Source organism: Homalodisca vitripennis, chromosome 1 (genome assembly GCF_021130785.1).
Source record: "Homalodisca vitripennis isolate AUS2020 chromosome 1, UT_GWSS_2.1, whole genome shotgun sequence".
Lineage (NCBI taxonomy): Eukaryota > Metazoa > Arthropoda > Insecta > Hemiptera > Cicadellidae > Homalodisca > Homalodisca vitripennis.
In genome coordinates, this window is record NC_060207.1 from 56095722 (window position 1) to 56372805 (window position 277084).

At 33.7% G+C, this 277084-nt stretch overlaps 3 protein-coding genes across 8 annotated transcripts; 1 reads left to right on the forward strand and 2 right to left on the reverse strand.

Moving 5' to 3' along the window:
* Positions 1-5275: 5275 nt before the first annotated feature.
* Positions 5276-16148, reverse strand: LOC124361871 (MICOS complex subunit Mic10-like). The gene is made up of 4 exons (XM_046815919.1): positions 15946-16148; positions 11975-12022; positions 9349-9440; positions 5276-5410 (listed from the first exon to the last, which is right to left on the reverse strand). The coding sequence occupies exons 1-4, from the start codon at positions 16028-16030 to the stop codon at positions 5405-5407; spliced, it is 231 nt and encodes a 76-aa protein (XP_046671875.1). The 5' UTR covers positions 16031-16148; the 3' UTR covers positions 5276-5404.
* A 7875-nt stretch (positions 16149-24023) lies between these two features.
* Positions 24024-93092, forward strand: LOC124361879 (sister chromatid cohesion protein PDS5 homolog B). 2 transcript variants are annotated; one of them, XM_046815931.1, is made up of 25 exons: positions 24024-24305; positions 36445-36537; positions 38816-39016; positions 41280-41464; positions 42777-42984; positions 43664-43923; positions 46983-47229; positions 49188-49339; positions 51370-51516; positions 54483-54664; positions 57771-57940; positions 58119-58223; positions 58598-58739; positions 65350-65501; positions 66881-67006; positions 67798-67899; positions 68138-68271; positions 72084-72207; positions 74118-74340; positions 80653-80921; positions 82770-82937; positions 83622-83750; positions 84826-84885; positions 88865-88915; positions 92059-93092. In XM_046815931.1, the coding sequence occupies exons 2-25, from the start codon at positions 36454-36456 to the stop codon at positions 92125-92127; spliced, it is 3690 nt and encodes a 1229-aa protein (XP_046671887.1). In that variant the 5' UTR covers positions 24024-24305; positions 36445-36453; the 3' UTR covers positions 92128-93092. The 2 variants fall into 2 exon arrangements, with proteins under 2 accessions (XP_046671887.1, XP_046671895.1); XM_046815939.1 differs by lacking the exon at positions 84826-84885 and having other exon boundaries at positions 24025-24305.
* Positions 90805-231027, reverse strand: LOC124361892 (far upstream element-binding protein 1). Of its 5 annotated transcripts, XR_006922403.1 has the most exons (18): positions 230676-231027; positions 210127-210196; positions 209766-209975; positions 206058-206187; positions 202896-203010; positions 199000-199080; positions 190170-190235; positions 186109-186279; positions 184047-184094; positions 181889-182002; positions 181395-181601; positions 179378-179615; positions 169586-169743; positions 164857-165147; positions 164492-164680; positions 164180-164412; positions 135947-136016; positions 90805-91802 (listed from the first exon to the last, which is right to left on the reverse strand). XR_006922403.1 is itself a non-coding variant. In XM_046815958.1 (17 exons), exons 1-16 carry the CDS (start codon positions 230757-230759, stop codon positions 164188-164190), a joined length of 2397 nt encoding a protein of 798 aa, XP_046671914.1. In that variant the 5' UTR covers positions 230760-231027; the 3' UTR covers positions 135211-136016; positions 164180-164187. The 5 variants fall into 5 exon arrangements, 4 of the variants coding, with proteins under 4 accessions (XP_046671914.1, XP_046671907.1, XP_046671926.1 ...); XM_046815958.1 differs by lacking the exon at positions 90805-91802 and having other exon boundaries at positions 135211-136016; XM_046815951.1 differs by lacking the exons at positions 90805-91802; positions 135947-136016 and adding an exon at positions 151954-152411.
* Positions 231028-277084: the final 46057 nt, after the last annotated feature.

Consider the following 277084-nt stretch of genomic DNA (forward strand, 5'->3'; position numbering starts at 1 on the left):
TTATTTGCAGGTAAAGAAATCTTCCCTTTATGTTGTAGCTCACCTTCTTATTTATGTGAATAACATAAGTTTCAAACAGTTATAAAACTTATAACCTTACCACAAGATTGGTGCAGCTAACCACTCTAATACCACTGTATCATATGTTTAGTAACATCTGAACATTTTGAAGAAAATAAAAAGTATTTTGCTAATTCAGTGTATCTTCTTGTAAATAATATTTATTTTAAGCCTCTGGGGCCCAAGTCACACAAGACATACTATATAACATCAGCCACCTGAAATTCAAAGTAAACATATAAACATTTCTTAAATATTATTTGAAAATGGAATAAAGTACAATTTTGCCAATACATATTTTAAAGCATATATTTCAATTTTTAATAACATTAAATTTGTTATTAAAACAATCTAAAAATGGAGTAAAAACAATTTATCTATCTTTCTATGTGCACTTTGTTGTTAATTTATCTTTGAGTTATTATACTGATCCATGGCTCTTACATGTGTTAGTTTTTAATTTTAGTTAAATAAAAAATTGGTTCATTGGCTTCTCCTCATCATGATGGACTCCTACTTTAACAAAGATTTATCTGAACTCTCCAAAAGTCAATCACTGCAAGTTCAGTGATAATCTTTCTTCACTGAAAATCTGCGATATACTCTACGTCGGTCATACTTATTGATCTCTTAAAGACTCTAATATACCAAAGCACCAACTGTCAATCTCTGGTCTTGTCACCGAGCTTTCAGATCATGATGCCCAACTTTTAGAAATCTCATATCAAAATCAAAGCAATAATAAAAATTATTTTACTCAATTAAATAGACAGTTTTCAGATAAAAATAAAAAATATTCCTAAAACATTTAGCATCTGAGACATGGTTAAATCTTTATCAGGCACCAGTTGATAAGAAGTATAATACTTTTTATGACATTTTTATGTACTATTTTAACTCATGTTTCCCAAAAGTTAAAACTAGAATAAGGAATTGTAGCAGGATTAATTGGATAAGTGAGGATTTAAGAAAAGATAAAGAGGACTTAATTTGCTTAAGCCAAACTTTAAGGGTCACAAAAGATATTAATCTAAAGGATATGTTAAAGGAACAGAAAAAGCTGTATTATAAAAATATCATTGACACTAAAAGTAAATACGTAATTAGTACAATAACAAAGTCTGACAACCCCTGCAAAGCTGTTTGGAAAATTATTAATAATGAAATAAAACCACTTGTAAAAAAAAAATAATGAAATTAAGTTATCTATTAATGGTAAGGAAGAGAGTGATCCAAGAACAATCTGCAATATATTTAATGAGCACTTTATAAATATAGTAGATGAATATGTAATTCCAAATATTGTCAGTAATTCAAATTTTGTATCCAATATCAATCATGGTAAAAATAATAATCAAAATGTTAAACCTACCCTCCAGAAATTTCGAGTCAAACCAATAACTGAATTAGAAATTTAAAAAACTGTTATGTCTTTTAAAAATAAAGACTCGGCTGGTTTCGATGAGGTTCCAATGCCAATTATTAAACATGCAAAAAAAATTCTGATTAAGCCACTCACCCATCTGATTAACTCATCCTTTATAAGCGGTATATTCCCTGATAAGTTAAAAATCTCTAAGGTTAAAACTGTGTTTAAGAAAGGGAACACCACAGATCCTAATAACTACAGGCCCTTGGCTATTCTTCCGAGTTTTTCTAAAATATATGAAAGAGCAATGTATATGAGATTGATGGAGTTTCTTGAAACCAATGAGTTGTTTGACAGCAAACAGCATGGGTTCAGGCCAGGTAAATTGGTCACAACTGCTGGCATTGACTTTATTGAGTCAATTACAGATGCAGTTGATAGAGGTGACTATGCTGCGGGAATATTTATGGATCTGTGCAAGGCTTTTGATAGTGTTTCACATAACAACCTAATAAGCACCCTCAGGGACTTGGGTATTATTGGAATGCCACTAAATTGGCTACAATCCTACCTTAAAGATAGAAAACAATATGTCGAAACGTCATTTAAAAATAAATTTAATCAATTGATATGTATTAATTCCAAGTTAAAAAATATATTACATGGTGTGCCTCAAGGATCTATTCTTGGGCCAATCTTGTTCTTATGCTACCTTAACGGCTTACCGCAGACTGTAAAAAATTCAGGAACTAAAATGTGCTTGTATGCTGATGATTCTAATCTCATTATATCAAACAAATCTTTGCAGGTAATTGAAGATCAAGCACAAAGTGATTTGATCTCAGTCAGAAACTATTTCTCCAACAAAAATTTGTTACTTAATCTTGAAAAGACAAATTTTGTCTTATTCAGTACTCGCCAAAATAAATGTGTAGACAGTCCAAAGATCGAAATTGGACAAGTAAAACTTAATCAATTAGACAGTACTAAATTTTTAGGAATGGTTTTAGACAAAAACTTAACTTGGAATGAGCATACACATGCAGTTCTAAATAAATTATCTTCTGGGTTGTATGCTTTAAGGAGCATATCAAAATTCTGTAGGTTGGATGTTTTAAAATTGGTTTATTTTGCCCATATACACTCCCATATATCTTTTGGTATTGTGTTGTATGGTGCAACAAGTGATCAAAATTTACAAAGTATTCTTCACATTCAGAAACAAGCCATTCGTATAATGATTAATCTGGAGGATCATGAATCGGCAAATCAACATTTTCAAACTCTAGGTATTCTTACTGTGTATGTCTTGTACATATTAGACACTGTGGTGGCTGTTAGGAAAGCTAGGGATAGACTTCCTGTATTGGGATCATCACATGGCTACTCGACTAGAAATCGAAACCAGTTGGCAGTACCAAAATTAAAATTAGAATTTAAGAGAAAAAACCCATTAGTTGCTGGAGTAAAGTTTTACAATAGTGTCCCCGAAAATATCAAAAGCATTCCTAATGTCAAATTGTTCAGATTAAAATTAAAAGAATATCTTGTTGACAAAACATTATACTCATTTAATGAGTTTTTTGAAAGCAGTGTGGAATAAACTATGGATAATTGGTTAAATATTAATTATACTCTTGTTTATATACATACTGTTTTAGCAAATTAACTTATGTATTTAGTTCTTAAATCTAAGTTCATACTATTGACACCGTTTATATTTGTATATTTATTCTTGTAATGTAATGTGCAAATGGTAAATAAAGATTGTTTTGAATTTGAACTCATTGCTGTTGAGCATGGTAGGCAGACTGTATGGGATTTTATAGAAACTGATAGCTATTCAAACATTTATAGACTATTGCATTTTTGATCACATAAGTATACAGGGGTGATGAAAAGTCTTGAAATGGTCTAATATCTTCGGTACTCGTAAAACGTACATACATAAAGCTTTATACAGTAACACAGGGCACAAAATTGAACTTTTTGATGCAATCAGTAGCTCTTTAACACCTCAGGGGAATGGTCTGTAAGGAGTCCGTGGAAAGTCTTATGTGTAAGCATAGGTCGATGTGTATACCATTTTAAAGGTCTTAATTAGTAGAACATCATGCTGCAAATTAGATCTCAACAAAACAAATCCTAAACAAAATGGTAGCACTCGAAAGTTTCAGTACTCATCTTATGTGCAAGTTCAAGAATGGCTTAATTTTATTGTAATCAGATGATTTTATAACTATACTGTTTTTTTTTGTTTTTTTTTTTATTTGACTTTAAATATTTTTAACAGACACCATTTTTACCATTTTGTTAATATTAAAAAAAGAATTTTTTACTTTCCTCCTATATATTCAAACCTATGTGCCAAATTTTGTTTCTTTAGATTAACTAGTTTCAGAGATAATTTTTTTTAATAAAAAAAAATTATGGTTGCCTGTAAAGTCGGTTTTACGGGCGAAGATTTTACGTGACAACGTCTTTTTCTCGGTAGAATATTTATTGATATGAATATTATTAAATTGCACAATAGGAACAAGGAATTGAATGAAAATAAGAATTGCACAAATTTTAACTATAGAAATATATTTTGTTTACTAAAACATTGTACATAATTTGAAATTAATTAAAATTTGTTATTGTAAATGGTAAAGTTGAATAAAACATTTCTAAAATTGGAATTTGAAATTCTTGCTAAACACAGTTAAATTCTAACTCCGCGCGTGGTGATTGGTCGGTTTAGTTCGTTTGTTTGGTCGCACTGTTATGACAGGTTAGAGGTTATAATTTGTTATTTTAAATGTTTGACTAGCAATACGCGCTGTTTCTTTTCAATCGACTGAATTACGATTGATTGCAGAGTGATTTAAACTAATAATTTACTTAACACTATCAACATTTGTCAATAGTATGACATAACCTATAAACTCAGTTTCTCAACTTTTGTGTCAATCTAACAATTAATCAATCAATCATAGTTTACGATAATGAAATATCAGTGTACAATTATTTACCTTTATTGTTGTAGTTGTTGTAAATGACGAATCTAAGCACTCCACATTTTCACGAATAAACATAGTTATCTGCTTTATCCCGTGCGGCGGACCCACAGTTATCTGCTTTATCCCGTGCGGCGGACCCACTGGACGGGCATCGTAACGTTACCGGGCGTTACACTTTTTCATGAGTGACTCCGAGCCGCAACCTAATTTAAGACGTTGTCACGTCAAAAATACAAAATGATCGCTAGCAGCTAAAGGAGACATTTCTTGACCTATATAATATGATATATTTGATATTTATGTTTTAATTTGTCTTCTCTAATCAGCTTATTATAACATTACATTGTTGGATTGCGATCATAATATCCTTACCTACTGTACGATTTAGGTTTCATTTCATCAAAAATAATAGAAAAAAATAAGATAATCTACAAAAATAATTACTTTATTTACCTATGATTCCTAATAAATTTAATTTAGGTTTTTGTATTAGAAAAGAATAAAAAATCGAATTTGGAAATGTTGGGCCAACTCGATTTAAATTTGCAATGTGCTTTGTTATAATATAAAAATTATGTAAAATTAATTCAAGTCCTATGTAAATTTTTTTAATTTATACATATTTTTATTTCAATATCTTTTGTTCATTGATAAATGTCACTTGGGCTGATGTGGTAGCCAGAGTATAAAAGGACATGTAAGTTATGAATTTTTTATGATAAAAAAAAACTATTCTTTTTATTGTTGTATTGATATCTAATATAACAATAGTCTTGGCTACACAAGAAATAATCCTAATTTTATATCACATCTCATTACAGGATTGAAGGACAAAAAACTAATGTTTAGCTTAAAATTAAAGCATTAACATTTATTTTGAAGCCGCACAAGGAATTTAACAAATGTTCTATGAATTAATTGCAACAATAATTTTAATATTATACAAAAAATGGCTATCTTGTTTGAAGAAGGACTACGTCTGAAACATAAAAAATCACATTTCATTAGTACATTGCAAATAATAATAATATCTTTATTGTCATATTGATATATTACAATCATCGAAAAAGTCAAAGTACAGCAGTTTGCACAGAAACATACCAAGTCAAAATATAGTCTATGATGATTAATTAACTTAATATACAAGGGTCATCTGGAAAGTAGTACCCGTTAGCACTGCATGAAGCAATGACGACACGTGTAGCTGCTGGGCAGAGTCAGACCGTGTCAGTGGCTTGTGTGCCTGCTCTGTGTGAGGTTGTGTGTCTCTAGCATTGCATATGTTGTGTCAGTGATCATTTATAATGTTTAAACGAATTGAGATGCCGCCAGTTGTGAAATGAGGGCCATGATTGAATTTCTTAATATACAAAACGTTCGACTTAGTGATTAAAGGAGGTGTATGGAGACAGTGGGATGGACGAGTCATCTGTTCGGCACTGATGTCACAACTGGGGAGGGGGAAGACACACGGCAAGGAGTGTTCTGTCATTACAGACCAACTTCTGAGCTTGTAGACGAATGTGTCACAATGATCAGCAGTCACAATTGATAAACTCTGAACATTTTCCTGATGTGTCTTAGACAATTGTTCATGAAATTGTCAAAGGCCATCTTCATTATTCATAAATCTGTACAAGGTAGGTCTCTCGCATGCTTACAGATGAGCACAAAACGTTTCTGGGAGTTATTCCGATGAAGAAGACTCTTTTCTGACTCCCATAATTACTGGGGACAAAAGATGGGTTTGTTATAAATCAACTAAAGTAAACGACAGTCAATGGAGTGGCAGCATGCTCATTCACCAACCAAACCAAATGCATATTGTGAAACATTAAAGAAATTACGACGGGCAATACACAATCGACGGTCAGGTCTATTGTCTACAAGCATTATACTCGTTCATGACAATGCCAGGCCTCATGCAGCTCCGATAACACAACAACTTTTGCAGCAATTCAAGTGGGAAATCATCGACCATCTCCTGTTTTCAAGACTCATTACTGCAATCTTTGTATAGAAGAGAATTAAAGCTATTGGTATCACTGGAGCATTGAAAACAGCACATGATAGATATGGAATAACTCTATAGGGAGCATCATCTCCTGGAAAGTTTCATCGTGGTACTGCAAGCGAGCTCTGTGAATAATGGCTGGTCTGCAACCACAAGAATCCTGCCAAGAGATCTAAGTCTTTTGAGATCCTGACAGTTGTATCCATCTATATTATTATAGTCATCACTTATGTCTTAAAAGAAAACTTGCCAAAGATTGGTGAAGTTCACAGCCACAACACACAATGCCCAAACGATCTGTCTCTGCCCACACATGCAACAACTTTATATACAAAGAAACAATTCTTCAGCGAGGCTCTTCAACATGCTGCCTCATCACTCAAGATGTGTGACTAAAAATCTCAAGAAAAGACTGACTAGTTTGCTGATAAATACCATCATTTATAGCCTATATGAGTTTTCTAATTCTGTTAAAAAGGGTTTTTAACTGTTCATAAGACCTTAATTTTAATGTTTTCATTATTTTGCCTTATAATATGTGTAAAAAACATTATTGTTAACTTGATTTAAAATTGTTAATTTAACCTTATATTACATTAATATTAGTGAATACATTAAATCTGTAACCATTATTGATGAATGTAAAAATAAGGATATTATTGATTGATTGATTGCTTATTACAAAGATGCCTAAGGAGAGCATACCATTTAAATTTCTAAAATCTCTATCAAAAGAATTGTATAGTCAAACTAATGTGTTACATATTTTGGTATGAGAATCAGAAATTGCAGTTTCAACAATCAAGTTATACATGAGATAAGTTTTTTTACATCTAAAATGGATTTTTAACCTATGAAAATCTTGAGTAAAGTGTTGAATAATGTTCATGACTTCATGATATTTGTAATGGTCTACATAAGCTAACAGGAACAAACTCAAGGTGGGGATGGACGAGAAAGAGGAAGAGATCTTTAAGAAGGTAAAAGCAATATTGTCTAGTGAAGATACAGTGATATCGTATGATAAATTGAAACCTTTAGTAATGGTCTGCGATGCCTCGGAAAATGGCCTTGGATGTGTACTTCTGCAAAGATATGAAAAGGGAGATAAAAAAACCGATTGCTTATGCGAGTCGTACTCTTATGCCTGCCGAAAAAAATATTCTAACATTGGAGAGAAGCTTTAGGGTTAGGAAATTACACCAATACGTCTACGGTCGGGAATTCACAGTAGTGACTGATCACAAACCACTACAACGAATCTTTTGAAATTCACGAGATCTTCAGAAGGTTGTAAACAACCGTTTAGTGAGATAGGCTCTTGAACTAAATCAATACCAATATGAAATTGAGTATAGGAAGGGGAAGACAATGTATGTGCAGGTGTTTTGTCCAGGCTTCCAATTCAAGAAAAACAACCAGAGGAGACATATGTTAAGTTCTTAAATGTGGATAAAGTTAATACAATAATGTCTTTTGAAATGTTAAAACAAAAAATACCAAAGGATAAGGAATTGAAGGTGGTGAGAAATTATGTGAGGAGAAACTCTTGGCCCACTGTTGTCCCTGAACGTTTCAAACCATACAAATAGAGAGATGAATTAATAGTTGAAGATGATATTCTACTGTGATTTGGAAGAACCGTTCTTCCAAAATGTATGAGGGCTGATATTTTGAAGGTTTTGTACTCAAGACATCCTAGTATTGCAGCTATGAGATCAGTTGCACGGTACTATGTTTGGTGGCCTAACACCGATCATGATAATGAGATGTTCATAAAAAAGTGCACTCCTTGCCAAGAGAATCGAGATAACATAGAAAAGGTACCATTATATCCTTGGAATGTATCAGAAAAGATTTGGGAAAGAGTACACATTGACCTAGTTGGACCAGTCAATGGCTCTATGTGGCTTGTAGGTATTGATGCTCTCTCTAAGTGGGCAGAAGTCTGCTTGAAGATGACAACATCTACAGCAATCATACAACGATTACGCATGGTTCAGTAGATACAGACTACCAAATGAAATAATCACTGATAATGGACCCCAGTTTGTTTTAAATGAAATTGAAAACTTTTTCAAAAGAAATGTAATAAACCATATTAAGACTACCCCTACCATCCAAAAAGTAATGGACTTGTGGAACGACATCAGAACCTTGAAAAGGAGATACTACTCCACGAAAAAGGAAGTAGGAGACTGTACATTAGCTCTCAAAAATGAACTCTGTAGTTATAGAAATTCCCCTCAAAAAACCACCGGAAAGGCTCCAGCTGAAATGTTTTTAGGACACAGAATGTCCACGGTATTTGACAATATGAAATCTAATCTTACAGGAACCTTATGCTTATAGGAAAATTGAAGCAAAACTTTGGAGAGATCAAACTAGGGATACCCAACAAGAGCCTAGAGTCTTTGAAGAGGGAGAACTGTGGATAAAGAATGAACATGGCAGCGGTTGGTCGGCTGGAGTTGTAGGAAAATGAAATGGATTATACTAGTATGAAGTTCTTGCTAGTGGAATTGTAACAAGAAAGCATTCAGACCAATCGAGAAAACGTGTGGGTGCCGTGGATGAAAACAGGTAACGATCCAATATTAATGGTGATGACAATTATTATGGGGGAAAAGTATAGGATTGCTATTAATGTCAAATCACAGGTCTTATTATCAACTGATTGTTAGTTGAGAATGTTTAAATTATGAGTTAATTTATGTTTTGTCTAAATTGATGAATGAAATGTTTGTTGTCAAAAAGGAAGTTATTTTAGTAATTATTTAGGCTTCATAAGTCAGAGAACTAATGTTTCACCTGTGTCACATTACCCATGTTATTTGTTACCTTACTGTTCATTTGCTTTTGTACAGACTTATCAAACTTAAATATACAGAGCTTTTATTTACCTTAGTTAATGATGCATTGATTTCCTGCTCACAGTTTCTATAAGCCAGACCAACACCAATGCCACCACCAAAGATGATTGGCCAGCGTTTAGCTGAAACAATGCAGGTATATACTTAGCCTGTTTACTAAATAGACAAATTTCTATGACTAAAATATCTAATACAAACATCTCCAAATTGGAAAATTTCTTTAATAATCATTGAAATTAGCATCAGTATCAAAGTTATATGCAATTTGTCTCTTTAAAAAATTACAATTTTAATAGTTTTGATTACAACAGGGTGATGTTTCCCTTCAATGTTCATACTTGAATCCTTTCATTTATTCATCCAGTGAATAGAAGGTTCTCTCCAGAATTGATGAGGTGGTGGGACAAAATGTATGGCATGCCCTGGGTTGTGATGGTGAATAATTAGATGTCTTGTTTGTACGGACAATTATTTCTCGATTATAAATATAGGATTTCTAAGTTCGAAGAAAACTGCTTCACAGCTCTTTTGCAATTCCAGATCTGCAAGGCATATCAGCTATATTTTGCAAAGTGAGAACTGTTTGAAGATTTGTAGTAGATCCTCCTCAGAAAATTACACCATAATTTAAAGAGGATCAGATAAGGCAAAGTAGGCTGTTCTGAGCCTTCTCAAGTGCGTACTGCTTGAATCTGAATACCAGAAAGATTCTTGAGCAGAGTTTCTTACATAACAAAGATCAACATGCAGGTTCCAAATAAGGCTCCAAATATAGGTTCCAAAATAAGGTTCCAAATGAAGTCAATTAATGTACTAAACAATTTTAATTACAAGATTAATATCTGCAATTAAAATTATAAATTCTCACATCTGCATTTTTGTCTTTAGTGGTAAAACTACTGTTGTTCTTCATTTAGAACAAGGTTGTTTAGAATGAAATAATCTCTGATCATGGAAAATGCTTCTTCTGAATTGACTGTCAGTTGCACCCGTGTAATGGCAGTGTCATTAGCATAAATATCTGTCTGGTATGATCCCTATAGATTAGTTGGTTAATAGTTTTTCGGTGCCAGGGCAGGCAAAAATTGTGTAAAACAATGTAACCTGATAGGTCAGCATCTAATGGTGTAGGTGCTGTAAGTCTCGTGAGAACTACTTGGCAATAATTAGCAGCTACAGGATTTCAGGGTGGAAAAATTTTAAACTTTTGATTGCATTTTAATTATAAAAAGACATCAAAGTGTTTGTCTACACATAACATAGCTAGTTGGAGGGGTTGAATCAATGTGAATGATGAGTTTAGCTCCAAGGAAGGTGAACCGGATCTAAATTCAACATTCACAAAGTGACTGTATTTTACAACAAGAAAATAACATACAACAAAGATAGAAATTTAAACTATTATTATTTGCACTTGTCTCATGTAAATATTAATAATGGTGTACAGCTGTTCTTCTTTTTATTTTAGATGTTTAGAGCTAAACAAAGGTTTTTGGGATTGTGTACATTATCCACAAAAAGTATTATGCAGTGCTGGTAGTCTACAAAACAATAATACAAGAAGTCAGTAAGCAAATAACAAAATATACACATTTGTATTGAGGCCATTATGTAGTCTTTTTATCTATTTGTATTTTTCAAAAATGTATATACTTAAGTATTTATAGGCCTAAACGCTCACATAATTTGTTTAGAGTTTGAAGAAGCACATGTTGGCAGTCTCCTTCACACTGTAAATACACTGTTTTTGATTGTTTCCTCCCTATCTGCACTCTACTCTATGCCTGCTTCTGGTTACACACCAAGCTAATGATATGTTATCGAGTTAATCATGCTAACAAGAACAAGAAATTTGCTTTAGTCTATTTTGAATCTTGGCTTCCTTTTAAATGAGTGAGTTTAATATCATTGTTGAAAACATATTAAATGCAGTTTTTTCCAATATCTTAATGTCTTCCTTATCATTGTGATAGGTGTAGAGTACCATATCAAATGAATCTATTCCACGTGTTTATTGTAATTTAAAGCCATTGCAGACTCTTTTCTGTAATCAACCTATCCTCTTTCATGTTTCACTTCTTTTTTCCTTCACAGTTTCAATAAACAAGAATAGCTAGTTTCTTTTATTAATTTTGTGTCCATACATTAACATTAACATTTAATATAACTTACAGTAAACTTTTTATCTGACCTTCAACAGGAAGCCTTTTTTTACAGACTGTGTACAGTATAGAATATTCATTTTTTGGAAAGCATTCTACCCAAAGGAATACTAGTAAAAATAATTATTGTAAAAAGCCCTCAAACCTAAGTGTGTTAGTTGAGGGCTGCAAAAAAACCGGCAATAGCAAAACAGTCACACAAAAATGCAATTGAATTCTACAAAATAAAAGTAATTATCAATATTTCATACTACTACTCATAATATTATAATTCTGATTACAACACATACCAGACATCATAGAAATAAACAAGAAAGAAAATAAAGGAAAATAATCAAAAAATTGGAAGCAAAAAGCAATCTCACAACTTATAGCCAATGTGATCTATTCTCGCAAAAAATAAATCAACCTATACATAAGTTAAGACTTTTAACTCACTTTCCAAGCAACATAGTTAAAAAAAAATAAGTTTGAGATTGTAATAAATACTATACCTTTGAATAAAAGAAGAGAACTCAGCAATCCTAGAGCTAATCCACCACCTGAAAAAAATAAATACTTTAATTACAGGGAAATAATCACACTTTATGTAGACTGATAAATGATTAAGAGATCTAAAATTGGCAAACAAAGGTGAGAATAGTGTTGTAATAATTGTATTCAGAGGACTTGAAGGAAGCCTTAGGACAAAAGTCATTACAAGTTATGAGTGGTGATGTAAGTAACAGAGGTATATACATGGAAATATCAAGGAAAAGTGATAGTAACCAATATAGAGGTTTCACTCACTGACCCTAATAGATCACTTATGATCTCAAAAGGAGTATTCAAAGCAAAACGGATGGCTAGTGAGCTGGATATAGCCAACTAGTATCTAGTAATCCACATGACTGAGAAGTGAACTCACTACATTACTTCAAAGTTCAGTTCCTAGAGCGAACAATCTTGGAGAGTAGACAAACCACTTCTTTTAGAAGGTAAACGTAGATGCAAAATAAAAAGAGCCCCCCCTCCCAATAATCCTCGTTGCACTTCAGATTATTTTTTTTTTATTGGCCTTTAACGTTTGGCAAATGTGTGGAAACTTATTGTACCTCAAGGGTTCTTAAGATAATTTAGTTTTACAATTTCTTATTGTATGACCTACCTGTTTGAAGGTCAGATGTATTACATCCTGAAGCGGTCATTTAAAATAAGAATATAGAGTGTGTCTTTTAATGTAAAAAACTTACCTTAACCCTTTAAGGAGTGTGTGTAAACTCTACAGAATGAGTAAGGACGTCATATGATGTTTAGCCTCTTTATTTTTGTATTATCGTAAATGGAATACTATTATACTGATTGCCTTTAAGTATATTAAGCTTAGTCTGTAAAGTGGTTCCATCTATCGGCAACATATTTAACTTCCATGTTTGTGCTCGCAATATCTTGTAATCTGATTTTACCACCAGATCGCAGTAGCCACCTGGTAGAAGCCACTGACTCAAGGTTGTGTGATGCGCGCATCACTGAATTATATACTAGCCATTCCTTGTATACTGCATACTGTGGCCATATTTATCTTGTGAGAGTGACTTATATTTGTTGATCAACCATCTAGCTTGTTACTGTAGTCCAAATGGCAGATAATATTGATAGTCTGTCATAGTGAGGAAATAAGATATTTGATTTTGAAAAAGTACTGAAATATTGCCTTGTGCAACATGTAGTCTTTTTTTACTAAGCAAGCTTTCAAATGTAAATAAACATTTTTTTAGATATTTTAAAGTTTTTTATTTTTTACACCTTTTGGTAATTTTTTGGATTCCATCCTTTACTCATTTTAGCCTATCAAAAGAAGACGTCATATGACGTCCATAATCCTTAAAGGCTTAAGTATTGAAAGGATGGTTTAGAATTTCATGATTTCTTACTAGATAATCTCAGTTTGGAGGCCAAATGTTTTCTATCCGGATGCAATTATTTAACATAAGCACGCAGAAATGCTGTTTCTTCTAATGTTCTTAACTTACCTCACGATTTGTAAGAATTGTTTAGAATGTAACGATTTCTTACTGGATGTATTCCATCCTAAATTAACTAAATAACATAGACTGCAGAGATGGGGGTCACTGCTAATTTTTATTATTTGCATCAATGATTATAAGGATAATTAAGTATTTTATGATTTCTTAATTATTGAAGGACTGCCTTCTGGAAGCCAACTGTTTTCCATCCTGAAGAGGTCAGTTAGCATCATAGTGCAGAGATGGTGTTTCTTCTGATGTTCGTCATTTACCTCAAGGATTGTAAAGATTGTTCAAAATTTATTATTTCCTACTGAAGGACCTCTTTTTGTTGTTGTTATAAGTTTCAAACAAAAACTAAACAAACAACTTAAATTGTCAATACTACAGTATTTTAACTGTACATACAAGTTAAACTGAAAATCTCATATAGGCTATTTATTTTAACGACTCCTTTCATAAAGGCTCATAATTGACATACACATTGCTTTTTTCATTAACTGAAGTCTATTGCATGATCTCCTTATAGAAAACAAATGTATTGTGTAGATTTATTCTGTGTAATATGTTCACTCATCCTATTATGAGAAGAATGAGTGTACTCCTAGTAAATAGTGTAGTTAATTTTTTTTTGAAAATGTTCGCAATTATATTGAACAATGTTTAATCTAGTTATTGGTTTTTTTTTTACATCCATTTTCAAAAGTTGTATATTCAACCTATAAATAAAATGTAAATAAATACAATCTCTCAAACTTAATTTCTCTTAAGTATGTTGCTTGGAAAGTGAGTTAAAACTGTTAACTTATGTATAGGTTGATTTATTTTTTGTAAGAATATATCACATTGGTTACAAGTCGTGAGATTATGTTTCAGATTCAATGGATTTATATGTTACAGTTCTATATGGTTAGCCGGTGAATGCAGACCTATTGTGACGTGTATTCTGTAGTTCAGTTTTAATAATTGGGCTGTTATGGTTCCTGCCTTATGTGTGTCACAACACTATGGTATGTTTTGTTCACTTTAACCTAGAATTTAGTCATGCATTGGTGTAGTATTTTACCTGAAGAAGGGCTCAGATTTCAGATCTCAAAATGTAATGTTACTGGTTTTATTGTTTCACTGAACAATGGCAAATGTCCGGAAAACTCTCTTTGGTGCTTACATAAGTTATTTGTACAGTTTTGACTTTGTGGAAGTAGTACAAGTACTAGTACCTCCCCACCTCTTGTCATGTCTTATCACATGGGTTTCCTAAGACACCCAAAGTAAGTTTGGAACTCCTGGTTAAAATTCTTGGTTTGTTTTTTCCCCCCAAAAATAGACATTGAAACAGATTTTAGAACAAATCAACTTTTGTAATAGGAGGGGCTCATGGTGACCCCAAAGGGCAATGCTTTTGGCGTAGTCAACACAAACCTTTCATGACTTCTTCACTTAATTTTTGGTACATTTTCTTCCAAACTTACTTTTTGGTATATTTTAATTATAATAGGACAAGTACAAGTTCTTGTAGCTCAACACCCCTTGTCATGTCAGGTTTTTTAAGCCCTCCAAAGTTAGCAAGTTAAAACATTTTCAGTTGGTTTCCCAAAAATAGACAGTGAAACAAGTATTAGAAAAGATTTGGTCAACATCTTACAACTTATATAAGAAATCATGAAACCCACTCTAAGGAGGGGGAGTTCGGAAGTAAAATGTACATCACACATTTTGTTATCATATATTGTAGAATAAGCCATAAGAAAACAGCAAAATAAAAAAAGAAAAATTGAATCAGGAGTGGGCTATCACCCAGAGCTTACGGGTCAGCGACTGTCCTGTTAGGCCTTTTCGATTGGCTATGTATGGAGTAAGTTATTCATAATTATACTAAGCAATACATAATACAAAAACCAGGTCTGCTTATCATACTCTACCCTTGTATTATTCATCAACATGTCTTATATGCAGTATTTCTATAAACAATTTACGTACGGTATTGCGAATTGGCCAACTTTACTTTGGTGTTACTAAGATTGTCGCATCAAGAAGTATTAGTCTGCAGTTGTGGTACAACCATGCACTCATTAATCATGAATTGAAGGTGTTAAATCCAACTAACTTTAGGCAGGCATATCTACAAAAACTTCACACCGTGATGTCCTAACAATATTAATTATCTAACCTAGCCTACTTATTATAAACTGATTTAGGATACTCTGTGATGATGAATAAGAGCTCAGTAGTCTCCTACAAATCTATATTATGAATGGAGGAGCAAACTACTTTTATCAACCCTGCTAAGGAATTTTCACAAAAATATTCTTTAATTAACACTTTGGGAACTTATGTATTAATTACATAAACCTAATACTACATGCTGCATATAATTATTCCTAAAAATATAATTAAATTGAAAATTCACCAAAATAACCTATCCTAGCCTATATACAACACATTTGATTGTAGTTTACCTGCTTTAAGAATACCATCAGTAACACACCTATCCCATTTTTGGCCCAGTTCATCTTCGGAATGTTTCTTATTTATTTGGGCCATTTTCAAATCCTAATTTTAATATTTCACCTTCCCCTCCCCACAACCTTTTCTTCAATATTATTCTCACTTTAGATATCACGGCACTCCACAGTCCACATACAAAACCCAATTTTTTCGTCCTAGGTGTTATGGTATGGTTGGGTCTTTTTACTGCTTTGCCAAGTAGCCAGCTTTATAAAATATCCATGAAGTTTCAAGGTACAGTATTTATTGGTATTTTGATGTTAATTCACTAAGCAGTGGGTCAACATACTGTAATTTATAAATGTTCTTAAGAAATTTTACATGGATCTTTTAATGTCCGAAAAAATGTTTTCACTTCCTAAACTCTTTCAATATTAAGGCTACTCAAAAATCAATTAGAACGTTTTTAGACGTATTGGAATTTGGAAATAGCTGTTTTAAAACTATGTTGTCTAATATGGCTATATTTTTGACATTATAATAGGACATTTTCTGTAGTTTCTGTCTTATCAATTGTATAATTAAACAGAGTAATGTAAAGTATCCCTTGATTGTATACTAACATTTGCGTCTCACATTCTCATTCTACTCATATTAATAATTTCCCTTTAATTTAAATTGCAAGTTTTAAATTATGGGTATCACGTAAAGTCATTTTAAATAATATGTTTAAGCCGACTGGCCTTTGGAGAGTGTTGTTATAGGATCGTAAATCTTTCGATGTATAAATGTTTCTTATAGCTATTGAAGTCCCCAATGGTTTCATTCAGATTATGCGGTGTACTCCATTAGACGATCCTTAGCTAATCTCTCCACTGTCTCGTTTAGTTTTATTTCAGCTTGGTCTGAAATGGATTGGAATACAATCTTTTTATTCGGATCTACTAACGGAGTGTCAAATTAATACCACTTGTTTTTAAACTCATACTATATGTATTTAGATCCTTGATAGAAGTTTGAGAATAACATTGTATATTGTGATTATTTAGGGTTGTCACAAAATTCACTGCAAAAAAGATGGCAGATATTTCCGCTGTATGATAGGCCACTAGAAAGTCTTTACATGCAGTTTCCAAACATCTATTTATGTATTACATGTTTAGGTCATTAGTGAATCCAGACGCACTTGAGGAACAAACTGTGTCAATGGAGCATTGTCAAAGAATATAACATTTCCATTGGCACTGAAGCATCATAAAATGTGAACGAAGACGAAAAATGAATATCTGGGTATTATTATATATTTAAACTTTTTAATAATACAAAATACAGGTTTAAAAACTTATTAACTTTAAGAAAATTGTTTTCATAAAAACCACCAACATACACACATGGTAAACTAAGCAAGATATGGCAATACTTTATATGACACATCTTGCTTATTTTGATTTTCAAATCAAATAGTAAAGAATAATTTGTGAACACTCTGTATAATTACAGGTTAAAAACTATATCTAATAAAGTCGTGAGCAGTCAGGATTTTGTGGTCTAGAAAATCTTCTCAATCAAAAAGGTCTCAAAACAGGTTTCCCACATGGTATTAAGGCTCTAACAATAACCCCTGTAAACATCCAACAGAGTTACTAGGCTGGAGTAACCGAATGGCAAACGATGTGGAGTTTAATGTTTTCAGAGTCTCGTGATGTTTATTCTTCACGAAAGGGTTTGATCAAATGTTACACAATGAAATACAAAATAAATATAATATTAGGAACAGACACCGATGTAATTGGTTTACGTTTATTTTTTATAAAAATAAAAATAAATAAAAAATAAAAATTAGGAACAGACACCGATGTAATTGCTTTATGTTTATTCTTTACATGATGTATGAGGTTTCAGCCAAAATGTACTGATGTAGCCTTATTTGCTTTTAACAACATTCCAATATCTCAGAACCAACCAAGCAATTCAGTTACCGTCAATTATACTCCTCAGACAGTTTAAATTTTCACTTATAATTGAATCTGAGACATCATTAGTAAACTTATTATTATATCACTTTTTAAATTAACTTTCCAGATACATGTTGTAGAGTAAGAAATACTGTGGAAAGAATTCAGCCCTAAGGAAGCACATATACACTAACTCCAAACTTAAATTAAAATGCAGTTTTTTTAGATTTTAGGAAGATTTTAGTGTTTGTAGTAAGATATAAATATCCGGAACCATTTAAGAGACATATCTGAAATCCAAAATGTACGTAAAATGCTGGTAATGCTCTCTTGAGAAAGAAAGCGTACATTTCTCTGAAAGTGAGATACCCACAAAATCCCAGACTGATTTCAACATTTGAAACCCCTATTAAGGCATAGATTTCAAAATGGAGCCTTGTGTTCTTCAAATTATAAAACTTCAAAAACTGTATAATCGTCTGAGGAAACCCTCTGGTTTAGGGGGGTCTTAAGAACGTTCTCAACGAACTCGAAAACTGGTCTCCGGACAGTTTTTGAGAGAGCCCGTCATTTTTGTGACTGCAGTCTCAGTCGTGAAATTTCTTATTTTAATTTTTAACTGTCTTCTGTAAACCATCCATCGCTCACACTCGAAAACCCCATAGTTAGTGTCCTAATGGACGGAGTTTCCATGATTGGACGTTAGACTATAAACTTTGTCTAACTTATGGAGGTAGGTCCGAAAAACCATGACCGTTGAGGAATTTGGATATCAGAAAGTTGATCTTGCCAAACCCATGACTCAGAACCAGATTAGACGACGCATTGACGCTGCCTTTGGCTCACCTATAATCGCATAGTGATAGAGTTTAGGCACAATAGTGCCTTGAATGCGTCACAGATAACCCCAAAAGTCCTCTGCGACTCAACCAGAAACCGCTACACTATCCATCATACATATCTAAAATCATACAGAATTGAAGAAGTGGATTTGCTATTTTGAAAACCGTGTAGAGGTAGTGTGTTTAAAATATGAATTCAAGATTTTGTTCTGACGAAATGTGAAGACAATCTGGACAGAATTGTAGTGTAAAATGTAATAAAATAACAGAGCTGAAAGTCAAAGGTAATAATTGTTGTAAATATTTGATTTCAATTTGAAAGATTTGATTACATTAAACATGAACAAATATGGAAATGCAGATATATCACGCTAACGTTTGAAACTTAACAAAAAGAACTCTAAAGAACGTAAATAATTAATATACATACGAATGTTTTAACAGCGATAACTTATTTTGATATTAATAATGCAGAAAAAACCTTCAACCAATGAGAAAATGGGCACCATGACCAGCGTTCCTTTTGGTATGGTACTCAACTAGGGTCCATAATCGAAGAAAATTTGTGAATCGAAGTGGAAAATCATTATTGCAGAGTTGTTTAGAATATCTAATTTCAATACGCTCTCACTTTTAATACCCACTCTGGCTCACTAGAAACTGTAGGCCATAGTTTCCAGCACATTACACGATGTACTAATTTTAATTTGTATTAATTCTATATTGATACCATCAAAAACGTTACTTTGGTATTATTTGGAGGCCGCTATTTTTATGAGCTTTTCATACTGGGGAAATAAGAACTACACTATTACAGAGAACATACTTTCTTTGACTTATAGTGAAGATTAGATGTCATTATGACGATTGGTTCTTGTTTTCTGCCTACCAAAAGGAAACCATGTCAGCGAGAAGGAGGTCACGTTATCCTTATCTACTATTTGTTATATGAACTAGTTAAATACGTACGTATTATATATAAAAATAAATATTACACGTGTTCACATAATCGGAGCTTGAATTTAGGTACTATCTCGAGGGATTTTTTTTCTTTCTTTGCCAGAAGTGCGGGGTGGCGCCAAAGGGGCTACGGAAGCCCGCACTGATACGAGTGGCAATTCCAACTGGTGGCAACCCGACCTCAGATCACGTTGACCGATCTGCAGAATTTGCATCGAGTTTGATATTGATAAAATATCTGGTTTGTATTCTGTCAAACTCCAATAAATATACGGTCTTCTTGGTCTTAAATGGATTATTATTGTAAAATACATTGATATCCGGCAAGGTATTTGTTTTGAAATAATACATAAGTTTTACTTTTCAGTTGATATTTTAAACCCACTACCTCTAGCTCATAAATGAAAACTAGTTAAAGCGTCAATTTTCAATGATTTGTCACTAGTTTAAGCCATAATACTAAATCGACAAAATTGTACTTTACGGTAAAACAGCTTTTGAAATTATGAACTATATGAGGCATAGAAAATATGATTTGGTGCACATTCCTGGGAGGAATCTTTCCAACAAATCCTTGAATATGACTATGAAGCATTGATGACAATTTCACGAAAATTTGTTCTTGCAGTAAATAAAATAAAAAAAATAAACACATTTTTAATGAAATTAATCTTTTTGCAATTATAATGTTTTAAATTGACATTATTGTAGACCCGTCTAAATTGATAAAAACTGCTGTCACGAATTTTATTCAGCAATAGAGGTTTAAATATCAATTCTAAATAATGTTAAATTATCCAAACAGTACTCTTTTCGGAACCCAAATTAACTTAGAGCGAACTAGTTACTTTTTTCTAGCCACCACTGCAATCCGTTTTGAGCATTTTTATAAAACCTTTCCAGTATTTGATAACAAGATTATTGATTGATGCAAATCTGCTGATAAGAAGGCTTTCTTTAGAACCAATAATTATTATAGTTATAATGAGTTTGAAATTGGCGCCCCGTGTAGATGTCGAGAAATAGTTAACCCAGCTTCTGATGACTTAGGGACCACAACATGGATCTGCATAAGATAAGAAAGTAAAGGACAGAAGTCAAATTTTGGAACCGACTTTTAAGGACAGTCAGACTTTTAAATAAATGTAATATTAACTTCAGAACACTTATTTCAGAATTAAAAAGAACTGCAGTGATACTTGGTTCATCCAGTCTTCCAATTATAAATCCAAACAATCTTTGCATCGTATCCACCTAATTTTCCTTCCCCAGGCTGTAAACAATGTCACATTCAAAGCAAGATAATTCCAAATGACATTGCTGTACTTTTTTATATTTTACTTTTCTAAATCTTTTGTTGTCAAACATAAAGGAGTATGTTTTTTGATCGGTAATGAGATGAAATGGCCGGCAAATGAGGCAGTGCCTCCACTTCTTTAAAGATTCTACTATTGCTTGGGCTTCTATTCAATAGATGAATGACAACTTTCAGATTTGGATTAGGTTTTGGAATAAAAGGCTACAGTCAACTTGTGAGGGAATAGATTCAATCTTGAAATTAGATGCATCGACTTCAACAGTTAATAATATGTTATCCTGGATAGGTGCTTTAGTAGTAGAGAATATATAGTTTTTAACAGATGAAATGAGTTGATTGTTTCATGAGATAGTGTAAAACAATTTGAAGGATAAAAGAAATTTTATTTTTTCTAAGAAGTTCTTTAAAAATCAGAATGATGAGCAAATATGCCTTAAGTTCGACGCAATGATTGAACATCACGAAGAAGAGGCAAGTTATAATAAGAGACTGAAGACGATTTGAATCAGGTCGAATTTCATGATTGATAATTACATATCTAAATAGATTAAGCTTAACGTGTGCAAATGTGCATTTTTGCATGTTCAACGTTAGATTGTACTTCTGAGCTCCATCTAAATATCTTTTCGAGTTCTCATCACGCTCAGTTTTGTCCTTCCATCCAATAGTCACTTCATCTAAATCCATATATTGCACTTAAATCCTTCTTATTGTACTAAAGAATTAATTATTCTTTGGAAATAGGAGATGCTATTTGTAACCCCGAAAGGTGTTCTGCAAAACTAATAAAGACACCCACAAGCTTCAAAAACATTATAAGAACGTTCTTCCTTTTCAATAAGTATTTGACGGTACGCACGTCTAATGTCTATAGTACTAAACATTTTATACTTGTAAACATTGTTAACATACTCAACCCTAGGCAGCAGGTAAGCATCAATCGATTGATTGTTTGATAGTAATCTATTCACATTCGCTTCCTCTTTTAGTAGACGTTCATCTCCTTTTAAGAGTATTGAATCTTCTTCTGAATAACGCCTTGATTTTACAGCAATGGGTCTACAGTCAAGACGAGTTAGTTTCTCAAACAAGCGTACTGGTTTAACTCTAGCAGCTGATAGTCCGCATACTTTTAGCGGAGGTTTCTTACCACGAAATGAAACTTTAATACTCTGAAATGTTCTTTGAAAATGTCATGCCCTAAGACAGCATCCACACATAATCCATCAAGAATAGAATTTTAACTTTATGGTATCCATGGCACTGAATCTTCATATATATATCAGACAAAAGCCTGCAGTTTTAGGCTGATAAGAAAACTTTTATGAGAAAACTGTTACTCCTCTTCTACCTACACGTGATTTACTAAAACATATTTCCGAACTGTCATTATCGACTAGTGCATCAGTTTGAATCCCATTAACTTCAGTTGCTATGGTTGATTTTGATAAAGATTAAGGAGAAACGATACGATTAGCCAGTTTATTACTTTGAGACTTTTGAGGTCGAAGGCAAAGGTTTATGTTATGATTTACAAACTTTCTTAAAATGTCCCTTTTTACCACAAGTTGGGCAAAAATGATTGGTTGCTGGACATTGACTCCCCGCGTATGGTTTTTGCTTTAACCACAAAAATAACACTTATAAAATGTAGATAATAAAATGGTATCCTCGTCATTATTCGAGGACTGATTACTTTTGACCGATATTTGATCGATCGCTTTAGAATTTTGAATCGAGTTGAATACAGACTCTTGATTAACATAGGATTTTGATTGATACTGAGCTGATTCTAAAATATAAATTGCGGCCAAAGATAAATTGTGTCCAACGATAAAGTAACATTTTTCCATGCTCTGGCCTTTTTTTAACTTTTTCTTTTAATAATAATCAAATGTCTTTATTGATGGCACATTTGAGTCTGGCTTTTTCAACAAATATCTGTAGTGCATAAACTGATTGTAAATTCACATAATAAAAGAAAATTATATCCTTCCCCTATAAAACATAAATTTAGTGCAAACATTTTAATTTCTTCGTTCCATCGGTACTATACTTGTGACTTCAACTTTACTTGATTCATCACTACAATTATTGACATCTTTTTAGATAAATAATGGGACAAACTATTTTTAATTTTATGACTATGAGCAATGAATTGTATATATTTTCTTTTACCTGATTTTCTTAAGCCTCCACTGCTACTCTTAAAATACGAAATTTCTGTACATTTGTTTTAGCAAGACTTTCTATTCACATCACTTCTTGTTTTAATCGGTCTGTATCGGTAAAACTACATTCTTGCGCGGGTTTTGGATAAATTACTGTAGAGTTTTCGTCGGTATATGTCGATTTTAAACTGGGAGGCCTACTAATTTGCTGTTTCTTTCTACACTAAAGCTTCACGACTGTGTCTGGTAGATTGTGGCATGACTATGATAAAGATAGAAAGTGTCACAAAATACCTTCGTGTACTCAATATTGTTACAGTTCTGTAATCTAAACATCTTGCAATGATCACAGTCGCATTCTGAAATTGCATATTGCATTTTCGCGTAATGTACTGACCTTTACCCTATAATGCCATAGTTCATACCTCTGGTACTAATATCTTTATCACTCTTACTAGGGATAGGAAAGGAGCCACTGCAAATGAACTCTAAAACTATACTTTTAAATAGAAAAATGTTGATTTAATATCACCCTTGATTACCCAAGGTTATTGCTGTAACGTTTCAGCATTTATATTAAGGCACGAATATACAGATAGCGACGTGACGCGATGCGATGCAATGCTATGAAGTACACGTTAATATATGGAGTTAAGTACACAAAGTGCGTAGCGGAATGTTTTATAAAGCATTATCATAAAGCACTTTTAATTTTTCCAGACTAATGTATTTAAAATAATTAAATTTCCAATACAAATTATCAAACAAATCTAATTAATTTTCCAAGTTTGGCCCTTTTCTGCTGCCATGTTTAATACTCTATGGTCGTGTCTGTATTCGTATAGCTGAAGTTGCCGATTGCTGCTTGCTTGCTGTTGACTTGTCCCCGTTGTCGTTGTCACGAATCAGAATTGGTTGCTTGGGAAGAGTGCTCTAGTTTTAGTGTAAATTAGTGTGTTATGAATTTTCAATTTCTTTCTTCAGATTTAGACAATTGTCCTCATTCATGGCTTTTTAAACATTTCTAGTTGTCAGTTCTGTTTTATGGATTTCTTATTGTGACTCAGTGACGTAATAATTAGCGACGGGCTTTTGCCCTAGTTGTTGACTTTATGCTCAAGACTGGTAAATATTCTATACCTATTTCTATTTCCATTATAATATTTTTGTTCTGTTCTAGTTCAATAGCCTAACTATATATAAGATATTCTGTAGTATGATATTTCAGATTTAGGCTGTCACAGCTATTCTATACAGCAGCTTTCTTTTTGACAGAATTTTAAATGATAGACTAGACTATCTTCCAAGGTATGTAATAGGCCCTACATATCTAGGTCTAACCTATTTAATTTTTTTTTAAATTGTCAGTTTACTTGTATTTAAAGATAATAATAATGAAAAGTACTACATAATATTGAACTGAAAATTCACACAAGGACAAAGAAGATTGGTTCAAAAATATAATAAATTAAAATAGCATTTAATAGTGTATTAAATATGCCATAGTAATACTGGGTTGTTAAAAGGGGTAAGGTACGATAAGCCGACCCAGTTTTTTACATCAAGAATGTAGTGATCGATACCTTATATTCGCATCTCATATCTTAGACTATAAATCGATATAAAGTTATCTATGGTCCTCAATAACAATCATATGTCTTAAGTTAAATTAAAATATGAATTTAATTTTTACAGTGATCAAACAAATTATTATAACCAAAATTAGGAAAACTGAAGACGACCATATTCTCTCCTCTCACAGTTACAGTTGTTTATTTACCACATTTCACATAATGAGGTTTTCAGCACGAGTCCAACATGTTGAAGCCACGAAAAAGTTTTCTAAAATTGACTGCTATTTTTAATAATTAAAATTACTTATGTAAAAATGGAAATATTACCCTACGTGTATTATTTTAAAGTGTTCTCAGCTGTTGATATAGATTATTTATGTTAATAGTTCAAAATAATTAATCAGTATCGATTGATTATATCGATGGTTGTGATTAATATCGTTTGCCAATTTCGATATAAAAACCGGATCCGCTTATCGTACCCTACCCGTTAAAAGACCAAATGCTTCTTTTGAAAATTATTCATTTAAATTTAATGAATATAGGTATGAGGCTGTCACAAAAATAGACTAAGATCTGATCAACCTCTTTCAGAGTCAAAACATTCTTTACAGGTATAAGTGTTTGTTAAGAGTGGAAATCTTATCAAAGTTTAACCCTTTTAGTGCCGCGAGTCACGCTCCGTGACAATGGGTATCGGTGCAAAAAATGCCGTCGTCACGGAGCGTGACGATTAGTATTTGATTTATTTTAGTACTCTGATATTGTAATAACTGGCTAATATCGATGCAGACATCTTCCTAAGATAACCGAGTATTCGGATCGATCGATGTTTGATGTTCAATATTGATCTATTCATTGTATACATAGTCGAATTCGAATTGGTTCTTATATAGTTTGCATTGCGTTGAGTGGCGTTGCGTTCTGTTTGTGCTGTGAGTTTGAACCTTAGTTTCGTTTATTTTTATTTCAAAATGGAACGAAATAAAGTTAATTGTGATGACTCTGGTTTATTGAGAGCCCTTTTAGAAGAAGTTGGAAGTGGTGGGGAGTTGGAAACTACAATGGAAACGTCGGTTGCTGACCAAAGTGTAAGGTATGATGGTACGCCTGCACAAAGTAGTATCTTGGTTGAAAATCCCACTCTAGATGTAGATGTAGGCGATGATATTGATATGTCACCTAGGCCTACAGCAGGTCCTAGTGGTGTTTGCAATCTTATCAAGAAAGAGGTAGCCTATAGACGACCTAACCTAGCTAGGCCTATAGGCTATGATTAGGAGACACTACTGTGGATGACACAGATGAGGACAAGGACTACTGTCCTAGTGACACTGAACCCTCCACTGACCAAAAATTAATGAAATTAGCTTTGTGTGAATAATGTAAATAGTTATTTAATGCAAACAACATTATGTATAATATGCAATTTTCAAGAATCTTGAACTCACTAAAGCTGGATTGACAGTTAGACATAAGGTATGTTACAACAATACTTTTATTATTTATAATTATTATTTTTTTATTTACAATAATTACTATGGTTACAAAATAGGTTTAGGTAATCAAATAAGTATTTCTTATATACTATTACATTGTTTTTACTGTTTCTTATAGTGGGTACAATGGTTTGCATTACTGTCCTGATTAGACCTTAGATTTGAGTTTGGTACGCGTTGTAAGGTATTTTTGTTTAAAAAAAAAAAAATTTTTGTTGCTTGAAAATAATATATCATGTACTGATTTTGTTTAGTTTTAGATGTACTTTGCAAATGTATTAATTGTTTTGGTACTTTGGGATTATACCGACCACACCCAGACATGAATCGTTATTTCACATTTCGTTTCTACTGATTACTAGATTAGCGTAGAACAATATTTCGTCAATATAAAACAGGAATTGTCTTATCGCAAACCCCTCCCCATCCTCAGACAGAGGTCAAAGTCGAGCGTCTAGTAGATAACGTGATTGCAGTCTCGCCGCCCGTTCAGCTGGTGCATCGCTTTGTTGTACTTCCGTGTTTTACCTCTACATTTCTCCAAACACAAAAATTCAACAAAAACAATCATTTACCAAACTAAACTCTTTATTAAAAAAACACTAAAAACTTGTTTTTATTCTTGATCACATTCCGCCACCCAAAATGCGAGTGCCTCCGGCCATCAGCGCGGGCATTGACAGCACCTTCGGTGCTGCCCCGCGCTGATGTCGACGAAAGAAAAACATCCCTCGAGATAGTACCTATCAGTAAAATATCAAATTCTAGAGGGGCTAATCAGAAATATAAATTGAATTGTAATGGAAAGGCAATTATGTACCGTGCAAATCACGTGATGCCGCGCGGCCTGCCGTAATCAGGATTCTCGAGAAAGATAAGATAACAGCGATCACAATACCTGGAAATGCTTGTAAGTTTGTAATTTTGTAATTGAAGAGTTGTTTTTACGTTCTATCATGTTTGTTTCTATAAATTTCTATTTTTGTGTTCTTCATACTAGTGTGGTCGGTATAATCCCAAAGTACCATTGTTTTAATCAATAAAAATTCTACAGTTATCATTTTTGGACTCAAAGTCAAAAAATTTTTTAATTTTTAATTTTTGTTTAAGATTATAAATATTTAGTACAAGTTTTTTTACAATAACTAACAAACACAGTTATGCAACATTTATCATAGAACACAACAAACAAAAGTCTATGAGTCTATAAAAAAAAATGGATTTTTTATAATTTTTTAACCAAACACTTACATTTTTGCTCAGATTGGCCTGGCACTTTACAGCCAGGAAGGCGTTCAAGGTCGCGGCACTAAAAGGGTTAAATTGTAAATATATACAGGATAGACTATAATAAGTGGCCTACACTCTTTCGGTTGTTTTATCGAATGGTTTGATTGTTTTTATCTGAATGATTATTCATTATTACAATTTATTTAACAAAACATATGATTCCTAGTTATTAGTTACAGTTATTTGTCATGTATACAATTAACAGTAAAGTAACACATTTGTTGAAAATTTTGAAAGTGACAGTGAATATGAGGAAATTATGTGATAAATTTCTAGATATACATGTGGGTTGGCTACTGCCTTCACAAAAATGGTTGCTCACTGCAGTCAGCGCAATCTATAAATATTGTAAGATATTTCTGATGTGTAGGTCTAGGCCATAATTGGATTTGTTATTGTTATATTTATGTTAAAAATTGTAATGTAATGTTAATGTATTAGGCCTATAATTATTGATTAGTACAATTAATATATAATATAGAATTTGGATAATATATTGAATAGTTCGATAATAACAATTGAATAACGAGTGTAAGCTGCTTATTAAAGTCTCCCCATATACATAATAAAAAAGGCCTCTTTAACATTGATACAAGGTGAGGAAGAAGCGAGACAATGGAGAGGTAAGGGATGTCTTCTCTGCTGGAGAGGTGAGTATGTCTCCACTACTAGGTACCATATATTACCACGATGTGAGTTCTGTCGATAGATGGCTGCATAATATTTGAGATGTATGTCAATATTGTTTTAATGTTTGGTAATGATTCTGAATCTGAGTCTGAATTTAACGAGTTAGATTCATTAATTCAGTAATCCTAATTTCAAAATTGTTTTGGAAAAGTGATTACATTGAGAAAAAAACTGCATATTGAATTTGTTTATTTCCATGAATTTTCAGACAATCTGCTGAAAGAAATCTTTAGTGTAATAAGAAATCAGTAATGGATATACATTTTATATAATACTATAGGCTAGACCTACAATGAAATGCAATCAACTTTTTAAAGTAATCGTTGTATAAGATTTTTCTGCTGAATCCATGCTTCAGTTTTCACATTTACACCATTTCACATTTGATATAGGTATTATGAAAATACAAGAGGCTTGATAAAAACAACTTACATAAATAGTTTACATGCATACATGCTAAAGCAAACAAAAGCAAAAATAAGCAAAACAAGTGCCAAATAACATCAACATCGTGAATAAAAAGAAAAATTACAACAGCAATATATGTAGTTCATAAACAAGTGCAACATGAAGGTGGATCCGTAAAAAATACTTAATTAAAGTAGCGTATAAATTATAGAGTTACTTATATACTACTGACACATACATATGCATATGAGCAAATACAATACGAAAGAAAAATTAAAGATTAGCGTAGCCTATGTTCATTGATATATAAAAGAAAATCTCAAGAAACTATTTCCATTTTGCAAAATATAAAACATGCTACAATACATATCGTGACATACATTTTCGTGTAGGGTATTTCAGAATCCTTGCTACAAACTATAGGATATTTTTACATGGGCCAATTAAGGAGCTAAAAAATGAATTACAAGCAATAGTTATCTTTTCGTTTACTATATGTAACCAAAATGTGGTTAATGTTTCATGTTGATATGATCTATAAAAAAAGTTAGTTGAATTTTTGGACAGACTACGATAAGTGGACCTGGTTTTTCATATTGATTGGTATAATCATCAATACATAATATTTGCATATTGAATACGAAGTTACAAATCGATAGTAAGGTATTTATAGTCAAAATAACAATCAGGTTTGAAATTAAAATAATTAGCTTAATATACACAGTGACAATTTCATAAATAATAAAGAAATCACAACAATCAAGCAAACAATAAGAATAGGAAATAGGAAACACTCAAATAATAACAAAATGATAACATCATTACATACATTTAGAACAGAAAATAGGAAAGTTATGGAACTATTTATATATTTTCTTCTGAGGAGCAATGATTTAACCGCGTTTAATAAGAGGTTGAGAGCATTCTCTCCAGAAAACCATAGGTACCTCTCTTCTGTACAAATACTGAAAGAGATGATCTGCAAGCAAGCAAGTTGGTTGGTGAAAATTTTGTTTCACAGCCTTCCATAAGCTTTTGACCGTTTGAGTGTTAGCACCAATTGCTGGGTCTAAAAAGTTGTTAATACGGTTGTTGGTAAAATGCACAAAACTAATTTCCCTCAATCCAAAATATGCTTTCCATATGTCTGTGACTATGGTTGTCTACTTAAGGGGATTGATTCCCTACTGAAAAATGACCAATTTTGACAAAAAAATTGAAATTAACTTTTATATTTATTTTAATTCTATGGCTTATAAGAAACCATAATAACACAACATTTACTATAATATAACTTTTCATCACTATGAAAAAAATATTTGAAGAGAAGCACGCACACCAACTTTTGGTCTAGTCAGCCAGTGCCAGAACCAGACTCCAGCCATCCTTTTTTTAGTAATAATATAGCAAATATAGCCTTTTCTCTTTCTTTTTGGTAGTTTATTAGGCCTACATTTGTCTTCAATATATAAACATACCATTCAACGACTACAAGTACCAGTATGGTAAGTTACTTTCATTTATAGCTACTAAATAGGTCGTGTAAACTTCAAACGCTGATTCCTGCAGATTTAAAATTTTTGTATTTTTCACACAAAAGTTCTTATAACTTTTTAACTATTAAAGCTAACACAGTGAAACTTTTACTACATATTATTTATAATGTTGTAAAACTTTTTGTGCGTGGATATTATTACATGTTAAACAAAAGTTTAAATAAAAAATAAATAAAAATACTATTTCTTAAAAATGTTTTAACCCTAGAACTGGCAGTCATTTCATCCTGTAGTGTCGGGCTGTTTTGGAGCTTCGCGCAAGGTTTTTTTAAAAAAATTATTAAAAATATAAAATAAAAGCAATATAAATAAGAGTATATATTTTTGTGCTCAGAATTAAACGTAGAATTGCACTATATTGTAAAATTAACCATCAAAAATTTTCTAATAAACACTTTTTTTAATCAAATATAAAATTTACGAAAAAATATTTCTTAAATTTGGGGGGGACCATACCTAGCAAATGAAGTTATAGTGAGAAATATTTATAAGTGAGATAGCCATTCTGTGTCAAATTTTATCTAGTTTCAGAAAAACATAAACAATATACACATTTATGAAAGCATCATAAAGCTATAGAACAAAAAGCAGCGATGCGTATAAATTCTGAAAATCGGGTGTACATGTAAGACTTTGGTAAAACAAGTTTTGCTAATACATTTATCTATGAATACATGTTATTTTGCATATTTTATTACTTAGAATAAAATAGAATATACAGTAGTAATGAAATAATTACCATAAATTATTTTTTGAAAAGTAAAAAAAGTTAAATTTTGCCATTATTCAAAAATTTTGCGAAAAATTTTCATTCAGCAAAATATAAAATAGTTTCTAAAGCTTGTACTATATCAAAATTTATAAATTTATGGTTTATAAGTAATAGGAAATATTATGTAGTTAGAAAACTATAAATATAACTAAAGATATTGAAAAAATATAGAATAACCCAAACAGTTATTATATATAACCAAAGAAATTACAGGAAATACATATTTTCTTGTGAAAACTATCTATTTACCAAAAATAAATAGTTACTTCAGAGTGCTATAAATAACGTTTAGTAAGTGAAAACAATAACAAACTATGTGAAATGAATTTTAGCCAAGTCATTTTGCCATAGCCTACACAAAGCCGGTAATTTCTCAAACATATTTCAGTAAATAGAAATTGATTTATTCTAAAATATATATGTTTACACTACTACGACATCAAACAACACACTACACATTAAATACGACACTAAAACACGCGTAAAACTATTAAAACTTACAAATATCTACAGCTCGGCACGAAAGTGATACAGAACGGTAGCGGCAATATGGCGGTCACAACAAACGGCGTCGCGTTTTCTTTTACGTTCAAAATAACAAGCTTGCTACGTCATAACCATAATACAAAGAGGAATAAAACTCTTCTGTTCCTTAGCATTTTTCTTCCCGAATCCAATGGTGCATGAATTATATCGATACGTTACCGGAGTATATTGTAAAAAGTAATTATACGAGGGAATGTTTGACCGACAAACTTTTGACGGTTAACACTACAAAAGCGGCATTAACCGACATAATTATGTCGATTAACAGTTCTAGGGTTAAAATGTTTTTGTAAAGCCATAAATTTAAAACTATTTGAGACATAAACTTGAGCATGCACAAAAACTTAGTAATTGTCATGTTCTTAAAAATGAGATAATAAACAACAATATTGGTTCATTAGTTACAAAGTTATAAGACATTCAAAATCCCATGTATTTTTCTAAAAAACAACTCAAAAAATTTCAAAAAGGGGGTAAGTATATAATATATATATATTTTTTAAATATAACAGTGGAAACCATTATTCTAGGACCAAAGAAACCCAAATATATACGTATTATAATCATAAAACATGTTTTAAAGAAAATCACTAGTTTCAGTAGGGAATCCCCTTAATGGGTTTTACGGCACCATACCAACATCTTAAAGCCAAGAAAAATAAGTTTTATCACTTTTTAAGGCAATTTCATTAAGTCTTTTTAAGTTAAAAGTCATTTTGTCAATATTGATGTAAAAAACCGGGTCCTCTTATCGTACTCTAATCGAATTTCAAAATTAAATTTCAAAACAGTGACTATTTGTGCTATAATGTTGAATAAAGGAGGTATAGTATGATAAGTGGACCCAGTTTTTATATCGTGCATTACAAACATCAATAATTGAATAACAGAACTTTCAGTCGATATCAACGTATCTAAAATACTAAAGTAACATGTTTCATATGAACAGAAATAGTTTAATAATTATTAGGTTGAGAAAAAAGTTCTCAGGGTTTTAATAGGTAAAGTTCGAAATGGCATATCTTCAGTAATATTGACTTTATTTAATCAAAATTAGCACCAGCAGAATCAGCACATCTTTTGCTATGTGTTAAAGTGAATCATTTCCGTCAGCATATAAATTTGTTGCTTGGTAATTTATTAAGTTGACGAAAGCTGTTTATGTCCTGGTCAATTAGCGAAGGTTCTACCGGTGGGAAAGTTATTGAAGTGCTTGAATAGGTGGCAGTCACTTATCGAGAAGTGTGGGGAGTATAGTAGGTGAGGCAGAATTTCTATGTTCAATTCATTTAATTTTCAGACAATTTGTGCAACGTGCAGATGGGCATTGTCATGGGTCAGGATGGGCTTGTTAACCAATGCTGGCTGCTGCTAAAGCAATTTTCAATACATTTTATCAGTTTTCTCACAATAGGACTCTGCTGCGATGGTTCTGCTAGGTTTCAAAAATTGTAAATCATGCCAGCAGCTGCAGACCACCATACTATAACAATAGTCCTCTTTTGATGGGTATTCACCGAAAGTGCCTGAAAGGCTCGTCGGCATCAATCAATGTTCTGAACATCTCCGGGTATTTTACACGATCCACTTTTTATCACAAGTTCCCGATTCGATTGAAAAAGGGCCATTTTGGTTTCGCAGAAGCTAAGAAGAATATACCATATCTTGAAACATAACAATTTCTGTCAATCATTCAAAGTCGTGGGGCTCCCACTTTTCGAGCTTTTTCACCTTTCCAATAAATTTGAAAACCATCTAATATTGCCTGGTGACTGAAGCCTAGTTTCTGTGCAATTTCTCAAGCCCATTGTGATGAGTCAGCTCCCACCAGGATCCTCAACAAACAAATAAAAAAAAAAAAAAAAAAACACAAAACCCTGAGAATTTTTCTGCAAACCTAATACATAATGTCATAAATAATTCAAAACAACCATCAAAACGTTCACGCCGATGTGGGGCTCTAGAGCCCCATGCTTTGTATTATTTGTATGGTGAGTTTAACCCAGCCGTTTTTCCAATAGACCTTTTGAATGCAGGCTTTCATATAGCATTTTGGAAGGGCCATATTCCACTTTTGGAAATTGTTTTTTAAGATGTCAGTTCTTGAACAAATTGTGTTTGTAATCTGAAAATGTGTTTACAGTTGGTTCTAAAAATAATTTTTAGAAATTATAACAAATTGAATGGTATTTTTAGTTTATTAATAGATAACAATTAGATTAACTGACTTATTCAAGTTCAGTTCAACAATGGAACAATTAATAGCTAGCTAACAAGTTGTTTATTTATTTGTATCTATCTAATTTGTGTCGATATCCAATTTTAGGATCATGGTTTTAAAATAATTTCACTGATAAGTTACAAATAGGTCTAATTAATAAAACACTACTATATGAACAGATGTCTTGTATAAAACAAGAAATAATATAACATGTGGTTAGCTTTCCAGCTTTAGTAGTCACGATTGTGACATTGAGGTACACATTTGGGGCAATAACTGTTTACAGTGATATCATTAGTAGCTTTTTCCATCTGGAATATGACTTGTCACAATCTTTCTGCTGTACTGTGTTTTGAAATATGTATCTTATTTTGCTAGGTTATGTAACTTGTAGAAAATCAGTGGCCAGTTGATGACAAATAGTTATTGCGCCACATGTTATCATTCTCATTGTGATGTAACATTTGTGATTTGCTACTGATATTTCGAAAATGGGTGATAATTTAAGGTCACAATCTAGTCATACCAGAAATATACTGGAAGGACCTTTTTTCATTTTCACTAGAAAAAATTTCAAAGAAAACTGAAAAGTATTGGCAGCTCCTTTGAGTAAGCTTCAGAAGTATTACTTTTCCTTTGTAAACTTTAACACAAGGCCTACAATAGGATCTCGCTAATCTGGCCCTATATCGGAATCGGTAGGTTTAAGACAACAATTTTGAAGTAAGTGTTCCTGAACACTTCCATCTTTTGACAAGACACAGTACAAAAGTTCTTTTTATTTAACTGTTGTTAACAATTTGAATAGCATTCTGATTCATTATTAGAGTTACAATTGAGAGCATGAATATTGGCTCTAGCCTTTTGGGCATTTCTGTTTTCTTTTTTTTTTTTTTGACTGAGTAAACAAATTTTGTATGAAATCATTCAGTGAAAAATTTTAATTATCCATGCCTTATTTTGGTTTGTATATGAAACTGCCAAATTTATGCTTTTAAAGCAAAACAAACAAACAAAGGCATTTTTGCATTCATTATATTATTAGCATTTAGTGTTTTGTCTGCTTATTTATTATAAGGATATTGTATGTTCCAATTTTAATAGTTCCTCCCAAAAATAACAAGCCTTCTTTAAATGTATTAAAATTGTATATATCAAATTTTCAATTTTTATAAATAGATTCATATAATATATAACTTTAATATGATGCAAATGGTATGTTATCAGTTTTTAATCATTAATCAACTGAAATTAAACAATCAGTTAAAAGTTTATACAAGGAACCACCAGAGAGTGCAGTTGGCGGCGACCAATAGAATGGACTGGCCTGCGCGACGTTGCCACACAACTGCCGCTGCCGCCCGGCACGGCTGGCGCATTGTGGCTGATAAACTGCTGCGCTATCACAACTAACACTGATACTGAACATTTAAAACTTATCAGTATAATTGAAAAACAATATTTAAAATGCGTTGACAGTTTGCTATATTATATTTAAATTACTTGTATAGTTTATTAATGTTATTACAAACTAACTATCAATTAAAACAAACAAATCGTCCTGTCAGTTAGTCAGAGTAAAGTACTTGCTTATTTCCATACGATACAACAATCTTTTCAGTGATTTTAAACGATTACTAAACACACACAAAATTAATATACATGTTGCTTATATTGGACACTGCATGACATGTTGTTTGATTAAAAATAATTAAAAAAATTTAACAATATAATCAATTTTAAAATTATGGAGCAATTATATTTTTAAATTATGAAATAATCAAATTTTCCACTAAATAACTTTTAGGGCCTACTATTTTTAAACTTACTTTAGAATTTTATAAGAAAGTGCATTCATATTATAAAAATACTTGTGCTGAATGATTTTTCAACTATGGCCAGTTTAAATATTTAAATCACCCACGTGTGAAAACAATTTTACATAACACAGATTCAAGACTATTAATAGCCAGGTAGGAAAAATGCTTTCACATGGTTATAAATTTATGAGAACCGAAGTGCGTAACAAAACCGTTGCGGCAACAATTCCCACCGTTATGTACTGAATAAGTATATTTATGGAAAAGAACATAATATGTTCTTTATGAATATATTATACATTTTAAATAAATATGAAATATATTATATTTCAGTTGTATTTGATAACTTTCTTACCAAATTGAAAATCCATTTAACATAACATGATTATACTATGCAAACATGTAATGCCTTATTATATATCAGTGATAATGGCATTATCTAACTGTTAAATACGGGAAATTAACGTTTTTGCGGTATTTTTATGTTTTCTTTTTAATTTATATTTCGGCTAAAGATTTTAATCCTACGATCTTCGTATATGAGTAATATAATACAATAATTTATTTCAATCCATTTAACTCAACATGGAAATAAGCTACAGAAATGTACTTTTTTTAAAAATGACCTTAAAATTACATTTTGTAATACGTAGTTAATTAATTCAAGACAGCTCTAACATTTCTTTTGAGCGTAACGGTTAAGTATTTTAAGAACGCTGGACTCGCGCGGCTTGTGGTTACAGCGGGGAACAAGTTTGGCAACGTCGCTCAGTTCTCGTTGGCCGCTCCAAGGTCACGGGCAAAATAGGCTCCTCCCTCAACTGCACTCTCTTGTGGTTTTTTGTATAAGTGATGTATTCTCACTTATATAAATCTGTATATCGACAGGTCTGCACAATGCCACATGAAATAGTATACCCCCAGGGCTGTCGCCCTGTCAATGAGGAGTTGGGGTCCGACGAGTTAATCCGTCGTCTCAAGGTAAGAGTGTGTATGTAAAGTATATAATATTGTTAAAAAAATTCTCTCTAAAGTGGTGTGTAAAGAGTTATGAATAAGTAAACAAATTATATTGTTAAACCAAGTACAATTATGTGTTTAATTTTATATATATATATATATATATATATATATATATATATATATGTATGTATGTATATATATGTATATATATATATATATATGTATATATATGTGTATATATATATATATCATATATATAATAATCATAAATATTTAACCCTTCTCACTCTGTTAATGAATTCCATAATTTTCCTTTTACCCCAAGACATCTTTAAAATATATTTCTCTTTAAATGCAAAGAGGTAAACACAAAAAATTAAAACAGAACATTTTAGTTGAAATTAGCATAGTCTATTTTTTGATAAAAATCTAAAAATAAGTATTTACCATACTATTAATTTCATCTACATTCAAATTCATGGTGCAATCTAATGATACTGAAAAACTATATAAACTAAAAATTATTAGATTATTTTTTTATTTAAGGTTTTGTAGATAAGGTCTATCATCTTATATTATCATCTGGGCACAAAACGGATATATACACATGCTCTGTAGGACACGCAAGGCAGATGAGCATGTGGACATAGCTATACAAAATGTCATCTAAAAATATTTCCTAGTCAACTGCGAAAGCATGGAGTGTGCACCTGCCATTTCAAAGACTTCTTTTTTTTAATTATTAAACCCTCCAAGTGACACAATATATTGCTATACAATTTCAGATATAATCGTGTTTGGCATTTAGGTCAAACTCTATCATTTGAATATATCCGTCTATGGCGTGGGAAGGGTTAAATTAATTTTAAAATGTACATATAAGCTTTAAATGTTGAAAATAAATTTATATATATATATATAAATTTATTTTATATATATTTATATATATATATATATATATATATATATATGATATGTTTTATATATATATAATAACATATCATAAAAATATACATGATAATTATACATGTTTTAATTTTAAAATATGAAAAGCATCAAAGAAATTTTTTATTTTAGTGCTAGATATTGCTCTTAAGTGCCAGTTACTGCTTTCTTGCATTTACAATTAACATTTTCTTTGATTTAATTATTGGAATTTAACCCTTTTACTGCCGACGTCCGACATATCGGACGTCGGCATTTTTGCCGAAAACGCCAACGTCCGATATGTCGGACGTCTGTTTTTTTTTATCGTTACTGGCTACTGTTATGCTCAAATGCCAAAATATTCGGTATTTTGGTTGTTTAGGAGCAAAGGATAATGAAAGAAGCCATTTGAAGAACTTTGGATTTCTATTTTTGTCGTCTTTGACTAGAATTGACGAACTACCTAGACAGCTGTCAAAACCAGATGATCGGATTATGTTACTGAAATCTTCGTTCATTGTTGTTGTTTACAATGTTATCGAAAGTTTTTTGAAGTGTTACTTTTGTTGATCAAGGATAAAATGAGTAAAAGAGTTACATCTAACTCTCCTGTGAGTGAGGGAACAATAAGTAAGTGCAAGACGAACTAAGTGACGATTTCCTTCAGAATTTGTCAGATTCAGATGCCGAGAACGAATCTGATATTATTGTTAGGGCTATTGATGACAATCAAAGTGATGTGGATGACACTGATGACGATCCTGACTGTATCTTACCATCAGATAATGAGGAGTTATTAGATAGTGAGGGGGATGTGGCACAGATAAGTTTACCTTCAAATTCCACTGGTAGGCCTAGAGGAGGCCTACCAGTTTTGGGAAAATCCTCATAGTGCAGTTATGTTTCAAGGTAGCACCTTCAAATTTGGTATATGTTCTAAGCAATTGCTCTAGTTTATAATGATATCATGCTCATAATTTTAGTATAATTTTAAAAATAAATTATCAGATGCCAAACACAATTTTTATTTTTTTATTTATTTTTTATTTATATCATTTTTAAAAATAAATAATGTGTTTGTTTCAAATTAAAATGTCTTTTTATTATTTAAAAAACAGCATTTAAATACGAGTAAATAAAATAAAAATTCATGCAAATCTAATGAAAAATAAAAAAGATACAGCATTTTTTGTAAATGAATGCACAACAGTGATTTTCCTCCTTGGCAATTTTGACTGGTACAATAAAAAAAATGGCCGGCAGTAAAAGGGTTAAACAAGGAATAGTTAATGATTATTTGCAACAAATGACTGAATTGAAATTTCAGTCATCTCTTGATATTGTGTTTAAACCCAAAGTGTTATTGCAGACACTGGCTCACACCTTGCAGGCAATGGGACAGGACGAGGGTATGTACCAACAGTTCATACCACTAGCCCTACATCTTGCTGAGGAACATTTCCTGATGCACCCCAGCAAAGATGTTCAACTCCTCATTGCCTGTTGCATCGCTGATGTTCTCAGGGTGTATGCACCAGAGGCACCATACAAGGATCCTGAACAAGTCAAGGTAAGAGAGGGATAAACTTGAATGTATTTTATTTTCAATTTTAGAGAATAAATATTTAATTGAAAAATGAGGGCAGTTTAATAAGCCAGTGACTTTTTGAGTAAAACAACTTTTTTCTGCAAATAAACATTTTGTTTTGAATATAATCTACTTTTAGCTTGATACATTTAGTCCAACATTTTTCTAATTTTTTTATTCCCTCCAAATAATAGGTTTTCTCAAGGCCATTAAAATAGGCGTTTGTTTCAGTAATGACTTCTTCATTCGACCCAAATCTCCTACTACTTACTTACTTTACTACTACTTTTACTACTTTAGGTTTGGAAACAGGAAATAGTCATCTCAGGGGGCTAGATTTGGAGAATATGCTGGAAGGGGTAGCAGTTTGTAGCCCAATTCATGGATTTTTGCTTTTGTGACAAGACAAGTTTGCACACGTGCATTGTCTTGATAGAACAGTACTTTCTTCTTCACCAAATATGGCCGTTTTTGCTTCAAATCAACGTCAAATCTTTCCAAAAGCTCTAAATAGTATTGGCCGGTGACTCTGTGTATCCCAAAAAACTGTGGCAATGACCTTATTGGCTGACAGGCTCAGCTTGGCCTTCTTTGGTCCACGTTCACCCTGAGCAACCCACTGTTTCGATTGTTCCTTGGTCTGGCGTGATGTCATGGATCCATATTTCGTTCACATTTACAAAACGGTGCCAAAACTCGCCCAGATTACAGATGAATATCGCTAATTATTCTTTGAAATGGTCATATGGTTGCGGTTGAGTGAGAGTAATCGCGGTACCCATCTCGCGGAGAGTTTTTTCCATGTCCAAATATTTGTGTAAAATGTGATGTACCCATTTAGTTGAGATATCTACAGCATGAGCCAACTCAAGCACTTTCATCCTCCGATTGTCTAATATCATTTCATGGATTTTATCGACTATTTCTGGATGGGGTTGTCTGCTTTGAAAGGCTCTCATACACCAACTGCACGATGCAGCTTGCTCAAAATTAGAAAGTTATCCACTGATGGATTATAGCTGATTGCAGGAAATTCAAAAAGTCACTGACTTATCAAACTGCCCTCTTAATTGATTAAAGGCAATGTAATTCTAATTAAATAATTCATTATTAATCAATAAGTCTGTATTGTTCTCCATCTATAGCGTTAATAACTGAATCCGATTGATTATAAATAAGTTAAATTGACTTTGAATTAATTTTTACTAAGTATCCTCCTTATCTGTTACTTGAAATGCTTCTTCTGGTTGACTGTATCCAAGTCAAACTTGAAAGAAACTTAGAAGTTGAAGCAGAAAGCTATCAGAATACTTATTTATTCACAAAACATCAAGAGCTCTAATGATGTCAAATGTAACATTCTAGTTAGTAGAATAGTCTTTGTAAGTAAATTGTCCAGCTTTCCCATTGTCATTATTCAATAGATGAACCTATTTGAGTACTGAATTTATATTTTAATGTTTCACCAAAATCTACATTATGCCCTCCTAATACTCAAAATCAACATTAAAATAACTGGAAAATAATTGTATGGTTTGAAGTGTAGAATTTGTGCACTATTTTCAGTAGCCAGCTTTAAAGACTATTTCTTAGTGATATTTTCAGGAAATGTTCACCGAAGTACATATCTGTAAACATTTAAAATATGTTTAATAAACTAGCAAATATAAATAAATATTTCCCACTCCTTATTAACAGTGAAACTATGAGCATACATAAGGATGCGTTTAGTTGGAGTTTCATTAACACAAGTAAAAATGTAAATGTTCTGTCAGTTGTAAACTGAACTCTCTCTGACACAGCTCCAGAACCTGTGTTGCTCATGCTACCTGGGGAAGGAAACTTAACGTGCCTGGTCGTACATGGGTGGTCTCTGTGATCTGAGTTCAGATATACTCATCACATTTAAATGGATTGCTCTTTACAAATGCTATTCTGCCCACCACATATTATGGCTGCTTAGGTTTAGAGAGCACAACCACCATGCTTGATTGGGAAACCAAGTTTGAGCAAAGGAATAGATACTCTTTGTAGTGAAGCTGTTTTGATGTTGTTTCGTCTCTTCAGACACAGATAGTTATCTGATTTCAGCTGTCACTGTGTTACAGTATTCAGTTGAAGACTGTGCACTTTGCACTATCTTCGAGTATCATCCCAGCCAGTGTAGGAGACTCAACTCTACTACTGAATAATTTACAATTTACCTACTATTATACTAATCAAGATAATATTTTTCTGTTTTTAGACAATATTCTTGTTCTTGATCAAGCAACTGGCAGGATTGAAGGACCCCAAGGACCCTGCCTTCAAGAGATACTTTTATTTGCTGGAAAATTTGGCTTATGTAAAGTCGTTTAATATGTGCTTTGATTTGGAAGACTGCCAAGAAATATTTTGCAACCTTTTTTCGCTTATGTTTAAAATTGTCAAGTAAGTTTTATAGTTATTACTAATTTTAATTCAGTGGTAAAGAAGAGAATCTGATTTTATTTTGTTATAAAATAATTAGTCAAGTGTAATAATCAAATAAATGTCCCAATTTTCAATCTACCAGATGTCCAAAAGTTTCTGTCCTCCCCATATAAACTTTTGGCCAGAAATATATTTACCATTATCCATGGAGGGATCACTCAATCCCAAATAACAGAGAAGAATTAATTTCATTTCATTAAAAATACGTATCTTTTAATTATTAAAACAGATTATTTATGAATTTTTAGCCTGTTAAAAAAGATTAAAAGTTTTTACAGACCGCCATTTTGTACTGGATTTAGACAGACACCCATAGTTTGTAGCATTGTTTTTTTTTTTATCTTTGAAATAAAATATCACATGATGACATTTTTTAATTTCAACTTATCCACCAATTCCTTATTTAGGGTTGTGACTAAACTTCTCATTTGTTCCAAAAACAATTTTCAGTCTTATAATGATCATCCCATAGATATTGAATGGGTTACTCATATTTCTGTTGAAACATAATAGGAGAATGGGATGTTTGGACACCTGGTATATTGAGAATTAATCATAATATATTTAAGTATTTAATTTTCTATTTTCAGACATAACTAGGTCTATGTTATCATTACAATTAATTGAAATAGACTTAATGGACTCACAATGCAGGAAACACACACCAGGTTGAAATTTAAAATAAAAAGTTTGAAGTAGTGATCGAAATTCAGAATAAAATACTAATTATTAGATTTGTGCCTCAAGATATAATTTCAATATTGCCAATATCAAATTGTTTTAAATAATCAGAATTGATGATCTAGTCAAATCATTAATAACTGGAGGGAGCAGAGTGGAAGACAACATACTGGAAGTAATGATTTTTGTTGTGTTATAAAGGTTTCTCTTTTAATCTCTTAAATCCATATTATAGTCCCAGTCCAGACATTCATAAAAATTTACAAAAATGTTTCCTTGGTGCTACTGCAATATTGATTTATACTGATGTGTATCATTAATTAATCAGTAAGCAAACCTATACCAGAATCAATGAATGCTGACTACAACAGATTTTGTACTTTTGTACAAAAATTAAAAACTTCTTACTATAATAAACACTGTTTCTTTGAAACCTCTACCTCAGTTTATTTCTTTGCACAAATTGAATTACTAAATATCCAGATCTGTAAGTTTTGGACTACTCTGATGTCAACCATTAATTTATATCTAAATTACAATTTTAAACACGTATTGGGAGGTTGTATTGATTTTTCTGTTTTGTTAACAGTGACGAGCATTCTAGCAAAGTGAAAAGTTTCATGCTGGACGTGCTGTGTCCTCTTATCACCGAGTCGGATATAGTCAGCAATGAACTGTTGGATATTATTTTAATGAACATTGTTGAACCCAATAAGTCTACCCGCAAGAATTCCTATCTCCTCGCCAAAGATCTAGTTGTCAAATGTAGTGACACTTTGGAGCCTTATATTCAAGCTGTAAGTTAACTGATCATTTTCAACCTTTTAACAACCTATGTAAAATTAACTCATCATTGGGCTTTAGCTAGTTGGAATAATATTTCTTATGAGACATACATGACAATGTCAAATATATATATAGTACATTATATGCTAAAAATTAATAAAAATCACAACTAAGATTTGAAATAATTAAAAAATTATAACAAGCGTTAGTATTATAAATAATGTAATTTAAGAAACTTCTTAAGTGAAAATAAACCTGCATCAACAAGACAAACCATTAGATGTGTTATCATATCTGATTTTCTGATTGTTTTAAGATTCAAGGAAAATCTTGCCCAATAATTTGGGTCTGATCAATTGTTAAGTTTAGACCTGAGTGAAAACTAAATAAAACATAAGAATTTAAACATTTCAAAATGCTAACAAGCGTTAGTATTATAAATAATGTAATTTAAGAAACTTCTCAACTGAAAAAACCTCCATGAACAAGATGAACCATTAGATGTCTTATTAAATCTATTGTTATAACACACAGTCTGGTGCATCAGAAATGAATTTGAAAACTTTTGTTCAGTTATATAATAAATAAAGTCTCAATGTAGTATATCTAAATACCAAAAAAAGTCTAGTTAAGCTGCCGTACATTTTTATATAACTGTTTGAGAAAATAAAAGAGAATGATGTTCTCCAGTTTTTCAACCATGTGCTGATCCTGGGAAAGGAAGAGAAAGGGCTGGGAATCTGCACGAAAGTTTATGACCTAATCTATGAGCTCAACAAGATCTGTCCGTCGGTACTATTGGCGGTACTGCCACAGCTGGAATGTAAGCTCAAGTCCAACCAAGAGAGTGAGAGATTGGGAGCTGTAGCTCTGCTAGCCCGGATGTTCAGTGAAAAGGATTCTACCCTGGCCAAGCACCACTCTCAACTGTGGAGGGCCTTCCTTGGAAGGTACGCATTATAAATACAGTTTCTTTAAAATTTCAATGAATTGTCATTGTCAAAAAGGTACAAAATAAATAACATTTTGTTTATTTTGTACTTTTTGGACAACGACAATTCGTGGAAATGTTAAATCAAAATTTATTTTGTCTTTCTTACAAGAAGCCTTTGTGCAATTATACACTTTTTTGAATATGCATGTATATATATATATATAAATCTTCAATAAGAATTCTTTAAATATATTAACCTGTTGGATCCCGTAGCCGCACAGTTGCGACTGAGGCAAGTGTGCAGTCGTGGCCCGTTGCCGTACTTGTTGAATTAAATGACGTTCAATATACCGGGTTACTCGGGAGAACACTGGCTTTCTCGTGAGGTATATTTTGTTTCGCGCTACGATACTTGGCAGCCTGTTTTTACTCTAAACTTTGAGGCGTTTCAGCCGGTTGCTGTTGTTTGTACACAATAATTATGGCTTCGCGTAAGCATGAGTTGTTTGATCAAGATATTAATGAATTATTGGGCAGTGAGTTTAGTGAACTATCTGATAGTGACGACGAAAGTGATGTGGATATTTTCAGTCGTGTAAGAAGTGGTGATTTTATTTTTAGTGAACTAGTTCGTAATGCAGACTTCAACCACGATTTAGGTTATCTCGATGAACCAGTACCAGGACCATCTAATCAGGTGATACTGTTTATTCTAATAATCGTCCAAATAAGCCTACTTTGGATAGTGTTGACTTGGTAATAAACGAGGTAGTTCAAAATTATAATCCCAGAAATGACTTTACTGGTAATGAAGGAACTGAATGTAGGCCTAACCCCAAACGTAGAAAGCTACCTCCAATTACCTATCCCTGGGTGAATGATACCAACTTTATTCCACACATATTTCCATTTGACAGCTCAAAATCTGGAATAAATGCTGATTCTGGAATAAGTAAGGAATCTACAAACCTAGATTTTTTCTTGTCGTTGTTTCCAATGGAATTAGTATCACACATTGTTGAGCAGACTAATCTCTATTTTCATGAAGTCGTTTCTAAGCTGCCCAATGTTTCTAGATCTGAAATTGATAATTGGTACAATACCAATGAGAGTGAAATGTTATGCTTTTTAGCATTGTGTATCCTGATGTCCCATGTGAGAAAAAATAAAATAAAAGAGTACTGGTCTACCGATACAGTAATTCAAACACCATTCTTCGGTCAGGCAATGAGTCGAAACAGGTTTCTAATACTGTGTAGAATGCTGCATTTCAACAACAGTATTGTTACAAACTCTAAAACCTTAGGAAGATTACATAAGATAAACCCTATTCTCTGTTCTATAAACAAATCATTTACTGACAATTTCACTCCTTATGAGAATCTTGCATTGGATGAAACACTTTTCTTGTGGAAAGGTAGGCTACTTTTTCGCCAGTATATTCCTAGTAAGAGAGCAAGATTTGGCATAAAACTGTTTATCATATCTGATTGCAAAACAGGATACGTTCTAAATGTTTTACCATATATTGGTTCTGAAACTCAGCTAAATTTTGAAGACCTCAGTGATAAAGTAGGTATGTCAGGTCAGGTAGTGTTGACTCTTACAGAATCTTTTTTCAATCTTGGACACAAACTGTACCTTGATAACTGGTATGTCTCACCCTCATTAGCAGAAGAACTATTTAGTAAAAGTACAAATATGTGTGGAACATGCTTGCCAACAAGGCGTGGTGTTCCAAAAGAAGGCCTAAAAAAATTGAAAAAAGGGGAAACGGATTCACATCATGCAGAATTTATGTTATATGAACGTTGGCTAGATCAACGGGAGGTTAGGGTTTTATCAACAATGCATGAACATGGTATGAAAGAAACTGGTAAACGTGATCCCCATACTGGTCAAAAGATTGTAAAACCCGTTAGTGTTCTGGATTACAATCAGCACATGGGTGCAGTTGATGCAGGTGATATGCAGTTGTCGTTCAACGAAACCGCTCGGAAGTCATTGAAGTGGTACAAAAAACTGTTTTTCCATTTGTTAGATGTAACCATACGTAATGCATACATTTTGCAGCATCAAATGACAGGAAAAATTCCTCAACTATCAGAATTCCGTAAGGAATTAGTGAGAGAAATCATTGAGAAACATTGTGAGATGAAAAAAGACAAAAGAGGAGGTCGACCTTCAGCAAATATTACACCACTTAGACTGACACAATGTCATTTCTTGGAGCCAATTCCAGCAACTGTAAACAAAGACAGGCCCAGGCGAAAATGTCATGTTTGTGCTAACACGACCAGAAGACCACAAAGAAGGCAAGACACTTACTTCATGTGTATCCCCTGCAATGTGTCTCTGTGTGTACACCCATGTATGATGGAATACCATACTTATAGGAACTTTTAGGCCTAAACCATACTCTGGACCAAGTAAATAAAGTTTTGTTCTAATATTATTTATTTAGTTTGTTTATCCTAGTCTTATTGATTTATAAAAAATAAACTTACACTTGGAATCAAAATATATATATATATATATATATATATATATATATATATATATATAAATTTAAATATGTATATTTGAATTTAGAAATATCAATAATATGAAATAAATAAACATAAAAATAAAACTTATGAGTATATGATTATGCAGATGCAAAAAATAACTATAATGCAAAGTAGTAACCAAGTGCCAGAAAAAACCCGGGCCAGCAGATGCCCCTGTGCTGCCATAACCCGGGACTCAACAGGTTAAACAGTTTCTATATTTCGGCTTGTATATATATATATATATTGATTTTTACTTTTGTAAATTTTGTTGGCTGTGTTGTTATTTTTTATTATACTTTTTTGAAAACGGCAAAGCCGAAATATTAAAGGAAATTTATACCAAGAAGTCCAATAATTGTTTTATATATATATATAAAAATTTATTTTAAGAAAAATTCATATTGACAAATAGAAAATACATTTAACAGAACTGTCAATATAGACTGTTAAAATCAAAATAAGTAAGAAATGTACAAATTGTGTGATTTTAACTTTTCCATCAATTTCCAATTACCTGTTTCAGGTTCAATGATATAAGTGTATCAATAAGAATAAAGTGTGTCCAATACTCTATGCATTTCTTGCTGAATCACCCTGAGCTGAGGAAAGACATCACAGAGACATTAAAGATGAGGCAACATGACTCGGACGAAAATGTACGTTACGAAGTTGTAATGGCAATCGTCTCTACTGCCAAAAGGGACTTTGAGGTGGTGTCAGATAGCGAAGATCTGCTGGAATTTGTTAAGGAACGTACTTTGGACAAGAAGGTAATTGTGTTTTTGTGTGATGATTGTTGATTGAGTATAAAAGTTGTTATTTTTAACCCTGGATCCGGTATGAGTCATATTACAGCTCATTAATGTGTTTGCTAACTAATAAGGTCGTAATTTTATGCAATTTTTCACATTACTGGGTATCTGCTCAATTTATTTTGGTGAAGGACACACAAAACATTCCTATAGCTTTTTCTATATATATAGAATATTACAATGAAATACATACAGTTGTATTGTCACAATAGTACTGACTGAAAGAAAACAAAGTGCCTAGTCAGCTGACTGCATTTCATTTTTGCTTCTCAGCATTAAAGTTCAGCATTGTTCTGGTGTTATCATTGTTTGGTTGTTGCAGTATGTTAATGTGGCTGACCTGTGATATTCGAGATATTTTGCAAGACAATAATATTATTTCTGGTGACAAAATTGATTTACCTGATGACATAACACCACATAGTGATTATTTGGAGGATTAATTGTTTCAGTTTATTTGGATTTAATGTTTTTAATAGGTTAATAGTGTATAACATTATATGAGTAATATAAATTTACCATATTTAATTCCTGTTGTTCAATAAAGGAAAATCATATATTCACCCTGTTTACACTTTTTTCATAGCACTTTAGGAATTTATTTGCGTTATGGTTACTTTCACCATCCACTGCTCTGTACATTACATTACTGTACATTACATTGTTTCATGACTATCAATATTGTCAGATATTACATGATTATTAATTGTGTTGTTAAGTCACTTTCACTTTGTTCACTTCTACTCCCATCCAAATCATTACAATTTACAAGTGCATCAACACAAATATAAACTGTAATCAAACATTATTTTTATTAACGATAATATTTATGTTAGTTTGATTGGGTGTATGCTTTTTCATACTCAGACATGTTTTAACAATCAATAATTTGCGTAATGCTGATTATCTGATGTCTGTGAATAGCGCAACTAACTAGTATTGATACATAATATATAAAAGGTATGTATTACAATAAAAGTATTATTTACAAAACTATGATAATTTGTTAATTGGATTGGTTATATGTCTATGGTTTTTCATTCAAAAAAATTATGTACTTTGCGATCAGTAATTTATATACTACCGATCAATTGTTCTCCCTGGATAGATTTGCTACAGTCCATGAACAGAAACATGCAATCATGTATCAAATCATATTTCTTACTTTGGTTAGCTACATTCAGTTTTTTCAAACTACCACTAATAACCTAATGTGATTATCACTCATAAAACAAAGAACTCCCTCAGCATAGGCACTTGTGTTACAATTTGTGGTTGCCATTATCTATCGACCACACAACAGACAATGACATAGAACATAAAACTATTTTCTAGTTGAAATGATCGATTGTTAATTAGTTTAGTTTAAGGAAGATTTTGTTTGAAACTTTGGAAATAGTAGAAAATGAACATGATTTATGTCCATTTAGTGATATGATAAATCTCAAATTCAGATCTTTCTTGACAATTTTTTGGGTTCAATATTTGGCTTCAACACAAAAAAATTAGTACCTACAATCTACGCAAAAGAAATGCTACTATATAGTGGTGATGCTCTCAAGATAGGCTGGTTTTTGTTTCGAGTGGGTTATTCTTTATTTGTAGTTGAAAACCTATCTGTTGAATGTGGTGACCACTCTATGAGTATTATACCTTTTAAATTAAGTATTACCCACTTACTTACAAAAACATTAACTAAAATAAACAAGTCATAACAATTATAAAAGTTATAAAAATTACTCTGATTGCTAAATAAGCAAAGGAAACAAGCAAAAGTTTTTCTATGGGGTTTGTGTGAGAGCAGACTAATATGCTGATATGTTATCGCTGTGTTAGTTTTGTTAACAGTAAACTTGCATTAGAGATTATACTTGTTTACCTTTTGTTTTTACTTATTAGAGTGTACTCTTTTACAGTTTAAAATAAGGAAAGAAGCAATGTCGGGACTTGCAATGATATACAGGAAACACTTGGCGGATGGAGACTTGCCTCAAGCTACTAAGAAAGCTGTCACATGGATAAAAGATAAAATTTTACATGGCTATTATATGGTGGGAATGGAGGACAGGTAAAATTATATTCACTGTACACGCAAAGCCCTTCATTGTTAATAATTTAAAAGAGGATATAATATTAAATATTATATTTTCTTTCTGTTAACATGTTAGAAGTCCTCAATTGTTAGTACGGATGGACAACTTTTACCTTATGTTACTAACCTGTAAATCATATACATTATTTGACTTGTTACATAAACATAATGATTCACTTCTCCAGTACATACATACATACATTGAAGCATAACTTTTTTTAAGTTTTTATTTTCGGATTACTTGATAAGAGCAGGTTGTTACCAAAGTTTGAGTTTTACCCTATCTTCAAATTGCCTAACAGTTTTGAAGTCTAAATATGTACCATGATTTATATAAAATACCTTCAACTCATAGGGCCTTTGTTCTCAGCAGGATGTCAGATATATGAAGGGTTAGGTGTACAATTACACTCAAGCACTAGGAAAATATCTATCAGCCCATTTCCTGTTTTTTTTATAAAAATTACCTCTACACAAATATTTGTGTAAGATATAGCCTTAAAATAACCTATTAATATTTTTATTTCTTTTTCAAATTAATGGATTATTTTTAAATGGACATTTCAAGCTTATATTTAATTCAACCATTAATAATTGTGCAGTTTAAGATTTTGATGATTCAGTCATGAATGAAGGAAAATAAAACAACTTTAATATCCTTGTCGTAGATTTTTGTAATCTACAGTTGAAATAAAAATTGTTGACCTTTATGTATGTAACATTAGTGCATAGTAACCTGCAGTTGGCCTTCAAATTGGGCAGAGTTGTTTCTTAGTTGATGTAAGATGCTTAGTTTATTTTGTAACTAACAAAATGTTCAGTTTTCATAAATTTATGTAGAAGAACTTTTTTTAATAACACATGAAAATTTTTCTATAATATACCATATAATGTTAGACAAATATGCAGTTTGTTCTTACTTTACTAACTTTGAGAATAACGCTAATAAAAGGGGTTTTACAGTGTACATACACCATTGATTTGGTTTTACTATAATGTGGATGAAGTGGTAGTTATGAAGAGTCTAGGTAAAAAACATAACTTACCTTCCAAGTTCATTATTTCTATTCAAGTTTGTTATAGCAGTTTAAAGAAGAGAAAAAATTTAACGAAAGTACAGTATGCATTGTATGCTACAAGTCTTTTATAAATGTAACAAATATTTTAAATGCCCTGTTTACATGATAGAATGTATTTTTGCTATTAAATAATTCCTTGTTTCCTTACTAATTTATGTATATGTTTAATTTAGAAGAAATTTTACACATTTTACAAAGTTTTTTACGTTAAAAAAACTATAGAAGGCATATTGTTTGACATGACCAAATTTTTCTGGTTTCTAATAAATTTAGTTACCTTAAAGATAACAAGTGTATATTTACAATATGTATAAAATTAATCATTGTATAAATATATGGCTAAAAATACTTATCTCTTCTTCAGATGAATTAGGGCTAAATTAAAAATAAAGAACACATTTCTAATTGGAAATACTTTAAATATGCTAGACCTAGATAATGAACAGACTGCAATAATAGATTATGAAATAATGGTTTATTGTGAAGAGTTACAAAGCCTTATCCATTAAACACGTATAACCATAAAACAGCAGAAAATAAACAACAATAATACTGGTCCAAAAAATAAAGTTTCCTCTATATAATTTCTGTATATTTTTGATAATGTAATTACTTCAAAAATAGTAAGATTAGAAGGGAGGTATATAAAAGTTTGTAAATAAAAATAAATTAACTTTTTTTAAATTAATTATTTGAGCTTTTTAGAAGATCTTGAATGATCATAATCTTGAGAGTTTCTTTTAGTACAGTAAAATTATTGCCAGGAAATGTTATTATATACTTTGTTTTATAAGATTGAAATATCAAACCACCAAATCTGTCTTAATAAAAAAAAAAAAATGTAGTACCAAATATGTATATTATTCAAAAAACATTATTATCTAAAAACATTTGGTATGGTTTCTAATTTTTTTTATTACCGAACAGGTTACTTGTTGAAAGGCTACTGAACACATCTTTGGTACCTTACACTCTAATGCCGGAAGAGAGGATGAAGAAACTGTACCATATGGTGGGGACAATTGACGATCATGCAACAAAAGCATTTATTGAGTTACAGAAAAGTCAACTCACGTAAGTGGATATATTTATTGTGTACAATTAGGCTGCTTTCCCTGTGTATTCATGGAAACATAGCATACGTCTTCAGGTTCATTTAGAGATTATATGTATCTTTATTCTATTTTTGTGGTGCTTACCTTGTATATATTGATGAAATACCAATTAGCCATGCCATAGTCCCATTGTCATTCAAGCTCAGAGTAATAGATTTGACCTTGGTGTCATCATCTTAAAACTATCAAATCTCAAATCCGAGTGTTCATCCTCACAGAACATATTTTCAGTGAGTTCATTTCCAAACATGAAGCGGTGGCTTCTGTCATCACTTCGTCAATGACAAAGAGCTTCATATAGCCGCGACAGGTTGGCTACATTCACAGACAGCAGAATTTTAGAGGTATTTCAAAGGTATGACAAGTGATTGATCTTTTTGGTGACTATGTAGAAAAAATTTAAAAGTTATATGTCATATGTATATAATAAAACTTTTGTATCTTTACTGGTTTACTTTATTTTTTTTTTCAAAACGGAGGTTACTTTCTGAATAACCCTTGTATATTTATTGTTTTCATGATGAGCCTCTAAAGTTGAATCAACGTTAAAGCTGTATCATCACCATAATTTTATTCTAATTGGATCTTAGCTGAGTAGAAGGTGAGGTGTTTATGGTTGAGCTCCTGAAATAATATGATAGGGCTTTTAAAGTTGGAAAGGAACATGGATATTTCAAACTGTATTATCACTATTTGGGCCATGGATTTGTATTACAAAGAGAGGCCATAAAACTACGAGATGACTCCAGTCTTGCAAAATAGAAGATACCACGCTCACAAAAAACGTTCACAACAAACTATAAGTCATACTGCACAGGAGATAACTCATAACTAAGGCAGTAGAAACATCAACTTGCAGTGACTGTCGTTGCACTGAGAACAGTTAAAAATATGTGACTGACGTCTTGGAACAGCGACGGCCAAATCACTGAGCAGTTGATCGAGGGTTGGTTTAGGGAGCATCTACTGTAGGTGATGCTGATGTGATTGAACCCCTAAAATTAAACAAGAGTACTACCACTCTGGAGAGAAACATGGGGCAGTCCAGCCTGTATCATCACTATAGTTTTAATTAGATTGTGGTTGTGCTACAGGATGTGCTAAGTGATGTTAAGACCCTCAAGCTTTACAGGAGGAGTACCACTCCGGAGAGAAACATGGGACAGTCCAGCCTGTATCATCACTATAGTTTTAATTAGATCATGGTTGTGCTACTGGATGTGCCAAGTGTTGTTAAGACCCTCAAGCTTTACAGGAGGAGTACCACTCCGGAGAGAAACATGGGACAGTCCAGCCTGTATCATCACTATAGTTTTAATTAGATCATGGTTGTGCTACTGGATGTGCCAAGTGTTGTTAAGACCCTCAAGCTTTACAGGAGGAGTACCACTCTGGAGAGAAACATGGGACAGTCCAGCCTGTATCATCACTATAGTTTTAATTAGATCATGGTTGTGCTACTGGATGTGCCAAGTGTTGTTAAGACCCTCAAGCTTTACAGGAGGAGTACCACTCTGGAGAGGAACATGGATAGTGCAGCCTGTATCATCACTAGTTCTAATTGAATCATGGTTGTGCTACAGGATGTGCTAGGTGTTGTTAAGACCCTCAATCTTTACAGGAGGACTACCACTCTGGAGAGGAACACAGACAGTGCTGCCTGTTTCATTACTATAGTTCTAATTAGATCATGGTAGTGCTACAGGATGTGCTTAGTGTTGTTAAAACCCTCAATCTTTACATGAGGACTACCACTCTGGAGAGGAACACGGATAGTGCAGCCTGTATCATCACTATGGTTCTAATTGGATCATGGTTGTGCTACAAGATGTGCTAAGTGTTGTTAAGACCCTCGATCTTTACAGGAGGACTACCACTCTGGAGAGGAACACAGACAGTGCTGCCTGTTTCATTACTATAGTTCTAATATAATCATGGTTGTGCTACAGGATGTGCTTAGTGTTGTTAAGACCCTCAATCTTTACATGAGGACTACCACTCTGGAGAGGAACACGGATAGTGCAGCCTGTATCATCACTATAGTTCTAATTGGATCATGGTTGTTCTACAGGATGTGCTTAGTGTTGTTAAGACCCTCAATCTTTACATGAGGACTACCACTCTGGAGAGGAACACGGATAGTGCAGCCTGTAACATCACTATAGTTCTAATTGGATCATGGTTGTGCTACAGGATGTGCTTAGTGTTGTTAAGACCCTCAATCTTTACATGAGGACTACCACTCTGGAGAGGAACACGGATAGTGCAGCCTGTAACATCACTATAGTTCTAATTGGATCATGGTTGTGCTACAGGATGTGCCAAGTGTTGTTAAGACCCTCAATCTTTACAGGAGGACTATCACTCTGGAGAGGAACACGGATAGTGCAGCCAGTATCAGCACTATAGTTCTAATTAGATCATGGTTGTGCTACAGGATGTGCTTAGTGTTGTTAAGACCCTCAATCTTTACATGAGGACTACCACTCTGGAGAGGAACACGGATAGTGCATCCTGTATCATCACTATAGTTCTAATTAGATCATGGTTGTGCTACAGGATGTGCCAAGTGTTGTTAAGACCCTCAATCTTTACATGAGGACTACCACTCTGGAGAGGAACACGGATAGTGCAGCCTGTATCATCACTATAGTTCTAATTGGATCATGGTTGTGCTACAGGATGTGCCAAGTGTTGTTAAGACCCTCAATCTTTACATGAGGACTACCACTCTGGAGAGGAACACAGATAGTGCAGCCTGTATCATCACTATAGTTCTAATTGGATCATGGTTGTGCTACAGGATGTGCCAAGTGTTGTTAAGACCCTCAATCTTTACAGGAGGACTATCACTCTGGAGAGGAACACAGACAGTGCTGCCTGTTTCATTACTATAGTTCTAATTGTGTCATTTTTCTGTTGAAGGGTAAGGAAGAGTGTAGGTGAGTGGTTGGAACTGCATAGGCGGACACCTAGTGTGGAGAGAGACAAGGAAATTGCAACCCGCATCATCACTATCTCTCGTTTCTTGCCTGAACCTCTTAAGGCTCAAGAATTTCTTGCCAGGTTCTCCAAACACATGCTTAAGGACCAAAATTTATTGTTGGGTGAGTTTCAACATTTTGAAGTAACTACTTCTTTTGGTGGGTTATGGATGTATTTTTTGCATGTCTCACGTCATGGAACGTCACACTTCTTCGTTCTGTAGCCGCTAGTGGGTGGGACTATCGTGGTCATTTTTATGTCAGGGCGTTTCTCAGTTCAGTGGCTATCCAGGCATGCTAGTGAGAGGTTACTGTCACTCCTTGTTGAAGTTACTACTTATTTTGGCGGGCATGGATGTATGTTTTGCACGGGGGAAAAATCTTTTGTTTTGTGTCACGCATGTTTATGTTTTTCATATGCTTTCAAAGTAGAATGACAGCTTTACCGAAACATAATCACTCCGTTATATAAACATCTGATCTGAACTAACAAAAGTTGACTTTAATAAAAAATCTATTAGGAGAGAGTAAATGGGAAATATAAACCACAAAAAAACACACAACATCTATATATTAAGGAAAATAATTAAATGTTTTTCTAATCTAGTAGTGTTTTACAAGGATTTGTTTTCTTACTGATCGATCAGTTTACTCATTATTATTGACGTAAGTGTTGTCTGAAATGTTGTTCGGTCTCGGCCGAGCACCACGTAACCAGGGACTATGTCTACCTCTTAATGGGTTAAAAATAAATTGGTTAAATCTATTCTAGGTAACCAAGCCATAGTGTAATTTAATCCTGGAAGAAAATGAGTCTTTCTGTTGATTATAATTATAACCTTTACTCAATTATATTGGGCCTTACCTTAAATTTTTTTTAAATGTACGTAAAACAGATTTTAATACAAAATTTTGCTGAAACAACGTCAAAACCATTAATTGACTTTTTAAACGATAAATTATATTTAACACTGTCAAAAGATAAAAACATATGTACGAGATATGGAACAACAATAGATGCTGTGTTTACAAGATATGTTTCAAAATTTTATTCCAGAATTTTTATTTCTTATTTCAGTTATTATAAAACCATAATTTCATTTTTAGAATATAATGACAAGGAAATTGAAGTAATTATTTTGGAAATACAAGATTCTAGTGAAAAAGATACTGAACAAGTTATAGAAACTAATATAAACAATAATAATGAAAATGAATAAATATTTATTACTTTAATATTTAGAAGTCAGTGATCATTGTTATATATTAAATGTATAAAGTATTACAAAAAATATGTATAAAATCAATAGAAAATATAAAACATTCTTTATGCTAAAGAATTGAGTGTTCATATTATTTTAAAATATAAAAATTAACCCTTAATAATTAGCAAACATACTTTTCCAAGATATATATTCACAGCCCATTATAACAAGTAGTCGCTTCTGTTGGTCAGTCGACTACCATTTCCATTTTTTATTTGTTTTTTTGTTGTTGTTATATTTATTTTATTAACATTACTAAATCAGCATATGCTTTGATTCCATTTGTTATCAATTCACCAAGATTGACAGAGTAGAGCAATTAGAGCTTAAATGTGAATGTTTCTATTATTTATGTTTCAACTAAGAAATAACAGGGAACATTGCACATCTGATCCCAAATGTATTAGTTCTTTGAAAATGAGAAACATTAGGCCTACATAATTTAAGTTGTAATATTATTACACTCAAGCTTTCTTATGTTATCCAATAAATAATTGATAGAGACCATAAGTACCACATAGTTCCAGCTTTAATTGGATACTGCTCATGTACCTAGTCTTTATTAAATGGTAAATATCAAAATAACTTCAGATAAGAAAATGTATGATTTATGACTAATGATTTTTAAGTTTTCAATATTCTGTTATTTCAGAACATGATTAAAATTAACTTATCAAGTGAAAAATGTTAGAAGTTGTTTATAAAAGTGTATTACTTTTATAAACAACTTCTAACATTTTGTATTAAAAGAATAAAACACTGATTATTTGTGAAATGTTTGAAGAATATAATAATTTTGGTCTAAATTTGTATTTTCAATCATAAGAACTGAAGAACTTAAAATGTCTGAGTAGCACTGAACATGATATTGAAGGGATTAATTTACAGGGTGAGCTGAACCACCCATCCACAGTGTATAGTGCCTGAACTAAGAAACTTACCTTCTTCTTTTTAACGAAATCCCTCATATTTTGACTCCCAATTATTTGAGAAAATAAATTTAAACACCCAAAAATACCCCAAAATGGCACTTTAGGCGGGAGGTAGGAATCGTTTTTGAAATATTTTCATATGTAAAAGGAGGTTGAGCTGAACCTTATTTCAGAGGTCTCTGATTCACTGATCATTTTGAAAAAAGTATTAATTTATTTTGAATCTTCTAATCCAGGCTGGTTCAAAATGTCATAGTTGTACAGTTTTACAAATCTTTTACTGTTACCTCGTTAAAAATGTTAGCAAATCCAAATTTTTATCCAAGGTTACCAAAGAAATACTCTTATCTTTAACATAAAAAATATGTTACAGTTGTAGATTATTAGCGCATTTCCAAATTTTAAATAGTTATGGCAAGGTATGGCTTTCACTACATCTATCAGTAGCTCTCTTATAAACACAACTTATATACTACAAATTTCGCTTTGTTTTGGTAGTTGCCTCACCCTGTATTAATAAATTCATAAGGGAGGTTTTGAGCCAGATATTTTCAGAGAAACTCAATAAGTGATGTCAATGGATAGCATGATCTCCAGGTTTAACTCCTTGCTACATCTTTCTCTGGAATTATCTTCAAGGCTGAAGTTACACCAGACTGACAATTTTGGCTTCATTGAAGACGTCAGGAAATCAAGCTCTTGTAGATCAACGTCTTACAAGAAGAATTGGACAACTACCGATTGAAACTGAGAACTGCTTTGGGAACAGCGGTTGTCATTTATCTGTTTTGTTTAAAACCATGTGATGTCAATCTCTAAGATTTAAGGGATAAGTTGATATCAACACATTCTTCATTTTGTCTCAGTTTGTTTTTGTCTCTGAAGACATTAAGTTTCTGTTGCTCCATCTATAGCAAAAAACAAGTTACACTCTTCTATAGCGGTTTCAAATGTTAATCAGAACAAATAATTGTTGAGTAACTTGTTTTCCCAGTGATAAAAGTAAGTACCTAACAGAACTCTTATTTATAGGTATGGAAGCTTTAGTGCGTCCGGACATGACTTGCAAGGACTGTACATTCACTACAGGCCTGATACTGAAAAAGCTTGGGCAACCGGTTATGACAAATCTATATTACAATACAGTAAAAATGCTTCTTGAGAGAATATCCTCAGTGATGGTGGACCACATAGCAATACGGGTATGTATGTTATTAACATAACAAATATTAATAAAAGTATAGCATAGTATAAATTTACCATGTATGATACATCCAGATTATTTTATATGGAATAAAAATAATTTGACTTTATTTAATTCTCATTTGTGATAGTAATGTGAATTTTTTTACTGATACTAGGCTAAAACAAATGTTTCAGGTACTGATTGGATTTGTTGAAGACTGTTTACGAGGAGGCAACCTCATAGATGAAATTGGTCTTCACCCCAACACTGCCGGAGAGAGAGGCCTTAAACTACTTGTGGTCAGTAGATTATTATATATTGCACTGCAATTAGATTGTAAAGAATTTATTTAAATGTTATTTTCTTACTAAAACTTATTAAACATTTTAAGTAAATAAAAACATCCTCCTTAATCATTTAGAAAATTTTAATACTTCTAAAATTAATACGAGAAGAGTGTGTGTGTCCTAAATTGGTTCATAGATGGATTTTTTAAAGATAAAAACAGCAGAAAAATTGTATTCATAAATGTATTGTTATTTTCTAACCAATTCCCAGACCCGTGTTGGAATTGTTGGATTGGTAGATAATGTATTTAATTGACTTGTAACAATTTTTTAATTTATACATTGGAGAGATTTAAAAGTCAGTGTAATCCTCTTTTTGCCAACAGATGCTGTCTTACGTGTTCCCTAACCACTTCTTATATGATGATATCATTCATCACTTAATTAGAATAGTGAAAATGGAAGATGAATATATTGCACCACCAGTCCTGGAAGTGCTCACATTCCTGGGAAAGTACAAACCAATTGGTAAGTGCAACTGATCAGTAGTCACCACAGGCAACAGTCAGAAATACTATTAAAATATTATTTTTAATTTACCTTAACCCTTTGCACGCCAACGTACCTATATTACGGCCGTCGGCTACTCAACTGAAAATCGCCAACAGCCGTAATATAGGTACGTCATGTTTTTCGCCTGTAATTTTCTTATAGTTCATCTGATTGCTGCGAAATTTTGACTAATCGATAGTTGATAGTTGCTTTGAAACCACAAAGTTGTTTATTCCTTTATGGACTGGTTGTTTGGTCGTATTTGAGCTTCGCACCTGTTGGATTGTTTGGTCGAGAGTGAGGTTACGTTCGTGTTGCTGTGCGTTGTTTACGTTTGTATTTCTCTCATTACTTTTGTTGCTAGGGAATTTTTATTATGCCCCTTTTATTAGATTTATTGGTACTTTGGGATTATACCGACCACACTCGTAGATACCTATTGGTACTTTGGAATTATACCGACCACACCCAGACATGAATCGTTATTTGACATTTTGCTTCTACTGATTACTAGATTAGCGTAGAACAATATTTCGTCAGTATAAAACAGGAATTGTCTTATCGCAAACCCCTCCCCATCCTCAGACAGAGGTCAAACTCGCCGCCCTTTCAGCTGGTGCGTCCCTTTGTTGTACTTCCGTGTTTTACCCCTACATTTCTCCAAACACAAAAATTCAACAAAAACAAACATTACCAAACAAAAACTAAACTCTTTATGGAAAAAAACACACAAAACTTGTTTTTATTCTTGATCACACTCCGCTACCCAAAATGCGAGTGCCTCCGATCGAAGGTGCTGCTGAAGCCCGCGCTGATGTCAACGAAAGAAAAACATCCCTCGAGATAGTACCTATCAGTAAAATATCAAATTCTAGAGGGGCTGATCAGAAATATAAATTGAATTGTAATGGAAAGGCAATTATGTACTGTGCAAAAAACTTAATAATCATGCCGCGCGGCCTGCCGTAATCGGGATTCTCGAGAAAGATAAGATAACAGTGACAACAATACCGATCACAATACCTGGAAATGCTTGTTGATTGGTGGAATGTTAGTTCTGTTACTCAACTACATCGTTTTATAACGTTCTAAGTTTATTAAAAAAGTTTAAGCGTTGGGGGCATATAATGGAATCTGACCCCATTAACAATTGATAATCGTTGTAAGTTTGTAATTTTTTAATTAAAGAGTTGTTTTTTCGTTTTATCATGTTTGTATCTATAAATTGATATTGTTGTGTTCTTCATACTGGTGTGGTCGGTATAATCCCAAAGTACCGATTTATTTTAGTATAGTGTCAAATATTGATTTGTGAATATAGTGTAACATTACATACAACGTCCATGCAACTTACAAAAACTGTGCTGTGTCACATTTAGTGAAAAAAATCACAACTGGACTTCATATAAGATAGGCTTTTGAAATTTTGTAATTAGGTTAAGGGGTAGATATAGTTGACTAGGATATAACAGGAAATCAGCAAAAATATTTTTTGAAACCACTTATTTGTGCTAAAAAAAACTTTTGACAATTTTAATTTTTTTCTAAAATTTTTACTTTTTTATAAGTTTAAATTACTTTTATGCAACTAAAATTTACCAACTGAACAAGGGCTTTTCATAAGCAAAATAATGGTAAAGAAATCATCAATATCTGTTCAAAAATAAAAAAGTTATGATACATTTTGTGAAAGCTTGCAAAAATGCTGAAAATGCCCTTGGCGTTTCTGGGTAGTACTTTTGGAAAATAGGCTGGCGTGCAAAGGGTTAAACAAACATAACATAAAAAATAAAGCAAATTAGCAATTAGATTTATTTAGTTGTGACAACTATATTACTGTATTTATCCAGAACTTCATTATTCACTTACAGTGACTTATGAGGCGTGTTCATAAAGTAAAGTACCGTTTATAAAAAAATAAGTAAAACAAATTTGTTCAACACAATTTTATTTCTACATGAAAGCCCAAACCTTAAACTATTTTTTGACACAGTTTCCACCGATGTTCAAACTCTTGTCATAGGAAGTGTCTACACATAAATTCGTAGAAGGTTCCTCGCCAACGATTGTAGCCGTGACTCCATAGCAGTTTTCACTTCATTGTCAGCTTCAAAGCATTGGCTGCCTAGCTCACTCTTCATGTACAGGCATGTACAGGAACAAGTCGTAGTCAGACGGTGCCAAGTCTGGGCTGTAGGACAGGTGATCGAACTGCTCCTCACGAAATTGTCAGACCAATGTTTGAGTGTCACACCAGCAGTATGTGGCCGGTTATTGTCATGGAGCAACACAATTCCGTTACTGAGCATTCCTCTCCATTTGTTTTGAATTTCCCGCCTTAGTTTTCTTAAGGTTTCACAATACCTTTTCGCATTAATGGTTTCACCTTTTGTGAGAAAATCAATCAGAAAAACACCTTTCCGATCCCATAAGACAGCATGTGATTTTTTGTGCAGACATTGTTGTCTTGAATTTTTGTTTCTTCAGGGAGTGAGTGTGTCGCCACTCCATTGACTCCTGTTTGGATTCTGGTATGACATGACGGACCGAAGTTTCATTACCTGTTACAATTTAAAAAATCCTCACCATCATCACTGTACCGTGTGAGAAAAAGTCAAAGCACTTCTGAGTCTCTTTGTGCACGTTAGTGAGCATTTTTGGTACCCATCAGGAACACAGCTTGCGGTAACCTTAGCTGTCTGTAACAATTTCGTACAAAAGAGTGCATAATATTTGTTGGAAATCATCAGATAGCGTTGTAATAGTGAAACGTCTGTCCTCTTGGATTTTTTCGTCAACTTATCAGATCATTGGTGACGAGAGAAGACCGACCACTCCGTTTCTGTACATTTTTTGCACCGCCATAGAACATTCTAACCCACTTTTATCACCATTCCTTCACTCATCATGTCTTTCCCGTAAACATCTTGAAGTTGACAGTAAATTTCAGCCTGTTTCACATTCTTTGCGTTCAAAAATCTTATTGCAGAACGAATCTCATAATCGGTGGGATCACTAATTGTCTTGAACATTTTAAACGTTCAGAGAAAACTGAAAACACAATGTAGAACAACTAAAATGGCATGAGTCAATAGCCAGTGAACAAGGACGACTAGTGCGCATGCGCGGAACACCATTGCATCGGCGGCAGTAGAATGAAATAGTACTTATTTCTGAACACGCCTCGTACTAACACTAACTAAGCTAAAAACTACGGGAAATAAGTGCTTCGTAAAATGTTATTCACCTGCATTTGGTAGAGCATATTGAAATTGAATAGTAAGTTAATAGATATCAAATAAAAAAATTATTCTTATCCTTTTAGTTCCGAAAAGTGCAATTTATGCATATTACTAAATTGTGCTATTAATATGTGCCAACAATTTTTCTTACCAGTTATCGTGCTGCTAATGTGCGTTCCTCCAATTCAATTATTTACTGTGTTATATTTTCTACTGTGCTAAAGGCTGTTATCATATGATTGCATCATATTTATTATTTTACCACCTAGTAGCTATCTTATAATTTAATTTATAAATAAGAAAAAATAGTATGAGAAGTAAATAATAAAACTTTTTAATCACATATTGGTCAAAATATGATTATGATTTTATTTTGATTTTTTCTCATGTCTTGGCTTGTATGTCTTGTGAAATAATATTATGATTGAAGGAAATATAATAATATGAGGTACAATTCAAAAGTTTCAAGATTTGATTCCTATATGGAAGAAACCAGATGCCATGAAATCACAAGATTACCCAAACTCCAGCTTTATCACTCGAGGGACTGGAAAATATTTCATGCCTGTCTGTTTGTCCACATAATATCTTGAAAATAGTGACCTATAGATTTGAAATATCACATGAAAGCTTCATTAATATATGAAGCAACATGAAGTTCTATGATGGTGCATTTCACTCCATGGGATTTGGCTGAGCGTTCGTGAAAATCTTTTTTTTGTCTTATCACGGTGGTAACAAGAAAATTGCGAAATAAATAAATTTGTAAACAAACTGAGTACAATCATATGACATAGTGACACATGTTACTTTAAACATAATTTTACATGCAGCCTCAGAAAAACCTGTTACACAACAAATTATGTTAAACCACTTACCTTGTTTAAAAAGGAGTTCATAGAAAAAGAAATTTATGTATTGCAACACTAAATTATGCCTGAGAAATCGTCCTATAAGGCATTTCAAATTATGGGAAAAGCGTAAAGAGATGATGTCATGAAAAACAAGTTTATTAGCATAAACATGTTTATGAAAACTACACTACCATGTGTAAATGGAGGACTTCCTTTCACCTTCAGCATGATTACATTCAGTGTTCGAGAAAATTATGCAATTGAACTCTATTGCCTATTGATTCATTTGCCTCTGAACAAAATTCATATTTAATTGTTCACAATATTATTCCTCATGATGACTTTTGATTGTGTATTATAAAGTCACTTAAGCATCTGTGAATCTACAATTAATGTTGTTAAGAATTTAAAGGTGCTTTGAAACACCTTTACTTACTTCTTAAGATTATAAATAACCCAAGATAAAGTTGGTACTGTTTAATTACATATGTTTAAAACACAACTGTTACATATATTAAAATTAATATTGTTGACAATAAATGATGTCAGGATGCGTCTTGGAATCTCCATTCTTCCCTGAATGCTTCTAGGAATTCTTCCAGAGTGTATAATGGCTGGTTTACAAGGAAGTTGTGGAGTTTCGTCTTTAGAGCTTCAACCTTTTGTCTTTTAATAGTGTCTGGTAGAGTGTTCCATAGTTTTCAGCCGATATAAGATGGCCTTTCTTCAAAAAGTGCTGTACAGTGTTGAGGCAGAACAAAGTCGGCTGTGTGACGGGTGTTATGTGAGTGGAGGTCTTTCCTCTTTGGAGATTCAGCTGATGAGCATGCAAAATTACTCCTTGAATGTACAGCCCAGTAACGGTCATTATTCCCATAGATTGGAAAGCATTTCTGCAGCTTTGCTGGGGTTCAAGATCAGCAAGGAGTTTTATGGCTTTTTTCTGTAGTATGAGCACTCTGTTGAGATTTCCAGGAAAGGATCCACCCTACACAATAAGCCTGTACTTCATATGGGTTTCCACTAGTGAATGGTAAGCTGTCATTGCTGCCTGAAAATTCCCAATCCATTTTATCCGCTAAGCAACATATATGCCAGTGCTGGTTTTGATAATAGAGGCTGTCTTTACTTGCATTGTTTTTAATGGATTAAAAGCCAGGTCATTTCCTCTGCAATACTTCAGAGCCTAATTTAGCGAGTTAGATACAGCAACGTACACCCATACACAGCAGTGTTATTTTTTTATCAAGAGTGTTGTGTTATCAGTATACATTACACAGGTGGTATAATGGGAAACGTCTTGGAGGTATATTGGGAAATCATAGAAAAAAAGAACAAAGAGGCTGGACCTAGGACGGATCCTTGAGGTACTTCTTGTGTAACAGGCATTGGGTGCGATTGATATGTGTTTTTAAGGACCAAATGTAGTGCTCTGCACCCCAACTATTTTGGATCGTCCTGACAGATAACATAGGAACCAGTTGTTGACTGTACCTCTGATACCTAAAGATGAAAATTTCTTTGAGATCAAATCATGTCCTAGGCATTAGAAAACTTATTTTAGTCAAGGAAAAGTGCAGAGATGTCATTTTCTTTGTCAATTTGGTCAATTACATAATTATTCAACAAGGCTAATAATGGCAGAAGTGGTAGATTTTCCTTTCAAGAATACAAGTTGAGATTTGGTAATTAGATTTAAGTAAATACAATAAGAAAATGAATTTCTCTCTCAAGCTTGAAATTGCTGCTCAGTTAAACATATTTTTATTTCTCTTTGGCCCAAATAAATAAAGCAATGATAAAAACTTGTTAGCTAATTATGGCAAGTGATTAGTAAGACCATGTCTTACATTTGGAAGGGAATTTATTGTGTGCGGGCTACAAAAATCTAAAAGCTCAGCACTAGGCCATTTATTGTCCAGAGATTGTCATGGAATGAATTTGTAGATTTTCATTGCAACAATGATCCAAAATTCAGGTGAAAGTGACTGGTTTACCCTGACTGATAGAAAACAGATAGTTTTAATTTCTTTTTTGTTGGATTTAACTTTCTACACTATCAGGTTTATATAAACACTCCGGGAAAATAATTGTTGAATTAAAAACGCTGATTATTCAGCTAATTATAACAACAAATTAATTAATTCATACAGTCTACTTATTAGAATGTATGAATTTATTTATTTGTTGACATAATTAACAGCTATGGGTGATATAGATTTAATTTATTATTACATTTACTAATTATTCATTCTGGGTGTTTACAAAAGGTGGCAGTATGCTCCAATTGTAAAATAAGTAACTATTTATGCTGTCAATAGAGAACGTACATTTAATGACTTCAAAGACATTAAAGAATAATGTTGCTGGATTTGTTTGTAACAGTAATTGATTTTATTGTGAAATTGATTTCTAATAATATTTAAGTATGAGATATTATTTTTAAATGTGTTATTAGCAGAAGTAATAGTTAACTGTTTTTATGTTTAGATGAACAGTTTCCAGAAGAAATGAACCAACTAGTCCCAATTTGCAAAAACTTCGTAGAATCTGGAACTCCTAAACAGGCTAAACAGGCAATACGTTGTTTATTCAAGAACACCACTGGAAATGTTGAGACATTATTTTCTGAAATTTTAGAGGTAACTTTTCAATTTTGTTTCAAGAGCTACAATCTAGAGTATAACTAGTTAGAGTACAATAGTGTAAACAAATATGGGTGGAGTGATCTGGAAAAATCACATCCGTAGTGACCTGAAATCTTCTTGACTGATATTTTTGGTGGAATAACAATTTAATGAGTCATGATAAATCTTGTTTTAAATAAATTAGGCGTATAACATTTTTTTACCAAGTATTACTACAATTAGTTTAATTATTTGTTTGAAATTGAAACATTGTAAGGTATCAAACTAAAATACAGGTAATAGGTAAATAGGTCCATTCAGAACAGAGACATAATAAACACGTTCAATGTTGTTCACAGTCTCCAACAGCACCTTTACCTTGGTCTATAAATGGAGACTGAGTGTAGATATTTATAATTTTTAACTTAATTCGTTTAGTGCCACGGATTGCGTCTGTGAAAAAAATGAGAGTTGCGCTCCACGATATTCCATGCATGTACTAAAAATTCCAGTAACCTTGTGAGACTTCATTTTATAAAGTACTAACTTGCAACTATATCAGATGGAAAGACTGAAATATGTTTCAGAATAGCACTTTTTATTGCCCGTTAACATAATGCACTCTAGAACAAAAATTATATATGTTCCACAGCAGTTTTATTGTTGTTTGTATCGTGTTATTGGACTTTTATGTAAAAAATTTAGTGTTTTTTAATAAACCTAATTTTAGTCCTTTTGACAGTCTTAATAGACACCCATGGTAAAACTTATGTCTACAATCGGTGACCTTAATGAGTACCTTGGTTTTTTTATATAGTTGGTAGTTAATCATTTTTCCAAATGCCATATTATTCAAACTATAAAGTGCCTAATGGAAGACTAAATATATTTTCTGCTGAATATACTTAACCATAATGCACGTGTTGGACATATGTAAGATATTTTGCATTTTCGACAAAATAAACAGTGTAAAAATAATTGGTTAAGGGAGGAACTGTGAAGAGCTTATTTACACTAAAAAAAGTTTGTTGGTCATATTGAACAAAATTAATAATACAACAAGTTAACTATATATGAGATTGGGTTTTTCAGCTTGTCTGTACGCCTGCCATTCCAAAGGCTTTTTTTTCATTAAAAAACTCTCCAAGAGATATAATGCATAATTTCGGGTATAATAGAATTTGGCGTTTCGGTCAAAGTCTGTCATTGGAATATATCTGTCTAGAGCGTGGGGGAAGGGTTAAATGTTAGGACGGACAACAACAATATTGGTCTGAGTTTTCCTCAAGTAGCCGACCATCAAGTAATATGCTGTAGCGATGCTTGACAGTCAGTCTGAAGTGTTTAGTTTCTCAATGTACAATAACATTTCTCATTATCAACATTTGTTACAGAAAGTCAAAGAAAACTTAACACCCACGTCACCTCACTACAGGACAGCAATTGTAGCTCTTGGTCACATTGCCTACAATCTGCCGGACTACTACCCGATACACATTAAAAACCTGGTTTCAAGAAAGGTATTATTGAAAACCACTTTCTACTTGCAACTGTGTATAATTTGAGAATTTGTTACTTTTATGATATCTGATTTCTAAACTTGTAGTATATAACCTCTACCCTGGCAATAACTCTCTGGTATAACTGAAACACTTGTGAGCGCTTTACTAGGAATGGATTAAATATAACAACTTGTTTACGTTATAAAAACCTGATTTCAAATATTTTTTGTAGTCTGCAAAATTCCTCTGAAAGGTTTCCTTCCTTTTATTTGAGTTGATTTTAAATATAGTACAGTTGTCATAAATCCTTGCAAAGTTTGTAAGTCCATAAGCATTTCACCTTTTTTTATTTTATGGGCAGTTTTTTAATTTAATAGAAAACCGAAGTTTTGTATTATAAGTCTAATATTACTATTTGTTGTGTATTTGGACATTTTTATATAATATATTGCTGTAATAAACAAGGCTTTAGTTAACTTATAAATACTTCAAGAAATCTTTTGTTAAGGTTGTTCTCAAAATTCTCTCTGATATGTTTCTTTTGTTTAACTATTAAATTTTCTGTTTGTTCCCGTCATTATATACTTTTTTTAATTGTCACTTTCATGAATAACCTGTAACTGTCTTAGAATTATTTGTTCAAATTTAATTTTAAGTACCTTCCACCATTACTCTCAGAAAAAAAGCGTGGATGACTCATATCGTAAATCATTGTTATTCAAACATAGACCTTAAATTTATCATTTATCATAAACAGAGCTTTTCTCAGGTCAGAGCAGTATCCATATAAATTCATATGTTGGTTGCAGATTGTGAAGGAGTTACTTGTGAAGGAGAGCGATGGCAGCGGACAACACATAGAGAGTGACTGGTGTACAGAAGAAGAATTGCCAGAGGAGACTAGATGCAAGGTTTGGCTTTATCTTCAACCAAATTCTAGCATATTAAGCTGTAACCACATTTTCTTGTCTATATCTGTAACACTAGAAATTAATTTCTAATTTTTCAGAATTTGCTGGTTTCATATCTAGTGAACTGTTGCGGAAGGGATTTAGGGTTTTAGTATATATGGGTGTAAGTATATATATATTAAAGTTTTTTTAAGAAGAATGTGTATTACATCTATCAAAGTAATTGTAATTGTTACAGGTCGAGGGTTTGAAAACGATGGCTAGATGGTTACTAGGACTAAAAGTGGACAAGGTATCGGCACAGAAGACATTCAGGATGTTAGCAGCGTTTATGACACACAAGGGAGACCTCCTGCAGTCTGGAAAACTTAGGTGTGTTCATGGCATCATTCTAAAAAAATTCACACTTTTACCAATTTTTACCACAAGAATTCTAATGAATTTTACATAATTTGTTATATTAGAACAGAGTACAAAATAATTTTGAATACAAAAAGAACAATTTCTACTGCTGAACAGTTTCAACCCAGCATTGAAAATTCAATAGAGTATCAGTAGAGTTAGCCCAACATTTCCAAATTAAATTTCATACTCTGTTGGTACAAAAGAGAAGGATTTATTATTAATACTATGGAAATAGAGTGGTTATTTTTGTAGATTGTAAACATTTTTTTAATTATCAGAAATACAAATTCCACAATAATTTATGGCCACAGTTCAACATGTGGTATTATAATAAACTGATTAGAGCAGCTAAAAATAAGTGATTTTGAGACTTACAAGCAGTGATATTGTTTATATTGTTTAGTACTTGGCTTTTTAAAAGTGCATTATCTCCCTTATTTCTTAACAAATTTTCTTAAAACTGGGTATGATTGAATAATATTTAATTAAATTGTTTAACTTAAATGTGATAACTGTGAATTTCTTATGTATCATATGTAGCTTTTAAGATATTTAGGCTTAAAGATTTTAAGAATCCACCATTTTGAGATTAGAGCTTGTAGAAAAATTATTTGTTTCCTGTAATTAGGCCTTATACCATATTTCAATGTATTACAATAAGTCAGTCTCAAATTAAAAATATATATGTGCAATGGCGGATATTAGGGTAATTTTTGAGTTTTTTATAGTTTAAATATGATATTTTGGTTTGCTTTGGTCTAGAGATTCGATAATACATACATTCTCAAAGAAGGTTACACAATTTTATAAGCTTCTCCACTCACCAATGGCCTCGTACAATTCCCTCCAGCTGCCACTTTCAAACAATCAGTCAACATAAAAGCAATACTTGGCCATCCCAAAGTTCCAGAACCCAACACAACAAATCACCTTAGAACGTGGCTTGTATCTATGTGGAAAAAAAGAAGTGCATGATTTGTGATGTGCATGAACCTTCAAAGCTGTTCTAGAGCTTGTGTCACTCAAGTAGTGAACCAAATTAAAGGTTACCATACTTATGCCATTGAAAATTTTATTTGCCAAATTCAGTGCAAACACTGCCCCACTCAGTACATAGGCCTTACATGAAATACCTTTTACACCAGTGGTTCTCAAACTTTTTACTTCGAGCCCCCCTGCATAATCCAACTAGTAGCCAGGCCCCCTACATGTAAGCATACTATATAAGTGAGTCGCTTTTGAAATTTTACAGTCAACTTTTATTTGCACACTACATTATTTGCATACTACATTAGAGCCTAATGGGGCAATATGTTTAATCGTAATCAAACAACAAATTCTATACAAACAATTACAATTTATTATTTATTTATTTCAGCTACTACAGAGCATTATTGTTATTTATAACTCAAATTAATATTAATAAAAAGAGGTTCAATGTGAAAGATGTGCTTGTTTTCTCTTTGCACATAGTTTTTCTAAATACGGTGTCAGTTCTGATAACACTACTCTGAGTTCCTTGCTCAAATCCAGTCTTGAGCGATATTTACTCTTCATGACAGTCAGAGCAGACAACCCAGTTTCACAAGAATAAGTGGTGGCAAATGAAATGAGTATGTTTAATACTTTTCACTCAAAATTGGGTGTTCCTTTTGTACACCAATCCAGAAAGATGTGAGAGAAGATTCTTTAAACTTACTTTCAAGCTCAGTGTCACTCTGGAGGTCAATGAGATTTTCTTTTTCTATCATGTTGAGGGAGCACGCATCGACAGATGGTTTAGAATCTATGCCTAACCATCCAAGTCCTCATCAAAATATTTTTAAAACAATATTTCTAAGTGTTTAAGAAAGCATTTCTTTGGATTCGTTGGAATAGTTTTGAGATCCATTTCTTCAGTCGTAATTTTGAGATTAGGAAATTGGTCAATATTGTCATTTTTTAGACCGCCCTCATACAAACTTAGCTTCTTTACAAAGCTGTTTATCTTTTCAGTCTATTGCAGAAGGTAATCCATTGTTTTACTTTTGTAATCTTTTTTCTGTAAAGACTTGTTTAGTACATCTATTTTCACAAATACATCTGCTGTATACGCTAATTGCAGTAAAAAATCTGAGTCATTGAAAAACATTGAGTTTTGGTAGTTTGCGTCAAGCAAAATTGCAAGGTCTTCATGTCTAAGCTCAAATATTCTGGTCAAAGCCTTTCCTCTAGATAATCAGCAAGCTTCAGTATGAAACAGTAAAGCTGTGTGTTCTGAGCCCATATCTTCACAGAGAATCTTAAAAACTCAGAGACTTTAAAGGCTGCCCTTTAATGACATTGACTGTTTTAAAGACCATGTTTACTCTCTAGGTTTGTTTGCGATATTTCCATGTTTAGTGTCAAGATGTCTTTTTAGTTTGTTAGGTTTCATGCTGTCAGAGACCAGGATGGCTAGACAAATTACACACTAGGGCCGTTCTTGGCCATTTATGATTGTTTTTGTAAAACATAGTGATAAATAACTGTCGTCATACTTGCACACTTTGGCTACGCTTGGTCCACTTGGACTTGGAGAACGAGTGGTTACACTTGCCGTATCGTCCGGGTCCTCATTTTGACCTTGACTGTCACTGGCGTCACTACTTGTACCTGCCTTCACTAATGCGTCTCCACTTCCACCAATTGTTACAGTCACAAGAAATCTTTTCATTTTGATGTAAATATATATACTTGTACTCAAAAAGCTTACGCAAAACCCAATTATCTATGATAATAACCACAAAACATGGAGATGTGCTACGTTCAAAACATGGAACTGCACTAGATGTGGCGCATTGGTGGTAGAGGTAGGAGTGGTAGAGGTTTCTGAAAAGTCTAGGACCGATCGGTTACGGTTATACTTCACGAGTCATTGGGAAACCACAACTAGGTGCTACTGCGAGTCATCTCCAGCGCTGTACTGAAAACATGTCGGTGTACACTCACAGTATTTTACTGCCGATAAAGTAAGAAAAATATAAAAAAATGGCACTATTACGATGGTGACTAAAAACTATACATACACTTGTTGTAACCTTCAAAATAAAATGTTTGTTTTATTATTGTGTGAGTAAATTAAATTAATTTTTCAAGCAAGCATTGAATCCCCTGAACCTCCACTCCACCCCCTCAGAGGTCGCTCCCCACACTTTGAGAACATCTGCCTTACGCAACCACATCCACTGACAAGGCATGAAAAACAAATTCAAAGTCAAATCTGTCAGCCACAATATTTCATTCTTAATAATTGTTTTAAAGTAAAAATAATAAAATCCCTATCCAATCGAACCAGTCAATCCAAACGAAGGAAATGGGAACCTACCACTAAATAACAAAACCCAAAGAGCTACCCAATGTAAATATAAGACTGTGACCCCCTTCTTTCTTTACAATCTTACTAAAGAACTGAAAACATGGACATGTGCATCTAGTATTGTGTACTACAATAGTATAATGTGTGAAATGGACTCAGATACAGTTCAACCTCTTTGTTTTGTACAACTCTTTTTGTTAACAATTTTGAAACATCGGATGCTATAAACAGAACCTCATTGAGGCTGACAAAAGTGAACAGTTGGTATGAAATATCTAATTTTCATGTGTTCTTTTTAATGTCTCTCAAGAAGAAAAGGAATATCCTTCCATTGTGGTAAATGTAAATTTGTTCTTGCTATCCTATAAAACCACTCATGTTATATTAATTAATTTTATAATGTAAGACATGGGAATTTAATGCAAGTCTATCACAATTGTAGCAAAGCGGAGATGGCATGGCTGAGAGTGGCTGCCGGCTGTGCTATGCTGAAGATCTGTGAGCAGAAGGGTGTAGGCGATCAGTTCTCTCCTGAACAATTTTACAACCTCTCCAACCTCATGACTGTAAGCTAATCATTTCCTTATCTGCTCCTACATATCTTTAGTTTAATGAAACCTCATTAATTTGGGATTGGCAGCTTCCATAGTTCAAGTAGTTCAGTTGTGATCCTGAAATTGATTCTTTATGAATACAGATAGACAGAGGTATGTCAGTTATACTTTAGTTGTAAGTAGTTATACATCTTTTGACCTCATTAATTATTGGACTAATATTGGTTCATGTTCTACCACTTCCAATCCGGCAACATAGCAGCAGGTGAAATCTTCCTTACACCAAACTAGTAAAATAATAAATCATTTTAACCTATAAATAGTCTTACATATTGCGTTGTATATCTGTTGTGGTGGTTGAACGATTCTGATGAAGATGTATAAAGGGAAACTGAAGTGTCTGAACTATGTTTGTTTCTGTGTGAGCGTTATCATTGTCTGGCAGTAGAGGGAGAAATTGGAGACTAAAGTAAGGAAATATCGTAATTTTATAAACAATGTTTGACACATAATTCGTATATCCTATGTTTATAGTTATTCAGTGGAGCATATCTATTTGCGTACAAAAGCTGATTGGCAGTACGTAAAATACTGATTGCAAAACATGTTTTTGTTGTACTTTTGTAAATAATAATTTGCTGCAGTTAGTAATATCTGTTCTAATTACCAATATCTAAAATTTGGTTGTACATTGTGTATGAACAGGCATAGATAGATAACCATATTAACAAACTTTTGTCTATAGCTGCGGAAAACAACTGATCGACAGTACACAAAGTAACAGATCATTAAAATGTGTTTTTTTTATTTTGACAAAAAAACTGGACTTAGATAAACAAATTAAGAAATTATCTTGGTTTTAGGAATGGCAGGAATTGGTTTCTTGATTTTATTTAAATCAAACTTTTGCTAAAGAAAGCTATTAGGATTCGAGAATTGAATTTTCAAGATTAAAAAATTCTGGATTTTACTATTATTATTTTGTTCAACAAACTTAATGTTAGAAACATAATATCTAAATAATTTTTATACTTTATATTTAAAGCACTTTATTAACCTCTCAAGACGGTTTGTCACACACTATGTCATCCAAATATAATTTATTGATAACCAGAGTTTAGCAAAATCGCCATAGAGTTTATCTTCACATCCAAAATATCAAGTCAGGATAGGTACATGGTCTAAGGCACTGCTCTCTGACATGCGAGTTAGCCTTGGTGTTGCTGGTTCAATTCTTGTGTGTGACATTAGTGATTTTTGTGGTCTGGTTTATACTTTTTATGAGTCACTTGTCTGTGGTAAAGCTGGAGAGAGAGAGCCCACCTTAAATTATTGGTAGTTGGTCTGGGTGGAAGTTGATGGGATCAATGTATTCTTATATAAGTGTACCAGACTCATAGTGGTATTTGATTTCTTAAAGTTAAATTCTATTTCAAGTAGCTCCTGCCAAGTTTTCAAATTCACTGTGTTTGTAAAAAGGGTTATCATTGATTATTTTTATTATATTTATTTTAGGACTTAGGTTTATATTATAGGAATGACGAATTTTTTCTGCAATTAATCTTTGGTCTGGTGTGCCCACAAATTTATGTGAGTAACATACATGCAACATTCAGTCAATAATAAAATAATTTTACAAATTAATAATGCAAAGTTCTTTTATGTCAATGTTGTAATGAATGTAGTAAAATAAAATCAAGAATAATTTTTTGCTGAATATACATTAGTCTAGAGGGTTGGAACAATATATTTGACTGGTTGGTTTACAAAGTAAATAAAAAATCATTTCAAATATCAAAACTTTTATTTTAATAATTCATTTATGTACCATATGTAACAGATGTATAATATAAGGAATGAGAGAGAAAGAGTCATATTACCCATTTAAGTTTTTCCTCCAATCATAGATATTTGTGTGACAGGATGAGGTACTTCAAGTGAGAGAACTGTTGCTCACCAAACTTCACAAGGGTCTTGGTCGAGGTCTGCCTAACAAGTGCCTGCCTCTGGATTTCATGGGATTCTACGTCTTGTCAGGCTTCGAACAAGACAAGAGGCTCAAATCTACTGCAAGGAGTTTCATGGTTCTTGATATCAACAAAAGAAGAGAATATGCAAAGTCACTTACAATGGGGTCGTCAGGATGTGAGTTAATACATAACTAAGTAAATAATAAAATAATAAAATAATGGTTGTTATTTTTATGTTCAGACCTGTGAGATTGTATTCAATTTGCACACTTTATTATTGTGTTGATCCATTGATGAATCCGCATGTAATTAATAACATCAGCTACTAACTTTAAAAATATTTTGATCAATATTTGTTTCTTTTGTAAGTTATTTCATTTTTATTTATAATATATATATATATATATATATATATTATATTATTTATTTATTAGGCTATATTCTAATCTAAATAACCTAAGCAACATATATAAGCATCTTTATGATTTTTATCTATACTAAATTTATTATAGGTGTTAATACTGCGTGTTACGTCTTTTAAGACTGCATTAGTTTATGCCAGATCAGTTTAGATGGTCATATTTTGTTATATCTATGTATTTTAACTCAATTTGTCTTGTGGCAAATCTAATAAAAATACATAGGTACAAGGGTTGCAATTTATATTTTTTGGCCTTGGCAACACTGGCTGTTTTTGGGCATCAACTAATCTTTCCAGTGTAAACTTTACATTGTTGAATGTAACCTCAACCACCACATTTTGTTACATGAGTGCGATTAGTGTTAATTGAAAAGTTCAGTTCCTAGATAAAAATGGTATTGACATGTGAACATCTTTGTGCATTTTTTTTTATTAACTATTTATATGAATTATCACGATAACAGTGCAACAATAAACTTAATGCATTATATAGGGATGAAGCCTCCATTCTACAGCACTGTAAAAATACTGGTATAATGAGATGAAACGTGGATGATGATCACTCCATGACGATCCGTGAATGCTCTCTTTTCAACATCAACATCGATGTTGAACTTGAACTGAAGATCGTCATGTGACATACCATGAGATAGATGCATGTTTGGGCATTAGTATATGGCACTCTTGAGCAGTATTATGACTAGTATCAAGATACTATATTATCATTTGGCTGTAAAAAAAATGTTCCCATTAGATTCTGCAGAACCAATGTTCAAAAAAAGGCTTGAGTCGATTGGTGCATTGAAATGTTAAAAAGCTTGCTAAAGTTGCATCAAAGGTTTGTATAACATCTGCACAGGTGACAAATCATAGATCTACACATATGACCCCAAAATAAAACAGCAATCAACTGTGTGGTTCTTTCAAGCCAAATCCAACAAAAATTGTTCATGGAAGAAGCATATCACAGCAAATGGTTGCCTTTGGCATTATCGGTCATGTGGCAACAGTGTTGTTAGAGCAATATAAGACTGTCAAATTTGAATGGTACACAATCATTTGTTTGCCAAAAGTCATTGGATAAATTCGGAAAACGTCAAAGAAGAGGTGAATCATCCTTTGTCATGACAATGCAAGCTGTCAAATTGAGTTTTTCACCACCCTGAAGATTGAGTAGTTGGGTCATCCACCATACAGCTCTGATTTGGCTCCCATATTTGTTTTTGTTTTTGTTTGTTTTTGTTTTTTTTTTTAGCTACCGGGAGTGGAAAAAGTGCTTCAAAAATTGTTTTAAACACATGGAAAAATGTAATAGTGTTAATAGAGAATATTTTGAAAAACCGCAAAACTAAATTCAACCATAAATACTTTTTTGTTTTTTTTCCATTGTTTTACCAGAAATATAAATAGCAACTCTTTTATTCATCAAGACAATCAAATTAAACCATAAACTTGATTGATCATCTTACTCAAATAAAACCCAACCAAATTTTTAAATGTAAGATTCTCATAGCTTATAATTTTATCTTAACATTTTCTGTAACATAAGTAAAACAACAAATTTTTAAACATGTTAATATTTTTTATATAAAATTCATGTTCATGATAATAATATTAAAATAAAATTATGAATCAGTAAAAGTAAAGGTTCAATTTAATAACAATTTAAGACCTCAGAAATAGTATTCAGATTTCAAAAATTGTATTCTAAATTTATTAAGTATCTGTCACTTGAATGGCACTTTGAGCAGTGTTGTAAATGCAGTCTCTGTTGTCTTTTGAACAAATTAACTTCTTAATAAGTTCACATTAGTTCTCTTCGATTGAGCAGGCTTTCAGCAATAACGATGGTACAAATACAAACAAAGTGTGTGCCAGCAGTACCTGTTAATATGCACCATTTCGGGCAAAGCATACAGAACTTGTCCAGTCTTAATCCCTCAAACTTAAGATCTGCATATAACTCATTCAAATTTCCCAACAACAGTGCTTTTTTCTTCTATTCATTTTTTGAAATGCGGACTTTATCTTTGACATGACTTATGAATATTCACCACTTTGATCAAAGTTTTATATAAGTGCAGCTACATTTTTACGTACTTGATGTCCTTTTCTTGAGTCAGCCAGGCCATTATATCCTTGTCACCCCACTCAGACTTAATATATTAGCTTCTGATTATTCCAACAATGTAATACTGACCATATTTTTTCGATATGTGTAAGTCAACTTTTGGCATTCAGTTTCTTAACTTATGTTTATTAACTTGGCTTGGTTAGCTGTTTTTGTATTCTTGGAACTGAACATTTATTTGCTGATATTTTAATGCTTAACTTCACTAACTTTCATTGAGAACTAATAATAAAATGCATTTAATGAAAATATCTTATTTATTAAGGTAAAAAGAATTAACTAGCTGTATTGAAGCACAATTAAAACACTGTAAACTTGAAAATTGTTTTTAACCTGTTGGTGAGTGCACATATTACATGAAAAAATCCCAAATGAGGACCTTCGTCATATGACGTGTGTTCCCAAATGAGGACCTTTGTCATATGACGTGTGTTCCCATATGAGGACCTTTGTCATATGACGTGTGTTCCCAAATGAGGACCTTCGTCCTATGACGTGTGTTCCCATATGAGGACCTTCGTCATATGACGTGTGTGTTCCCATATGAGGACCTTCGTCATATGACGTGTGTTCCCATATGAGGACCTTCGCCATATGACATGTCTAGAGATTACATTAAAATCCAGTAATTTAAACATAGTCTGAATGTTGAAATCACGGTTATATCCAACTAAATGGTATGTTGTAAGTCCCGCCCCGTGACGTCAATGGTGTGTTGGAGCTGATCATCTGCTACACCCAAATCACAAGCTGGAAGGCTCAGCTGTTTGGCTCGACTGTATCAGCTGACGCAAGGATGCGCGCGATACCGCCGTTTAGTTTTACATACCATGGTTGAAAGTATCCGTAACGTGCTACGACCTGGTGGTAAATCAAGGAACTAGTTGCGCCATTTGTGACAGATTTCGCGCCTTTTTTTATTCTGCCGCTATTCTGCTGATGTGGTTATGTTTCTGCTGTGCTACTTTTCTATTGTAATTACTGTTTCTGTTTGAAATTATAGTACAGTGTTATTTAGTGTGAGTGAACACGTTGCGATGGAATGGGAAAATCGCATCTGTGACAATAGCGATGCCATTCGCAGAGAATTGGATATAGAATCTGATGGCAGCTATAACATTGATAGCGATGGACATGTATTGGATTCCGATGGAGATTTTTTTAATGTTGAGGACATTTTTGAGGAGAGTATGGATGAAGATTTTGACAATTGCGAGGAAAACTGCATGGAAACTACTGAGGAATCTTCCAACGTGAGTAGCCTTGTCAGTACACCTTTACCTGACCTACATGGACAAACAAATGAAAATGTACACCCTAGTAATGATTTACACACAGATGAGGTATGCTCTACTTGCAAATGGACACACAATGCCAATTTTGAACCTAGGATAGCTAATTTTGAAAGTTCAAGGTCAGGATTCATTGTTACTGATGAATTAGGAGCCAATGAGTGGAAGGAAATTGACACATTTTATAAAATATTTGACTATGATTTTGTTTCCCACATTTCAGCAGAGACAAACAAATACTATTTTGAAAGCACTGAAGGTGTTCTCACTGAGTTTTCCAAACTTCAAAAATGGGTGGAAACAAATCCCGATGAAATTTATTACTTTTTAGCAACCAGCCTTCTGATGTCACATTGCAAAAAAAATACAAAAAAAAAAACAGTATTGGTCAAGTGATCCACTAATAGAAACTACTATTTTTTCTAAGATTTTCTCTCAAGACAGATACCTACTTTTGAGGCACTTGATCCACTTTGATGACAATATAGATTCTAATTCTGGGGATAAGCTATACAAAATTAAGACAGTAATAGAAACATTGAGGAGAAAATATAGATCACTAATTCAGCCATACCAGAATTTAGTTCTTGACGAGAGCCTCATGCTTTTGAAGGGAAGGCTATCTTTTCGCCAATATATTCCCAACAAAAGGAAACGATTTGGTGTCAAAACATTCGTCCTGTGTGACTGTGAAACCGGAGTAGTCTTAGACTTTATAGTTTATACCGGTAAGGGTACAAATATTGACGAAGACAGTTGTAACGATGGCATTTCATCAAAAGTATTCTAAGACCATATTTGAATAAGAACCACACAGTTTATATGGATAACTGGTATTCCAGTCCAGATCTGTTTTCATGGCTATATGAGAAAAATACAGGAGCATGTGGCATGTTGAATGCTAAACGCAAAAATGTGCCATGTCTCACGAAAAAGATGAAAAAAGGAGATGTTCAGCTGCGGCATAATGATAATGTGCTTATAGTTCGATGGTGTGATAAACGTAATTTAACCATGATTACAACTGTGGACAAACATGAAATGGTAAGAGTAAATACAAGAACAACTAGAAATCAAGTGAAGCCTTTATGTGTTATTAATTACAACAGAAATATGGGAGCCGTGGACCGAGCCGATATGATGGTTTTGTTCAATGACACAACAAGAAAAACTATGAAATGGTATGTCAAGCTGTTCTTGCATTTATTAGACATATCAGTTTTGAATGCCTATCTCATCTACAGAGAAAAAATTAAACAAACTAACCCTAGTGTAAAGATTCACATCATGGACTACCGCATGAATCTAATCCGACAGTTTTAGAAGCCCACATAGCGCCTAACAACGACGCAGCTGTTACCATCTCGCGGCCCGTGGGCGGAGCCAAGGACCCACTCCGACTCTCCAGTCGCCATTTCCCCTGCTCACTACCTGAGAGTATTAAGCCGCAAGAGGAAACTACGTATGTATGCAAACAACCAAGGCCCCGTCACGGCGAAAGGACACGTCTTATGAATGTTTTTCATGTGAAGTATCGCTTTGCATTTTTCCTTGTTTTCAAAAATTTCTAAGAACATATAAAATGCTCAAAAATATAATGTAACCTTATCAACAGTGTTTTTGCAAGTAATTAAATAGTTTTTTTTTTGTAAAAAATTCAATTTTTTTTACCCTTACTCCTTTGAGGTTAGTTAAGGTAAAACGGCTCACTCCTTTAATAACCATTACACGGAAACGTCATATGACGTACGCACTCGCCAACAGGTTAATCTCAATTAAAAATAACTAGCAATAATAATATTGAACTTCAAAAATATGTCCACTCAACCACAGTCAAAATAAAAGTACGTAAGGTAAAAGATCTATACTAGTAACTGAGCAAGTGGAAGGGAGAATCATGTTGAATCCTGAACTACAGGGTGCAGCATGAACATTTTTATATATTTTGATTAACCAGGGTTATATTATGTCATTTTATACCTTGCATGTAAATCACAAAGCGATTTTACTGTAAAATAGAATATATATATAATTTGAATGGTTAAAAAATACTAAGCAGGCCAAAACCCACTGTCATTTTTTGTAGAACCCATTAGTATATACTTTTAGGGATGCAAAAAATCATAGTGGTTTCTCTAGAGCCTTCATCATTTATTTTTAAAAAATCCAAGTATTCAAGTTTGAGCTAACATATTCAAGAGCATTAAAATTTAACTATGCCAAATGTAATTTTTTGCTTATACTGCATGTTTGTGAGCATTTTAGTGAAAATCTCATTGTAATGTGATGAAAATTTACAAAGGTTTGATATTTTACTAAACAAAAGTCGTTTCCTCCTTAGTAGCTAGTTGGAGACAAAAACATTTATTTTGGCAAACTTTAAAATTTCATAACCTATAAAACTATTTAAGATATTAGACTAAATTAAAATAAAATAAGAATAATAAGTAGAACACAGATAAAAAAATGTATGACATTCTGAGAACATGAGTTCCATTTGAATATTTAGCTGGATGATTTGACATGGATTGGCCCTTGAATTTGATTTGTTTGACAGTAGCTTGACGGTTTGCATATTTTAAAATTTGTTTCTCCTTTATCTTTGTTTTGAACTAAACCTTAGCAATGCATGTTGTGTTACAGACAGCATAGAAAAAGCTATGGCACAGTTGCCCCACATCCTGCCAGACTACATGCTAGTGTTTGCCGTCCCCATCCTGGTCCACAGTCCGCACTTCACTTCACATGAGGACATTGACGAGCTCACTAGGCTGCGCTCCTGCCTCTGGTTCATACTGGAACCTCTAATCCTAAAGAACGACTCCTACTGTTATGGTTTTTACAAAGAGCTTATTGAGAAGATGAAGAACCACAAGGATGCTGTCAAATCAGATGATGTCAACATCAATTGTGTAGGTGTTGATTGAAGGAAGTTGTTTTAAAATGTGTCCATTCATTTTAGCATATAATCCAGTTTTGTTCATACATTTTTGATCAGTAGTCATTAGTTGTACATTTCAAAATTTTAAATCAGCCAATTAAATGTCATCAATGAATTTTGAAACTTGTAATTTTAAATTTATGTGTACGTAACTTGAGTACATTAACAATACAATTTACAGTGTTTGCAATTATTCAAGATTGTAATCTTAAGCCTCTGAGTGCCACATACCCACTCCCTTAGTGCCACAGCTTTTTTAGCGTTTTCACGGTTCCTTTTTAAAACACCATATAAAATACAATTTTGTAATTAAATTGTCCATGTTATATATTAATGTATTCACAAAACAATAAGGAATAAAAGAAGTATAACAGTATTGTAATTACCCTCTGTCTGTTCAGGTATTTAGCCCTCCGAAGTAAAAAAAAGTTTCAACATTTTGTCATGTCCTAACATCCACTACTCAAGATTTCACTATGTACACAAAAACACAGTTTCAAAGTTGTCATATTATTCCAAATTTAATAAGTTTTACAAATATATACACTGTTTATATTTCAACTAAAAACCTAACTATTAAATTGAAAAACTCACAAGTATATACACAATCTTTTCTCCGTGTTACTCCGAGTCACTGCTTTGTGATGCCTTTCTTTTTCTCTCAGGCCTAAGAGGTCTCCAGAAATGTTCTAACAAGTGGAAATATTCCCTGTGCATACCTGTATGACAGCCAGGGCACCAAAATCTACTTCAGCCTTTTTTTGCTTTAGTAAACTGTGCACTGGCGTAATTTGACCCTAGCTTGAAAGTTCATTAGGGTTCGGTTCGTACTCTTCACCACTGCCAGTTGAAAAATCACGAAGTAAAATGTCTGAAGATATATGAGGAGCTTCAATGTCACTTGCATCGTTTTCACTAGATACATATTCACCTAAAAAACATCCCGAATTTCACTAGAATGTTCCAAATTATCACGATCCATGTTTGTAAAATCACGCAAAACCACAGTCAGCTGTCAGCGGTACGCAGTTGTAACGTATCGTCAAAACAAATTATGACATAATGCACTCCACAATTATGCATTGTCACGATTTTATGTACTATAACAAATCTTCATCTTTCAAATGATACCGAATTTGACTATTTTGCTGCCATTTTAATATGAATATGTGAAGGAAACAGGATTTTTCCGGACATTTGCCATCGTTCAGTGAAACAAGAAAACAGTAACACTACGTTTCGAGATCTGCAAACGTAGTGTTACTGTTTTCTTGTTTCACTGAACGATGGCAAATGTCCGGAAAAATCCTGTTTCCTTCACAATCCTTCCATCGTCAAAAATAACCTTTAAACAAAAAAAAATATGAATATAATACAAAGCGCTGTTATATAGTCGTAGGCGCGACTTTAGCCGTCATAATAGGCATTAATTAGTCGTGGCCACGATGAAAAGCACTCAGAGGGTTAAGCATTACAAAAACATCAACTAGTTGTAATTTCTGAAAAAAAGCTGTTGATAACAAGATTAATGAACAAAATATAAATAGTGTAAACATATTTGTGCAGAATTCTTGATAAGAAATTTTTATCTAACTAAAATTGGATATAAACTTGATTTAAACTACATTCAATAAAAACTTTAAAATCACTTTGTTTCAAGTATTCCAATTTTACTTGTATTTTATTTGTTGAAGCTTTTTTCTTTTCTTTTTTAATATCAATGTGTTACGATGCAGGGTGACAAAATCAATTTTTCTTTGGTTATTGCCATTATAATCAGTTTTATCTTTGTAAGTAAACTTGTTTATTTTCTGTTTAGAAATTATGGGCACTTTGTGACTTGGCAATGGACATTCTAAATCAGAAGACTGTGAATTTTGAGCTCAAAGACTTTCCTTCAGAGGCCAGAATATCTCCAATGTACTTCAAAAAGCACGAAGATCCAAACTTTGTCAACACAAGGTTATACATTCCTCCAGAACTTCAGGTGAGATTGCAAACATTGGCACACTACAGTGCATTGATACACTAGACTTTCACATGTCTGATTTGGTACTTAGCAGAAGGCTAAGGTTATGTATTACATAATTATTTTTTGTTACTGCGAGAGGTTGTGTTGGGCCAGAGCTCAACAGACAGCTCCAAATATCACCTAGGTGGATTTTTCTTTGCTTAAAATTCCAGGTCAGAATTATATTCAGTTTTTCCACATTCAAATCACCTGTATGCTGACAATAATCTAAACTACAAGACAGTAGACGACTGCAGTGTTCATAATAAAAAGCTGCTACACACCATAAAATCATGATCATGTTGAGCGTCATCGACTTGTTGGGGTTTTACCAATGTTTAGTGGTCTGTAGCACAAGAACAGATATTTGAAACTGATGACGGAGGCCTAAACCCTCTATCGTCTGCTATAGGGCAACAACTTGGGTATTATTGATATTCGGCTACTGAATAAGTTTCAGTTTTAAGTTGTACAAAGGAGGCTAAATATAGAGATATCCAGTTTTTGGCATAGAATTTATTCGTCATAGTTTTGAAAGTGTGTTAAAACCTGTAAGAGATAATCATTTATTATTCCTATTATTTAATCTATATTCTCATCTGTAGTGATAAAATTTAGTATACTGTTTTTGTATAATAACATTGAAATTAAATTGTGCAGGTTAGTGGCAATGGAAAAAAGGGGTTGAACAGTACAACACACACTGTGCCAGTAGAGAGGTCAGTGAGAAAACTGAGGGGTAGGAAACAGCCAGTGGAGCTTTCAGACCCTAACCAGACTGATGTCAAGGTAAGGTTGTCCATCACACCATCACATGTTCATGTTTGTTCTCATTACAGTGCATATTATACTACTCTTTATAGAGTATTTCATTCTTAAATTTCCTCACTGGTTACCATTAGAAAGTGTGATGTTTGAGGAAAATAAATGAATTGCTTATACTAGTATGATTACAATAAAAATGTATTTTCCGATCAAGGTTTCTATGGATTCTTAACCACTTCGTAAAGTCTGTAATTTTTGCTTGATATTTTTGGCAACATTACAAAATGTATGTGGCATCGCAATATTAGTTGACACTGTGAATATATTTTATATGATAAAGATCTTTTAGAACTTTAACTGGTATTTTATGTACATATAAATCTCAGTTATTTATTTGATGCTGAGTCACCAATGTTAAGTCAGACACATTCAACACATTTAAGGAATGCACAACCACTTTAAAATTGGGGGGAAAAATCACTGAAACACCAACAGCTCAAAAACTCATCACTTCACACTCTCTGTATCATTGTTAATATTTCAGATGCATTACTATTACATTTAAAACAAAAAGTAATTCCAATTGATCTTAGTTTCATTTTCCAAATTCTGACATGGTTTTAGCAAGCAAATTAACTCTGATCAACTGATTACTATCTGTTCAGATAAAAATAATACCAATAGTGAGTATAAATGACTAATACTTTTGTGTGAATGGTTAGAAAGGACAAATATAATTACTGGTGTAAAAGTTTTAACCTAAAGTGATTTCATTACAGTTATTTTCACTACACTTAATAATGAATGTTTTAGTATTTTCATTGCTATTTAATTTTTTCATCCATAACAGTTTATCTTGGATTAATTCTTCAGTCATACACCCTGAAATATTTGGTTTGGTACGATCTTTGCTATTTCGTAAGTCTCCACAGCATAATTTTAATAGATTTTTCTTTTTTAATGTTTTAAATCACTTTTCACAGTGCAATTTAATAGATGCAAAAAAGTTTGTTCCAGTTGTTGCTGGTATAATTTTGTTTTAAAGTAAATTTAAATTTATTTTTGTTCACATAAATTTAAATTTATTTTTCTTTACAAGCTGCCCAAAGAAGAGGAGGATATGTGCGTCATAGGTGTGAGCCAGCCTATTGATGCATTGGTAGGTTCAGAATTTTTTTATGAATTTATAATTATGTTCATTTTCTAAGTACAGTATCGTTTAAGATTATAGTTAAAATATTTTACTTGAATATGATATACTCTTTCTATGCAAAAATAAAAATGAAACTATCACAGTTAATAAATGTATATATATAACGGTAATAGTCTAATTTAATTTCAATAAAGATTGAATCACAAAAAGTACGTGCTCCACTGGGACTTTTTCAAGTATGTGTATATACACTGTTCTTAATTTCTTCAGGAAAAGCTTGGCCCTCTGTTTCAAACTGCAACTTGAACTACTGAAAGCTATATTTCGTAACAGATTTGTTGTTCAACTCCAAAAAATACAATGTTATAACAACAGTGTCCCGTATCATATCACAACTCTTTGAAACAGAGGGCCAATATTTTCCTGAAGAATTTAAGAACAGTGTTTCAAAAGATGGTAACTAAGATGTTTGGCTTTTGTTTTGTGCTTGTATTCAAATATTTTTTAATGATTTTGAAAGCAAGTTTTAATAGCAACAACTACATTTTATGAGTAAAAAGTAAACAATTGGAATATAATTTAAAAAAATTATATGGAACTAAAAATGGATCAAAATAAATTATTTGTTTATCAAAGTGAACAAAAATTAAGCCCAATCACTTGCTATTAAATAATGTAATCAACAAAACATGGTCTATATTATATTTGTAGTTCTTTTTAGTCTCAGAAACATTTTTAAATCAAATCGTATATGAAAATCATGTTCCTTACATCATTCTTGAATTGTCTTGCAGAAGATTGCTGTACTGAAAAGTAACATCAGTTTCTTTGTTGGCAATTCAAAGCTCCACTGATAATTGAGTTTTTGTTGCATAGAGTTTTAGTGACTAGAATAATGACATCAGGCTATAATATTTGTTACATCATGCAATTTCTTTAGTTTTTATCATGTCAGTCTTGTTTTAGTTACCATAAAAACTGTTATTGTCATGATTTGTCTTTAGTTTAAATGAATGGCTTTGAATAATAGCTAGATGTTCAAGAATTATCTTTCCACGATATAAAGAAAGATAAAATATTAGTTGTTGGATAATCTGGTGTATCCTTAAAATAATTCTCCCAAACTTTTGCCTTTTGGGAGAATAAATTCTAAAGCTCTCTCTGTGAATATGAGGATTACACACAAAGAAGAGAACAGAATTACTAGCAAAATTTTAATTAATTTGATTATATGAAGTCTGTTAAAAAAAATCACAATTTAAAAAATATTATTTATTTATTCATCAATCTCAATTATTGTGTCCTCTTCAAACTAATCTCCATTAGATATGATACACTTGTGTCAACTTTTCTTCCAATCCTTGAAGCACTTCAAAAAGTCATTTTTTGCAATCTTGTTCAGCTCCTCCTTCGATGCCGTCTTTATTTCGTCAATCAAAGCATAGCGTCATTCTTTCATGGGCCTCTTCAGTTTCGGGAACAAGAAAAGGGCGCATGGGGCAAGATCTGGGGAATACAGTGGCTGCGCTATCATCAATGTGTTTTTTTTTTTTTTTTTTTTTTCAAAACAATCGTGCACAAATAATAATGTGTGAGTGGGAATCATTATCGTGGTGCAAAAGCCAGTTGTTTTTCCACAAATCCGGGCACTTCTGGTGGATTACTTCATAAAAATTGCACATATATTACAGATAATATTCCTTATTGACAGTCCTACCCTGTGGGAAGAACACATGATGCACCACACCCCTGCAATAAAAAAAACTGTAAGCAAAACTGGTGCTTTTTTTAATGTAGGCTCGAGCAGCAGCTTCCATTGGGATGATTCGTAACCAGTTATGACTCTCTGGAGCAAATTAGGATCTTGGACAGAGTCTAACAGCAAATGGTAATGCACTGTTTTTTTTTTTTTTTTTTTCATTGGTCAATTTTGTACAAATTTCGTGGCAACCCTTCTCATGCCCAAATTATGGTAAAAATCAAATGGCACGAGCCAGTCGATATGTTCAGGTCCTCGGCAACTTCTCTAATGGTTATTGAACGACAATGTTTTATCTGTTCTTGATGTGCTCGGGCATCCGGCATGCTGTTCGTCGTTCACATCTTCTTGGCCGTCTAATACCACCTATAAATGTTGCTTCAGTCCAAGGTAGCTTCTCCATAAGCCACAGTCAACATTCGGAATGCGTCCAAGCACTTAATTTCGTTTTTAACACAAAATGTGATTCAGATTCTTTGATCCATTTTTTCAAATAGCCACAAATCAAGGACGAGCCATGACACTTGCTAGCAAATCAGCTGTCAACAATTAACTGGACATTCAAAAATGGCTGAACTTGTTGGCATATGTCTTGAGATATGTGTACCAGCAAACATCACAAAAAAAATATTAAAAACGAACATACATAACCCGTGGCAATCAAAAAGTCACGATATTTTTGAACAGAACTCGTATTTTACTATCACTAGAAAAGTTTCAGTAACCTTTGTATTAATTCGTAAAAATGACTAAAATTTGTACTAGACGTTGCAACTTTTAATAAACTTTTTGTAATCAAATTAAAAACATTCTAGTATCTATATTGACCATCTATTTTTGGCATAATTCACCAGAAATTTAATTGGTTAGAATCTGAAAAACCACATTAGAGTTCAAAATTAAATAAGGATAAAATTAAATGGAAATAAAACATCCTGTAATGTTTATCATAACCTCAACATTTCCCAAAACTCATCAGTTATCACTTAAATGAATAAACTGTACAGGGTGTGTTACAATGGATCATCCTGTCTCAAACATCTATACTTTGATAAAAAAAATATAGGCACATTCATTTCATACTGCTATATAACATGGCTTAACACTTAACGTGTAAAAATTGAAGGGTCATGAATATCTTGCCACCCACTTTGGAAGCACAACATATATCCATTTGATAATCAAATTTATGCCTACTTTAAGTAAGCATATTTTGATCATCCACCGTATCTAGAAAAGAGGATATAAAATTTAATTTTGTGTAAATCCTTTCAAGAAAAATTGTTCACTGTTTGGTCTGGTAATACTGATTATCCAAAGATTCTTCCAGTGCCGAACAAATATTAAAAACGAACATACATAACCCGTGGCAATCAAAAAGTCACGATATTAGATGAGTGGTGCCTCTTCCTGTTGGAAGATAAAATTATTTGAATTTGGTGCTTATGAATCCATGGTATCTGTAGTATATGGATCTGCCACTTGTCTGGCCATCATGACCCGAGATCATCTGAGGTTGAAAAAAAAACCGCTCCTTGTAGGAAACAAGACCGTGGTGTTACAGTCAGGCTCTGGGCTTTGAGACTGTAATGATTCTACTGTCATCCCTGTACTCTCTCCCTGTACAGATTAATAGCCTATGTAAGATTAAATCAATAAAAAAAGGTAAACCTGTAAATGTAATGAAAATAAAGGTCAATTAGTTTACATTCCAACAAAATCTTTAAAACAACTAAATGAATTAAATGACATAACAAAACAATATAAACCTGTTTTAAATTAATATTCATGTGATTTTCGTTTGTTACTCTTTAATCCATTTAAAGACATTTTCACTTCATTATTGTTGTTTTTCAGATATCACACTCCAATAGAAAAACTCAATGATAATCTATTTCCACTGTGAAATTAAATGTAATGTTGTTCATCACACAATACCCATGCTGTATCGTGTTACTTGTGCTTTCATTAACTCTGTGACATGTCCATTTTGTGTTGTTATTTCCATTGTTATATCGGGATCACACTCTTTGATATAGAAAATCACTTGTTTTACTGGATCACCAAGTACTGGATTTGGCCTGGCACAAAACCACAAGTACCTACTGGCACATGTCTATTGCAGTGTTTTAATACTTCTCAACTGATTCAATTCTTTACGTTGGCTTATTTAAACATTAACCATTTAAAGATGCAGTTTCATTACAAAACAATGTATTTTTTCAGCCTGCCTCTGCTTCAGACACTCAGATACATCTTCCTGGAATGGAAGTTGATGTGAGTATATCTAATGTTTAATATTTACTGAGATCTAGATGTAATTGGCATGAATGGTATATTAACCCTTCAACTCGCCATATAGTAACTTATGTAATGGCAAGCCCATTTTGAACGATTTGGAAGGAGTAATATTATATTTATTATATTAATCTCTAAACTGTTATAAAAACTGCACATGATTTATGCAAAGATACACGTATTATATTTATTTTGCCAAAGAATGCAGGGTTTGAGTATTGAAGTAAAAAAAAATATTCAGTACAAGCTTTGTATTATTCAAGGTATTTTTTTAAAGCTATTTTGCAAAACCAATAATTTTATCATATAGGATATAATTTATGTTTTGCTTTTATATATAATACATGTTATGAATGTTAATTGTTACCTGAATAAAGATTGAAACATTGAAGTAAAACACTACAGCATCTTAAGTATCTTAAATTACTAATTAGGTGAAAACACACACACCCAATTAAAGGTCTTAGAAAAAACTAATGCAGTATGCATTATTTACCATACATACTCTTCTATTCTCAAAATATACTAGTTTTGCTCTAGAAAATATTCACAAACCGTTTTGAGTTACTTATCCTTTATAGAAAAACATGTATGCCATCACTGGGCATCCAGTTTGTTATATGTACTCATATAAAGAAAACCTCTAGTTACAATATGTAATAAGAGCCACTTTTTTTAGGGATGTAAATTTCATTCTCACAATACGAAAATATCCTTTGGTGTGATACTTTGAAATATAATGGTAGGTAATTTTCTACCCTTCTTGCAACTTTGCGGCTGCCACAAATTATGCAACTACTTTATAAGTTAGTAAAGTCAAAGTGGTGAAGTTCATCATATATTTTAATACCTATTTGGGGTAGTTCAATTTATTGTGAATGGGTAGGTTTTATATTTGTCAGGCTCATAGAGTCAACAACTAGATATGAGTCACTGGCCTTTTCAGAGTAAACCTAGATGAACTCAAAATGAGTTCACCAGTAGGAGGTTTAAATAATATATTGTAATACAGGGTCTATGAAAAAGAATGCTGAGATCTTGAACAGCCATTACTTAAAAACTATTTAAGATAACTAAATGATTTGAACATCAAATTGAAGTTGAAATAACTAAGTTTTGTTTTCTGTGTAGCATGGGAGGAAACATTAACCTTGGCATGCACAGAGCAGCTGAGCAATGGCAGTCCAAAATGTGAATTTAGCTTGAAAAGAACCACTTAAGAATTAGACAAATGTGTTGAAAACTGGGACTTAGTGTTTTAAATAACCTCAACTTAACTGGAAATTATCACTTAAATATTACCAATAATTATGAGTAAATATGGTCTTACCTGTCAATCCTAACTTCCTTTCATGCTCGTTTAACAATAATTAACATCTGACTCACTGACTGATTTTAAAAATTGACAAAAACAACAAAGCACTGCCAATGCAAACGAATCAGTGCCCTCACTAATTACGATCACGATTATGAGTGCAGTGGGCGGGGTTGCCGTTTTTCACAATGAGGTTACCAAATGTGTTAGCATTAGAGCATACTTTAAAGGACAACTGAAATAAAATAAAATACCCTTTACCTTTTACTATCTAGTAATTCATCTCCCTATGCTAGTAGCGCACAGAAGTACTAAACTTTTGGAGAAATTCAGATGCCACTTTCTTTGTTTTGAAGATTGACCTCTTGCTCATGTTATTGTATGTTGTTCATTTACTAACAATGCATAATTCACACCAGATGTTTTACTGTCACTGTCTTTTTTCTGTATGCTTTTATATGTATGCTCTTTTCTGAGCATACAAACATTAAACTTTAAATATGCAGGGCATATTCATAAAGTAAGGGTAGTTTTGTCATAGGAAAAAATAAACTCATAAGAAACGCATATTATTGGCACATTTAGTTAGCTACAAACCTACTTCACTTCTGTACATAATCGTCGTTCACTTGTTAGCATTCTTCATACCGTTGCACCACCTTCTTTAACCCCTCTGCGTAGAAGCTTGCCGCCTGAGAGTTGAACTGGTTGACAACGCCGTTCTTCAGTTCTTCTTTGGTTTCAAATGTCCACCAGTAGTCGTTAGGTGCAAGGTCAGGACTGTACGGTGGGTGGTCAAAGAGTATTGTGAAGGAGGATACACCAGACGACAGTTTCCTGCGTCGTTTGTTCTGGATCACACGTTACAGTTTGTTGAGCATTTTGCTGTACACATCATCTGTCATTGTTCTCTCCCACTTTCCATAAAATCATGCCACCCTTTATTTCCCAAAAATTAATTATAGCCATCAATTTTATATTTATGTACGGAGTTTGGTTAAACTTTTTCGGTTTTGGTGAATGTGAGTGTCACCAATGCATTGATTGCAGTTTTGTTTCTGGATTGGTGTAGGATATCCAAGTTGGTGTAGGAATTTTGTCCCCAGTAAAAATGCTTGGGAAAAAATCCTCTCCATCTTGTTGGTAACGGCTCAAAAACTCTTATCCACTGAACTTTCTTTGCTCTTTGTGGTGGTCAGTCAGTATTTTCGGTATCTATTTTACACACAATTTGTGGTATGCGAGATTTTCCGTGACAATATTGTAGACAGCAGTGTGCCCAAGTTGAGGGAATTGTTCAGCCAGGCCATTAATCAACGATCGGATCGCAGTTTTTGATCCACTTGCAAAATTTTTTCTTCGGTTAGGATACTTGGCCTGCCACTCCGCTCTTGGTCGTGAAAATTTGTTCGTCTATTTTTTAAATCATGGCACTATTGTGTTCCCTTCTGTACTGTAGGTACATAAACTAAGCATAACTCCACAGCAACTGGCAGGATCAACGATTGTCACGGATATTGTTGTTTGCATGTACGGACAAGCAGACGACTTCTGAAACAAAACAAATGCTGTTATAGCTTCGCAATGAATCAGTAGATGGCGCTACAGGAGTAAAACTGTGTTCCAAAGCACTAATATGTAGATATAAGCAAACAATCCCTACTTTATTAATACACCTTGTAAATAGACTATTTCATGCCCACTGAGAATATTCTTTAAACCACAGATAAAGAAAAATACTCATTTTCAATTTTGAATTAATCATTGTTGTGAGTTTGCACTTTCATTAATGTTTATTTGGTTTCAGTCTGATGGTGATGACGGGGAGCCACAAACAAAGCGGGGGCGGGTGACGAAGGAGGAGGCAGTCGAGTGATAGTGCTAGTTCCTTGTGGACACTAAATCTGTACTGGACCACCCTTATTGGGTTGATACAGTTGTGCGGTTCCTAGAAAAACCCAACACTACCAAAGAATTCATTCATTCAGCACATAATTGATTGGATAGTGTAAAAGATAGTTGTATGCTAAGACTATGAAGGACTTTTCAGTGATTTTATAGCCACTTCTTATCTTAATTTTTAAAATGATTAGAAGAACTCTATTATATGATTTTAAAAGTCTGTATTTTAGAGTCCTTATTGTAAACAATGGATCTCGACAGGTGTATGTTAAGTAAATATTGGCTGGACTCAAAATGTAAGATTATTTTTTTAGTTTATAATTTTGATTTTTTATTTCTAATATAGTACTAGAACAACTTCAAGGAAGTACAATGTAAATGCTTTATTACATACGAGGTCCTCTGTTTAAAGAACAACCGGTTTGTTTTAAGTTATTTATCTTGATATATTACAATAAAGTCAATCATAAATCAATACTTGTATGAATACAAATCAAATTGAACTCTAGCTTGTAATAGTTGAGTTAGTTATTGACAGACATTTGTTAACAAATTGTTGTTTTTCATTTAAGCCTTTTGTTGTTTGTTTATTCAAAATCGTCAGTTGTTGTAACCATCTTTGCTTTGGTTTAACACTCTGTTGACTAAAGGACTCTCCACAATGAGACTGAAATATTTCAATTTTGTGAGCAAAGTTTTAAAACTGTGTGAAGCTTAAAACTTAGATGTGAGATATAACACTGGCCAATTTTATTATGGGTTTTAAAAGGAGAGTTTATTTTATTCAACGTTTAGGGATACTTATCGTAAAGGTTACCTGGGACAAATACTTTGAAATGCCAGGCTTAAAACAGTCTTGTTAAAAAATGTATTATTTTGTATTTTGAACTGTTTTCCTATTCTTTCACTATAATTTCTATATAAATTGGATTAGTGCGATTATTGATTATTTGTGAAATTTCCTTATTACTTTTACTAAAAAACTAGATTGTATCGAAGTAAAATTGGCTCTCACATTGTGAAACTACAGCTGTAACTGTGCAATGTTTTATCAACCCTGGATCTGCCAGTGGAAAAGTTCTTAAGCAACAAGGTTATTTGAATTATTTGCAATCTTTAAAAATGAAATAATAAAATACATTTCTTTAGCTAATACCCCCATTCAAATAACATTTTATTTGGAATTGTTTTGAGTGCATGAAATGTACAATAATAATTTGTAAACAGAAAAAAAACATTACCAATATTATCTTATAGATATTTGATTGAAAATAAAAATAATTGACATTTTATGGCTAAAATAACAAATAAATATTACATAGTGGTTTCATGAAAAACATTTGTAAAATCACCCAAAAACCCAGTTTTATAACAATGTTATTTTTTGCAGGGCTTATAATATAATAACATACTGTCTCAAGTGTCATATTATGAAATGTATAACCAAAGTAAAATATAAATGGTGGGAATTGCTTCTGTTTGTATGAACATTTTTTCTTGTAAGTTTAAAATAAGCGAAAATAATATAAAAGTAATACTTTTGTTTGTTATTTTATTAGAAAAAAAAATATTATGATGTTTTACTCTGAGAATGGTAGGACATGTTTTCATAACCCAACAATTATAAAAATGATATTATATCTGCCACAGAAAAAAAAATATTTATAGGCCATTTTATTATTCCAAAAAATAAACAATTTAAAAAGAGTATCATTTTTATTAAACTATAGTTATACAAAAAGTACTCATGTGTATATTTTTTTTAATGCCAACTAATTATTAAATCAAAATACACACTTAACACAGCATATTCAGTCTTCTACCATAGCAATTGCCACATCAGTTAATCAAGCAATCATTGCTAACACGAATAAAATATAAAATGAGCTATAAATGCAATAATATCAAATCAAATTAATCTTTATTTTCAAATATACAATAATTACAATTACATGATTATTATTATGAAAATACCGTCACATGGGCCGAGGCCTGTGCCCATAGTAATAAATAGTACATTGACAACCAGTTTGGTACTGAAATGTAAATAAACCGTATGACACATTGTAATTTCACAGAATTTTATTTACTTATCATAGCGAAAGAGAAGTGTCATTGTTAGTAATGTTACATTCAAGGGAATAAATATTTGAATTGGTGTGGAACCATTTGTATTTATAAAACACAGTAAAATATGATCAATAACCTAAACATTTACAAATGAGTAGATTTTCATCTAAAAACCGTACATTCAGCAATTAAATTGAAATTCAGTTATTTCTTAATTAAAGCAACTTAAGTAATGTACTTAACAAAAACTAGAAGTTAATCTAACCATTGCTACAAATTACATGTTACAACTGCCCTTAAGCGCCCTCAGTAATTAGTCTTATCTAAATTTTATACTTTTACTAATGTTTGTTATATAATTTTGCTTCATTTTGTTACACATATATAAAATGTATGCTATAATCCTAGCTTTACATTAGTATGAGTGGTTTTTGTTTAATTATAATTTTTATGTTTTAAACAAAATATTTTCTGCTGCAACCAATAAGTGGTCACTTGGCAGATGGAGGGTTGACCTTGTTGTTCAAAATTGTTTTAAATTCATGTTTTAAACTAAATTTCAATGAAAATTTAGATGGAATCATTATTTAGAAGCCCATAGCAAATATTAATTCATCCTTAATCTTCTGCTGACAAAAATGGCTCTCAGTGGGATAAATAGTACAGTTTTCAATTGTAACTTATTTAACCCTAGAACTGGCAATGATGTCACTTTGTACTGGCGGCTCTATTTTAACAGCCTCGCAGATGTTTTTTATAATGTATCACATTTCATAACTGTTTGTCCAAATATAAACTATTATAATGTCAATGTATTGACAACTATGTGGAGAGCATTATAATAACAATAACTTATTGTTTCCATGTAAACATATTTTTGTTTTTTTTTTTACAAAATGTAAGAAAAATGTTTTTTGGAAATTATTTTTTTAAATATCCCGTTGTGTAAATGCTTAGCAATAAGCCTTACGTCAAAACTGTAAATGTATAACTTATTCAAAATTTTGTCCTGATTCCAAAAATATATAATTATTGTAACTTTTACCTCAAAACGTATGTGTTACAGGGCTTTGTATGAAAAAGCGCACGTATATACTTATTTCAAAAAATGCTCTCTAAGATCACTTGATCGGTCTCTAAAGTTTTCACCCATACTGATAACTAAAACTATAACCTAAGAAAGCTAAACAATAATAACCATACTAAAACACTATAAAATACAATTTCCACAAATACTATTGGATTCGTAACCACAAACACAAAACCCGGCACTTGTTTACAGTTTCACAACAACGTGGTTGACCCGTCCTACGTTCACGTCAGCTGTCCATAGAGAACGATGTTTTACGGTAAACAAAGAAGACAATAATCAAAGTAAGAACAGTAAATCGGTACTATAATTAATGCTCTTCCGGAATATATCAAATAAAAATCATTTATATGACCTTAATTGTCTAAAATTTCAATAACTGTACATGTCTACTTTGGTGACAAATATTCGTCCTTGCCAAATCAGACGTGCCTTTGGCGACGAAAATTCGTTTCATACCAGCTGGAGGGTTAATTTTTTCATTACTACATTTTAAAACTATACTCATTCTTTAATAAACACTATCTGCAGTATTGTTCTGATATTAAACTTGTAATTAATTTAATAGAGGAGATTTTCTCTCTATTTTAGTTTATTGCGTACATTGTAAGTCACCAATGTACCATGAATGTGTATATGTATTTGATGTATGACCTTCGGGAATCAAACTGGAAGCTATTATGCATGTCATGACTTACGTCTACATGTAGAAAGCAGCTGCCAGTACGGTTAAAGCTTTTTTTAAATTACATTTTCGTTTTATTATTTCTTCCAAGAAACAGAAAATACACTATGGTAAAACTTTGGCAAATACAAATTTTTTTAAATTTATTAAATGCACACTAATTATATCCAGGCCAAATTTTCCTCAGGGCTTGCAGGGTTAATTAATTTGATTATTCTTTTTTTAGGGTTTTGAATAGTACAAATATTATCAAATTTAAATTTGTTTATAAAATGTAGTTGTTTTGATTTTTGTGTTTGAAATTACATTCAATAGGTTTTGTAAACACTTTATACATACTATTTTATGACATAATAAATATTTATTCAGAGGAGTCTGTTTTATTATTTTTTTAATGATAGAAAACTTTGGGTAACATTCTGAAATGGTTCAGTTGTAAACCTCCTTCCATTGCCTTTACAAAAACTTGTTACTATTCAGGTTACACTTAATTTATAAGGTTTTGAGGATTTGTAATAATTTAAATAATAATGGTATAACTAGAGGAATTGTCTACTATAGGGGGTCACACTGGTCAGTGTGGAATAAAACAATAGGTAAAGCACCATTAGCAAAAGAATAATACAATACTGTTTAAATATCCGTCATTCTCCTTTCAATGTGCCTGTGTGTTCTGTCATAAACAGATCCAAAATTAAATAATATTTTCATTTAAAAGTTATGACAACAATATTTTAATTGAATTCACCTGTTTTTAATCCATCTAATTTTGATTTTCAAATCTAACATATAAACAAATATTGGTAACTTATTGTTATATTAAATATGTTTAATGATTTCTTGCCTACTAGTGTACATTTTAAATAAAAAAATTTATCGTCAGATGAAATTGATTTCATTCATTAAGTTCGACTACAATTTAAATTATTCATCATCGAAAACATCTACCCTCCAAAATTAATGTGTTGTAGGGCTGTATATTATTAATTCTTAACTAAACTGTTCAAAAAATGAATGAAACTGTATTGTCAAACCTAATTGTTTGTTAAATATGCAGTCATTTATGGGAAATTAGAAATGACATTTACCAAGCAACTATTCTTTAAATAGTAGAGTTAATGTCATTGAATTGAGATACATATATTAAAAATATGCAAAGTGTCATTCTATTTCAACATTGTGTTTTGCCTAAATTTTTAAATTTTACATGAACTTCTTTTCTACATAGACGAGAATGAGTTCTATGATGGTGCAATGTCTAATTATGGGATTTGGCTGAAGGACACTGGAGCTAATTATTCAGTAGGCTGGCACAGTTACTCTTTTGTCTGCCAAATTTCTTTTCTATATGAATGTCTTGTCTGTCTCAAGAATGAAATGAACTGTGATTTTTGTATGCAACCTCAGCGAAGCCTGATACACAATACACAGTATGGTGTGTACTCCTACCATCTATTATAAAACATTATTATTTAGTGGAGAAATTCCTAATTTTATGATAGTAAAAATGCGTGTATTTATTGGATTCAGAGGCTCATTCATAACAATCTAAAAACACATTACAATATTTCTAACAGTGTAAACTTAAATTAGCAGGATGAATTTTATTGTGGAAACTAATAAAAATACCAAATTGTCATCTAAATATTGGAAGAACTATCATTAGAAAATGGAATGAAGGATCCTTTGAATGTTTTCATTTGAAAATATTATTTTCAATTCCTTGATCATTCGTTATCAAACCTCGAATTTCTATATGTTCCTGATGTCCACTTTCTCGAAGAATGTTTGATGTTCATCACCAGCAGTACAGGGCAGCACCAAAGTTATTGGGACAGCCTATATGATGGGTGGGTGTATTTATAGTCAGGCCTGGATTTTTGAGATATTACCTCGTACTTATGATTAGTTTCCATTCTTAAGTTTGTGGTGTTAAAGTTTACATTGATATGAATATTTCAAGATAATTTATTTTGGAGCTGCTAAGGCCGATATTTAAGGCCCAGTATGATGTATAAAAAATATGGTTTCTTTGCTGTAACTGACAACAATTCATTTGAGGGTTTTGCTGGTTTTCTTTTAGTTTGTTATGGGGTTATTATTTCTGACAGTGAGTACAAACAATATTGGTAAAAATAGTGTCCCTCAACTGAAGTACATGTATTTCTTAAATATGACATTCTCTCATAATAAATATCATTGGTTGAACTGTTTTCCTCCTGATATCAGGAACTGATTACATTGCTTCTTGTGCAAAAAAAAGGAACCAAATTAAAGAATCTTATAAAATTGTGGGCGATAAGACAATTAACTAGTGGGTTAACCTTGTCCACAAGGCTTTATATATAAAATAAATTAAAAAGATCTATTTTATCTTCGTTTTTAAGTAATGAATTTTAGTTGTTCCTCAAACCTTAATACCTTGAAATATTTTTTTTTTACATTGAGGGCACAGTTAAAGAAGGGGGCAGGAAAATAAAAATATACATTTTTAAAGGCACCATTTGAAAGGTGTAAACAAGCTGTCATAAAATGCATGGTTAACCCCCCAATATTCATTATGTTCAGCTGTTTTTTTTTTTTAAGATCTACAGGAATTAATTACGTTTTCTATTATTGCTAAAAGTATTCTATATTAGAAATAAAATACACAATATTGTACTTAATTGTATTGAGAACTACCATACACTCCAAATCTGATGTTACAAATTACTAACCTTACAGTTCAAATTTCTGTTGTAGGTAGAATATCAAAATAAATCAATTGTTACATTTTACTTAATGTTTCCAAAATCACTAAATAAAAACTTACTTATTTCAAAAAAGTAATGTGATGTAGCCATGTTTTTGAAATGATTTTTTTACTTTATGGCTTAAGTAATACACACAAAACTAAACTAATGTACTGCTGTTTGAGTAGTTCTATTTTGTTGCTACAGTTATTCAGTATAACTTGATTGCTGAAAGAAGAGGCGAATATACAGTTTTTACCAGTACTGAGTATAACACATTCAGTGAACCATGGACACAGCTACAGCTAGGTGTTTACAATGTTGATTCACTGATGCATTAGCAATAATTGTGATTGCTGCCAATGCAATGTCAATGAACAGCGAGAGTATTAATACAGTCAGAACAGCCCAAGCATTGATGTTGAAATAACACAAAAGCAACTTAATCAGTAGTTTGATGTTTTAATCCTTTTGCACAGTTTTTTAGTGAGCACAAAATGCTTATAATGAAACTCATAATAAATAAGAAACTTGTTGATGTTATCATGCTTTAAGATAACGTAGCACAACCTCAAACATTACACTGCCATGACTGGAATCAGCTGAAGTTGAATATTATCAATATTCATCAAAATAATACACAATATGAACTTAGTTTTCTTTTGCTGGAATATATAAATTATAGGGATAAACAAAACGTGTGATTTATTAAAAACTTTATCTTAGAACATTGTAAAATAATTATGTGTGAGAAGTTTTTCAGATATTTTGAGAATAGTTATTATATTGTATCTACAAAACTATAAAAGCCTTACATTAATAAATATTCCATTTTGTTTGTAGTACTTCATATGTCGAATTAAATATATGTTGACTTTAATTGACAATATTGTTGTCAACAATAAAGATACAAATTCGTAACAATATTTTTTGTGAACCTATTTTAAATTTCATATGAAAATAATAAGTTTCTAAGTTTAAAAAAAAACATAATTAGTAATATAAATCAAGGATACTCAGTTCAAGATTATAAATTAGTAATGTAGATTGAAATAAAATAGTTAATTCAAAATAAAATTTGAACTAAAACAAACTTTAGTATTAAGAATAGTTAAATAGATTCTATCAAAAAATGAGGAAACATTTGAAACAAACAGAACAAACTATGGTTATAAATTGTAATACTTTCACTTAGATAGATTTAGTTATTTTTTTACTTTTAGGAAGATATAAACAAATCTGTTACTTTCAAAAGCCAGTTAATATCAGACATAAAATGTCTGTGTACATACATGTCTTGTAGAAACTGAAAGTTGTACATGATCCATGCAGGGATGGATTCAGCACTAAGTTTGAAGGTTTATTGGAGTCCAGAATTTAATATATACAATTTAAAAAAATACACATCTTGAAACATATTTTTATGTATTTTGGAATCAAACATTTCCATTTCTTTTTTTACCAAACACAAACTTAAAATATATTTGGGTAAGGGTCAGGCTCCTGTGACTCTCCAACTCTCCCAACTGGATCCACGTGGCAGAGTTCTTCCTTATTTCTATTTCCATTTTACATGTCTAAATAGCCAAAATGTTAAATATTGTAGTTTTTCCAGTGTCGATGCTTATTTTATTTGTGCTGTGCCACTTTATTGGACAGTTATGAATTCTTTAATGAATTTAACATTATACTATTAAATAATTTCCTATACATTTTAAGAATGCTGACTCCTTTCTCTGTCCTTGAAGTATTCTGGTGATTGTGATTCTGTGTTCTTCAAATGTTCCATTCTGAAAGGAAAACTTGTAGATAGTATGATATGAACTTGTTACTTTTGTAGGACATACAGTAAGTATAACAAAAAAAAAAAATAATAATCATTCTGCCTTTCTCATTTGGGAAAAAATACTGTGTAGAGAGGTCATTGAGTATATAATATTTGTTTAGCTGACCTCAATGCTTTGCTGATATGGAGAGGTTTAGTGTATGGTTTGCACTCAAAGAGTGGAAAAACTATGTTTACAGTGTGTAAATAAGTGTGTTCCCATTACTTTAGAACTCTAAAATATGAATAATGATGTTCACTACATAAAACTATTTTTCCAGGAACCGCCACGTTAATTTGATTATGAAAAACAGTCGTAGTCATGTATATTTTGATACTTTTATTCTTAAACTGTAACATATTTATTTAGTATTATGTCTATTATTTAGGTATTCTGTGATTCATAATGACTGGTTTTTGTGTATATCTAGGTGATGTAAGTTTTATAATTTAGTTTTCTGTATTTGTTATATTTCCTTGTCTTGAACTACTTTCTCTTTACATTAGTGTTTGTTGCTGTATGATTCTGTAAGTTCACACCATTGAGTAGTGCAGTGTAAGTGCATCGTATCTGTGTCACTATTATTTATTGTTCACTTTTTTGAACTATTTGTTTCTACTATTATCTCATTTACTTGCGTTCTAAATCAAGCTGTTTTATGTAAATTCACGTACCAACAAGGTAAATTGCTTTTGAATGTAATGCCACGCAAAACAATTGGAAAGTCTTGGCATTAGTGGCAGAGCATTTGTAAAAGCATATCCAATAAAATATTTTTATTTTATAGCTGTGTGTTTTTCTTCCTTTTATAAGTTGTGAATGTTTATGGTCATTACTTATTACTCACATCAGTTATAACATTTATTACACTAATTATGTAGGTAACTTTATAGAAATCTTTCTGTTTGCAATAAACAGGAGTCTTCAGCATAACCGGAATATTTATACATGCTGTTCGACTGCCAGCAGAAGGATAGTTACATATGAAAGGTGTGGGAGACCGATTCCCAAGAATTGGTTCCATCTGTATTTCCTATCGTTACTCTGCCCTCTCACTCACACTTTTAGCAATCTGTTTAAAATTATTTTGTCAATAGTTTTGCAGTTTTATGTGTGTTGGATTTTGTGTGAGCCAAGGTTATAAAATGGAAATAATTTTATTGTTTTGTTCAACATGGCTTAAGACATTAGGCGTGAGTGTTGTTTAAAGAGATTAATAAAGTACAGTAGTGTGTGTACTTTATTAATCTCAACTGTACACAGGATGGAATATACACAGTCTTCCTGTTGAATTTTTTAGACCAATTAAAGGTCTCGATGGTGGGCATATTGTTGCTGGCAGGATGTTGTGTTATCATGTAAGAAAATGTATACATGACAATTTTTGGATCCAAATGTAAAATGCTGTAACGAGTTTTCAACTGTACTGTCATCCGATACTGCCGGGTTTATTTAGTGCACACAGAGATGCTCCACAGTCAGCATTCACGTAACGTTTTCCTCATCCACCATGATCAACTTCACCAATCAAACTGAATCATTATTACAGATAACTCTAACATAGCAACTAAACCACAATCAAAATATAAAATACAAAAATTATTCAAAACAATTATAGAAAAAAGAAGAAAATAACGTTCTATTTCTAAGGTCCAGGTAAAACTTAACTATTTATTTTCATGATAGTTCCTTTGTTGACCATCACAGTGCAGTAGCAATTACTCAGCATTACCGTGGATTTTTAGTTCAAGTAAACACTATCAGGAGCCATTGTGTATCATCTTACAACTGCCTGGCATCGTGTAGCGAAGCAGCTGTTTGGAATGTGATAACACGGGTGTGGCAACGGATTACCGCATCATGCCATGGGTTTGGGCTGAGAGTAAGTGAATATTTTTACATTTTTTTAGGTAACATGATAGTGACAAGAAAAGAGCAGAATAAATTTGTACGTTCGTCGATGTGGCACGTGATCTGAGGTCGGGAAAGTGCCGATCAGAAATGCCCCTGACCATCAGTGCAGCCTTCGGTGGGTGCCACTCCACACTTCTGGTGAAAAAATAAAAACCCCTTGAGATAGTATGTAAATTTAAGCTCAAATCAAGTGAGCGCTCGTTACCTTTTTATATTTATAATACATACATATGTATTTACCTACTTATATAGATAGCTTAATTACAAATAGTAGATTCGGACAGAATGACCTTCTTGTCGATTCTTTGGGGTGGCAGAAAACGAGAACCGATAATCATAATGACCGTGTAATTTTCATGGTAAGTCAAATAAAGTCTGTTCTTTCTAATAATTTTGTTTTATTAGGTCTTAATAGATAAAATTTTTCAAACTGATTGACGTCCGAATAATACCAAAGTACTCCTCTTTTGTTTTTCGGGATAAGTAACAAAATTTCTTTTTCATTTGATTATCTTTTTTTAAATTTTGCATTAAACCTCAGTAAAGCCTGTTAAATGATATGTTGTTTGGCGTACACCAACCTTGTATGAGTAAAGATGTCCAAAACAAATTGATAAAGTTATTAGCATATGCCGTGCAAGACCAAATTATTTCATTCGTTAATATTTTGAAGTATTATTCTATAATTCCTTCCTTTGTTCCAGATGTGAGTTATGTGGAACAAACTGTGATATTTGTGGCATTCACAGATTAAAAAACTGTGAATGCCACATGTGAATTTTGAGAACGTAGGTTTTATAACATTGATTGAGACAACTGGTGCTATTTTAAATGACATAATTCTGGGAAAGTCAGAAGACCTGAACTTATGTATTGACAATTCACAAATCAAGGTTATGATAGTGGCAGTAACCTGAAAGGTAAACGCCCTAAAGTACAAAAGAGAATCATCAAGTGATTAACCTTAGAGCATTGTATAAGCTTTGCAGTTCATATTCATTGAATCTTGTTATTGATGCTGCACATTGATGATTGAAGGATTCATCATGTTTTAGTTTTATTCAAGAAATGTCTGTTTATTTTTCTGCATTAACGTTGGAATGCTCTGAAACAACATATGTTACAGTCTCAATCCGTGTCTTACATATTATTTTTATTTACTAAACCTAAAATTGATTACGCCGTCTTAAAACTCCTTAGTGATACAAAAATGGGGAAAGTCTAATTTATGCTCTATTACCTCTCCGCTATCGACTGGGTGATCTACATACCTCCTTATGTAGTCATAAAGATTATAATAGTCATTTATTAGGAAGAATAATTCCTTCCTAATTACATAATATAATAATTAAAGAGAAATTGGTCCAGGGAAAAATGTTTTTAGTTGGGCAAGTTTGGTACTTTTATTGCTTTTAATTTACATTTAATGAAAAATGGAAATTCTCAGTATGTGCAATTTCAGATATATTCTCTGATGTAAAAGCATTCAAATGTTTATACTTCAAAAATACATTTCAAGATGGTGAGTCCGCTTGAAAATTCAAATTAGTTTATCAATGTTCTGTTATCCGTTTTTTTACTTGCTGAAGGCGAGAAACCAGTAAATATATACTGTAGAATGTCTAAAGTTTTTGGGGAAGGTTGTATGTATCATGAAAATTTGACAAGTGGTTAGAGCAGTTCAAAAATGTTTATGACTCAGTGACTGACAAACACTGTTCTGGCCAACCAGTTGCAGTTTCAACTCCTTCATTTGAAAGTTGAATCAATTGCATTATTTGTGCTGATTGCCGTGTGACTGTTGGTAAGGTTGAAGTCAGTACTGATACAGTTCATAACATTATCTATAACAAGCTGAAGTACCACAAAATGTGCAAGATGGGTCGCAATGGAGTTGAAGTGGCTACACAAAGAAACAAGATTGAGAGTGTGCACAGAGCTAAAGGAATGTTATGCAAGAGAAGGTGACCACTTCCTCGACAAAATTTTTACTAGAAATGGAACTTGTGTTTACTACTATGAGCCTGAATAAAAAAGGCAAAGCATGGAGTGGAATCACACCAACCTGTCAAGAAAGAAATTTTAAACCCAAGCATCAGCAGGAAAAGTAATGTGAATGGTATTTTGTGACGCTGAAGGTCCAGGTTTTTGTGATTATCTCAAAGAGCAGAGAACAATAAACAGTCATTACTATTCAGATTTACTTTTAAACAAGGTAAAGTCAGTCATGAGACAAAAGTGTCGTGGATCTCAGAGGAGAGGTGTGATTATCCGGCAAGACAACGCACATCTTCATATTGCTCAACTAACCCGTAAAATCATCGAAAATGGGCTGGGAAATACTGCCACGTCCCCCTTACAGTCCTGATCTAGCATCTAGTGATTTCCATTTGTTTTGGTGCACTGATATACGCATTGCATTGGAAGAGGTTCCAGAAAAACAAGGACGTAAAAAATGTATGAATAATTTGTTCAAATATCAATATAAAAAGTTCTTTGCAGCCGGAATAAAAAAGCTTGTAGCTTGTTGGAATAAGTGCGCATAAATGTTCAAGAGGATTATGTTTAAAATTAGCAAAAGTATTGTTTTGTAAATTATAAATGGCCTCTTCTCCAGACCAATTTGTCTCTTTAATTATTGAACAACCCTTGTACCTTATCTAGTTTTAGTACAAGTATTTGTTGTGGAGTGTGTGTGAGAGTTGATAGCATATTCTCATATACAACAGGATATATTTTTAGGCCGAACTCATCAATTTATATTTTATGAAGAAGGAGTAATTATTGAATTTTAAAAGTACTATTTATTAAATATGTAGGACATTCGGAAAATGTGGCCCAAAACCTATTTGAATATCCAAACGGATCTTATTACACTTTACAGAAATGAAGAAATTCAACCATTTCTATCTCAATAACATGTAGCAAGTGAGTAATATTTTTATAATATTTGTAATTTGTTTGCAGTTACAGTACTTGACAATAATTGTAACTATGCTGCTATTCTGAAACATGTAAAATTGTTGACTTGCATTAAATTATTTCAATAAGATAAATGATGCAGCCTTACAACATACACTACACAATACACTTTTCTGAAGTTTTTGTTGACGTTTTCAGACATCACTGTAAGGATTTATATATATTTTTAAAGAAATCGTTGATGTTTCTCTTCAGAGTTAGTTACCACCGGACATTTTTATGGACAATTTAAAACAACTGAGTATAATGTCTAAATGCAATATTGATTTGAAACAGAGCAATTATACCAATTTATTAAATATATGTTTGTGCAAAGATATAAAATTATTATTACACTGTCTGCATTTTTCTGTAGGATAAACTATGTATATTATTGAACAATTCTATAAAAATTAACATTATAAAAATGCATGCAATTTATATGGCTATTCATATTGATTCACATTTTTCAAAAAGAATACAATTACTGGTTTTTAATAAATAATGAATAATAACATATTAAACTTTTAATGTATTAATTTTTATAGTACAACTTATAAGTACAATTTAAATCATGTTATTAAGCCATCAAACTATGTAGTTATACAATTACGGGTAAAATCAAATTTTAATAAATAAAATCAACAACTTAAGTACATAGATCAGCTTAGATAATGCTTATCTTTTGATTAAGAGCTTAACTACAAAACTGTGGAATTCACTTATTTGATTTAAACCATAAACAATTACAAGTTTTTCTAACATAATCATAATATCTAATATTGGTGCTGAACACCTGCACAATCAATCTAGTTGTTAAGTAGGACCATTTCGTATTATAGAATTTGAAAATGGCACCACATGTAGGAACTGAAAACTAGACACTAGGAAAACTAGAACATGCCGTTTCCGGTAATCTAGGGAGGGTACTACAACGCAAGGGTGCTCAGAAATTGAATTTAATCTTTTCACTTTCTTTTAACATTGACTTTCCACTATATTATCTTTTCTTTTATACTCAATGCTACATAAATCACATTCACCATACAAAACATAATATACAGTGTTCCTAAAATTAACGTCAAGCAAAGGTCCAGAGACAGAACACCACTACAGGTACTAAAATAACCTCAAATTCCACTCAAAACGCATACAGCCGAAATCTTCAGTTTTATTGGAAGATTAGAAAATCATTTAGAACGTAAGCAATCGTTATTCCTAAAATCTTTATTCACGGGGTTCAATTGACAATTACAAGTAAGAGTTCTGTGTAACAACGCAGTGAAATAAATAAATTTAACCATACAATTACAATTTACGTTTAAACAATACTATGAACTTTTAAATTACAAAAACCTGGTGTCTACACATAGTAGTTGGAATATAAATACTCATACAATGGTAAAACTCTTTAGTTTTCGTAGTGAGTTTTATCTGATAGCCGGACTATCTACAATACTCTCAAACTGGCCCTACAGTACCAGTAATTAATTTGTAAGAAAGATAAAAGTTATCTGTAAAGAATTATCTTCAGCTTCGTGTTATAACATTTCTTGACAAAATGCCAATCTTGCACGCTCTTTTAATGTGGTCCTATGGATGAAAACGTCTTGATGGATAATGCGATGAACCACTGGCTTTGTAATCCGAGTTTGGCGTTGTATGCATCTGACACTAACTAAATTTCTAATTTTTCGAAGGATCTAATTTTACTTCTTCAAGCACAGAATCGACGGTATCATGGTCATGTATTTCTAAAGGACGACCAGTCTTTCTCCAGGCACCTGTTCTTCCTAGTGAGCATTATGAACTCTTAAAATCATACGGTGATCGGGGAATGTATCAGGTTGAGGGTCTCCGTGATGGACAACATGCTGCCTGTATAAACCGGCGTCTTCAACAGCATTACCTCTTGCACAGTAGTGCATAGTCTCGAGGTAAAAAAGTCATACAATATAGTAACTTACTCACAAACTATAATTCACTTAAAGTCCCTATAATGGCAAAATCATCTTATTGAAAACACATATTTCAACACGGTTTATTCTTCAAAGCCAACAAATTAATTAAAATTCACCGTAATAATAATAATAAACAAATAAGAAGCAAATGGATGTAGTATGATGAATAAAGACAAATGACTGGGAAAGGAACATAATTGAAATATGAGGGTAATGCACTTTATCTTTTCCAGAAAACTTATCTTTCATACAAATGCACATTACTGGCACTGTAGAACCAGTTTGGGAATATTGTAGACAACCAGGCTATCAGATCAAATTCACTACTAAAAGTAAAGGGTTTTACATTGTATACGCCAGGTTTTTGCCATTTTAAGGTTCATAATATTGTTTAAACGTAAATTGTAATTGTATGGTTCAGTTAATTAATTAATTTATTGTACTGCGTTGTTATAAAGAACTAATGTCGGTACCTGTATTTGTCAATTAAAACCTCTAAATAAAAATGATAAGAATAATGACTGATTACGTTTTAACTGATTTTCCAATCTTCCAATGAAACTGGAGAATTCGACTGTTTACGTTTTGAAAGGAATTTGAGGTACGTGGTTAGGATAGCACTTCCATATGTTTAGAGCAAATAGCTGACAAAATGTACATGTTTTTTTTATTATGACTGAGAAAAAAATAATAATAACTATAATTTTAATTTGCTTTTAAGACTTTAAAATCGCAAATAAACTTTTTTACATACTGTAGCGTTTTTAAAGCTACATTAGTTGATTTTTTAATTAAAAATTAAATTAAATGAAAATTTTGGGAAAGAAATATTGGGATATAATTTTAATTAGATTGTGAGAAGTAAGGATAAAAACGAATATGTAATTCTTTGGCAAGTTAGTGCTGGTAATTTTTAATTATTAGGGAGGCGGTTCACTGCCTTAAATTGATCAGAACTTGTCTTGTACTTCAGTTACGTTAGATCTGAGAAGGTTATTGTTCTTAAGTTGGATACGGCTGGGCCAATGAGAGAACGCCGCGGATGTCCATCAGAAGGGGAGGAAGGGGAACTAAAAAACCGCCAGCTCATAATTTTCGCCCTTCTTTTGGTTATTATCGTGAATTAAGTTGATTACAGTGCGCCGTGTTTCTAAATTTTTCCGCGAGGGATTTAGAGGTAAGCACCAAATTTATTGTACGTTATATTGAAATAGTCTTTCAGATCTGATATTAAATTAATTGGTGGATTCCAAAAGGAGCTAAGTAATTTTTATAAATTTTCAGGAAATTGTAAGAACAGTTTAGATAGGTAAATTTGAACATATGTTTTAATTGTTTTAGAGATATAGGGAAACAATTTATGTTATTAATCTATTGATAGATTTTAAATTTCATTTTGGATAAATTATAATAAAAATATTTTTCAAAACGGCACTAAGTCATTCGACTTAGCACTTTTTGGAAAACCGAACCTTACTTTAGGTATGATTATTTTACTTAGAAATGAACAGAGCTTCAATACATTGTTTTAACATTGCTGGCCAAGGATTGTTTTAACAGATACGTTGGGCATATTGAGTATTCTATACCCTCCAATATAAAATCTTTTTGGAGTTATGTGAAGCAAATGCAGAAATCGCAGTCTATCCCAACTCGTCTGACTTTTAATCACACAGTTACTGATGACCCTCATGTCATGTGCAATCTTTTTGCTGGCTTCTTCGCCTCAACTTTCAATCCCAGGGATGACACAACTTTAGACTTTCATTTTGCTAGCAACTTCAATGTAAATCGCTTCCATGTAAGTGAGGAAAGAGTACGGAAGGAGCTGGAGTCACTTGATGTCAACAAAGGTAATGGTCCTGATCTCATCCCACCTATAGTTCTCAAGAAATGTAGCGTTCAGCTTTCAAAGCCTCTCACCAATTTACTTAACAGACTATTTATGGACGGCATCTTTCCCACAGCACTCAAGTCCAGTTATGTTGTGCCGATTCCTAAAACACCAAGTAGTGACCTCGATAAACGACCTTGGAGTAAGTTTGACTACAAATTTGTCACCCGATGCACACATTGATGCGGTATCCTTGAAGGCAAACAAAATGCTAGGATTCATTTTTCGAATGTCTAGAGGGACGTTCGGTGACGAGACACTACTGCTCTTGTATAAGGCTTTAGTTCGGCCTAATCTGGAATATTATACTCTTGTTTGGTCCCATCATTACGCATCTCATATTCACAAACTACAGAGTATTCAAAACAAATTTTGCAGACTTCAAGGAGTCCGGAGAGGTGCAGCCTATCGGGAGGTCTCTGTCCCCGCACTTGAGCAAGAATTTCTTCTGCCTACGCTGGAGTGCAGAAGGAGAATGTTTGATATTATTTTCCTGCACAAGCTTATCAACGGGGCGATCGATTCACCAGAGCTTCTGAGTAGGATATCCCTCTTGGTGCCTGCTGGAACCAGATCCAGGAATATGTTTTCAACCTGCCACCACTCAAACAATTACAGCTATCACGGTCCTATTGCTCGACTTCATAGGCGTGGAAACAGCATTCCTTCCGATGGTGATATGTTTTATGACAGCATCGCACACCTTAAAAAGAGACTGCAACAGTAATGAGTGATAGAGTTTTTTTCCCTTAATATCAGTTGGAGATGATGTTTGTGATTTTTCACTATTGTAACATTATTTCACAAATCTTAATACTTATTTATTATTCCACTGCATAATCACTACTTTCTGTAATTTAATTAGTTGTTATTTATTTTGTTGATGTTATATTTAAGTTGCATGAAAATGTTGTGAAATTATTGTATATTGGCGGATGCCGTTGAAATAATAATAAATAAATACAGAAATGCATTAATTTAATAACATTTCAAAAGTTACATTATTTTCAATATAATGTGTTTGGCATGGTAAAATATCTTTTACTAAGCTGATTAAACCAAAACTACGACCTATTGTTAAAAACATAATAGTTTTTACAAAAAATGTCCGTGTCCGTCATATTAAATTTTATTATTTCATTTTCCTCACTCCATGTTTCTTCATAACAGGTCTAACCTTTTTTACAAACACGGTTCTTGCTCATCATACACACGTTCGGTATTGTCTCCAGTGGGATTTTTCAAAGCATCTTCATAAAATTTTCTCATTTCCGGGTCCTGACTGAGAAATTTCAATAGACTGCAAACATCTTTCTGTTTTTCTTTACTTATGCAATTTTTGATTGGAACTTTTGAAATGGTTTTGTAGGCTTCCATAAAAGTATTTTTGTTCTTTTTCATGACTGCATACCAAGATTTGTCCCCTGTGAACGTACTTTGACAACCTACTTTTTGGTGTTTACTGGAATATACAACAATTCGTTGCTCTCTTGATAAGAAAGGGAATGTTGTTTTGAGGCCGTTCGTTGCACATAACTTATAATCAAGTACATCCCAATCTTCTCCCAGCATCCTAACAACACCATAATTTTTATAGATTTCCAAGTATTCTCTTGGGCTTTCAATGACTTCCTTTTTTCGAAATTCTTGTTCCATCCGACCAAAGACTCTGTCAGGAGGCATATAGCTATGACCACGAATCGGAAAAACATGTTAGATAGAGAAGAATGGAATTTAATTTTGATTGACATAATGTAACAGACAGCCTAAAACAGTTCGATTTTTGTTCTGGCCGGAGCACGAATCTGAAAACAACCTCAGCTTGCCTGGTTTATGAGGATCTTCTTGGAACCTGTTTTCAAGAACTTTAATGAAGTCCATCAATGCAGAACAAACTTGGTTTGAACCTCTTGCTGATTGGTTTTCTGTCCACGTGTAAATAAACACATTTTCTTTACCTTGGTTGGGCCCATGTATTACAAAAGTCAAATTAAACATCCAAATCTGCCTTGAATAATAAACTTCACCAACGGGCAACTTTGGCAACGGTTGGTTTTGTTCCATGTCAAAGGATACACAAACAGTATCAGGAACCTCGGTTCCAACTAATTCAAAAAACTTTTTGGCCCGCAATTTGCGTAATCTTAGTTTGGTCATGGTTTCTAACTTAAGTTACATTACTTGGTGTCTGTTGCTGATTTAATAGTTAGTTTACATTCTTCACAAAATGAACAAATGTCTGTTTTTGGATCTCCAAAAGCTAAATTAAAACGGAGGTTGAATAATTTAAAGAATTTAGAGTACGAGCAAACCTTAAGACCATTAGCGTTTGCATCAGTTTTCCATGTACGCCAAAGTCTTTTCACACTAAGTTCAGGAGGTAGGTAACCTCTTACACTTTTATGCCGCCCATAATGGCTCTCTCTACACTTCAATCTTATAATAAAGTTTATTATTGACATGGTAATACTCTTGTCATTTTCAGTGACTCTACTACCCCCTCTATTTTCTGGCCTAGACTCGCCGTGTTCTCTGAAATATTTACTTAAATTGCTCAGTCTTTTTCGCCCAACTTGTGTTATAGAGCAAAATGTCTTGGCACAGACTTGAACAATAGGCCCATTAGCTTTACGTATGAAATATGATTCAACACTACGGCATCTAGGGTTTTCCTTTATAGGTCGTCTTGTTTTAGGCTGAGAAGTATGAATGTATTTCATTAATTAAAAAATTATTTTGAGCTGCTTGAGATTTATGCTTATGTATCTTATTGAAAAACCAATAACGTCTTCTTCTGTTAAAGAGTCAGCTAAACAGCCCTTTTTAAGGTTATGTTTACAATCAATAGTAGGCTTACTTTTAGATGATGAACAGTTCCTAGCATATTTTCGCCGGTTTTTGTACCAGTTTTCTTCATTTCTAGTTCTCTTTCTTCCTCTATCTGACAAATCAACTTGTTTATTATATTCTTCAAGCAAACTATTATCACGCATTATTTACTTCAAATAATAAACCAACACAATACAAAACCACCAAAAGAACACTTGTGACTGGTATTCCAGGTTAGGGATTTTTATGACAGATCAGCTGCTACTTTGCGCATGCTCACAGACTTAGAGCGGTTTGGAATGAAACTCCCAGTGACTTAGCACTCTTTGGAAGAAATGTCATATTATTTCACCTTTCATTTTACATTAGACTTAGCTCCCATTGACTAGTATCAATAACAACACTGTATACAACTGTAATTCAGCATTCTGGAACAACTAAAATCAGAAATTGAGAAAAAATTGACTTAGCTCTTTTTGGAATCCACCTCTTCAATTTTGTTATCTTTTTTACAGGAAAACATAAATTCATAGAAACTACAGAGCAATCTGCATAACTGATTCTCGATGAACAAAGAACACAATAGAAACAAACAAGTTAAATTTGGTTCAAATTTGCAAAAAAGTTAATTAAAATTGAACGTTGTTTATAACTTTAATTGAAATTTGGAAATTTAGTAATTTATTAATATTTAATTTGTACTGTTTAATTGTGTGTTATTAATATTGGAAATTAATTGAACTTTAATAATATTGTTTGAGAGAGTTGTATCTGAATTGTAAAGACTTGAAAGTTAAGGTATAACTAGTGGAAAGAGAAGCTTGATTTTTTATTTTGAATTTTGAGTGAACATTTTTATTTTAGTTATTTCAAAGCGGTATTTGATTTTTATTTGAAAACTGTATTATTTTATTTCAAAAGAGAGCTCTGATTTTTAGTTTGATATATTTGATTGATATTTTTATTTCTTGCCAAAAGACCTTTTAAAATTACTAAACGGTTTGTCAATTCTTTGTGGAAAATAAAGTGATGAAAATTCTGAAACATTGAACTTTTTAATTTGCCAGTTTAAAATAAATCCATTGTTTTTATTTGGAACTGTGATTTTATTTCAGACAAACCAGATAATATTTAATAGTTAAAAATATAGTAATAAATTTTACTGAATATTCACTCGGAGCTTACTAATAAAAAAATATTTTATATCGTCTTGGATGTCTGAATATTATTATCTACAATCCAAGTCGTTATACATAATTTCTTGACAGAGGCAGAAAGGCAAACTCTACATTGACGTATAAAAATATATAATTTCTGAACTATAAGTGCTTATACATGTGCAAGGTCTACGAAATTGCTTGCGAAGCCAGGGAGTAACTGTAAATATATTCAACGATCAGGGCAACATGGCAAACTTAACTTATGGCACTGGAAATATCTTAGATCGGGAGTAAATGACATGAGCTGAAAGTAGAACTATTAAATTTCTTAACCGTGGCCACTGAATTATAGGTATTAGATCTCTGCCTACTTCCTTATGAAAAACACCACAAGGGTTTCATCATATTACATCATAAATGCTTTGACTAAGAAAGCTACGCTCTTCGATTGTTTTAAACTGCGCGCAAAGCCACGGGTAACTGCTAGTTAACAGGTAAACATCAAATATTATTTTTAACGAAGTAAGAACATTTCAAATAATAGCTATGTTAGTATGATACCTATCTAAAAAGCACAGAATAGTTTTTTTAATACATCATATAACCTTCCATGCCATTTGATTATTTACTAAATATAATCTATTACTTTACTTTCGCTTATCCCATCTTTAGTATACAGTAGAGAAAGGGGTAATAATGCATTAAGATTACAGCACATCCACAAGATTTATTTTATTTAAAAATGTCGCTTTGGCGCCTTCAATTAAGTTCCCGTTACTCGGAGAGAGAAATACCCCAAATGTTTTATCAGTGAAGCTAACATTAGTTTTGTTTCCTTGTAATATTCTATTTGTACTTTAATATTTTCAGTATTGTAACTGATTTTTTTTAAATAAAATGGTCAACAATAAACAGTATCTTAAGCATAAAGAAACATCGAACATTATAGTCTTTCTACAACTATGTGGTATTGAAAGCATTCTATTGACGAATGAATGTCTAATATATGTCCTAACAATCAGATGCTGCATAAAGGGATATTTCACTAATCTACCGGGCCAAAAATATTGTTATTATTTATCAAGCTTAGAATTACAAAAATAAAGCAACCAAAACATTTAAAAATAAAAAGTTATAATTTCATACAAAAATAAAAAGTTATAATTTCATACAAAAATGAAATCACATTAAAAACATAATTTTACCATAGGGATGTCCTTTTAACTAAATTTATTTCGTCCTCACTTTTTACTGCTGGGTTTGGTTGAACTGAAAAAGGCATACCTATTTCAGGTAGAAAAGAAAACATAAAAAAAAAAATTATAGTCCTTGAAGCACTAAGGGAACTGAGTTCAAGAGAAATCTGTTCAAAATATCGCTATTACAGGATTCTATAAAGAACTTTCTTGCGTAATACTGTGTGTATGTCTTAGAATGTTTGTTGCATGCCTCTGCTGCCTCTTCAGACAATTGTCCAATCGGTAATAACGAATTTTTTTATTATATCCGACCCGTGGACGAGTACCTTGTGGAGTACAGAGTTCATTGGGTGCCAAGGGTACAGTTTTATATATAAACAGGCAGTTTCTTCTGCGTATTTTTCTACGTCTATGTATCCCCTTGATATTGTTTCTAAAATTATTTTGAGTCTGTAAATTAACTGGTAGTCTTAGGCTAATTTCGGATAATCTTCAGAGAACTTCCTGCTTGTATTTCCGTCATTTGTATTTCCGAAGTTTAGTTCAGACATATCATCTAATACGAGTTTTAGCCAGTTTTATTGCGAAACCTTGTCTGTATTTCTATTTTTTCTGTTTTTCTTTTCCGATACTTTTTTATGGGCAATTTATACGCTAAATGCAGAATACTTTCCAAAAATCTTATTCTGGCAAGTAAAATAGACAGGTCCAACTCGGTAGTTCTTTTGAAATTTGTTTTTGTCGTCTAATTGGTTGAATTCTTTGGACGTTTTCCCACAAATGTAACAATGACTCGTAGATTCTGTTCCAGTAGCTGCGTTGCAGACTTTTCATAATGAACTGGTATTTGACAAAAACTTTTTTCCATCAATGTCAACCTCAGTCGCGATTAGAGAATCGATGGAATTTTTTACACAGTTGATCTCTTCTTTGGTAATATCGTTTGTCTCTTTAACGAACCGAAATCGGATTGGACGACCAAATCGGGGAGACGAAGTTGTTGGATTTAATACCTTAACACCTTTTCATTGTCCTTGCCACAAACTAGTGGTGCAGTTTGTGCATCCGCGGCTGATTTACTTAGAACTTGTTAAGTAAGGTTTTAACGTTTTCATATAAATTGCAAGTGGCCGGATATACCCCAATATTAAAACAAATATCTTTTCAAACATAAATTTCAACGAAAATTTTTGCCTATTTTTGACTTAATTTGCCGATCACAAAAAGTATAAAATCTATATATTTATACCTACTTTTCATCAGGTTAACAATAAATGCTTCAGTCTTACTCATAAACGCTTCTATAAAATCCCCTAGAATAGACAAATACACATGGTTAAATGATAAATTTCCGACTAGTATTTTTTGGTAACGCGCAACGGTAGGAGGGTGGGGGCGGCGGCCTATTGTTCGTTGGAATGCACCATGCCTCGGGTAGTCAATGTAATGGGTTTTATTTTAACTTTGTTATGGCCGGTAGATCATTCAAGCGCTGGTTGACTTTATTGCGGGACGTTTGAACTTCCTAATACTAAGCACTGTAAAGGGTTCAAGTTTGGCTTTATACAAATTGCCAACGAATTGAATAATTATGTTCATATTAATTGATAAACATCTCATTCGTTGTCTCATAGTCTGGGGAGAGGATAGCATGAACATAATACAAAATACATCAAATACTTCTTATTAGTAAAAAAAGAAAAGGAGGCGATGTTCGGTTGGTTGTGCAGTATGTGTTTTGGTTGGATTATTTTCTTGAACTTTCATAACAATGTTAGTCACAACCCCCTTATGTCCAATTCCATGGTGTAGTAGACAATTAGAACCAGAATGTCTTTGTGTCATAGAGATAATGAGTGAATTACTGTTGGATGATGATCAAAACATTGGTTAGTTTGAAGTAGATGGCGAACAGATATAGACAGCGATGATGAACTGGAAAAATACTACGAAAATCCTGAAACTATAAAAAGGAACTATGACGAAACAACACCGGAAGATCTACAAGCAACTTTATACATTCTTGGAGGAGATGGAGTAACAAAATGGTAGCTGGTTCCTCGCGTAACGAATCCATGTGATATGTGTAGTACAGAATCCTTTGATACATTTACCAGATGTTAAAGGGCCTGTAAAGCAATATCGTACTGAACGAGGGTGCTGGAAAATGTTTTATCATTCGTAAAATACCTGAAAGTAATATAAATAAAACAAATGCGTATATTCGAAATATACAATATAAATTTGAAAATGACCGTGAAGCGCTACAGTCTGACAACAAAAAATGTAACCGAGAATAAAGATCGACGACGTCCGGGTAGCAATGTTGCCGAAATGGTTACAGAATCTGTCGACAACGCATGGTTGTTATAGGATGTGGTGTGATTGACGATGAGTTTGCGAGTCCCACCTGAAGCAGGTTAATCCAATATTGCCTCCACTATTGCACGAGTAGTTGAGTTTCTCTTGGTTAGACCTAACCTTATGCCGACTACAATAAGCTGTGGTCTGAATCACAGCCTTTCTCTCAACTATTTACTTTATAACTGATATGTGTTGTTATAGGTCAACCGCTATTATAGGTCAACTTCCGCTCCGGCGGGAAGTTGGGGATGGGAGTGGGACCAGTACCTTTTTGTATCTGTTTATCAGCTGTGTGGATCGTATCTCGTTCTCACAGTTTTGTTTACACTGCAGCTACTTTACCTGTTCTATAACTATTTATTTTTGTGTGTAGGCATATACAAAAGTCTAAGCGTAAAATATTAACTAAACAGATTAATGTAGCCATAGATGTATCCACGAAACATTGTTATTTTGAGGTTAGCCGTGCAGTGGCAGTGGCCATTAGAGAAGTGTCGTTCAATTCGAACGGGTCAGGTAGGTGAACGAGCGATCCGGATCAGTGTTTCAAAAGATCCGTTTACTTTGAAAGTTTTGTTCAATTTTGCCTGACAACTGAATAAATTTGATATTTTTTCCAAATAAAGTATATGAAATGAAATGAAAATGGTTTATTGTCCCAAAAATAGTGCAATAAAACACATATACGAGTGCATATACACGTAGTGCAACAAACGTATGAACATACATACAATGTCTGAAACCATGTATCAGAGTGTAACAATACGGTACTCATATGTAGTTTGTTATTTCTTATTAAATAAACCTTGTAGTAATTCTATTTAATTCAATTAAAATTTGAAAAAAGAAGAGTAGTATAACTGGGAAGAGCCTACATGGGCCTAGGGCCCGTGCTAGACTCTGGTCGTGAATATTGGAACTCAAAACTAATAATAGAACAAAATAATGATATTATAAGTAAAAAATAGTAGTTTTGTAGTTTTTGACATTACTGTATTAATTAATGGTTATAGAATGTATTTTTACTCCGGCTGAATGGCAATGACAACAGTGACCACGCAGGCAACTGATGTCACATTGATAATGATACGTAACCGAGTATAAATCTAGTTTTGATGCACTATCGTATGAAGTATTAGTTATGGTAATTGTAGTGAAGGGCAAACCGAATAACAATAAATAGTGAGGAAGGGTTAGAAGTTCAGCGATAATAAGGAGACAACAAGTCTATATACTTCTTCGCCATCTAACGATAGTAACCAATCCTTCACGCGTTTTTTAAACCAGTAAAGATTAGGTAATTGAAACACATAAGCGAATTTGTAACTCAAACACACGTTACGGCATAAAACATGAGAAATATAATACAAATTTGTTACGCTGAATGTTTTTTTTTAATATAGAAACTGTAATGCCGACTTGATGCGAGTATCGTGTGTTATGAGTACAAGTTGTCAACGCAAAAAGAGTATGAAAATTAGTGTATAAGTAAATAAGAATTGCTTTGATAATCATATGTCTTATAGTAATTAGTTTTGCCTCGAAAAAAAGCAATTCTGAAGAATATGTTTTACTCTTAAAGAACGTTATTTTTAGTATTGTTTTCTGTTTAATAATTAATGGCTCAAGAATAGTTTTGAAAGCAGCACCCTACCAAATGAAATTTGGGATTGAACGAAAGCAAAATAGGCCACTTTAATTTCCTTAACTGTGAGTACCTACTTCTCGTAATTGACTGAAGGCAAAATTTACTTGCGGATTCCATTTTTCACAAAATTAATGTGTTTTGACACATTCATATTATGATGTGACTTTTTAAAAATATGTTTGCAGGTATTGAATCGTGTCCAGGAGCGAAATTCCTCTCAAACTTGATACGTATCGTATAACCTTTTGTAACAGTGCGTAATTTGAAGATCGAATTAAGCCTATACGATCGGTCATCGAAAAAAATTGTTATATTTGAGCCATTAGAGTTCGCCAAGTTCTGACCCACATTAGTAAAAAATTCATTACATTCGTTGGCTACTTCAAGGTTAATTTTGTCATTGAATAATTTGGTATTTGGCAAATATTTATTTAGCTGGAAAGAAACTTTGTTAACCTCTCTACCACTCAATTTATTTACAACCCCCCCCCCCCAAAACATTTAATCCCCATTAGCTCGGTCGAATTTATCACAAAAATAATATTTTTTAGTTACTTTCAATTTCTGTAATTTACATAGTGGGGTTTAAGCTCCACATTAAATGTTTGCTTTTCCACCAATTTAATTAATTTATTTCTTTCTCTTATAGCTTGGACTAAATCTGAAGTAATCCAGGTTTTAGCTTTTTTGACCTAGTTTTAAATTTATTCGACTGGCTATTGAAATTGTAGTAATATTCTGAAATTGTAGTGCAAAAACATTTACATTACTGCTGTTAATAATTGATTGCCAATTACCTTTTAAAAGGTTATCATGTGGTAACACATGGTCGATATAGGTGCAATGTGCATGGTCGATCTGAGAGGAGGCGTTCTGTGCAGTAGTGTGCGTAATATAATTTTAATGAATCGTTAAAATTTATAGTCAGCCTGGGTATTATGAAAAGTGGTGCGAACTTAATCGGTTAAATGTATAAAATGTGTTATTTATAAAAATAAATTATTTTCAAACGAGCATGTGTCTGTTTGATGTTTAGTAATTTATTGAAACATTTGTAGTGAAATAATCTTATGATAAATCAAAGGCATATCAATCAACCATGTACATTGTTCATAAGTATTAACATTTAAAATACAGTATTTAGTAATGTATATAGTAACATACAATTAATTTTTTTAATCAGTTGTAATAATATATATATTTACATTTACTAGATTCCTGAAACAATATATTTATTGTTATATATCTATCCATTTACTGTAAGATATGTTGTTTCTTCCTATATTCGAAAACTGTTTTGCAAGCGGATCCTTTCGTTTACTTGGTCATTCCGTTCAGTCGTTCATTTTGTTGAACACGATGATCGGTAAAACACGCTCTAGCGGGAAGGCTTTACCCCACCGGCTTAACTCTGTGTTGACCGGTTCAACTGAACGGGTCGCAGCAGTGAACGATACCGACTGGGCCAGATTAGTCAGCTGATCAAATAGAGGGGCAGCGGAGGGGTATTTACCCCACCCTGCGTGAACTCAAATCAACCAAGGTTTTTTTGTTAGCGGTTTACCTATAGTTATCGAAATAAACGTCTACTTCTGTTGTCCATGGTGTGGTTATTCAGATTCTTAGGCAAGATATACTTTGAAGTCAACCAGGTCTACAAAATTCAATATTTAACAGAATTATTGATTATGTTAATTATGCTCATATTCTGAGCTAACATTGGAAGGGTAGATACACCTTATTTCACAGATCGCTAATTAACCACTAAGACCAATGAAACATTTTTACTCACATTGCTGCGCAGAGTTTCACCATATCGCAGATAGCGCGTGAATAATGAAGACATGCAGGTTCAGAACATTAACTCAAGGCGTCTGAATTAAGTTTCATGACAATATGCCTAGAAAAAGTTACACGTAGCGACGAGCCGAACTCTTGATCAGGTTTCTTATGGTGTGATGGATTTTCACCTAATAGTTCAAAAAATGCTAAAAATTTCGTTTTACTCATTTTCAAGTAGTTTTAAACTTGATTTGATCATTTCTGAGTTTCGCGATGAAATCATAAATAATTATTTTCTGTTTTACGGGGTGAATTCTTAATATTTTCTTTCCGGTCGTGGCTTTAACAATGAATTATCTCCCACATAAGAACGGGAACGTCTATATCCCGGAAACTTATTTCCATTCATTTTAATGGCATAATCGCGCACCTTGGTATTCACAATCAGCAATACAATTCGTTTTTTAATGTTTTACTTCCATGGAATTGCATATCCTTTTGATAAGGCTGTTTAAATGTCTTCATCCACAAGAGCTATTTCAACGGAGAGTGCTGATTTATAAAACGTTTTCCTCCTTTCAAAACTTTTTCGTTGGTAGAGAGATTGCAGATGAAGGCGTGACTTCATGTAGTGTTGCCAATCAACCTTCTGCTGTTATCATATTGTTGAGTTTAATTGCTCTTATGTAATATCTGCAAGATGTTTAGAAAAATTAATAATTCAATAAGAAAAAGTAAAATTTATTAATATTTACATGTATAGTATGTGTATATATATATATTTAAATAGCAAAAATTAACTATTACATTTTACAAAATCAGATCAAATTTCTTAATATCCTCTATAAGTAGTATCTTAATTTTAAAATTGTTTCCTGGGGAGGATTTCCTGATACCCAACTCGATTGAAGGAATAAGGAAAGCCCGTCCCTTTTTCCACAGCCGTCTTGTTTCTGCCGTGACAATAGCCATTCACTATTGAACAGGACTCTGGTTAGTTCTATTTGGTTGGCTGGTGAGTGTAGACCTAATTGCGACATGTATTCTATTGTTTCACTTTTAATAATTTGGTTTCGTTTTTATTTTGTAATTGCATGTTTTAGAGTGTATTCATGGAATAGATACAATGTGACCGTTGTGGTTCCTAACTTATGTGTCACAACGCTCTAATATGTTTTGTTTTACTTCAACCTAGATTATAGTGATGCATTAGTTTACTCATTTACCTGAAGAGATCAGATTGCAGATCTCGAAACAAGGTGTTACTGATTGTATCACTGAATGATGGTAAATATCCAGAAACATCCTGTTTCCTTTACTATCCTTCCATTGTCAAACAAACTTCAAAGTATATAGAGATCAATTTCAATAATACAATATTGGCTTTTGCTCTAGATTTGACCAACTTAGGTCACTTTATTAACCAGAGATGGCATTCAAGTTTATATTAAATGCTAAAAAGAACAGTATTTTTGTATTCCATTTGTACTCAGACAGGTGATAATCGATGAGAATATGGATTCCGCAATGAAAAGTTCACCTCAATCAATCTTATTCATAACTACATAATATGAAGGCCTTTGATAGGATGAACACTGGTCTCCTCATTGTTAAACTTGAGGGTTATGGAGTTGCTGGCTCTCGTTATTTAAGTAATTGCAAAATGATTCTTAGGTTTGCAGGTTCCTTCACTGAGTCTTTTCTGGTGTTCTGGGCTCTCACCTATCACCTAATTAATGACATCTGTAGTGTCATCGCATCTATATTTCTCATGTTTGCCGATTACATTAAAATTTTTCTGGAGGTGGCAAGTTTGAGAGCCTCAAGAAACCTTACAACAGATTGAAGCTTGAGGAATTTAACGGACTTGAACGCCAATAAGTGCTCCATTCTTACTTACTCTAGATCCATCTCCATTAACACCTTTGACTTCAGGGTCTCGGGCTTCCCATTTAGCTGAGCCAACAAATACTAAGACTTTTGAATTGCAACCTTAACCCATGGGACCATATAACTCATATCTGCAACAAAGCAAACTCTCTTGTGGGGGTGTTTGTACAGAATTTACAATCTCCATTGACTTTAGCTTACCCCTTTAAACTCTAGTTCAGCCTATACTTTAATACTGTTCAACTATTTGGAACCCTTACTAAAGTGGTCATATTAATTACCTACAGCAAAATACAGATCAGGGTCATAAGGTTAATTGGGATGCAACTTGGCTTCCAATACATTGATGTACCTGTCATTGTCTCCAGATTTCCCTGGGGCTGCCCCTTTTTCAAAGAAGAATAGAGATAGCTGATCTCATGCTGCTGCACAAGATAATAAATGGACTCATTGACTGCCCGGATCTCCTGAATCTAATTATTTTCGAACTCCAAATGTTAGGAGGTCCCAAGACATCTTCTGCATGCTGTCTTCCAAGACTGATGAGGAAAGGGAATAAAATGTCTGGTGTTGTTGAGTTCTTTGGGTCCACAAGCAAATCGTTTCAAAGATCTCTGCAGGGATTTATTTAATGTGCATGATAGATTCATATAAAATAAGATGTTATAAAGAATTTTGATGTATATATGAGGATATAAGCTTTGGTTGTCATAAAATGTTTCCTATTTTTATAATTAAGCGATTTAAATATTTATTTGGATGCAGGAGTTAATTTATATACATAATGTTAAACATTGGTTATTTTATATTATTTACAATTAAGTGTTGTCAATATTTTTTTAGATGTAAGTGTTCATTACTTTTATATATATTTTTATCATGACATATGGTTTGGTTATTATGTAATTCTGTTTTCATATTATTTTTAATTAGAGCGATTATGGTACTTATTTGGATGTTGGTAAAATGCATTGTTGCTTTCCCATTTATTAAGTAGTATAGCAACATAACAATTAAGTTGTGTTATTTTGTTTTTAGTTGTCAATGTCTGGCATGCCATCTGTTACTTAGACATACATATGTACAAAATGATTTTCCGTTGACTCAATAAATACAATAAAACAGTAAAAATAAGTTTTCACTGAAACCTTTGTTTAGAAAGTGTAAAAAAGTAGCCTACTTATTCAGTTATTTGTAAAAAAAAAATAGAGAAGGCTTAATATTTTAACAACATTACTAAAAGTAAATAGTGAAAATTTGTTCTAGTAGACCTGAATTCCCTCAGGTTTTTTTTTTATCTGTGGGGAGACAGGTATAATTCTGTAATCACCTTCCCCCTATATTTTTAGTGCTTTGATCATGGGTGGGCCTCAAAATAGAAACTTAACCAGTGCAAGACCTTATTTCAGTGCACCTCCCTTCCCTAATCCACAATAATCCTTCTAACCTCACAATAATTTTTTGAGTATATATTTCAAAACGTTTTTGTTAATATTTGCCCTGTAAATATAACACCTCAAAACCATGACACCTGCAGATATGTATGCATACACAAATCAGGATTTTTATTTAGTTAAAATTAACTCATATTCAATTAGACAAGAATTATATTACAGAGTTTCCGGAAAATGTTGACCAAATCTACTATTAATATCCAAACAGAATTTATTATCCAGACACTGTACAGTAACAAAACAGCCTTTAAAACTATGGCAAGAAATAGCACAAGTTTTGTCAGACAGTAGAAATAACTAGTTTAAACAAGCAGAAGAGTTCTCGTGGCCAAAGTGTTAGTGTCAAGACAGTTGCTTGGAAGAATTGGAGAGCAATTTTGGATGTTAAAACTTTACTCTCAAGTGTAAATGCGAGTATGTCACATCATGTGTTACATAAAGGCTTCCTTGAAGTTTCATGCAGATTTTAAAATCTTACTACACAGTTCTCAATAAGTCCAATGGATATAGATGCAATAGAAATTTTGCCAGCTCCATGTAAAATATATTTTTTTAAATAGGCTTTATTGGCAATCATCAAAGTCCTATAACGGGACTTGCACAATCATCAAATTCCAAACTCGATTTTGTCTTTTGTATCAGTCAAGGTTTTCACAGATTGGGAAAAAAGGCTCCCTGAATATGCTGTTACAATAACACAGCAATAGGTAGTTTGGTTTTATTTATCGAATTTTGAATTCACTCAAATTTGGAATCAAAGGGAGTGAGTGATAAAGAAGAGGAAAATAGTGCCTGTAATAACGCACAAGCTGTCTGGAATGCATTATATTCAATTCAGTGATCCTTTCGCCATGTCATAATGTAATATTGAAGCAAAATCTATTTCTTTTGGTTTACATTTTAATATTTTCTCTTAATTTAATGCCTTTCCCTAAATTGCATGGGTTTTGTTGTGGTATTGTTAAATCTATGATGATATCACATAATATTACCGATTCGCACAAATAGTTTTTCTACTAAGAATAAGAATACACTATAGTAAGTCTGAAGAAAATATATCTGTTTACAAATTATATAAAGTTCACCAGCAGTGGATTGTAATCTGCATAATGATACAGATTAGAAATTATTATAAGGGACATGAGGAATTAAATACTCAAACAATTAAAATGTAAACAGTTTTTATTGCATCACACAAAACATAAATAAATATATATATATATATTTGGATGAGCAAACTTGTATCAAGGCTGACATGAGCTCAAACTACAACTGAAGCAATTGTAAATAGAGTGAGTATCAGTACTGTGCTAAAACTTAACAGTATTCTGTTTTATATATATGACTAGAAATGAAGTGTATTTCACATGCAAACTCAAAACACCCGAAGTGTTCATTGATAAAATTTAACTTATTTGGCTATTCTTGAAAAAAATATTTGATATTTAGATTAATAAAAAGTTAACCGTTTTATCAGAAGTGAATATTTTACACTTCATCTGAAGAGTAATTACTAAGCTTGCTGGATAAATTGCAATTACTAATGTCAAGAACACAAATGAAAACCTTGAGTTACATCCACTGTTTTGGAGTTGCTGGGACACTCAACATACTTACCAAAAAAATGTCTTATTTAAACGTTTAAATACAAAAATAATTTTGAGCATTTGATATGAATATTTGTAACTATATAAGGGGTTTTGGTAAAGTTAGTCATGATAATGTATAAATAATTTGCATTATACTATTAGTTTTTATAACACCTATTATACCTTAATAAAACTTTGTACATTAATAGATGCTAGTATAAAAATGAGAATAGGAATGGAAATGTCTACATTACTTTTCCTATTCTATTTCATTAGTTAATGTCTAGAGAAATTACCATTAGTTTTATATCTAACTAAATTCATCCGAGTTCACTTACACATGGAAAATAATGTTAAGAAACTTAAGAACAAAATAAAATATCTGTAAAATAACTCTCAGATCAATTTAGAGTTATCAGTAATACCCAACAGGCTCTTTATTTTGTTTATAGCAAATCATAATTCTCCCAATTTTTCTGTGACTAATTCAATTGTTCACTAAACTAAATCATGTGTTTCAATTTTCTTCTACCACAATATAAATCAACACGCACATACCTGTGTGTGTGTGAGAGGTTATGTTTACACAATATTGTTACTATTATATTAAATAGATTACAGCCCGTTATAGTATTATTATCACCTAAAATGCATTTTCACTTAAATTTCCATTCCAAGAAAATGATGAAAATATTCAAAAATTCTTTTGCATTAGATTCCAATAGAACAAGCTCCTTCTGATATGACTTTGTTTTGATGTAAGGTTGCTTATTCTAAGGACTTATATGTTTAAATTCATATGGCATCAACAATACATACAAACGAAACCAATTGGGTCTGATATTTGAGAGGTTAATGTTTCTTGCTTGACTAATTACAATAACAGTTTTATACAATGAAATCAGAACAAAAATCTGAAATTTTATAAGGAATACCTGTCTTCAATAAACAATTTTTCAAGTAGCTCTCTAAAAATTTTGGAGTTTTCTTCTAAAGTTAAATTTGGAGGTAGATTGTTAAATAATTTAATTCCTTTATAAGATGGTCCAGTTTCTAAAAGAGCGAGATGATGAGAAGAGTATTGGAACTTGTTTTTTTTCTCATACCGTAATCATATTGATGATCGAGTTTAATAAAACTGGATTTATGGTTTTTTTTACAAATACTGCTAATTCTAAAATATAGAGAGCGGGTAAAGTTAAAAATTTAGAGTGGGCGGCATGATTGCCCAATATTATTGTTGGCTAGAGTATGTACTGATCTTTTTTGCAGAATAAAGGTTTTTTGGGGCTGTAACTACTGTTTCCCCAAAATATAACACCATAAGATAAGAGCGACTGAAAATACCCATGATAAGACTGCCTTGGTCATAGGAAAAGTCACAACTCTTGTCATATACCACAAACCGTGATTTATAAGTAAAATTTTTTGTATATATTATACACAGCAGCATCTGAATTGTTTAACTATTTTGTTTCACGAAAAAGGTCTAAATATCATATGTATTATTTTATTTATGTCAATCATAAGACTGATTTAATTTTTTATTAAATCATTTACCTAACTACATTTTTATTAGCAAAATCAATTTTAAACATTTATTAAGAAACAGTTTAAAATAAAAAATAACCTACTTGAAACTTGTAGTTTAATTAAAAATAAAGGTTTCAAGTATACTAAAAGTAGTTTTTCTCCTAACAAATTTGTTTGCTAAATGTAAATTCAATATAAACCATAAATTTATTACTTTGTGGAACATAACAAACACGTTTGTTTACATAGAATGCTAGCATTTATCCTTATGACAGAACAGATAAATAATAAAATAGTATCTGTAAAACTGGCAGTAATGTAAACACACAGCAAGGTAACTTTTGACATAATACAGTGCAAGTAGCAACAGAAAACAACAATGGCCATCACAAAGTCTGCAGAAAGTGTATTGCCACATTATCTGCCAGTATTAATTGGAACTATTCCTAAATAGTACATACAAATCTAAAATTGCACTGAGGTTGTAACTGAAGACCAGTGGGCTAAGAAGGTTTCAATTATACTTGTTAAACCGACAGATATCAACAGATTGCAATCATTCACACGAAAAAAAACCCTTTTAGCCAGTTAAACAATTCATCCATGAAGATAATTGTAACCCAAAAATGCATAATAAGCTCACCTGTATTAACTATAGATGCCAAGCTTAAATATTCTGTTTCTGTGTTGATGCGCCAAAAAGTATGATAGGCTATAACTAGGAACTATCAAGGTTTTTCTTCTTTGTTAAACATTATAATTGATTTGAACATTTTGTTGTATATATATAATGCATCTAAATGTCTGTTATTTTTGGCTGACAGATAATTTACAGTTAATGATAATACTATAAAATATACTGTTCATACTGAGGGATATTTTTGTAAACAAAGCCTAAATATTCTGTTTTTGTGTTGATGTGCCAAAAATATGTTAGGCTAGAACTAGGAACTATTAATGTTTTAATTCTTTGTTAAACATTATAATTGTGATTTGAACATTTTGTTGTGTGTGTATGTATATATTTTATATATACATAATTAAATTAGGATATTGCCATTTATACAAATTTAATTAATGTGTTTGTGTATAGTGTCTAAATCGTTTGTTAGTTTACGTCGACATGATCACTGACTGTTAATTATACAATAAAATATACCTTCGGTCATACTGTGGGATATTTTTGTAAACGAAAAAGCAGACACTGATGTTGACAATAGCATGGCAACTACAGTGCAGCATTCCTAAAGAAGGAGATAATTGGCATATTTTGAAAGTAAACAGTAGTTCTTTCACTTTATTCATATGCCAACATTCAAATTTATTACTACCAATGATTCTAAGCCGATTGCCTTCTTTGAGCAGTATCTTAATGGCGATGTTACTGATTTGATGATCACAGAAACAATCTGAATGCTCATGATGCAATTTCTTAACTAAGATTGAGGTGTAACAGTAGGCTTAAAGATTGGAGATACTCCAACCCTGACGAAATAAAAGTTTATAGTAACAATTCCACGAATAAGTGATTTTATTTTACAACAATTTTGTACAGTCTCTTAGGTGCCTAAAGAGTAATAAGCTGAAACAGGTTAATTACTTTGAAGCTTTAGGCACTTTAATAACAAAAAGTCTGCAAAAAGATAGGTATATAGGCAATGTAAAAGTCTTGCTTTCTAAAATGAATGTTATGTTTTTCAATTTCAATCTAAAAGAATCTGAGCAAAACCTTGTTATCAATGAGACCATGATACCATTCCATGGTAGGCTACTTTTCCACTAGTACACATCCAGTAAAGCTCATAAGTATGGTATTAAAATATTTAAACTTTGTGACAAAACTGGTTACACTTATGATATAAAAGTCTACAAGGGGAAAGGTAACATTGCTACAATAGACAACTTAGTAGTGATGGAACAACCTCAACCTCTGTAGTGATGGAACTCATGTTAAAACATTTTAACAGAGGCTATCTGTATGTCTACAATTACTATAAGTTTGTCCAATTAGCCTACACTTTGCCAACTCATCTTTGCTATGACTCTCTCTCAAAATAGTAAAGCACAAAAGAAACCCCACAAAAAAACATCTGGGATGATGTACCAGGCTCTAAAAACATCCTTCTAGGTAGAAGCACTATACAGACAACTCATCATCGACCATCCTGATGACGAAACAAACAGCTTAGAGGAAAAAATATAACACCCTAAAATTCCAAACACTACGAAAACAGTGCAATATTATTATACAGGGTGGCGCAAAAGTCACGGGACAGTTGGTTAAAAGAAGAAAAAAAATAACAGCAAGACGTAATACAATAGTTTTCGTCTGTGATGTTGGTAATTATGCCTTTTTAAATTGGCAATACAATGCAATGAAACACACAACAATCAACTAGTGAGTTCATCTGTGACACGTGTTTAAAGCTGTAGTCCCCGAATTATTATTTTTATAATAGAAGTTTTGTTAAACATTAGTCATAATGTTTACGAAAGAAAAAAGGATTTTCGTGTAAAAACATTTTATAAAAGTGGTGCTACTGCAGTTGTTAATGAATGGTGAATACACTTTAGATCAAAACCACCGTCTAGACAAACAGTGTACGACATACGAGATAGATTTGAACAACATGGATCTGTTATGGATGCACCAAGGTCTGGCCGCCCAACAACAGTCTCAACTGATGACAATTTATTGCGGGTATGTTTAGCTGTAACCATAAGTCCTCGAAAATCGACCACACGATTAGCATCTGAGCTGGATTTATCACGAAGGTCAGTGCAAAGTCTTACATTTCACGTTTATTAATTACTGGTTACTTAAAGATGATCCAGATCGACGACTTCAGTTTTGTGGATTGATGCTTAACCAACACAAACATGATCCTAACCTTTTTAATAAAATTATTTGGTCTAAAGAGGCCAATTTTAAGTTAAGCGGACAAGTTAACAGACATAACTGTACTTATTGGTATACTGACAATCAAAGTCTTTTGTTAGAGCAACAGCTAAATCAACCTGATGTGAGTGTTTGGGGGGCAATATCATCATTTGGCGTACTTGGACCATATTTTTTTGAAGGAACAGTGACAGGAGATAATTATTTGGATATGATTCAGAATTACGCGGTACCAGGACTCATGACGTGTGCAGAAAACTTTACTTTCAACACGATGGTGCTCCACCAAATTACGCCACTGGCCGTTCGCGATTATTTAAACGAACGTTTCCACAGAAAAGTTATTGGTCGAAGGGCAGATATTGACATGCCCCCACGTTCACCAGATATCACACCAATGGATTTTTTCCTATGGGGAGTAGTCAAGGACTCTGTTTATTCTCGAAAGCCTCATACTATTGACGAACTGAAAGACTATATACATGACGCATTTTATGATTTGGACAATGATCCCACACTATGCCATAGAGTATGTAACAGTATTCCAGAAAGACTTCAAAGGTGTATTAATGAAGACGGAAAACAATTTGAATATAAAAAATAATTTCAAATAAATCTAGTCTTGTTTCAACCAACTGTCCAGTGACTTTTGCGCCACCCTGTATTCTGCACTTTATAGACCGACTAAAACAGTGAACCGGCGGTGCACTTTATAGAAAGACCAGAAAATAGTTCAAAAACTATGTGGAAGGTGATAAGTAGCGAAAGAAAAGAAATATCAACAACAAACACCCAAGTGGAACGCTCGAAAATGCCAACCATTTAAACAAATTCTTTGCCACAATATTGCTGTCAAAACAACTAAAAAAATGAGCATGAAGAATCACCATTACATGCAATAGAACCAAATCACACACCCAAACACAAACCTAATTTCTCTACAAACAATTGAACAAGAAATCAGACAAATAATTAACTCATTAAAACAAAAAAGAAGCAGCAGGCAAGGATGAGGTGTCTACAAAACTGGTTAAACAATACAAATATGAAATCATTACTCCACTGATGTGTCATAAACAAATCACTCTCACAAGTAAAGTTTCCAAGCGAACTAAAACTGGCTAAAGTTTACCCAAAATAGAAAAGTGGGGTAACTAATGAAACCTCCAGCTACAGACCAATTTCTCTAATCTCAACATTTTCCAAAATTATAGAGACAGTAGTATTAACTGCTAGGCCACCTCAAACGGCACAATACGAGGTGTGCCCAAAAAGTATTCGACCTTGATGTCTGGCATGAACTGACGTTACTCTGTGGCAACGGCAATCTGGTCCCCTTCAAAGTACTCCCCTCCACAAACCACTACCTTATTCCAACGCTCCTCCCACTTCCGGAAACACTTCTTAAATTCATTTTGGCTAACAGATCCTTCATCGCAATTTTGTTTTATTTGTTCAACATCGTCAAATACTTTTCCTTTCAAAGGAATTTTTAATTTCGGAAATAGCCAGAAGTCACAAGGAGCTATGTCTGGACTGTAGGGAGGCTGTAGTAGTTGGTTGATGTCGTGTTTGACCAAAAACCGCTGAATAAGATTTGAGGAATGAGCTGGCGTGTATCCGTGGTGCAGGATCCAGTCACGGCTTGTCCACAGTTCAGGTTGTTTCCTTCGCACTGCATCTTGTAGCTGACTTACGACCTCAAGATAATACTCCTTTTTTCACTGTCTGGCCTCTTGGAACATATTCGTGATGAACAACGCCGTCCTGGTTAAAAAAAAACTGTCAGAATCGTCTTGACATTGCTTTGGCTTTTGTCTTGCTTTTTTCGGCCTTTGCTCTTCGCGAGTTTTCCACTGTGAAGATTGAGCCTTTGTTTCAGAGTCGTAGCCATAAACCCATGACTCATCACCAGTAATAACTTTCTTTAAATAGCCCTGGGTCACTTTTTATCAAATCCAGATTGTCCTATGCGATTTTAAGTCGACAGTTCTTTTGGTCTTCTGTCTGCAGCCGAGGAACAATTTTTGCCGAAACACTTTTTAAATCTTCGTGAAAATGTTACAAACTGACGATTTTGGTATTCCTAAATCTTCTTCCAGCTCTTGAACAGTCAGTCGACGGTTTTCATTAATTGCTGCACGAAAACGTTCAACATTTTCAGCGTTTCTGGCCGTTGAAGGCCTGCCAGATCGGTCATCACTCTCCACTGATATGGGGCCATTTTTAAACCGCCTAAACCACTTTTTTATTTGTGTATCGCCCATAGACACGTCACCATAAAATTTCAGTATCATAGTAACCGTCTCTGATGCTGAATGGCCAAGTTTTTGGCAAAATTTAATGCAAATGCGCTGCTCAACACATTCAGTCATATTGAAATGCGAAACACAAACACACGACAGTACTGTATGTAACAGAGCGCTAAGACTCACTGAGTGACCGGATCATATCCAATGCCTAATATGGGAAGGAGTAGGCTCCCCCCCCCCCTACAATAACAGGTTCGAGTCGGTCGGTTACGCCGCGGCCGCCTACTGGTCGGAGGTCAGATACTTTTTGGACAGACCTCGTATCTCTGCCCTTAATCAACATGGCTTTGTAAAAGAAATCCACAACAATAGCACCAGTCCAACTAATCAAAACCATCATTGACAAGCTGGAAGAAGGATGCATCACCACAAGCATATTTCTCGATTTCAGCAAAGCATTCGATTGTCTACACCGTAACATCATACTAACAAAGCTGCAATCTCTGGGAATCACACATGAGAAACTGCACTGGTTCAAGAGCTATCAGCAACAGGAATCAGCTAGTATAACTGACCCATATAGAGAACAACACAATTTGAATCTCGTCTGAGATACTGCCTGATAGTCTGGGGAGGAACAACAACTGCAAACTTACTCGACACCATCAAGTGGTCTTCTTCAATAAGTTATCAGACTCCGTGAAAGGGCTTCCAGAGATGAACTTCAAACTTCCCTGAGAGACTGGCTGCTGGAACGTGCACTCTACACTATACAAGAGTTTCTGCAATGGAAGACAAACACTATTTGTAACAAGTAAAATACCTGACCTTTGCTCTATTTTTGAAGAATATGTGCAATAACTAAATATTTTTTTCTTTCTTCTTGGTACATTGAGAAAAAATTAAAAGGGAATTTCAAAAGAGCTGATAGAAAAAAAGCTCAAAAATGGAGAAATATTGTTTAGTAAACGATGGCGTACTTTATAACTAAGCGGCAGGATAAATGAGAAGTTAATGCTATTAACAATGCATAATGCAAAATATGTAGATTCCATAAAGAACCCAGACAAGGCATCTGTACTAAAGCCACTCGTTGCAACCTATAATAAGGCTATAGTATGCATTGACCTTTCAGACCAAATGTCATTGTAGTGAAAAGTCCACGAGGTGGTACCACAAAGTACGCAAAGAAATTGTCCTTGTTACTTCTGTAATTAACAGCTAGTAGGCATACAATATATATTTTTTTAAAACCAAAAACCCTTCTAACACTAAATAATGCACCTAATTTCCATCACAAAGTTCACAGCCCAACTAGATTGCTCCTAGATGTATCCTCCATGCAATCCTAAAGTAACGGGGGCTAGGGATTACTACATCATATCCTACAGCTGGCAAAGGTGAAAAAAAACCTGTTAGGAAAGTGCAAAATTTAAAAAACCTTATCCCAGAGAAAGGTTGTTGCGTGATAAGAAATTTGACAAGTCACTATATTTTGCAGTGCGTCCTGGCAAACAATTTCTATGTGAAAATGTTTCAGTGCATCCTGACAAAAACCATTTCTATGTGAAAACGTTTCAAAAACATTCAATAATGAAAAAGTAAAAAATATAATTCAAATTAAACTTTCCTAATCTTCACTAATTTAGGTATGAGAAAGCCAAGTGATGAACAAAATTTGTATAAATATTCTGACATGTGTAAATTTTAATTCTGCAGGAACCTTCTAAAGTAACCCTTCTCAGTTAAATATTAATAATTTATTAAGTTTATTTTATTATACTGTAACAATAAAGCGTCTATTTGAATTTAGAATATTTATTTGAATATATAGTATATTTATCAATATATTATATATTACTGTATATATATTTGAATACAGCATATTGTGTACATTATTTTACAAATATCATCTTATAAGAAAAACCCCAAACACAATGGTGATTTTATCGAAATTTTTTAATGCAACAAAGGATAATAATATTTGCAAAAACCACTGTTATTTTAACAATAAAATACCAGTTATGTTATAACAAATCATAAAAATATCAGTCTGTCATATTCAGCTGACAATGTACTCTTACAACCCAAATAAGAGGACTTTATTACTACATTTGAACTAAAACAACATTCTGTTAATAGCCAAAGTTCTAGGTAGTTTTGAAGATTCCTGTTAGAAAACAGTACATTAAGCAGGAAGAGTGGTCTCTATTACATAGTAACGCTGTATGCCTCATAGGCATGGATCAACAACTCTGACCAACGTGGCATCCAAAGTGTTAAGCACATCCTGTGCTATACTATGGTAATGCCAAAGATAATTTTGGGCGGATTAAAGGTATATTTCTTCATTGACAAAGCAATCCTAATGTACTTGGCAAAATCAAAGAGCTCGAAACCAAGGAATTATTAATTTGGCTATAAAGACAAACTAAAAAATTACATGAAAAGATATCAATTCTTGATGGAGCATAATTTTAATGTAAATCCATCATAAACTTGTCCTACACTACATCAAAACCCTAAGTTTTCTTAACAAAAACTCAGTTTGAATTCTATAGCAGAAAAAATTGTGTGAATTACTTTCAAACCAAGCTTGACAACACACTTTAACAGAAAAATCCATCAACTTCATGAGACCAGAAAATGTTTTTTCATCATCAGTATGCATTTTCATAGTATACAATTTAGTAACAAAAATTTTCCCAAAGGTGGAGTATCTTCAGCATATTAATGAATGTACCTCCTTTCAATCGAATCACCGCTATTTTAAAAACAAACCATAAATACATTGAAGTTGGGGACATAGCTTCCACTTCAAGTCTTGCTGGATCATTTGAGTAGTGTTTGAATCAAACCTTGATCAAATTCACTCATCTTCATATTCCGTCATTTTGGAAGGAAACAAATCCGACAAAGGCTTGAGAAAAACACGCTCTGAATACTGCCGACAATCGAATTATTAAAGGTATGAATAAGTTTTATTTTCTGTGTCAGAATCACAGCTATTGTGAAAACAATTAAAGTATAAATACATGGAAGTCGGGGACACACTTTCCACTTAGTCTTGCTGGATCATTTGAGTCATGTTTAAATCAAACCTTGATGCAATTTCACTTATCTTCATTTCCGTCATTTTGGAAGGAAAAAAATCTGACAAAGGCTTGAGAAAAACTCGAATTGAAGACTGTAGACAGTCGAATTATTAAGGTATGAATGAGAGCTATTCTCTGTTTCAGCAGGATGATAGAGATAGTGCATGATGAATGATGATAGTAGCTTCTGTACATAAGGTTATCCAAATTTGCATACTTTCTGACAGCCCTCTCGTATTAGATTACTTTATTCATAAAAATCAACTGATACAACATATGCCAATTAACATAATGAAATAGGAAATTTAATAACATCAATGAAATAAAGGTTTTGTTTGATTAATTTAAAATCTATTTAGTTCAGTAATTTAATTGTAAAGATAATTTGTTATGACAGAATTGCTATTAAATACTTAGTAATACTTATTATTAATAGAAACATATTTTAAATTAAAGTAAATGTATTTTATTATTGGCATGACTTTATTAATTTTAATTATGATTCAATTAATTTGATTTCCATAAAATAACATTTATAATAACCAAATGTAACTAAATAATAAATACTGCACAAATGTTGTAACGATAGTTTCATATGCTGAACAATTTATGCTGGTAAAGTTATGTTGGAGCTTTTCATTTTTATAAATTTCTACTCCAATTGCAAATCAACAATTATATTATTTATGTAAGAATGAGGTACTTGACCAAACACAAAATTTTCTTGTGACAAATAATTTCTAGCTAGCTAGAGGCCCAAATTTTCACTATAATATAAGGTTGTTATTTAATTATATTCTGAGATTTCCCTACTGGTTAGCTTTGATGTATTGACAAGTCCATAATCTCAACCGGACTTACAAATTTTAATTCAATTGGGGACATGTTTGAAAACCAAACAAATATTCTCACTTTGGACAAGTTGTACTAATCCTCAAAATATAATCTTTACAAGCTATAACTTACCATGAACATACCAACCGTTGTCCTCTTCGTCTGCTCTTGAGCCTTCTTGTCAGCAGCCTCTTGCCATTTTCTGTGGTGATTAACAAGTATTTTGAATATTTGCTTAACACTTTTTCAAAGGTTTGTGCATTAAATCAGCATTTTACATTTGTGTATAAAACAAAAAAAGATATGATTGCCGTCCAATCACCAGTTTTATGAGATTAATCATGATTTTACATGTTTATATTCAATCAACAACAATTGTTGTAAATTCATAGTATACCTAATTTTTGTGCAACACAAAGTACATGAAATAGACATGTCATTACATAAATGAACAGTGGAAGTAATATTTTAGCTGAAATGAATACTGCATTCCAATGTTGAAGCTCCTGTCGGTGAAAAATAGAAAAAAATATCATAACCATTAAGATTTCAAAAACCTGAACAAGAAAATCGAATCACACAAACATTTTAATGGCAATCAATCACATCGTCACATCACAAATTATGCAAGAAATATCCTAAAAAACAATGTAAAACAAATATAAAACATTCTAAAACAAGCATAAAAGATATTTCAGAACTGTAATGTGCATACAAATTTGCATAGGTAAAGATGTAATTGTGAACAACAATGCTCACATTACTTCGCAGATTTATATCTTACATAAAGTAAAACATAAACAATAACTTCCATTACATTTGCACCTGCTATGAAACCAAATTAAATATTCTTAATAATCAAACATTGAAATTCACAACGAAACAATGCTTAGGCTCCCTCCTAAGTGCATTGTATCACAGTAGCAACTCACAGCCAATTTAAAAATCAGTGAATTTGAAACCACTTTCAATACAACAGAGTAACATTAATTCAGAGTTGTCCATAGTTGCAAAATGTCATAATTTTTCATCATTCAATTCAAAAAGTAAAATTTTGCAAGTCAACATATCTGTAAAACTACTTTTTAATGTCTCACAAACTCAGGTACCGTCTTATGTGGAGCCAGTGTTATTTTATGTTAAGTGCATAATAAAAACAAAATTGAGACTACCCAAAGCAAATGGGAATTATTGCTTATTTAGTGTGTTAAATAAGACACATAAATTTGAACATACATATGAGAAGTCTTCATTCAAAAACTTTATTTAGGATAGTAAAAGCTATGAACATTGGATTTTCTGTAACATGTTTTTAAGAAATCTGACTTGTGACACATTGAACATGGAAAGTTTATAGTTTAACTCAGCGTGTAGAACTTTGTACTAGACATTCAGAGTACAAAGTCTATTCTGAGGCCTCCTTGTGGCAGATTTAAATAAACACTAAAATATACCGCGTTTCATTATGAGTAGGGAAGCCTCTGAAGTGAGCACATGTGCCGAAGTGACATAGATAGTTATAAATCTGGGAACATTTATAGGCACATTTGAAGACCTTATCCAAACATACACAATAGAATATGAATTGCACACATTAATGACAATCTCGAGATGGTTTGTATTTTGATTCACGGGAATCATTAAACTTTTTGATTAGTTGACAAAGTTAACATCAACATAGGATAGTGCCATTGATAGTGGAATAAACGACAAAGTTTGTCACCAAGAATAAAATTTGTGCCACATCAACTTGGCTATTACATCATAACAGTGGGCCAACCCATGTCAATTTCTCTCGTCCACAGCTATTACATGACACTGTGCTACATACATACATAACATTTCAATCTTAAAGACAATGAGACAAGAGATCAACATGCCATATAAAATAGTGTATTTCAAGAGAATTTTTTAAAGTAAAAAGAAATGTAGAGAAATATATTTGAAGCCAATGCAATCTAAAAATTTCAAATAAACAATAAAGACTTTGTTATGTGGCGTTTGCTACTTTTACTTTTTTACTAGTAGTTTTGATTGTGGCAGTACCGAGTCATCTTCCTTTTTTGTCTGATTTCTGTTTTATTTTAGTTTTAGGACATGTGGTCTCTTGGTTTATGACTCTTGTCTTGAGAACTTTGTGGTGTGTTCTTGTGTGTACAATGGTTAATAATTATGAGAGCTGGTTAACCCACTCCCCCAACAGTGTTCTTTTAATGTTCTTTTAAACATCCCTAGCCTATGTACTTCTGTGAATATAATTGATTAAACCCAGTATATCTTATAAATCATTGCACCAGTATACTTTGGAGTAATAGTTTGGCTTATTTTGAAAGCACCTTGTACAAATTAGTTTCCTTTAAAAAAATCACCATTAGAAAAATTTTACTACTGCAAATGTTACTATGGGCGATACCTTCGAATAATTGTTTTACAAACTGCAGACATGAAATTACTTCTTTCACCCACTCTTGTGAATAAGCAAGTGCCAGGCTGTAAACTTAAGGTTCATTAACTAACAACTGTTTGGAAAAGAACTACTGTGCAATTAACCAATATTTTTTTAAAACCCTTTTGTATTTAACGAATAAAGTGAAGAATTATATAAAATTCTTTACTGTTAAAAAAATAATTGTTAAAACCCATTAGTTTTTTGTTAAACATATGTTGACTGAAAATGGCTCTCCATAGCAAGGCAGTAATCTTTCAATGTGAGTTACTAAAAAATATTTTTAACAAATACGGTTTTACTTCTCATAAATTTCAATACAGCATTGCTGCCAAAATCAGTTTTTACTTTAAAAAACAATAATTGGGGAGACAGGTACTGCAAAATAATTAATTGACTTAACTAATTAATCTTTATATTATTTTCATTATATTAAGTCAAAATAAATGTAAAAAAATATTATCCCCGCTTCTAATATTTGTTAAAATCATTATTTTTACAATGTTCTGATAGAAAATACTCTAATGACTAGATATCAAATATAGTTATGTAATATAGGCCCTCAATAAACACAACTTACTGCTGCCACCACTACCGCCCAGTCTACTGCCAATAAATGTGTTTAACAGCCACCGTTACCGCCCAGCTTAAAGGCAATGAAAGGTGTGGACATTTTGATATAATACTTGTAAAGAATATTTCATCATACATTTCTATAATTACTTAACAGTAATACAACAATGTTATTAGATGTTAACATGAAAGTTTTCATTCAAAACTTTATCTCATAGCAATAGCTAGACTAATTTTAATTTTTTTTTCTACAAAAGAATTTTAACAATGAACATGATAAGAGAAATACAAGGGCTGTACAAAGAGTAACAGATGTTTTGAAATAAAAAATTAACCAATTGAAATAGGAACATTTTATGATATACATTTCAAAGCTACAATCTAGCACTATTTTTCAATGTAATCCCCATTCAAATTGAGACATTTATCATAACGTGTTTTTCATTTATCATAAGTCTTTCGATTCCAGCTTTGTAGAAATCTGTCACCCGAGATTTTCACCAATGCTTAACGCCAATGTGAAGTTCAACATCACTTTAATGTTGCAAGCCAGGTCTTCCATCGCTGGAAAGAGGTTGTAATTACTTGGAGCCAGATCTGGGCTATAAGACAGATGATGAAACGCTTCCCAATCAAAATCATCCAAGACTGTGTAAGTTTGGCTGTATGGGGACATATACTGTATCTCGTACACAGTCTGTATCTCTTTTACTTTTGTCACTGTGATTAATTAAAATGTGTGCTGCAATTAAAAATCCCATCACTTGTGAAGTGCCTTCAGTGATCCTTATCACTGTAAATTGTTAGCAAAAAACCATAAACCAATTTAAATCTATTGCTAACTCTGAAGTTTATGGAAATGGAATAATGAGTAAAAGCAGAGTAAGGCAGTGGTGTATTGACTTTTAAAATGGCCGTACCAAAGTTCGTGATGATAGTCGTAGTGGTCGGCCTAGCCTAGTAACCGAAAATTTTATGTTGAAATTCAATGTCAAAGTTTGTGAAAATCGCAGTTTCACAATGACTGAACTCTCAGAACATTCCCCACAAATTTCACAAGGTTCCCTTCATGAAATTGTAAGAAAGCTTGGATACCATAAATGTTGTGCCAGGTGGGTTCCAATAATCCTTACGGAAGATAAAAAAAAACAAAGACTTGCTGCATTGTTAACAGTTCTTGATGAATATGACAAACACTGTAACGATCTTCTCGATGATATCATCACTGATGATGAAACATGAGTAAAGCATGTCAAGTACGAAACAAAAATGCAGTATGTGGAATGAGGGCACACATGTTCTCCCAAAAAAAGTCTCCAAACTCTGTTGGCGAGAAAGATTATGGCAACTGTTTTGTCGGCTGCTAAGGGTTTGGCTGTATGGGGACATATACTGTCATGGAAAAACAAAAATTTTCAGCTAAGTTTTTCCCTTCGCTTGTTTTGTACCGCTCACAGTAGCTTCTGCAATGTGTCACACTACCTCTCTGCATTGATTGTTCATCCCCGTTCAAGGAAATCAACCAGAATGACACCCTTAGCAGCCGACAAAACAGTTGCCATCTTTCTCGCCAACAGAGTTTGGAGACTTTTTTTGGGAGAACATGTGTGCCCTCATTCCACATACTGCATTTTTGTTTCGTACTTGACATGCTTTACTCATGTTTCATCATCAGTGATGATATCATCGAGAAGATCGTTACAGTGTTTGTCATATTCATCAAGAACTGTTAACAATGCAGCAAGTCTTTGTTTTTTTTTATCTTCCGTAAGGATTATTGGAACCCACCTGGCACAACATTTATGGTATCCAAGCTTTCTTACAATTTCATGAAGGGAACCTTGTGAAATTTGTGGGGAATGTTCTGAGAGTTCAGTCATTGTGAAACTGCGATTTTCACAAACTTTGACATTGAATTTCAACATAAAATTTTCGGTTACTAGGCTAGGCCGACCACTACGACTATCATCACGAACTTTGGTACGGCCATTTTAAAAGTCAATACACCACTGCCTTACTCTGCTTTTACTCATTATTCCATTTCCATAAACTTCAGAGTTAGCAATAGATTTAAATTGGTTTATGGTTTTTTGCTAACAATTTACAGTGATAAGGATCACTGAAGGCACTTCACAAGTGATGGGATTTTTAATTGCAGCACACATTTTAATTAATCACAGTGACAAAAGTAAAAGAGATACAGACTGTGTACGAGATACAGTATATGTCCCCATACAGCCAAACTTACACAAGTCTTGGATGATTTTGATTGGGAAGCGTTTCATCATCTGTCTTATAGCCCAGATCTGGCTCCAAGTAATTACAACAGCTTGATGCGTACTGAACGCCAGTGTGTTTTGACACCAAGATGGTGGCTGCAGCCCCACCTACTGCCATTCAAAAACATTTGTTACTTTCTGGATAGCCCTTGTATAAGAAATGTTGTTTATTAATGTCAACTATAGATTAAAAATATACAACTTTAGAAATATTTAAGTTGATTTCTCCACTGGCTCATAGTGTACTATTTCACGAGCATTCTGAGGAATTACTTTTTGGGGGAGAAGCTACAGAGGAAATATCTTATTGGATGTGAACGTGTGATTTGACAAATATTATGCATTTTAACAGTGTGACAAACAGATTTCTGAATACATTCCCACAGGATCAATACTAAGGTATGTATCTACCAGACTAGACAAAGAGTCAATGATGGCTATCGAAAAACAATTATTAGTTATAAGTTGGTAGTTCCACTTAATATGACTACAATTAAAAAGTAACTATTGCATAACTTTTCCCAACAGTTTTAAATTTAATATAAATTTGACAACCTATTATAAAACCTTTTGTGATAGAACCACCTTGAATTGACTTTGCTAAAACTTCAAATCTTGATTGACCATCTGATTTTCAGATGAAGAGCACTTATCTAAGGGCAATGCATTAATTAGTTCCAGGCAAATTTTTAATAAACAACCCAATTCCAAGTAATCACTAAAGTAACCTTGATTTTAAAGTAGACAACTTTCTTATAGTTTTAACAAGGCACTGATATTATGCAGATTAAAAGTAATCTTAAAATGACTTGTCTCTTGACGAACTATATATTGTTATCGATAAAGGATACTATGACAAATTAAAAACAGTTTGGTAAGCCGATAACAATAGTGCTGGCTAATGAAGAAATCGTTCTGGAGCTAAAAAAAATCATTATTCAATGAGTATTAATTTCAGAGGCCAGATAAGATCTGATGAGAGCAATTGACAACAGTTTAATAAGAAGGATAATGCTTTAACCATTTATAACATTGTATTCTAAACACATGACCACTATAATCATATTCTTTAATAGTTTTGGGTCTACTAATTAAGACTTTAAATATTATATAATTATGATTAGAAAAAATCTAGAAACTTACTCCAAATCCTGAACAAAAGAGCTCAAGGAGGTCCTGAGATGTATATTTCATCAGTTCAATCCAAGCTAAACATTTTTGGAAAACATGCCCCATTCATAAAACAATCATGGAAATACAAATTTTAATTAATATACAGCAAAAAAGCCTGACCTGTCAGGCATAATATTTGGAAGTAAAAAACCAGCAACATACTACAAAGTACACAATCCTGACAAATATGTTTCTACTGTCAGTATTTTTCATATCCAATATTCACCTCAGAGAAATGCCATTATTGGATCACCAAGTCCACAATCCCCTCAAATGCTCTATCAGATTGAATACCTCTACTACTATCTTTCCACTTCCAGAAAAAAGTTGTTTTCTTTTTTTCTTCTTTTTTAGAGTCAGTAGTCTTAGAATCAAAACAATAACAATAATAATGATAAGTGACATTTTAACGACATTTCTGAAAGTATTTTATGATGGTGTTGGGTGAGGGGTATGTATTGTAATATAAATTAAATCTAAAGAAGATTTATGTTGTCCTTTTACTATTTTTAAAATATTTGTATTTCCAAAATTGTAAAAACTCTGTAAGTACATACAAGCATGATGAAGAACTGGTTGTTCAAATATTGTTCCCAGCCAACATGAGTCTTACAGAAAGTCAGTTGCCGAGGCTTAGTATTACTGAAAGGGTGAGAGGGTAGTGATACGACTGAGTTGCCAACCGTAGTTACTTTCAGTACGCATCTGGCACTGTCATAGTGGAAATTCATTAAGACCTTTGTTTTTTGTATTGAGTGAACATTATACACTATACTGCAGTTAAAAATAAAGACCCACTTGTTTAGAGAAGACAAAACATACTTTTTGTTTTAGGGGTTCACAATGAAAAGTGAAGTAGCTGACTGCCTGAGGTTACCGATGACTTCATGAAACAAACCATTCATAAGGTTAGGGAAAGTTCTCACATATGTTTTTGACAAGTATAGTAAAAGAAAATATGAATGAGATTTCGTACTTAATGGATACCAAAAATTGATTGATGAACTAAAAACAAAAATAATGGGACCAGCTCTAATGTCTCTTACCCTGTACCAGGAAGAAGGTGAATAGTCATTGGTAATGAAACATGGGTCGATGTACATCAAAAATGACAATTAATTGCGTGAGGTCACACCTTCACACAGCGAAAACCCGCCACAATCGGTTTACATGCCTAAGCACAGAATTTTATTTTAGGTATTTAAAATTCTGAAATGGCCCTCTTAAATGGTTTGTTCTTAGGTATCATTTATATCATACGAATAAGCATTTTGATGTAATAAGAATTTAATTTCAGAAGAATGCTTTCACTGACACAAGACACAATGTAGCTTCTTATCCTCCTTGAAAACGAAGCAAAGTCTTAAAATTTTAACAATTTGAAAGTTATCATCTCTTATATACACATTTGTTTATGCCTTTTCTGTTAAGGTATATTCAAAACTTCCTTGAGGTTTACACTAATTTATTTAATGTTTATTCTATAAAAACTTATGACTGATTGCAATGTACTTGATAGAGGGTTTTTTGTATTTAATCAATTTGTGCCATAGAAATATTTCTAGTTCAACTAATATTTTATAAACAACTCCTAGAGTAATCTTAAAAAGACCTCCTATTCTTAAAGATTTGTTTGTCAAACCTAAATTACCAATGATAAACACCAATGAAAAACCAATACAAAAACAAAAATAATCACATAAATGTAACAAACCAAGATGTTAGGTTTGTAAAATGTTACCAAATTCGTTAAAATTCACTAATAGCAAAACAAGCAAGGTATATCCTATCATTATCAACTTGTTTTGTGAACCTAAAAATGTAATTTACTCAAATTCAATGTAACTATGTCCAGCAGATTATATTGGCTCAACTACAAATACCTTGAGGACAAGAATGACAGGACACTGTTTTGTTTACAATGCTGCACCTTATAGTTAACCCTTACACAGCCAAGATCGGCTCTGCAGTTTGATTGTAAAACCACGAGGGCCAATGTGATCGGCTTAATATTATAATTATTTTGTTCGATTACTATAGGTATTAAAATGAATTTTTAGACTTTATTTTAATTTTCTCTTACTATTTAATACATTTCAACTGTTACAAAGAGTAACTAGAACTATAGTATATATAACCGGTGTCAAAGGACAGATTTTCTTTTGTAGCAGATTTTGTAAAAAAATTAGTAACTTCAATAAAAGTGTTATAAACAAATCATTTTAAATGTTTTTAGACTGAAATTATCAAGAAAGTTTGTTTAGATGGCACTCTTAAACAAAATGCATAAGCTATTAGGGTAATATATATTTTAATATATTTTTTCTAATCATAAAAATAAAAATTATACAAGAAATAAAAAATTAAATATTTTAGGAATTATATTTTTATTATTGATATATAATATGTAATTTAGTGCAGAATTCAATGGCCTTCAATACCAACAAAATTATGAATATATCTCAATTATTAGTGGAATAATTGACATTTTACTAAACCTTTGCAAGTTGGCCTTGGCGGTTTTGACGACTAGCGGACGTAGTGGCGACGGCAGTTTTGAGTGACGCGCTAAAAAATGCACACAGCAGTTTTCTATACGAAATTACTCTGGCGGTCAAGGGGTTAACATGAAAAAGTGATGTTATTTTGCAGTCTTTTCAGAACAGTCTTCATTGTTTAGAAAAGTATAATTCATTTGATAAATTAAATATAATGCTGTAGATTTTACAATCTCTAGTGGAGCTAGTGCTCTTAGTAGGTTTATAAATCAATAATCCAGAGATATAATCTAGTAAAGCACTTAGGAACACACATTTCAATCAACGACCTACTGCCTTTCATGAAATAATTCCCTTTTTACCATTTACATTTCACACTAATAACGTGAAGGAAGAATTCAGCTCCCATATTGTATGTAGCTAGTAAAGCACTCAAGAGCTACTGCCTGTGAGGAAATAGCTGGTCTCTTTTAGTATTCCTTTTCCTCCCCCATCAATAAATAACATGCACGAAGAAGTTCAGATCCTATATGGTAGTGATGTATTAATTTCATAAATTTGGCTAATTGCAGACAGATGTATAAAATTGAACAATGGCTTCAGGTCTAGAAATTTAACTTCTGCACTTCCTATTACCAAGTAAAATAGTACAATAATTATGGGTTGCCTAAAAGGTAGATAGCAGAGTCGTATGTAACTAATGGCATGACTGTCATAGATTTAGGAAAACATACATTTAAGTTTCACTATAAAGTACGATACAACATTAAAGGGGCACCAGATAATTGAAATATTAAAAAAAAGAGAAGAATGTTAAAAATATTAAAAGAAAATCTTTCTCTGATAATGTCTTGTTATATTTAATACATAGTTAGTTGACTAAATGCTGTTGTAAAAAAAAACATTGCGGTAAATACCAAAATTAAAAATGAATACAGTAGTTTGATTATTAAAGCGTAACAAGGCCAGAACTACCTTGGGCAAAGAAAACTTGAATAGTATTGAGCCAATACTCTGTGCCACTCCTAACAAACCTGATATCTTCCACATACTGTTAATTTTGTACACATTTACTCTTTGTTAACCCAAAATTACAATTAGATAATTGGACTTCTCCTTAAATTCCAAAAATGGACAAACAATTTTAATACTTCATTTATGAACAATTTCTCTCCATTTAAATTATTTAAGTAAATTAAATGAAAGCAAGTGTTTTAATTTTTGTTCAGTAAGTTTAATATAACAGGAAGAAAAATAAATGTTATGGTTTTAATCAAATCTGGCATGCAGGCGTTAGTTGGTAATACCCAAACATTTCTTTTCATTGGTTTTCATACCTTTTGTTAAAGATTTACTCTTTTGCTTACACAATGATTTAATTAAAACTTGAATACAAAATTTAATCTAATATGAAAATTTGTCTGCCAATATGTACGATAGAAAAATGTATATGAAGTCTTAATGCACACTTTTACACTATATTCCTTTGCTAAAACATCACAAGGTTACATGGACTTACTGAAAGACTTTTAATAAGCAGCACATCATAGAAGCCATGACTGAATTTCCATTGGCCTATAATTCTATAAATGAGTACTTTACACTCCAGCCAATTCACACAACGGATATAAAAAATTGTTTAGGAACAATGAGAAAACTGTTAAGATTTTAAAAATAAATGTACCTACTTATTATACCCATATGTATAGATAATTTTTATCTAATTTTATTGCCTACACCTGACAAAAACAAATAATTTTTCCAAGTTAAACATTTTAGGAAGAGCACTAAAAAAATAAGCATATTCAGAACTTCAGTATAAAAGTTATTGTATACATACTACCATAATTCCATAATTATTAACGTATAATGTAACCTATTTTAAGTCACATAATTAAAAACAAAAGCCCTTAGTAAAAACTTAAAACATTTAAATGTCAATAAACTTTACCACATGTTAAAATTTTAGATCTCAAATAATAATTTTGTTATTTGACTAGCGGCCTCAATCTGGTCTCCCCAAAAAATCTGAAAATAAAGAGAACACCACATCGCATAAAAAATAACTACTCTTGTCATGTCTTCAAGCAAAAACTTTAGTGTTATTGCAAGAGTACTGCTCATCTTGGTCTGGGGTGAAGAGTCTTGGGGAAGGAACAATAAAACACAATACCAATATAAAGACAGCAACATACATGTTAGATACCATTTGTACAAGTTATCACTTAACATTCTGCTGAGTCATTATATACTATTTAGGCTATCATGTTGTTTGTACTCAAAAAAGGTATAAAAACTTATTTTCTTAAATTAGAAATCAAATTGCACTGGTTCAAAGAAATTATTAATTTTTACAAAAGGAAATGAATCTTGAATAAACCAACATACATCTTTTGTGAACTGTTATAGAAAATGATTTTTTATTAAAAACTTTAAAACTGTGCGAATTAATCAAATAAAAACCACTGTTCCCACTAAAAACCAATTTTAGAGAAAATTAAAAGTTCTTTTCTAAATTATACCATCTGTGTATATATGTATATAAATCACCACATCAGTTCAATATTACTTATGCATTAAAAAACTGTTCCTAGATAAGGGGAACTAGTTTTAAAAGTTTAGTACTTGGATAAATTTAATTAGAAAGTGTGTGAATGTGTTATTTTAAGTGACAAATTTAGTTTAAATACTGACTAAATTACGATATTATTACTAAAGTTTAAAAAATTACAACTGCAATTACTCTTTCGTAATGTAAATGGTTTGTGAATATACTAATTTAGTTTTGATTTTCATAATCATAACAAATAAAATAATTTTGAAAGTTATTAATATTTTGAATAATATTTTTAACATTATTTATGAGACATTACCGACAAATATTAGAGAGGGCTTCTTAGCCCTAACTTTGCCTGGTAAAATAGACATTCTTTGGTTTTGATATGTTAGTCCTCATATAAATATAATTAAAATGGAGAACAATTTAAGTTTGCTGAATTACCAGTTTTTATTATTTATAGACAGTCACCTACTAAATAGTAGTATACACCTCCACCAAGGGAATAGCTAAAATGATCAGCTAGTGGGCCAAGTCTTAAATAATTAATGGTGGGAGAGCTGCAGCTATACATACACAGCCATTTTGGAGAAAACATTCATTAATTTCATTAATTAACAAACACTATACCTAGTTCAGATTTAGATCCCACTTTATTGCAAAATGTTAAGAAATTATTTTCCAACAGATAAGTAGCAAATTTATAATTGGGAGAGCCAGTAAGCTTACAGTCTCTTGAAATAATATGAATCTTGCCTTTGTTTCAAACAAACTAATAAGTGATGGGCCAGTATAAAACAATTTGATTTCAGTACCAAAATTGTGGTTTTGATCCTGATTTAGATACTGATTTCTAAAAACCACTGAAAATTTACTTATCGATTATAAAACATATTAAAGATATGAACATACATATTATTTTTTAAGAGGAAATATTTATATAACAACTTACTACAACAACAAACTTTTCGACATAAACAAAAATGTGCGAGTCTTTTTCCTACTAAGCAGCAAACATCCATGCTCAAAGGCAGCAGGATGCACAACTGTCCAAACACTGATGGACGTAAGAAATAGAAACTGAAAGCAAAATATTTGTGCAAATCTACGATAATTTGGTTATACATCTACACGCTTTTATACATAAAATATGGAAAAAGCTGTTTTAACAATTAGTAATTTGCGTACTGCTAATCAGCTGTTGTCAGTGAATAGATGTAACAGACTCGTGGCAATGAGTGACCATAAGAATATAAAATAAGCATTATAAGCTAAATATGATTTAAAACTATAATTATTATTTTATACGTAAACAATTTTTAATAGAGAAAGTACAATAGTAACAGTTTTTAGCGTTCGGAAATTTGGATTCTGCAAATGAGTTTTTGCCCATGAATAGACATAATTATAAAGATTCAGTGGATTCGAGATTCAGATCGACAAATTACTAGTCGTGATAATGTGTAATTGCGGCTTTCAACATTTATTTTAAGCACTTCTGTTTATTTTATTCATTATTTTCCAGTAAAATATTGATATTGGATTCAAGTGGAAAAGTCGTGACATAAGTGTATTGAAATTGACCCATCCTTAATACTGAATGTACATGTTAATGGGTTATAAAATATTTAATTTGCTACAGGTGACACAAGCAAGCTCCTTAGCACTTCAATATTACAAATGTACTCATATTCTTTCCCAAAACCCCCTAAAATTGGTTTTTATGTGGATTAATAATACAGTAAACAAGAAAGAAGTATATAGCCCTGTATAATTGATCATTCTAAGTAATGATTTAATTTTAAAGGCTGTCAATAAAACTACTTTGTGGAGCAATAAATAAAATACTTTTCAATTTTAATAATTTGGATATAGGAACATATATTTTATTTCTCATTTTACATATAATTACTTGATTCCATTTTTATTCAAACCTTTTAGTGCCAGGAGTCTTGCTACGAAAAGATGTAAAAAACACACCTGAGTGCCGAGAATATATGTTCTTACGTGAAAAGTGCCGGAGTCTCGGAACGAGACGATTTCTATTACATTTTTAGCACCTCTGTAACTTATCCCATATTGGCTGATATCATACCAAAGGCCAACACATGAACTAAATTAACCTTTTCAACTGTTATTTCTAAGCCATACTGCTGTTAGATGATGTACACAACAAACTAAAATACACACTTTCTCAGTTGGACCACGATCGCGGTGTCGTGATAAGTAACAGAGCCTTTTAGGTTATGTAATTGTGCATTTTATTAATGAAAGTGATGACAGCCACATAAGAACACTTTAGATGTTTTTGCCAGTGATACGCCTGAGTGTCCGTGAAGACAGTGTTGTAGAGTTTGTTTGAAAATTGCCTGAGTAAGGAGTTTTGTTTTAGTAAGTAATGTTATATTACACATGATTTTGCATTGTTTTAAAATGGTTCTCATCATTAAAGTATTGAAATTTAGAAAAGAATTAAAAAAGAGCTTTTTATAATGAAAAATAAACATTAACTTAATTATTTTCAAAATCCTGTGCCTTTTTTTAACAAAACAAACTTTAACGCTTGACTAATTTTTTATAATTGTGTTTATTGTACGATATTAAGATATTACACATGATTTTAGGATGTGTTTAAATGCTCTTTATCATAAAAGTATTGAAATATCAAAATACATTTTTATTTTGTTTCCGAAGGAAAGTCGCTGTCTTAAGTGAATTATATGAACATCTCATTGTTAAATATTTTCTGATGCACAGTTCATTTACCTTTCAAATGAATTAAAATGGAGCTTTTAATGATCAAAATTATATTTCAGGTACATTTTTGTGTGAAATGTTGCGTTTTAGTACAAATAATTTATAGCAATTATCTATTTTTTTTTATAATTTTGTTTATGGTATAATATTAGGTTATTATACATGATTCGGGGTTGTTTTCATATTTCCTTAAAAAAAAAAAAAAAAAAAAACAAAAAAACATGACAGTATTGAAATTTCAAAATAAAGTAACTTAGATCACCTTAAACTTGATTTTTATTTTGTTTTCGCAGAACTGTTGCTGTCTAAAGTGATGTTTTTAATTTTAAAAATTTGTATAAAAATCTAAATGACTTCTGAAATGAGTTTCTGATATATAATTCCTTTACCTTTAAAAAGAAATAAAAAGGAGCTTTTTTATAAAAATTAATTTTAGATATTTTTTTCTAAAACCTTGCATTTTCATCCTAAACCCCTCTGGCACTTTTTGCATAGTCACACAAAAAATAAATGGGCACTTTTCAACATGGATTTTTTATATCTATGGCACTAAAAGGTTTCATTTACTAAAATTTGGATTCCCACATACAGGTTGCCATGATACTTACTACAAGAACTTAAAACATGTACCTTCACAAAAAATAAGAAAGATACATAAAAAATGTGGATATACTTTTCTAAATGTATTAAATTAATCTTATAGCTGAGCTCTTTTTAATAATCTACTAAAAAAATCATGAATCATGTTTAATACATGAGATAAAAATGTCCAAGCCATTATTACTTAAAATTTAACCCTTTTAGCACCGAGCATTATTTTTATGGGTCAACCATAAATCCTTCCCACGATACCGATAGATCTACAATCTCCTTCGAGCAATAATATGGAAAAAAAGATTTGGGAGATAAAAACTATAACTTATCAAATTTACATCAAATCTTGATCAAAATAGTTTTATTCAATATACATGTTTTAAAAGTTTTTAAATTACCATTTGAATTTTTTCTTGTGGAATTAACATAAAAAAACAAAAAATATATATTTTACTGTTACACATATTAAAAATAGCAATGATATTCTTACATTATGTAGTTTGGATGTTTTGTTTCATAAACTAGGACACACAACTAACATTCATTTCAGCACTATAAGGCATTATGTTTATTGCTCTTATTATTGTACAGTAATCTGAACGTACACTACTTGCACACAATGTCAGTGAAACACAACACTCATAGTCTGTGAACGACTGGGTAGAACAACAAGAAAAAAGAGACAAATAAAGGCAAAGTGGACGATTAATGTAACAACCAAAGCTGTTGATTAGCTTTGTATCCAATATTATAGACATCTGAACAATAAGAAAATGTAACTACAGATGTTCTTTATAACGGACGTTGGACATCTTAGCTAACGACCAGTGTTTAATAACACGGATGTCGACATAAATTTAAGCTACACTAATAAAGCCACTTAATATCAAATGTTGGAGCTAAAAGGGTTAAGAAAACTTCCAATATAATTTTAATTTTAAAGATCAAAATATAATACAGTTGAAATGGGCAAAGAAACATAATTTAAATAAAATTTTCAATTTGATAACATAATTATTAGGTGAGTTAATGCCATAACAAGAAAAAAGATGGTGTACCTAAAAGACTAAATGTTTTGACACCAAAGTTAACCAAATTTTAAAATAAAGTTAAAACACATTCCACTTAACCTAAATGAGAGTGCTGGTTCTAGGGAAGACACGATGAGGTACCATCCGCAGAATCCAAACCACTCATTACCTGAGACGAGGTCCTGTGCGGCAGAGGATCTTGGGAGAGTATACAAATAATTCAAAATACAATTATATTCCGTACAGACTTTGTAATAACACAAAATACAGATACACTCTTATAGATTATCTAAGCCTAACCTATCATATCTCTCGACATTATAATAACATCAACAAAAAATTCAAAAAATCCTAACTGATTATTAATTTTAATCTTAAAAAGAGGAAGTTAGGTGTCTTAACTTTTTAAATTTAACCAGTCTTTACAGCTAAAGTTGTAAATATTGTTACAGTGACTCTAAGCACGCACATTGTGTAAAAATTAACAAAATCCTAAATGCATGTCAATAAAAACACAAAATATTGACGGAATATTAACTTATAGAGTGTATATTAGAGACAGAAAGTTCCTAATGTTAAGTATGAAGAAGGGAAATTGCAATTGATAACGGATTTAAAATGGAACGTGGCTAATGACAACAGAAGTTTTCCCCAGCATTTCCAGCAGCTATACAACGTCGCAGCATGACCTGTGAAAGCACACAAAACACACAAAACCACCTCGATATATTATAATCATTCTATAAAACACCTGAAAATACCAGTTATTAGCACATAACTATATACAACTATTAATTAAATTTCATCTTAATATTTGGCGATAACATTAAGGTATAAAAGCCATTAACTAATTACAAATTAAGATTGAAGCAAAACAACATTCCCAATCGTTAAAAATGTATTCCTAGGAGTTTTTTAAACTGCCCAATAAAATATCTTTTATTGCATAATTGAATTTATCATTTAAGATTTTATTAATCATTGATTATCAAATTACCGAATTTAGCTTGGCATAATTGAAAGAGTGGAATTTTTAAAATAACAATATTTTCCACTAGGTAACACAACACAGTACACGTATCCAGTACGTTATTACATCCATCATCTCAGATTCTTGTTAAACATGTTTTGAACACAGAAAAAATATCACAGTTAATTTATCTTAATCATCGATACAGAGATGTCAAATAAAAAGAATGCTAGCACTTAGGTCAATTAAACATGTTCTGTTACAGATTTGGTAAGAAAGTAATACTGATAATGTACAATTTACTTTAATGCAATTTTGGTCATATATCCATACACAAGCTTATTTACAGATTCAACAAAATAGAATTTAGAAGTATAAAAATTTTAAAAAAGGAGAAAAAAACCACTAAGTCAGTTATAGACTATTGTGATAACTAGTGGAAATATTGAAAATGACCTTTTAACTATTGAAAAACTGTATTTTGAGTACAATATCTAATTAAGCTTATATATTAGTCTGACAAAACCTGTATTCCAACAGAAATACAAGGCAACCTTTTTGAACACCAAAGGTGTCCAATTAATTAATTACGATTTCTCTAAAAAGTAAAACAGTCTTTCCCAGTTAGAGTAATAATACTAAGATTAGTTTCTTACAAACTACAAATTCTCAAAGCTGCAGTTTAATTAACTATAATTATAGGCTAAAACATTGTGGTATCATTTATTACTTTGACACAATTCTTATGATAATGCTTTTGTATTTCATCAAGGTTGAGTTGTCAGCTCGTTAACTGCTTTGTATATAAAAGAACATTTGTCATTTCAAGGATCAAAGGATGTATATTGAAAACATACCAAATACAGAACAGACAAGTAAACTAAAATGTGACTGATAACGTAATAATCAAATTAAAGTGATATTAGGAATTAATTGTCAGTTAACTTGTTTTTATAGTACAACTGGGAGGGTGCAGTTTTTAATTAAAATTGGGGTTTGTTTAAGTAAAAAAAAAAAAAAAAAAAAAAATTAAATCGGAAACTTGAATATAACTTTGGGTATATGATCCTATTTATTCTTTCTTGATAGATGTAACCTACTATTTGATACAATTTATTATTATTGTATCACTTCAACCAGAATTATAGGTTATGAAACAACCAGGCCAAGTCAAGTATAGAACTTCTGGTAGGAAATTTAGGTTTGTCAATATAATTTATTTACCCTCCCACCAATGTTTAAACACATATGCAAATAGCAAGCATAATCTCTACATTCACTTCTGGAGAAAATACAACTTCTAAGAAATCCCTTCCACTGTTACCAACTTTTTTGACCCTGCTAATGATATGGACGATACATTTCATGTGAATAATTTATGCGTTTCTTAACTGACAAGGTTGTAATTTACAATGAATTTTTGAGTCTATTTCTTAGCAACAGCGTAACACATTTCTGAGAAAGACGCATAAATTAGTTCTTTAGCTTATCCTCTGTATCAAAAATAATAACTAATTACTCAAGAGTTCTGTGTTGCTATAGTTCTGACTGAATGTAAAAAATGAACTCCTTGTCAAATGGCTGATTCATTATTGCTTCTCAGCATTAGAGACAGGCTTTGTTATTTTGGTGTTATTTTTGTTCTAATTATAGCTTGACCACTGAAATTAGCGAGAGGAAACGATTAATTCTGGTAATGATAATCAATACTTTGACGACAAAATACCGAATAGTATATTACTGTACATAAAACATAATTGTCTTCATGAAATGGTGAATGCTATACACGAGTCAATACTGATAGTCATGATGATTACTGTAACACTTTCAAGCTCACTCTCAGAACTTGAAATTCCAAACTTTTAATAATGTATCTGAGTGTAATGATCGTGGGCCCTGGTATGGTGAATGGTAAGCCACGAAGTCAACACTTGTGATCATGACAATTACTATAAAACTTTCAAGATCACACCCAGAAGCACAAAGAAGTAAATATCTATTTAGTGACTTCCCTTTCCATGCAAATTATGTGAAATCTCACACAGTTAAATTTGTGAAAAACACCTATGACGGGAAATATCGTAATTTTACGTTTTTGTTATGAATTTTATTGTAGTTTGTAAAACCAGTGAGAGAACGCACTACAGTGTTGACTGAATGTCAGACAACAGCTGTGCTCCATTCTTTGTTCTCGGCTTTCTGTTATCGATCCGCAACTCGTTTTTGTAGCTACCGATTGTCACTTTGGACAACGCTGGCGCGTTTGACGGGATTTTCCATACGACAAGAGTACCAGTGCAACTCTTGAGATCAGCGTATATGCTTTAAGGCGGTGATTGTATCTGTGTTTGCAGTTAATTAATTTTAGTTTCACATTCAATTAACCCTCCAAGTGATACTCATATTACTCTACAGTGATAGGCCTTTTTATGATGATGCGCAGTGTTTTTTGTTTTAATTCATAAAACATATCAAATATATCGAAATATAACATATTATATATTTAAATGTTCACTATAATATGTACTAAAGGTAATGATAAAGAAAAACTTATCAAAAAAATGTTTTATTGTATTATTTTACTAATAACCTTGAAAAAAAAAACTTTTTCCAACAAAAATTATATTTTTGAGGCTATTTTTCACAATTTCCATAGCCTAATATTTGAAATTTATTATATACAAAAGATTCACAATTTAAGTTTGAACACAAAGATGTATAACACTTGTAATTTATATTTACATGAAAATTGATTTTGAATATGTTTTTCACCAGCATAAACAAATAAAAAACTGCCAAAAAATGTACTTTTCATCATCATGTTCCATATAATGTTTATTTGTATCTGCTTGAAAATATACGACATAGAGTACCAAGTAAAGGAACTCTTTCTAAACCGTTTATTATAAAATATAGCTGAATTCCGATACTAGTTATTATTTTACGTCGTTTTTCACAAACGGCTCGGACTGAGCCGTTATCGATTCAGACGCGGTCCCTAACGGCTCGGTCCGAGCCGCTATCACTTGGAGGGTTAACCCTAGAGCTGGCAATGGTTGTTCCTGAAATGCCACAGTATTTTAGATTGATATGTAATGGTTTTTTTTAGACAAGTATTTATACCAATTAACTTACTCCAAATGTAACATATACATGATTTTTTTCAGAAAAGACTACAGAATCTAAATATGCCTAAAGAAATTAGATAAATTAGAAAGAAAACCACAAAAATTTTGTTTTACTTTAAACAACAATTTTTTTAAACTTTTTAACCAAAATATTCCGTTGCCTAGCAAAGTCCCTGTGTATCAAGTAAGAAATCTGAGATATACATTTTGCTCCAAATGTTACGCTAATTTTGGAAATATATAGTTTGCTGCACTTTAAATGCATAAAATTATACTTATAGTAGTTTATAAAAAAATCCGTACCCGTATTTTATTCTACGATGCACATCCAGAAAGTAAGTAAGTGTACTGGTACTCTCACAGCTGTAGGGAATACGTTTTCGACATATTGGCAACACTGCCGCGTAGCTTGACTCCTCCCCTTCAAAACGAGACCAATTTGAGGTTAGTGTGTTGAAAATTCCTGACGCAGTACCATCTCTCGCGAAAAATGTTGATCGTATCTCACAACAAGTGTGAAATTCGCGCCGCCATTCGCTACCTCGTTGTGAAGGGAAAAGCTCCGGTTGAAGTTTATAATGAGGTGAAAACTGTTTAGACTGCCTCTTAGTTTCATAGTGTAATGGGTAACCAAAGTTTCCGTCTCCAGTAACGATAGAGTAGAGAAAATCATCGCCTTCAAGTTCGTAGCGTTCCAAAAACTCTTTGTAGCTCTGCACTTGATTCAACTTGTGCTGTTCTGTCAGTTGTTTTGGGACCCATCTCGCAGACAATTTCCGATATCCGAGAGTTTCTGTGATTGTTTCGTGTATCAGGGATCTGGAGATTTGCAGAAACATCGCAGAAAGTTCAACTAACGTCAATCTGCGATCGTCACAGGCCGCAATCTTGTTTTCTACACAAGTTCGTCAGTCACAATTGAAGGTCTTCCACTCATCTGATCGTCATGATTCAGAATCTAACTAAATAGTTTAATAATGATATATAAAACAAAACAAACATAACCTATACAAAGTATGCGGCAACGACTGATCAAATACGATGAAACAAACATGTAACAAGCGCTACAGTTGTCGTCAGCTGATTGACTAGTGCAGGGCGGAATAACATTTTGCAATGTACAAAGAGAATGTAACATAAAAGCAAAGACCAACAAAAGCGGTATCAATATGTAGATCGATTCTTCTTCTTGGTGTGAGATAACACGTGATTGGTTAATAATTACACGTTCACGAGTCATGAAAACAAAACAGTGCAAATGGACCCCATATGCGGCGATGCCAATTCTGGGAGACCAAATGAGCCGTGATTGCCAGTTCTAGGGTTAATTATAGGCTAACCGAGATGATGAAACTAAATTCAAATTTAAATTTATTTTTTATTGTATTAGCATGCTAGGGGGAAGTACAGATTTATATTCATTGTACTGATCGTGAGCCCTGGTATGGTAAATGCAAAGCCACTAAACTGACTGTCATGACGATTACTGTAACTCTTTCAAGCTAACACCCAGAAGCCAAAGTAGTGAAAACTTAAATAACGTATTTGAGTGTAATGGATAGTGATGGTGATGCGCAATAGTCTACCTGTCATTTGGAAGGAATGGGGTTAGTGCTTGTTCAGTGAGTATTGTAAAGTCATATGGTGTATCATGCTTCCTTGCTGCCTTTTAGATAAGTGCAGCTGTTATATTATCATGCAATTTTGTTTTAATGGCAAGTGTAAACTTTAGGAAACAAATTGGAAACAGCAAAGTGTATCATAACCAAGATTAAAAAATCGTAGTGCATGTTTATACAGGGTGTTCAGTAAAAGTGTTCCAATACTTTGGCATTTTGTGATACACATAAAAATGAGCAAAATATTCATATAAAGGTATGTCCTAAAATCTATAGTGTCTATTTGTCTGTATAAGATTTTGTCTGTTGATAGGCATCAGCTGTTTTAAATAGGTAATTTTACAAGATATCAACTATTTAGAAATATTTTTGACAATTCCAACAGTACAGTACTTTTTCCAATGAAATCTGTCAATGCATAGGCGAGCAAGGCCACTTTAAAGATATTCTTGTACAAGCCGGGAGCATCAAACATGTCCCAGTTGAGAGGTATCAGTTGTTTGATGCTCCTGGCTTGTGCAAGCACATTTTAAAGTGGCCTTGCTCGTCTGCGTGTTGACAGATTTCATTGGTAAAAGTACTGTTGGAATTGTAAAGATTTCAAAATAGTTGGCAACTTGTAATGTTTGTATAATCTATTTAAAACAGCTGATGCCTATCAAAAGAAAAAATATTTGTTGCTCCCAGCTTTAGGTATAAAATGATCGTACTTGGTTATGCGTTGACCGATTTCTTTAAAAAAGGTACTGTTGGAATAGGTATAAAAATGACTAAATAGTTTGGTGTCCATGCATTTTTGTTACAACTTTACTGATTTTTTTTTGTTATTTGAATTTTACAATTTTAAACAGACGCCATTTTGAAACAGGTAAAAGGATCATGTTAAGATTTTATTTTCAAAAAGGTCTACCAAACGTTAATACAATTCTCAAGTTTCATAATTTTATCTTAACTGGTTCAAAAGATATAATTTTGTTATAAAAACCCCATAGACAGAAAACTATAAGTTTTAGGAGATACCTTCACATGTCCTTTTTTGCTCATTTTTATGTGCAGAACAAAGTACCAAAGTATTGGACCACTTTTACTGAATAAATACATGAAACCTGTATAAATATATGAAATACAAAAAAGAAATACACACAGAAAAAACACAAACAAAGAACTTATAGTGCCACTGTCATATATTAAAATATTTGTTTAAGAAAAAAGTCATAAGGAGAGGCAGATTTAAACACTATGAAAGAGAATCAAATCCAGATAAAAACCTAAATAAATTGAATATAGATTTAGATACTTTCAGAAGGGCAGTAAGTTAATTCTACAGAGTTCATAAAAAAAAACCGTTATTTTTCATAACATTTTTTTATATAAGGAGAGGTCAATCCCCTTCTAAGTCATTTTGCTTGTCCTCATGGGCCACTAGTCTTTACGATGATCTTATCAAACAGAATAAGGGAGGGAGTTGACAGGATCGATTTTCTACGTTTGCAGACAGGATTTGACCCTGTGCTACCTCTAACCCAAATCTAACCCAAAGACTGCTGTACTAGACAACTTGGCCATCAGCTCTTCAAATCTTAAAGAATTTTCTTTAATGCAACTTATTTTAAAGGTAGTACTACTTTCTAATTGCAAGACATAAAAATATTAATTTTATATGAATGAAGACAATTATTGGCAATAAATTTGGTAAACAAATTTCATAGAAAGAAAAAAAACTTCAGTACTAACCATGAATTTATTATTTACATGGAAGAAAACATAACCACACAACGTATTTGACTTCTTAAGGCTAGAATGATAACATAAATAAAAATTGTTAAGTATCAGTTAGAAAAGGAAAAATGTTAATTATAACTACAGGCTGAAAACAAGAAAGGGTTTGTAAGCAACGCATAGCCAACCTTTAATCCAGTAAATAACGAGAATAAAAGAAATGGATACAAAATTAATTACTTCTCAATCTTCCTGAATATTTAGTTGTGATTGATAATGTACCATATCAAAATGTTGAAATGCATTGAATACCAACAGATATAATTATAGAACAGTCAAGTATATAACTTCCCGAATAAAATACTAGCTTAAAATCAGAACTCTATGGTTTAATTTAACTGCACAAACCTTAATAAAAGTGTGTAAATTTGATCCAACAAGGTCATTTAGCTCTGAGTCAACGACACACATACCACCCCGGGCCCGCAGCTAACGTATTTTATTTACAATTCTTGAAAAAGTCTAATGTAATTTTAGAAACAAAGCTAATTTATATTTGTTACTACATTAAATGGCAATGTGGTAATCGGGTTTGATGTTCTCCCTCAGCATTTGGACAAACAGGTAGGGAAGGAGAGGTGCATTGCAACACAAGAACAAGAAAACCATACCTGCAATACTAGCAGTCATACTAAGTAACTGTTTCCTAAAAAATGGTTAGTCAAAGATAAAGAAATTGCTACAGGCTAAATCAGTTAACATTACAATAAAAATTAATATGCTCCTATACATGCAAGTACTAATAAATGAGCCTGTCACGATAAGGTTAAATCATTTTACAACTACTGTTACAAAGTAGGCTACAGACTTCGATTTTGAAAATGGCATGTGAAATATGGCCAACTAGCATGGCAATAAAAATTAATTAATTTTAACTTTTATTTTTCACCATAAACACTTTTAGGGAAAAAAGTCACAGATTTTCACATTATTACCATACATAGGGATAGCAATTCTGAACTTAAGGGCACATTATTTACTAATTTACTACACTATTAATCAAATAATCTAAACAAAAATCATATTTATAACACTACCAATTGTTTTGTTTTGTTATACAAATCTAAAATTCTTAAACTTTTTGATGTGTGTCTAGGAAATAATTAGGCTTAACTGTTTGTACAATAATTACAAGGTTGAGCTTAGTTAAATCAAATGTATGTTCTTAGATAACAATCTATATTTTAAAATTATCACTCAATGTATGCAGTCCGCTATACATTTTAGGAAACATTCTCCCATTAATTATTTATTACAAAAATATACAACATCTAACAGGTGAATACAATTGGTAGGAATATGCACTCTCTTTGATCTATTTTCAATAATGCAAATTTGAGGCATGGAATGACATCTAAGTCAATTCAAAATTATTTGTTCATATGCAGGTTTTTTTGCCATTTCTTATATACAGGACATTCTTTAATTATTCATTTTATTATGGCTTGAACAGAATAGGACATTTTACATTGTTCATTTGTCTAAAGATTAATTTTTAACATCTCAACAACCATTAAGTGTTTGTCCAATTGCACCAAGTTTTTTTGAATGCCTGTTGTATGGTTTCTTTTTTTCTCTTATTTGCCTATATGTTCTCTGGGTTTTGAGGCATTTTATAAACATACTTTTTATAATATATTCTAAGAGATTAAAAACGGTTTTGTCTAAAACTGAAGCTATTACAACAGTATGCTATTATTACTATTCTCAATTAATGAAACAAACAGCACTTTACAACCTGGAAAGAGTACATAGGAAAGGGTACCCAAAAGTTCCTGGAATAGCTCTGCCGTAGGCGGAGCTTGCGTAGTACAATTCTTGCCGCTTGGCTCTTGTAGCGCTGCTCATTGCTAGCTCAGTGCCGCCTGTTACATTGGCCTGACTTGTTCTGTCCCCGTGAAGTAATAGTTTTAGCTAGTGTTATTTTGTGATCATGCCGTTTTTTACGATGGCAAGTTTGAGTGTTTTCTGCTTGGCAAAAATGCTGCTGAAACAGTTGACATGTTGAAGACAGCCTACAAAGACGGCGCTATGGTAAAAAAACGGCACGATCACAAAACAGCACTAGCTAAAACTATTACTGCACGGGGACAGAACAAGTCAGGTCAACGCATCAGGCGGCACTGAGCTGGCAAAGAGCAGTACTACAAGAGCCAAGCGGCAAGAATTTGTACTATGCAAGCTCTGCCTATAGTAGAGCTATTCCGGGAACGTTTGGGTGCCCCCTCGTATTTGATTTTACATTTGGAATATTTCCCATCCCTTATAAATTATTATATGGAATATATTTTGTTAATGTAGACATAAAATGTGACATGAGGTTAGTTTTTTATGTACCAAGCTTCTCCATTACAAATAAATATCACACTTTATATATAATTTGGTTAGAATTCCTAACACAGTGCCTTTAGACTGTTGGCAAACACCTTTTACGGTAAACTAAAAGAATGTATAATTTACACCAGGGAAAGTATAAATTGAAATAAAGAGACAGGCAAAGATTAGCATGTGGAAAGAAGAAAATACTTTATGACTTCAATAAGTGGTAAAAGTTTTTATCTAATCTTAAATAAAAAAGTCCATTAATTTCACAAAAGGAAAATAAGCAGCAATTCACCAAATAAGTAAACAAAGACTGAACCAACCACTAAATAAGCATAACCTTTAAAATAATTAAAATAAATTAACTAGGTTACTGACAAGACAGGATAAGAGGTAGATTAAAAATATACTATAAGTACCAGGTGTTCCAATGTCTGATGCCAGTTTCACCTTTGTAGTAGGTTATCTAGTAAATGTAAAAAACACTAAAAATAAGATTAATGCCCCAAACACTATTTTTTAATACCATCAGTAACCCCTATCTTCTTGAGAAGACCCATGGGAAATTTGTGAAAAATGTAGAAATTTAACATTTAATATTCATAAAAAAGATATGTCTATTTTAATTTTGCTATCTATACTAATTTAATATATATATATATATATATATATATATATTAAATTTATTTAAATATATTCATTAAATGGTATTTCTGATTAAACATCAGCTGTGAGGTATTTTCCCCTGTTTATTCTATTTTAATTCTTTTTCTTGTTTATATTTAGTTAGTTTAATTATTTAATTTTGTAAATATTTATAGTATTATATATATATATATATATATATATATATATATATATATATATATATATATATAAAACATTTTCCAGAAACAAAGAAAGGATCATCTTTCTCACAGAGGTCCTAAAATTATTTTTAAAAGGCCACCAAATTTGGAAAAATATATTTTTCCATATATGTATATATATTTTTTATTATTATATATGCCTTTTATAATGTCACTGAAAAGTGACAAAATATTAACCATTGAAGTTGAAGAAACATGTCTTGGTTTTCTTTATTACCTTTTTAGTTTAGGTAGTTTTGAAACTATATGCTTAGGATTGAAAAACAGATGGAATACATAAGATTTAGACCTCAATGGTCAGTAAGGTACATGGAAAAACTTAGAAATTTGAATTGTAAAATTGTTTTACTTCTCTTTCTAAATGTATAACAATTTGTTTTCAGGTACAAGTTTTTTCAGTTTTATTAAAAACCAATTTATTTGTGACTATATAATTCTTTTAGTTTAGTATTTATTGAAGTCAGTGTTTTAGAAATTACTAATTTTATTATTGATGGAAACTTGGAAGGATGATGCTCTGCTTCCAATCACCCTGTGTTTTTCTTCACTAGAAACCTTAGAGTCTTGAAAGTTACATATTGTTTAAACTACTAATCACAGTATACATAATTTATAATGGACCTAGTCTAAGGGTTAATAATAAATTTATCCCGGCCGCGTACTTGCGTATCAGTCCATTAGCGGAACTGGACATTTTTTTACCTTGTTTGAAGCACGGATGTCATGATATTATTCTTTGAAAACTATTACACTGGTCTGTAACTTTTGGAACAAATGGTAAATACAAAAATTAAAACAAAAAAGAAACAAATGCAACATTAACAAAATACTTTTTAGAACCATAAAATGTTATTTCAATTATGTACCAATAAAAACAACATAACAAATTTAAAATCAAAATACTATTTACAAGTTTAGTTAATGAAATTAATTAACTGTAGCAAAATGTTTGGAGGCTGTAGAAGGCTGATGACAAAAGTTATAGTTGATTGTTTTAGTTCAAACAATTTCCAAAGTTTACATTAATTTCAAGATTTATTAATTTTTATTAGTGACTACAATACTTTAAAATTACTAGAATTATTTTATTTAAAATAAAACACTGCAGTTTTAACCATTGTGAGATATAGATATTAATGCCACCCGAATCACTAGTTATTATCTTATTTATAAATAAGCATACTAAATTCAGTTTTTTTGTATGTGAATAAAATTGTTCACATTAGACATTTATGATGTATTACACATATAAAAACAAATGAATCGAACAGATAAAAAGAAATATTATAACATACATAGACACCAATTAACACTGTTTCGAAGAAAACAATTGTTGCAATTGAGTCCGAAGCTCTTGCCTGTACAGAAGGTTTACGAAAAATAAAGTTGCATATACAAAACAATAAAGATGTACAAGGAAACTTTAACAAGAATGACATACACAAGAAAGAAAAACATACAAAACCATTATCTTTCACAGTCATAATATTGGGCATATAATAAAACAAACAATTTAATCAAATGAGATCTTAAAATGTTGATTCAAAATTTTAAACAAGATCCCACAACACATTTATTTACACAAATAGCACATTCAATAAAAGGAAATTCTGCGGCTTCATCCTGAAAATAAGAATGAAGCTTGAAAAATACAAACACAGTAACAAGATTATTATAAACAGATAATTATGTATACCACAATGTATATACCTTTATATCTTAAGATATAAATTTAAACCACAGCAAAGATCAAAGAAAACAAATACTCACAATGTTATTTAGTTATCAGGCTGTCCAGCGTAGGCTGCGTAGTTGGGGTACTGGGCATACTGAGGGGCGCCAGGTTGTGGGGTGGGTTGAGGGGCCCCCGGAGCCCCGCCATAGAAGGCCCCTGCCTGGTAGCCGTACTGTGCCTGAGGGTAGGGATTTCCAGCCGCTTGCTGTGGACCACCAGGCTGAGGTCCTGCCCCACCTGCTGCTGCCACTGTTCCTGCTCCTTGTTGCTGTATAAATTCATTATCATCAGATGCCTGATGTGTATCATGATACATAACACTGAACACAATTGTACAGAGTACTAACCTTGCTTTTCATGCTCGCCTCAATGGCTTCAGCTTCCTTAATTTTGCCAATAGAACGGTAGTACTCCGCCCATTGGGCACTGTAGTCAGGCTGACCATTCTGAGTTGCCGCCTGAGCGACAGGCTGAGGCTGTGTGGCCTGGGGTTGCACTGCCCCTGTACCTCCACCTGGCGCCTGCGGTCCCATGCCCTGCTCAAACATTTCATATGACCATTTATCTATGGTTGCAATAACAAAGTTCAGGCAAAATCTGTCTTCAATTGCGGATGAATGTTTTCACTTTTAAAACAATAATTAGAAAACAACCTACACTTAGAAAAAAAGAATCCTTAATATTTCCAAAGCATTACAAATGCAATAAATACCTTGTTGGCCTTGGCCTGCTGCTCTATCAACTCGGCCTCCCTGTGCATGCCCAAGGAACGGTAATACTCGACCCACTGGGCACTGTAGTCGGGCTGGCCAGTCTGAGGGTTCACCTGAACCGGATTGCCACCCTGACTAGGGTCCTGTGGGTGTGGTTGAGGGTTCTGCCAGGGCTGCTGAAAGCCACCTGGCTGCTGCCAGTTTTGAGCTCCAAAGTGCTGTTGTGGTCCTCCTGGTCCTCCCATACCGAACTGTTGTGGTGGTCCTGCATTACCTGGACCCGGTCCTGGCTACATAACACATACTTTTCAACAATCTCTCTTGGGTACCTTAGCTTTATATATATAAGAATAAAAATGATGCAATTAATTTTGGATCAGCAAAAATTATTCAATGACAAATTCTTAATTCTTCAAGATAACTTGCCAGAATACAGAAAAAAGATTTTATTGTAAATCCACATGAAATTACCTGCATATGAAGTAAAACTGTATGGAATTTTATCACCAGGCTCACATATAAACAGCTGAAGATAAAAATGTAAAGTTTTTACAGCATAATGAGATAACTTTTGGGAAAACACGATTTAATATACCAAGTATTCCAAATTGTATGCACACTGAAAGGATTTTAGAAACTAAGACATAAAGCAAAGATTAAATGTATAACAGAGCTGTGTGTAATGACAAAACCAACAAATCTATGTGATTTAAGTTAATTATTGATTGTGTCGTTGACTTGCTGCACTCAAAAAACTGTTTTTTTCTTTCTCTTGTTAGTACCTATAATGGAATGTTTTTCACATGGATTCTCCGTGAAATTTCTTCCAGATTTAAATATTATTATGAACATTTTCTTCAAGGATCAGTAAGTAACAGTTCTCTAGCATGACTATTGCAGACATTTTTCTTAATTCATCCTTTCAATGCCAACATCCAGTTATCCAGACATTTGTTATATGTTCTAAAAATCATAGCATCCTCTTTCTCAGACGTCCCGAAAATAAATATGTAGTAATATTTATAAAGCCAAAATAGGCTTACCCCGGAGGGATCACTTCTGGTTGGTTTATACCTCCAGTTATATATACCAGTTATACCTTACCACTGTGCACAGCAAAAACCGAGTCACTTAAATCTGGGCAACCTTATGGATGTCCAGGAGCGGCATATCACTAACCGCAAGTGACGAGATTCTGGGATGCAAGGGCAGTTCGATAGGTCTAGTCTACTGTGGGAGATGACTGTTGGAGTTGGTGGGGTTTGTTCTAGAGTTTCTTGCTAGCCTCAACAAGGGTGTACCACCCCCTCTATGCTTTGACTGGAGGCTGGTTCAGAGCTAGCCTCTCCTTCTTCTGGGGGGACATGACTGAGATTATTGCTCTAATTCTTCTTCATGGATCTCAATAGGAGGTGGCCCCTACCCCCTAACCTTACCCATCCTGTTACTCTGGAAGCAGCGCTAAGGTTCTTACAGGACTAAGTGCAATTTATAAGATTTTTGTCCTAAGGGAACAAAAAAAGCCAATGTATATATATATATATATATATATATATATATATATATATATATAGGCTGTATACAAATGTTAAAAAATAAATAGTCTTTCAGGAAAATGGTTGCTATTGACGATAAATTTTTTTTAAAGTAGAACCCATAATATTTGGTTATCTTTGATGTACTTGCGCAGCTGAATTGTTGGTTACTCAGCTGTAGTGTTTTATGTGTTGTTTGAAGTTCTGAAGTTATTTGTATTCTCATGAGTGTTGTGATTTTCAGAATTATATCTATACACAGTTTTAATCCAAAATGAAACACAATCATCCACCACTCAGTGAAAACACTGTAAGAAGATGTTTTCAATGAAAGTGATGTATAAGACATCATCTGATATTGTGGACGATTCTGATGCTAACCCTAATTGGGACCAAAATTAACCTGGGACATCAGATGCAAAGTCATTTTTACAAGATTTTTCTACTACTCAACCTTGTCTGTCAAGTAGTAACGACTCTGATGAAGTGAGTGATAGTGAAATAACCCATAATGTCACTAGGCCTAGAGGTTGTCCACAAAACAACGTATGCATGTCTAGCTCTTCTCATGATTTGGGTGATTCTAACGTTGGTTGGTAAAGTGTAAATGAAGGTGATGATCTAACATTTACTCTTAATTTGATCTTCCAAGAACTACCTGGTGTAAAACATTGTCTGCCTCGTAACTCACCTGCCACATCACACTTCGAACTATTTTGCTTTAAAGATCATGATGTCCTTGCTTTAAAGAATGGTGAAATACACAAACATGTATTCAGATATCCCACTCATGAGAAGAATGAAGGTGGAGATGCAAATAATAATAGTCACAAAATCTTTTTATATTTTTATACCTGATGGTAAGGAAAGAATGTTGTGTATGCTTTGCCGAAAGCACAAAAGGACTAAATGGTATCCCTTTCACAGATGCTTTTGATTTTTAAATGATACAAGACTTTAAGTGTTGTTTATGTTAGGTTTTAGATTGACTTTTTTTGTTAGCTATACTAAGACCTTTTCACCTGGTTATTCATTGACAAACTATACATATATACATACACAGTTGCCAACTAAACAGTTTCATCCCTCAAGTAATATTAACACTTGTCACACTACCAGTAGGCATAGTGCAAAAACTAAGACTATAGTGGCTTTTTTTTATAAAAAGCAAGTTTTTTTTATTTGTTAAGATAATGAAGTGAAATTAGATTTTATGTGTAAATAATAAAGTGTTGTTTTGAAAAGTATTATGGGTTTTGTGTTAATGATATTTTGGAAACCTCTACAGCATGCCAAACCCAATAAACTATTGAACATTTTTTGGGTAACTAGATATTTTTAAGAATACAAAATTGTTTTGCATGTCAGTTGTTTTTTTTCTTGTATTATACAGACAATCTTATTACCAAAAAGACCAATGACAAATAATTTAGTTTCCCTTCATAAATAAAATTTTTATGACTTTTTGAAGAAAAGTGCATAAACCATTAATGAGTGTGGTATTTCTGGGTTGCACTTATGAAAATCACTGAGGTTTTTTGAACATAGAAACAAATCTCTAGGAGCAACTTTCTTAAAATAAAGCAAGATTTTTCACTGATTTCAAAAATACCACATATTTTATACTTTCCTTGTGGGTTACATCAAACTCATAAAAAATGTTTTTATGGTTGACTACAGATTTTTTTTTACTAGTCGGATGATTGGTAACCTGACTAACAGTTTAAAATAATTTGATAATTCACTGCACAGTGTTGGGATCAACTGTTTGGTTTCCCTTTAAGGGGAGCAGGATAATAATATTTTATAATTCATAATTTGTTCCAAAGTTTCTAACAGTTTTTGAAAGGTCCTATTTTAAAAAGTTATTCATATAATATTTAAACATAAATATATCAGGTTCACTGGTTTTACACAGTGCATTGTAGGATTGAGGTGCTAGTGTGATCGACACAATAAAATATAAATCATGTGTAAGTATATGGATTGATTAGCTCTGCTATGTTAACCCAACCTTGGAACTGACTGCTGTTTCATTAGTTTTGATACGTTTGTGAGGTTATGTTACACGTGTTGAATGTGTTTCTACAAAACATTTTGAATTCTGTTTAGATCAAATTCATACAAATTATGTATGAGGCCTTCTGCATCAGCTTTGTCTCCTTCGTCAAGTTAGGTATTTTAAATCTGAAGTACTTTAGGGCAAGTTTTATAAAATGGGATATATTTTAAAATATAAGGTAAATCCTATTTTTAGAATCTTCTTACACGAGGTATGGCTATTAAATAACAAGACTGATGCTGCTGTGGATCAAGGAGGCATGCATCAATCACTATAAATCAACAGCTGTTTAACGTAAACCAGTCTCTCTTTAGTCTAGCTAGTCTCGCTTCTGTAGACAACACAGTTTAGTCAGAGCCTACGTTAGCATTTTTTTTTTTTTTTTTTTTTTTTTTTTTTTTTTTTTTTTTTTTTTTTTCCCCCGGATAAAATGGTTAGTTTAATAGTAGAGCAACGAATTATTGTGAAATTTTACTTAAACTTGGAAAAACTGCTACTGAAATTTATAATTTACTGAAATAAATATATGTCAGTGAATGTTAGCTTAGTGTTTTACTTATGATCCAGAAAGAAAGCGCCAATCCATGCACTGGAAGAGCCCAACTACACTGAGGACCAAAAATTCAAATGAGCAAGTCAAATTGAAATGTTTCTTTTTTCATATCCGTGGGATTGTGTACCTTCACTGGGTAGTAAGAAAAAAGCACCCAAAAATGTGGAAGGGGGAAGTTCCTAGCCAAGTACAGCATCCCGATGTTAGATTATCCACCTTATTCACCAGATCTTGCACCATGCGACTTCTTGTTATCTAAGGTGAAGTATGCATTAAAAGGGGCAAGATTTGAGTCTGTGGAAACTATAAAAGAGAATGCGGCACATATTAATGTGGTACTAAATTAATACACTAAACAACAGTTTTAATATTATCTGTGTTGTACAAATTAACCTCCAGAACTAATAATGCATCTTCCTTTTTACTATATTAAATTTATTGAATACAGGAACAGTTCAATTCAGTTTTCTACACAAATTTTACTTACCATTCCAAGCTTTTCAGCAATCAACCTCTTATATTAAATTTATTGAATACAGGAACAGTTCAATTCAGTTTTCTACACAAATTTTACTTACCATTCCAAGCTTTTCAGCAATCAACCTCTTGGCATTCTCAATCTGATCTGGGGCACCCCTAATAACAAAAGTCTTCTCAGCTGGGTTTGCTGGAGGTCTTCTGTCCAACTCACAATGCGCTCCTGTCTGCTGGTTTATCAGTTTTATTGTCTCCCCTCCTAGTTAAAGCCAAAATATTTTAATAATTTTATAACTAGGGGCATATATATCAGCAATCTTAAGTAAAATACAATTAGTACTTATTATTTGCTTTGTAATGTAAACAGTATCCTTACTTCACAGTATATATGAGCGAGTCACATCACTAGACTGTAGCAGTCAGGATGATGCATAAATATTAAGTTTTAAAATATTTGATAAGATTATTTGAATGATAACAAACATTGATTTACTCCCTCATAAGGTAAATGTTGAGACTGGAAGGATGTTTGTCATTTTCTATACTTATCTTTTATTTAATTTTGTACCAAAACTGCACAATACTGAATATAAGTTCAAAGTATACTTTAACTCTAGAACTCGTTATAATTATACTGGGAATAAGTGTTTTAGGCACACTAACAAAGTATCAACATGATTTACTCCCTCATAAGGTAAATGTTGAGACTGGAAGGATGTTTGTCATTTTCTATACTTATCTTTTATTTAATTTTGTACCAAAACTGCACAATACTGAATATAAGTTCAAAGTATACTTTAACTCTAGAACTCGTTATAATTATACTGGGAATAAGTGTTTTAGGCACACTAACAAAGTATCAACATGATTTACTCCCTCATAAGGTAAATCTTGAGACTGGAAGGATGTTTGTCATTTTCTATACTTATCTTTTATTTAATTTTGTACCAAAACTGCACAATACTGAATATAAGTTCAAAGTATACTTTAACTCTAGAACTCGTTATAATTATACTGGGAATGTGTTTTAGGCACACTAACAAAGTATCAACATGATTTACTCCCTCATAAGGTAAATGTTGAGACTGGAAGGATGTTTGTCATTTTCTATACTTATCTTTTATTTAATTTTGTACCAAAACTGCACAATACTGAATATAAGTTCAAAGTATACTTTAACTCTAGAACTCGTTATAATTATACTGGGAATAAGTGTTTTAGGCACACTAACAAAGTATCAACATGATTTACTCCCTCATAAGGTAAATGTTGAGACTGGAAGGATGTTTGTCATTTTCTATACTTATCTTTTATTTAATTTTGTACCAAAACTGCACAATACTGAATATAAGTTCAAAGTATACTTTAACTCTAGAACTCGTTATAATTATACTGGGAATAAGTGTTTTAGGCACACTAACAAAGTATCAACATGATTTACTCCCTCATAAGGTAAATCTTGAGACTGGAAGGATGTTTGTCATTTTCTATACTTATCTTTTATTTAATTTTGTACCAAAACTGCACAATACTGAATATAAGTTCAAAGTATACTTTAACTCTAGAACTCGTTATAATTATACTGGGAATAAGTGTTTTAGGCACACTAACAAAGTATCAACATGATTTACTCCCTCATAAGGTAAATGTTGAGACTGGAAGGATGTTTGTCATTTTCTATACTTATCTTTTATTTAATTTTGTACCAAAACTGCACAATACTGAATATAAGTTCAAAGTATACTTTAACTCTAGAACTCGTTATAATTATACTGGGAATAAGTGTTTTAGGCACACTAACAAAGTATCAACATGATTTACTCCCTCATAAGGTAAATGTTGAGACTGGAAGGATGTTTGTCATTTTCTATACTTATCTTTTATTTAATTTTGTACCAAAACTGCACAATACTGAATATAAGTTCAAAGTATACTTTAACTCTAGAACTCGTTATAATTATACTGGGAATAAGTGTTTTAGGCACACTAACAAAGTATCAACATGATTTTCAATGCATTAATCACATAAGCTCTTGAAATTAACTATTTATTATTACCTCTTACTATAAAACTCATAGAAAGTCCAAAACGTTAACATGTAAACATTATAATTAAGCTTAAGTTATTATAAAAAGGATACACTAAATACCTTCTGATCTAGAAACGAGAACCAATTTACAGTGTAAAAAGCATACAACCTGTTTTTTCTTGAAAATGATAAAGAGAAATTTTCTTTAAAAATAAATTGAAAGTCAGCCACACTAGTTATGGTGGAGGTCAAGAAAGAAATATTAAATAATTTTGTTCTTATATAATACTCTTTTTTAAGTTTGAAACACTTAAAACTGTCACACACCTAAATAGATGTTAAATCAGCCTTATCTAATCATGTACAAACCCTTAACCCTTTATAGGTCACACACATTTTGTTTTCTTGTTGTAACAAAAACTTGTTAAAATATTGAACAGCTCTTTTAAGTCTCTCTGGTGCTTAGCTTAATTGTTCCTTTTTTGCTATAACGAATAATGGCTTCATCATTGATTGATTGATTGATTGGTCAAAGCTAGACTCAAACCTATTGCTGCTCAGTAGTAGCAATGACAGATGAAATGCAGAATAGACTCGGTGCTGAAAGGAGAAACTTGTGGGCAAATATTAAACCATTATGATTTTGAGCTCTCAGCCAATCAGATTCTTCTTGAAGTTTGTAGGGTTACAAAAGTACCCTTGAGAGCTGGCATGCTTCGAATATTAATCTTTCAATTCAGAAGGACTATTGAAAATGAATATTCATTGCCAAAGCAGAGTTGCACAAATGTTTCACTTTTAAGTATTGATCTTTTTTATAAATGACTTATACATCTTGTGGTATAATTTGGGTAGGCCATGTTTGTTTTTAATATAAACAAACAAGACAATGTTACAGACTAAATAGTTTTTGTGGATTTTTGCATCGCACAATGTTTTAAACTTATTCGTTTCATACTTTTGTAATTTATGAGTTTAAGCATCAGACACATTTCTAAGCTGCATTTAACGGAAAAGTAACTGCACTTTGGTATAAAAATCCAAGTAAAAATGGAACTTTTGAAATAAGTTATAAAAATTAAAATTATTTTAGTCGGCATAGATGTAAAACAAGTTATACTTTTTGCAAATTTGATGTCAACATACATTAATTTGAAAATATTTTCAAAATTGTAACCATTATATTATTACTATATTGTTGCCCGCATCTTTGTAAATAAACTGGTGTATAAAAGTTTCCTACTGAATGATAAATAACGAAATGTGATAGATAATAGAAAATGCTTGCAGGTTTATTAAAACAGTGCTGTCAGTACAGAGTGGCACCATTGCCAGCTTGAGGGTTACCCTGGGTAAGAAATATTTGCAATAGAATACAGAAATTTCAAGCATTATTTTATCAAATTCAAACATAGTTCCTCCGACACAAAATTCAAACAAATATAAAATATGACCTGAAATTAATTGTTTATTAAATGTCATGATATTCGGCTAAAAGATCTAAAAAGAAAAAATTATATAATAAATATTATTTTACGTAATATACTCCAAATTTGTTATATATTATTAATCTCAAAAGAAGCATTTTACAAATTTATATTGATTTTAGGATGGTAAAGATTGAATGATTAATCTTAGAACTATATAACAAAGGTTATGAGAAATAAGAAACAAAAATCGTGGAATAAAGATTAACCTAGAATCTTCAAAAAATCGTACTTATCTCAGATCAACATGAGTGGTGAATACTATGATAGTTTGTAAAGTTTTATGACTGTGTGTCGTAAGCTGTGCATTTTGTTCAAGCATGTGCACAGTTTTGTACAAAAGAATATACCATGACACTATATCAAATGTTCGGTAATGATAGAATAATTAAAAAGAAACAAAATACATTAAATATAAAAACCTTTTTTGAAATGCCTCTACCTTCATTTCGGTTTTTAAATTAAACAACTATAGTTCTAAAAGAGTTTAATTAAAAGTTTATAAATCGTGATGGAACTCGTATACAAATTTTAATTTAATACTTAGTGTAGTTTGTACACTTTAATGGATCTTATTATAGTTAGATTACACTTTATTTCTGTTTTAACCCTTATAGTGCTGCCAGCATTTTCCCAAGTCATGAGCATAAGTGCCATGCTGTTTGTAGTAGTTGTAGTTTGTAGTAAGCTTTTGGGAAAAAAGCTGTTGTAAAACTACTATCCAACAGATTTTACTAATTTTGTTGGGTTTTTTTGTAATTAAATGAAGAATATGAAACATATTGTTAAAAACAAAGTTTGCTTTATACAAATTTAAGTTTTTACCAATAAATATTTTAACTCTTTTATAAAAAGATAAGTGTGAACCTAATTTGAGTGTATACAGTATTTTTCATTTTTTTTTCTTTATACTATGATACAGACCATAAAATTCTAAATAAAACCCATGTATAATATATGATTCTACAATAAAAACAAACATGGAATTATATGTATAAACAAAATGCTGCCCGGTACCGGCATTAATTAATAATATAATAATCTGGAAATTGTATGAGGTGTGTGATTTATAAGGAAGAGACTAAAAAAATGCTTGAAACAATACAAACACTGGAAAGTATAATTAAAATCTTACAAAGGGAAAGTTCTGATCAGCAAAAACAGTATGATCCTTTGAGTCCGGAGAAATTCACCTGTCTTAATTGCTTTCCCCCTCTTAAGAATATTAATAATAAACAAAAACCTCCTTCTGTTGATAATAAATGGCAGGAAGTGTCCAAAAGCTCTTGTCGGAGGAAACAGCGATCATTTGGAGTAATTAAGAATGTAGTGGATTCGGACTTCACTTCAGAGAATTCTTTTGCAGTGCGGGCCAGAATGACTCTGAATCAGAAAAGTCTGATTACAATGAATGCACTATCACATCCAACACTATCAGTACTCCATACGAACGTCCACAGTCTCTTACCCGGCAAAAAACTTACAAAAAAGTCTCGTCTGCTCATCAAGAACGAAGAGGTCATATTAATATAAGAAAGAATAACGGAACTAAACAAAAACTGCTTTTATGCGCCGATAGCCATGGCCGTGATTTAACATTTCACTTAAATAAACATCAGCAGCAACTTAAAAAACACACTAAGTCATTGGAAGCTGTCGGTTTTATTAGGCCTGGAGGTTTAGCCGAGCAGATTTTGAACTTTGACAACATTGATGGTGAAGAACTGGGTCCTGATGATGTGCTGGCCATTGCATGTGGGTCTAATGATGTTTCCCGAAATGAAGCACAAAATGCAATTAAAGAAACAATTGTAAAATATAATAATTCTAGAGTAGTCTTAATGGACTTACCCTTTAGGCACGACTTACAAACTTGGTCATGTGTTAATGAAGAGGTTAGACAATTTAATAAAAAGCTAGAAACTATTAGTCAAGAGTTCCCCAATGTCTATCTGGTTAAGCTTAGTAGAGCAGACAGACACGTGCATACTCAGCATGGCATGCACTTAAATGTAAGAGGGAAGCACTGGCTTGCAGGACAAATTTGGGAGGCATTGGATGAGACCAAGAAGATAGAAGTGTCCACGACCCAGGGAACTGCTCCACAAGAAGTATGTGCCAGCAAAACTGATGAGAGGTCACCTAACTCAAACGCTGCTGATGGTATCTGTGCTACAGCCTTCACTTCAGGCTCTGAGCCACTCATGGATGGGGAAAAGGAAATGCCGGCCTCTTTGGGAAACTGTCTACTGACAGATCCAGCTGCACCACCATAGAGACAAGCCTTTATTCACAAAGTGTGAACTGTTGTAGAGGTAACCAAGGCCTTGGTTATCAGAAGTCTGGTAAAGATATGAGGGTGTCGGATAACAATAATGACATTCCTTTCAAAAGTAAAGCTAACTGTAGGAAATTTATAAGAATATTGCAGGCTAATGTACAATGCATACGTAACAAGCTACTTGAGCTTGAACATGTGGGCGAAAGTCATAAGATAGATGCAATTTGTGTTTCGGAGCACTGGATGACAGAAAATGAAATTGACTTGTTTGTGCCCAGTGGATATTTGCCTGCAAGCTTCTATTGTAGAAGAGAAAAAAAGAATGGGGGGTCGGGGATTTTCTTAAAAAGTAGTATAAAGTTTGAAGTTTTAGATTTTAGTCAGTATAATGCGGAGTTAGATATTGAGTTGTGTGGTGTCAGGCTGATTGAACAGAATATCATCCTTGTAAGTCTTTATAGGTCTCCTCAGGGCAATCTCAAAGTTTTTTTTGACAATTTTGAATTGGCAATGAAATCAATCTTTAAAAAAAACAGCCTGGTGACAGTCTGTGGTGACTTCAACATCAAAATGGCGTTGATTGATCAAAATATTTCTATCAGTTTCTCTAATTTACTCAGATCTCTAAATTTAAACTGTACTGTCAAGTCTCCAACCCATGCAAAGGCATGTATAGATAATATTCTGGTCAATTTCTCAGAGGACTTGTATAAAAATTGCAATATGGAGTATCAATTTGCCGATCATAAATCTAGCATGATTAATATTTATGTAAGACAATTGGAGAATAAGAATTCAAAAGAGAATATGGGTAGTATTAAATTTGAGTTTAGAAAACAAAATGCGGCACAAATAAATAAATTTATTATGTTTTTGAAGGAGGAAAAATGGAATGAATTGGATGAAAATATGTTATTGAACTTAGGGGTAGAACAACTTTTTAATAATTTTTTTAAGAAATATGTAGACTTGTGGCACTTTAGCTCTCCACTAATCAGTAAAAGTAAAAAGAAGAATATTAATAGTAATAGGAAAATCAACTGGTATAATGATAAATTGGCAGAAGATAGAAATGTTATGTTAAATTTTTTTAATGTTCATAAATGCCTTAGAGATAGGGGGTCAGAGCAGACACCTGTAGCCTACAACGTGTATTTAGCTTCTAAAAGAACTTACAGGTCAAATCTGACCACCGCAAAAAGGCAAGCTTATGAGCAGTATATAGAGACATCAGCTAACAGTTGTAAGGCTGCTTGGGAAATAATCAATTTGGAAAAATCTCCTGCTTCTTCCAAAGATATTTACTTAGATCCTGAACTTACTAACCAGTTTTTCCTTGATTCAGTCACTGAGCTCTCAAACAATCTGCCACAGAATAATTCTCCTTTCATGGATTTATTGGGTAATATTCCTGTTCCTCCTAACTCATTTCAGTGGAAAGAAATTAAACCAGATGATTTAGTTAAAATGGTTTCTAAACTCTCAAATTCCAAAAGTATGGACTATTACTGGTTATCTAACAATATAATCAAGAAAACCATCCATGAAATCAAAAGGCCATTGGCTATTGTCTTCAATAAATGTCTGGAGGCGGGTTTTTTCCCTGACTCTTTAAAAGTGTCAAAAGTTATTCCGATTTGCAAAAAAGGTGACAAGGACAAGCCGCAAAGTTATCGTCCAGTTTCTATTGTCCCCATTTTCTCTAAAATTTTGGAAACCATCATGCACCAACAGCTTTTTTGGTATTTTGAATATTTCAATCTCCTGTCTGAATCACAATTTGGTTTTCGGCCAGGCAGGTCCACAACTTCAGCGGTGTTGGAGGTTATTAATCATACCCTTGTGGCCTTCGAGAGGAGGGAATCAACGGCTCTATCTCTCTTAGATTTAAGCAAAGCTTTTGATTGTGTCCCCTTTGATTCAATCATTCAAAAACTCAAATATTATGGTATTTCTGAGAGTGCTTGTCAGATTATTACCTCTTATCTATCGGATAGAAAGCAGTTTGTATCTATTAAGGGGTGTAATTCTTCAATGAAAGAGGTAACAATTGGAGTCCCACAGGGGTCTGTATTGGGACCTTTCTTTTTTACTGTAATAATTAATGACCTCTCAGTGAACTTAAATGTAAACTCAGTTATCTATGCGGATGACACGTCTCTTTTCTCGAGTAACCGATATCTGGACGTCCTTCAAACAGAGATTGAAAATGCTCAAACCGGAGCATTAAATTGGTTCACCTCCCAACAAATTACATTGCAATCCAGAAAAAACTCAAAATCTGTTGCTGAGTTTAACATCTAAAGAAAAGCCTCATCCTGTAAAGTTGTTAGGCTTTGTTATTGATTCGAAATTGACCTGGGCTCAGCATGTAAATAATGTGTGTATAAAAATCTCGAGAGTCAGCTATTTACTATGGAAATTAAGAGCTTTAATATCAATAGAACATCTGAGGTCTTCCTATTTTGCACTGTTTCAATCACACTTATCTTATGGTCTAATTCTTTGGGGTCATTCTTCTGGTGTATCGGATATTCTCATCATACAAAAGAAAGTCGTCAGAACACTGTGTGGAGCCAGGTATCTTGAACACTGCCGACCTTTGTTCATCCAAGCTAAAATTCTTACAGTGATCAATTTGTACATCTACCATATCCTTATCTACACAAAAACTAACTTACATTTATTTTTCACTAGGCAGCATTTTCATTGCCATTTGACTAGATTCAGCCATAAGCTTGACTTGCCACAGCATCGCCTATCAAAAACAGGCTCCTCACATCAGGTAAATTGTGTCAAATTTTTTAACAAATTACACGTTTCGGCTCATGACACTCCAATATCTAATTTTAATCACAAATTGACCACCTGGTTACAGAATAATCCATTTTATTCTGTAGAGGAGTTTTTACAAACTGATGTTTGCCTTATCTTTTAAGCATAAGTAGCCTATTTATCTGTCTAATTGTTCATTCATGAAATGTCTTATTTATGTATCTTATTTAATAGCCTGTTTTTTAATGTATAAATGTGACTGTGCCTATTTCATTGTAATGATCAATGGCAATAAAGTATTTGACTTTGACTTTAATAAATTGTACTTAATATATCAGAGTTTAGAAATTACACATAGTTTTCACAATACATCAAATAAAACATTAAGACGACACGAATAAATATGATTAGTAAATGCAAAGACAAATACATTATCATAAAGTCTGTTCTTTTTAATACTGTAATTTATTTTATCCCCGATAAGGAAAACTCGTCCAAAAAGTAGTGACTCTCCTGATAAGTACCACAAATTTAATCAGAGTAGGGAAACAACATAAAACTCGTATTTATGGATAGTTTGGAACCTATTGAATACAGCTAGTTGGTAGGTAATTTAGCCAAAATAACCTTGTACTATATAAAATATTATCGAAATACGAAACATCAAAATTAACAATGCTGCAGCACTCAAAGGGTTAATTAAATATATTAACTACGATTTTACTAACTGGAGTTACAGTAAACTTGGCAAGTTTGTGTTTTTAAAAATAATTATGACATTACTTTACATATTTATAATAACTAGTTTTTATTGTTTGTACATGAAATATGTTAAAGCCTAATGCAACAACCTTTTAGAAGTTAAGTCAAAGTGATTAATAAATTTACCAGTATTCTTTATATAAAATGACAGAAATACAGATACTTACACAGTTTAAATATTTAGCTACCATCTGGGAGACATAAGCAACTATAAGATTTTTTGGCTTATATTTGGGAGACGACGCTCAAGGCCACTTATTTTCATAAATTTGACATATTTAGAAAAAAATAGCAGTGTTCGTTTTACGGAATTTAGTGGAGGCTAAATTATTGACTAAAAAAAATTGTAATATAACTGTAGATTACATATGTGACAGCCGGTTTTAAGTGTATCAAGGTATGAAAAATATGATCTGAGAAAAAAATGTGTATTTCATATTATTAATGTATTTGATACCCTTACAACACTTCACCAAGACTAGCGTAGCTGATAATATATTTCTTTCTAAAAGAAATCCCCCTATCGATAAAAAAACAAGGTTGATTATAAGTACACTACCTCTGCCAATGATAACACCACACTTGGCTGCAGGAACTGTGAAAGTGGACTCCGTCTTGTCTCCACCGGGTCCACCCATGCGGCCATTGTTGTCCCAACCCCGCCCGCCTCCAGGGCCTCTGTCGTTGAAATCTCGAGGACCACCACCTCCTCCCATCCTGTCAAAACCGCCAGGACCACCACCTCCTGGTCTGTTGCCACCTCGTCCACCTCCTCTGCCCGACTCACTGTCTCTCCTCTGCAATTACAATTTATATATTTCCAACCTTTTGACCAAATTTAACAAATACTTCAGTGACATTGATATAAAAACAAGGAAGAGGATTATAAATCAACAACTTTCTTCTGATAAAATTACCAATATTCCTACCTGTGTGTTTAAAATAAAACATGCTGCCTAAGTATTATGTATGTGTTTGTGTATATGCTTATATAATATATATATATATATATATATATATACTGATCGAATAATTAAGACAGACTGTGCAAAAGGCAAGGATGTTGCTATCAGATCAACAAACTTGAAATTAAAATGTAATTCACAAATCAATCAAACGCACCACCATTAATGACATGGGACTCTTGCATACATGGACAGCTGAGAACATTAGTGTATATTTAGGACACTGGTTTGTTGGAGGAAACAGATAACTTGATCTATACTTTTAAAATTATTTTTAAATTGTGGAAGGGAACCAAAACATCAACTATAGAGAAATGAGAATCAAAATATTTTTAGAGTACATTATTTAGGATGTAAAACATGATAAATTATTGCTTTATTTGTTTAATATCATGATATATATATAAAATCATCATGACACCATGAAAGTATATTCTCAAGCACATATGGTGTGGTTCACGATTTAGACTCATCCTAACATGTTAATGGGTTAATTATTATACTAGGCATATCTAGAAAGTAAATGAACAGGTCACAAAATAGAAGCATTGAGACTAACTGGTTAAAACAACTTAATAAAAAACCAATATCCATTAAGTAAAAAAAATCACAAACTTATGAAATATTTAAAACTGAAATAAGCAAAGGGAAGAGAAAACAACATGTATGTATTTCAGAGTTGGGTAACTACAAAAATATTGTACTGTCAGCCTCAGAGAACAGAACTGATAAACTGCTCTAATAAACACCATGTTGTATTTAGTCAAGTTAATTAAAACATATATATTTATCTTGAGTGCTATGAAAAATAGAGGGAGGTTTAAAATACAATTCTTACATAGTTACAAAAACTTACATTATTATTATAAGACAAACAAAACAAATCAAAATAACTCTACAAGTGGCTGTCTTGTACACATTACCACATAAAAATACATTTATTTGAAACAGGCATTGATTTGAACTATTTTTTTACAGAAAATTCAACTATTTAAAACAGTAGCAAACTTAATCTATTGTTATGCAATGAAAAAATATGAAATGTTAGTCAATTTATGAAAAATTATATTGCACATTTAAATTCATTGGAACCTTATTAAAATGGGATCATTGTAAAAACATGGTTTTTATGTATTGTAATTACTTTGCTGCCTATTTATTATAAAATAATTAAATATAAAATCATCAAAAAGTAGACATGTTATGTATTATTTGAGAGTTTAAACAAAATAGAAATTGTCCAATCAACATTAAAACCATTGAAGTAGTCAAATGTTAAATTACTCTACATTTTTATCATTTGGTAAGACTTTCAGAATCATTAAACTTTGTATAAGACTCAATTAATATTTATTGGCTATGGGTAAATGTGGTAATTACTTGGCTGATAAGACACAAAAATAAATTTTTTCCTTTTAAAATATCTGACTGAACCGAATGGTTGGGCACTTTAAAGGTGTATAACAGAAAACAAAAGCAGGTAAGAGAAGATTAACAACAACCAGAAAACAAAAGAGCAGGCTTGATGTGTGTCACTAATTAGTCAAACTTGGCCAAGCGGAGGTCCAAGAGGTTAGTGGAAGGGCTCATGCAGTTACAAGTGTGACTCACGAGCACGCTATCTATGAGCTCTTCGATCCTCTGTCGAGCTTCCTCCACTTGCTCAGGCTTGCCTGTTAGCAGACACCGGCGGTCACCTGGCCCGTCATCCCTGCCCTGCTGAAACTGTACTCTGGCCCCCGTCTCACCCTGAATCTTCTTGATCATGTCACCCCCCTTCCCTATGACCACACCCACAGCAGCTCTGGGCACTGCCACCTGCAACACCAAACTGTAGAAATATTGGCAGAGGGAGGATATTTGTGTCAAAGGAGTCACAGGATGAAGAACTACTAACAATTGGTACGTAGGGTTAAATAATTCCAGAGATAAAGTCATGATCTAATCTAACTTATATTATTTTCAAATCATAATAAATGAAGTGGCACAAGTACAAGAAACCATGATGAATTACAAAAACATGGATACTAAATTCATTAAACATGGAACAAAATATGTTTATTACTAAACTAGAATAACTCAGAGGTTTTACACAGACAACTAACCTCAACAGAGTCACCACCTCCACTGCCAGGACCACCTCCTCCACCATTGAAGTCATTTCCAAAGTTACCTCTATTAGCACCTCCGCCGTTTCCACCACCTCGGTTAAAGGCATTCTGAAATTGAAATTATACTTTATTGTCATAACAATATTAAGACATGAATTATATCCATAATCATTTAATAATATGTATGAACATACAAAGCTGAAAAATATACAAATCACACAACAATGGTATACCATGTTATCTACAACTAATTCTGTTCTGAAAGGGCATCTAATGACAATTTTTTTTAAACTTGGAACTTTGATTACATAATTTTTTATAACTTTTTAACAAATTATTTAAATACTTATTATTGAATTTGTAGTCTATGAACCACTTACTTTACAGTTTAAATATAAAAAAATAAATTGTAGTAAAAAATTACATATTTGTATTATAGGGAATAACAACCTGTCATGTTTTATTATTTTAATTTTGATGTGGTATGTATTTACTTAAATTTTTGTAAGATAATAAGATATTTACAAATTTTAATGGGATTGACAAAAAGAAAACACTGGTTTGGAACCAAATTTATAATTTAATAAGTAATACATTTGCTTATGTAGCCAAAACCATATCTAAACATGACACAAAACAACAATATGACTTACAACAAATAGACCGATTAAAATAGCTTAGCATGCAAGTGGTAAAAACTTTAACAAGTTATTTATATACAATTTTGTCCAGTACAGTACTTAACAATTTGTATTCTAAGGAAATCCATGTTGCAAGGTTGATTGTTCATTGGGGTTATAAATTTTAAAAAGGTAAATTGAAATTAATATTTAGTGTTCTCCTGAATGAGATCCATTTTAACAAATTTGCACGTTAATTACATCATTCCAATTTAGAAAATGTGTAATTACATTCTAGTTCTAAAACTAAACATGAACCAACACTGTTGCTCAGGCAAAGAATTTTTCAATATTGCATTCCACTGTATTACTAACTTAAACGCTTACGTAATGTTTGTAACAAAGAAATCACTTTCTTACTCACAAAATTTGCAAATTGCAATAAATTAAGGGATAAAGACAGAAAATTGAAGATAAGAAGTACAGAACAGTAATTAAACAAATGCATGATTTTTTAGCACATGCGTTTTGAACAAGGGAAAACTGACCACAAATTTTCATTTAAAAATAATACACAATTCCATACAATTTTTAGGCACTCAAAAGTCTGTTTTAGTATTAGCATTTGAATAAACATAAATCTAATTTCGATAAGGAAGCAACATAAATACAACTATGTCACTTATAGAGAGCTGGGTTCTCAGCTGGTCACTGTTATCATTAAACTTAAATACATTAATATGTTGAGTTTAAAATATTAATTTAATTTATTTGAGAAGTCTTATTAGTTTTTAATGAATGCCATTAAGATTCAAACGATATTTTCAACAAAAAACAAAGTATTTGCATTTTTCATTAATTTTTACTATGAAATGAAGACAAAATCTTTGTACCAAATTAAACCACACAAAGAAATGAGTTTAACTGAGCTCAAGTCTGTTGTATTGTACATGTCTATATTATATATAATACTACAATATAATTAATGAGAATAAATTTGTGTTTGTGTCTATTATATAAAAAGAATCAACTACATGCAAAAATTTAATAATTACTACTTATAGACAAGTTATTGTTAGTAATTTTTCATTAGAAAAGAACAATTCAGTAGATCGAGAAAAAATTACAAGGGGTAAAGCTTACATGGGGATTACTGAAATTCTAATGAATTTACTTCACACTTTGGGACTAGATAAAACTAATTTAAAAAATCAGAACTCACCTTAAAAGCCGATTTCCCGCAGCAGTGAAGAGATGCCAGTCCTTGTTTGTGGATTATGTCATATTACTTTGTAATTACCGTACTTATCTATCAAGCCTGCTCAAGTGTGTGCTGGTTGTGCTCCCAATGCTACTCTTATTACACTTTTATTTAAGCATGCTAAATTATTAATATTACCAATACTGAAACTACCTCTAATCAATGAACAAATCAAAATATAAATTCAACAAAGTAACTAGACATAAATATAACAATATACGATTCAACATAAATTAAAATACCAGATTTATAAATATAATTTGTAGATTACCTGCATTTCTTTTTCAGCAATGAGTTCATAAACTAAAGCTTTAGCGTGCTGAAAAAAAGAATAATAATTAGAAGCAATACTATGTATCATCTTAAAAATTACATCAACAAATTAAATTTACAATTAATGTAATTTAACCTATATTAAAAACAAGAACTTTTAAAACTTTTATTACAAAACAAGATTAATTTTTATCTTCATTTTTAACCCTTTCAACCCTTGGCAATGTCCAATTTAACGACATTGAAAACCTGCACAAACTGCTATCTTCTGTGAAGTTTTACAATGGCTATGTACACATAAACCGCCAGTAGCTGGTTTTATTAATATTTGCAAACAAATTTTAATCTAATAATGAAGTAAATACAGCTTTTTAAATATAATTTTTTTGCCCTTAATTGCTTAACTACTTGTAAAAAGACAATGTACACTTCCACTCAAGAGAAATTTTTCCACCCAATGTAATGGTTAGATAAAAAAGAATTGTACATGCGAAAGTTGTTCAGTTTTGTACTATCTTTAATTTGATTAGGTGTAGACCTCTTACCATTTGAAATTACATACTTATATTAAAACAAAACAAAACAAAAAATGGTTTTGACAATAGTAGAGAAAATTTGAAAAGTATCCAATACACTGATTATTTGAAAGCTTGTCATTACGTATTGAAACAAATTTATTTTGGTGTGGGTTCACTTAACAAACAATAAAGAAAAACAAACATTTTCTTTACCCTTTACACCATTTTGAAACAAATACATCTAATTTTCTTTCTTGAACAAAATGTTTAGAATGCAAAGACCTTTACAGATATGATGTAAAATATGACACAGAGGTATGTAGTGACAAATATTTTCGTGCCTATTTAGTGGAGAATCCTTTAAAAATAAACCTCTGCAGTTAGCCATTTGAGATGGGTGGTGTGAAACACCCTATGTGTGCAAAATACAAAAATTAAGTTAAAAACAGGTAAGTGCTAACCTTTTTACTCTTGTTAATAATAATTAAGATTTTGAATTTTTAAATAACTTGTAAATTTGTAGTGTAGTGTTCTCTTTAAGTTTGACAAGTGCCATTATAATTTCTTACATGTCCAAAACTGGATTATCTTATTAAAAATAGATCTCTTATATTTATGTGAGTCACACATTTATAATACATAAGTTACATGCACTAACTTGTAACAACAACCACAAAAATAATGTTTATAAAGTTTTTTCCATGGTGGCTTTATACATAATTGTATTTATATGGTATAATGCATAATATTTTAATCCTCTCCTAGACTATCTCTTCAAAATCTGGCATTAAAGCACGATGGCCAGCAACAATTGATCTCTATGCTTTGTTTTGCCATCATTCACTTTTTGAATTGCCAATGAAAATATCTTTTGACGGTATTGTCCTTATTCATTGAAAGTTTTTATACTTAAGGATGTTTTAGGATGCTATTTAGGAGTAATATACAAAACGTTTGATTAAACTCTACATTGACGAGTGATTTAGTTTTTTTTCATTACTATTTCTTGTTCTTCTATTTTACAGAGTTACACAGACTATTTGTAACATTTTGCAACTACTTTATTACTGACATCATATTGTTATGTTCAAAAGTAATTTTTTAAGAAAAAAACTGTCATTTTATATGACAATACAAACAAACGTTTCTTGTACAAATGAGTTGTTGTTTAGGTTTAGATTACCTCATAAGTTTTAAAAAAATGTTCATATACCACACACCATATTTTAGAAACTGAGAGTGTTGATACTTCATCTAATAATAATATTCTTTACAAACAAAATAAAGTAAATTCTAGCTTGATATTATCATACACAATGATAATATGTATTTCTACATTTAATGCAAAAATATGTGTACAACTAAGCTGGAAATTTTAAGATGCCTCTGGTAAAAGTCTGCAGTATCAGAACAGGTTGTGAGCAAATAGCCTGGCAGCAAAAGGGTTAATTCATTGAAACAGTAAAGTACTGAAGTTATTTATTCCTTTTTGAAATTCCTTCAGAATTTTTGAATTTGAAAGTATAAAGATTAAGATCTTACCTCCACTTTCTGTGGATCTCCTGTTATTCGAAGAGGTTTCTCATTTTCTTGTGAAGGTCCATCTTGAATAACGACCATTTTCGCTCCAGATTTTTCTTGAAGTTGCTTTATTGTTTCACCCCCTTTGCCAATAATTAAGCCTACTTTAGGACCAGGTACCATTATTTCAACCTGAAAAGTAAAAACCATTTATTGTGCCTGTTAAGAAATTACAATAATTAGTTGATTATGAAACATTTCACAAAATTATATTATTTATAACAATTCCCCTTAAACTACACACTTACTTGGAATATCTCAGTTCATTATATATTTTATGGTAGCAATGTAAATACAAGAAAGATTTTAAAATTTGGGATTAATACTTTAAAAGCTTAAGCCTTTAACGTGGTAGTTTTATCACAAGGGCTTTCATGGTTTTATATAATTATGTTCATAATTTAATAATAGATACTTACTAATTTAACACTTTGTAACCTGGGCCCTTAATACATATTTCGGCGTGGCTCCCTGGGGGTTTTATGATGCTTTTAAAAAATTCTGTGTTATTACAGTAGTTATGCTATATATCTTTTTAAAGATATACATACATACATACTTTTTTTAAATGTATACAAATATAAAGTTTTTTTTCAAAATAAAATTATTACATAATATTGAATGATATGTAAAAAATACAAAAAAAAGTTTTAGCTACATAGCTTGTTAGTTCAGGTAGTTTGCCTTAGTGTGGTAATTTTTAAAGCACAATGGTCTGAATCAAATACAGGATCTCGCACATTTTCGTTTAGATCGTTCATAAAATCAATATTTGGTTCCAGGTGTGTATCAAAATCATCGTCACTTTCTGACTCGGAGTCAAACAAGAGATCGCGAATTGCATCACTTTTGATTTCATCACCAATATTATTTAAGCTAAAAAATAATAAGTAAAGAATATAAAAGAAAATCAACGGAAAGTCGAGAAGAAAGAACAAAGCGAGTATAAATACAAAACAAAACACACGGATAACCTCACATTGCTTGCATTTGCCTTTACTTCATTCAGTAAGAAACTTAAGTTCTGATTATTTACAAACAGTTAAATTCACATTTAGAATACATTATAATAACATTTGCTTCAGTATTTGTCGGCAAGATTTGTAGAAAACTTAGTAAGACATCACCAAGACTCACAATACACTACATGAAACACTTCAAAGCAAACTGACAGTACCGACGATCAGCCGCGGCGCCTACGATCAGCTGTGTAGACTCGCTTGTAGTACGACGAAAAATATACGTATTTCATTACTAAAACTGACCCAGGGATCTCAAAACCAACAAATACTTAATACAATAACTTAGACAACCAATGAACATAATCAAAATGTTTGAATCCAAAAATAAGATAACTGAGCTAATAATACAATTAAATAACATGACCCGAGCTATACTCGGGCGTCGGTAGCGGGCACTGCCGACGCGGCCCGACCTATACTCGGATTTAGGGTACAAAGTGTTAATAATTAAACTCAAGATATAACACATCAGGTTTATTTTTTTTCTCTTTTAACCATTCCCATGCTGATCTGTCAAATTTCACCTAAACAAACATAAGAATGATATTCCAAGAAGCATTCTTCAAAGAACTTTTACAGCTACCTTGAATAGCTGCAGCAGAATCATGATGCCCCAAAATAAATGTAGAAAATATGAAGTTAACTGATACAGAGGTTACTGAGATGCAGTTAATTTACTATATAAAAAATAAGTAGACACTGGTATGAAATAGTATCTTTCACTGTTGTCTGTGGAATACAAGCATTATTAACATAATTATATCAATTACTGGCTCTTAAATATTTTTTATTTACCATTAAATAATACAAGAATAATATCATGCTATGACAAAAACACAACTACTGAATAAATAAATTCACAAATGACTGTGGTTCGTTAGGTAGTAGTTATGGACTAATGAAACAACACGAAAGGCTCTCATGTAACGTTTGGTTGGACAATTTTATATAACAGTTCAAATTGTCCAAACGATCGACACATATGTATATGGGGAAGTAGTTCCGAAGATTAGTTGATAAAAAAAAAAAAAAAAAAGTGAGATTTACACTAGCCGTTATCCAACCAATGCCGCTCTGACAGTGAAAACCAATTTCTGTGGGGAATTCAGCCGGCTAATCGTCTGCAGACCAGTGACAATATTAGTTGAGACAAAGTTTGAATGTTACCATGATATTAAAACATAATGTCACTTTGTAATCTGATGAACAATCGGACCGTGGTGAGGAGCAATCTTTCACAGAGAAAACCGAGACCATCAGTCGGCCAACATTAACTGTTCAACTGATTGTTGCTATATGAATCTTACACGACATAGGGTAGGATTAAGCAAGATAAATTGGAGGAAACTTTAACGTTAGTTGAGGCACATTAACACATTGTCGATCAAACACTCTGTCCAGGGGCTACGTAAACAATTGCGAAATCATCACCCATACATCCATACTTTGCCTGGAGGAATGTTTAAAACACATCATACTGTTACAAATGTTTTGATGTTTCTACAGCAAATAACTGCCAATAAATAAATTTTGAAAATGGTTTTTAAGGTATTTTGAACATTTTTTAAAGTATATTTTAATAAAGAATTAAAATACCTTTGTGAAATACACTTTTTGCTCAAAAACTTGTACACAAATAAACCTTAAAAGGATAACATTTTATAAACATTTTGTTTAATTTGGTTAACTATTTTAAAAATAATTAATTTAATAGTAAATAGTGCATACAGAGAACCATATACTTAACATATTGAGATAGGCCTATGGTCATACAATGATTTGCATTCCTTATGCCCAGAGAAAACAATTGGATAATATTTACATTAGCCACCTTATCTATAATGATCTAAAAAAAACTATCAGTTTCTTAAAATAGTATGTCTTAATTTCAAGAAACAATTTCTAGACAGTCTTGATCCATAATTGTAAAAGAATTTATAATATATTTGAAATGTCATGTTATATCCAAAATAGGCCAACAATCTAGGGGGCCGATGGGAATTGGGCTTTCTGAGTGGGAGAATAACAAGCTGAGGAGGGGTAGGCATTGGAAGAAATAATCAGGATACCAACATTCACAGGAAAAAAGCACAAGGCATTTTAGAGATGAGACGGCTGCCAACTGAATATGAGGATAATGTACGAGTTAATCGGTACCTCTTCCTCTTTTTCGCCATTTTTGCAACAGTTTCTACCTCTATGGGAAAGTTTCATTATAGTTTTTCCTTTTTGTTTTCAGTCTTGATTACCAACACGCATCTTATTTGCACATCTCATTATATTTTTCCAGTTTCTTCATTGATAAGATTTTTCTGCGTAGTACATTTTAAAATAAATACTTTGTTCTTTGTGTTTTTTAGGTGCCATCAGCAATTTTGTTTTCGAGTTTTGAGTTTGGTTTCTCGGAAACTTCTACAACAATGGAGTTAACTCTACCAAGTAGTTTGATATTGTTAGAATGAAAAAGTCAGATATTTTGTTGATTTTAATCATAATCATAATTTTTATTGCCATTAATCACACTTCAACATAGAATTTAACGATCTTTGTCTTTGTGTAACAAATGGAATGACCATTCTCCTCTGGGTTTCTATTCCCTGGTACGGTGTTCAGAGAGAGCATCCCAGTAGGGCGTTTGCAAAAAGTTCACATTGGATGAACTGAGCACTTATGTGATCTGAGTTTGAATTTAGGTACAATATCAAGGATGATTTTTTTTGCTAGTACAGCAAGGTGGTACCGAAGCCCGCACTGATGGCCAGGGACATATCGGATCAATAACTATTCTGTTATAATTTTATCTATTATTTGGGATTTCCTCCCTTTTATATCTGTTACACTTCTCTCCTAAACCTTTATTCTTATATTTTAAGTTGAAATTTTGACAAATAGTGTAAAGTAGCTAAAGTGCCTACAATTTCCCATAGGGTTGATAAAGAAATCGGAAACACCTTGTTAAACTAAAAGAAAATCACAAATAATACAAATTAAGCCACTTACTTGTGTTTTTCCAAACTGGAATGGTTGTTTATTAGGTGGTCCATCTTCATTTGATCGATCACCCATCTGTGAAAATAAACTGTTTTTAAGTTTGTTATTGATGATTGAAGGTTTGAAAGGATATCAGGATTTTGGGGATTTGTCATTGTTATATGTTACAAAAAGGCATTACAAAAATGATATGTGTGATTGTGATTCTTGTACTCGTAACGTGTGTTCGGGACTTGCATTCTGTGCAGTGGCAACGCCTGAACTGGACTCGAAACATCTTTCAGGTACGTTTTCTTTCCCTCCTATTATTCTTTCAGATTTTTATTTTTGTATTTATGAATGCCTCCTCCCACCTGACAAAGAGGATAGATTCCAATCCTCGAAACGTTGTTATACCTTTTATAACACATAACAATGGCAAATGTCCAAAATGCTGGTATCCTTCCAAACTGTTATACTCGTGAGCAGGAACACTAGTTTCAATCAAGACAAGAAATACAAGTTGTATTTCTGTTAAGAACCTGTTAAATGTAATCACCTTTTCTGTATAAACATTATTTTATGATTACACAACCACAGGTTTAATTAATTTAAATAAAATTTGTTTATATTTTATAGTCTTAAAAGCATAGATATAAAGAGCTGACATTGATTCTCTTGTTAATATATTAGTAGTTTATAGTGACAATACTTATTTCAACCTTTTCTGCGACTGCAGTTGGATCAGTACTGTAATACTAAAACACAAAATTACTATATGACTTGTACTATAAATTTAAAGACTTGAAACAACCCATCTTAGTTGTCTTTTGCAGTGGGTTTCTCAGACCTGTTTATGTACATATCTTTTCTTGATCAGGAAAACAAAGCAAAATCAACTATGGCACAAAACATACTAAGACCTCAGTAAATTACAATGACCATAAATATACACTTTTTGAAATATTTTCTTGATTGTGGCAACAAGGCAAACTCAACATTGGCATCGTAAATATAATGCATTTAAACCAGAAGTGCACATACACGTGTAAAGCCATAAGTAAATGCTAGTATAAATATAACATTGCACATATCATTCTGCTAATTACGACCAAAAAATGTTTGTGTTGATATAATGGCAAAAAACTGTAAAAATAAAAATTACAGTACTCTTAACATAAATCAATTTTGAATTTCTTTAGTGAAATTAAAAAACAAATTGAAGAATAATTTTAAAAGATTTTGGAAATGGGACTACCTCATAACTTCAGAGCATGTTTATGCCATAACTGCATGCACATACAGGATGTAAATTAAGTTCTGATACGCCTGGATATATTCCAAACGGATTGAGATATTAATGTAAAATCTTAACCATACCTATTAAAAAAATACTGTTAGAACTTTATGAAGGATAAAAACATGTCCCTCTTTTTTCTTTAAGGGGGTAGAGGGAGGTCACTTTACATTTTCAAATTGCAACCCATATATTGTGACATGTTATTTGAAAGGTAAATTCAAAATAAACACTATGACATCAACAAAACACCTCTACAATGATCCTAGCAAACGTTATGGGCAAACAACCCCTTACGTCTAAGGGTGTGCTACTCTCTTAGGACTGTGAAAAGGGTAACTTTATAATCATAATATCTAATTATGTTGAAACTTGTAATAAATTCTTCTAATACTAATTGGAAATTAAAACTAAAATTTACAAGATAAGAAGTTGAACATTTGAGTAGTTCCCAATATAATTAAATCATTTACTCAGAATCAATGGAATATTAGGCAAAGCCCACTAAGCTCTCATAACATACACAATAATTTGTTAGAACACATCATTTATTGAGTAGAGAATATATTATAAACTCTTTACAGTACAACCTCATTCATCCGAATTAATTGGGACCGGAAGTAATCCGAATAAACAATATTTTAAACACAGAATCAGTAAAAACACCATTGATTACAGATAATAAGGAGTTAATTTGTTACACATTTTATAACAGTAAAGAGAGGATTTAGTTTAATTTTAAAGAATTACAAAAATCCCTGTAATTATACAGTGATTAATTGGAAAAAAAGTCATTAACTCCGCCCGACTCTTTAGTTTAACACTGGTACATTGATTCTTGAAAGTATCATTATACAGATGTTTCTATGGATTAAGTGTCAATAAATTACAATGCTAATCTTATAGAAAACTCAAATAACAAGACAAGTGTAAAACAGCCTGGTTCATTGCTAATGATATTAACAATACAGTTAAATAAATATAAGTCGAATTGGGACATAAAGGTCCGTTATAAGTCAAATGAAAAGAACAGACAGTAAGGATTTCTATGGACTATCTAGCAATATGTTGAAGGAAATAGTGGATCATGTTGCAGAACCACTTACCATTAGTATTAATTAATGCCTGGAGCAGGGTGTACTTCCTGATAATCTGAAAACTTCCAAAGTAATACCGGTATTTAAAAAAGGGCCTAAAAAAGCCTGGCAAGTTTACGTCCCATCTCGCTTATTCCAGTCTTTGGTAAAGTAATTGAGCACATTGTCTATAAGCAGGTAAGCCTGTACTTGGAATTGCATGGATTTTTATCTTATCAACAGTTTGGCTTTAGGCAAGGTAGATCAACAATATCTGCTATTGATGCTTAAGGGAGGGAGATTCTCAATGCTTTTGAGTCCAAAGAGTATGCCTGGGCCACTTTTATTGACCTAAACCGTGTTTTTGACTGTGTTGATCATAGCTTGTTGCTTGAAAAGATGGAACAGTATGGCATCAGTGGATCTACAAACCAATTTTTTTAGATCTTATCTGTCTAAGAGGATTTAGACTGTTTATCTTGATGGCCGGTGGTCTTCAGCTAGGGAACTTAGATGGGGTGTTTCACAGGGGTCTATATTGGGCCCTCTTTTGTTCTTATAATAGCAATAAATGATTTACCTATAAATATTCAACAGTCTAAAACTTGTATGTACAGTATGCTGGTGACAACAATTTTCTTTCTATTGATAAAAACTTAATTGATTTACAATTACAAGTCAATAATACCTTAGAACTAGTTTCAAATTGGTTTTCAGCTAATAACTTACTTTTAAATAATGACAAAACTAAATTAGTTCTGTTTAGTCTTAGGCCTGTTACAGATGATATTGAGTTTGATAATTGTGTTAAGTTTTTAGGTGTGTACATTGATTGTAAGCTGTCATGGGCAAAACACATTGAACAAATATCCACTAGGCTATCTCGATTTATCTATTAACCCTTATAGCGTCAGTATATCTTTTCACGACTTCAAGCAAACGGCACAATATTAAAAAAAAAAAAAAATTTTTAATGTGTAAAGTTCATTTTTATTTTTACTTTCTATAATTATGGTAAGTATAAAAAAGTAAAAATTATCTTGTACGTACATATATTTATGGGACATTAAATTGTAGATATAAATAAAGTCAAAATAAAAGGCACACAAACTTTTATTAGCTAAACTATAAACATTACCAGACAATTATATAAATTACACTTGTGATAAATATAAAAAAGAAATGCATGATTGTAAATACACAACTAACCTAATAGTGTTCTTTTATATAAACAGAAAACACGACGAAGGATACCGACTCAGGGATGGTTAGACACGCACTACCTGAAGCCAAACTGCAAACAAAAGCGCGCGCGCTGTACGGCGTCTGTGCCGTGTGGCGGGGAGTGTCTAGACACCGCGTCTATTGTTTCAAACAATGTAACGCGACAGCTATATTTTGACGCTTGACATAGGTCAATAACCCACACACATGGTTGACGCATACCGTTAGTGACATTGATCGGATTTAAAAGGAACTTAAATTTGCTATAAACGCAGTTTTGTGTCGATGCGCCGTACCGCGTCTTTGCCGTTTGGAGATAGTTTGTCTATGCGCCATACGGCGTCTGTGATGTTATAAGGGTTAAGACGTCTCGTGAGTTGTGTTCCTAAACAATACATTGTTACGGTTTACTATGGTCTATTTCAGTCAATAATTAGCTATGGTTTAATTTTCTGGGACAATTCCAGCAACCTCAAAGATATCCTTTTGATACAGAAGAAGGCTGTTCGAATAATTACGAAGTCTCACTAACTGGCTAATTGTAAACCACTTTTTACTAATTTAGGTGTTTGAACTGTTTTTAAATCTATATATATTTTATTTATTGTTATATATTCATAAAGATATTTTATAATATAATGTAAGGAATTAAATCCATGCAAAATCTACAAGGCATGGTACTCGTGTTGATGTACCCTTCACAAGATTAGAACAAATTAGATCTCGCCATACTATAATGTGTACTAGACTATATAATAAGTTACCACTCTCAAACATGATTTCTCTTTTAGTCTCTTTAAATGTAAGTTACATAGATGGCTGGCTGCTCATCCCTTCTAAAGTATCAATAAATTTTTAATCATAGAGGAGGCATTATAAATTCTCTGTAGTGGCAGGGTGTTTTAGGCCAACTGTTTATGTATTTTTCTAATGTATATTACTACCTCATCTAATGTTCCAAACTTAACATATTATACATAATTTTTTTATAAAATGAACACAGAAAAACATGTTCTACAGAAAAACAAATTATTTTCTTGTCATAAATTTTTGATGCGGCAAAAAGATTTAAAAAAGTAAGAAAATAAAATTTTATCCTCGGATTCCATTTTGTACTAGACAAGCATATTTTAAAACAATTCTAATATATACATTGTATCTAGAATTTATTGGTGATATCAGAAATATATTGTTTATATGACTTTTAAAATCCATATTTACACTTTTTATGTTTTTTTTTTTACGGAAATTTACCAACACACTTATTTTTGATATACAGGGGTAAGACATAAAGCCAATATATACAAGACATATAATGTATTCAATACGCTAAAACCATTTTTATGAATCATTTTGGTTATAAATCAACTAAAAAATAAATATAAAACCCATTGATGTTACATACCTATATGTACAATATATACGAGGTGTGTTCAAAAAGTATCGCGAATTTTGTGTATTTTCAAAAATTATTTATTTATTTGTGAATATCTATTTTGTCCCCTTCAAAGTAATCCCCCTGGGATATTATACACTTGTGCCAACGTTTTTTCCAACCTTCGAAGCACTTCAAAAACTCATTTTGTTGTATCTTGTTCAGCTCTTCCTTCCATGCTGTCTGTCTCTATCTCGTCAATCGTTGCGTAGCGTCGTCCTTTCATGGGCCTCTTCAGTTTCGAGATCAAGAAAAAATCAAAGGGGGCCAGATCTGGGGAATACGGTATCATTAGTGTGTTGTTTTTGGCCAAGAAGTCGCGAACAAGCAGCGATGTGTGAGCAGGGGCGTTATCGTGGTGTAAAATCCAATTTTTGTTTTTCCACAAATTCGGGTGTTTCTGGCGGATTGCTTCGTGCAAATTGCGCATAACTTGCTGGTAATATTCCTTATTCACCATTCTACCTTGTGGCAAGAACTTATGATGCACCACGCCCCTGCAATCGAAGAAAATTGTAAGCAAAACTTTCACATTCGACCGAACTTGTCGTGCTTTTTTCGGTCTTGGTTCGTGCAGCAGCTTCCATTGAGATGATTGAGCTTAGGTTTCCACGTCATAACCATAAATCCACGATTCGTCACCATGACCCGCTGGAGCAAATTCGGGTCGTCGCGGACAGATTCCAACATCTCATTAGCAATGTTCATGCGATGCTATTTTTGATCGAAATTGAGCAATTTTGGTACGAATTTTGCGGCGACCCGACTCATGCCAAAATTATCGATTAAAATTGAATGGCTTGAGCCAATGGATATGCCTAGGTCATCGGCAATTTCTCTAACGGTGATTCGAGGATTGGCCAATACAATTTTCTTCACTTCATCAATTTTTTCGTCTGTTGTTGAAGTGCTCGGGCGTCCGTCACGCTCTTCGTTGTTCACATCTTCGGCCTTCTGAAAACATTTTGTACCACCGATAAACGTTGCTTTTGTCCAAAGTAGCTTCTCTGTATGCCACAGTCAACATCCGCACACTTAATTTCGTTTTTCACACAAAACTTGACACAGGTTCTTTGTTCCATTATTTTGAATAGGTAAAAATCTAAGACGAACCAAAACACGTGCAAGCAAAGCAGCTGTCAACAATTAACTGAACATTCAAAATGGCCGAAATTGTCAACATAAGTGAGAGACATGTACCAACATAATGCCACAAAAAACAATCGAAATTCGAATATACGTAACCCGTGAAAATTCAAAATTCGCAATAATTTTTGAACACACCTCATACAAGTGTAGAATTCAGCTCCTCAAGCAGTTCTCTCAAGTCACTTAACCTAGCTCTAAAGTTTTCACTCATTTTATCACAAATTATTTACAAAAATATGTGTAATAAACTATTATTTAGCCCATAAGTAATAACTAGCTGAAATAAACTCCAAACTATACACTTACAAATGTTGTGCAGTAACAACAACCGTCAGTTACAACTGCAAGTGCAGGTCAGATGTCTGCTGCACAACTGTTTATTTATATCCATAGAGGATATCTAAAAATAGTATAAAACCTAATGCAATAGTTATTAATGTAAAGTATGATTCTTTATCTTTCCAAATATATGATTTTTATCACAATCAGATTATATTTACTCCTTCAAAAATAATGTAATGCGACGCAACGTAATCAGGCCGGAATTCCTGTGCTGCCACTTAGATGACGGCCAACCGCACCATACGTCCGGCACCTGCCACTTTTAAATTTAAACATGCCAAATTCAGAAATAAATGTTTTGTAAGTCTGTTAAATACGTAAGATTTATCTATTTTATTTATTGACTATTTATTTTAGTTTATTTTTTTAGTTTAAGATTTTATTTGATATTTATCAGTGTTATTTTTAATTTAAGAATTAGGTATAGCAAAAATGATGTTTTATATTATCAATTTACACTAGTCTAGTCCTATTTAAGTACTATAAACATTAACTATGACAAGTTATGATTTGTAACATAAAATTGACAGTGTCGATTGCTGTATGCCTACAGACAATAGATTTTGATTTGGTCAGACCGTCGCTGATAATACACAATTAACTGTCTATAGCTACACCATCTCATCAGACTGATTCATGATAGCTGCTCCTGGTGTTTCATTATCAGAATAGTTTTTTTCTGTCCTCTGTTACTGTTTGACGTCAAAGCTCATGATAAAAATTCAACATTGGTCATCGCATTTGGATACTATCGTCGGTCTGTAGTCATTAATTTACATTTTCCAAATTTACATTATTTTCAACTCCTTGTAGGCCTACTATAATATTGTTAATCAGTTATTATATTATATACTCTGACCACCAACATGCGTTAAAATAAAAACAAATTACACCGGGACATTCAACAAAAACGGCTTATTCTTAAAAGAATTTTACTCCCTTCACTCTGAAAAGTGATTCGGATAACCCAGATGTCTCGCTAGATAAATGAGGTCCGGATAAAAAAGGTTGTACTGCATTATAAATATCCAGTAAATAAAACCCATATTTAACAAGTGATCACTAAGTAACTGATTTCTTAATGTGCATCAATGTCCATTGCAACACAGTTGTTAAAAAATGTGTATGAATCATAATGACTCAAAAGCATGTTTACACATGGCAGTAAAACACCTGGTTTCTCTTCAACCATCAATCAGTAGTTTTGTCTCTACAGTGGTGCGATATCATACTGTTTGAGGGTATGTGGTGAACAAAACCTCAGAATAAATTCTTACAGTGAAATTAACACTTAAAAATATAAGTTGTTAAAGACAATCTAAAGTAAAAATTTGACATTACTCCCTGCACATTAATAGCAATCATTAAAAGAATGTACTTCTTAAACGGTTAAAGTGGACAAAACTTTGCACAAGGACTAAGCAGAACAAAATAACACATAAATATGCAATACTTTTTCTTAAATTCATTACAAAATTTATAATGAACTATTATCAAAACATTGATTGTGTTTTAACAGCTTACTTTTTTAATATATAAAAACAAGTCAATAATTCTGTAACTAAGCTTTTATTACTAATAAATCGTATATGGAATTTGTGAACAAAATTCTTTTGCAATTATACAAGTAAAAACATGTTTTCATATAATATGAGGTATCCTGTATATCCTGAATTATTTAAAAACATTATTAATATTTAAAGTGAAATTAAAAACTAGATAACTAAAATATTTTTCAAATAATAAACTATTTCCTTGATAAAAACTTAATAGCTATTATAACATTGTCATTTAGCAAACCTTATATTTTTTGCTGTTAAGAAATAACCTTCACATCGCTGGGAATAAGGTGACCAAAAATGACAACCAGATCTAGGGTGAAAAGATGAGCATTTTTGGTTCTCTCCCTCTGGACATGACATTGTTATACAACAGAAATGTATGATATGAACAATTGGGACTATTGCACTTTACAGCTATAATCAGATAAATAAAATACAAATATTTTGTAAGATGGTTATTTTTACATACATTACTAAATTGACTTAGCTGATCTTGTACTAAATGTTGTACGGTGTAGAAGTACAAACCCAAATGAAGAGTCCACTTTTGAATACAAAATTTAATCTTTAATTAGCAAAATAAAAAATGAATATAGTAATAATGTTTTGGTGTAAACTGATTAGACTAAACATTCATTGAGTTACGTCATTTTATTAAAAAACTTAAGTCATAGTACTCTGAATAGTTCTCAACTTTTAATTTATGACTGTTGGCTAAAAATATATTATATAAACAAATAATTAACTGATTTTAAAAATGAAACAATAATCTCACAGTAAGGGATGGGTCGGTTCCACCTCTTATTGGTTCCGGTTCTTCTATTTCAGTTCTTGGTTCTCGGTTCCAGTACTGGTTCTAAAAATAAGTAATTTTTCTATAAACAGATACGTTCAAAACAGTTTTGTTTTCACTCTATTGTTTTTGACATTTAGTACACAAAATAAAACTGATACATTAATTAAAAATCAGGTGTATAAAAAATTGTAGCAATTCACTCAAAAAACAAACCTGTGAATAAACATATTTGAAGAGCAATTGTTGTAATAAGTGAGTTAAGAAACCATAATTTAAAAGAATACCTTAAGTTAATGTACATTTTTCTAGTGAAATTTTGCTGTATCTGGTAATGATCAAATACAGAAAGTAAAAATCATATTCTGAATCACAAATAAGATTCTAAATCTAAAAAATACATATTTCAAATTCTTGAATTTAAAACCTAAATTGCTTTTTTAGCCAAAGGTTAATTTAACCCTTTGCGTGCCACGGCGACGATACATCGTCGCCAAAAACCCTTGCGAAAAGTGCCACGACGACGATCTATCGTCGCCGACTTACTGTGCGAAAAGTGCCAGGCGACGATCCGTCGTCGCCGTCTGTTATCGTAATTTTTAACGCTTTATTTTTCATGAATTCTTTTCACGAACAATATTGTTTTATTTGTTAACTATCCTGCAATAGATAAATAATAGTTCACATAATACTTTATATTAGTGAAGATAAAAAAACACAGAATAATAGAAGCAACAACAGCTGGCGGTGATCAACCGGGCGCGTAACATCGTTGCCGCGTAAACAACTCGCTACGTATAGTATGCGTAATATCTAAAGTAATACGTTCGGTCACATGGTTGTGTATACATCGTTTTGAGGTTAGGATCTCTAAAATGATTTTGTTAAATTGATATCTCCCGTGCGTGCGTGCGTGCGCCCGCGAGCGTGTGTGTGTACATATTTTTTGGGAAAATATGAAGACTATATATTAGATATACTTTAGAACCAAAGGATAAATGTAAGTAATGCATTAATTATTTTTGTTTTAGTGTTGTGTTACCGGTACTGAAAAATGATTTTTTCATTATGTACATAATTTCAAGCATTGTTATGTAACTATAGTAATTATATAAAAAAGTCAACCATTATTTTTTTTCACATTAACAATGTTATAAAGAATATTAAAAAAATTCTTCCCATAGTAAAATTGTTTCTTATTAATTTGTCAAAAAAATAAAAACTAAAAAATAAAAATTGCTTTATACATTTTTTGGTTTTGACATGCCAAAACTAATATTATTTTATGGTGTTTCATTTGTTTTGTAACATTTTATTGTAATACAATTTTTTACAAACATTTTGATACCTCTTTCATAAAAATAGTATGAAAAATAAAAAAAATATATTCTTTTTCCGGAAGCCCGGTAATATTTCTTATTATTCCCTGGCATTTTTCGCATATGACTTGCAATATAGTTGCTAGTGCATTTCTTTTGTACTAAATTTTTTGCCTTGTGGCATTCAAAGGGTTAAATAAAGTCATCACCAGACTAATTTCTGCCTTCATGAACAATTGGAGACCGCCCTCAAACACAAAAAGTAATATAAGAATAGAATTCTAATTCATAGGTAGTATTTGCAGAGGTTCAGGAAAATAACTATATTTGAACAACTAAGCTATATCTTCTACATTTTTCAAATTTATAAACCATCCTATCATAAAAAGATAACATACATATAATCTTATAGAAGATATATTTTTACAACTTCACAAATTACAAATATTAGTCATTGTATGTTTGTTTACTTCTAGGTTGCTGATATATGCACATACTAACTAACACTACTCAACCAATATTGTGTCTCCAACATTTTTTAGGCTAAAAGTCCCTTTTACTATCTAATCTGGTTTAGCTTTTTGGACGTAAAATCTCATTTAAAATACCAATAGCTTTTTAAATTTAAGTATCTTAAGTCTTTTTGAAATCACCATCAACCCATTTCTGGCACCAAGTCCTATATTACTTGTCCTATAACACTGTCCCATAATATAAAAAATAATCCAAGAATGCCAATCTATTATAAAGGGATTTGAAAAGAGGTTCAGAAAAATAGCTATACTTAAAAAAATAAGTTATACAGCCTATCTTCTACTTTAATTTGATAGATCATAACATAGACTTCCGGAATATATGCCTTTAATGTCATGTACATCTAAAGTTTTTATAAGAAAATATGAGAATATGCTAGAACCATGTATAGAAGTACATATAAAATTTATTTGAAACTTAAAATGTTAGAAAACGTTCATGATAAAAAACCCCTATTAATGACAAGAAATATAAGCAATAGCTTTATTGTAACTAGAGGTGGTGTGACATTTAATAAAATATTTATAGCTTAATTTAAAGAAGATATAATAATACAACTACAAAAATTGAGAAGTAAAAAAAGATTAGTGACCATCTGTTCACTTCCCATTGAATAGCTAACATCCACTATGGACGCACTATATGCACAAACCAACGTATATTGTACAAACATAAATATATAAAGCACAATAATTGATTAATTAGGTTATCTAACTACGGTTCTTCATGAACAAAGTACAACAAAATCAGTTTTACCAAACAGTTATTTGAATACTGCCGATAAGTGGTTGTCTGTAAATAGACAATCTGACTTGAGGCAATGCACCAACATAAATATAAGAAATATAAACTTTACAAATTATTTACAAAAGTAGAAAATATTAATAATTAGGTTGTCTATTTGATCATTAAACTGCAAATTATGACAAAAACATGTTTTATCGATTGGTAATTTACTTACTGCTGATTTGCCACTTTAAAATAAAGTACATGTACGTGTACAATGGCTATAAACACACACAAATTTTCTTGATCATGAAAACAAGTCAAACTCTATATTGGCATTGGAAATATAATTCACTTGAACCAGAAGTATACATACACGGGCAAAGCTTACGAAGAGCATGCGAAGCTGCGGAAAACATCTAGTACAGTACAAATGTTCATATTGGACATGCTAAACATACAATCTGGCACAAACTCACAAATGCCAAAAAAATCTTTATATGCTCAACTAAAGGTTTAAATAGTATACTAGACCAAAGAACAACCGACTACTCATTATTCACTTAAAAGTAAAGTAGTCCACTTCTACTCCCGTCTGGAGAAATATGAGCTACAGCTAGGGGTAGATACTGCTACCTTCTTATTCACAACAAACCTAGTTATAACTTTTAAAAATTTAAACCTTTTATATTTACATCACCGATTGATTTGTTAATGCTGCAATTTAAAATTATATAAGGAAACAATAGATGCATTTTCTGCCATTGTGTCCTTGCTGCAAGGCATTGAATGGTGACAGGTATTGTTAAAATGTGCAGCTTGTCACACGTGACTTCACTACCAAATGACCACCTCTTTTTCTAGCATGCTGCTAAGTTGAATTTAATACTTTAACAGTGTTAGTTTGGGATATACAGACTGCACTAGCACAGAAAGGCCTTATGGCACAGAAGCTAAGAGTGTCAAAGCACTGATTCTTAATGCAAATTTATCAAAAACATACTCATGAGAAAATACAAAAAGAAGTATGTGCTACCAAACACAAACCAACTAAGTTATTCATATTAACTTAGTTATGAATAACTTAGTTCATAGCTTCTGCATATAAAGAAATATTCTATTTAATTAAATAGGTAAAAAGAATGTAAACTCTGTAATTTTTGTCCTCAGTACTAATTGGCCAAAACTGTATCGTCACTTCCCTCCACAGAGGAATATGCGAGCAAGGATGATCTTAACATCATTGGACAACTTGAGTTGTGTAGTAAATTACATTAGTGGGTAAACATTAAAACTTACATGTGGTACATTGGGTGGTGTTCCTCCCATATTCATATCATCCAAACGTGCACCACCAGTTCCCTCAGTTCTACTTCTTTGTTGTACAATTGCACTTATCAATTCCTTGGCCCGACTGAAAATTTAACCAAAATCAGTAAAACAATTAGTTAACAGTATTTTTGCACACTAAACATTTACACACACATACAAGCCAAATATTACTCACTCTCTGACTGATTATTCCATTCCAGACAAAAAACAATGTTAGAAAACCTGTAATTTTGCATGATGGTATCTCTCATTTATTAGATGTGCAGCAAGGTGCTGTCATAAGAAATTTCTGTAAGTCTCAGCCCTTTAAGATACTTCCTCTAGACATGAAAAAATATAACTTTTATTATAGTATAATTTTAGGCAATTTAACCCTTAAAGCGCTAATTTAAATTACTGTCAAACGCTAAGACATAAAAAAAATATTTTTTTAAAATTTCCCAATGCTAATTTTTGTTTCATATTCCTTGGTATTACCTTTAAAAGAAAAATGATAAACATGTAATATTACATATTTTTGAGAATTATATACGCACGAAACATTTGAAATTTTGAATAAACTGCATTGGAGGATAATGTATATAGGAACACTATTTGACAGATTAGATTACATTTATACAGGTTATTTATAATGAGTAAATTGTAACTGAAGTCTCTGTATAATTATTACATAAAAATAAATTAGTTCAGTATAAGATTTTGAAATGTAATAATATGAAATTCAACACAAACTTATTTATACGATAGCCTACAAGGGAAATGAAACAAATATTGTACTTATAAACCTTATTTATTTAGAATAAATAAACTGGAGTTGTATGGTGAAACTGGTATAAAATACAAAACAAATAATTGAAAAAAAATATTACACATAATATACCAAAAATGCGCTCAAACTACGTTGTTCGTAGTAAAATGATAAAAGTTGGAAAATCAGTTCACGTAAAAACAACTTAAAGTAGCAATACAACACATACTTTGTGTAGTATTTTGTAAATATATTAACCTTACACAAAAACAAAACACAAAAGAAGAGTTGCAATGAACAGCCAGTGACTGGTGATTTGGCGCATAAACAAACTCACTGCATATAGCAGTCTGTTTACACTAGTTGTGTCATACTGTTGAGTTAACCTTATGTTTTTAGGTTCAGATCTTTTAAGTACTTACTTAAAATTGATATATTAATTAGTTTTTAAAATTTTTCTTTGTTGTAAAGTTGTTCTTCAAGTTTAAAGATGGATTGTGACCATCTAACTATAAGTGAAGTTGATAGACAATTGCTAGCGATTTTGTTGTGCGGTGATACTGACAATGATTCTACCTCTTCATTGTATATATTTGACAATACTGATGAAGACCCGACGTACACACCAGAGCAGGACACACGACCGGCAAGATTTATGAATCGCAATTCTCTGATCGTCAACCTACGATTTATTTATTAGGTTAACCTAGGTCCTTAACAAGGCCCTATAGGCCTACAGTTGACAGGCGAGTCTTTAGTGACAGCTCTTCCGAATCAGAAAATGATGAAACTAATGAAATTTGGCAGTCAATCAATGAGGTGACACCAATTTTATTCACGATTTTTGGTATTATGAGATACACTCCTCCCTTGACTGCATCTCCTATTACATACATTAATTTTTTTTTAAATATACTCCTAGAATTATTATCCTTACTGCCACTAGAAAATTCTCAATTAAATTTTATTAATCTTACTACAGAAACAATAGAATTTAAAAGAATGTTTTTTTTTTTAATATTCACATTGTTATCTGTAGAATATCTCCTTGTGCAACTCACTATATGTATTGTTATTATAAGAAAGTCCCAGAATGATACACTAGTTGTTGTCTTCAAGCAGCATATTTTTAAGATATAAAAAAAAATAGGTGCTAAATGCTACGTAATAAGTGTTATATATAAATTTTTTGTTAGAAACCAAATATGCACTTACTAGAGTATTGTTTTTTTTTTATTTGTACATAAATTAAAAAAAAATGTATTGTACAATTTTCGTTTTCCAAGTTTCACCCATGTAACTTTCACATGATTTGAGATAACAAGATACTGTAAATATAAGAAATATACACAGTTTTGTAGTGAACAAAATGATTATAACATATATACACTTATTTACAACACAAGAAATTTGTTGATATAAATGTAAAGTATGTATTACTTTTTTTTGGAAATACACATCTATATCGGTGTTTGATTAATTCTTTGGGCAAGAGAAATATGAGATAATGATGAATTGTTTTGACTATCACTATCAATTTTCACAACGCAATTCATATTCCACCGGTTTAAATCATCCAGCCTATTTGACAACAAATCTGATAAAGAAATATTATCATAAAATTTATTTGCCAATATGTCACTTTCATCAACAAAACTAACATTTTTATCATCCAATATTTCACGTATATAATTTGAACAAGGATCGCCCATTTCACAACATAAAAATCAATTGTAAACAACTAGGCTACATAATAACCTAGCAACATAGAATGTCAAGTACGTGCAACACGTCACCAGCTGCTTAGTCTATCAGCTGTATGCCGTGCGGCCGCATTTGGATCGATATTAGCTGATGAGTACTATTACTAATATAAACTATAAAAAAAATAATTGTTGTTTATGAGTACAGGATTCGACTGGTGCAAGTTACATCTTTATAACTTAAACGGTTTTCATGTAATAATAGCAGAAAGTTGACCAACGGCAGTGCCGTCTTTATCAGTTAACAATCTGTATTGATGAACGTCTGTGCCATCGATCATCTGTCGGAGGGTTAACAAGTCACATAGAATAAACTCATATTCTATCAGACTTTGTAATGTTTTATATCAAAAACCCATTCATTATTAATTATAATGATAATTACCAATTATGTGTACATTTTATTTCTAGCACAAGATGATTTGGTTTATAAATTATTAATAAGCCATCTGGATTTACTGTAAATTATTATCTGTCAAAATATTTATATGACAGTTAATTTCCGATTCTGATTGCGTTTACAGAAACTTTTAGCATTTAAAATTGAGTATCGTTAAAAACTTGTTAAAAAAATATATGTTTTATTAACAAGTTTATTGAGGTTTAAACTCTTGTTACCTTATAGATTGTGCATTCCCTGTAAGAGTGCATACTCGCTCTGGTTGGCCTCCTGAGTCTGGGGCCATCTGTATTTTACAGCCAGATTCTGATTGTAACCTGCTGATCTGCTCTCCCCCTCGCCCAATAACTGAAATAAAAATTAAAAGAATACAGTTAGTTCAGGTCTTAAAAGAGAATGTACTATATAAATTCATCACCACATATTGTACCTCCAAGTAACACAATAGTTATAACCAGCAGGAATCACTTCTGGATGGTTTATACATTCCAGTTAAACCTACCACTGGGCACAACAAAAACCAATTTGTCACTGAAATCTGGACAACCTTATGGATGTCAAGGAGTGGCATATCACTAACCGCAAATGTCGAAATTCTGGGGTTCAAGGGCAATTCAATAGGTCTAGTCTACTGCGGAAGATGACCGTTGGAGTTGGTGGGGTTTGTTCCCTAACCTCTGAGGCTCTTGCTAGCCTCAAAAGGGTGTGCCACTCCGTCTGCTTTGACTGGAGGGACTGGTTCAGAGCTGACCTCCCATTCTTCCAGGGAGACATGACTAAGATTAGTGCTCTAATTCTTCCTCATGGATCTCGATAGGAGGTGGCCCCAACCCCCTAATCTTACCCATCCTGAATATCCTGTCACTCCGAAAGCAACGCTAAGGTTCTTATAGAACTAAGTGCAATTTATAAGCTTCTTGTCCTAAAAGAACAAATAAGGAAAAAACAAAACAATTAATTTCTTGAATCTCAACGATCAAAAGGAAAAATACCTGTATATTAAGGTTATCCAGAAAGTAACCACCATTTTGAAATATACAAACTTTAAATATTTCATTTGGCAATGGTTCACCCAAGTCAGATTAAACTACTCAATACATTCCTAATGCCACTACTGTTCAAAAAAACTCACTATTAAATGTACGATAAATTACTTAACAGTAAAAATATTGAACATAGGCCAACCAGCAGTTTCATAAAAATTCAATCAATTCACTAAATTTATATAACACTATAAATACTTATCTATACACACTAAGCAATGACAAATCTAAAAGATCAAAATTAATAGCAAACAATATACTAGTATTGACAGTGGTCTAATAACAACTGAGAAATTAATATGGCAACCAGACGATGTAAATCTTATCAACTAGATGAGTCTGTGATTGTGCAACACACCAAAAATAAAATACTTGTTTATCGTCTTCAGTGATTATACTGTTGCTGATAGTTCAATCAATAGTGGTAAAATTATGTAAACTGTAATTATCCCATACAACACAGATTTATGTTAAAATTTGGAGTAGGTTCTACTTACCCTCCATTTCAAAATATATCCTTTGCTGAGGGTTGCTCATTATTTTAGGGATGAAAACCACCCTTTATTTGAAAAATTTATAAAATTTATATTGGAGCATGTATACAATTGAAATGATATTAATATCAGTAAAATAAACATCAATTAACAATTTTTAATATAATTTATGATTTATTTATCAGTTTCGGCCCTGTTAAGAATACACTCTTTTCAATAACGACAATCACGATCATGTAGAACATAAAACTCTTGACAGAGAATTTAGACAAACATACGTAATCTTTGCATGTTCAGAAAAAACTGGAACAAATCACAAACGGAAATATGAACGTCTAAGTTAAAAACTTTTCTAAGGGCAAATTTAATCTGACCATAGAAAGTTTCATGGTCTAATATGAAACCTTGGACCATTATCTTATAATTTTTATGTTTTAGTCAAAACAAAGTAAAAATAGACTTGCTGTGAGAGATCATATTACAACATAGTTAATGTATTGATAATCGCTTAAAGCCAGTTGCTGAATTAAGGCTAACTGGACAATGTATGAATGAAGATGGAATACATTGATGAATAAAACTGTACTAAATCAAGGTACACACCAATGTCTACCCACATCACTTCTCATGCATATATCGTGATTACTTCTAAATCAAGGTACACACCAATGTCTACCCACGCCACTTCTCATGCATAAATGGTGATTACTTCTTGGATAACCTATGTATATTATTGATTCAGAAAGATATACTCAGACAAATTAGTGATACTATGTAACTCCAAACTATAAATGAATTTTGTTAATTTTTCAAGTTGTAATCAAAGCAAAAATGTTATGTAGGAATATTTCAGTACGAATTTCTGTAAAATTAAATAGAATAATATTATAATCTACATAACTACAAGACTGTATTAATTAAAATTAATTCTGAAAAATGCGAAATCTACCATTTTACCCTAATTTTTAATTAAGCAATGTAAATAATAAACTGTTGACGATTAAATCATTATCATTTTGTCTCTAGATTATTCCATTGTAATGGGATTCAGCAAACATCAATTTCTATAGTTTTCCTTGTGAATAAATTAATTATAACTATCATGACCTTCTTCTTCTTTGGAGCGGCCTATTGCCATGCACTTAAGCCTGAAGGACCTTTTGCGCACCCCTGAAGCACACCATGAGGCCTAAAAGTCTATGAATTCAGCAGTCCCACAAACCACCAAAAACAACCTATGAGGTCCTCTTGGGGAAATTCACCACCCTTGTCTTAACTACCAAAGATTGCACATCGCTCCCTTGCTATTGCAAGACAATCAAAGAGCAGGTGTTTAGCAGTTTCCTACTGCTCATCAGTTACAATTACCTAATAGTTGTAAATCAAGCCTTCTTTTAATGGCCGCCATTTCCGACATGATTGTCCATTTCAGCTCAGGTTTGCAGCATAGTTCTATACTAAAAAAGACCTTTAATTTAATATGCATACCAACCTATGCTTACATTTAACATTTTCTTCCGACTCCAAGCAGACCGTTCCCTGTAGTATTTCAATGGATATGTTATATTACATTTTTATCTCCAGTAAGTCTTTACCAAGTTTTGTTGCTTTACCTTAAATCGTTTCAAAAATATTTATAAGTCTCAGGACTTATTGGACACCTTGTGTATATAACACTTCATAACACTAGTCAAGTAATCATACTTAGTAGTATAGTAGTAAAAAGAAGAACTTACTGTACTTCACAAGGGTTTAAACTCGTGTTAATAAGTAGGATAGATCAGTAAACTGATAGGGCGCCCATTGTGGGAGAAAGAAATTACCTCCCATTTCATATCAAACTCCACAGCATAAAATAACTTCCTTAATGATTGTTTGATGTATTATCTCTTCATCTTCAAGGACAATTTTTATTATTTAGATCCATCAAATGATACAGGTTCATAAAGTTTTCCCAAACAATTACATAATTAATTATTTAATTTACTGGGTCCAATTTAAGGGTTTAGACAAAAGAACATTTATTGTAGACAAAGTATGACCTAAAATGGAATGGATTTAACAGTGCCGAAAAGATAATTAATTTCTGCATTTGGTGACATTTGGCAATGGTATATGAGTCCATTGTGTAATTGGTTAAAAATTACAAATTTGGTTAATTCTCTAGACCACAGGTTAAGTAAGCTTTCAAATTTAAATTTTTTAAAGCGTTTACCAAACTCATTACATGATAGATAAAGACCTATAATATATAAAAATCTGTAGTTTAGAACTTCCTCAATACACTGGTAAAATAATCATCCAGGCACCTTGCAAATAAATAGTACTTTTATCCAAAAACCCTTGGTGAATGTAACATGCACTTCACATACTACTAGGAACAACTTACTGAGGCCGACCATCTTGTCGGGGACCCTTATGTCTTCACTGGTGACGGGTCCGAGAGCGAGGCCGGGCACACCCAGCCCCTGGATGCCGGCAGCCGCTGCGGCCGCCACTCTAGCGGCTACCGCAGCCGCCTGGGCTGCTGCGGCCGCAGCAGCACTCGACCCGCGCCCCGACGCACTGTCACTGGCCACTTTTTTGGCGTCTGGCCCGTCTAAAACACGGAGAATCAAAACAGAGTTATTTTGCATGTAGAAAGTTGAACGAACTTAACATAAACAAATCTGCGCAAAAAAAAGAAACTACTAGGCCTTTGTCTATCTTACTTTAATCACAATTTATAGAGATTTGTTAAATTAATTTACCAGAGTTATCTTCCAGAGGTCTCTTGTTTCCGGTTTCACTTGAAAGGCTAGGATTGATTTTAGCAGCAATCTGCAAACACACATGATTTATCTTACAATCATAATCACATAGCAGATATAATAGACAACAATGAAAACTGATACTTTAATTTTGTATAAATAAGATGGTTAATATTAATTCACTTGTGTAAAAACAACAGGGGAAGAAGCGAATAAATCTTCAAAGTTTATTTAGACTATTGAAAAACACTAGCAGTTACTCGTGGCTTCACATGCAATTTTGTAGGTTTTGCACCTGTATGAGCACTTCTGGTTAAAGTGAATTATATTTCCAAAGCTAATGTTGAGTTTGCCTTTCTTCCCGAAAACTAAACTTCCCATGCCAGTAATTATGGAACTGAATTTTTAGAGGGTCAGATTTACCGTCAAGATAAGGGGATGGCAATGGATACTCCACTGTCTCCTATTTTCGCCAATATCTTTATGGAGGAATTTGAGCAAAAAGTTTTGACTCCAGCTCAGTTCAAACCAAAGATTTGGTGGAGGTATGTGGATAATACCTTTGTTATTTTTCCTCATGGAGACACTGAATTGAATGAGTTTTAGAATCACATTAATAGTATTTCTCTCCATCTGCCTCACAATGGAAGTGAGGAAGTCCAAAACAAGGTTCCTGTTTGGATGTGTGTGTATTAAGAGATAGGGATATCCTTACGACAATTGTTTTCCAAAAGAAAACACACAGGAAAATATTTATATTTAAATTATCAATCAAACCATCAAAAATCTGTCAAAGAAGGAGTGGCATACCGGTTCTTTGATAGAGCAAAGAGCTTATGATAAGATAAAGATGGATTAAAAGAGGAATTTAAGAAAGTTGAATCAATCTTAGACGAAATGGATACTCTCAATTAGTAATAAATAAGTGCAAAATAGTAAAAAAAAAAAAATAGTCATAAATTTGCGTTTATGCCAATCCCTTATGATTATCAGAGAAAATTAGAAGAGTAGCTAAAAAGTACAACATTGGAACCGCACTTAAAACACAATACTATTAAAAAAAAGTCTCATAAAAACAAAACCAAAAAAATGACACTGGATTCCAAAAACTGTGTTTACAGTATAACATTTAGTTGCAATAGGGTATATATAAGAGAGACAAAAAGACCATTAAAAGTAAGGATAAAAGAACACAAAGAAAACACAAGAAAGGGTCTCACAGAAAAGTCAAAAATTGCACACCATTGTTGGTCCGAAGCCAACATAATACATCGGGAACCACAGTTTTTTAAAAGGAAATTAACACATTCGCTGCGGGGCACTGTCCAGACAGTTACGCGACCAACCCTGCAGCGCCCGGCTATTTCGCCTGTTATATGCTTCAATCTTGCGGTAGGTCTCTGAAACTTTTCAAACTTACTTTCTGTTAACTCAGTTCCGCCTGGAAATGCAGTTCAACTGTCCGGACAGTGTCAAAGGAACATACGACTTTTGGCTTGTTTATAGCTGCTATCTAGCGGACAGTAATTAAATGTTGTTCCTAATTCCTCGTTCCTTTGGTTATTCCTTTGTTGAATAAACAGTGCACATTAAAACCAAGGCTTTGTTTACGAGTGAATAAATTACTTAGTAATTAGGTCAGACCAAATGATGGCCTACTACCCATCAGATCGAAAAACTCTTCACTGGTATAAGAAAATATTTGCACACTTTCTCCAAATGATCATGACAAATGCCCACCAGCTCCACAATATGTACACTCCTAATTCGCAAGCCATAAAAATGTTGATGTATGCATTTCGACTTCAAGTTTTGGATTTATTCCTCCCTAAGAAAGAGGAACCAGTTTTACCATTTCTAAGATCTTGGCATACAACTACAAAACTCAGGCTTCGTCCTGACAGCAACAGGTCGAAAATGAAAACATGCAGAGTGGGTACCAGGGAGGGCAAAAGTCACAAACAAGATATGTTTGCTTGGCATGTGTGGGAGAACCATGTCTAAGCATTGAAAAATGCTTTGACATCTTCCACCAAAGACTGTAAACTGGTTATAGTGTAAATAGTTTTTGTATGTAACAAACGGGCTCTTACATTATCCTTTGTAAAGAATGTGTTATTTTTCATATTATATTTATTCAAACAATATATCTCTTGTGTTTTTTGTGTTGAATAACTACGCAACAGCGCTGTTCCAGGCAAAGCTACTATACTATTATATGCTATGTGCGGGACCACTGTCCGGACAATTCCGTTGCTTGAAGACATCCAGTTAAAATCAAGGTCATGTGGGGCATTTCTGGTCCTTTTGGATATTACTCATCACAACTGGTAAGTTATTACGATTCTTTATCTACTTAACCCTTTGAACCCCAGACCAAAATATTGATGGTGGAAAAAACGTACCAAAATCATTTGACCTAAGAACTACCGAGAATCCCCGGAGCAGAAACAGCTGTTTTGCATACTGTTTGTAAAAAAATTAATACTTTTGCTATTTTTTATGCTATTGTCTTGTATTACACACCAAAATGTCCAGAATGAAATTGTATACACAGAAAAAGATTAGTCTGAAGTATAAAAAAATGTTTAACAGCATTAAAATAATTTTAAAATATATGTATATAGATTTTTAGGCAAAAAAAATTGATTTTAAGATTTTTTAATTAAAAAATAAGAAATATTTTTACCATGGGCACCCACATTTTATTTTTCTAAAATTAGTTTTGTGTATGTACAAAAAAAATTATATTGATATCTCTAAAAATAAACTTTTTTTGAATTTTTATATAAAAGTATGCGACTTGTAAAAACCTCTAGGCGTACAACACAAAAATCACTGATATTACCTAAATAAATAAATTAGTAAATAAATAAATAAAAAAAATTAGTATTTTAATAAAATACATATAAATATGTATTAATACTCATAAAATAAGTATTTTACGATTTCAAATAAATATGTATTAAACGCATATACCATGGCGACGATATTACGTCGCCCGGGGATTCTCGCAACTTCATTGGCGACGATACATCGTCGCCGCGGGGATCTTCGCATATCTTCTCTCGGCGACGATATTTCGTCGCCTGGGGTTCAAAGGGTTAAAAGAATGCCTATGCCAAAGCAGACCACTGTCCGGACAGTCCCTGCCATTACTTACGCGTTTTTTCCCCCTTGGGGCGGCCTACTGCCATCTTGTTTTTTGCTGTGATGATCGCCATTTGCTACTGGCCTTTTGGTAAGTCGTAGTAGGTGGTTGATCGACAAATGCAGACGTATTGTGACCTGTATTCTGTAGTTCAGTTTTAATAATTAGTGTTGTGTTTAGTTTTCTATTAAGTGCACGTTTAAGAGTTAGTGAAGTTGGACACAACATGGTGGTTGTGATTCCTGGCTTATGCGTGCCACAACGCTCTGGTATGATTTGTTTATCTTAACCTAGTTTGTAAATACGTGTTAGGTTAGTTATTTACATGAAGAAGAGATCAGATTGCAAATCTCGAAACATAGTGTTACTGATTTTTTGTTTCACTGAACAATGGCAATGTCCGGAAAAATCCTTTCCTTCACAATCCTTTCATCATCAAAATAAACTTCAAAGGACATTAGAATACGCTTTTAATTAATATTTCACAAACTTACGAGACCAAGGTGGGATTTTATCGTTACTTTATAGATCACTGGGTCACAGCCCGTAGGGATTTTCGAAATAAGAATAGGCCAATATTCATCCCAGGGACCCTAAGAATGTCCATGTCAAATTTCAACGTAATCGATTGAACAGTTTATTCGTGAAAGGAAAACAAATAAACAAAAGCACATTCACATTTATAATATTATCAGGGTTAGGATTTGTAGATAGTTTTCAGTAATTGTAACAAAATAAAATCTGTTGCAACAATTCTAGTATGTAAGGTATGACAAAAAATCAAGTTAATTTTACATTGCAACAGTTCTAATCTGTAATGTATGAAAAAAACCAAGTTAATTTTACAAACACACAATAATTCAATTAATGTTTCATAAATAATGATAATTCCTTAACGATGGTTATTACTTTCATATTAATAAACTGAATTATGAACGATTTAAAGTTTTAGTACGCTAAAGTGCCCTACAAACCACAACAAAATTACAAAAAGATAAGTACAACCAGAAATTAATTTTAAAGATAAATATACATAACAACACAGCACTTTAAAATAGTTTTTGGCTATTTAATATACATAGCTGTCTCGTAATCGTAGTTTATAATGTAAAGAGGCTTTGAAAACTTTGATCTACCTGAAGACACAAAAATTTCATTAAAACCGGTCTAGCTGTTTAGGATGAGTTCAGTGACACGTACACATGCACACAGGAATTGTGTATATGTATGTACAGGGTGTTCAACAAAGGAGTGTCACGAATTTCTGTTACTGATATTACTCATAATTTCAAAACAAAAAATGTTACATAAACATAGATCAATGTTTTGTTTAGCCGCTAGCCGCCATTTTGTATTTATTATAAAGAAATTATTATCTCTAAAACTAGATAAGCTAAAAAAAAAAAAAATTTGGCACGTATATATTTAAGTAGAAAAAAGGAAACTTGGATAGAAATAATTTTGTTATTTTCTTTAAAATTGACAAAATGGCGTCTGCAGAAAATGTTTAAAATAAAATAACAAAAAAATCCAGTATAGTTATAAAAAATGTACTAGCCAACAAATATTTTTAAAATTTCATCATAATCCCAACAGCACTTGCTTCAACAATATCAGTTACTGCGTTAGCACGCACGACCACTTTAAAGGCAGGCTTGTAAAAGTCGAAAACAGCAAACATTTTGTCTTTTTATAGCCACCACCTATTTTACATTCGAAGCGTGTTCAGAAAGTAATCACCATTTCATTTTACTGCCACCATAGCGCTGCAATCGGTATTCCACGCATGTGCACTAATCGTCTTTGTTCACTAGCTATTGACTCACGCCATTTTAGGTGTTCTACGTTGTGTTTTCAGTTTTTTCTAAACATTTAAAATGTGTAAGACAATTAGTGGATCCTGCCAATTGTGAGATTTGTTCTGTAATAAGATTTTAGAACGCAAGGAATTTGAAACTGGATGAAATTTATCGTCAACTACAAGATGTTTAAGAGGAAGACGTGATGAGTGAAGGAATGGTTAGAAAGTGGGTTAAAATGTTTAATGGCAATCGATCAAATGTACATGATGACAATAGGAGCGGTCGGCCTTCTCTCATTACCTGGTAAGGGCAGTTGACAAAAAAATCCAAACATTTCACTATGACAACGCTATCTGACGATTTTCAACATATTTCATGCTATCTTTTGTACGAAATCGTTATGGACCACTTAGGTTATCCAAGATGTGTTTCGCATAAGATTCATTCATAGGCGGGAACCCTCAAAGAAGATGGTATAGACAAATTGATCAACCACTACAACAAGTGTTTGAACATCGGTGGATGTTAAAAATTGGTTTAATATTTGGGCTTTCATGTAGAAATAAAACTGGGTAGAAAAAATGGCTTTACTTGTTTTTTCTTCTTTTTTCTAAACGGTACTTACTTTCTCAACATGCCTAGTAGTTTATGAACATTTTATTGATTTTATTTATTTTATTTTATTTTATTAGGTTATAGTAATGTTGGTCAAAATCGGCTTGTAAGTTTTTGAGGTACAGCCATACATAGGTTTTTCTAGTATTTGACATATAAAATCGATAAATCTTCGAAAATAGGCACAGCCTAAGAATAAAGGTTATACTGAAGTACAGTAAATTGTGTCTCAAATGTGTATAGAAAGTTTTATCAAAATCTGCTTGTTATGTTTTTGAGGTAAGATTTGTTTATTATGTAGGTGTATCTATAGGGTTTCTCAGAACTTGTCTTCTAAATCAGTATAGGGTTATTCTATGTCAAATCAACCAATAAAAATTGTCAACTTGGCCATTTTAGAATTAGGTGACTTTATAAAAAAAAATAATAAAAAAAAAAAAAACACTAACCAAAAGATTTTTTTGAGATGAACAAATTTTTTTACCAAAAGTGTTCAAATTGGGTATCAAACTGAAGCCCATAAAATTCTCTTTACAATAGACAATCTCTCAGCTCTATAGCGACAATTAGAACTATAGTTATAGCAGAATTGAGATTTAAGCGCATGTTAAAAAACACTGCATTTTGTGACTGTTATATATTATTAAATAAATATATGTTTTGTATAGGTTAAGTTGATGAACTAGGTTAGGATTCAGTTAGGAACTAGTTCCTAGTACTCCTTTTTATGGATGGAATCTATGGCCAGTTTCACGTCGGTTCCTAAGTGGGTAAATAACAGCAAGCAAATTAGGTAATGTCACAAAAAAACAATTACAATAACTTTTGGGCATGCCAAAAATATCCCTGTCTTTGCCATGAAAATAAAGGTGAAAAGTCTACAAGAATGAACAAAGAACTTTCAAAAATTTGGTTTACGAAAGATCTCTCAAAATCTTACTATTGTATTAACGGCTTTGCTATCCCTCAATTTTATCACAGAAGAATCACATAGTCACAATACAACAGACTACTCAGCTTTAATTGCTCATGTTAGTAAATTGTATTTGTTCTTAAATTGCATAGCGCACCCATTGTGTATGTTAATACATTGTGTAATGTTTAATTAGAACAAGAAAAAAATTGTCTCAAAGTTAATCTGTAAGGTTGAGGTTCATATACCATTCCAACACCATATTTAAAAAGGTCATCAATAGGTTTAAGATGGACTGTACTGCTAGTCCAATGAAAACCCCGACTCTATACTGTGTAGAAAACTTTAATAAAATCCATCTAAAGCATTGCAATCTTGTAATTTATTAAAATGTTTGTAGGGAATAAAAATTGTGTTATATTTTTCTATCAAGTAAACAACAGCAACAGGAAGATCATTACCCAAAATCTATAAAATTAAAAATTAAATAAATACCCACCTGAACAATCACAATCAATATTCAAAAGACATAAAATTATCAGGAAAATTTCATTACAACCAATAAAAACAAAGGCATTTATAAAAAATATTTTGTTTTGAGTAAAAAGTTAACTGAAATAATAATAAGAACACTAAATACAAAACTATATATACTGAAGTATTGTTTTAATCTATTGAATTTTAAGTGTGGCCAATAACTTTAAGTGATCAAGTGGCCTAAGGTCTATTTGAAAACTCAAAGCTTAATACAGGGCGTTTCAAAAAGGGCTTTACAACTTTGAAAATTCATATAACATGTATTAAACAAGGTACACAGCTGGTTTTGGTGTTGGTTTAAAGGAAAACAGTTCAAGTTTGACTCGCGTAGTCTGCTAGTGCCTAATCAGGGCCGCACAAGCACTAGTGACAGTTACGTTAAACATGGCTGCCTTCACTGGACCGGAGCGTGTTAGTTGTGTGTTTTGGTTAGAAGAATCCAACAGTTCAGCGCAGTTTTCGTACCAAGTACACTAAAGATCCTCCTAGTAGGCCTACAATTTATGAGTGGCATAGTTGTTTTGTAGAAACAGGGTGCTCAGTGAAACATAAATAATCCTCACGTCGTCCAAGCACATCTGACAAAGTCGTTGAGCAAGTGAGACAATGTTTTGTAAATAGCCCTACGAAATCGACCCGGCATGCATCTCATGAGCTGCAAGTACCACATACGACGGTTTGGCGTGTGTTAAGAAAACATTTGCACTTGAAACCATATCGATATTGGCTTTTATAAGCAATTAAAGACACTGATAAGATTGCCCGTAGGAACTTCTGTGTGGATATGTTAAATCGAGTGGATGATGATGAACATTTCTTGGACAACATAATCTTTTCTGACAAGTCCACTTTTCACTTAAGTAGCAAGGTAAACACACATAACTGTAGGATTTGGGGCAGTGAAAATCCACATGAAACATTACTATATGTTCGTGATAGCCCTAAAGTGATCAGTGAGTTTTTTGTGTGTTGAGCAAGAGGAAAGTGTACGGCCCCTTTTTTTCCAAGAGAGAACCATCAATGGGATAGTATACCTTGATATGTTGCAACAATTTTTAATACCACAGATCGATGGGGATGACTGAGAACGAAATGTTTTCTTTATGCAAGATGGCGTACCACCACACTATCTGACTGGCTTCCGGGATTTTCTAAATGACCGCTTCCCAGGTCAATGGATTGGCCGTGATGCGCCAATTGCATGGCCCTCCGTTCCCCAGACCTGACACCGCTAGATTTTTTTTCTTCTGAAGAATTTACGCTGCTGCTGAGCAAGTTACACCTGAAATGCTAGTGCGAGTCTGGGAAGAAATCGACTACCAATGGGATGTCTCCAGAATAACCAACAGAAGCCACATAGAACATCTTTAGTTTAAGGTAAAAAAAACTTGAAGTTTTTTCCTTTAAAGTAACACCAAAACCAGCTCTGTAACTTGTTTAATAAAATTTATATGAATTTTCAAAGTTGTAAAGTCCTTTTTGAAACGCCCTGTATTTATTGATATTTCAATATTCTTAACTTTGTTCAGGATCAAAGATAGAAATGTTCACTGTAGTTTACTATCATATGTGCCAAAATCAAATGTGTAAACTTTTCCCCAGCAGATATATATTAACACTATGTAAATTTATATGTAATTTTGGACATCGTGATTGACTACTTTTGATTATATGTGCACACATCCAAAATACATTTTATCAACAGCAAAACAAAAAATTCATTATAATACATTTTGTTATGATAATTTGAATCTGTATATTCAAGGAAGCACAAAATAATAGTAGAAGTGAATTACCCTTATCTAACGACCCATTGTATTCTGTTGAAGGACGAAGTTTACTTTTATAACAAAAGGTTTTCAAATTCTCACCACCACTGCTTTACTATAAATATAGGCTAATTAAAAAAAGTGAAATAGCAATTTTTCTCTTTCTTGTGTAAACTCAGAAAAACTACACGTTATTTACCAAAAAATTGCTAAAAATAATACATATCATTTAAAAAGATTCATAATAAGCTTTTTATATAAGTAATTAACACGTTCGCTACCGATATGTTAAATAAAAAACATATATATATAGACCAGCTGTCCCATATATGCGCCGTACGGTTTTTACTCCTGGACCAGCGTCCCACATATGAGCCGCTCGGGCCCGCTGATACAGACCGACGGCGCATATTTGGGACAGTGTTCTATTGTTACTAATAATATCCTGACAAATCACTGGTCTATTTTAACGGTTTTTAATATTTTCGTATCGGTCTCTGGGGGTGTCTGGCGCAAATATGGGACGGTTGGTCTCTGGATAAGTCAAAGTCAATGACCTGTATTTACGGTATATTATTTCACTGGTCTCAACAGTATTAGTTTGTGAAATGCTCGTCCGGCCGCGCCACTGCAGCAGAGCACGTGGTTCACTAAGTTTGAGGTTATGTTCAGTGAATGAGGTTACGTTCTGTGAGTAAGTTTACGTACTGTATAAGCTTCTATCTGATTTTTTATGAACATGGAGCCAAATAGAAAACGAAGGCGTGTGTGTAACCAACAGTGAGATTGACCGTGAGTTAATTGATAGTGACAGTGACACTGAAATAAGTTCTTTATTTTCATCAGATGGTAACAGTGAGTACATTCCAACCTCTAACAGTAGTGATGATTCTAGTAGTGAAGTAGACCGCAATGAAGTTGTTACTGAAGTAGAGGCACATGAATATGTGCAGAATCAAAATAATTTTACCGATGATGTTAATGTTACAGTTCGTTGCCAATGAAGTCCACAATGATCATATCAGTATTAATGGTTGTTGGACTGACACGAACAAAGTCCCACTAATTCATGATTTTGTGGGTGAAGAAAAAGTGAATATACAAACAACTGATCCAGTTGAAGTGTTTGGCAATATTTTTGACACCGCCCTGTTAGAAAAAATTGTCACATGGACAAACACCAGAGCTGGAATCATGCGAGGAACACCTCTTTCCAAACATGCTCATCTAAACTTTTGGGGGGAAAATGTTTCTGTTGAAGAATTGAAAAAAATTTTTAGGTTTGTGTATGTTGATGGGTAATGTAAACCTTCCATCTATAAAACACTATTGGTCCCAAGGACGGCTTATATGAGCATCCTATCTTTGGCCGGACCATGTCCCGCAATCGTTTTGAATGTATTTTAAGATGTTTGTGTTTTTTATGATCCAAACATAGACTCCACAGACAATAGGATGCATAAAATTTGAGAATGTCCTCAATGATATCTTAGCAAACTCTGTTAGGGTTTACAGCCCTGGGAAGTCACTTTTCTCTAGATGAGGCTATGGTCCTCTTCAGAGGCCGACTGTCGTTTCGGCAGTATATAAAAAAACAAATCACACAAGTACGGTATAAAAACTGTACGAACTGACAACATCTGATGGATTCATTTTAAATATCATCATCTACTTAGGAAAGGGGACACTTATTGACAAAGAAAAGGGCCACGCCTTTGAAGTTGTGAGAAAGTTAATGCAGAACTACCTCGGCAAAGGCCACATAATCATTCTCGACAATTTCTACAACAGCGTGGACCTGGCCGAGTTACCTCATGACCAACCAGACTAACATGTGTGGTACTCTACAGTCAAATAGAGTTGGGAATCCGCAAGTTGTGGTGCAAACAAAACTAAAAAAAAAAGGGGGAGTGTGTGAGCCGTCAAAGAGGTGACGTTTACCGTCATGAAATGGCGAGATAAAAGAAATGTTTTGACTATTTCAACTTCAAATGGCCCCGAGATGGAGGAAACAAGAACAAAAAAGGGGAGAAGTGATCCAAAAGCCCCAGCATGGTTGTTCGCTACAACAAGGGTATGAGTGGGATTGATCGCAGTGATCAAATGATCTCTTATTATTCCACTCCTAGAAAGTCTCTTCGGTGGTACATAAAAATATTTTTCCACCTGCTAGATGTTATCACTGTGGAACAGCACATTTATTTTTTCCAAATTGACAACGAAGACAACCTATCTGAATTTCAGAGACATTATTATTAAAACAATACATTCATGTAGAACCCATTCCACGGAAACCTCGCCCCATCCGCTCTTCACAGACGACTCATGCTCCTGTCAAGCTGGAAAAGCGACTGAGGTGCCATGTCAGCCGAGAAGCACACAATACAAGGAAGCAAACCTTTTATGCCTGCTCTATTTGCAAGGACTCTAAAGACAAACCATTTGGCCTTTGCATGCCAACTTGTTTCAATCTATGGCATGAGAAGTAGGCCCAAACATCCAATTTATCTCAAGTACACTTTTGTTTGAATTTATTTGTAATCTTTGTAATGTAAAAGTTTGATTTATATGTCTTATAAAATATGTAAAATAAACTTGTTCATGGAATAGGTGTGTTTTTTTGTTAAAAAATTATCCTTGAATCTAAAGTATTTCAACAAATAAATAGTGGCTCATATTTGGGACACTCGGTCTATGATACCATTTTGATGCTATAGACCGACCCGGCTCATATATGCGCCGTAATAAAATAATGCTAAAAACCGCAAAAAAAACAGAAATATACATCAAATATATATATAATTAGGGTTATTACAAAGTATAATAACCTATTTAAACAAAATCTTACCATCGGTCTGTGATGAAGGGCACACCAATATTAACTTGGTCTGTGTGTAAAGATCGTATTTCTGACGTCGGTCTCTCGTAATAAACCCGGCCGGCGCATATATGCGCCGCTCGGTAGCGAACGTGTTAATACTATCTCGATCAATAAATATAATTATACAACAGAATAAAGGCACCAAATATCGACTCACTCGATTCAAGATGGCTAGATGTTGACGATTGTTCTGAACTGATCGCAAGTTTCATGACGTCACGAGGACATCACTGCTGCCAAAACAGCAAAACAAATTTGACCATTGAAAATAAGCAATTCTTTTTGTTTGAAATTGTATATAATAGTGGTGGTAATGTTGACTTATGTACTATGTAAACTATTAAATCGTGTACTGTATATATCGGATCAACATTATAATATCAACTATCACTATGGAATTGATTAGGGTGGACATAATGTCACTTGGCAGTTAGAATTAATGATACATCTGAATCATATTCCAGCTCATATACATCCACTATCCTACACAGCCGCACGTGAAACTGACTGACTGATATATGTATACAAATTCTAACATACTTCTAGCAGTGTTAGAAACTTGAAATTTGCACGCAATTACCTTTTACCATATAACCAACAGGAAAAGTCTGAAAACCTAGGTTTTTACTTAACACTTCAAAAAAATTCGAGAAAACCCGCGCATTTTTCACCCCTGCAGGCCTTTTTTGAAAGCCTGATAGTGGATGAGCTGTTTGAGCTAGCTCGGATCTGTCGAAAAATCATTGTCAGGAATGAAGTGAGCTACAACAAAGGTCCAGTGACTTTTTGTCCTATCTCTAATGGTTAAGCGAAAACAACTCAGGAATATTTTTTTCTGAAAATGTGTGGAGCCCGATAGCGGCCAAACGGTTGGCCGTAGCTCGAACCTGTTTGACCCATAAAATTAACAAATTACATGACCTACAAAAAAGGGTCCAGTGAATTTTTTCTGTATCTCCATCGGTTTGGCCGCAAAACGTGATAATGTGCAATTTTTTTGTAATTTTCATGTGAGAATTTAGGTTCCGAGCCTGGTAGTGGTGAAACCATTTGTTGTAGCTCAAAACATATTTTATACAGGATATAGGAAATGAAGTAGTCTACAAAAAAGGTCCAGTAACCTTTTACCCTATCTACAATGGTTCGGCCACAAAACGTGTTTAAATGCAAATACGAGGCATGTTTTTAAAGTATTCTTTTGTACTGTTTTTTAACCCTTCGACGCACCGCGACATACGTCTAGTGTTTACCGCTGAGCTCGCCCCGCGACGTACACTGTACGCATCGCGCAGTCCGATCTTATAACGAATATATTTAGGTTATTTTCGGTGTAATACATTCGAGTTATACATCGCTGGAAAGAAGATGAAATGAACTATCAGTGTATCGAAAGCCGTTCAACGTGTAGTTTATAGTAGACGAAAACATTGATCAAGTTGGCGCTTGCTGTCAGCTGTTTCTAACTACGCAATTGACTGTGAAACGACTTTGTCTGCTGGCATGACGATGTTATTGTTTGTATTTAGCTGTTTATTTGTTTGGTTATGTTTGGTATTGTAGTAGAATATAGTAAGAATATGGGGGGTGTGGACCTGAGAGATCAAATGCTAGATAACTATCTACTGGAAAGGAAAAGAGGTACTAAATGGTACATGAAAGTTTTCAAGCGTATGCTAAACATTACAATTGTGAACTCATACATCATTAGGAAGTCAAAACACAACAATATTGATCACTTAACATTTAGATTAGGCCTAATAAAATAAATTTTGGAAAGATTTCAACAAGAGGTAACAAGGCAGACCATCCACTGAGCCTCCACCAATGCGCCTAACTGAAAGATATTTTATTGAAAAGGTTCCACCAACTGGGAAAAAATCAAAGCCTCAAAGGAGATGTGTGGTTTTCTACAAACATGGCAGAAGAAGGGACACAATCTACTGGTGACCCCAATGTGAGGCTGGCCTATGTCTAGAGGACTGCTTCAAGACGTATCACACAGTTGCAAATTTCTAATATAAGTACAGCAAATAACTTCCAGTAAACATGCCTTAAAAAATTTTGTAATGGTATTTTGTACATGTTTGTATGGGTATACTTACATTTTAACAATCACTTTTACAAGTATAGGCTTAACAGAAAATCATTTAATGTATGTATAGGTAATGTCACAAAACTGTGAAAAACAAGAAATTAAGTGGACCACTTAGGGGGTGTCCAGTTCAAATTAAATAGTGTGTTGAAGGGTTAATTATGGCGCCACAGCACTGCAGTTGCCATTTAGCACATGCGCGTAGTGTAGCTACATCAGTTGGGAAGCCACATATGCCATTACGACGCTTTTTGATAGTCTCTGTTTGTTTACGTGATTTTAAAATGCCGCCGACTGTGACGTGCGTGCTGTGATTCGTTTTCACTGAGCTAAAGGCTTATGAAACATTATGAGTGCAGGAATGGTGCGGAAATGGGTTAGGGCCTTCAAAGATGGCCGCACAAACGTTCATGATGAGGAATGAAGTGGGCGACCTTCAGTCATTACCGATGATCTCATTCAAAAAGTGGACTGTAAAGTGAAAGAGAACAGACAGTTTACAATTTCGTCCTTAGCTAAAAAATTTCCTGTTGTATCAAGAAGTGTTCTCTACGAAATTGTGTCCGAACCTTTAAATTATCGAAAACTGTGTTCCCAGTGGATACCGAAAATGTTTAATGATGAGCACAAAACCAAACGATTGGGCAGCGCATTGAGCTTTCTCGAGCGATAATTTATTAATCCATATCGTTACAGGCGATGAAACGTGGGTAGCATGCGTTACACCACAATCAAAACAACAGTCAAATTCAACATCCCCTAGGAAAATCAAATTCAAACAAACAATTTCTGCCCAGATCATGTGCACTGTCTTTTAGGACAGACAGGGTGTGTTGTTAGTCAATTTTCTGCCTCACGGTGGCACGCTGAGTGCAGGCGTCGTTTTGCTCCACGATAATGCTTGTCCACATTCAGCAAATCGAACGCAAGAGCTCATCACTTCATTTGGCTAGGAACAATTGGACCATCCTCCATACAGTCCCGATATAGCGCCTAGCGACTACCATTTGTTTCTGCACTTGAAGACGCATTTGGCAGGGAAGAAGCGTCATTTCAATGATGAAGAAGTAAAAACATCTGTGCAACAGTTGTTGTCCAGTCTGGCGGCAAGCTTCTTTGACAACGGCATACAAAAGCTCGTCCCAAGATACGACAAGTGCCTTAAAAATAATGGAAATTATGTAGAGAAGTAGAGAAAAGAATGCTCTTTCAGGTAAATAAAGTTTTGTTTGAAAAATTTACTTGTTGATTTTTTTATATCAAAACGGTACATACTTTAAAAACACCTCGTATTTTGCGATTTTTAGCTACATGAAAATGTTGTTTCTGAGGTTTATAATAACCGAACCGTTAATTTTAACTTACATTCTTAGCTTTTATTAAATAGACAATTATGAGATCTACAAAAAAAGGTTCAGTAGCATTCTGTTGTAAATCCAAAAGCTCAATGACGATATCTTTGTTGTAATTGGCAATATTTGGAGTTTTAAATTTATATGCGAATACACTTTGTATAATTCGATCCCGTTCCAGATTGAGCTTGTACTACTAGGAAAACTAGTGACTTTTATACATTTTGCTGTACCGATATAACCGATCTGTTTGATAAATTTCCCCCAGAAAAGAACAACGCAATCGTTTAACCCCTGATAATATTAACCCCCCCTTCCAGAAATTTCTTGGTATGTCCAGATAAATTCCTGAGTAAATGAAACCCTCAGATCAACTTAATAATCTGATAAAGATTAATAACTTAAATTAAATTTCTTCAGATAATAAAGCAGCTTGTGTCAACGCCCTGGGAGGCAGACTTACTCAGCACATAGTCTAATCCACTTCCTGATATGCTAGAAATTTCAAATTTTGTAACTATTGCTTAGAAGGTGAAATAGCCCAATAATATTAGAATGCTGGTCAGTTTTTATTTTTATTAACAGTATCTCATTCACAATAACTGACCAGTACAGTCATTTCTCCCTAGGTCTGTACCGGCTAAACCAGAGGTCTTAGATCAAACCCAAGGACAGATCCATACTTCAATTTAAAATTTTCTACAATAGAGGTTCAGTTACTTTTTGTCGTATCTCTAATGGTTTAGCCACAAAACGAAATTGAATTCAAAACTTTAGATAAATTCAATAAAATACGTCTTCTTCTTCTATGAGGTGGCCTACTGCCATGCACTTAAGCCTCAAGGGCTTTTTGAGCATCACGGAAGCACACCATGAGGCCTACTAGTCTATGATTTTAAAAGTTCCACAAACCGCCGAAAACAACCTATCAGGTCCTCCTGGGGAAATTCACCACCATTAACTCCCAGATCCCTAATCTAATGGCCAGACTTAAACTGTCCCCGAATTCCATGTATCTCCAAATTCTTCAACCTCCTCCCATCCAAGGGGCTGGGGCAAAGCCTCCAGCCAGAGTGGCCACTCAAAACCTCTTGAAATTCCTGGTCTTTTTCTCGTTGGTCGAAAATTTCTGATTATCTAGTCTATTTTCAAACCACGAAGACAAATGTAGTACTGTATTTAACCCTTACGCCAAGTGCAACGATGACAATTTATCGTCACTAGCAGTATTTGCAAGAAATGCCACAAAGCTGCGGTGCTCTAGCATTTCGTCGCTAGTGATATGCGAGAAATTCTGTTACGATTTATCGCTACCACCTATTTTAAGCTCCTTGTCCATCTCTGCGTCTTTTGTGTGTCAATGTGTGTTGACATAACATTGTGTACCGTCGGGCAGAGCAGTTTAGTCTAGCTGTGGACGATCTTTCGGTATGAGACAATGTTTTTGCCGGTACACAAGGTCGGTTCGGTACAGTTGACAAATAAACCAAATACTTCCATCTGAACTCTACTTAATTAATTTATCTCTTGTGGGAGAGGGGGAAAAGCCTAAGAATACCACGTTACATCAAAGGGATTTGCAGAGATTCAGGGAAATGAATATATTTAAATTTCCAACCATTTTTCCTTTACACGTCATAGAAGAGATTCAGGGAAATGAATATATTTAACACTTAGAGTGCTAATCCCGTAATTGTACGGAACGACGAAACTTCCGAAGAATGCTAATCCCGTAGTTTTACGTGGTTGTCATTTCAATTGGTATTATATTACATTGTCCGTATTTAAACGGGTTTTGCCTACTCTACAATGTTATTTGGGTTTTTAGTAACACAATTCACCACTAGAAGGCGTCAGATGTATTGAATGAGCTTGATGACAAAGCAACCTCGGTCGCTTTGTTTACGTACCGCTGACGTGACGTTCGTTGCAGCCGGCAGTCGATGGCGCAATCATGGCTTCTCGCAGCTTGAACGACGTTGCAATCAGTGATGTATTAGATGAAGATAGTTTTATTGTTGTTGATAGTATTTTTGACGATTCTGACATTGATCCTGATTTTATGGAAGAAGATGAGACACATATTTCGGGTAAGAATAAGTCTATTTATCACATAAACATCGGTCTAAAAGTTTGGTTATGTTATTGTTTACGTGAATCAAACTATAATTCGTATTATAATAAATTAACTTCATTCAACTAATATTCTATTCATATGATTAAATGAAAATATATTCATATTTTACATAGTATATTATTATGTTACAGATGCTGAAAACGGTACTGACGGCAAAAGTAATGCCGACGCATCAATATGTCGGCATAGTTTTTTTGTCAAAAAAACTACAAAATATAAAAACATGATTTGTATTATTCAAAGGATAGTTTATATTTGTAAATGGGTCATTGTAAATAATTGTATATATGCTTAAAGTTTAATTTGTTAGATAAAAAAACTGTCTCAAAAAATATGTTTTTCAAAAAAAATTTTTATGTGTAGTTTATTAAAATATTACCAACAATCTCACATTAAAAGAAAGACGAAAGTAAGCTGAATTAAGGCATGTAAGTATTTTTCTTATACCTTAAATACTTTTTTTTAATAAATTTTTGAAAACCACCAAAAACACCCAGCATTCTACAGAGTTACATGTTATTTAGGGCCAGCACTCAGTGTTAAAATTCCAATCATTTTTCCTTTCTAAGTCATAGAAATGGTAGGTTATATAATGAGCTTCCAGAATATATTACATTTAAATAAAAATGTTTAATGTTCTACGCTAATCTAGTAATCAGTAGAAGCAAAATGTCAAATAACGATTCATGTCTGGGTGTGGTCGGTATAATCCCAAAGTACCACAGAAACAAGCACGTCATCTGTCAGCAGTACAAAGGAAACGTATTTTTTTTTGTACGCTTTGGATATCCATGAAGCTTTTGGATGTAGTGTAAACCAGTTAATATATGACACTATTGTATAATAAATTAAATACGAAGAGTCCCGTTACGGGAGACCCGGCACTTCTTGCGCTACTAACTTACGGAGTCTCCCGGTACGGGAGACCCTGGCACTATAAGGGTTAAAATTCATGTTTTCATAGAAATTAGACAATGATCTAAAAGCTGCACCAAATTACTCGTATAGATATATACTATCAACAAATATATATATAGATGTAGTTTTAAGTAATTTAAAATTTAAAAAAAATGTTTTAATAGATTAGCCTAGGCTAAATAAATTTAAAAAAATATCATAACTAAAAACGAAAAAATAATGTTACCGTGGGAAGCTATTTTATCATTATATTATACATGTAGAAAGGAACATCCATACAAAATAATGAAGAAGAATCCAGTATACAATAATACGATTGCACTGAAGCATAAAGAATAAACAATAAAAGATCGAACACTGACTGGCAGCAGTCAGCTGATAATGTCATGTGACAATTACAAAATAAAAACTTTAATCATTTGACGTATTTATTTAACCCTTTGAGTGCCGGAGCATCGCTGTCAGCGATCCCGCATTATATGTAAGAAATGCCAGAATCGCTGTTAGCAACTTCTGCAGTAACGCTTATATTTTATATAGTATTTATCTAAATTGACTCAATGACAAAGGCTTCAACGTAACATGTGATGTAGGTTTTGTTGCATTTTGGTTAGATTCTGATTTTTACGGCGTTTATAAAGTGACCGCGTCAGTCGCGTTTAGAATCGGCCGCTACAAAAACGGACGACCCGGCACATGTTTTGTTTGCGCTGCTGTTTATTTCACAAACGATATTGAAAGTTTTTAAGCGTAAATGGGTTTGTAGTGTTAGTATCTTCAAATTATTTCGTTTGGTATATCGTTCTAGTCTGTGTGTAAGTAGAACAATGACGGCCGCGAGTTACGGCGATCGTAAGCATCTAGTACTTTACTAAATACATTTGTATAGTTTTTATGTTTGTTCAGTGATATTTATAAAGAATGAGTCGTAAAAAAATTGCTGACACTGGAGACCTAGTATTGCAGGCATTAGATTTAAGCATTATCAGTGTAGACAATACACAGACTGTTAGTTTAGGTTAGAAAATTTCTAGTTTTGTAATGGTTCACGTTTTCATATTTATTTTCGAAACTTTATTTAGGCCTATAAGTATAAAAAAAAGTTTATATGCCTTTTTGTAAAGAATTAAATGGAGTACAAGATAGAATAACTGAAAGTGAAAAAATAAAATATCTCAATAACACTAAGTTATGTCAAAATAAAAAACTAAATTTTTTTGCTCATAAAGTTTTTGTTAATGATTTTCTTTATTTGTATAAAAACTTTAAATAAGTGATAATTGTATTATCTGTATAAAGAAAATATATTTATCTAAAAAAAACAAAAACCCAAGACATTATACCAATAAATAAATTTGTTATGAATTTTTAAACAGACCCTTGTAGAATCAGGCATTTTCGCTCGGCATTTTATGCATACCATATAGCAAAACGCTGCGGCACTCAAAGGGTTAAGAAAACCACGTATATATATAAAAAAAATATCAAGACAATATGTTGCCGCCTGACACTTTTCAGACACGATCTATGGTGGCAATATATTACCTCCTGGCCCGGAAAGGGTTAAAAGGAAATTTTTATTATCACAAATAAATTGTAGCCTCTGAGGTAAATTTTTTTTCTAAAACCTTGTTTTTGTCCAAATCCCTCTGGCACTTCTCGCAGTCACACGATAATAATTCATTAACATGGATTTGTTTTATCTCTGGCACGAAAAGGAGATTTAAAACCAGCAGAACTATATTTTATTTGAAATACCTAATATGTAATTCGGTCCAGCATTTTGTTTTCAGTATTTTTAGATAGTTATAAATATTGAAGATTCGATTTTAATGTGATGTTGGTGGCAGCTTATTATACAAATATTTCAATAAGAAGGAGTGTAAATAAAATGTACAGTGCCAAACAAGCCCTGTTCTCATGTATGCCTGCCCCCATCTTCAGTTTATCTTCCCTCCCACACAGAAACCCTGATTTTGGTAAACTTGATTAGAAGACTTAAGGATAATATTATAAGATGACCTAAGTTTCAATAGCCTATTAGGCCTATAAATTATTAGAGGAACAAGAAACCTGTAAAAACACATTTTATTGAGAAACCAGGAACCTAGGTCTAAGCAATCAATAACATGTACCTATTTCTATTTAACTAAGAATATAACTTACTAGGCCTTGGAAACACTTGAAGGGCAAATTATTCAAACTACTATTACAACTTAATTGTTCTCCAAGTAAAAACCAAACATTAAGCTTTTAGGCCTCCAGACCAAGATTCCATTATTGTGGCGGGAGTAATGGCGGCTGTAAGAGTAGTACAATGAGAACTCACTGATTCAAATTTACTCGATATATGAATTACTAATATATAGAAAAATAATTTACCTGTTTGGCACGTTGAAGTGCGGCCGCAAATGCAGAACTTTGACTAAAATTCTGTGGCGGAGCAACCGCTGAATAATCACTCATTGTGAACCATGAAGCAGGATGATAAAAATGGCCGCTCTCGATGGCCGACTGTAATGACGATCCTTAACTGTCCTGAAAGGCGATGGCCCACTATCTAATACGAAAAGAACTAATTTTATTGCTAAAGATTTGTCACACGTCTATGATTAAAGATTAGCCTAATTTTATAAAACTTCAACCTTTAAATATGTAATAACACACAATAATACCACAACGCGTAATTTCCTAAACCTCCTCCTAACGCTAAGAGAAACAAAATGGACGACTCTTTGTCAATGGTACCAGTAACGAGAACATTAAATATCTCAAAGCCAACAAAATTTAAAATATGAGTTTCCAGGAGTTATATTTGGTGTGTAATATAATTAGTAATAGTAGTTACGAAAACAGTCACAATCCAAGTTAGAAATATTTGTATATATAACCTATTTATTCTACTTCATGTTCCAGAAATATTACAGAACATTAAAAAAGAAATTAAAAATATTGTCATAAACATTACTTGTTGTGTCATAAAAGTTGTGGAATTAATTTTAAATAAGTGTTATTTGAATTTGATTAAGTGAATTTAATGACGTGAAATTACATCCAAAGCTGTTTCAAGTTTTTATTTAAGCTTGAAAATAATACACTAGTCATGCCCCGTAGATTGGGCAAGCCATCAAATAACAAGGCTAGGAATCTGAAAGTTGTGCTAAAACATGCTGATTTAGTATCTGAAATCATAACGAATTTTAAGAACTATTTGCTTGAACAATTTCTATAAAATTTAACTGTCTCCCACGACAGAACTCTAAGAGAAAGGCAGATTTTGAGCAATATCTTAGATGAACTAACTGGAGATATAATAAAGGTGAACGTGTTTTGACTAATTAATATTATAATTAGTTACCTTAAATGGTAAAAAAACCTAGTGATCGCAGAAGTGACAGCATTTAGATCTATTACCAGAGTGTAAATGACCGTCTAGTTTTAAATATGAAAGAGACCATCTATACCTGCGTTCATGTTATGGTTGTACTTATGGGAAAGTCAAGAACTGGGTTTCACAAATTTCAATGTTATTCGTAAAGGTCAATCAAATCATACCAGTTACAAATCTTCAGGAGGTAGTGTACTTGTTGAAGTAAATTTTTCACCGTCCGCAGTAGCAATTGCTCCCTCTGACTACAGCATTGAAACTATCTGTGTCACTTAGGACTTCTTCCTACTGTCTGTTAATTAATGGTACTTATGTCACTCCTTCCTAATCAACCACCTGCTATGTATACTAACTATTCTAAAGATGTTGAAAAGATTTTGGCTGCTGAGCCCATAATCATGTTCCCACTATATTAAAGAGCGATTTCACTTCACCAAGAATTAATTGGTCCGGACCGTTTCCATCAGCTTTTACCAGAGCTTTTACTCCCTAATTGATACCACGTTATCCAAAAACCGTATTCAACTAAACCACATTGTTAATACTAGAGGTGTTTTGCTTGGCCTGGTATTTACCTCTAACCTTTTCATAATACGTCAACCACTGGATCCAGTACTACCAATAGAGGTTGCTCACCCAGCTCAGTTTTGCGGCATCCTGTATAAATAAAATACGTGCTCCTAAGTTAAAAAAAGTCCCGGATTTTGGAATATGTGATGTACGGTACTTCATAAATGTGAAGTACATCATATTTAAGTTGAACTTAAGGGTCATGTGCAGTTTGATATTCCTGACGCTGATGAATTATTGGATATGTATCTCGACCTCATCTGTAAAACTGTTACTGAATCTAACCCTCAAAGACAGTTGGCATCCGAGGTTTTCAAAGTCGTGGTTTTCTCATTATTTAAACCAACTGGTGTAACTCAAGAAAAGCCTCCGTAAGATGCTACAACAACGAGATTATTAGGGGCCGATCCCCTTTTTAAGCCTTATTCTGTTCGTCCTCGTGGGCCACTGGCCTGTGTGAGAATCTTATCAAACAGAATAAAGGGGAGAGTCGATGAAGTACGAAATTAATTGTACTGATAAAAAGTGCAACGGTCGCAGACAGGATTCGAACGTGCGCTATCTCTAATTCAGACCCAAAGCCCAACGACTTAGGCCACTCGGCCATCGGCACTCCCTGTATTCATCTGCATAAAGCTTTAATGAGGGTGGTTTTCCTGCAGATAGTTTTGTATATAGTGGCAAAAAGGCATCGTCGACTCTTGCAACATCAGATCCCTTCGCTGAATACCTTTCATCTGTATATATTCACATTCAAACTCTCCATACTACGAGGGCAGCACAGCATTGCTAGACATAATAATAATAATATTCCTTTATTGCATAAAAACAATTTACAACAATTGCATTGCAAGCGTCAGTAATGGTACAAAAAATACATCAGTTATTTGATTATTTGTCAACTAAAATTATTATTTAATGAAAGGCAATAATCAGAACCAGGGATTTTTCTCGTTGCTATTAATTTTCAAAATTTTCATCCCAGCGGCCCATCATGAACTCATCAACAGAATAAAATGCCTTTGATACCAGGAGGTGTTTTAGACGAGCTTTGAATTTTTTGGATCATCGAGTTGTTTGATAACTTCAGGGAGCCTATTGATTATTCTGACACCAACTTGTGACGGCAAGTGTTCAAAAGCAATTGTTCTGTGTTGGTCGATTCTAAAGTTGTCCCTGCCTCTAGTCTCGTACTGATGGACATCCCTACCCTGCAGCAACTCACATTTGAGTCTACAGTACAGGGCGACATCGAGAATATAGAGGCAGGGTAAAGTCAGCAATCCAAGCTCCCTAAAGGAATCTTTACACGACTCTCTGGGGTTCAATTTTGAAAGAATTCTGACAGCTTTCTTTTGAGTTCTAAATGCTCTTTCGAATTTGTACTTAGAACAGCTGCCCCACAGTCTCAAGCCGTAAGTCAAATGTGGATGTATCAGGCCAAAATATGCCGTTTTCAATACATCCAAAGAACAAAATTTTGCAAGATTGCGCAGGACAAAAATGTCCGAGGCAACCTTGGAGCAAACCTTTTCAATGTGATCGTCCCATGTCAGTCCTCGGTCAAGGTGCATTCCAAGGAACTTAATGGATTCAGCTTCATCAAGAAGAACATCGTCCACCATCACTGCAGGCCGTAGTTCTTGGTCTTGTTGCTGCCGGAGGCAAAAATTCATGACGTTTGATTTCGAGCTGTTTGTTTTCAGATTGAGTTTTGAGAAATGCTCGATGCATGAATTCAACTCAATAAATGCCTTCACTTCGAGATCGTGTTTTGATTTTGATCTGATGCAGAGAGTCGTGTCGTCAGCGTATTGAGCCACCTTTCCATTCTGGATTGATGACGTCAACCTATTGACGTAAATTATAAAAAGGACTGGCCCTAATATTGATCCCTGAGGGACACCATAGGGCATTTTCACTTTGCTTGACATGGCATTCGCGATCTGTACGCACTGCTCTCTATCCTGAAGATAAGACGAGAGCCAGTCGTGCGGCAGACCCCGAATACCACTTGTCCACAACTGGTGCATCAGTTTTGCATGATGCACACAGTCAAAAGCTTTGGAAAGGTCGAGGAATATGCTTAGCACATGTTCTCTCCTTTCCAGGCCATCGACAACATTGTGAATGAGATCCGTTACAGCATCGATTGTCGATTTGTTTTTCCTGAACCCGAATTGTTCGGGACAAAGAATTTCGTAACGGTTCAAAAATTTTTCGAATTGTTTGAGAAATGCTTTTTCAAAAATTTTGCTGAAAACAGGGAGGATGGAAATCGGACGATAATTGCTTGAGATGCAAGGATCGTCTTTCTTGAAAATTGGAATGACTTTGGCTGTTTTCAATGCAGAGGGGAAAACGCCTTGTGCAAAAGAGAGATTAATCAATTTTGTGATTGGTGTCAAAAAGTGCTTGAAGCACCTTTTGATTAACCATACAGACATTCCGTTGATGTCGCAAGACTTTTTGGTCTCAGATCTTGCACGATACGGGCCACCTCAGCCTCACCTACAGGAAAAAGAACCATAGATGAGACCGGTCCCGTCAATGGCTCTTCGCGAGAGCTGTCCAAGATAAACGAGTTATCTGGTTCAGCTACGGTCGAGAAAAATGTGTTAAATTCACTTTCCACTTTAAAAGGGATCGTCAAGTCATTTATTGTTTTTAGTGTCGGAACCGAGAATTTGGAAAATTGTGGTTGATTTTTGCTGCTATTAATGATGTTCCACGCGCTTTTTGAAAAGTTTTCTGATTGTTGTAATTGGTCTTCGACGTCTCGTGCCTTGGCTTTCTTTATTTCTTTTCGATAATTTTGTTTGTAATTGCGAAAAAAAGTTTTTGAACTCTTCATTTTCAGTCTTGACATATATCGAATGGTAAAACATGAGCCTTTCTCTTAGTTCAAGAATATCCTGGGTAATCCAGGTATTCTTGCCCTCTTTGATACGCTCTTTGAAATTTTTGAACGGGCAAGTGATGTTTAAAATGAAAATTACTTTGCCAAGAAACGCGTTGAAGGCGTCCTCTACTCGGTCAAAAGAATCCAAGAAAGACCATGATTCTTTCTCGAAATATTTTTTGAAAAGATTTACATTTGCAGCTTTTAAATCTCGTTTTGTTTTCATGGCGGGAGGTTCAGATTTTTGTTTGGATTTTGTGAAAATGGCTTCCTGCGCGAAGTGGTCAGAGATGGCCGCGTCCATTACAGAGACCGAAACATCAGGAACATTTGTGATGACGTTGTCGATGGCTGTGCTCGATGTGGCGGTCACTCTTGTTGGTGAGTTCACAGACCAGTTTAAACCGAAAGAAGCAAGAATATCGCGAAACCGCTGGGTCAGGGGGTTGGTGCGATCCATCGCGTCGATATTGAAGTCACCAACGATAATGAACTTCAATGATTTTGAACTGAACAAATTTAGGAGGATTTCAAGGTTTTCAAAAAAGGTTGTGCTGCACCCATTTGGGAATCTGTATAAGCCAATTACTACAATTTTTCCAACGGAATTTTGATCAATTTTTATTCCAGCCACTTCAAAGTTAAGATCACAGCTATAATCCACCCTGAAGGGCTGGAAATTCAATTGAGGATTGACAAATATTGCCACACCACCCCCTTTGAAATTTGTTCGGTGAAAAGAGTTAGCCAATTCGTAATTGTTGATTCTGAACATAGCGGCAGTGTCAGCCGTGAAGCCATGTTCAGAAACAACGAATATGTCGGGGTGCAGCTCTTCTGCCATGAGTGTCAGCTCGTCTATTTTATTTGTGGCAGACTGCGCATTCTGGTGCACCACTGAAAAAACAAGGGTTGAATTTTGAATTTTGTGAATTTGATTTTTGTGATTGATTGATTTGTGATTCCCTAGTTCTGATAAATAATTTATGTTATTTGCACAAGACTTGAGGATGGACAGTTTTTTGTGGACTTTTCACCGGAGACGAGTTTGGCAGGCCGCTTTTAACCGCCTCCGCGAATGAGTCGAAGGGCAAGACGTGGGGCTGGGCTGCGGCTGTCAAGGTGGCAGGGTGGGTGGAGAGTGGTGGCGCAGATGCAGTCTTCTGAGGTCCGGTTGACGGCGTCTCAGTAGCGCTGGCTGCAGGCGGTTGGTATGATGGCGCTCTGAGGACAGAGGGGTTCATCCTCCGCAGACTATCCACCACCAGCTCCGCCAGCACGTGCTTACTACCAGACCGCAGGTGCATGCCGTGTTGTGTGAAAGCACCTCTGCCGATGCGATTGAAGTCCATCACCACTGCCCCATGGTGCCTCTCGCACAGCTCTTCAATATAGTTGTTGATGAGAGCGGTCTCTTGATGGATTAGGTGAGTGGCTGGCAGATCGTGTCTATGGAGCAGGGTGGAGACGACAACGCTGGCGGTTCTCAGCTTTCTCGTGATACGCTGCTCGAGATGCTTGTAGATGTTGTATTGCTGGCCAGAGGCGACGTCGTTTGTCCCTGCTATGATGACGCAGCAGCTCCCGGGCGCAGGCGAGTCGTCGGCTACCGCCTCCAGCAGTTTACCCCCTGACTTACAGACGCCCTTTACTTTGGTCACCCGAGTGATTTTTCGCCTCACAAGATCAGCTAAGTCACGGGTATGGCTGTCGCCCTCGATGAGAATTGAAGAAAAAGGCAGTGGAGTTCTAGAAAAAGGCAGTGGAGTTCTAGGTTTTCTTCTTCTGGTCGTTTTTTCCTTCTTCTGCTCGCCACTGGGGGTGTTGGGTACGACAGAGGGTTTTAGTTGACGTTTCGACTGTTGTGAGCCAGCCAAAGCCTGATACCTATTCTTCGTTTTAACTGGAAGGTGTTTTCGGCTGTGGTTTACCACTGTCCACTCGGGCGGCTGCCCTCTGTCACACCCGCATTTCTCCATCTTCTTCCCCCTCAAACATCGAATTTCCGCCTCAAGAACCTCAATTGTGATCCTGAGGCTAGCCACGAGGTCCTTGGTTTCGGTGCACCACTGGTCCCTGCAGTTGGCCGGCAGGTCACACTGCACGCCGCAGTCAGCCGCGGAAGCGCGATGAGGTGGGTCACACTGCACGCCGCAGTCCGCCACGGAAGCGCGCACGTATGAATCCAGTCTCGACGTATTTTCCACGAAAACCTGATCTGTGTATTGCATTAGACGTTTATCCGACTCGATAGAGTGGTCCAATACACGTTTATATTTATCATTGAGCTGCAGTAGATGGTCTTTAAGCATTTGGTTTTCAGCAACCAAGTCGGCAGCCTCCGTTGCTGGCACGGACTGTGCAGCGTCAAGTGACCCAGTGGAGTCGAGGTGCCTACGGACGTCGCGGGTGACACGGCAGGAGGCGTCATCGCGACAACCCGAGTCGGCACGCAGGCTGCACGCGTGGAAGGTTCGGTTTTGCTCAACGACGCGGGCGTCACGGCAGACTGTGCCAACGAAGCAGCAGGGGTCGATGCGCAAGCGAGTGTCGCGGGAGATGCGGCAGGCCGGGTAGGAGTAGGCGAGAAGGAGAGCGTTCTCATGGTGACAGGGTGGGACCCTAGGTGCTTGCCGCTGGACGTCACCACTTGCGTAGCATTAGCGTTGGTCCTCACCTTAGCTCCACACTTCCCCCCCCAAACATCGCCAAGCTCTGTCCCCGTTCTTCAAAACATGACTCTCTTTATATTTATGATTGTTGTAGAGGAGTAGAGGTTTGCCATTCTTCGTCTGTTCAATCGATAGAGTCATTTTGTTTTACAACAATAATAATGTTTGGTTAAATTCTCTTAATAATTAATTTGCACTGGTGAATAAATGAATAAATAAATAAATAATTAAAACTAAGGATAAAATGGAATAAGTTAAAATGCTAAAACTAGTTTAAAAGTCACATAAAACAGTTAAAAAAGTCACATAGAAAAAGAATTGCAGAATTAAAATACAGGCAAGATTGAAAGACCAGTCTTGAATATCACGATTAGCAATAGCAGCACTATCTGTGAGAAATGAATGAAACTACTGTTATTATAATGAAATAAAATAATATTCTTGGACACAAAAAGATAACGCCGGGAGTGTGAATCGATCAGCGGCCCGGCGGAACTTCAGTCCACGACGCTGCCACTGAGCTACGCTCAACTTGATCGTAGGTCGTAGGTACTAATACTTGTGTCGCTCGAGACTAGCGAGTGAGTAGGCACGTGCATGTAACCTTCTGACTTGTGCTTGTCGACATATTTAAATTGCGTTAAAAGAAGAAGATGTTGATGCTAAACTCGCTGCTCTTGATCCCTTTAATGGGACCAGTCCGGATGGGATCCTCCTTCCATATTGAAACATCTTCCTTCTATTTTTATTCTCCACAGCTAACGGTGTTGTTTAATAGATTTCTCGAGCTCGGAATTTTCTTGGCAGACTTAAATTTAGTTATGTTGTGCCCATCATTTACAAAACTGGTTGTATCAACGACGGTTGCATAATACAGACCCATTCAGCTAGCACTTCGGTTTTCGAAAGCCTTTACTGGATAATTTACCGTTTTTTATTCAAGAGAGCTTTTTACAAAGGAACAGCATCGGTTTCTCCCTTGAAGGTTCAATACTTTATACTCGTACTCCATGGAAGATAAATATCTTCAGCTTTTGCAAAGAAATACCAAGTTGACAGCGTCTCCATGGATTTATAAAATATAATAATAAATAAAAATATATATTCACGAGTGCTTCTCAGTAAAATGTCTGGTTCACAAGATAATTAACGTAAAAGCTCTTTAAAATACATCTAAAACTAACAAAAATATAGTTCAATTAACATTTGAACTATATACAGCCTTCAAAAATATTTCTTTACAAATTCCAAGTAAAGATGTGTCTTAAATGATAGGGGCGCCAAAAGATGAAGTTTACGGCTGATATCATTGAAATTGTTTAGGCAAAAATAGGAAAAACGTATCTTACCAATTTCCAACTTAACCTTTTGACAAGGCAAGCGGCTATCTAGTGAATTACTACTTAGAGATACCTACCACGCGTCACAAGCCTTTCTAGTAGATACAACTGCTCCCGTTAAGCTAATGTCAATTGTACAATATTGCGAGTTGGCATTTTGGAAACAATAGCTAGCGACGAAATACCAGCAGCGTAACGAAAGGCTGACACGTGCCCACGTCTACGAATGTTGTAGACAATTCGCATAGTAGTGTTTGTAGTTTTTTGGATTAGAAGAATTTCTTCTTTGGTAATGCTACTTCCAATGGTAGAAAGGCAGTAATACAAAACTGATAAAATTAAAGACTTAACAAGTTTTATTTTCGCACTATCTGGTAGGATGGACCTGTATAAATCTTACAGCCTTCCAAAGCTAGTTGAGTGACAGGTGATATAATTTGAGAAAGAGAGATCACTATTAAGTATAATACATAGCCACTTTTCTAAAGTGACCTCCAAGTTGCACTTGCACATCTTCGTCACAATGCTTTGAACAGTATTGGTCACTGAAACATGGCATTGTACACTTTTCAGAGTTCAACCCGAGACCGTGTCTCAATGATCATTCACCTACACTCACAATATCGTATTTAAATTCATCAAGGGCTTGTCCAGCCAAATTAGGCTCGTAGGAAAAGTGCAGTTTGCGATCATCGACGTGCGCGTGAACAGTGCAGAAATGAAGGAACTGCTCTACCGGGGCTGCTCCAGTTATTTAGCTGAGAAAGAAACATTCTTGTCCCCACACAGACCGCCTGTCTCCGTAAGTACATTGTAAGGCCACAAAAGTCAAGTTTCAATGTCATCAACTGAACATAAACCGGCTCGTTACAGAAAAGCATGAAGCAAAATGATTCCAGAATAAGGGAGGAAAAAGCTGGTCATATTAACTGTGCACCGCTATTGCTCGAACGTCAGGACCCATCGAAGCACGCTACACCAAACCACCATTTTGGCTACCTTAACGCTGATCTGTCTACTGAAACGTTTTTTAGTAATCAACAGTGGGACAAAGAGCATCGTATATGTCATGAATAAAGGCCACATGCAGTTGCGGAACTCAGATAACAGTTCCGCAGAGACTCGTACATGGGCCGAAGCTGTACGATGCTAATTAGTTGATAGCCGACAACCGCGAACTGACTCGATCACACACTAGACCACAAGACCGTTTATCTAGGGGACCAATTCAGCGAGAAAAACTGTACAGATCTCTCAGAAAAATGTCATTCGCAACGTAAAGGTAAACGGTAGAAATGTCATGACAAAACACCGGAAAGTTTATGTTTAATATTAACACGCTCCCAGCCATGTATAACGTGATTCACCCACCCAAATCACTGGAAATGTAGAAACGGCCTTCCTAACGACTACTTACTCGGCCGGAGACCAGAACGCGATAAGTGTTTACAATGTTCCACGGTATTTATATTTATTTACATACGGTATACACCATTTTACATTTGATATAGGTATTATGAAAATACAAGAGGCTTGATAAAAACAACTTAGGTTCTTTTCCGTTAATTCACTACCATTAGTTTTATGGTCTGGAATTCCGTTAATTCCAAAAAAAGAAACATTGCCGGAAAATTCCCCCGGTGTATATAAATAATATCTCTATTACTTTAGTAACAAAAGACCCTAGCTTGCCTATTCAAAACTCAGATCACGCGATGCTTGCCCGCTGCGCAGCGCTTTGCGCTGCTTGCTCTTTTAGAAAAAAAAATTAACTCGAGCTTGCAAAGTCCAAGCCCAGATCAATAACGCCATGACTGATTACACACAAAAAACTCAGACAGAACTAACGCAGGTTTCATTACAGGCAATAGTTTTCGATTATTTGTATCCTTTTGAATTATAAATAAAACATATGACGGCGTGTAAAATGTTTTGTAGATGCTATTTAAATCACTTCATTCCAGGTATTTACTATTATTAACTAACACAATTGGCTAAAGAAAACCAAAATTTAATCTAATTTAAGTTCAAACATCATTGGTAGTGAATTAACGGAATTCCAGACCATAAAACTAATGGTAGTGAATTAACGGAAAAGAACCACAACTTACATAAATAGTTTACATGCATACCTGCTAAAGCAAACAAAAGCCAAAACAAGCAAAACAAGGGCCAAATAACCTCAACATCGTGAATAAAAATAAAAATAAAAATTACAACAACAATATAGTTCATAAACAAGTGTAACATGCAGGTGGATCCGTAAAAAAACTTAATTAAAGTAGCGTATAAATTATAGAAGAAAAAAGAAAGTTTAGCGTAGCCTATGTTTATTGACATATAAAAAACATCTCAAGAAACCATTTCAATTTAGCAAAATATAAAACATGCTACAATACATGCAAATTTTGATGCCATTATAATATAAGAACAAAAGTGTTAAGAAAATAGCAAGCAATATATAACATTCACAAGAAACCATTTCTATTTGGCGAAATATAAAACATGCGACAATACATGCAGGGTTTGATGCCATTAAATATAAACAATAGTGTTAAAGAAAAAAACAAAAAAAGCAGCAAGCAAAATATAACATTCAGTGTCAGAGTATCACATGTGGCCAGAAAGATATTTCGTGACCTCCCTCTTGAATGATGTGTCGGACATGCTGAAACAAATCAATATGCGCAGGAAGACCATTTCCCAACCTGTGAATCCTCGGTATTGTACTGTTGTACGCTTAGTTCGTAGCGAGGAATTCCCTCTCGAAAAGCTGCACAGATCTTGAAGATGGTCGAGGACAACGAAGATTGATCCTCTCTAGAAGTCTTGGGGAATCACAAGACGACGACAAAATCTTCTTCAAGAACATCAGGTCAGCAATTTGGCGTCTGGTGCTCAAGGGTAGGAGCCCAAAGTGGCGTTGCAGATTTTCAACAGGAACCTCGTCGTAGGCAAATCCAAGTCTCAACCCAATCAGCCTAATGAATCTTATCTGAATTCTTTCAACGAGTTCCACGTGACCCAACACCATACCGGCGAACAGTATTCCAATATTGGTCGTACCAACTGGACGTACAGGGCCCGAAGTGTCCATGGTGAAAACCCATCTCTAGAAGTCCTAAATATAAGACCGAGGGCAATAGTGGCCTTCCTAGTAACTGCATACAGATGATGTTCAGGACTGAGTGACGAGGACAAGATAAATCCCAAATCCTTAACTGTGCTTGAGCGATTCAGTATGGTTCCTTCCATCTCGTAGTTGAAGACTATGACCCTAGCTGAGCGATGGAATGAGACCACAGAGCACTTTAAAAGAAATTTATATCCATGTCATCCCGCACACACCAGGAGACGACACTTTCCAAGTCGGATTGCAGAGAGGCGCAGTCTTGAAGTGAGGATACCTCCCTATATACCTTGGCGTCATCCGCGAACATTAACAGGCTAGACGATGTGACGACATTCTGAAGGTCATTAATGAAGATAGAAACAAGGGCAGGTCCCAGCAGAGAACCCTGAGGCACCTCAGACACACCGCCTCAAATGTCCCACCGGCATGACGCACGACGAGGAGACGATTCGTCAGGTAACTCTCGAACCACATCAAGAGAGATCCAGTTACTCCCCAAGCTTTGGCTAGGAGATGAATGTGGCTTATCCTGTCGAAAGCCTTTGACAAATCAAGGTAAACGCAATCGACCTGGTGGCCCAATCTGAAGGAGGATGTAATGTCATTCTGTAAACTCACGAGATTGGTTGTTGCCGACCTTCCCCTCATAAAACCGTGCTGTGCTGGAGAGATGATGTTCTTGGCTTTAAATGAAAGTCTACGTAAGACCAAGGACTCAAAAACTTTGGCTAGGGAAGGCTGAATTGCGACAGGTCTGTAGTTCTTGGCATTTACTGGATCACCACTTTTCAGGATAGGTGTAATAAAGCTAGACTTCAGGTTCTTAGGGAAAATGCCCAGGGTTAGAAGAGCATTGAAATATTGGGTGACATGTGGAGCCAAGATACCACTACAAAACTTCAATACTACTGGAGGAATCCCATCTGGCCCCGTACCCTTCCTTTCATCCAGCTTAGCCAGTGTCTCCTCAACTTCTTCACATGAGATGCGAAAACCTGACAGATGGAATGAGGTTTCCAGCTCCAAAGGAACGGGAAGTGTTTGTGGGAGCCTGTATACAGAAGAGAAATATGAAGCAAACAAGTCGCATATGCCCTTACGGGTATCCGCTGTCACGTTGTCAAGGTATAGGTTGGAAAGTGATGAAGACTTGCGTTTCATATTCTTGATGTGTCCCCAGAAAACCTTCGCATTGCTTGATATGGAGTTTTCAATACGAAGTATATAGTCCCTGTAACAGGAGGTGGATAGAGTCTTACACCTTGCACGAACACTACGAAATTCCAAGTAGTCAGAGACTTTTAATGACTTTTTGAACTTGACGTGCAGATTCTTTTTCAAAATGACTAGCGCCTTCAGCTCCAATGAAAACCAACAAGGGAAGTTTGCGTTTTCCAAGTACTTTCGTGGGGGTCAAGTCCTAGATCGCCCCACTGAGAGAAGCACAAAAATCAATGAATGCAGTCTCCACACTGTCCCCTATCACGTTGTTTAGTACCGGATACGGCCAACCCTGAATCACTCTAAATATCTCAAACAGATCACTCCTCCTAATGTCGTAGATAAGGGTCCCGTTATTATCAGTGACTGGCTTGAAACATGGAACAGTAATATCGAGAGTTGGATGATGTGATTCCACCTGCATAAGGCGATCAAGAGACCCTCGGACACTGATGTCAATCCTGGAAGAGAAAACTAGATCCAGTAATATTCCACGCTCGTTGTTAACACCGTTGACTTGTGTAAGATTGAACATATGGGCAAGACCTTTGATTGGCTGGCTCGCAGGATCATGCATTTGAGAACCGAGGGGATCCCAATCCGCGTTAGGGAGGTTAACATCGCCCAACAACAGAATAGGTTCAAAATTTTCAGAGGTGAGGAGCAGCTCTTCGACAATTGAGGCAAAATCAAAGTATTGGCTTGAGGGCCATGTTAGGTGGAAGGTAGACTCCGCCGACCAGCATCCGATGACTAGATGATAATTTGACAGAAGCAAAAACACATTCTACAGATCTATTCTTTGGTATGATTTCTTGGGATAGTATGTTGTCCTTTATTGCAAGCAAAACACCTTCCCCGCTAACTTTAGATGAGGTCAGTTCTGAACGATCACAACGAAATATATTATAATTTTGCAAACTAAGCTCAGCACTACAAATGTCGGCAGATAAATTAGTTTCAACCAGTATTAATATATCATAATAAATTATGGCAGACAGATGTTGATTGTTTCAATGAGGTAAACTTTGTCCTTAAGCCGTTGACATTTTTGAAATAGAGTTCCAAAGCTGATTGGTTTACCCCAGCATTTTCTAGTTTTTTGGGTCGAAGGTAGTTATACAGGGTGATCCTTTCAAGTAACGTATAGTGATGTTACTTTCCCCATTCATCCTGCGTCTCTCCAGTTCATCCCTCAGCTTCTTAAGATATTGCTCTTCCTTCATGGTTCGATCTCTCGATATAGAGATGTCAGAAAGGGCGGGATCAACGTCAGAAATTACCTCCTTATAGAAGCCGCTAACGAACTGCATCACGTCTTCTGCCGAACAAAAACAACAATCTTTATCTTTTAATGGCTTGCCCAACCTGAAAGTTTTTAGGCCGTTGACATGAATGCTGATATTCAAAGCATCAATTACCTTTGAAATCAGCAAAGTGTCATGCTCTTTTTTTAGTTTTGGTGTCCTTACTCAAGCTCTCCTTGAGGTTAAAGATAATAACATTCCGTTTAATAAATAGACGCTCGTTGATTTCTTGGATGACAATCTCCTCAGATCCACCCCCACTGTAATTTTCTCGTGTCTGATTGATTTGGGCTATTTCGTCGTGGATTACTTTAATATCCGTCTCATTTGAGCTCACTCTCGGTTCCAATAAACCTACAATAGCCTTAATAGCTTGGATATCGGTCTTGATTTCCGAAATTCCTGCAATTACACCATCAATTTTGTCAAGCTTATCGAGTTTCTGCACTATTACAGCGAATTGGTCGTTCAGATGATCAATTTTTAAAGATAGGTCATCCGTGTTAACGTTGCAGTCTACGCACTCGCATTTCCATGTTTTCTGGATGCCATCCGCTATTTTCCTGCATTCCGCCGGAGTTATTCTGACGCACTCCATCGTTTGCAGGCTCCATCGCATTCCATGCCCTTAACCAATCACAACTTCTCTAACACAGACACGACAATAGTTTTTAGCTTGAAATAGACGATGCCATTTTCTATGGTATGACTACCAAAATGAAACAGTAAGTGTTATAATATCTAAAAAACTGTGGTTTCTTTTTAAACGTTGATGCAAGTCAAGCAGGGAGACAAGTCGTTACTTTATGCATTGAAGTAGAAGCAGACGATGTGATCAGCTGAAGAGGAGATTTGTGATAGTGTGATAGACCAATTGATAAAATTACATAAGTAGAAAATTAATTTGTAACAACATGCCAATGATTTGTAAAAACATGCACTAAGAGAGATATGCTTCAAGTTTTTAAAAGAAATTCGAACAAAACTAATAAATTTAATTGAAGTTTATAACAACAGTCACTCACTAGAAACAAGCCGAATCTATTGACCCAGGTTATGTCCACATGCTAATGACAGATATTACACAATCCATGATACTTTTCGGAGCACAAAATGCAAGTAACTAACAAGTCGCCATCTTATATTATAGCTCCATAGGTATTGTGGAGCAACTCTTTATGGTAACCCACATGCTGTAATCACTGGCCACTGTTATCATGCCGCATCCACGCCTGGTCATATAGAACTGCAACGTCGTATCCAGGAGACAGCACGAACCGCTGCAATTTATCTGTTAATGTGATATAGACATCACTTTACTGTATGATAACCTCTTGAACCTTTGACAAACTTCCACTGCTTCCAACTACGTATAGTATACCGCACAGATCGTTCACCCCCAACACGACCGGAATAATATAGCTACTGGCGAGACTACCATTCTTTTACACCAGCGAGTACCGCAAGGTTACATTCATCGCCTAGGCTGGAAAATGGGAATTACTTCAATCGCTGCCAGCTTCGGTAGACTAGAAATCGAAATCTCTTCTATGTAAAAGTCCCCCACTGTCGCTTTGACTCCGCTGAGTTCGATAACCTGTTCCGTAATTTTATTTACCCATTTATTATCACATGAGACCTAAATTGTAAAAATAGAGCTTGGGGTTGTGCAGCCAATGATACGGAAGGTCGATGCTTCCACTTCATAGAGAATCGTCCTCGCGTGATGATATTCACCCCTGAGCATGCAACCCGTTACCCACACGATACAAAATGTCGGTAAAATTACCTAGCTGACATATTGGACGTTGCAATTCTACGTTCCATCGGCCATTACTGATGCATTATGATGCCTTCCTGTTATTGTCATTCTGTCCCCACCCCCCCCCCCCCCCACCCCCCCCCCCCCCCACCCCCCCCCCCCCCCACCCCCCCCCCCCCCCACCCCCCCCCCCCCCCACCCCCCCCCCCCCCAAATGTTCACTGTAGTTTACTATCATATGAAGGTGTGCAGGAGAAAAAACCAACATTAGTTCACTAAAACTAAAAATTTTTCAGGAGAGCAAAATACAAAGTTTCAATACGGTTCTGTAAAATATAAGAACATAATCTTTTTGACCTTAAAAAACTGGATTCTAGGTTTAGTATAACTGTTTTTTTTTTTTTTTATAAAATATAAAAAAAATTAGCTCATTGCAACAATTAGCTTTATGTTTTAAAAAATTGTTACCCCGGTAAAACAACGCCATGGACGTTAGTTTGGTTTTATTTCCCCCTGCAACAACGATGGACATCAATTGGGTTTTCCCCTGTAAATAATGAAACAAACTAGTCAATATTTTTTAACTTCTGGTTTATTATCACATTTGAGTTGAAAAAATAAGGGACAAATACAAAACTTAGATATATTGTAAATATTTGAAAAACTGTGAAAGTCCTGTCATTTTCATTGGATTTGGGGTCCTAACGTCTTTCTTTTAGTTAAGCCTACCACACACTTTTTGGTTACCTTCCACTTTAGGTTACATTTTTCACTTGAGGTTTCTTCCTAAAACACAATGAAAAGAAACCAAATAATATCCAACTTAATAGGGACTATAGTTTTAATCCACTCACTAAACTGTACAATACTTAACAAAAAGAAAATTATGTGGGAATAATATCAAATATTTGCAAAGACAAAGTAAATCTTTAGGTTTGTTATTTTTCACAAATAATTTTGTGTTAGAATGTTTTAGGAACATAATTATTTTCAATTAATCACTGCTTAACGGACATAGTTATTCGGAAATATAATAGTTTAAAACTAGTTTGAAATAAAGATATAGATTTCAAAAATACGTACCTTTAAAAGGTTAAGCTTCTGCAGTCTCATGAGCGGCTACATCAACGGCTGGAACCTCAATCGCTGTTTCATTTCCCACAAAAAGGTTCATGTAATATTCCTTTGAACCTTCTTCTTCGCAAAACTTTAGAAGGACTTTTAGGTCGTTGCACTTTTCCTTTGACAGTGCTAAGGGTGCATTGTAGGATTGTTCAGGCTCAGCCATATGCTCAGGCCTAGGCAAGTTCTTCTTTTTTCTTTGTTTTTCTTCTCTTTCTTTCTCTCTATCATTCTTCTTTATGGATGATGTGAAAAAGGCCCCATTGTATCCGTTCCGATATTCTAAGCTGAGACATTTATCTTGGAAAAATCTAAGTTGTTTTACCGGTCTGACGGCAAAGAGAAACTTATTTTTGTAGTCTTTGGATGCCAAAAACTCTCCCCATTTTTTGAACATTTTCTGTTGGCAAGAAACCACTGTGAAGGGTGATGGTTTTACTCGAGCGTTCTCCAACACAGATCTCCAACCGTCAGGTGTTTCAGCTTTTGCTGTTTTAGGGATTAATCCCATATTTTTGTCATTTTCCATATAAGAGTGTCCTCTTACTGGGAAAGTCACTATAACTTTGTCAAACCGTTTCTCTTCAGTTGTGAGGTAGTGCAACATCTTCATTACAGTGTGGTTCTTATTTTGACCTCCGCATGAATCAGCAAAGATGTAGAGGGTTTTCACTTCCATTGACAGGTAATTTTTGGACAAAATCGTACAAAAAGAGAGGCAACATCATCAGATCCCTTCTTACCAACAGTCTCGTCATAGGTGTACATGATGGATTCCCCAGTGGACAAGATGTGTACATTGAAGATGTAAAATGTCAACTGTCGTCTAAAATAAACTTCACTAGTGGAGATGTTGGGGGTCGGTAGATTCTTCCCGAAATCAATCGCAATAGCCTCCACTTCATTGCGTAGTTTTGCTGATTTTTTGGCTTTACGTTTCAACTTGTAAAACCAATCTGCCTTAGTAATATGCAGTTTTTTGCTCTTCCTCCAGTTTTTTCTTTTCTTCAAGTAGGGATTCTTTTTCTTCAACTGACACTGCAGCAATCTTTCTTTCAATTCCTGAAACCTTTGCATTATTTTCGTCACAAAAACAACATGTGTCAGTTCTTGGGTATCCAAACCCGATATTGAACTCAGTGACAAAGGTGTGTCGAAATGTCTCGTAGGAAATTTCCATGCCTGGGTTCTTATTTAAAAACATTGACAGAAGCTCCTTGACATTTAAATTTTCAGGTAAGTACACTTTGGTACTGTCATGAAGGCTGTAATGAGCCCGTCTACCTTTTAAAGAACAAAAAAAAGCTCATCATAGCTTCGCGTGTAGCCTCTGGACTTTACGAGGTCGATTAAAATGTTTTCCTCTGTTATCTACGGGAGATTTACCAGTGGTCATTATTGACTGCTTGATTCTGTGTAGCCTAAAAGGTTTAACACCAAAAAGAGACTGAAAGGCCTTAAAACAAACAGGGATCTCAACGGCAGACTCATCTCTCACAACTCTAACTTTGTATGAAAAAGAACCTTCGTTCATTCTAGCTTGGTTTTCGTCTAGCCGAGGTCTCCTCCGAGAAACAGGATGCAACGCAATTAGTCCACCCAAGTAGCTGTTTTGAGCATTGGTACCTCCTTCACGCCCTATGTCATTGAATTGTTTAATTAAGGAATTTCTCTCTTCTGGTGTAACTTGTTGAAAACATTCGTATCGTTTACAACGGCAATCTTCACCCGTTTCATATGAGCAAGCCCGTAGCTTTTTGGCGACATCCCTAACTCTCCCAGTTATTTTTCGTTTTCCGTTTTTTCGTAGTTTTTACTTCACTTACCCTAGTGGCTTCATCATCACTTTCACTTTGCAGCTCACCGTCAATCATTTTCAAGTGATTGGGCACTAAACACAATATTCACCAACGCTAATTCAAATACGCACACCAAATAAACACTAATAACCTAAAACTTCACTTCAACAGTACAAACTAACACAACAGAGACAATAAGGAGTGTGTTGTTTAGTCTGCTACAGCTGAACCACAGAGTATGGATTGTTTGCGCATGCGCTAAGGTCAGCTGACTGTGGACTCAGTTGCTTTTTCCCCTGAACCAGATGGACTGAGTTAGTTTTTCCCCTGCGGTACAACATTTTAAATGGCTGTATCTTGTAACTCAGTTAGTTATTCTCCTGCAGCTTTTGGCATGTTAAAATATGGACCACAGACTATCGAATGGCATCATAATCTGTAAATCGATTTTTTTGGACTAAGTTGGTTTTTCTCCTGCACCCTTCATATGTGCCAAAATCAAATGTGTAAACTTTTCCCCAGCAGATATATATTAACACTATGTAAATTTATATGTAATTTTGGACATCGTGATTGACTACTTTTGATTATATGTGCACACATCCAAAATACATTTTATCAACAGCAAAACAAAAAATTCATTATAATACATTTTGTTATGATAATTTGAATCTGTATATTCAAGGAAGCACAAAATAATAGTAGAAGTGAATTACCCTTATCTAACGACCCATTGTATTCTGTTGAAGGACGAAGTTTACTTTTATAACAAAAGGTTTTCAAATTCTCACCACCACTGCTTTACTATAAATATAGGCTAATTAAAAAAAGTGAAATAGCAATTTTTCTCTTTCTTGTGTAAACTCAGAAAAACTACACGTTATTTACCAAAAAATTGCTAAAAATAATACATATCATTTAAAAAGATTCATAATAAGCTTTTTATATAAGTAATTAACACGTTCGCTACCGATATGTTAAATAAAAAAACATATATATAGACCAGCTGTCCCATATATGCGCCGTACGGTTTTTACTCCTGGACCAGCGTCCCACATATGAGCCGCTCGGGCCCGCTGATACAGACCGACGGCGCATATTTGGGACAGTGTTCTATTGTTACTAATAATATCCTGAACAAATCACTGGTCTATTTTAACGGTTTAATATTTTCGTATCGGTCTCTGGGGGTGTCTGGCGCAAATATGGGACGGTTGGTCTCTGGATAAGTCAAAGTCAATGACCTGTATTTACGGGTATATATTTCACTGGTCTCAACAGTATTAGTTTGTGAAATGCTCGTCCGGCCGCGCCACTGCAGCAGAGCACGTGGTTCACTAAGTTTGAGGTTATGTTCAGTGAATGAGGTTACGTTCTGTGAGTAAGTTTACGTACTGTATAAGCTTCTATCTGATTTTTTTATGAACATGGAGCCAAATAGAAAACGAAGGCGTGTGTGTACCAACAGTGAGATTGACCGTGAGTTAATTGATAGTGACAGTGACACTGAAATAAGTTCTTTATTTTCATCAGATGGTAACAGTGAGTACATTCCAACCTCTAACAGTAGTGATGATTCTAGTAGTGAAGTAGACCGCAATGAAGTTGTTACTGAAGTAGAGGCACATGAATATGTGCAGAATCAAAATAATTTTACCGATGATGTTAATGTACAGTTCGTTGCCAATGAAGTCCACAATGATCATATCAGTATTAATGGTTGTTGGACTGACACGAACAAAGTCCCACTAATTCATGATTTTGTGGGTGAAGAAAAAGTGAATATACAAACAACTGATCCAGTTGAAGTGTTTGGCAATATTTTTGACACCGCCCTGTTAGAAAAAATTGTCACATGGACAAACACCAGAGCTGGAATCATGCGAGGAACACCTCTTTCCAAACATGCTCATCTAAACTTTTGGGAAAATGTTTCTGTTGAAGAATTGAAAAAATTTTTTAGGTTTGTGTATGTTGATGGGTAATGTAAACCTTCCATCTATAAAACACTATTGGTCCAAGGACGGCTTATATGAGCATCCTATCTTTGGCCGGACCATGTCCCGCAATCGTTTTGAATGTATTTTAAGATGTTTGTGTTTTTATGATCCAAACATAGACTCCACAGACAATAGGATGCATAAAATTGAGAATGTCCTCAATGATATCTTAGCAAACTCTGTTAGGGTTTACAGCCCTGGGAAGTCACTTTCTCTAGATGAGGCTATGGTCCTCTTCAGAGGCCGACTGTCGTTTCGGCAGTATATAAAAAACAAATCACACAAGTACGGTATAAAACTGTACGAACTGACAACATCTGATGGATTCATTTTAAATATCATCATCTACTTAGGAAAGGGGACACTTATTGACAAAGAAAAGGGCCACGCCTTTGAAGTTGTGAGAAAGTTAATGCAGAACTACCTCGGCAAAGGCCACATAATCTTTCTCGACAATTTCTACAACAGCGTGGACCTGGCCGAGTACCTCATGACCAACCAGACTAACATGTGTGGTACTCTACAGTCAAATAGAGTTGGGAATCCGCAAGTTGTGGTGCAAACAAAACTGAAAAAGGGGGAGTGTGTGAGCCGTCAAAGAGGTGACGTTACCGTCATGAAATGGCGAGATAAAAGAAATGTTTTGACTATTTCAACTTCAAATGGCCCCGAGATGGAGGAAACAAGAACAAAAAGGGGAGAAGTGATCCAAAAGCCCAGCATGGTTGTTCGCTACAACAAGGGTATGAGTGGGATTGATCGCAGTGATCAAATGATCTCTTATTATTCCACTCCTAGAAAGTCTCTTCGGTGGTACATAAAAATATTTTTCCACCTGCTAGATGTATCACTGTGGAACAGCACATTTATTTTTTCCAAATTGACAACGAAGACAACCTATCTGAATTTCAGAGACATTATTATAAAAACAATACATTCATGTAGAACCCATTCCACGGAAACCTCGCCCCATCCGCTCTTCACAGACGACTCATGCTCCTGTCAAGCTGGAAAAAGCGACTGAGGTGCCATGTCTGCCGAGAAGCACACAATACAAGGAAGCAAACCTTTTATGCCTGCTCTATTTGCAAGGACTCTAAAGACAAACCATTTGGCCTTTGCATGCCAACTTGTTTCAATCTATGGCATGAGAAGTAGGCCCAAACATCCAATTTATCTCAAGTACACTTTTGTTTGAATTTATTTGTAATCTTTGTAATGTAAAAGTTTGATTTATATGTCTTATAAAATATGTAAAATAAACTTGTTCATGGAATAGGTGTGTTTTTTTTTGTTAAAAATTATCCTTGAATCTAAAGTATTTCAACAAATAAATAGTGGCTCATATTTGGGACACTCGGTCTATGATACCATTTTGATGCTATAGACCGACCGGCTCATATATGCGCCGTAATAAAATAATGCTAAAAACCGCAAAAACAGAAATATACATCAAATATATATATAATTAGGGTTATTACAAAGTATAATAACCTATTTAAACAAAATCTTACCATCGGTCTGTGATGAAGGGCACACCAATATTAACTTGGTCTGTGTGTAAAGATCGTATTTCTGACGTCGGTCTCTCGTAATAACCCGGCCGGCGCATATATGCGCCGCTCGGTAGCGAACGTGTTAATACTATCTCGATCAATAAATATAATTATACAACAGAATAAAGGCACCAAATATCGACTCACTCGATTCAAGATGGCTAGATGTTGACGATTGTTCTGAACTGATCGCAAGTTTCATGACGTCACGAGGACATCACTGCTGCCAAAACAGCAAAACAAATTTGACCATTGAAAATAAGCAATTCTTTTTGTTTGAAATTGTATATAATAGTGGTGGTAATGTTGACTTATGTACTATGTAAACTATTAAATCGTGTACTGTATATATCGGATCAACATTATAATATCAACTATCACTATGGAATTGATTAGGGTGGACATAATGTCACTTGGCAGTTAGAATTAATGATACATCTGAATCATATTCCAGCTCATATACATCCACTATCCTACACAGCCGCACGTGAAACTGACTGACTGATATATGTATACAAATTCTAACATACTTCTAGCAGTGTTAGAAACTTGAAATTTGCACGCAATTACCTTTTACCATATAACCAACAGGAAAAGTCTGAAAACCTAGGTTTTTACTTAACACTTCAAAAAAATTCGAGAAAACCCGCGCATTTTTCACCCCTGCAGGCCTTTTTTGAAAGCCTGATAGTGGATGAGCTGTTTGAGCTAGCTCGGATCTGTCGAAAAATCATTGTCAGGAATGAAGTGAGCTACAACAAAGGTCCAGTGACTTTTTGTCCTATCTCTAATGGTTAAGCGAAAACAACTCAGGAATATTTTTTTCTGAAAATGTGTGGAGCCCGATAGCGGCCAAACGGTTTGGCCGTAGCTCGAACCTGTTTGACCCATAAAATTAACAAATTACATGACCTACAAAAAAGGGTCCAGTGAATTTTTTCTGTATCTCCATCGGTTTGGCCGCAAAACGTGATAATGTGCAATTTTTTTGTAATTTTTCATGTGAGAATTTAGGTTCCGAGCCTGGTAGTGGTGAAACCATTTGTTGTAGCTCAAAACATATTTTATACAGGATATAGGAAATGAAGTAGTCTACAAAAAAGGTCCAGTAACCTTTTACCCTATCTACAATGGTTCGGCCACAAAACGTGTTTAAATGCAAATACGAGGCATGTTTTTAAAGTATTCTTTTGTACTGTTTTTTAACCCTTCGACGCACCGCGACATACGTCTAGTGTTTACCGCTGAGCTCGCCCCGCGACGTACACTGTACGCATCGCGCAGTCCGATCTTATAACGAATATATTTAGGTTATTTTCGGTGTAATACATTCGAGTTATACATCGCTGGAAAGAAGATGAAATGAACTATCAGTGTATCGAAAGCCGTTCAACGTGTAGTTTATAGTAGACGAAAACATTGATCAAGTTGGCGCTTGCTGTCAGCTGTTTCTAACTACGCAATTGACTGTGAAACGACTTTGTCTGCTGGCATGACGATGTTATTGTTTGTATTTAGCTGTTTATTTGTTTGGTTATGTTTGGTATTGTAGTAGAATATAGTAAGAATATGGGGGGTGTGGACCTGAGAGATCAAATGCTAGATAACTATCTACTGGAAAGGAAAAGAGGTACTAAATGGTACATGAAAGTTTTCAAGCGTATGCTAAACATTACAATTGTGAACTCATACATCATTAGGAAGTCAAAACACAACAATATTGATCACTTAACATTTAGATTAGGCCTAATAAAATAAATTTTGGAAAGATTTCAACAAGAGGTAACAAGGCAGACCATCCACTGAGCCTCCACCAATGCGCCTAACTGAAAGATATTTTATTGAAAAGGTTCCACCAACTGGGAAAAAATCAAAGCCTCAAAGGAGATGTGTGGTTTTCTACAAACATGGCAGAAGAAGGGACACAATCTACTGGTGACCCCAATGTGAGGCTGGCCTATGTCTAGAGGACTGCTTCAAGACGTATCACACAGTTGCAAATTTCTAATATAAGTACAGCAAATAACTTCCAGTAAACATGCCTTAAAAAAATTTTGTAATGGTATTTTGTACATGTTTGTATGGGTATACTTACATTTTAACAATCACTTTTACAAGTATAGGCTTAACAGAAAATCATTTAATGTATGTATAGGTAATGTCACAAAAAACTGTGAAAAACAAGAAATTAAGTGGACCACTTAGGGGGTGTCCAGTTCAAATTAAATAGTGTGTTGTGAAGGGTTAATTTATGGCGCCACAGCACTGCAGTTCGCCATTAGCACATGCGCGTAGTGTGTAGCTACATCAGTTGGGTAAAGCCACATATGCCATTACGACGCTTTTTGATAGTCTCTGTTTGTTTACGTGATTTTAAAATGCCGCAGACTGTGACGTGCGTGCTGTTTCCTGATTCGTTTTCACTGAGCTAAAGGCTTATGAAAACATTATGAGTGCAGGAATGGTGCGGAAATGGGTTAGGGCCTTCAAAGATGGCCGCACACAAAACGTTAATGATGTGGGGAATGAAGAGTGGGCGACCTTCAGTCATTACCGATAATCTCATTCAAAAAGTGGACTGTAACGTGAAAGAGAACAGACAGTTTACAAATTTCGTCCTTAGCTAAAAAATTTCCTATTGTATCAAGAAAAGTGTTCTCTACGAAATCTGTGTCCCGAACCTTTAAATTACGAAAACTGTTGTTCCCAGTGGATACCGAAAATGTTTAATGATGAGCACAAAAACCAAAACGATTGGGCAGACGCATTGAGCTTTCTCGAGCGATAATTTAGTTAATCCATATCGTTACAGGCGATGAAACGTGGGTAGCATGCGTTATCACCACAATCAAAAACAACCAGTCAAATTCAACATCCCCTAGGAAAAATCAAATTCAAACAAACAATTTCTGCCAGATCATGTGCACTGTCTTTTAGGACAGACAGGGTGTGTTGTTAGTCAATTTTCTGCCTCACGGTGGCACGCTGAGTGCAGGCGTCGTTTTGCTCCAAGATAATGCTTGGTCCACATTCAGCAAATCGAACGCAAGAGCTCAAATCACTTCATTTGGCTAGGAAACAATTGGACCATCCTCCATACAGTCCCGATATAGCGCCTAGCGACTACCATTTGTTTCTGCACTTGAAGACGCATTTGGCAGGGAAGAAGCGTCATTTCAATGATGAGAAGTAAAAACATCTGTGCAACAGTTGTTGTCCAGTCTGGCGGCAAGCTTGAACTTTGACAACGGCATACAATAAGCTCGTCCCAAGATACGACAAGTGCCTTAAAAAATAAGGGATGTTTGGAAATTATGTAGGAAGAGAAGTAGAGAAAAGAATGCTCTTTCAGGTAAATAAAGTTTTGTTTGAAAAATTTACCTTGATTGATTTTTTTTTATATCAAACCGGTACAATACTTTAAAAACACCTCGTATTTTGCGATTTTTAAGCTACATGAAAATGTTGTTTCTGAGTGAGGGTTATATATTAACCGAACCGTTAATTTTAACCACTTATTACATTCTTAGCTTTTATTAAATAGACAATTATGAGATCTACAAAAAAAGGTTCAGTAGCATTCTGTTGTAAATCCAAAAGCTCAATGACGATATTGTTGTTGTAATTGGCAATATTTGGATGTTTTAAAATTTATATGCGAATACACTTTGTATAATTCGATCCCGTTCCGTTCCATTGAGCTTGTACTACTAGGAAAAACTAGTGACTTTTATACATTTTTGCTGTACCGATATAACCGATTCTGTTTGATAAATTTCCCCCCCCCCAGAAGAAGACAACGCTCAATCGTTTAACCCCTGATAATATTAACCCCCCCTTCCAGAAATTTCTTGGTAATGTCCAGATAAATTTCCTGAGTAAATGAAACCCTCAGATCAACTTAATAATCTGATAAAGATTAATAACTTAAATTAAATTTCTTCAGATAATAACGCAGCCCCTGTGGTCAACGCCCTGGGAGGCAGACTTACTCAGCACATAGTCTATAATCCACTTCCTGATATGCTAGAAATTTTCAAATTTTTTAACTATTGCTGTAGAAGGTGAAATAGCCCAATAATATTAGAATGCTGGTCAGTTTTTATTTTTATTAACAGTATCTCATTCACAATAACTGACCAGTACAGTCATTTCTCCCTAGGTCTGTACCGGCTAAACCAGAGGTCTTAGATCAAACCCAAGGACAGATCCATACTTCAATTTAAAATTTTCTACAATAGAGGTTCAGTTACTTTTTGTCGTATCTCTAATGGTTTAGCCACAAAACGAAATTGAATTCAAAACTTTAGATAAATTCAATAAAATACGTCTTCTTCTTCTATGAGGTGGCCTACTGCCATGCACTTAAGCCTCAAGGGCTTTTTGAGCATCACGGAAGCACACCATGAGGCCTACTAGTCTATGATTTTAAAAGTTCCACAAACCGCCGAAAACAACCTATCAGGTCCTCCTGGGGAAATTCACCACCATTAACTCCCAGATCCCTAATCTAATGGCCAGACTTAAACTGTCCCCGAATTCCATGTATCTCCAAATTCTTCAACCTCCCATCCAAGGGGCTGGGGCAAAGCCTCCAGCCAGGGTGGCCACTCAAAACCTCTTGAAATTCCTGGTCTTTTTCTCGTTGGTCGAAAATTTCTGATTATCTAGTCTATTTTCAAACCACGAAGACAAATGTAGTACTGTATTTAACCCTTACGCCAAGTGCAACGATGACAATTTATCGTCACTAGCAGTATTTGCAAGAAATGCCACAAAGCTGCGGTGCTCTAGCATTTCGTCGCTAGTGATATGCGAGAAATTCTGTTACGATTTATCGCTACCACCTATTTTAAGCTCCTTGTCCATCTCTGCGTCTTTTGATGTGTTGACATAACATTGTGTACCGTCGGGCAGAGCAGTTTAGTCTAGCTGTGGACGATCTTTCGGTATGAGACAATGTTTTTGCCGGTACACAAGGTCGGTTCGGTACAGTTGACAAATAAACCAAATACTTCCATCTGAACTCTACTTAATTAATTTATCTCTTGTGGGAGAGGGGGAAAAGCCTAAGAATACCACGTTACATCAAAGGGATTTGCAGAGATTCAGGGAAATGAATATATTTAAATTTCCAACCATTTTTCCTTTACACGTCATAGAAGAGATTCAGGGAAATGAATATATTTAACACTTAGAGTGCTAATCCCGTAATTGTACGGAACGACGAAACTTCCGAAGAATGCTAATCCCGTAGTTTTACGTGGTTGTCATTTCAATTGGTATTATATTACATTGTCCGTATTTAAACGGGTTTTGCCTACTCTACAATGTTATTTGGGTTTTTAGTAACACAATTCACCACTAGAAGGCGTCAGATGTATTGAATGAGCTTGATGACAAAGCAACCTCGGTCGCTTTGTTTACGTACCGCTGACGTGACGTTCGTTGCAGCCGGCAGTCGATGGCGCAATCATGGCTTCTCGCAGCTTGAACGACGTTGCAATCAGTGATGTATTAGATGAAGATAGTTTTATTGTTGTTGATAGTATTTTTGACGATTCTGACATTGATCCTGATTTTATGGAAGAAGATGAGACACATATTTCGGGTAAGAATAAGTCTATTTATCACATAAACATCGGTCTAAAAGTTTGGTTATGTTATTGTTTACGTGAATCAAACTATAATTCGTATTATAATAAATTAACTTTCATTCAACTAATATTCTATTCATATGATTAAATGAAAATATATTCATATTTTACATAGTATATTATTATGTTACAGATGCTGAAAACGGTACTGACGGCGAAAGTAATGCCGACGCATCAATATGTCGGCATAGTTTTTTTGTCAAAAAAACTACAAAATATAAAAACATGATTTGTATTATTCAAAGGATAGTTTATATTTGTAAATGGGTCATTGTAAATAATTGTATATATGCTTAAAGTTTAATTTGTTAGATAAAAAAACTGTCTCAAAAAATATGTTTTTCAAAAAAAATTTTTATGTGTAGTTTATTAAAATATTACCAACAATCTCACATTAAAAGAAAGACGAAAGTAAGCTGAATTAAGGCATGTAAGTATTTTTCTTATACCTTAAATACTTTTTTTTAATAAATTTTTGAAAACCACCAAAAACACCCAGCATTCTACAGAGTTACATGTTATTTAGGGCCAGCACTCAGTGTTAAAATTCCAATCATTTTTCCTTTCTAAGTCATAGAAATGGTAGGTTATATAATGAGCTTCCAGAATATATTACATTTAAATAAAAATGTTTAATGTTCTACGCTAATCTAGTAATCAGTAGAAGCAAAATGTCAAATAACGATTCATGTCTGGGTGTGGTCGGTATAATCCCAAAGTACCACAGAAACAAGCACGTCATCTGTCAGCAGTACAAAGGAAACGTATTTTTTTTTGTACGCTTTGGATATCCATGAAGCTTTTGGATGTAGTGTAAACCAGTTAATATATGACACTATTGTATAATAAATTAAATACGAAGAGTCCCGTTACGGGAGACCCGGCACTTCTTGCGCTACTAACTTACGGAGTCTCCCGGTACGGGAGACCCTGGCACTATAAGGGTTAAAATTCATGTTTTCATAGAAATTAGACAATGATCTAAAAGCTGCACCAAATTACTCGTATAGATATATACTATCAACAAATATATATATAGATGTAGTTTTAAGTAATTTAAAATTTAAAAAAAATGTTTTAATAGATTAGCCTAGGCTAAATAAATTTAAAAAAATATCATAACTAAAAACGAAAAAATAATGTTACCGTGGGAAGCTATTTTATCATTATATTATACATGTAGAAAGGAACATCCATACAAAATAATGAAGAAGAATCCAGTATACAATAATACGATTGCACTGAAGCATAAAGAATAAACAATAAAAGATCGAACACTGACTGGCAGCAGTCAGCTGATAATGTCATGTGACAATTACAAAATAAAAACTTTAATCATTTGACGTATTTATTTAACCCTTTGAGTGCCGGAGCATCGCTGTCAGCGATCCCGCATTATATGTAAGAAATGCCAGAATCGCTGTTAGCAACTTCTGCAGTAACGCTTATATTTTATATAGTATTTATCTAAATTGACTCAATGACAAAGGCTTCAACGTAACATGTGATGTAGGTTTTGTTGCATTTTGGTTAGATTCTGATTTTTACGGCGTTTATAAAGTGACCGCGTCAGTCGCGTTTAGAATCGGCCGCTACACGGACGACCCGGCACATGTTTTGTTTGCGCTGCTGTTTATTTCACAAACGATATTGAAAGTTTTTAAGCGTAAATGGGTTTGTAGTGTTAGTATCTTCAAATTATTTCGTTTGGTATATCGTTCTAGTCTGTGTGTAAGTAGAACAATGACGGCCGCGAGTTACGGCGATCGTAAGCATCTAGTACTTTACTAAATACATTTGTATAGTTTTTATGTTTGTTCAGTGATATTTATAAAGAATGAGTCGTAAAAAAATTGCTGACACTGGAGACCTAGTATTGCAGGCATTAGATTTAAGCATTATCAGTGTAGACAATACACAGACTGTTAGTTTAGGTTAGAAAATTTCTAGTTTTGTAATGGTTCACGTTTTCATATTTATTTTCGAAACTTTATTTAGGCCTATAAGTATAAAAAAAAGTTTATATGCCTTTTTGTAAAGAATTAAATGGAGTACAAGATAGAATAACTGAAAGTGAAAAAATAAAATATCTCAATAAGTTTAACACTAAGTTATGTCAAAATAAAAAACTAAATTTTTTTGCTCATAAAGTTTTTGTTAATGATTTTCTTTATTTGTATAAAAACTTTAAATAAGTGATAATTGTATTATCTGTATAAAGAAAATATATTTATCTAAAAAAAACAAAAACCCAAGACATTATACCAATAAATTTGTTATGAATTTTTAAACAGACCCTTGTAGAATCAGGCATTTTCGCTCGGCATTTTATGCATACCATATAGCAAAACGCTGCGGCACTCAAAGGGTTAAGAAAACCACGTATATATATAAAAAAAAATATCAAGACAATATGTTGCCGCCTGACACTTTTCAGACACGATCTATGGTGGCAATATATTACCTCCTGGCCCGGAAAGGGTTAAAAGGAAATTTTTATTATCACAAATAAATTGTAGCCTCTGAGGTAAATTTTTTTTCTAAAACCTTGTTTTTGTCCAAATCCCTCTGGCACTTCTCGCAGTCACACGATAATAATTCATTAACATGGATTTGTTTTATCTCTGGCACGAAAAGGAGATTTAAAACCAGCAGAACTATATTTTATTTGAAATACCTAATATGTAATTCGGTCCAGCATTTTGTTTTCAGTATTTTTAGATAGTTATAAATATTGAAGATTCGATTTTAATGTGATGTTGGTGGCAGCTTATTATACAAATATTTCAATAAGGAGTGTAAATAAAATGTACAGTGCCAAACAAGCCCTGTTCTCATGTATGCCTGCCCCCATCTTCAGTTTATCTTCCCTCCCACACAGAAACCCTGATTTTGGTAAACTTGATTAGAAGACTTAAGGATAATATTATAAGATGACCTAAGTTTCAATAGCCTATTAGGCCTATAAATTATTAGAGGAACAAGAAACCTGTAAAAACACATTTTATTGAGAAACCAGGAACCTAGGTCTAAGCAATCAATAACATGTACCTATTTCTATTTAACTAAGAATATAACTTACTAGGCCTTGGAAACACTTGAAGGGCAAATTATTCAAACTACTATTACAACTTAATTGTTCTCCAAGTAAAAACCAAACATTAAGCTTTTAGGCCTCCAGACCAAGATTCCATTATTGTGGCGGGAGTAATGGCGGCTGTAAGAGTAGTACAATGAGAACTCACTGATTCAAATTTACTCGATATATGAATTACTAATATATAGAAAAATAATTTACCTGTTTGGCACGTTGAAGTGCGGCCGCAAATGCAGAACTTTGACTAAAATTCTGTGGCGGAGCAACCGCTGAATAATCACTCATTGTGAACCATGAAGCAGGATGATAAAAATGGCCGCTCTCGATGGCCGACTGTAATGACGATCCTTAACTGTCCTGAAAGGCGATGGCCCACTATCTAATACGAAAAGAACTAATTTTATTGCTAAAGATTTGTCACACGTCTATGATTAAAGATTAGCCTAATTTTATAAAACTTCAACCTTTAAATATGTAATAACACACAATAATACCACAACGCGTAATTTCCTAAACCTCCTCCTAACGCTAAGAGAAACAAAATGGACGACTCTTTGTCAATGGTACCAGTAACGAGAACATTAAATATCTCAAAGCCAACAAAATTTAAAATATGAGTTTCCAGGAGTTATATTTGGTGTGTAATATAATTAGTAATAGTAGTTACGAAAACAGTCACAATCCAAGTTAGAAATATTTGTATATATAACCTATTTATTCTACTTCATGTTCCAGAAATATTACAGAACATTAAAAAAGAAATTAAAAATATTGTCATAAACATTACTTGTTGTGTCATAAAAGTTGTGGAATTAATTTTAAATAAGTGTTATTTGAATTTGATTAAGTGAATTTAATGACGTGAAATTACATCCAAAGCTGTTTCAAGTTTTTATTTAAGCTTGAAAATAATACACTAGTCATGCCCCGTAGATTGGGCAAGCCATCAAATAACAAGGCTAGGAATCTGAAAGTTGTGCTAAAACATGCTGATTTAGTATCTGAAATCATAACGAATTTTAAGAACTATTTGCTTGAACAATTTCTATAAAATTTAACTGTCTCCCACGACAGAACTCTAAGAGAAAGGCAGATTTTGAGCAATATCTTAGATGAACTAACTGGAGATATAATAAAGGTGAACGTGTTTTGACTAATTAATATTATAATTAGTTACCTTAAATGGTAAAAAAAACCTAGTGATCGCAGAAGTGACAGCATTTAGATCTATTACCAGAGTGTAAATGACCGTCTAGTTTTAAATATGAAAGAGACCATCTATACCTGCGTTCATGTTATGGTTGTACTTATGGGAAAGTCAAGAACTGGGTTTCACAAATTTCAATGTTATTCGTAAAGGTCAATCAAATCATACCAGTTACAAATCTTCAGGAGGTAGTGTACTTGTTGAAGTAAATTTTTCACCGTCCGCAGTAGCAATTGCTCCCTCTGACTACAGCATTGAAACTATCTGTGTCACTTAGGACTTCTTCCTACTGTCTGTTAATTAATGGTACTTATGTCACTCCTTCCTAATCAACCACCTGCTATGTATACTAACTATTCTAAAGATGTTGAAAAGATTTTGGCTGCTGAGCCCATAATCATGTTCCCACTATATTAAAGAGCGATTTCACTTCACCAAGAATTAATTGGTCCGGACCGTTTCCATCAGCTTTTACCAGAGCTTTTACTCCCTAATTGATACCACGTTATCCAAAAACCGTATTCAACTAAACCACATTGTTAATACTAGAGGTGTTTTGCTTGGCCTGGTATTTACCTCTAACCTTTTCATAATACGTCAACCACTGGATCCAGTACTACCAATAGAGGTTGCTCACCCAGCTCAGTTTTGCGGCATCCTGTATAAATAAAATACGTGCTCCTAAGTTAAAAAAAGTCCCGGATTTTGGAATATGTGATGTACGGTACTTCATAAATGTGAAGTACATCATATTTAAGTTGAACTTAAGGGTCATGTGCAGTTTGATATTCCTGACGCTGATGAATTATTGGATATGTATCTCGACCTCATCTGTAAAACTGTTACTGAATCTAACCCTCAAAGACAGTTGGCATCCGAGGTTTTCAAAGTCGTGGTTTTCTCATTATTTAAACCAACTGGTGTAACTCAAGAAAAGCCTCCGTAAGATGCTACAACAACGAGATTATTAGGGGCCGATCCCCTTTTTAAGCCTTATTCTGTTCGTCCTCGTGGGCCACTGGCCTGTGTGAGAATCTTATCAAACAGAATAAAGGGGAGAGTCGATGAAGTACGAAATTAATTGTACTGATAAAAAGTGCAACGGTCGCAGACAGGATTCGAACGTGCGCTATCTCTAATTCAGACCCAAAGCCCAACGACTTAGGCCACTCGGCCATCGGCACTCCCTGTATTCATCTGCATAAAGCTTTAATGAGGGTGGTTTTCCTGCAGATAGTTTTGTATATAGTGGCAAAAAGGCATCGTCGACTCTTGCAACATCAGATCCCTTCGCTGAATACCTTTCATCTGTATATATTCACATTCAAACTCTCCATACTACGAGGGCAGCACAGCATTGCTAGACATAATAATAATAATATTCCTTTATTGCATAAAAACAATTTACAACAATTGCATTGCAAGCGTCAGTAATGGTACAAAAAATACATCAGTTATTTGATTATTTGTCAACTAAAATTATTATTTAATGAAAGGCAATAATCAGAACCAGGGATTTTTCTCGTTGCTATTAATTTTCAAAATTTTCATCCCAGCGGCCCATCATGAACTCATCAACAGAATAAAATGCCTTTGATACCAGGAGGTGTTTTAGACGAGCTTTGAATTTTTTGGATCATCGAGTTGTTTGATAACTTCAGGGAGCCTATTGATTATTCTGACACCAACTTGTGACGGCAAGTGTTCAAAAGCAATTGTTCTGTGTTGGTCGATTCTAAAGTTGTCCCTGCCTCTAGTCTCGTACTGATGGACATCCCTACCCTGCAGCAACTCACATTTGAGTCTACAGTACAGGGCGACATCGAGAATATAGAGGCAGGGTAAAGTCAGCAATCCAAGCTCCCTAAAGGAATCTTTACACGACTCTCTGGGGTTCAATTTTGAAAGAATTCTGACAGCTTTCTTTTGAGTTCTAAATGCTCTTTCGAATTTGTACTTAGAACAGCTGCCCCACAGTCTCAAGCCGTAAGTCAAATGTGGATGTATCAGGCCAAAATATGCCGTTTTCAATACATCCAAAGAACAAAATTTTGCAAGATTGCGCAGGACAAAAATGTCCGAGGCAACCTTGGAGCAAACCTTTTCAATGTGATCGTCCCATGTCAGTCCTCGGTCAAGGTGCATTCCAAGGAACTTAATGGATTCAGCTTCATCAAGAAGAACATCGTCCACCATCACTGCAGGCCGTAGTTCTTGGTCTTGTTGCTGCCGGAGGCAAAAATTCATGACGTTTGATTTCGAGCTGTTTGTTTTCAGATTGAGTTTTGAGAAATGCTCGATGCATGAATTCAACTCAATAAATGCCTTCACTTCGAGATCGTGTTTTGATTTTGATCTGATGCAGAGAGTCGTGTCGTCAGCGTATTGAGCCACCTTTCCATTCTGGATTGATGACGTCAACCTATTGACGTAAATTATAAAAAGGACTGGCCCTAATATTGATCCCTGAGGGACACCATAGGGCATTTTCACTTTGCTTGACATGGCATTCGCGATCTGTACGCACTGCTCTCTATCCTGAAGATAAGACGAGAGCCAGTCGTGCGGCAGACCCCGAATACCACTTGTCCACAACTGGTGCATCAGTTTTGCATGATGCACACAGTCAAAAGCTTTGGAAAGGTCGAGGAATATGCTTAGCACATGTTCTCTCCTTTCCAGGCCATCGACAACATTGTGAATGAGATCCGTTACAGCATCGATTGTCGATTTGTTTTTCCTGAACCCGAATTGTTCGGGACAAAGAATTTCGTAACGGTTCAAAAATTTTTCGAATTGTTTGAGAAATGCTTTTTCAAAAATTTTGCTGAAAACAGGGAGGATGGAAATCGGACGATAATTGCTTGAGATGCAAGGATCGTCTTTCTTGAAAATTGGAATGACTTTGGCTGTTTTCAATGCAGAGGGGAAAACGCCTTGTGCAAAAGAGAGATTAATCAATTTTGTGATTGGTGTCAAAAAGTGCTTGAAGCACCTTTTGATTAACCATACAGACATTCCGTTGATGTCGCAAGACTTTTTGGTCTCAGATCTTGCACGATACGGGCCACCTCAGCCTCACCTACAGGAAAAAGAACCATAGATGAGACCGGTCCCGTCAATGGCTCTTCGCGAGAGCTGTCCAAGATAAACGAGTTATCTGGTTCAGCTACGGTCGAGAAAAATGTGTTAAATTCACTTTCCACTTTAAAGGGATCGTCAAGTCATTTATTGTTTTTAGTGTCGGAACCGAGAATTTGGAAAATTGTGGTTGATTTTTGCTGCTATTAATGATGTTCCACGCGCTTTTTGAAAAGTTTTCTGATTGTTGTAATTGGTCTTCGACGTCTCGTGCCTTGGCTTTCTTTATTTCTTTTCGATAATTTTGTTTGTAATTGCGAAAAAAAGTTTTTGAACTCTTCATTTTCAGTCTTGACATATATCGAATGGTAAAACATGAGCCTTTCTCTTAGTTCAAGAATATCCTGGGTAATCCAGGTATTCTTGCCCTCTTTGATACGCTCTTTGAAATTTTTGAACGGGCAAGTGATGTTTAAAATGAAAATTACTTTGCCAAGAAACGCGTTGAAGGCGTCCTCTACTCGGTCAAAAGAATCCAAGAAAGACCATGATTCTTTCTCGAAATATTTTTTGAAAAGATTTACATTTGCAGCTTTTAAATCTCGTTTTGTTTTCATGGCGGGAGGTTCAGATTTTTGTTTGGATTTTGTGAAAATGGCTTCCTGCGCGAAGTGGTCAGAGATGGCCGCGTCCATTACAGAGACCGAAACATCAGGAACATTTGTGATGACGTTGTCGATGGCTGTGCTCGATGTGGCGGTCACTCTTGTTGGTGAGTTCACAGACCAGTTTAAACCGAAAGAAGCAAGAATATCGCGAAACCGCTGGGTCAGGGGGTTGGTGCGATCCATCGCGTCGATATTGAAGTCACCAACGATAATGAACTTCAATGATTTTGAACTGAACAAATTTAGGAGGATTTCAAGGTTTTCAAAAAAGGTTGTGCTGCACCCATTTGGGAATCTGTATAAGCCAATTACTACAATTTTTCCAACGGAATTTTGATCAATTTTTATTCCAGCCACTTCAAAGTTAAGATCACAGCTATAATCCACCCTGAAGGGCTGGAAATTCAATTGAGGATTGACAAATATTGCCACACCACCCCCTTTGAAATTTGTTCGGTGAAAAGAGTTAGCCAATTCGTAATTGTTGATTCTGAACATAGCGGCAGTGTCAGCCGTGAAGCCATGTTCAGAAACAACGAATATGTCGGGGTGCAGCTCTTCTGCCATGAGTGTCAGCTCGTCTATTTTATTTGTGGCAGACTGCGCATTCTGGTGCACCACTGAAAAAACAAGGGTTGAATTTTGAATTTTGTGAATTTGATTTTTGTGATTGATTGATTTGTGATTCCCTAGTTCTGATAAATAATTTATGTTATTTGCACAAGACTTGAGGATGGACAGTTTTTTGTGGACTTTTCACCGGAGACGAGTTTGGCAGGCCGCTTTTAACCGCCTCCGCGAATGAGTCGAAGGGCAAGACGTGGGGCTGGGCTGCGGCTGTCAAGGTGGCAGGGTGGGTGGAGAGTGGTGGCGCAGATGCAGTCTTCTGAGGTCCGGTTGACGGCGTCTCAGTAGCGCTGGCTGCAGGCGGTTGGTATGATGGCGCTCTGAGGACAGAGGGGTTCATCCTCCGCAGACTATCCACCACCAGCTCCGCCAGCACGTGCTTACTACCAGACCGCAGGTGCATGCCGTGTTGTGTGAAAGCACCTCTGCCGATGCGATTGAAGTCCATCACCACTGCCCCATGGTGCCTCTCGCACAGCTCTTCAATATAGTTGTTGATGAGAGCGGTCTCTTGATGGATTAGGTGAGTGGCTGGCAGATCGTGTCTATGGAGCAGGGTGGAGACGACAACGCTGGCGGTTCTCAGCTTTCTCGTGATACGCTGCTCGAGATGCTTGTAGATGTTGTATTGCTGGCCAGAGGCGACGTCGTTTGTCCCTGCTATGATGACGCAGCAGCTCCCGGGCGCAGGCGAGTCGTCGGCTACCGCCTCCAGCAGTTTACCCCCTGACTTACAGACGCCCTTTACTTTGGTCACCCGAGTGATTTTTCGCCTCACAAGATCAGCTAAGTCACGGGTATGGCTGTCGCCCTCGATGAGAATTGAAGAAAAAGGCAGTGGAGTTCTAGAAAAAGGCAGTGGAGTTCTAGGTTTTCTTCTTCTGGTCGTTTTTTCCTTCTTCTGCTCGCCACTGGGGGTGTTGGGTACGACAGAGGGTTTTAGTTGACGTTTCGACTGTTGTGAGCCAGCCAAAGCCTGATACCTATTCTTCGTTTTAACTGGAAGGTGTTTTCGGCTGTGGTTTACCACTGTCCACTCGGGCGGCTGCCCTCTGTCACACCCGCATTTCTCCATCTTCTTCCCCCTCAAACATCGAATTTCCGCCTCAAGAACCTCAATTGTGATCCTGAGGCTAGCCACGAGGTCCTTGGTTTCGGTGCACCACTGGTCCCTGCAGTTGGCCGGCAGGTCACACTGCACGCCGCAGTCAGCCGCGGAAGCGCGATGAGGTGGGTCACACTGCACGCCGCAGTCCGCCACGGAAGCGCGCACGTATGAATCCAGTCTCGACGTATTTTCCACGAAAACCTGATCTGTGTATTGCATTAGACGTTTATCCGACTCGATAGAGTGGTCCAATACACGTTTATATTTATCATTGAGCTGCAGTAGATGGTCTTTAAGCATTTGGTTTTCAGCAACCAAGTCGGCAGCCTCCGTTGCTGGCACGGACTGTGCAGCGTCAAGTGACCCAGTGGAGTCGAGGTGCCTACGGACGTCGCGGGTGACACGGCAGGAGGCGTCATCGCGACAACCCGAGTCGGCACGCAGGCTGCACGCGTGGAAGGTTCGGTTTTGCTCAACGACGCGGGCGTCACGGCAGACTGTGCCAACGAAGCAGCAGGGGTCGATGCGCAAGCGAGTGTCGCGGGAGATGCGGCAGGCCGGGTAGGAGTAGGCGAGAAGGAGAGCGTTCTCATGGTGACAGGGTGGGACCCTAGGTGCTTGCCGCTGGACGTCACCACTTGCGTAGCATTAGCGTTGGTCCTCACCTTAGCTCCACACTTCCCCCCCCAAACATCGCCAAGCTCTGTCCCCGTTCTTCAAAACATGACTCTCTTTATATTTATGATTGTTGTAGAGGAGTAGAGGTTTGCCATTCTTCGTCTGTTCAATCGATAGAGTCATTTTGTTTTACAACAATAATAATGTTTGGTTAAATTCTCTTAATAATTAATTTGCACTGGTGAATAAATGAATAAATAAATAAATAATTAAAACTAAGGATAAAATGGAATAAGTTAAAATGCTAAAACTAGTTTAAAAGTCACATAAAACAGTTAAAAAAGTCACATAGAAAAAGAATTGCAGAATTAAAATACAGGCAAGATTGAAAGACCAGTCTTGAATATCACGATTAGCAATAGCAGCACTATCTGTGAGAAATGAATGAAACTACTGTTATTATAATGAAATAAAATAATATTCTTGGACACAAAAAGATAACGCCGGGAGTGTGAATCGATCAGCGGCCCGGCGGAACTTCAGTCCACGACGCTGCCACTGAGCTACGCTCAACTTGATCGTAGGTCGTAGGTACTAATACTTGTGTCGCTCGAGACTAGCGAGTGAGTAGGCACGTGCATGTAACCTTCTGACTTGTGCTTGTCGACATATTTAAATTGCGTTAAAAGAAGAAGATGTTGATGCTAAACTCGCTGCTCTTGATCCCTTTAATGGGACCAGTCCGGATGGGATCCTCCTTCCATATTGAAACATCTTCCTTCTATTTTTATTCTCCACAGCTAACGGTGTTGTTTAATAGATTTCTCGAGCTCGGAATTTTCTTGGCAGACTTAAATTTAGTTATGTTGTGCCCATCATTTACAAAACTGGTTGTATCAACGACGGTTGCATAATACAGACCCATTCAGCTAGCACTTCGGTTTTCGAAAGCCTTTACTGGATAATTTACCGTTTTTTATTCAAGAGAGCTTTTTACAAAGGAACAGCATCGGTTTCTCCCTTGAAGGTTCAATACTTTATACTCGTACTCCATGGAAGATAAATATCTTCAGCTTTTGCAAAGAAATACCAAGTTGACAGCGTCTCCATGGATTTATAAAATATAATAATAAATAAAAATATATATTCACGAGTGCTTCTCAGTAAAATGTCTGGTTCACAAGATAATTAACGTAAAAGCTCTTTAAAATACATCTAAAACTAACAAAAATATAGTTCAATTAACATTTGAACTATATACAGCCTTCAAAAATATTTCTTTACAAATTCCAAGTAAAGATGTGTCTTAAATGATAGGGGCGCCAAAAGATGAAGTTTACGGCTGATATCATTGAAATTGTTTAGGCAAAAATAGGAAAAACGTATCTTACCAATTTCCAACTTAACCTTTTGACAAGGCAAGCGGCTATCTAGTGAATTACTACTTAGAGATACCTACCACGCGTCACAAGCCTTTCTAGTAGATACAACTGCTCCCGTTAAGCTAATGTCAATTGTACAATATTGCGAGTTGGCATTTTGGAAACAATAGCTAGCGACGAAATACCAGCAGCGTAACGAAAGGCTGACACGTGCCCACGTCTACGAATGTTGTAGACAATTCGCATAGTAGTGTTTGTAGTTTTTTGGATTAGAAGAATTTCTTCTTTGGTAATGCTACTTCCAATGGTAGAAAGGCAGTAATACAAAACTGATAAAATTAAAGACTTAACAAGTTTTATTTTCGCACTATCTGGTAGGATGGACCTGTATAAATCTTACAGCCTTCCAAAGCTAGTTGAGTGACAGGTGATATAATTTGAGAAAGAGAGATCACTATTAAGTATAATACATAGCCACTTTTCTAAAGTGACCTCCAAGTTGCACTTGCACATCTTCGTCACAATGCTTTGAACAGTATTGGTCACTGAAACATGGCATTGTACACTTTTCAGAGTTCAACCCGAGACCGTGTCTCAATGATCATTCACCTACACTCACAATATCGTATTTAAATTCATCAAGGGCTTGTCCAGCCAAATTAGGCTCGTAGGAAAAGTGCAGTTTGCGATCATCGACGTGCGCGTGAACAGTGCAGAAATGAAGGAACTGCTCTACCGGGGCTGCTCCAGTTATTTAGCTGAGAAAGAAACATTCTTGTCCCCACACAGACCGCCTGTCTCCGTAAGTACATTGTAAGGCCACAAAAGTCAAGTTTCAATGTCATCAACTGAACATAAACCGGCTCGTTACAGAAAAGCATGAAGCAAAATGATTCCAGAATAAGGGAGGAAAAAGCTGGTCATATTAACTGTGCACCGCTATTGCTCGAACGTCAGGACCCATCGAAGCACGCTACACCAAACCACCATTTTGGCTACCTTAACGCTGATCTGTCTACTGAAACGTTTTTTAGTAATCAACAGTGGGACAAAGAGCATCGTATATGTCATGAATAAAGGCCACATGCAGTTGCGGAACTCAGATAACAGTTCCGCAGAGACTCGTACATGGGCCGAAGCTGTACGATGCTAATTAGTTGATAGCCGACAACCGCGAACTGACTCGATCACACACTAGACCACAAGACCGTTTATCTAGGGGACCAATTCAGCGAGAAAAACTGTACAGATCTCTCAGAAAAATGTCATTCGCAACGTAAAGGTAAACGGTAGAAATGTCATGACAAAACACCGGAAAGTTTATGTTTAATATTAACACGCTCCCAGCCATGTATAACGTGATTCACCCACCCAAATCACTGGAAATGTAGAAACGGCCTTCCTAACGACTACTTACTCGGCCGGAGACCAGAACGCGATAAGTGTTTACAATGTTCCACGGTATTTATATTTATTTACATACGGTATACACCATTTTACATTTGATATAGGTATTATGAAAATACAAGAGGCTTGATAAAAACAACTTAGGTTCTTTTCCGTTAATTCACTACCATTAGTTTTATGGTCTGGAATTCCGTTAATTCCAAAAAAAGAAACATTGCCGGAAAATTCCCCCGGTGTATATAAATAATATCTCTATTACTTTAGTAACAAAAGACCCTAGCTTGCCTATTCAAAACTCAGATCACGCGATGCTTGCCCGCTGCGCAGCGCTTTGCGCTGCTTGCTCTTTTAGAAAAAAAAATTAACTCGAGCTTGCAAAGTCCAAGCCCAGATCAATAACGCCATGACTGATTACACACAAAAAACTCAGACAGAACTAACGCAGGTTTCATTACAGGCAATAGTTTTCGATTATTTGTATCCTTTTGAATTATAAATAAAACATATGACGGCGTGTAAAATGTTTTGTAGATGCTATTTAAATCACTTCATTCCAGGTATTTACTATTATTAACTAACACAATTGGCTAAAGAAAACCAAAATTTAATCTAATTTAAGTTCAAACATCATTGGTAGTGAATTAACGGAATTCCAGACCATAAAACTAATGGTAGTGAATTAACGGAAAAGAACCACAACTTACATAAATAGTTTACATGCATACCTGCTAAAGCAAACAAAAGCCAAAACAAGCAAAACAAGGGCCAAATAACCTCAACATCGTGAATAAAAATAAAAATAAAAATTACAACAACAATATAGTTCATAAACAAGTGTAACATGCAGGTGGATCCGTAAAAAAACTTAATTAAAGTAGCGTATAAATTATAGAAGAAAAAAGAAAGTTTAGCGTAGCCTATGTTTATTGACATATAAAAACATCTCAAGAAACCATTTCAATTTAGCAAAATATAAAACATGCTACAATACATGCAAATTTTGATGCCATTATAATATAAGAACAAAAGTGTTAAGAAAATAGCAAGCAATATATAACATTCACAAGAAACCATTTCTATTTGGCGAAATATAAAACATGCGACAATACATGCAGGGTTTGATGCCATTAAATATAAACAATAGTGTTAAAGAAAAAAACAAAAAAAGCAGCAAGCAAAATATAACATTCAGTGTCAGAGTATCACATGTGGCCAGAAAGATATTTCGTGACCTCCCTCTTGAATGATGTGTCGGACATGCTGAACAAATCAATATGCGCAGGAAGACCATTTCCCAACCTGTGAATCCTCGGTATTGTACTGTTGTACGCTTAGTTCGTAGCGAGGAATTCCCTCTCGAAAAGCTGCACAGATCTTGAAGATGGTCGAGGACAACGAAGATTGATCCTCTCTAGAAGTCTTGGGGAATCACAAGACGACGACAAAATCTTCTTCAAGAACATCAGGTCAGCAATTTGGCGTCTGGTGCTCAAGGGTAGGAGCCCAAAGTGGCGTTGCAGATTTTCAACAGGAACCTCGTCGTAGGCAAATCCAAGTCTCAACCCAATCAGCCTAATGAATCTTATCTGAATTCTTTCAACGAGTTCCACGTGACCCAACACCATACCGGCGAACAGTATTCCAATATTGGTCGTACCAACTGGACGTACAGGGCCCGAAGTGTCCATGGTGAAAACCCATCTCTAGAAGTCCTAAATATAAGACCGAGGGCAATAGTGGCCTTCCTAGTAACTGCATACAGATGATGTTCAGGACTGAGTGACGAGGACAAGATAAATCCCAAATCCTTAACTGTGCTTGAGCGATTCAGTATGGTTCCTTCCATCTCGTAGTTGAAGACTATGACCCTAGCTGAGCGATGGAATGAGACCACAGAGCACTTTAAGAAATTTATATCCATGTCATCCCGCACACACCAGGAGACGACACTTTCCAAGTCGGATTGCAGAGAGGCGCAGTCTTGAAGTGAGGATACCTCCCTATATACCTTGGCGTCATCCGCGAACATTAACAGGCTAGACGATGTGACGACATTCTGAAGGTCATTAATGAAGATAGAAACAAGGGCAGGTCCCAGCAGAGAACCCTGAGGCACCTCAGACACCGCCTCAAATGTCCCACCGGCATGACGCACGACGAGGAGACGATTCGTCAGGTAACTCTCGAACCACATCAAGAGAGATCCAGTTACTCCCCAAGCTTTGGCTAGGAGATGAATGTGGCTTATCCTGTCGAAAGCCTTTGACAAATCAAGGTAAACGCAATCGACCTGGTGGCCCAATCTGAAGGAGGATGTAATGTCATTCTGTAAACTCACGAGATTGGTTGTTGCCGACCTTCCCCTCATAAAACCGTGCTGTGCTGGAGAGATGATGTTCTTGGCTTTAAATGAAAGTCTACGTAAGACCAAGGACTCAAAAACTTTGGCTAGGGAAGGCTGAATTGCGACAGGTCTGTAGTTCTTGGCATTTACTGGATCACCACTTTTCAGGATAGGTGTAATAAAGCTAGACTTCAGGTTCTTAGGGAAAATGCCCAGGGTTAGAAGAGCATTGAAATATTGGGTGACATGTGGAGCCAAGATACCACTACAAAACTTCAATACTACTGGAGGAATCCCATCTGGCCCCGTACCCTTCCTTTCATCCAGCTTAGCCAGTGTCTCCTCAACTTCTTCACATGAGATGCGAAAACCTGACAGATGGAATGAGGTTTCCAGCTCCAAAGGAACGGGAAGTGTTTGTGGGAGCCTGTATACAGAAGAGAAATATGAAGCAAACAAGTCGCATATGCCCTTACGGGTATCCGCTGTCACGTTGTCAAGGTATAGGTTGGAAAGTGATGAAGACTTGCGTTTCATATTCTTGATGTGTCCCCAGAAAACCTTCGCATTGCTTGATATGGAGTTTTCAATACGAAGTATATAGTCCCTGTAACAGGAGGTGGATAGAGTCTTACACCTTGCACGAACACTACGAAATTCCAAGTAGTCAGAGACTTTTAATGACTTTTTGAACTTGACGTGCAGATTCTTTTTCAAAATGACTAGCGCCTTCAGCTCCAATGAAAACCAACAAGGGAAGTTGCGTTTTCCAAGTACTTTCGTGGGGGTCAAGTCCTAGATCGCCCCACTGAGAGAAGCACAAAAATCAATGAATGCAGTCTCCACACTGTCCCCTATCACGTTGTTTAGTACCGGATACGGCCAACCCTGAATCACTCTAAATATCTCAAACAGATCACTCCTCCTAATGTCGTAGATAAGGGTCCCGTTATTATCAGTGACTGGCTTGAAACATGGAACAGTAATATCGAGAGTTGGATGATGTGATTCCACCTGCATAAGGCGATCAAGAGACCCTCGGACACTGATGTCAATCCTGGAAGAGAAAACTAGATCCAGTAATATTCCACGCTCGTTGTTAACACCGTTGACTTGTGTAAGATTGAACATATGGGCAAGACCTTTGATTGGCTGGCTCGCAGGATCATGCATTTGAGAACCGAGGGGATCCCAATCCGCGTTAGGGAGGTTAACATCGCCCAACAACAGAATAGGTTCAAAATTTTCAGAGGTGAGGAGCAGCTCTTCGACAATTGAGGCAAAATCAAAGTATTGGCTTGAGGGCCATGTTAGGTGGAAGGTAGACTCCGCCGACCAGCATCCGATGACTAGATGATAATTTGACAGAAGCAAAAACACATTCTACAGATCTATTCTTTGGTATGATTTCTTGGGATAGTATGTTGTCCTTTATTGCAAGCAAAACACCTTCCCCGCTAACTTTAGATGAGGTCAGTTCTGAACGATCACAACGAAATATATTATAATTTTGCAAACTAAGCTCAGCACTACAAATGTCGGCAGATAAATTAGTTTCAACCAGTATTAATATATCATAATAAATTATGGCAGACAGATGTTGATTGTTTCAATGAGGTAAACTTTGTCCTTAAGCCGTTGACATTTTTGAAATAGAGTTCCAAAGCTGATTGGTTTACCCCAGCATTTTCTAGTTTTTTGGGTCGAAGGTAGTTATACAGGGTGATCCTTTCAAGTAACGTATAGTGATGTTACTTTCCCCATTCATCCTGCGTCTCTCCAGTTCATCCCTCAGCTTCTTAAGATATTGCTCTTCCTTCATGGTTCGATCTCTCGATATAGAGATGTCAGAAAGGGCGGGATCAACGTCAGAAATTACCTCCTTATAGAAGCCGCTAACGAACTGCATCACGTCTTCTGCCGAACAAAAACAACAATCTTTATCTTTTAATGGCTTGCCCAACCTGAAAGTTTTTAGGCCGTTGACATGAATGCTGATATTCAAAGCATCAATTACCTTTGAAATCAGCAAAGTGTCATGCTCTTTTTTTAGTTTTGGTGTCCTTACTCAAGCTCTCCTTGAGGTTAAAGATAATAACATTCCGTTTAATAAATAGACGCTCGTTGATTTCTTGGATGACAATCTCCTCAGATCCACCCCCACTGTAATTTTCTCGTGTCTGATTGATTTGGGCTATTTCGTCGTGGATTACTTTAATATCCGTCTCATTTGAGCTCACTCTCGGTTCCAATAAACCTACAATAGCCTTAATAGCTTGGATATCGGTCTTGATTTCCGAAATTCCTGCAATTACACCATCAATTTTGTCAAGCTTATCGAGTTTCTGCACTATTACAGCGAATTGGTCGTTCAGATGATCAATTTTTAAAGATAGGTCATCCGTGTTAACGTTGCAGTCTACGCACTCGCATTTCCATGTTTTCTGGATGCCATCCGCTATTTTCCTGCATTCCGCCGGAGTTATTCTGACGCACTCCATCGTTTGCAGGCTCCATCGCATTCCATGCCCTTAACCAATCACAACTTCTCTAACACAGACACGACAATAGTTTTGCTTGAAATAGACGATGCCATTTTCTATGGTATGACTACCAAAATGAAACAGTAAGTGTTATAATATCTAAAAAACTGTGGTTTCTTTTTAAACGTTGATGCAAGTCAAGCAGGGAGACAAGTCGTTACTTTATGCATTGAAGTAGAAGCAGACGATGTGATCAGCTGAAGAGGAGATTTGTGATAGTGTGATAGACCAATATTGATAAAATTACATAAGTAGAAAATTAATTTGTAACAACATGCCA

Coding starts and splice junctions, on each gene's coding strand:
- LOC124361871 (XM_046815919.1), bottom strand. CDS start 16,030: ATGGCCCAAATAAATAAGAAACATTCCGAAGATGAACTGGGCCAAAAA. Junction 12,023..15,945: donor TGATGGTATTCTTAAAGCAG/GTAAACTACAAT, acceptor TATTTTTTTCAG/GTGGTGGATTAGCTCTAGGA. Junction 9,441..11,974: donor TTCTCTTCTTTTATTCAAAG/GTATAGTATTTA, acceptor GCATTGTTTCAG/CTAAACGCTGGCCAATCATC.
- LOC124361879 (XM_046815931.1), top strand. CDS start 36,454: ATGCCACATGAAATAGTATACCCCCAGGGCTGTCGCCCTGTCAATGAG. Junction 49,340..51,369: donor ATGGTGGGAATGGAGGACAG/GTAAAATTATAT, acceptor ATTACCGAACAG/GTTACTTGTTGAAAGGCTAC. Junction 80,922..82,769: donor ATGATGTCAACATCAATTGT/GTAGGTGTTGAT, acceptor TTTTCTGTTTAG/AAATTATGGGCACTTTGTGA.
- LOC124361892 (XM_046815958.1), bottom strand. CDS start 230,759: ATGAGTGATTATTCAGCGGTTGCTCCGCCACAGAATTTTAGTCAAAGT. Junction 210,197..230,675: donor CACTTCAACGTGCCAAACAG/GTAAATTATTTT, acceptor GTGTGTTTGCAG/ATTGCTGCTAAAATCAATCC. Junction 199,081..202,895: donor CACCACCCAATGTACCACAT/GTAAGTTTTAAT, acceptor ACTTATTTTTAG/AACCAGTACTGGAACCGAGA.